At 56.1% G+C, this 274,839-nt stretch overlaps 10 protein-coding genes across 29 annotated transcripts; 7 read left to right on the plus strand and 3 right to left on the minus strand.

Moving 5' to 3' along the window:
• Nucleotides 1-6,476: 6,476 nt before the first annotated feature.
• On the plus strand, nt 6,477-46,533 carry ATOSB (atos homolog B). Of its 15 annotated transcripts, none has more exons than XM_054185547.1 (13): nt 6,477-6,552; nt 11,444-11,533; nt 29,509-29,647; nt 36,103-36,193; nt 36,791-36,992; nt 38,734-40,054; nt 40,833-40,928; nt 41,649-41,707; nt 41,983-42,079; nt 42,564-42,758; nt 43,141-43,209; nt 44,833-45,038; nt 45,344-46,533. In XM_054185547.1, the coding sequence occupies exons 6-13, from the start codon at nt 38,912-38,914 to the stop codon at nt 45,495-45,497; spliced, it is 2,019 nt and encodes a 672-aa protein (XP_054041522.1). In that variant the 5' UTR covers nt 6,477-6,552; nt 11,444-11,533; nt 29,509-29,647; nt 36,103-36,193; nt 36,791-36,992; nt 38,734-38,911; the 3' UTR covers nt 45,498-46,533. The 15 variants fall into 15 exon arrangements, with proteins under 15 accessions (XP_054041522.1, XP_054041521.1, XP_054041515.1 ...); XM_054185546.1 differs by lacking the exon at nt 29,509-29,647 and adding an exon at nt 34,572-34,720; XM_054185548.1 differs by lacking the exon at nt 29,509-29,647 and adding an exon at nt 34,572-34,720 and having other exon boundaries at nt 6,517-6,631.
• An 81-nt stretch (nt 46,534-46,614) lies between these two features.
• STOML2 (stomatin like 2) lies at nt 46,615-51,359 on the plus strand. The gene is made up of 10 exons (XM_054185555.1): nt 46,615-46,761; nt 47,677-47,829; nt 48,136-48,235; nt 48,870-48,928; nt 49,033-49,134; nt 49,423-49,557; nt 50,085-50,229; nt 50,563-50,642; nt 50,862-50,990; nt 51,096-51,359. Exons 1-10 carry the CDS (start codon nt 46,711-46,713, stop codon nt 51,225-51,227), a joined length of 1,086 nt encoding a protein of 361 aa, XP_054041530.1. The 5' UTR covers nt 46,615-46,710; the 3' UTR covers nt 51,228-51,359.
• Nucleotides 51,360-51,786: 427 nt separating this feature from the next.
• On the plus strand, nt 51,787-73,546 carry PIGO (phosphatidylinositol glycan anchor biosynthesis class O). Of its 4 annotated transcripts, none has more exons than XM_054184621.1 (12): nt 51,787-51,866; nt 52,210-52,703; nt 54,061-54,204; nt 55,353-55,476; nt 57,236-57,395; nt 57,876-58,049; nt 59,920-61,492; nt 61,991-62,194; nt 62,504-62,706; nt 63,765-63,835; nt 64,432-64,548; nt 73,472-73,546. In XM_054184621.1, the coding sequence occupies exons 2-12, from the start codon at nt 52,211-52,213 to the stop codon at nt 73,500-73,502; spliced, it is 3,294 nt and encodes a 1,097-aa protein (XP_054040596.1). In that variant the 5' UTR covers nt 51,787-51,866; nt 52,210; the 3' UTR covers nt 73,503-73,546. The 4 variants fall into 4 exon arrangements, 3 of the variants coding, with proteins under 3 accessions (XP_054040596.1, XP_054040595.1, XP_054040598.1); XM_054184620.1 differs by lacking the exon at nt 73,472-73,546 and adding an exon at nt 70,796-70,868; XM_054184623.1 differs by lacking the exon at nt 73,472-73,546 and having other exon boundaries at nt 51,788-51,866; nt 64,432-68,667.
• FANCG (FA complementation group G) lies at nt 68,657-77,812 on the plus strand. The gene is made up of 13 exons (XM_054184626.1): nt 68,657-69,070; nt 69,232-69,322; nt 70,011-70,142; nt 70,796-70,989; nt 71,679-71,832; nt 72,958-73,088; nt 73,472-73,618; nt 74,432-74,592; nt 74,836-74,902; nt 75,379-75,757; nt 76,316-76,453; nt 77,248-77,368; nt 77,585-77,812. The coding sequence occupies exons 1-13, from the start codon at nt 68,657-68,659 to the stop codon at nt 77,700-77,702; spliced, it is 2,247 nt and encodes a 748-aa protein (XP_054040601.1). The 3' UTR covers nt 77,703-77,812.
• Nucleotides 77,813-78,412: 600 nt separating this feature from the next.
• VCP (valosin containing protein) lies at nt 78,413-106,469 on the plus strand. 2 transcript variants are annotated; one of them, XM_054184624.1, is made up of 17 exons: nt 78,414-78,569; nt 84,616-84,727; nt 85,102-85,274; nt 87,436-87,578; nt 89,266-89,396; nt 91,525-91,656; nt 92,092-92,194; nt 94,036-94,169; nt 94,419-94,554; nt 95,604-95,716; nt 96,358-96,522; nt 96,633-96,755; nt 97,848-98,060; nt 103,976-104,284; nt 105,169-105,324; nt 105,449-105,603; nt 106,009-106,469. In XM_054184624.1, exons 1-17 carry the CDS (start codon nt 78,553-78,555, stop codon nt 106,112-106,114), a joined length of 2,421 nt encoding a protein of 806 aa, XP_054040599.1. In that variant the 5' UTR covers nt 78,414-78,552; the 3' UTR covers nt 106,115-106,469. The 2 variants fall into 2 exon arrangements, with proteins under 2 accessions (XP_054040600.1, XP_054040599.1); XM_054184625.1 differs by lacking the exons at nt 103,976-104,284; nt 105,169-105,324; nt 105,449-105,603; nt 106,009-106,469 and adding an exon at nt 98,361-98,821 and having other exon boundaries at nt 78,413-78,569; nt 97,848-98,129.
• Nucleotides 106,470-110,529: 4,060 nt separating this feature from the next.
• Nucleotides 110,530-126,852, minus strand: DNAJB5 (DnaJ heat shock protein family (Hsp40) member B5). Of its 2 annotated transcripts, none has more exons than XM_054186584.1 (4): nt 126,776-126,852; nt 119,668-119,912; nt 117,008-117,606; nt 110,530-112,593 (listed from the first exon to the last, which is right to left on the minus strand). In XM_054186584.1, the coding sequence occupies exons 2-4, from the start codon at nt 119,876-119,878 to the stop codon at nt 112,360-112,362; spliced, it is 1,044 nt and encodes a 347-aa protein (XP_054042559.1). In that variant the 5' UTR covers nt 119,879-119,912; nt 126,776-126,852; the 3' UTR covers nt 110,530-112,359. The 2 variants fall into 2 exon arrangements, with proteins under 2 accessions (XP_054042559.1, XP_054042557.1); XM_054186582.1 differs by lacking the exon at nt 126,776-126,852 and adding an exon at nt 119,986-120,222.
• An 18,530-nt stretch (nt 126,853-145,382) lies between these two features.
• On the minus strand, nt 145,383-149,074 carry PHF24 (PHD finger protein 24). Its single transcript, XM_054186479.1, has 7 exons — nt 148,706-149,074; nt 147,588-147,773; nt 147,107-147,185; nt 146,803-147,005; nt 145,916-146,082; nt 145,588-145,689; nt 145,383-145,479 (listed from the first exon to the last, which is right to left on the minus strand). The coding sequence occupies exons 1-7, from the start codon at nt 149,072-149,074 to the stop codon at nt 145,383-145,385; spliced, it is 1,203 nt and encodes a 400-aa protein (XP_054042454.1).
• Nucleotides 149,075-189,440: 40,366 nt separating this feature from the next.
• On the plus strand, nt 189,441-192,456 carry CCL21 (C-C motif chemokine ligand 21). Its single transcript, XM_054185858.1, has 4 exons — nt 189,441-189,569; nt 190,145-190,265; nt 190,384-190,570; nt 190,780-192,456. The coding sequence occupies exons 1-3, from the start codon at nt 189,500-189,502 to the stop codon at nt 190,553-190,555; spliced, it is 363 nt and encodes a 120-aa protein (XP_054041833.1). The 5' UTR covers nt 189,441-189,499; the 3' UTR covers nt 190,556-190,570; nt 190,780-192,456.
• Nucleotides 192,457-198,508: 6,052 nt separating this feature from the next.
• On the plus strand, nt 198,509-201,757 carry CCL19 (C-C motif chemokine ligand 19). The gene is made up of 4 exons (XM_054186247.1): nt 198,509-198,642; nt 199,789-199,912; nt 200,270-200,366; nt 200,904-201,757. The coding sequence occupies exons 1-4, from the start codon at nt 198,585-198,587 to the stop codon at nt 200,922-200,924; spliced, it is 300 nt and encodes a 99-aa protein (XP_054042222.1). The 5' UTR covers nt 198,509-198,584; the 3' UTR covers nt 200,925-201,757.
• A 22,189-nt stretch (nt 201,758-223,946) lies between these two features.
• IL11RA (interleukin 11 receptor subunit alpha) lies at nt 223,947-248,225 on the minus strand. Its single transcript, XM_054186699.1, has 13 exons — nt 248,077-248,225; nt 229,559-229,658; nt 228,776-228,836; nt 228,490-228,656; nt 228,194-228,308; nt 227,326-227,358; nt 226,759-226,922; nt 226,469-226,632; nt 226,217-226,358; nt 225,611-225,706; nt 225,324-225,423; nt 224,578-224,660; nt 223,947-224,471 (listed from the first exon to the last, which is right to left on the minus strand). Exons 2-13 carry the CDS (start codon nt 229,656-229,658, stop codon nt 224,455-224,457), a joined length of 1,242 nt encoding a protein of 413 aa, XP_054042674.1. The 5' UTR covers nt 248,077-248,225; the 3' UTR covers nt 223,947-224,454.
• Between the last annotated feature and the right edge of the window lie 26,614 nt (nt 248,226-274,839).

Consider the following 274,839-nt stretch of genomic DNA (forward strand, 5'->3'; position numbering starts at 1 on the left):
GGCAGGACAAGGGCAGCATCCTGCTGAGGACACACACCCCAGGTCTGGGGGGGACAGGGGCCACCCTGGCAGGGCAGGGCAGAGCCCAGCTCCCCCCAAAAGGTGCCGGACACGGCCCTGCCGAAAATAAGCTGGGCTGGGCTGCCACCTTGTGCCAACAGGCAGCATCCACTGACCAAGCCAGGCGTGCGAAGGGATGTTCCTTCACCACAAATTTTCAGTGACCAACATGGGGATGTACCATGGACCTCAGTTTCCAGATGAATCCCACAGAGCACAGCACCTGCCCAGAAGGGGGGAAGGGTCTTTGCTGTCCCTCCCTGCAGCACAGCCCTGGAGCTGTCATCACCCACAGCACGGGGTTCAAAGAGCCCAAATCCCTGCAAAGCTCAGCCCTGCTGCCCAGCAGCCGCGTCCTCTGGGAAATGCCCGGGCGCTGGAAGAGGGGGTGCAGCACCCCAGGGTGCCGGGGCTGCGTGGGGTACAGCATCCCTGCGAGCGCTGTGAGTCACAGAGCTCAGGGGAAGGGCTCTGCCCCGAGCGTGGCCAGGGAGAAATGCCAAAATTTAGGTGTAGGCAAGTACCCACAGTGAGCAGGCAGCCTTGGACACTGGGGCAGCCAGCAGCAGTGGGGGGCACTTCTGGGTGGCCCCAGCCTCTGCCACCCTGACAAGGTGATGCCAAGGGGACCTTCACTTCCTGCTATCAGCCCTGGCTCACACATTTGGCATCGGTGAAGGCTGCCAGCGTGGCCGGGAGGGAGGGCAGCAGCAAGGCTGAGACGTCACTGCCCAGCGCCGGGCAGCCCTGGCACGCACCAGCGCCGGCACAGCCCACACCGGACAGCTGTTTGCAGCCAGTGCTATCTGGGTGGGTAAACAGGGTTTATCAGTTCCACCCTTTTATTTTATTTTATTTTTTCCAAGGCAGGCACAAAGGAAAGGAAACATTTCTGCAGGGAAGTTGCAGCGGGAGAAGCTGAGGCATGGAAAAATGAGGGAGGGACCCGTTCCCACATCCAACACTAGGACACGGTGTATCTCCCCCCGGGGCTCACCCAGACCAGGGTCGCCCTCCTTGGAGCCCGTCCCTACTGCCATCCTAAACCCGCAGCCTGTCCCCCAACTCCCCAGCTGCAGGTCTGGGCAGAGGGCCATTAAAGTGAGGTCAAGTTTGCTGGGGCGATGGGTGACCCCAAGGGTTGAAGCAGCAGCAGGGGGAAGTTTGTGTGTCCAGCGGCGAGGGGTGAGCAGGGATTATTTCCCTGGTGCTGAGCAGGCACATACTGTCCCCGGGTGTTGTTCCAGCACAGGGTATGGGGTGGCAGCTGGGCACACCCTGAGTACTGCTGTCAGGGAGGGACATCCCCAGGCTGACCTCCTGCTCAGAACAAGACATAACCAACACGACATCAGATCTGCTGTGGTTGTGCTGCAAACCCACAGGCCTGGAGAACACTCCCCTTGGTACCTACTTGGGGTGCCCATCTCCCTTGTAGAGATGGGTGGACCTCTCGAGTAGAGTGGACCTCTCGAGTGTTGGCCACAGCCAAGACCCCTGCTTGACTCTGGGAAGCCCCATGTGCATTTCAGACACAAAGCAGCAGAGAAGTGCAATGGCAAAAGCACTGAATTAATGACCTGCATCCAGCTGCATAGCCTGGAAGGTCCCTTTGCTCCTTGGTGCCTAAGTCCGTTGTGACCCCCATGGTGGTCACAATGCTGCCCTCCTTTGCAAAATGCTGGGGGACAGCTGATGGGAGGGCGGCAACGCTGGAGCTGTGAGGTCGTGTGGGGTTTAGGAGGGAGACAAGCAGCCCAGCCTGATCCTACCACTGTTGCCTGTTAAAGTGGTATCAGATCCATCTCTCCTCAGCAGTGTTGTCACCCCCGACTTTTCCCACCAGGGCTCTGAGTCCCAGCAGACACCCCCAGTTTGAGATGAGGCATTGGTGGGCAAAGAGGCTCAGTTGGGGCACCGCGGTGACTGTGGCTGAGTTGTGACTGCGAGCCCTGCTCTGAGTGGTACAGGGAGGGATTCCCACAGTGCCAGGGGAGATTGACATCCCTGAGAGGCGGAGGGCTCCTCTGGCAGGAAACTCTCCAAACCTGATTCTTATCTCCAGTTTTACAGATGTTTTGGTCAAACAGGTAAACCAAGCATGTTGCTGGGAACAGGTTCCAGCGGGGGAAAGGTCCTGCAGCGCCGGCCCATGCTCCCCTGGGGACATTCCCTGGTCCTGGCATGGCAGCGTGGGGCTCCGTGGTGCATCCCCTCCTTGCGACAGCCATGGGGAAAGAGAGGCAGGGTTTGGCTTCGCTGTGCTCCATTGCCAACATGGGGAGAATGACAAGTGTCAAAATCCTGGGAGGCAACGCTGCAGGAGCGAAGGTCTCTCCACAGCATGCGGAGGGCTGAGGCTGCAAGAGAGAGAAAAGCCAAAGCCTGTTTGTGGCAGCCTGATGAAGAGATGCTTGTGCAGCACGCCATTAAGAGGGGAAGCAACACCCAACGCTCCTCTCGCACACCTGCCCCTTGGGCTTTCTCTATCTCCTCTGCCAGGTGGGACGAGGCCATGAGTCACTGCGGGGTGCCCAGTCCAGCCCTGCCACCGCTCTGCACCCCATAGGCCCCCAAGCAACCTGACAGTTGATTCCCACCAACTTCCTCCAAAGGCCTTTGAAAGTTCCCTGCAATCTCTCCCTGGCAGCGCTCCAGGTCTTTCTGGGCTCGTTCCTGCACTCGGGTCCTTTATTGCTTCACCTACGCGGACTGGGATCGGGCGTGCGTAGCCTGGGCCAGCCTGCTGGTATGGGCAGCGTGTGCGGGCAATGCCAGGGTGTGCGCATCACCCCTATGGAGGCACATCTTGCCCCATCAGCTTTGTGCGTACTTTTCGCAGGCGCTTCTGCGATTGCGACACCCGCCCACACCATCAAAACGAGCGTGTGCGTGGGGACATCACCCTTCTGTGATGAAAACTATTAAATGAAATTAAAACTGCGGCAGGAGAGCCTTGCTGGTGTCAGCTCCCCAGCCTGCCGGAGCTTGGCACCCAGCCAGCCTCTCCGTCAGGAGCAGCCAGCCCGGCAAACAGGCTGAGCAGCCCCAGCCCAGGGCTGGCCGGTCAGGGCAACACCGACAGCTCCGGCAGGGAGGGCTAACCCAGCGATGAACTCACCGGCACCCAGTCACCTCGCCAGTGCACCCTTCAAAGGGAAGCCCTGCAGGCAGCAGAGCTCATCGGAGAAGGACGTCGTTCCACCCCGTGCTGCTTGGGACACCTCATCTTCCTGGGGAAACACCCTCCTCCTGGCCCTCCCGGCAGGCGAGCCTCTGGAAGGTGGCCAGCCATGGTGCAGAGCCCTGCCTCGTGCGTGTAAACCTTCCTGCTTGCCTTCACAGACCCTTGTGAAGCCCTTTGCAGGTCCCCAGGGGTTTGCAGGGCGTGGGTGAAGCCCACTCCTGGCAAGCCCTGGGTGGGATGTCCCTCTGCAAGGCAGGGGTATGGCTCCTGCAGTAACTTTCCTCCCATCCCATCCCTTCCCAGCCTCTGGAAGTTTTCCAGATGTTCTCTGGACCACCGCTGTCTTCTGCCTGCATTACTGTTCCCCACCAAATGGCCACAGTTGAGGCCCTGCCCCGTGCCCGGGAGGAGCAGGAGCACCCTCACCCCACCCAGCCTGTAAAAAGGAGCTTTTACGTCCTACTCCTTAATCCTGTTTCTGGAACGAGACCGTGTTTTAAAAATCAGGGGAGGTTGCTAAGGGACAGTGTGTTCAGCAGGGACATCGCTCACAAACCCTCAGCACTCAAAAGCAGGAGGTAAATAACTTAGGATATTATTAATCCTTCATTGCCCACACAATAAACAGAAATGTATTATTCTTGTCAAGGACAAAGGAGCCCATATTTCCCTGCAGCCGAGGAGCTGAACCAGCAAATCTTTTGGATTGAGCTCCACGGTGGGTTCAGCTGTGACTGAAGTTGTTCCAGTTCAGTTCCCGTTCAGGCCAATAATGCTTCTTTAACCATTTGTTAAGCCTGAACGCATTTCGGACAGTTTAAGCCGGAAAACGCAGCCTGTACAAGCAGCCATGTAATGGGGACCAAGCTGTTTTCAGACCACCTCTGGTTTCCACAGTCTCTGCTCCCATCCCAGTTGGACACACAGGGCCAAAGGGCAGAAAGGCTAAATATTGCCCTGGGAGCGTGTAGGAAACCCACGCTGGGAGCAATGAGCAGGGGCACAGGGGAACGGAGCCTCCTGAGCTCTTCCTCCCTGAAACTGGCACCTGCAGCCGCATGGCTCGAGGCAGCAGCTCCTAAACCACCAGGAGCACCGGAGCATCACATGTTCCCCTCATCAGCCTCAGAAATTAATATGGTCCATGTATTAAATACGCTTCAACAGCCCACAACCTGATTCCAGGACCATCCATATTAACAAGAAATATCCTACAACAACAGGCTGAGGCCCCGGGAGGACATGAGGTCCCATGTTGGCAGCGACTCCATGCCCACGTAGTAGTGCCTCCAAGCCACCGCTTCTCCCAGCAGAAAACTGTGTGGAGGGCAGGGATGTGAGATGACCATCTGTCCTTCTCCCCCCTGCACATGGCTATTCCTGGAGAGCACCCAGCATGGCTTTGTCCATGATGGAGCCTCCAAAAACAGCATCCCCAGGCCAGCAGCAAGGCCAGGAGGGCACTGGGGCTGGCAGCTGGAGCACTGTACGCTCTGAAGATGAGATCTCGGTTATATTTATCACTTGACAGTACTGGTCCCCACTATTTTTAGAGCAGTGTTGCAGCTGCGTCGAGGTGAGTTGGATGGGGGTCTGTTTTTCATAGAGTCGTAGAATGGTTTGGGTTGGGAGGGACCTTAAAGATCATCTAGTTGCAACCCCCTGCCATGGGCAGGGACACCTTCCACCAGACCAGGTTGCTCAAAGCCCCATCCAGCCTGGCCTTGAACACCTCCAGGGATGGGGCATCCACAGCTTCCCTGGGCAACCTGTTCCAGCGCCTCACCATCCTTATTGTGAAAAATTTCTTCCTAATATCTAATCTAAATTTCCCCTCTTTCAGGTTAAAACCGTTACCCCTTATCCGATTGCTACGCTCACTGACAAAGAGTCCCTCCCCATCTTTCCTGCAGGTAGGTACTGGAAGGGGCTGTAAGGTCTCCCTGGAGCCTTCTCTTCTCCAGGCTGAACAACACCAACTCTCTCAGCCTGTCCTCATAGCAGAGGTGCTCCAGCCCCCTGATCACCTTCATGGCCCTCCGCTGGATCCATTCCAACAGGTCTGTGTCCTTCTGATCCTGGGGACTCCAGAGCTGGACACAGCACTGCAGGTGGGGTCTCACCAGAGCAGAGCAGAGGGGCAGAATCACCTCCCTCGTCCTGCTGGCCACGCTGCTTTTGATCCAGCCCAGGATGCAGTTGGGTTTCTGGGCTGTGAGCGCACATTGCCTGCTCATGCTGAGCTTCCCATCCACCAACACCCCCAAGTCCTTCTCCTCAGGGCTGCTCTCAAGCCATTCTCCGCCCAGCCTGTATTTGTGCTTGGGACTGGCCCGACCCAGGTGCAGGACCTTGCACTTGGCCTTGTTTTTACCGAGTTTCGCCCAAAATTTGCTGAAGTCGAGGCGTCCCTGAAGAGCTGGCGGGTTGGGCTGCTGCCCCTTGGGGCGGTGAGTCTGCCCCGTGTCACAGCCCCCCCGGTGCCCCACGGCTGAAGTGTTTCTCAGCAGCCATTTCGCGGGGGGCAACTGCCCCACACCCCACCGTGTCCTGCGCCTGCCGACGGCTACAGCACCGCCATTTCCCAGCTTTGCTGTGTGGGAGTGTGGGGGCCCCGTGGGACACCCTGGGAGGGGGACAGCCCGGGGGAGGCCGTGTCCGGGGGGCCATGTCCATGGGGCTGGGATGGGCCGTGTCTGTGGGGACAGGGGGACTGTGTCCCGGGGTCTGGCGTGTGCCGTCTCTGTGGGCTTCTGGGGCACCGGGTCCAGGGGACTGGGGGGGGCCGTGGAGCCGGGGGGTGCCATGGGCTTGGGTCGCGGGGAGCCGTGTCCATGGGCCCCGGGGGTGCCGTGCCCGTGGGGCCGGGGGGCTCTGTATCCAGGGCTCCGGGGGTGCCGTGTCCGTGGGGCCGGGGGGGGGGGCCGTGTCCGTGGGGCTGAGGCACGGGGTCGCGGCGACGGCAGCCCCCGCCCCGGCCCAGTTCCCATTCAGGCCCCGCCCCTCCCGCTGCGCCGGCCAATGAGGAGCCGCTTCTCCTGGGACCGCCCCCTCCCCGCTGTCATCACACACCCGCACGTGGAGGGGGCGGGGAGAGGGCGGGATCTCGGCGCGGTGCGTCACCGTCTGGCCGCCCGCCTATTGGCCCCTGCGCCACACCGCTGGCCTAGCCCCGCGCCCTGCCCCGCCCAGCCTACCAATCAGCGCGGGGGAGGTGGGCCGCGGGGGGCGTGGCCTCGCCGGCACCCGGAAGGAGCCGCGCAGCACTCGGGGCCGCGGCGGTCGTGGTGGCGGAGGGGGCGCTGGTGGGTCCGGCCGGGCCGCGGCGGGCAGGGCCGGGCACCGGGGGGGAGCGGAGCGGGCCGCCTCTCCGGCGCGGGAGAGGTTAGTGCGGACCCGGTTCCAGAAGGTTCGGGGCGAGGGGGGCGGTGGGGTTAGGGCGTCCCGGGGCTGGGGGGGGCCGCGGCCGGGTGGTACCGGGGAGGCCGTGGCCGGGATGGGGGTTGTGAGCCGGGGGGGGACCATGAGCCGGGGGGGCTGTGGCTGGGACCTGCGGGGGGTGCTGGGACCGGGGGAGGCTGTTGGGGGGGTGGCCCCGGGGGGGGCTGTTCTTCCCCCCCACCCCATACCCTCCCGGACACCCGTGCCCGGGGGAGCCGGGCGGTGGTGGAGGCCTGGAGATGTCGTGTCGTGTCCCGGCCACAGCAGAAGGACCCGTCAGGGAGACATTTTCCCAGGCCAAATCAGCAGCTGGAGGCCTGGTGGGGGTTTCAAGCGTTTTGCTGTAGCTGAGGCACCCGATTTGTACAGAAACCTCATGGGCGGTGCGCCGCGTCCTCTTGGCCGTCCCCGATGTCACGGTTAGAGAGCTGCTGTGCGCTAGGGAAGGCGGAGGGGATGGCTGCGTGATGGCAGCCGGGGCTGTGGGCTCATTCACCACCCACCTGTGAACGTGACCCCTCCGGTGGCATGTACGAGGGGCATCAGCTTATCTCTGGGGCTGCCAGCCTTCTTTTAGTTTTTTAAGGAAGGAGGTGGAGTTTGCTGCTGCTGTGGAAAGTGAATGGTAGAGGAATGCTGTGCTGTGTCTTAGGGTATTCTAAAATTCACTTCCGCTCGGTGCCTTTTTAAAAAGCATCACACGAGCAAAGAGCTGCTCACGGCCCTGGCCTCCTCTGCCTGAATTGTCTCCATTATTCTTAGAAACGATGGCAAGCTGTGACCTTGTGGAGGGTGTAGCAGGGTTGAACCCTGACACAAAGGCGAGTCTCGGCAAACTTGGTAACGCATGCAGAGGGTGAACAAGGCCTGGCAGGTGAAACAGGAGAAAACTCCCAGTGTGTTATCACACACTAGATACTAGAGTTACTTTTGTATGGGCTCTGCTTTAGAAAGGGGTTGAGGATCGGGAGAGTTAAGTCATCCTGTAAAGCCTCGTCACCGCCTTATTTTACAGCAGCAATTCACATGGTGCGGGTCTTGGCATGAGTGAGCAGCAGAACCCTGGAAGGGACTACATGTCCCAGCATGCAGCTCCCGTTTGGGCATGGTGGCGGGCTGGGCTCTGCAGCCTCCTGGCAGCTCTGCCTGGGCTGAGGGCAGAGCCGCGCTGGGAGAGGGATGGGCAGGGGGGTTGTACAGGGTTTGGGTTAGTGGGACACGGCTGCTGCGGCGTCTCTTGCAGAGGAGGCAGCACCAGCCGTCGCTTCATCTGTAGCAGCTGCTTCCCATAGTGTTTTGCCAGGTTCCTGCTGGCTCTTATGGGGCCTTGACACATCTGTCCCCGTGGACCTTGGTGTGGCCAGCATGCGTGGGGACAGCAGAGCCCTCCTGTCACCCCAGCTATAGATTTGTGGTCCTTGGGGAGCCGGGTTTGCAGTCAGAGCTCCAGCCTGTGAGTGGGGCAGGGATGAGGCCGTTTCGGCTCTGCCGCTCACCTTGTTTCTGTTCCCCGTGCGAGCGGTTTCTTACCCACCACCTGAAGGAAAGCTGGTGAGGTCACCCTGCGCTGATGCTGGGGACCCTGCTGTTGGGGGCACAACTTGCTGAGGGGCTCCCCGACTCTGCCACCTTTGCAGCAAGCTGGGCAGAGCAGCTCTCCATGCTCTGTTCTTCACATCTGCCCTCTCTGCAGAAATGGAATTTAGGGAGTAACATATCACTTTAGTTTTACTGGTAGGGTTGCTCTTTCACTCCTGGTCGCTTCCTCCAAGGCAGGTGAAGCACCCAGACTGTACATCCTCCCTCTGCTGTGATGCTGAGCTTTCCCAGACCCTGTTCCCTTGGCAGTTTCAGGTCTTCTGCAGAGCAGGAGGAGGAAAGGAAGTTCCCTCCCTGGGTTCAAGTGACCTCTGAGGGCAGAGAAGCACATCTGTGCCGCTGGCCTTCCTCCTTGCTGCCTGCTACCAGCTGCTTGCCCTGGCACGTGTCTGCACGGCCACGTTGAGTAGAAGAGGGCAGAGGCACCCTGACCTTCCCCACTGCTTCTGGGTCTGAGGGTGGTTCAAGTGGAATAGTTACTGATCTGACTCTTTAAAATCAATGACTCGTGACTCTTCCTGAGGCCTTTACCTGCCCTTGCTGCGCTGGGCCTGCCCACGCTTGTCCCCTTCTAGATTTGGTAGGCACCATCCTGTGCTGTGTGGAAATGCACAGCGCCCGGGGCCCAGGATGCTTCCTGGATGCAGAACAAGAAAACATGTCGTTTGTGGGTACGCGGCCACAGATGTGAAAGGAAAAAGTGAGGCGGTGTTGTTTAGACAAGTGGTGTCTTCAGCGTGCTGCCAGTGTAGCTGTAATCAAATTATCGGAGGCCTCCATGGCTGGAGGAATTAACGAGTCAGGTTTGAAGCAGGACAGGTGTGAGGCGCAACACGGGAGAAATCACGAAGGGGGCCATTTGAATGTTAACAGATGGTTTGTGGAGGGTGTCGTCGTGGGTTACTTGGCAGTGAGAGTCCCCCTTGGGAGGGTTTTGCCTGATGGCTCTCCACCATGCATCATGCCTGGGGACCCCCTTCCTCCAGTGGGTTGTGTGGGTCCCTGCGACCTGCTCATGCCATCGCATGTTTCTGATCCTTCTTTCTGTCTGCAGCGCCTGGCAGCACTGCTTCCTGGAGCCTGTTTTCTGACCATCTTTCTTCCTTTGTTTTTCCATTTTGCTTCTGCTCGTGAGCCAGTGAGCCGTGTGAATATAACCTCTAAAGAACTTGGTCTCACAAAGTTTGAGGTTTGCTTTAAAAGCAATTTTTTTTTTTTTTACAGGGGAGTGTCCTTGCAAATATCTCGCCCTCCCTCTGCCTTTGCTCCTCTCTTTTGTGAATGCCCAGCTGCCAATTAACATGTTTTCCCCCTGTTTCTGTTGGTGTCCTCAGCTGGTTGTGAATCCTGAATGAAGAGCAGCTGAGCTCACATGCTCTGCATTTCAGAGAGCTTTTTCAGGACTGGCCAGTGGTTTGCAGTCATACTCGCCTGTATTGTGGCCTGGACAACCCCTCAGCTAAGCAGCGTGATGGCAGAACAATACTTGGATGGGAAACCTTCAAAGGAGTCCTGTGTACTGCAAAAAGTGCAGTTAGCAATTCAGCTGGAAGTGCTTTTTAGTAACGAAGCCATGTCGCGGGCCAGGGCTGATGTCAACCCCATGATTCTTCCTGTTCAAAGTGAACAAAGATGCAAAACCCTTTATGCAAGAGCTGAGGTGATAATCCAGATCTCCTGGCTGCAGACTGTTTGGGGTAATTGCATGCTTCCTGGGGAGTGTTTCCAACCCGTCCCTGTCAGATACATCGCCGTCGCTTCCTGTGCTGCAGCAGTATGTGGGTGGCAGCACTTCAGCCATGTCCAAAGCAATTCTTGTCACTGCTTAGGCTTAGAGCCTTTCGAGCCTTCTCTGAAAGATACTGTGGTAGAGCAGGGAATTGGTGGAGGGTTTTAAGTATATGGATGTTTACGTATGCACACACTACACTTACTGGGGCTTGTTCTGCTTATAAGCTCTCCAGATACATAGCCTGGTGACTAGCTGGTACAGCTTCCAGACAGGACCTCTCCTGGCACGCCGGTGGAGGTTTACCTGCTAGCTGTGTAGGTGCAGGTGACATTAAGCACAAACTCTCTGTGCCCTCCTGCCTGCTTTAAGGCCCGGTGCACCGGTAAGCTGGTGTGTGGGTGCCTCCCCACATGACCGTTTAAAGGCTGTGCTCCTGGGGCACTGTCAGCGTGGCTGCCTGCGGTGCTCTGCTCGCTGCTGCAGCTTTGGTTGTACTGCAGGGTGGTAGCCCCCATGCGGGAGGACAAGCTGTGGTGCAGGGACAGACCCTACACAGCACTTGCTCATCATGCCTGCGGCCAGGGGAACATCAGACCTGGTTTTGGGGAGGCTGACGTTGTCCCGGCTTTCAGGACCTGCTGGGCATGAGGACCTAGCCCCCACACAGTGCGATCTCCTGTAGTCTGTAATTACAGCACTGGGAGCCCGGGGAGGAGTCTTAAACAACGTCTTTGTGATGGTGTTGGCAGGCCTCTCGGAGATTTCTATTAAGCAGTTGTCGTTTTCCCCCCTTCGCTGTAGCCTGGGAAACGCTGCAGTGTTGGATTTAGCTTGGTCTGTTTGGGTTGCTGGGAGCAGTGTCTCCCCGCAGCGGAGTTTGGCCCTCCCTCCCCTGTCTCCACGTCCCCACCGGGTGGTTTAGTGGGTGGCCTGGGGGGACCACAGCCAGAGCCTGTTCTTGCGGATGAACCATGTGCCAGAGCACCCACTCGAGTACCGGCAAAGCCTGTGTGGTGGAGCAACATACAGCTGCACGGGTGGAGGAGAACAAAGCCACAGGCACAGAAAGGAATTGACTTCCCACTGAAATCTGTGGAGGGAGGTGGTGGGAGCGACCTTATCAGCCCTCTCTGGGGAACCAACTGTGCACCCACCCGGAGCCATGCAGGGAAATGGGGTGATAACTGGAGCCCCAGGAGGGAGCCAGGGCTGTAGCTGCAGGGCTGGCCTGGGGACTGGTAAAAGGCATGGCAGGAGCTTGAAGGTGCTAGGGTGCTCAGGGTCTCTCGTTTCTGTGCATAGGGCACAAACTTGCTTGGCTTGGACAAGCAGTTACTGCCTGCCCAGTGTTTGGAAGGTGTTCTTGCATGGGCAGGGTATTTGCCAGCTGAGATGAATGTGTGTCTGTGCACTTGTCTTTCCAGGTGACCCAAGACAGCCAGAACAAGCAACCCAAAGTCCAACCTGTGGATGCTGACAGCTTCCTTTCCCGTCTGCTCCAGCCCTACACCAGGGTTAGCACTCGTTAAACCATCACTGGTTTCTCTTCCTTCACCAGGGCTGTACGAAGAAGCTAGGGAACCCCGTGCTCTCCTGCCCTTGGCCTGTAGGGACAGCTCTGTAGAGTAGGTGTCACCCAGGTGAGGTGCTCCTGCAGCCCGGGCTTGCTAGGTGCTCCTGCCTCCCACCTTGCTGTCAGTGTGGCGAAGGAGCCTGGATGCGTGCAGCCGGTGCTGTTAAGACCGTTGGACCCTGCACACAGTTGTCGGGAGCTCAAGGGCAGTGTGTTTGGGAACTTGCAGTCCGTGGTGCTTGCTGCACTTGTCCTTCTGCCTACCAGCAGTATTGAACGGCAGTATTTCCCAGCTGCTGGTCTCTGCTGCTATCTGTCCTTCACCTGAGCAAACAGAGCTGCGACTTCACCCAGAGCTCATGGCAGACGTGATCCTGCCTTCTCTCAGAAACAGTTGAGCCTTGCCTGCATTCTCCCAGGATTTTGTAGCTCGAGGATGCCCTTGTCCATGGTGTATGAGGCTTAGAGTGATAGCTAAGCGTTTTGGGAGGACTGGTAGTCTTTGTATTGCCACTGTCAAGAAATGTGAAGGTCAGGCCCTTGCTGCTCTGAGGTAAGCAGTGGGCTGAGATGGCTGTGGGCTTCCCGCCCCGTCCCTGTGCCTGGATGCTTGCACGCCTGCCTGGGATCCAGCAGTGCCTGCCCCTCCTGCACGGTGTGCTCTCACCGGGAAGGGAGCACTCGTCAGCACTGTGCCTCTGGGGGTGGAGGCCAAGCCATTCTCTCACTCCAGAGCTCAGGCATGATTTGGCCAAGAGAGGTTACATGGGGAAGCCATTACGTGTCTGCCCAGGCTGTGTGGCTCTTCCTCTGAAGTGTCTGCCGGGGAAGTTTGGGGCCAGTCCAGAGGCAGTTGGAGACTGGGCCATCTCATCCTTCAGCCTGATGCTGAAGTGGTACCCACAGTGAGTGAGGCAGGGGTAGATTCACCTAGGAAGTTGAAAGGAAAGAAGGAAGAAGTCCTTAGCTCACGTCAGTGCTGTGTGCTGTGGACTGCCAGTAATACAATGCAGCGGCAGCGAGCAGACCCTTTATCCAGCTGAGCTGTAACAATCACTAATATCTGCTTGTTATGGTTTGAAAAAACCATAACAATTTATTGTCATTTAGACAATTATTCTATCACCCAATGACCCTTCCCCACCCAGGAAGGGGAAGTGGGGAAAACAAGGAAACACAAGGGTTGAAATATAAATAGATATAATAGGATAAGACTAATTGACAATAATAATAAGGAACCAGTAGTGATTCCAATACTAATATAAGATATACAAGAATTATACTCAGCCAATTCTATCATCAGGAAACTGTGCACTCCCTGCAGTGGACAGCAAATGTCAGACGCTGCGACAGCTACGGCTTTGGGGGGAAGAGAAGAGCTCAGGGGTCTTGCACTGGGGCCAGAAGTTCTCTGGACCACTGCCATCAAGGGAGAGCGAAAAAATGCAGAAAACTTTCTAATTTATATTGAATGTGATGTTCATGGTATGAAAATAATCCTGCTGGCCAGTTTGTGTCAAGTGCCCAGGTCTCACTCCTGCTCATCCTTGCACCGGGCAAGGCTTGAAAACACTGAGACCTTGAATCCCACATAGATAGCTGGCTATGAAGTAAATATTTTCACAAATTCACACACTAGAGTCTTCCAAAAGCGCAGTTTTCCCAAGCATTAGAAGAGAAATGAGTCTGCTGTTGCTGAAACTAGGACACTGCTCCATGCTGGGGTCTTATATCTCTCGGTGATGGAAAAGAGACACTTCATGCGGCTAAGACCAGAAAACAGGTTTGCCCTTGCTTCTGCTGGAGCTGCTTGCAGTTCCCAGTCCACCAAGCTCACAGCATCCTCTCAGGGCTCCCCTGCCTTTTGAAAAGAGGCATTTTAACACAAGGCTCACAGTGTCAAATCCACTTTTTCCCCCCTCACTCCCTCTTGCTGACCAAATGGCTTGATAGCTCCAGGGACAGCAAATCTGCCATATACGTGTAATGCAGCAGCTTCTCCCATTACTTGGTCATAGCATGAACCTCTTCTCTCTGGTTTGGATACCACCCAACCCATGTGACGTTAGTTAACTTGTATTTGGGCTGAATTAAACATGTTAGTTCAGTTTAGTGCAGCTGGCAGTAATCTGGAAGCCAGTACAGCTTGCAGACCCTCGGACAGACTTGCAGTGCCTCTGTTGGGAGTGCTTTCCTGGCAAACTCAAAAGACGGGGCAAAGTGGAGGTTATATCTTCAACAGAAAGTGGTCAGCGTAATGTCCTCCAGCTTGCTGTTAGCATGTGTGGGCTGCCTTTGCCCCTTGGTATTACCAGATGATCTAGGAGAAGGTCTTTCCATTGGAATACCCAAGAAAATGCTGACCTTCCCCTTCAGAGATGGGGCCCTGAGTTCCTCGTGAGTATTGGCACTGGAGTTATGCGAGGAATCCCCTCTTTGCTCTACCATCTCTGTTGCAATTAGGTCGGGCATTCAAAGATCCTGTTCATGGGAGTGTTGGGACAGCTGGATCCTTGTTTGGTTCTCGCTGCTCCCGAGAATGGAGCAGAGGATCATCTGCTGGGGCTAATTTTAGGTCTCTGAATATTGCCGGTGTCCCTCTGAGCCCCTATTTGTGTGTGATCCTGTGGCTCCCTGCTAAGAGCCATGCAACAGTCCCATATCCTTGTGTGCAAAGGTTTTGCTGGGGCACAGTGTCCCAGGGATTAGGAAGAACTTTGAATTCCTCACTTACCTAAAGCATCTAAGCCATATCAGTTGTGTGTGTGACCCCGTTTTTTTTAGCACCGAGCACCCTTTGGACCTTGCTTTGTGGGTGCCCACGTGTTGTGTGGTGGCGAGCAGGCTGACGCTTCCCAGCCTTTCCCTGCCAGAAACGCAGCCTCCCTCCGGTTTGCAGGAGTCGGTCCCTGTTGTCTCGGGCGGGCGCATGTGGTGCAGAAAACAGTCTCCGCGAAGCCTCTGGATGTGGAAATGCTCCAAAGCCCACAGCTGAGCGGGAGGAGAGCCCAGCTCTGGCCCTCTCTGTATGGGTGGATGGCTGCTTGGCATCTGCCGCTGCCATCCCCTAGCCCAGCGCAGCACAGGGTGAGGCCGCCCGGCCTCTCCCTTGTTTGTACACCCAAGACTTTTGGCCTCTCTGCACTTTTTGGTTTCCACTTGCTCAGGTGATCCTTTTATTTTTTTTTTTTTTTTCATCAGCGCCGAGCTTAGTGCTGAGGTTTGCTCAGTTTCGTGTTGAGGCAAGATGTGTCTCTGCAGTTTTGGCCCATCTTTATTTTTAGCCAGTGTTAGACATGGTTGATGGTATCAGAAGGAAGTTGCACGGTCTCCTGAGCTCCGTGACTCATCCTGGATCAGGACCGAGGCTTCGCTAGTTCTGCTATAACCCTCAAGTGATGTAACCAGTTGTGGTGGGTCTTACTGGATCTGGGGAAGGGCAGAGTGCAGAGGGAAGCAGAGCTTTCAGAAGTTGGTTTTTATCCATTCTGTTAAGATGTTAAATTAATTCATTGAAAGACATTGGCAGGTATCACACCTGAGCATGGTTCAGCAGTGTCCTTTATCTTCTCCTTCCATGTTGTGCCCCCGTGGGAGAGGTGATCGGGAGAGGAGCTCTGCTTACATGCCGGTTGGGTAACTGTTTAGTGGCACATAGCAACGATAGACAACAGTTTTTAGGACAGGAAATAAAGCAGGATCCTGTCTCTGGTTCAAGCCACAGCAAGGTTCAGTGCAGCAAGGCAGAATTGCCTGAAGTGGAAATGGGCTGGGACTGGAGAGCAGACACTTGGGAGATGCCTGCCAGGCTGCAGCAAGAGCCTGGGACCTCCATTTCCATCAAACCTGGTGCTTCCACAAGGTAGAAAGAGCTCATTGGGCTTTCTGACATGCAGGCAGCCAGTTGTGCCGGTCGGGGCAGGGCCTGCATGTCACCATCTTGGGACAGGCAGAGATGTTGAAGCATCTGTGCCTGCCACAGCACGACCTGGGGTGCAGCTGGAGAGGACTCTGCACCCCAGGTCTGGCTGCCTGGCTCTCCCGTGTCACGCCTTAGGACTGGGCACAGTGGGGTATGATGCACCCGGGTCTGGACCATGCGCCTTGCCTGTGAAGCAGCTGGGGATGACGGCTGGTGGGGGTGGGCTTCCACCTCTGCCCCCCTTTCCTTCCTCAGGGTGATGAACAGCCCTTTAAGAGCATGTTGAGGTTTTTGGGTGTTGTGCAGCGCGTTTCACGTGTGGGGCGGCGGAGAGGGGACAGCAAGCCTTGGGGGAGCAGAGACAAAGGAGGGAGGCAGGGGGACATGCTTGGGGGGATTGCTATGGCAACTCGCTGCTGACAGCATGTCCCGCACTGTGCTTTCTGCAGCACAAGGTGGAGGAGCAGCTGGGGCAGCCGTGCAGCTTGCTGCAGCCCTCCATGCAGCCCTGTCCCAGCCGTGCCACGGGCTCGGCACCTCTGGGCTCCTGCATGACAATCTAGCATCCGGAGCCATTCTCCTCGGGCAGCAGCCTCGGGGTGGGTGGCCAGGGATGTTTTGTCCAGCTTCTCCCCTCTTTCGCCCCTCTGCGTGGAATGGGCAGGCAGCTCCTCTTTGCAGGCCTTTTCTGTTTGAAGCCTTGAGCTGCAGAGCAGGCCCAGCCAGAAAGAAACCAGTCTACTGGGCGCTCTCACTGTCCCACGGAGGAAAGCAAGTCATTCTGCTGCCCTTGCTTATCCTCGGTTAATCAATGTAAGTGGCTCCAGCCATGCCTGCATCTTCCCAGGATGCCTGGCCCTGCACCATGCCGTCCACCTCGCACATCCAGTTTGCCTTGCTCCAGGGTATCTGTACTCTGATGGAGAGCAGACGCTTTGGTGAGCCCTCCGATACGGTCTGAGACCATCCTCTGGGGCAGGTAAAGGAGAGGTTAAACGTTTCTGAAGCTGCCTTTGGGCAGACCCCTTGCCAGATGCTGGTAGAAAGCTGGCTCCTCTTGCTGAAGGAAGCAGGGAACATCATGCCGCTTTCTGCGCAGAGAGAACAGGTCAGGAAGCCGTCACCAGCCTGGCCATAATGTGAGCGTGACTGAGACCTGACCCGTCCTCCATGATGTGCCTAAAGTCCTGGATGTGAGCCAGGGGGAAGGGACCGGCTGGCAGCAAGCACAGCTCGCCCATCTCAACATGGGTGGCTGCGTGAGCTGTGAACCTCTCTCATTACACCTCGCAAAGGTCAGCGCTCGCAGGGAGCTACAACGCCCTGCCCACAGCTCTGTGCCCAGCCCAGAAGGAGAGGGGAAGGAGCCTGCCCCACCACCTTTGGAGGATGCTCTGAGGTCAGGTGTGTGGCGTCGCTGTGGGGTGGCACACGCTGCTGTAATGCCTGTGGCCAGGGTTTGTCTGGGACTAGGCAGAACCGGAGTGGAGAGGATGCTTGTCCATGAGCTGCCCAAACAGCCCTGTGCTCACAACTGTCATGATCCTTGCCTGAGCTGTGACCACTCCATCCAGCTCTGAACCAGGATACAAGCTTCAGAAACTCCCCTGAAAACCATTTCACCATTTCCAATCTGCTCTACCATCCGTCTCCGATTTAGGGTGAGTATAAGATCTATGCAGACTGCCCAATGCCGTCCGCTGTACAGTTCCACGCATCTTAAAACTCGCAAATGGGCTAGACTTGTTTGTAAAATGTCCACTGGACTCCAGAGCCTAGTGTTCCCCAGGGAGAGCAAACAAGGGGGTGGGAGCTGGAGCCTGGAGCCTCTGAGCAAGCCGCCTGCGGCAGACAGCAGTGCGCTTCCCCCCTCCTGCTTCTGACAGGTTCCTTCGCTTTTCAGAGGGGAACAGCTTGCTCTGCGCTGGCTGCTGGAGCTTCCTTCCCATGGAGGAAGGTGGGATGAAGGTACCTGACACTGAAGGCAGTTTCAGGTCAGCAGCTCTAACGCTGCTATTTGTGTATGTGACCCTTCAGCACTTGGTGCAAGAATTGGGGTTACAGTATATTATGGGTGCAGATGATGGTGGAGCATGGTCAGAATCCATGGAGCCAAACCGTAGTTCCCTTTCACAGCCTGTTGTTTCTGATCTTTCCTCCAGACTGAGGCCCCAGGCCCCTGTGCTTTGAAATACCGTGGTGCAGAGCCCAGCAGATAAGGGTCTGGGTTATGTGTATGTGTTGGGCTGTGAATTGCCTGTTTCTAGGACAGAGGATGTTTTCCCTGTTGCCATTTGTGCAGCACCTCGCTTGCTGACATCCTTGCCTAAGACTCCTGGGTGCTGTGACCTGATGACTTATAATCATGTCATCTTTGAAGTGCTGCTCCCTCTTTTTCTGTCTTGCCTGTTCATACTACGCATTTTTAAGCACAGCTCAAAGGATCAGAAAAGCCCAAAGGCGGTGGGGTCACATACTCTGCTCCTGATTTGTGGAGGAGTTAAGACAGGCAGTGCTGGAATAAGCATTTAGGGGGAGGCAGCCAAGAGAGATTTCCTCCTGGCTGAGCCGCAGTGCTGAAGTTCGGAAAGTACTTGTGTGGGTTACGTGCTGCTGCGCTTTGCTGCTGCCCTCGCCTTAGGCAAGTCCGGGACATGCGTACCTGCTACTAGTCAGACGGGGACACCATCCTAAGCAGTGTCACTCTGAAAAAATGGCCAGTGTCCTTTTGGACATCAGGAGCAACCTTAATGCTGCTGCTGCGGAAAGAGCGCTGGGGATGGGTCGTTGGGACGGGACGGAGAGGAAGCTTTGGCTCGGTGGGTGTGTCTACCTGCATTCCCTAAATTGTGAGAAGATAGTTGAGGCCAGCAGGGCTGTACAGATTGCCCTGTCTGGAAGATGCATAAAGAATAGCTTGCAAGAGCCAGCTCTTTGCTCCACTCAGGCCTGGGGAAAGAAAATGCCTGGGCTCTGTGCACTGGGGTTTCTTGCTGGCAGCCAGCCGTGCTGTAGCTGTGCGGAGGGAGCATAGTGCAGACAGGTTAGCACAGTCACTCCAGGCCTTTCTATACCAGTGTTTGCATTACTGATGAGATTAGCATAGCTGGGCCAGTGGTGGACAAAGAGGGTAATTCTCAAGGTCCTCTCTGCTGTGGCTGCCAGAAAAATAAAGCAGTTAATGGCATCAAGTAGCGGGGCTGAGGTTTGCTTTCAATTCGTCTTCTATGAGCAGCAACAGCTAAAAATATGAGCAGTTTTTGAGGAACTAAAATATTCTCAGACTTTTTGTCTGGGCTGGTCTGCCAGCATCTCTGCTGGGCTGACAGTCTGGGATCTTAAGGTATTTCCAATGATCTCCTCGCCATGTGATAAATCTGGGCAGAGAGAACACAAAAATCGGTGGCACCCTCAAAGTGTTCCTCTTGCTGCTGTGCCTGTTCCCTCTAACCAAAGGGCTGTTTCCTGGCTTGGATTTGTTGAGGAAACACATTTACAGCTCCTCTCTTTCTCCTGTGCAGCTATCTCCCTGGCAGCTCAGTAGGAATGATTTATTATAGATTACGTCTCTGTTTAATTCTATTTCCCTACAATATCATACTGTTAGAGTAACTGAGCAGAACGCAGTGGTGTTTCCGGAGGAAGGCTGCTATCAGAGGCCACCCCTGTAGCAGGGGCTGGAAGCAAGGAGGAACAGTTTACCAGGAAATGCCTGTGTTCATGTGCTGGTTGCTTTTGGGAACGAAAAGGCATCTCACCCTTGAAAGCTTCCTCACTGCTCGACTACAAACGCCGCTGACGGAGCTGCAGCCGTGCGAGCAGCAGTGAGAATGCTGCCCTCCAGAGCCTGGGAAAGGTCTGACCAAAGTGGTGATCTGGAAAGAAAACTCATATTCTGTCCTTAAGCGAACCTTCAAGTGGGGTTTTTGGAGTGTTTCTTGGTTTGGGGTTTTTTTGGTGGTTGTGGGTTTTTTTTTTTTTGGTGATGGTTTTTTTTGGTCTTTTTTTGCCACCAAAAAGGAAAGGTATTGCTTGTGCAAATCCTTGTAAGGAAAGAGCAGGGAATTTCCTTTGGAGTGAGCCTGCCTGAAACCCGATATGTCTCAGATGTGTGTTAACAGAGAAATGAAAAGATTGTGCCATAAAGTGATAGGGGATAATGAGTTTAATCTACTATTATGTTGTCCTGGGAGATAGAGCTGGGGCAAGGGTATCGGCAATAACGTTATGCTTTGCATGACAGCAGCAGCAAATACCACCTGAACACGCTTCCCCCGGGAGCGGTGAAAGGGTCTGTTTTCAGAGAGTCCCCAGGAAGGTGGAGTGAAGCAACCAAGAGACACAGGCCTGCGGAAAGATGCCAGGAGGCTCGCAGATGAGAAGTGCATAATAGCTGTGTGTTTTCGGCAGCTTGAGCTCTGCTTTCCCATTCAATGGCCTGGATGAACTGGACAACGCTGGGCTATTAACCTCGTTGCGATCTTGAGAAATGCAGTCAAGAAACCATAACTTTAATAACATTAGTGAAACGTCTGACCTGGAGCCTGAATGGACAAATCTTTATCTTTAGCTTCTCTGCCTACAAGGTAGATAGATGGGTGGTGATTTGCTACTGCACCTGACAGAGGGATTTTAAAGGATGCTGGTGTGGGTGAACGCTGCTGCTGTGGACCTGGTCCTGGAGAGCTTAATTGGTGAGCAGGCCCTCAAAAGGGTTTTTGAAGGTGTGTGGTGAACACAGAGAAGCTGAAGTGAGTACCTGGAAATGTATCAGCTTCTGGAGCTGGACCAGAGAATCCAAGTCTTTAAGAGTCATGTGTTTGAGTAGGTAAAGAATGCAACAGCTCGCTCTCAAGGAAGCATCCAGTCTCCTACCAGCCTTTTGGGAGCCAGGGCATTCTTCTGGTTTATAATGCTCTATCTGGGTCTTTATTTTTTTTTTTTATTATTTTCTTTTTTTCCCTTTGTGGCGTTACCTTTCTTTTCTGGGCCATGCTAAGTAATGTGCATGTGCTGCAGAGCCCTGCAGTTGGGCCAACTTCTGATTCAAGAGAGATGGGAACGGAGGAGGGTTGCTTAGTGCAGGACATGTGGGTACCTTTATCTCTCCCCGTCGCCTGGTTTTTCAGAGTGGGTACCACCCTTGCCCTATTCCCCAGGCTGTGCCCGGTGCTGGGGCTGCCCACCCTCTCCCCTTCTCCGGGGCAGGAACAGCATGCTGTGACTTGTTTTGCCCGTGGCCTGGGGAGCAGGGAGGGGTGGAACAGGACCAGAAAGGGGCAGAGGGGAAGTGACAGCAGCTGGAAGGAAATGGCATTTTTGGGTGCTGCAAGGTGGCCCTACCCCATCCTGTCTGCAGAGGTGGTGTTTTGGGGGTGCGGTGGTGCAAGCCTGCTCTGTCTACCATGGAGATGGTGTTCGGGGTGTTCCATCACAGCCGCAGAGCTGGCATTTTTGGGTGCCACAAAGCAGCCCTTGCTTCGTACTGCCTTCTCCTGTGCCAGGGATCATGCTAGGGCAGGGAGGGCTGGCTGCACCTTCCATCCCCTCTGCGTTCCCATGTGCAGGGCATCCGTATGATTACTGATAGTCCCATGGCACGGCTTCTTCCAACATGTGATTTATGGGCTGCTGCTCAGGATGCGGGTCTGAGCTTATCTCAGACAAGGCAGGGATCAGGGGTGCTGTCACTGCGCTCTCGCCTGCCTGCAGGCTGTGGGGGTAACGGCATGGCATCCTTCGCTGTCTCTGCTTTGCACCTGGGCACGGAGCAGTGGCTGCACCTGTGGGCAGGAGCAGAGGAGTCCTTGCAGGAGTGACAAGGGAAGCGCTGGGTCCCACCTGCTTCCTTCCTCACCCCTATCCCTTTCTTGCGGCCCCAAATCTGCCTGCATGGAGTGTGTTTTGTTAAAAAAACAAACAAACAACAAACAAACAACCTGCTGAACTGAGGGCAGGCAGAGCAAAACCAGCAGATTATAAGGAGTTTTGAGCCCATGTCACTGCAGCAGTGTGGGGCACAGGGTCCCCACGTGCGCATCTTGGTAGCAGTTTGATGAAGATGGTCAGAGACATCTCCCCACGCCCACCTCGTTGTGTGTATCTAATGCATCCTGCACGCCACCAGCACATTGTCAGGACAGCTCCTTTGTAGGTGGAGGTCCAGCTTCCCATGGATGCTGCAACCCCCCGCCTTGCTTCTGTGAAGCACTCTTTATTTGAGGCAATGCCCTAAGGGTTAAGCCAGGGTTGTGGGATAGGGTCTGTAGCAGGAACAAAGAGGGCTTTTAAGGTCTGTGTTGGGCTAGGAATAGAGGGAAGGGATTGAGCCTTTCCCAGTGTGTTGAATTACAAAGGTCATAAGAGACCCTTCTGCTGGGAGGCGGCAGTGGCTGAGGTCCCTGCTGGAAGTGGGGTGGAGAGAAAAGAAATTGTGGAAGTCAGTGAGGGCAACTTCATGGGGAGCTTTAGGACGAGAGTGAAAACTCAAACTGTATCCTGAGTTTTCAGGATGTATTCAATTAGCGTTGAACACAAGACTGGGAGCCAGGAGGCCAGGACTGTAGGCTTTGTGCAAGGCTTCTGCCCTGGGATTTTTGTGTGGTTTAGTTCTGTTTTTCCCCCCTGATATTACATTTGCAGCTGCCCCCACACATGGCACCTGAATTTGCAGTGTAACTGGTGTAGCCAGCACTTGAGCCTCTCCAACCTGCTCTGAGCTGGTGGAGGCTGCAGAGGGTAAAAGGCAGTGCCTGCAAGGGAGGATCTCTCCAAAATGCAGAAGAGGAGACAGTCCCCAGTGCCTGTAGGCATATTTTTGCCTTGACAGAACAGGGAAGTTGGCCTGCGCAAGCTAAAACTGGATTTTCCATGTGTAGTTAAGCAGCAAAGCCCAAGACTAGCTGCTTTCCTGGCCCTGATGCTTAATGTCATCTGCTCATGGTGCCCCGTGGGGCACAGCACCAGAGGGTCCAGCAAAAGAAGCTAAGGAAGGGATGGATGGCAGAAACCTCCGTTTCCCTTCCCACAGCAAAGGTGGAAAAAGGACATGGCCAGTTTCAATCCTGAGCTTCAGATGGCGTCAGCCAGCTGACCAGCCCACCCAGGACGTGTTCGGAGGGCTGCAGGATGTGCTGAGTCAACAAGAGCATCCCCTTGCTGAGGGCGGGGGGGCTGATCAGGGCTGCTGAGACAATAGGGGTTTCCAGCTTGCAGGAAGGGTGAGCGCCAGCTGCGAACCACACGGTCGGCTTTCCAATTTTAGCAAAGTTAGGTTCGAGTTACCGACCAGAAAAGGCAGCCTAGTCGTTAAAACTTTCAGGCTGGATTAGCAGGCACCGGGCCATTCAGCTCCATCCCCTGGCACAGGCGTACTCCCCCCTCTAAACTATCATTTAAAGAAATTCCACGTCAGGTCTTTGTGGTGGATCAGAGGACCTTGGATGTGACTTTTGGAACAAAGGGCTGATGCTTCACTGGGCTCTGTCTAGGAGATGAAAGCGGGTCCCAGGGAGTATTCCATGAGGATCACTGAAGCCACCACCTAAGTTAGCAGCCTGGAGGCTGGCTTTACTTTTTGAAGCACTGCAAAGGGAGAACTGTAGGGAGCACAGAGCTGCTCTGAGAAGGAGAACCCAGAAATGGAGGGCTTGGTTCAGGGCTCTTGGAAACTGTAACATCTTCTGTTCACCTTGGTAGATGGCCTGTTCTCAGAGTCATGCTCTATGCTCTTGTAACCAGGAACTGTTTCAGAAGAAGCATCAACTTCATGTACTTTTTGCTGCTTAGCATCGACATTGAGAAAGCCTGAACTTCTCCACCTGTTGTTGCCCAAAATCCTCTCTTCTCATCCTGTTCTCTGGCATCACTTGTGCTGCAAAAGCATGCCACGAACATAAAGGTGGGTGAATAAACTGCTTCCTCTCTGGTGACAGTTTCCAGCTTGCTGACCTGAAACGTGCTATGTGAAGGCAGCAAGGTCTTGTCACTGTACTTTGGAGGGACGCTCTGTCACTCTTCTTAGCCACCTGGGCTACCGAAGGGGAACACAAGGCAGTTTCAGGGGATCCCCTTGGTGTGGGAGAGACGTGAGAAGCAAGGGCAGCTTGGCTGTCTCGTCTCTGCTCTTCCCTCCAGCCAGGGGGTATTACAGATAGGATGTTACCCCTCTGTTAGTCACAAATGGAGGGCTGGCAGGAAATCATCACAGTCTGGCAGAAATTGGAGCAGTCCCCAGCTGCTCTAACTGGGTGTTGGGCACATCCCTCGGCTTCCCCTTTGCGCAGGGACTATGGCAGGGCGCCGGTCTTGTGTAAGAGATGATGTAGGTTATTGCTGCACTCTCAGGGCCTCCCCGGGCTTGGAGGGAAGCCTGTCTTTTTGGTGGTGACACGCTGATTTAGGCATGTGCATTTAAACTGCTGGGTCTGTCCCGCTGGTGGCTGCTGAGTTTTGTTCAGGTGCTTGCCCACAGCTCTGACTTTGGTGACACTGACCACACTGTTGGCCTTTGGCATCTCTGATGACACATGGTGAGCGCTGAGGATCTCCCACCCTATCTGCCTAGAAGGGACCTGGGGAACTAGGGCATCCTGATGAGAGGAGGTGTGTTGTGCAGGGGAAGCTGCTGGAGCCCACGGGAACCTGTGTGACAAAAACTTGTTTTTCTTTGTCCTGAGAAGGGAGAAAGGCTCTGTGTGTACTTGATGAGGATCAGGAATGTGAAATTCCAGGGAGAACCAGCAGTTCTGATATATAGTGCTGAGCTTTGGCAGAAAGTCGTTCTTCATCCCTATTAATATGTGACATCCCAGCCCAAAACATTGTCCCTTCTTCCCTGGCCAAAGGATGGTTTTAATTCCTCGGTGTCAGGGCCTCCTGACCCATCTGGGGCTGTGTGAACCTGCTGGAGACGTAATGCTTGACCGACTTGTCCTGTTGCAGCACTGGCAAGGCTTGTCCTGAGTAACCTGCATGTGGCTGCAGGCAAAATTCTGCAGCTGGCCAAGCGCTCCTGGGTGGAAGGGACCACAGCCCCTTGTCAGCGTGACTCTGAGTGGTGGGATGTGGAGCAGAAAGGGTGAGAGAAGAGCCCCTGTGTGATCCCAGTAGTTTTCTCCTGTAGTCAATGGCAAATGGATTTTCCAGCTATGACAGGCAGAGGCGGAGGTCCGTGACTGGGTGTGCTGCGCAGACCGGTGTCTTCTGTGCGCGCCGGCGCTCTGGTGTGCTCCTTGACGCAGATGGATGTGCTCTGGTACGCAGAGCCGCTTGCCGTCTGGGAGGTTTGTGCCGCAGCTCTCGCTGGGCTCCGGCGCAGCTGCGGTGTGCAGGCTTCCTCGTGTTGCCTCTGTCTGCTCTGGTCTCCTCCAAGAAGGAGGCTGAGGTCAGCTGGAGAGCCCTCGGAAGGGCTGGTGCTGGGGGAGAGGTGAAAAGAAAGGATGATGAGCAAAGCCTGTTTGCGCTTCAGGCCCTAGCATTACTAGTCAGTGCAGCAGCCTGCAGAGGACCTGTGTATGTATCATCGTGTGCGTGGCTCGTACTGTCCAGATTCAGGAACTGGCCAAGCCTGTGGGCCCTGCACTAGCTGATGCTGAGTGATCATAGCCATGCTCTGATGAAATCCTTTCTTGGCGCTTTGGAAGCTCTCCACCCTGGAGAGTCAAACTGGGAAGAGGCACAGCCTGCGGGGAGCCGGGGGGGCATGTTTGGCTGTACCCAAAGGCAGATTATTTGGCAGACAGCTGGCCTGTGGATCTGAGCTGCGGCAGTGCCTGGTAACCCTCCCACAGCTGGTGGTGGGGGTCAGGCTGCTGGAGAGCTGATAAAGGGAACGGGTTTGCTTGCAAGGCGGCGTTGGAGCCTGGAGGAAGCCCTCCCCGAGCATTGCTGCTTATCTGCGCAGCGCTGGCACACGGCAGTGCTCCTGTCCTGCCTTTTCTGCCCTGTCTCCCCACCGTGGACTTGAGCCAGCGGAGTCATCTCTGCCCCCGCTGCCGCCGGGTGCTGCGGGAAGCCAGGGCTCTGGCACAGCCCCCCCAGGCTCCCCGCTCCCGTTTGCTGCCTTCCAGAGTTTGTGCCGTTTGTCCGGTGACTGCAGCCGGGTTGCACGCACACACACAAACTCACGCTTACACACGCGCGTGTGCACAGGGCAGTGGCAGAAATGGGTGAGTCAGGCAGGAGGAGGGGGTGAATCACGGGGGAATGAGTCAGAGGGAAGCACAGGGCAGGTGCTTGCCCAGGGCTGGGCTTTAAGGGAGCCCAAGGGCCTGGCAGCCCATGCTGGGTCCCCCAGGTGATGGGGTGGGGGTGCCGTAGGAGAGCGGGGAAATCCACAGGGCTTAGCAGGTGGAGGCAGTGCCTGTGGCTTGAGAATCCAGCTCCCAAGCTGGATCTGGTTCAGCCACGTGCCGAACCCATTCTCTGCCCTCATCTCCTCCAGCCACAGGTACGTTGCTGTACCAGCGGGGCCTGGGGCATCCTCGGTGTTGAGGGTTTCCCAGGAGGGACCAAAGATGAGCACCGCAAGGGAGAACTGTGGTGAGGAGGCATCCCAGCCTCCCATCCATGGGGTGGATCCTTGTCCCCATGCAGGCAGTGGAGTGTCCAGCCAGCCCTGGGCATGCTGAGCAGGTCTCCGTCCTGGTTGGGTCCTGCCCAGTAACCTTCCTGTCTGCTCCGAAAGAGCAGGGAGCGGATGGAAAAATAAATGATCCCTACTGGGGCAGAGATGGATAAATACATAGCTCTGGATTAAGGGAACACAGCATCGGGGGAGAGCTGGGAGAGGGATGATGTGCTGCAGATCTGGAAACATGGTTGGTCATTGGCTCCAAACTCCTCTGTGTGATCAGGACTCTGCTACAGACCCAGGGGCTTGTTGGGAGGTGTCGTGGATTGCTGCTTCCCTCACCCAGGGACCTGCTGTCGGCTTTTGAATTTCCATCTAGCCCAGCTGGTCTCTGCTGACTTTGACTCCTAATGGTCCTGCTCATTGCTTCTGAGGGCAGATTCCCTGTAGGCCTGGTACTGGTGCCACGCAGTGAAGCCAAAGCTTTCTGTATTTAGGGACAAACTTCATGGAGCAGGTACTTGGGACTCCCAGCTCAGGATAGCCGATGTGTGTTGCAGCAGACACTCATGCATGTACTTGATATTGCTTCCAACCAGAGCAAGGAGCAAGTACTTGAATGCAAACAACCCCCACTGGTCTCAGTGTTGAGGTGAGTCTCGTATTTTTCAACATCCCCAAGGTGTGCAGGTGTCTGCTGCTCAAGGCTGGCCACCGGTACATCTTGTCCTGCCTGGTGGCACCCTTGGCTGGGCAGGATGGAGACTAACAGGCTCCAGAACTCTCCAGAGATGCCCTGGAGCTCTGGCCCTGCCATGGGGCTTCTGGTGTGCTACAGTGCTTTGGGAACAGAGGCTGAAAGTGTCGGGTTTGTGCAGCCTGGGAAAGGGAATGGAGCAAAGGGGGCTCTCACTGCTGCTGGCAGCTGTGGGTTTGGAGCGAAGGTGAAGCCGGGCTCTCCTGGGAAGTGCCCAGGGACAGGATGAGAAGCAATGGCACACAAGGGAAATTCCAATTAGATACTAGGAAAAATATTTCCCCACAAGGGTGTTTGGACTCTGGAGCAGGGCCCAGAGAAGGGGGGTCGGTCTCCACATTGGGAGACCTTCAGCCCTTGGCAGGGGCAAGCCCTGAGCAACCTGCTCGACTTTGGCCCTACTGTGAGCAAGATTGGACCAAAACCTCCTGAGGTTGCCTACCACTGTTGATGTTCCCCAATTCTGCAGTTCTCAGGGTGTTTGGCAATGGAGTAGCTCATGGCCTGTTGGACTGACCAACTTATAGACGAATGGAGGGATCAGCGGGTTCTTCTGTCCATCCCCTTTTCTCTTGGCTTGGTTTTTCTCAGCCATGCAGTATTAGCAGTGCCGGGGGATGGAGGCATTACTTTAGTGATATTGCCCAGCTTATTGCTTTGCCCCTACCCTTAGCCACCATCTTTCCAGAGGTCCACGATGTTCCCTTCTGTGCACGAGCACAAAAACCCCATTGGCAGTAAAGCACAGGACAATAAACCATCCGCCCTGCTCTGCTGGCAGTGCAGAGCTGTGATCCGTAGCAGGGTGCTGGTCTTGTCGGGGCGCTGGGGAGGACGCTGCCCCCCAGCCCTCTGGCTGGAAGGCTCCAGGTTTGACTTCTTTGTTGTGCCTGTCCCAGAGACAGCGGCGATTGCAGGAGAAGCCACTGGTAGCCTTTTTAAAGGCTCCAGCTGCCTGACCATCCCGAGCAGATAGGGAGCAGATGGAGGCTGAGATGAGCCCAAAGGACTGTCTGGAAAGAATTACTTGCTCCCAGTACTTTCTGTTTCTTTGCCAGCCTTTTATTCTCATGGCTGCTCTTTTCCTGATCCTATCCTTCTGCAAGGCTGGCTGCTGGCAGCCTTATCAGCCTTGTCTTCATTAACAACTTCGCTCTGCGATTTATTGTGCCTCCGAGCTTTGACCCTAGTGCCTGATACTGCAGAAGCATGTGTCCGATGTGTAAGTGCTCAAAGAGTTTTTTCATATTTGCCCTTGTCCCGTCTGCAAGAATAATGAACCGGAGGAAAGGGATCTGTGTGTAGCCACGGTGCCTGGGCAGAGCTGGCCTGCAGCGGTAGCTACGTCCGCCTCCCCGTCTGGCAGAGGCTGGGAGGATGTCCAGGCTCCCCAGGTGCTTTTATGTGGGTTTTCAAGGTCTAGGACATTCCCATGAGTTTGCGTTTGTCCCCAGATCCCTTTTCAAGTTGCTCCTCTCAGCCTTTCCCTTGGGCTCGTTGATGCTGAGCTGCAGTGTCGCTCAGAGCGCTGTGTGCTCTCCCTTCCCCGGTAGTCCACTCGTTACTCAATACCGCTCTGGGCACTCTTGCGTTACTTGGATGTCCCTGTTACAACACCCGCACGCATGGAGAGCAGCAGGGTGCAGTGATCTGAGCCAAGAGGCCCCTGGGGGCCGTTCCCAGCTGCACGGGTAAATCACTGCCTGTCTGGGGACAAGCTGGTTCCTGGTAGTCCACGGGGAGGTCTCGGGTCTCTTGTGGGTCCCATCTCCCTAGCAGGGGGAGGGTCAGGTCTGGGAGGACATCTATGTCCCCAGAGGCACAACTGCCAGCAGGGTTGAAGGTGTTTTGGACCCAGTTGCCACAGTTAAGCTGGTTTTTGAGGTCTCTGAGCTTTGCGTGTTCTGACAGTGCAGCAAAACAGTGGCAGCAAGCAGAGTTTGCACGGGGGCCTTCAGGGACTGATGTGGAGACTCATGTCCTGTGCAGGTGGGCTGTCTGGAGATGCAGCTGTGTCTCCAGCCTGTCCTTGTTCACTATCATTTCTCCGAAGATGGAGGATGCTGATATGTCGGTGCCCCAATGCCGTGTAGTCCCTGCAGGCTGCACCTGCCAGATAGCCCGGAGGGCAGGTCCCCTCTGGCTTCTGCCTGCCATGGAGCACCAGTTGAGCCTTGGCTTCCTTCATCTCCATGCAACATGCAAGTGCCAGGTGGATTCCTTTTTCCATCCCAAAGGCATCCCCGGCCATGTGCATTGCCTGGAGCCCTGGCAGGGGTGGTGGATACACTGGGCAGAGGGCTCTGCTGTCAGTGGGACCCTGTGGGTGGTTTGGAATGCACGGACCAGGACGTTTGCCATTTTCATGGGATGAAATAGGAGCTAGACGGTGTCTCCCCCTGCCTTGCATATGAATATGCCTGCAGTCAGACGTGCCAGTCCCTCCTACCCCCTTGTTCCCCTTCAAAGGGGCTTGTGCACTCATATGTTTGCCTTGATTGCAGGCAACAGTGTCAGTGTTTAGGTGACAGCTTTGACACCCTTTTCCTAATGCCAGCAGGGTGTTTCTCTTTCACCTTCGGCCCCACTGGAAGGAGAGATTTTCCTTTTCTGTGACAAGGCACGGGACATTGAATTCATGATGGAAATCCTCCTTCCTTGCAGTAGCCCTTGCTGTGTCCGGCTCTGTACAATCAAAGATGGACAAAGCCTCATCTGAATACGGCCCGAATCCCTGCCCAGCCCGTGTCACCACTCTGGCCTGTGCTAGACTTGAGACTTTCTAAATCGCTGCTGAAAAAGGGTGAGTTGGGTGGGTGTGCATGGCTGTGTGTGAGTGGTATCTCCTCCCCCCGTGCCTCGTAGATGTCTGTCACAGGGAGTGGAAAAGATGCTGAATGTCCCCACAGCTGCTGCAGCCTTATCTGCAGGCTGCAGCTTGGTAATGTCAAGCCGGAGGCCTGAGTGCCTGTGCCCAAGCGCCTCCCTTGGAGGGCCCTTACGGTAAAAGGAAGTGTATCGCAAGAGGGCTTGCGGTGGGAGTGGGCAGTTCCCACCGGGTAAATGCTGCATGCACAATCCTTGCTGCCCTCCCCACCGCAGGCTGCCTCTTCCCACGCATAGCTTTGACGCCTGTGTCCAGAACTAGTCGGCATAATGCAGCGTCCCTGGGACCTTCTCCACTGCCCTGCGGTGCCCTCGTGAGTGTTTGGGGAAGTAGGGAGAGGTGACATTGCTGTGGATCTCCAGGTTGGTGTTGGGGACTCATCAGTGGAGTGTGTGCAAGGCTGGCAGGGCTATAGGGGGATGGCAACTGGGGATGGGGGGATACTAGGGTAAGTTATGGTATGAGCTGCAGTGATCAGGAGGCAACAGAGCACAGGCAAAAAGAGCTGCGCACATTGGGGATATGCACGGGGGTGCATGGAAGCAGGGCAGGGTCTGATGGTGGAGGTGGGAGCAAAGAGGAGCACGCTTGTGGGCATGCAGAACCCAGCTGCCATGTGAAGGATGTGGGGAAAGTGAAGTATTGTACATCTGGGATCAGGCAGTGTGAATGGCTACAGGGCATCTGAGCACTGAAGGAGCTGGCTTTCTAAGGAAGGAAGATGGGGCTGTGGTTGTATGTGGCGGTGACCAGAGGGAGAAGAGAAGAGACAGTAGAGGTGGGAGCAAAAGAGGTCCTGCCACCTGCTGATTGCTGTGCTGTCTTCTACTGGCTTGCAAAGCATCACCTTGTTGCCAGAGCTCCCTATCGGAGGCTCATGTTTCTGTACCTGGCTCATAGTGATGGAGAGCGGGCTGGGCTGTTCATGCTGCACAGTTAGATCACACTTCCCATGGTGGACAGCCTGGGACAGCGGGCTGATGGGGTGGGAGTTACTAGTAAGATGTTGCCTTTCCATTGGGGTTGAGTTAAATGCGTGGGGATAGAGTTCGCAGTGTTTCTGGTGCAGACACCAACCCCAGGGCATCATTCCTCCTCCAGGGACATGAGGTAAAAAGGGCTGTCAGCGCTAGCATTTGTGCATCACTTAGTATGGTGAGGGTCTGCTCCTGCTTGGACCTGGGGCATGCCTCCCTTGGACAAATGTCCTTATTGAACCTGAAACATGGCAGCATGTTGGTGCCCTGGTTGTGGCCAGAGACCCCAGACGTCATGCCAGCGCAGAGGAGGAGTGGTACCTGCCCCTCTGCCAGGATCCCTTTGCCTCCTCACGGCCATCTTGTGACTGTCTGCACATGCACATGACTTTGTAATCACCAGCGGTGGAAAATTTTCTATTGGTTGCAGTTGGCACCAAGGTCTGGAGCGGACCAGCTGGCCTGCATGGTCATACAGCAGCCGAGGTCCCCATCCCTCAGGCCAGCACCCCCAGAGAGGGATGGGAGGACCGGAATGGAGCTGGCCGTGGGTCCCTGTGCCTGGGTGGCCAGCGGCTTGTTTTTGCTGTGGGTGCTTTCTTTGTTGCCCACGGCTGCCGTGCCACTGCAAGGTCAATGCTGTTGGGCACCGTGGATGGCTCTGGTGTCAAAGCTGGCAGGTGCGGTGCCGGCTGTGCCTTCCCCCCAGGAGCGGTGGTGCGCAGCAGCTACCCCGAGGTGAAAAGATGCAGCTTTTTACGAAGCGGAGCCAGCCCGGAGGAATTTTCCCCTTGTGGCCAGCTGTTGTCCTGGGCCTGGCTTGCGTCCTCCAGCACTTCCCACCCCACGCTGCCTCGGGGAGGGGACCGGGGGCTGGCCCACCCTCCAGACTCCCTGCGCCGGGCGAGTGGGTGCCACCTCAGGCTCATGGGGGTGAGTAGCTGCGGTGGAGCCCAACAGCATCCTGCTGCCTCTGCAGGGATCCTCTTGGGCAGCGGAGAGTTTTCCCCACCCCCAGCTCTGCCGCTGCCTCTTTGTTTTCTGGCAGAAGCCTCTGTGCCTTTTCATTGCTGTTGAGGCGCCGAGCAGGAGCCTACATGTGCCGTGTGTGCGTCTCGCTGGGAACGTGATGCGGGTTGGCAAGTCTGCCAGGCTGGGCATCTCCCTCGCAGGGCTGCGGAGGCCAGCCAGCAGCTTCGGGGGTCTCCTCTCCCTGGGCTGTCCCTACGGTCAAGCAGGGGCTTCGAGGCCACCGGTTTCCTCCGCAAAACCCTCCTTCGCCTTGGCAGCGTTTCTGCACCTTGCCACAAGTAGAGTAAGTTGGATGGGAAGGGGCTGGTCCTCGGCTCGGCTCCGCTGGGGGCTCGGGCTCTCTGTTGCGGTCCTCCCTCGCTCCTGCTGAGAAGGCACCTGAGATGAGAGCAGCGGCAGGGGCTGCGGAGCCAGATACGGCGGTGGCTGAGGATTGATGCTGCGCCTGCCTCTCCGTCTATTTGATCTCTCAACTTCCAGCGGGGACTGAATTCCTGTGCTGGATTCTGGGCTCGGCTCCTGTGAAAGGATCCAATTATTTCAGACCTTTGAGCATCTCCATTTGCTGCCCATATTTGCGGCGCCCGGGTCTGCGCTGGCTGGAATTCCAAGTGATTAACGTGGCTGTGACATCCCTCCTAGGGGTGTTATCTTTGCTTGCTGTCCCCCACCGCCCCCCTCTTCCTCCTCCGGCAGCGAGCGAGCGAGACAGGCAGGCAGAGACAAAGGTCTGTCCTCAACCTGGGCTGTCCTCCCCGTTGAGCGGCTGCTGCATGGGATTTCCCTGCCCTGCCTGCTGCAGCTTTCCTGGGCTCCCGGTCGAACGCTGGAGCTGGGCGGCCGTGGGGCTGGTATTGCTGAGGTTTGAGCCTGCTGGTGCTGGGTGGGCAGGGGGTGCTGCCGGCTTTGGAGAGCTGCCCGATTGTCCTGGTGGATTTTAAGCTGCTTTTCATTCTTTGACTGTGCTTTCCTGGGGAGAGGGGCAGCCGTGCATGGAGGGGAGGCTGACGGGGTAGGGGGGCAGGGGGGGGTTTTGGACGTGGGGGAAAGCTGTACACAGGTGGCTGTTGCATAGCAGGATCTGCCTGCAGACCCTGCCAGCCCCCCTTCCCAGCTGCAGGCTATTGTCAGCATCGCTGCCTGCACGCGAGGCACCCGGGCAAGGTGTACGGAGGCAATCCATGCCAAGACATGGGGCATCGGAAGGAGCACGGGTAAGCCCACGGATGGGAGCTCTGCTCCGGCTCCCGGAGCTCCCGGGAGAGGTTTCATTGTGTTATCCTGGGTCAGCAGAGCAGAAGGGCTCCGTCCCTGCGGCACCTGCATGTGGGGCTGGGGCTGGGGAGGCACCGCATGTCGCTGGGCAGACCTCGGCCCCTCAGGAGCCTGCTGCAGCCTGGAGCCCCAGCAAAGTGCCCTGCGGGGAGGGCTGCTCTGTCCCCAGGGGCTTCTGCACCCGGTCGGTGTCCCCTCCTGCAGGGTGGGAGGAAAAGCAGCAGCAGCACCTCACGAACACGGGTGCTGCGGGGCAGAGGGAGGTGTCGGGTCTGTCTCTGTAGAAGCTGTCTCAGGCGGTTTCTAGGAGCTGGGACTCCTAACATGGGCACTGCCTCTTGCCCTGTCCTTCCCCTCTGGGCTTGGGCTTCCCCCCCTACCCATTATCAGCACAGGGGCCAGCACTGAGTGAGGCTCTGTGGCTGCAGAAAGCTGGCACGGCAGGAGAATTCCTGAGGACCCCAAGAGCAGCACTTGCCCTTGCAGTGGGGTGAGGATGCTCCCTCCCTCTCCCTTGTTTCCACCAAGTCTGAATTCTTTCCTTCCCAACCTGAATCACAGCGAAGTGCCAGAGCCAGGTCCATGCTGGTTGTCTTTCCCTTCAGGCATAGCTTTGCACCTCTAGCATCACTCTAACCATCTTCTCTCCAGGATTGCCACCTCTCCTATGGACGGTGCTGGAGGTAGTCCCCAGCCTCACATGTCTGTCTCTATCCTGACAGTGGTACGCTTGATCTGTCAGGCCGTGGAGAAACCCTTCTCCGGTGGCAGCATTGCTGCTTGTGCCACGATCCTTCAGGGTTGTGATGGAAACTTTCTACCTGCTGGTGCTCCTCAAGCTTCTGCTCTTAGCCTTTGCCAGGGAGATTCCGGGTTTGCGTTTCCACTGGTTAGATTTCCTTCCTTCTTGGGTTCAGATAGGACCAATGGAGCTGTGACTTATCCTCCAGGCAGTCTGTTACCAGCAGTTTCTTTTGCCTCTTCTCTTGCCTTGTACTCTGCTTGTACCAAGGGTGATTATTTGCCCTCTTGTAGTGACAGCCCTTCTCTTTCCCAGCTGCGTGCTTCCTGCTTCACTCCCAGTGAGGCTGCGAAGGTCTCCTTAGCACTTCCCTGGAGAAGAAGCAGGAGCGAGGAAGACAGCAAAAGCTGGATAGTTTGGGGTTGGTTTGGGTTGATTGTTTTTTTTTGCAGTCTAAATGGTGCAAGGACTTCTCTCAGCCCTGCCAGCCCTGGGGCATGGCACTCTGCCCCAGGCAGCAATGCCCAGACCAAAGCCTCTTATCCACCGGCCATGTGTCCCCTTGACTGCAGTGCTGCTTTGGGAAGCCATCTGGATCCCCACTGCGTGAGCATAGCCCCTTTGGGCACAGTTCTTGCTCTTCTCCTTGCACCAGTGCCGTGCTGCCACCCCTGCCAGGATCCCCTTTCCAAGGGCTCTGCTGGTCCTGCCCCACGACAGATGTCTCTCTGTCTGGCAGAGCTGCCCCCGCACCCATCCCGCTTCCTTTCTGGCTGGTATAATACAGTTAAAACAGCAACAGATCCTTTTGCAGGCTGCAGCCCAGCATGTGGTACAGCTGCTGCATCGCCCAGCCAGGGACCCTTCCTCACCCGCCATCGTGCTCTGTTGCCACCAGACTGAGACCACGGTCTGTTAATTCTGGGTTCCCCCTGGATGTGCTAGTAGGAATGAAACCATCAGGTAAGCTAAGCCCCCGACCCCCTCCAGGCCTGGCTTTGTCATCCTGCGTCAGGGTCTGGCGACGTTTCTCGGGTGGGCTGGGGAACCCTGGTGTTTCCCAGCATGGTGCTTCAAGCAACAGTATCTGGGCTGGCAAAACATGTTGCAGCCCGTTGTGCTAGGAATGTGCACTACTGGCTAGTGCTGGCATCACCTGGTGACTGGTGTCGAGGTCTCAGCTGGGATGGATTTGTGGTGTCGGCATGTCAGCTTCTCCTGATGGACCTATTCTCCCAAAAGGCAGCTGCCGCTGGGGAGCAAAGGGCTCAGCCTGCCTGCACCAGGATTTGGGAAGGGCTGTGACTGCAGAGGAACATGGGAAGGAGAACGAAAGGATGCAGGGGAAGCTGCACATTTGTCCCAGCATGGACACGCACAGGAAGGATGCAGCTTTCTCCCACTGCAGCATACTGACTCTTGCTGCTGGTTGCTGATTTCACTTCCCAGTGGTCGACTGCGCCACGCAAGTTATGGTACAAATCTCCTCCAGGGATGGAAGAGGGAAGCAGCAACCTTCCAGGCAGGCAGAGCACAGCGTGTTACCACCTTGACATCCGCCCACAGCTGCGGGCATTCACTTGCTTTTCTACCTGCCTTGGTGCAGGCCCCTTGTGGGCTGCCAGGAGGAGCTGATCTTTACAAAGAGCTTTTGTTGAGGTTTTGGGCTAGAGGTTTGTTATGCTACGGCGTCAATTTGCCCTGCTGCAAGCACTCCTTGGCAGCTGGTGTATTGTATCTCTGTTCTGGCTGGTTGCTGGCGGTGCCCTTCCCCAGCACTGCTGGTGGTGGCTTTTGGGCTGGCCGGCTCTCAGGGACTGGCCATGACTGCCTTTTAATTACAAATCTTATTGGAAATGTAACGAAAGAACAGCCTGTTTCCTGGGGCAGGCGAGGTCAGGCAGCGAGTGACCTGCTGAAGCTGGCTTCCCACCTGCAAGATGATGGGATGGAGGACTTGCTGGACCAGGGTGCCAGAAAGGGGGTGCAATTGGGTGTTCAGTGCCTCTGAGCATCTCTCTGGGGATTTTGTTCATCTGCCTGTTCCAGCCTTCAGGGCAGCACTCGCTGCTGGGTTACGATGCCCAGTGGTGGCTTCCCTCCAGATGGCCGCTGCAATGAGCCCCCGGTGGAGGGCTGCATGGCAAGGGAGGTGGGGATGGCATGGTCCCCAGGGATGGTCAGCACTTCCTCCTTCACCTGGAGGTTCCTGGGCCAGCAAAGCTCATGGGCTGCCCCTGCCAGAGAGGGGCTGAGGGTCGGGGTGCCGAGGGCTCCTGCCCACTCTGAAGGTGTTGCACCAGGAGCTGCTGCCTGGGCTAACGCTCCTCCTTGCCCTCTTCCAGGCACCAAAGCTGCAGTGCTGGTGGATTATGACCGCAGGGGAGCTGTGTTGCATCTGCAAATCTGTCATACATCAAGGGCACATCTGAGCAGGTGAGTGCTGTGCACATGAAAGGACTGCTGTCTTTGTGCTGGGGGAAGCTGGTGGGGGGCCATCATGGCTCAGGGCTGTCAGGCTCCTGGCTTCTGCCTTCCCTGCCAGGCATCTTTTATTGGAAGAAAACAATTGCAAACTCTTCCCCTTGTCTGTAGGGCCAGACAGTGTCCTGTGCTGTGGGTGAAAGGGGCAGGAGGTGAGCATGAGACCAGCAGCTAGCTGGACGTCCAGAGGTTGCTGGTGATCTGCAGTGTCTTGAAAAGCAAGACGTGAAATGGTCACCAGAATGAAGCAGGGATCTGCTTATATGCACAGGTTTTCATACAGGAACACATGCAAAAGGGCTGTGAAATACAAGCCAGGGATGAGAGTTCACAGCTTAGCTTAAAATATTTGTGGTTCTAATGGAACTCGAGGTGATGGCACTGCCTGAAAGGGACGAGATGTGTGTGGCCTTTGGGTTTGGGAGACTGTGAGAGGCTGAGCCTCATTTCTGCCTGTGTGTCCCTGCAGGCAGGCAGTACCCTCCAGCCCTTCTCCTGGAAAACATCTGAATCACTGCAGCCCTTTATCTCCACTTTCCTTCCCCTCAGAGCCCCTGTGAAAACTGAAGAGCTGGAGAGAACGCTGCAGAGGTTCGGAGGCACACCGTGATGGTGGGAGCCATTCCACGGCAGCCACGCCGCTTCTGGGGGGTGCCTGGCTGGCAAGTGTCTTCAGCTAGTTGTGCCAACGACCGCCCGCTGCGGGACAAGGAAGTTAATCCAGAGCAAAAAGGGGTTCTGCTGCAGAGGGGTGAGTATGGGGGTCAGCCAGGACACGCTGCAGTGTGTTGGGTTACACAGAGTGGTTGAGGTTGGGAGGGACCTCTGGAGGTCATTTAGTCTGACCCATCTGCTCAGGCAGGGACGCTTAGAGCTATTGTCCAGGACCGTGTCCAGGCAGATTTTGAATGTTTCCAAGGATGGAGACTCCACAACCCCCCTAGGTGTCTTGTTCCAGTGCTCGGTCACCCTGACAGTTAAAAGAAAGTGTTTCCTGATGTTCAGACAGAACTTCCTGTGGTCCAGTTTGTGCCCACTGCCTCTTGTTCTGTCACTGGACACCGCTGGAAAAAGCCTGGCTCCATTTTCTTTGCATCCTCCCTTCAGGTATTCATATACATTGGTAAGATCCCCCTGAGCCTGCTCTTCTCCAGGCTGAAGAGTCCCAGGCTTTCCTCACAGAAGAGATGCTCCAGTCCCTTAACAGTCTTAGTGGCCCTTTGCTGCACTCTTTCAGGTGTGGCTTCACCAGTGCTGAGCAGAGAGGAAGGATCACCTCCCTTGACCTCCTGGCATTACTGCTCCTAATGCAGCCCAGGATACTGTTGTCCTACTTTGTGGCTGGCTTATTGTTGATTTGGTGTACACCAGGACCCCAGGGTCTTTGCTGCAAAGCTGCTTTCCAGCTGGTCAGCCCCCAGCACGTCCTGGTGCATGGTTCTACCTTTCATCACTCCTTTTAAACAAAATCCCTGGACTCAACCACCCTGGCCTGCCACTTTTCCATCCCCATCACGGCAGGGGTCAAAATGCGGTGTGCAGCCTTGCTCTCTAGATGGCCTTGACCCACTTGGAGAACCAGTTCCCCTGTTGCTCACCTTCCCCTAAGCCTTTGCTCCACAAGAGCAGGTAGAACTCTGGGGACAGGCAAAGGGCAGAGCTGCCAGGCATGGACAGTTTGTCAGGCTCTGGAGCTTCTCAGTCTGATGGTGACTTCCCGCATCTCCTCAGCTCTTGCAGCCATTTCAGTATTTATCACGCCAGAAAAACTTGTGGCCAAGATTCTCACAGCTCTCAAACTGGGCTGAAAATTAAAAGTGAGGTGCCATGCAGCATGGAGGAGGTCAGGCCCTCGAGGCAGGCAGGAGTGGGTGGATGGTACAGGAGCCTACGGTGGGCTCTGCAGCCCCTGGTACCACCCAGCTGCTAATTGAGGTGGTGAAGGTCTCTGGTCCAGGCCAGCAGAGCTGTGACATTAGGTCAGGTTTTCCCAGGCTGCCTAGCCAGGTATGTCCCTGCCATGGGGCCGGCGGTGTAGGGTACCAGCCCTGCCTCGTTCAGCACATGTGGCCGGGGCAGGTTGCCTTGGTGAGTTCTGGGAGATCTTGTTGCTGTTGCCCAAAAGTGTGATTACAGGTCTGAGCCCCTGGGACTGGTCTGACCTGCCTGACTCCTGCGCTCCAGAGCAGTGCAAGCACATCAAGTCCCTGGCAGAGGGCAGGCCCCCTTTTCCCCACTTGTCCGGACTTGTCCCCGTAGCCTCTAGCCTGGCTGGAGACTCCTCTCCATGCCCAGGCTGGGAAGGAAGTGCTGATCCTGCAGGTGGGTGATGCCACAGGGTTCCCTGGAGAGCCACACCAGCCTGATTCCTCTTCCCATCCCTCCCCTCTGAGGGGGAGCTGCCTTCTTCCCAGCAGGTTCCTAGCAGCGAAAAGCCCGGATGAAGACAGGGATCCCAGGCTCGTCTCCATTCTTCTGCTCTCTCTTTCCAGATGCTGTGCCGCAGTGCACCCCATAGCGGAGTGCTCACCCGTACGTCCTAAGCGAGCTGGGGTCCAGCTCCCCCCCTACCCTCACACCCTGTCCTGTGGCACTTTACGGTCCTGCTCCTGCTGCTGCATGGGCTGTTCTGACTCTGGCTCCACTCGGAGTCCAGGCAAGTAAGGCTCCATGCGGCACATCCACACAGAGACGTCCCTGCCCCCGGAGCGCGGCACGGACCCCAGCCTGACCCGGCCCAGTGGAGAGGCACCCTTGGAACCTTCCTCACAGCACTGCACCCACCGTGGCATCCTCATGGGCTACAACGAGACAGAGATCACGCGCCAGAAGGTTTACCAGGTGTCCATCTTCTCCCATCTGTCCAGCTCCTCTGAGAGCACGGAGCAGCGGGCAGGCAGCCGTCCGGCTGTCAAGAGGGGTTACCCCGAGCAGCGAACTCCAGAGGTGGGGAGAGATCCCAAACGAACTCATTGGGGTGGCGGGGGGGTGGACAGCAAGCGTGATGGAGGCCCTGGGCAGGCTTCCCTGGATGATGACGATACTTTTGAGGATGGTCTGCTGGTGGAGGAGCTATCCCTGTGCGGATCCGCCCAGCACTTCTCCCACAGCGGGCTGCGGGTGGTGGAGCACCGGTGTGACGGCAGCCCTAGCCACAGCCCCAAGGCCAGCAGAGAGAACAAGTCGCAGGATGTCGTCTCCTCCTCCTCCTCCTCCTCCTCCTCCTCCTCCTCCTCCTCCTCCTCCTCCTCCTCGTTCTTCTCCTCCTCCTGGCCCCAGCACATTGCTTGCAGTACTTTGCACAAAAGAGATAGTTGCCGTGTCTCATCGGGGGATCAGCCCACAGATTGTGGGGAGAATGAGGAGCAGGCAAGTGGCCACAACTTACTTCATATTGATTTGCACAATATTGCACAAGCAGCCTGCTCGGACTCTGATGGGAAGAGAGAGAAGCCAGGGAGCAGCCCAGCTCACAGCAGCAGGGCTAGCAGAGAAGAGGAATGGCCAGTGGTGGCCAACAGGTGCAAGGAACCCTCAGCTCCTCAGACAACGCTCAGCCCTGAGTCTAGCAATCTGAGCTCCCTGGAGAAGACTCCCTGTGGCAGCAGCCAGCGCAGCAGCAGCAGCTGCCCAGCCAAAAGGAAACTGCTGCCTGCTGGTGAGGCTGTGGCCGAATCCTGCTCTGAGGATGAGAGCCTGTCCCCTCCGGCAAGGAGGAAGAGGACCCTGCTATGCCATCTGGTGCCCACGGCCTGCCGCAGCACCGATGCCAAGGGAGCCCCGTTCTGGAATCACCTGCTTCCCACCGCCAAGGTGAGCATCGCTCATGGCGGGAGGCAGGGCATGGCCTGGGGACACCCAGAGCTCAGTGCTGTCCTTGTGGGCAATGCGGTCCATTGTGGCACAGCACCCTGTCCTGTCCCAGTGCCACGGCACTGGTGTGAGCAGGACACTGGCCAACAGCCAGCCCTGGGATGTATGGTCTATAGGCTGTCACCGACTCTCGACACCTTTTAGTTGTGGAATCCTCTGCTTACAACCAGCTTTTTAGCCTAGAGAGCCTTGCTCAGACAGGACATGACATTCCTGTGACAGCGGGAGTTGGACGTGTGGCATGGGGTGACACTCAGTATCTGACAACTTCACATTAAGCCAGACTTACCATCAGGCTTGGGAAGAGTGGCTGTCTTCTGCCTGCCTAATGAGGAGGAAGGCAGAGGAGTGGGGTGGCTTGAGTCCCTGTCTGTGATACCTGTCCATCAGGGTAAGGGTTTGGTGGCAGGGGATGGCACTGGACGTGCCTTGGTCAGGGAGTGGGAGCCCCAGTGCTGTGTGCAGAGATGCCACTGGCTTTTCGGCAATTCTGGGGTGTCCATGGCGTGTCCCCAGGGTGCCACGAACTCAAAAATGGGGCAGACTCCAGAGGTTTGCAACCACCCTGGCAGCTCAGGAGCAACCTGCAATTCTCCCCTGCTTACCCGCCCCTCCTGGCCAGCTCTCTGCCTTCAGCACATCGTGCCAGCTGAGGCTGCAGCAAGCTCATGCCAGAGCTGGCACGCTCCTCTCTTTCCCATGGTGTGGGGAACTTCAGGGACCAAGAGCAGAGCTGCCGTGGCTTCCTGCTGTTTCGAGCCAGGACACATTGTCCATGGAGAACAGCTCCATCCCTGCTCGCGTGCCCTTTTTGGTGACTGTCCCCCAGCCCGGCTGCCCCCAGCACTGCCACTGCAGAGTGAAGCCCTCCAGCAGCTTCCCTGGGTTTTCCCGCCTGGTCATGCCAGGCAGCTCCATCAGCCCTTTGTGTTGTGCTGCCCTTTCTGTGGCTTCCAGAAGAGAAAAACCCTGAAAAGGGGACATCTTTAAAAGGAGGCTGCAGTGTGGCCCTGGCTTTAACCCTACTGCTGTAGGAGCCTGGCAGTGGGCAGGGGCGGGCAGCAGACCACTCTGCCTGGTGGCACTACAGAGGACCTTGTATGAATCACCAGGGGACTGGACTTTTTCTGGGCTGGTCAGGGAGCTCCATCATACATGTTACCCTTCCCTGGGAGGTACAAGGTGGGGTTGATGCGTGGCTCAGTCTGGGGATATCTTGTCACTGGGGCTGGTCCTGAGACCTGCTTTGCAAGGTGCGAGCTGTGTGCTGCACCCTTGGCTTTGGGTACCAACACCTCATCCCCAACAGAGACACTGTGGGGTTGGGGCAGCCCTGTATCTCCACCAGACACCTCAGACATCATGCTGCCTGTTGGCCACCCCTGCAGAGGCTGCTGGCACCTCCCCATGCATGGGAACATCTCCGATCCACTGGGACCTTGTGGGGCAGGGCACGGGGCAATGGCACCTGCTGGGGGATGCGCAGTTCCCAGTTGCTGCCCTAACACCATTCTCTATTTCATGTTCCCTCCAGAGCTCTGCGGGTTGTGCTACATTTGGGAGGAGGCTGAAGAGCGGGCTGCGCCTCAAATTGTGAGTGTTCCAGTAGCCCCACAGGATGGATGTGGGGGCTCGGGGGGCCCAGCCACCCTAACACCCCACAGGCCTGTGGGAGGGTCAGATTGGGTCCCTTCCCTGCCACAGGTGTCTCCCCTCCACAAGACCCCAGGCTGTGTGGCAGAGGGAGGTCTATTCTGCCCCGCTGGGTGTGAAAGTGCATTCAACCTCCAACAAAGAAAGGGACATGGGGACCTAGAGAGGGCAGCAGGCTCTCCAGTCCAATACCAATCTTCTCTCCTCTCTCAAAGGCAACATCTCCGAAACAGCCTCCGGAGGGGTACCAGGTCCTCCACAACATCCTGGGCCACTACCACTGTCAGCCATGCTCTGCTGGGCAACTTTGAGGTAATGGCACCCACCTACCAGGGCGGGAGGCGGGTCCCAAGGTCTCCAGGTTGGGCTGGCGACAGACGTGAGAGGCTGAACCTGACAGGATCCCCAGTGTGGGGCTGGGGTGGTTGTCCCCAAGGGCCTGGTATGCAGTGGCTGTGTCACACAGCCACCATCCACCAGCAGGTTGTCTCAGCCAGATCCTTGGGTGAGGTGCCAGGACCCTGAACCCTGCTGAGATGGCTCCTGTGGGGCTGAGCGCAGGCGCTCTTACTGCTTCTCTGTGTTAGATGGCTGGTTTTAGCACACCAATTCAGGATGGGTCTGTTTCAGAGCAAGCGGCCAGGGCCCCTCATGGGTGGTCTCTGGAAAACTGGGAGACATGTGAGGGCAAGCAGACATGAGCTTGTGGTGGAGATGGGGGTGATCGCACCTGCAGCTTCAAGGTGAGGGGCAGTACTGGTGTTTGAAGGTCCCTAACGCTTCTGTCCACTCTCAGGAGTCCATCCTGAAAGGGCGCTTTGCACCGTCGGGGAGGATTGAGGGGTTCACAGCAGAGATTGGTGCCAGTGGCTCCTACTGTCCCCAGCACGTCACCCTGCCCGTTGACGTCACCTACTTTGACATCTCTGAACACAGCGTGCCCTCACCTTTCCTGGTACGCGGACGAGGGAGGGCTGGGACCGTGGGGGAGGTGAGTGGGGGCTGTACCCAGGCACCGAGTGTCCTGGCGGCTGCCCCTCTACAGAGAGGGTGGCTCAAGCAACCACCTACCTGAGGAGACCTCTGGCTGTGCCAGGAGCAGTTTTTAACCCCAAAAGCAAAGGGAGAAAGAAGAGAGAACCCTTGCAGGCGTATAACCAGGCAGGCTGCTGCCCAGCCGTCTGATGGCTGCTGGGTTTGCTGTCACCTCTGTGTTGCTGCTTGTTCATCCCCTGGAGAGGCACTGAGCTGGGCTGCTTCTTGCTGCCTTGTGCCAGGCGTTCCTGGCAAGAGGGGCTCTCGGCCCCATGCCGGGTCCCAGCTGGGCTCTCTACAAGCTTTCTCCTTCTCATGTGCTCTTTCTTTTGCCCCAGGGAGTGATTGACTTGGAGGCCTTGGGAAAGAAGGGTTACAGTGTCCCCAAAGCTGGAACCATCCAAGTGGTGAGTTGTCCATCCCCTGGTCTCTGTCAGTGCTATGGGGAGGGGACACGGTGAGCTCTGGTTCCCACCCGGGGTGGATATGCTCTGTTACGTTGTTTGGCAGGACAGCAGCCAGAAAGCATGTGCAGCATGGGTGGCTGCCAAGACAGCACAGCGGAGGGGGGGAGCATGGTGTCCCCGGGGTGCTGGCAGGGAGTCAAGGTGTTGGGAGGTGCAGGGAAGGAAGACATTGGTGGGGAGGGATGGGGTCTTGGTAGGAGAGCGCGTACATGCAGTGGGGGTGGGATGGGAGCACAGGAGTGGGGGTGGGTGGAAAGAACTGACCTCTGGACCTCAGGCTAAGCCCTTTGAGTCTGGTGTGGGGCCTTCTGGACTCCTAGGCCTGCTGCCACCACTCCAAGATGCCCCAGCCCTCCCTATGGATCCATTCCTGCGCCCTTCCCAGCCTCACCCCCTACCCTTCTGTTGCGTGAAAGGGGCCAAGCGGTTTTGGCAGAAAATAAACCCCCTTGCGTTCTAACACTCCTCACCGAGGTGGGAGGCCAGGTGCGGCTGGGTTTAAATTCTGAGTGATGCCCAATTCAGCACTATCAGTCCAATCAGGTTTAATATGTATTAAACTATTACGATTTGGATACACTAATAGTGGACTGCACCTTCAGTCTAGTCGTGCTCATGAACTAGCACGGCCACTCTCGAGTCTTTGGTCGCGTTCAGTGAGAAACCGAAATGACTAGCTACTTAAAAAGTGCAGCTTATTTAAACAACAGATATATAGGTTCTTAGGATTGCCGGTGATAAATACACTGTCTGCAAAGCACGTGCAAATGAAAGTATACAGAATGCCCGACAAAGTTATAAACGATACAGCCTAGCTATAAATGTAGGAAAGAGATTCTCTAGAGAAATTTGTAAGTTTCCCGAGGAAGCACTTGGTATAGTCTAAGTCTTACCCAAAGGCGTCCCTATGGGGGGAAAGAGAGGCTCAGCCCGTCGGCTGGTCCCGGAAATCAGTGATGGAATTCTTCGTGATGGTGTCTTCCCTGGGTATCCCCCCTCTCCTGGGCTATTTTTATACTATTTGTTATCTTCAAGGTGGAGTCTGAGTGACTTTAGTCACACATGCTTTTATTATGATTGGTGTAAAATTCTCTCACTTCACAATTAAAGGTATAGTTTATGAGAAATTCGGGGCGTAGACTCAAGAACGAGTGGTCGCACCTTAGAGGCGGGTAGCCTTTGGCGTGGAGTTGTGTTTTGGTATTATAATGATGTTATAATGAGCAAAGTTCGCACAAAGGACAGCATTTCATCAAAATTTGTCAAAACGTTGGCTCTGAGTATCGAGCAGGCAGTTTATCTGTTTCATGGTATCATCCCATTCCCATATCTGCTATACATCATAAGGTAAAGCCGCGGAATAATTGCATCCCACCCCATACCTCATGTAGCTTCACAAGCATCCTTATCAGGGAACCACAGGTGGTATATCCTTCATGCCAGCTGTGGCTATTTTCTATCTCAGAAGCCTCTTGATTTTATACTTTTCCTTAATGTGTGAACAATGCTGTACTTTTGTATTTTTAGCCAATCTAGTAATTATTCCACACCTTCTGCCCCCAGACCTTATTTAACCCCAACAAGACTGTGGTGAAGATGTTCTTGGTGACGTACGACTTCCAGGACATGCCAGCCAACCATATGACTTTCCTACGCCACCGCATCTTCCTGGTGCCTGTTGGGGAGGGGAAAGGGGCCACCATGGCCCCCAGCAGCCCAGTGGGCACCGGCCCGCCCCGCAGGGTCCTCTGCTACCTGATGCACCTAAGGTAGGGCACACCGGGAGGGATGAACACCTGCCCCAGGGTGGCCTTTGGGCTCCTGTCCCATGTGTCCCTGCCTTCTCTAAAGTGGGAAGATGGCAGCCTGATCCCCTCACCCTGGGGAGGAGCAGGGACCACCTGCTCCTTTGGGTATGTCAGAGCTGCCACCCTGTCCCAGGACAGTGTCCGCTGTCCCTCTGAAGGTAACCAAGGGCCAAAGTAGGCAAGGGGGTTGTGCCCCCGCCGAGGCTGTCCTGCCCTTGCCTGGGAGCCTGAGGTCCCTTTGCCCTGCTCTTCTTGTCTCTGCTCAGGTTTCACAGCTCCAAGTCGGGGAAGATCTACCTTCACGATGACATCCGGCTGCTTTTCTCCCGCAAGTCGATCGAGGTCGACTCGGGGATCCCCTACGAACTGAAATCCTTCACGGAGATGCCGAGGAACCCCTCCTACTCACCTCGGGCCTGACCTTCTCCATCCTCCAACGCCACCCACGAGCCTCCAGCCCAGCACTTTGGGGAAGAAATGAGTAAAGGGCCAGCAAGCAAGCACCGCCTCAAAGTATCGCACTCCCCACGTGCCCTGGTCCTCCTGAACAGCACGGATGCCGTGCCCGTGCCCTGCGGGATCACGGATGGGGATTCACCAGGAGGGGCAGGGACTGGGGAGCAGCTTAGAGACTTGGCTGGAGCTGGGGTGGGGGGAATGAAGAGTTGGGTGGGGGGGAGGGCTCCAGGTGATGCTGCCCACGCTGGTCCAGGGGTTGGGAGCAAAAAGTGTGGGAAGAGTTTGTATTTATTTGTATTTATTGTTGCTGGGAGCACAGAGGAGGCTTGTGCAGAGGACAGGAGGTGCTGTGCTGTTCTTCCCCCCCCTCCACCCTCACCGTCCTGCATGAGGCCCCTGGCAGCACAGGGCTTGCCCGCACCAGGGCAGGGCAGTGGGGACTGTGAGGGTGACTGGGGAGGGACAGGAACACCTCGGGCTGTGGACTCTGACAGGCTGGGGATGCGTTACAAGCCCTGGGAGAGGCTGAGACTTGCTGGGCAGCAGCTCCCTGGGGCCAGCCCCCACTTCAGGCAGCTTGAGGGCTAGCCAGGCCGCAAGAAGCCTGGTGGGGAAGTAGCCATTACCATGGCTGTCATATGTCTGGGGTCCTGGGCCTCTCTGCAGGAGCATGGGGACAGCCCTCCCCGCAGGAGTCGCCCCCAGCCCGCGGGTGCCGTGGCTCCCAGAGAAAGGGGCGATTGCCTGGCGCCCCCCCAGGAGCTGGAGGGGAGGTGGGCGCTGGCAGAGCCCCGGGGAGGGGTGGCAGCAGTACAGGCCCTCGCACGGGTGTCCGGCTGGGCCTTCACAAGGGGATTTGGGGGTGATGTGGAGAGGCACCACTCGCCCCACCACCCACCGGGGCCAACTCACCGCGTCCCAACGGGGCCGGGGGAGGCCGTACCGGTACTTTTCGTGTTTTGTTTCTAATTTAAATAAATACCTGTTTGGAAACCTCGCCGGGTGCCCGCCGTTGATGGGAGGCGAAGGGGGGAACCACGGAGCGGCGGAACGAAGGGGCATGGCCCCCGCGATCGGACGGGTCGCGTCGGCGCGGGGCACCCGGAAGGGGCGGTGCCTCTGTTGGGAGGGAGTTCTTCCGGGTCGGCGGGAGAGCGGGGCGGGCGGCGGAGCGATGCTGGCGCGGGCGGGGAGCCGGGCCCTGCCCGGCCTGGGTCTGCTGCAGGTGGGGCGGCGGGAGGCCTCGGGGACCGGGCGGGGAATGAGGGGGACCTCGGGGGGCCGGGCTGGGGGGGTGCCCGGGGTTGGGGGTGCTGAGGAGACTGGGGGGGATCCGGGCTGGGGGAGCTCCGGGCTGGTGGTGGTGGGGCGCTGAGGCGAGCGCGGCTGGGGTTGTGGGGGCTCGAGTGGGTAGGGGACTGCAGAGGGGGTGTAGAAGAGGTCTGGGAGGTATTAGTGGGGGCGTGGTGTTGGGGGACCGAGGGGAAATCGGGTGCGGGGAGCGGAGAGCTGAACTAGGAGGGGCTGGGGCGGGGGGAAAGAATTGCGGGAGGAATGGATGTGGGGGGCTGTGGAGGACTAAGAGGTGTGGAGAGGCTGGGGGGAGCAGGGCATGGGAGGTAGTGAGGGGCTGTGGGGAGGAGGGTGAGGGAATGCCCGGGGGGAACAGATCCTTGGAGGTGGGGGCTAGAAGGCAGCCACGGATGGGGAGGGTCAGGCTGTCGAAGGCGGGTGGCCTGGGACTGAGGTGAGGGAGAGGGGAAGGGGTATGACTGGGTTACAGGCGGCTGAGTGGGGCAGAAAAGACACACACTTACCCTTTTCTTTCCCTTACGGTGTCAGGGAGGTTTTATTTCTCCCCCTCAGTGGGGATGTGAGGGAAGGGGAAGCGCAAAGAAAGCTCCAGCATAAGGATGAGCCCCCCTACATCTGTGGGGAATGCCCCAACACTCGGGCTGGCCCTGGGGTCCAGGTCTCACCCCTGTGGGGGCAGCCCATGTCCCTCACGGCGTGGGCTTGTTCGTGGAGTCAGTGCTGTTTCCTGCCCTGGTGTATCCAGGCCACGAGCAGCAATCCCAGACGGGAGAGCAGGGATGGTGCTGGCAGCTGGTTTCCATTCTGTTCCTTTTCCTTTCTGCAGCGCTCCCAGCAGCTGAAGCGTTCAGCGTGGCTGGCACCAGCACCGTGCCGCTTGAGCTCTGGACTGCCTGTGAATATTGGGGTGCTCTTTGTGCCGCAGCAGGAGGCTTGGGTGGTGGAGAGGATGGGCAAGTTCCACCGAATCCTCGAGCCTGTAAGGAGCCGCTTTTCTCCCCTTCTGGATTCAGCAAGTTCCTAAAGCTGTAGCGAGGCGCGTCCTATCCGCGAGGATTTAGCGGATGGTGTGCTTATTCTTCCAGATTTTTGACTGCTTGTAGACTTAATTTCCCTTAGTGGAGTGTTAAAAGCACTGAAAAACTTTAATTTCGTCCCATGTGTAAAGCATGTTTCCTCTGCCTTCAGCATCTGTTGGCACAGCCCTGTCTAGTCTGGCTGATCTTTCTGGGGGAGAAAACCCCAGATCAGAGGGCTCAGCCACCTAATCCTGCCCTTTTCCCAGGGTTTGAACTTCCTCATCCCTCTGCTGGATCGGATTCGTTATGTGCAGAGTCTCAAAGAAATTGTCATTAACGTCCCAGAGCAATCAGCTGTCACCCTAGGTAAGGAACAGCTTCTGTGTCCTGCCCTTTTCCTTCTGCTGCATCTGAGGTGAGGAGGGAACAGCGCAGGAGGAGTGGAAGTGCCCCATGTTCCTGCACTCAGCCCTGTCCCTGGGGAGCCGTACTCCTGGCTCTGTGAGGGGGAGAACCCCAGGAGGTCTCGTCTGCCCTTTCTTGCTGGGTTGCACCTGAGCGGGAATCCATTTTTCTGATGTTCTCCTGTGTTGAACCACAAAAAAAATATCTCTGTGTTTCTGTGAAAAATATTTCAGATCAGGCTAATGGACAGCTCTGTTACAATTCTAGTGTTAAGCTTTTTGTTTTGTCTTATGTTTTTTCCCCTTTAAATCTTTATTTATGAAGATAACTACAGTATGAAATGTTTTGATCTGGAGACCTGAGACTTGTGTATTAAAATATCAAAATTTAGTGTTTTTTAGGGAACATCAAGGTTCATTTTACAAAGTCTTTTAGATAAGGGGATCCGTTTCAGCAAATCCCACTCTGGTGCCATGCTGTTGACACCATGGGAAAGGGAAAGGGATGACCCTGCCCAGCTCTGATAGTTCTGTCATGGGAGAAGGGGTTGCCATATTTTGTCTTTGCTGCTTCAGGACGTGTTCTCTCCTGGCAGATAACGTCACCCTGCAGATTGATGGCGTGCTCTATCTGCGGGTTATGGACCCCTACAAGGTACCGTCCCTGCTGCGCCAACACTCGGCCCAAGTCAAACCCTGCCTTGTACTGCATTCCTCTTGGCACTGACATTGACTCTGTTTTTCGCTTCTGCTCTCCAGGCCAGCTATGGGGTGGAAGATCCTGAGTATGCAGTGACCCAGCTGGCCCAGACCACCATGAGATCTGAACTTGGCAAGCTCTCCCTTGACAGAGTGTTCCGGGTGAGCTGGGGAGGCGGATCACACAGCTGCCGGCGTCTCTCGAAGCCCCGGGGCAGTCTGGGTGGTCAGGCTCATACGCTTAACTGCAAAATGTCCTCTGCTTAGAGAGCTTCTGGCTTCTATTTCAGTTGTGCTTTTAGTGAATCCTGGGAGATCAGTCTTGTTTTGGTTATTTTTTATTTTGTCTGACCTTTCCCTGTGAAGGGGGTATGTGTCTGCTTCCCTCCTGACCCCTGTCTCGTGCTAAAGCACCTCTTTGCTCTTTGCCATTTCTTTGGTGCCTTCCAGGAGCGGGAGTCCCTCAACGCCAACATTGTGGATGCCATCAACCAGGCCTCGGACTACTGGGGCATCCGGTGCCTGCGCTACGAGATCAAAGACATCCATGTTCCCCCACGCGTAAAGGAATCCATGCAGATGCAGGTTCGGTTCTCTGGGAAGGGCGGTCTGGAACAAGAGGGAAGTCTCCCCTTCCGTGCAGCATGGTGGTTCTCCATCCAGCGCTGGCAGTGCTGGTCCCTCCTGTGGGGAGGGAAACCTGTTGGCACTTTGGCTGCCAATGTACAGCTATTGAATAAATGATTCCCGTCCTTATTTCAGCAGTGGTGGCCCCTGCCTGGTACACACCAGCCCTGCCAGCTCTCTTTAAGGCTCTGTAGGAAGCAAATCCTAGAGCTGAATGTCTCCGCTTGTGAAAAGCTGGGATCTCCAGGCTGGAAAGGGAGGAGAGGGAAGCAGCTGTCCGGTTAGGTGTGGACAGGCTGCGGAGGTCTGCGCAGTGTGAGGAGCAGAACCAGCCCTCACCAGGGATCGCTCCATGTTTGGTAGCTGTGTTCTCATCCCCTGCTTGCCCAAGCGGGATGTAGGAGCATGTCCTCGCTGCGCTCGCCCCACGGCTGGGATTTCCCCAGTGCGGCCGGGGCAGGCTGGAATCTGACCTGTGTTTGCAGGTGGAGGCAGAGCGGCGGAAGCGGGCCATGGTACTGGAGTCAGAGGGGACGCGGGAATCGGCTATCAACGTGGCTGAGGGGCAGAAGCAGGCCCAGATCCTGGCGTCAGAAGCTGAGAAGGCTGAACAAATCAACAAAGCTGCTGGTAGCACCTTGGGCTGGAACTTGTGGGACCTGGGGGATCAGTAGCCCTCTGCATCGAGGGGTGACTCTCCCGGGGAGAGACGACATCGCTTTCTGTGGGCCAGGCTTCCTCAGCCATACTGGTCCTTCCCTGCTGGGTCCCTCGGGATGAGCTCCAGCTCGTGTTGCTGCCCTGCAGCCTGGGGCAGCAGGTGTGTGGCAGGAGCATCGCTGGGGAAGAGGAGGCTTTGTGTGCATGAAATTTTCTTGGTTTGCTCCTTGAAATGGTCCCAATTCGCTCCTTTCAAGCACTTTGTCGCGGTTCTGATGCACGTCCTGCTGTGGTTCGTTGCAGGAGAAGCCAATGCCGTGCTGGTCAAGGCCAGGGCCAAGGCTGAGGCGATTCAACTCCTGGCAGCCGCTCTGGCACAGCAGGTGAGCCGTGGGGCAGCCACCACTTCGGCGCTGGCACTTAGGGAGGTGACACCACAGCCCGGGTGGCACCTGGCTTACTCTTGGACACTCCCTGGTGTCTTCAAGGGCAATAAGTGAGGAGTTTTGCCATCCCCGGGGCCAGGGTGGTCTGGGGAAGGGGCAGGGACGGACTCTTGGTGGTACTTGTCTCGCTGCTGAGCCTCCTCCCTCTCTCCCCAGCACGGCAGCGCCGCCGCCTCTCTCTCCGTGGCAGAGCAGTACGTGAGCGCCTTCTCCAAGCTTGCCAAAGATTCCAACACCCTCCTGCTGCCCTCCAACACTGGCGATGTCAGCAGCATGGTGGCACAGGTCAGTGTGGTGGGAGGGACCCCATCTCTTGCCCAGGGGAGGTGATGGTGGCCACCTGGCGGGGCCCAGCCCTCTCCTCCCCCATGGCTCTCTTGTTTCCTCCAGGCCCTGGGGATATACGCCTCTCTGACCAAGCCCCAAGCTGTGAAGACTCAGGAGGAGGTGCCCTCAGCCCGTGAGGACCTCCAGCCTGCCCCCGCAGAGGTGCTGAAGGCAGAAGAGGCCAGCTCGAGCTAGCGGGGCTGGAGGGAGTCCCATACTCTGGCAGTCCTGTCCTGCTGCTCTCCCCGGTCAGACGCTCTTCTTCCCTTCGTCCTTATTTTGTATTTGAATTTAAATCATGTAATAAATGGTAGCGGTGCTGCTGCAGCGTGTCCCCTGGCCCTCAGGAGCCCGACCTGCTGTCTGCCACCGAGGAGGGGGCCATCCTTCCTAAGTTCCTGCAGACACGCAATGATCCGCAAGAGAAGCTGGGGAATTCTTCTCCCGAGGGGGAACCCTTTTCCTGGGGGATGGTCTCTCTCCTGGGGCGGGGGGAAATCTCTTTCATGGGGGGATCCCTCACCGGGCACAGCAACTCTCCATCATGGTCCCCTCGCTCTCCCGGTAGCTGCCGCTGCGGTGCGCAGCGGAGGGTGCTCTGTAGTGGGAAGGGAGGGGGGGACGCCTCTGGCGATTAATGAATTAATTAAAGCAGCGTCCCCGTCGAGCTGGGGGTGCTCGGGTTGCCGCTCCCGGAGTTCCCAGAGTGCCCGGCGGCTCCGGGCCGCCAGAGGGCGCTGTCGCTCCCCCGCCGCTCCCCGCGGGGCCGCTCTTGGGCGGCCGGCGCCGGGCGCGGCGCTTCCGGCGGGGGCGGCGGGGCCGCGGCGGCCGCAGGTGGGACCGGGGGCATCCGAGAGGGCCCGGGGAGCGGCGAGAGGGCCCGGGGGTGTCCGAGAGGGCCCGGGGAGCGTCGGGAGGGGCCGGGAAGGTCCGAGAGGGGCTGGGGGTGGTGCGACGGGATGGGGTTGCTGAGGGGGCAGAAGGGTCGGGGGAGGGGGGGGCGTGAGGAGGCCGCGGGGCGGCTGGGGGGGGGGCCGGGGGCGAGGGGCTGTGAGGGGAGCCGGGCAGGTGTGAGGGGTGTCGGGGCGCAGGGCAGGGGGGGGTGCTGGCCGGGGGGACACACATCTGTGCCAGGTGGAGCCGCCGGGGGTCTGAGCCTGCCTGTGCTTCCCCCTAGGATGCAGCGGTGGCCAGTGCTGCTCTTCCTGGCCTGGGTCTGCTTCCTCTTTTTTGCTGGTATCGGGCTCTTCATGAGCGGTTTCCTGCTCACCCGGATTGAGCTTGCCAGCAGCAGTTCCTGCTCAGACCCGCTCGTGCCACCAGCCTGGGAGAGGCAGAGCCTCCCGCCGGGCTCCTGTTGGGCACCCCAGCGCTTTTCCAAGGCCGTGCTTGTCATCATCGATGCCCTCCGGTTTGAGTTTGCCCGCTTTAACCCAGCCAAGGCCAGACCGCTGCCCTACGAGAACAAGCTGAGTTTCCTGCACCACCTCACAACCTCCCAGCCCCGCCATGCCCGCCTCTACCGCTTCCGAGCTGATCCCCCCACAGCCACCATGCAGCGCATCAAGGGCCTCACCACTGGCTCACTGCCCACTTTCATCGATGTGGGCAGCAACTTTGCCACCTATGCGATCCAGGAGGACAACCTGCTGGCGCAGCTGGTGCAGAACGGTAGGTGGGCGAGGGCAGTGTCCCACTGGGACGGGGCATGTGGAAACGACTGGTTAGCTCTCACATGGGCCTTTTTTCTTCTCTTCCTGGGAAGGGAACTGCTTACAATACCTCTACTCTGTCAGCTAATGCTTTTGCCGTACTCAGATGATAGTTGTCTCAGGCAGAACTTTCATGAAAGCAGGGTGTCTCTACCTTGTACTGTGAATAAGAAGTAGCTGGGACCATGGCTTCATCTTCCTCGCCTTCAAAGATGAGAAGAAAGCAGGTGAAAGTGGCTGTGATGGTGACAGTCACAAGGTCACCACCAGGAATGGCCGTACAAAACCAAGGGCAGTCAGTCATGTCGTGTTTGTGTTCAGGTGAGACGCGTGAGGAGGGAGGAGCCGGTGCCAGGCATGCTGTGGAGTTGCCACTCAGGCAGCAGCTGCCTGCGACTGTTGGGCAGCAACCTCGTCACATTTTCTGTGTAGTTCGGTGCTGCTGGGGTGTGCTTAGTGCAGTTGTAACTGGCTTTTTAGGGTGGGATGATGGAGTAGGGAGAAGGCGACAGGATGCAGTCTTGTGTTAGCCAGAAAGATTTTCTTCAGGGCTCAGAGTGGCACAAATACCAGTGCATAGGATGCAGCAACATGATGGGGTTGTCTGCTCCCCCTGTGTGTAAGCAAGGTGGGCAAATGCAGTAAATCATCCAAGGTGAAAAATGATGGTAGAACCTGGGACAGAGCAGAAGCCTCGGAACTGTTCCCAGGCTGGAGAGGTTCTGTGGAAGCAGAGAGGGCTGACTGATGGCAGGCAGAGCAGGCAGAGCAAGGGCAGTGGGAAGCATGGCTGTCTTCCCTTTTCTGCATGTGAAACGCCACCACTGTTGTGTTTAAAGCTGAAACTGACGTTGCATGGCTTGTACTCAACCCCTGTCAGCAGCCATCTACCACCTTGTGTTTTACACAAGTGGGGTTGTGGTCCTTGGGTGAAGGTTTGTCAGCTTGGTGTTGCGCCTTGCAAAGTGCTGCGGTAGTGTGGGTGGGTACCTGCCTGCTCCCTGGCCTGCTCAGCCCACAGGTCTTTCTGCTGGGGTGACGTGTCAGAGGTCAATGATAAGTCGTGAGGTTGTGCAGGTAGATTTGACGTGGGGGCCACTTTTAGGCTTAGAAACAGGGATGGTCACTGCCCATATTCAAACTCATTTGCAGCCACAAGGTCATTTTAATTTTAAGTCACTTTTGAGTATGGGTTGGAGACGAGCTGGTGCACCACATCCTGACCTGGATTTACCCATGCTCTTTGCACTAGTGTGGGTAACAGCATGGCTGAGGTGGGCTCCCTGCTCTCATTAATTCCTTTTTTGCTGACTCAGGAAGGAGAGTGGTCTTCATGGGTGATGACACGTGGGAAGGACTCTTCCCGAAGAAGTTCTTCCGCTCGTATTTCTTCCCTTCTTTTAATGTGAAGGATCTTCACACCGTGGACAATGGGATCCTGCAGCATCTCTACCCAACTGGTAAGCAGCTCTTTCCCCAAGGCCTGGATAACCTTTTACATTCTGTGGGGCTGCTACTGCAAGTTTAGGTAGGACTGAAGATTTTTTTCTCTTATGGAGTGGTGCTGGGCAATCACACACTACTACCTGAGGATTACAGTGCTCTAGCTGGTTTTCTACAGATAAGCCAGCCTTTGGGGCCCATAAACTGTTTCTGTAAATACCTTTCCTCCGTTTGGGAGAGAGTGCAGCTTGGTGGGACAATGTTAGCCTTCTACGCCTGTCTTAGAAATACATTGCCAGGAGGGAACAGGAGGAGCAGCTTAACTTTGACGCTTGGCTGCCCGGGCAGGCGCACAGTGGTATGGGATATACACAACAGTGCAGCTACCCGCTGGGAGGCTGCGGCATAGCACTGCTCGCAGCAGAGCATTGGTGGCTCCTAGTGTTGGGAAGCAGGTGAAGTGTGAGATTGGTTTGTGAATTTTAGGTGATTTCAGACTCCTCCCTGAGATCCTGGGACCGAGGGGAATGCTATTTGCTTTATCTGATGGGAATCTAAGTGAATCAAGGGTGCACTGTCCTTTCATGGGGAAGTCCTTGTGGGAGAGTTGCAGTTCATCGTTTAACTCCAAATATGTTGTTCCTCATGTCTTGAGGCCCTGAAGCAGAAGGGAGAGGCTGGGGCAACTTTCAGCTAGGGACAGCATTGGTGTGCTGGGCCCATGTCATGGGTGGTATGCAGAGGGGCACGTTGATGAGTCTGACCTGAAGTATCTCCGTGGAAGGGCTGGAGTTCTGGGTTCTCATTTTCCTGACCATCCTCATTTTCTTTATCTCAGTTTGTGGCAGTTTGAGTTAAGGGTATTTCAAGGTGACATTGGGCTATTCCGCTCCTGAGGGATGGTGGACAAAACCCATGGATACTGGGGCGCTTGCTGGGCGTTGAACTCCTCGCAACATTGCACCCAGGCACCCACAGACCAGGAGCGTGCATTTGTTAAAACCTGCATTGATCTGCTTGAGAGCTGGGAGTGATGATGGCAAGAGGGAAAGAAACAGCAGCTTCCAGAGGCAACCTTCCTCCTTCCTCTGGCAGGAGGATCCAGGCACAGAGCCCGTGCCTGGATCCCAGGCTAGTGTGTGATAAGACTGCTCTTGCTCTGCAGTGGACAGTGGTGATTGGGACATGCTGATTGCTCACTTCCTCGGCGTGGACCACTGTGGGCACAAACATGGACCTGACCATCCTGAAATGGCTAAGAAGCTCACCCAGATGAATGATATGCTCAGGTGATTAGTGTGGCGGTGGGGGGTTGTCCACTGACTTCTTCCTTTGGCCAGGATGGGGGGGTCTTTCCAGGGAATTTACAGAGGCAGAGGGCAACAGGGGACGGTTACGGTACCTGCTAACGTGAGAACTGCTTTGGCCAGCAGCAGCTGAAACCCCAGCCATGAGGCAGTCTCGGTTGCGTAGACACATGTTCACAAGAGATTTGGTTTCACAGAATCATAGAATGGTTTAAGTTGGAAGGGCCTTAATGATCATCTAGTTCCAACGCCCTTGCCATGGACAAGGGCAACTTCCACTAGACCAGGTTGCTCAACGCTCCATCCAGCCTGGCCTTGAACACCTCCAGGGATGGGGCATCCACAACTTCTCCGGGCAACCTGGGCCAGTGTCTCACTACCCTCTGAGTAAAGAATTTCTTCCTAATATCTAATCTAAATCTACCCTCTTTCAGTTTAAAATCATTACCCCTCATCCTGCCACTGCCCTCCCTGATATAGAGTCCCTCCCCATCTCTCCTGTAGGCCCCCTTTAGGTACTGGAAGGGGCTGTAAGGTCTCCCTGGAGCCTTCTCCAGACTGAACAACACCAACTCTCTCAGCCTGTCCTCATAGCAGAGGTGCTCCAGCCCTTGGATCAACTTCGTGGCCCTCCTCTGGGCTTGCTCCAACAGGTCCATGTCCTTCTTATGTTGGGAGCCGCAAGAGCTGGACACAGCACTGCAGGTGGGGTCTCACCAGAGCAGAGCAGAGGGGCAGAATCACCTCCCTCGTCCTGCTGGCCACGCTGCTTTTGATGCAGCCCAGGATGCAGTTGGGTTTCTGGGCTGTGAGTGCACATTGCCTGCTCATGTTGAGCTTCTCATGCACCAACACCCCCAAGTCTTTCTCCTCAGGGCTGCTCTCAAGCCATTCTCTGCCCAGCCTGTATTTGTGCTTGGGATTGGCCCAAGGTAAGGTTGTCTTCAGGTCTTGGAGCAGTGGTTCTCAACCAAACTGTCAGGTGATGATGCAGCTGGAGTACAGCTGAGCTTCACTTTCTCTATCTTTAAAATGGAGATTGTCACCCTGAGGTTTAGCTAATGTTTAAGAAGCACTTGGAGGACTCTGGCTAGGGAATGTTGCATTTACTGCATAGGCCCATGAGTTGCACCTTTGTGTCAGGGGGTAGAATGGGATCCAGAAATCCTGATCGCGCAGACCTGCCTCAGCCCAAAATGCTGTGGCTTTTGACTCGTAGGACTGCTTTAATTTTTGCTGCTGGAAGGAGCAACTTGCCCTGCTGCATCTGAGAGTGCAGTGTATATCGTGTTGTATTTACTGTATCCTTCAGGGACGAATCCCCTCTTTTTTTCCTTAAAAGTCGGAGATTGCTCACACAACGTGATGCAATAGACGAGTACCAACTAGGAGCAGCCTGAAATGTGTTCCTGTTGAGAACATTCCTTCTGAATTGTGTTTTATCAAGACCCCTGAAGGCACTTGTCGTGATCTGGAATCAGCCATCGTTCACCAGGGACCTGAGCAAGATCAGTCCACACTGTCTCGGGGCTCTGAATTTTCGGTTTGGTTTTAAAGCATCCGTTGCCTTGGTCCCTGGCTCAGTTGTTACAGCTCTGTATTAGCACTTAAGTTTTGCTCAGATGCTTTTGTGGGCTTCAACCTGTGGTGCAGACAGGCTTGGTGGGGATATGTCCTCTCCCACCTGAGCTGTTTGGCCCCCTGCCCAGGTAGGGTTTGACCTTTCTTATCCCGGTGACAGGTCCTTGGTGGATCACCTGGGGAATGACACTCTTCTTCTGGTGGCTGGGGACCATGGCATGACAGAGACCGGGGACCATGGTGGTGACAGTGAGAAGGAAGTGAATGCAGCGCTGTTTGTGTACAGCAAAACACCCCTCTTTGGCACTGGCCCTCCAGAGGTGAGAAGAAGCTGATCCTTAGTTGTCGCTGTCTTAGGTGGTGTCCATGCTGAAAACTGCATCCTGGGGTTACAGAAAGTAATGGTTCGATTGGGATTTTTTAGATTGAGAGGGGTGAGGAGTCTGTCACCTTTCCCGAGAGAAGAGTGGAAAGGCTGACACAGGATGCAGGTGACTGAAGTGTGTGGGACCCATGTTGAAGCCCCTCCAGCTGTGAAGGGGTTTTGAGTGGGGCTGGGTGAGCTGTTAGACAGCCAGGGCCAGACCCAAGGACCTGCAGCTCCTGGCAGGCATCCTTCCCTCCGCAGGGTGCTCAGGGAGAGCTGAGCTGTGCTTCTGCCTTCCCCTGTGTTTTCCCACTCCTGGCTTCCCCAGATTCCCCTCTGAATAGGGATGTCTTCCCCACCATCCTCTAGCCCGAGTGAAAAGACGTGTTGCTGTGTTCTATCTGAATTTCTGATTCCTCCCCTGTCTCTCCAGGAGCCTGAGGCCGTTCCCCAGGTGAACCTGGTGCCCACCGTGGCCCTGCTGCTGGGTGTGCCCATCCCCTACAGTAACATCGGCGAGGTGATGGCTGAGCTGTTCTCTGGGGATGGCGACGCTGTGTCTGCAGCCTTGCAACAGCTCTCGGTCTATCACATCAACGCCAAGCAGGTATGGCCTGTGGTAGGCCTCCCCATTGAACTAGAGAGAAGGAGGAAGAGATTTTTAAGCAGAAAATTCTTCTGTTTGGTGGGGGTGGGGCGGTGACATGGTGGTGTCTTCATGGGGAACTTATTTTGAAGACTCCTTGCAGTGTTTGCTCCAGTAAAAGGCAGCACTGTTTTCTCAAAAGAGAAGTGGGAGATTCCTCTTTGGTGCTTGGTGGTGAGTGCTGTGGTGTGGAAAATAATAGCTGGGAAGGTGGCATTCACTTCAGGATAAGGGTTGGTCCCAGGCGTTCAGAGGTGGATTTGGTAATTGGGGAGGCTGGTTCCTCAAGACGACTAGGGGTAAGTCTCCTTAACAGAGGTTCAAGTGTACAAATGGATGTTTTGATGGTGCTTCAGTTTTGAAGGAGAAAATGTTAGCTAAAAAGCTAGAAGGAAATGGTAGAAGGAGAACCGTAGTGAAGGGGTAAATAAAAGAAACACCGTGTAACATGTGACAGTAAAGTGGGATAGAGAAGGAACAGTTTACACCAAGCACAACAAAATACAGAACCCCAAGAGCTGAATGTCAAAATTTCAATGAGAGCGATTATACCAGGTATAAAAGAAGCGCAGGCAATGGAGCAGCCCGTATACCAGGGTAAGCCAAAGCCTCTTTGGAGGACATGAGGGCCCTCTGTTGCGGCTCTGGGCATGCTACAGAAGCAGATTTGCTGCATGCATCGCAAGTTCTGTGTCTCAGCTTAGTGCCAGCCTGCCTCTGAGGGACCCCTGGATTGCTAGGAACACAAGAATAACTCCTCCAGCCCCCACGCAGCTCCTCGGTATGCCAGTTGTACAGCAGTGGTGCAAGTCAGTGAGGAGCTGGAGAGGATATGATCAGTGATGGGAAGACAGAAATATTCAGCCTCTCTGCTCTGTATTTATAGAGCACCAGAGTGCTTTGTCATTTGAAGATGATAGTGTATGTTACTGTCCATTAGGCCCTGAGGATATCGATCATCATCTGTTAGGGATTAGCGTTACTCAGTCCTGCCTGTTTAAATATTTGCACTCATTTGTCTGAGGAGGTGTCTGGCTGAGATCATGTTGGTTTTGAAGAAGGTTTTGCATACCAGGGAGGTCGTGCTGGCCTGCGAGAGAGCTGGTGCCTATATTTGCCATTCATGGGCAGAAACAGGCTGATTCTGCCAGTGCTCTGAGGCAGCTGGAAGGCATGCTAAGGTATTGGTGTCTTTTGGGGCTTGAGCAGATCTATGCTGCTGAGCAGCTGGATGTTTGTACGGCTGTTCGGCACTGGTAATGCCCTTATGAAACTCTTTTTATGACTTTGGCATCATAGCTGCCTCTGTTCCTGTCTTCCTAAGCTCTCCTTAGCCTATGGTACAGTGGGTTAACGTGCCTGGATTGAAGAAGAGGGAGCGGTTTGATGTGATCCACTATAAGCTCTTTAATTTGATGTCTGTCCTCAGACAAGCAATGTCAATTTAACGTCAGGTGCAGATTAATAGCTAGTAATGACTTGAAGTTCTGGGGGAAGTTTACCTTATTGTTACCAAAGTCCCTGCATAAAAGCCCTTAGTGATGCCCAACACTACCAGAGGTGCACCTGCAGGTGAAGAACTCAGAGGAGTCACTGTGGCTGTCGGGATAGGTATGTCACTTGAGAGGGATGTCGCTTTGGCAGAGGGATTGTGTTTCCTGCCAGTCACATCCTGCATTTGGGTGACCAGCCCTGGCTGATGTAGCTGGTCTGTCTGGCAGGGGTTGGCAGACTGGGGCTGTTTCCATTTTGAAGGGACTGTGTGAGGCAGTGAACCCCATTCCCAGTGGTCCCAGTGCTGCTGTCTGACCCTGTGTCCCCTCTCCCATAGGTGGACCGCTTCCTGCACTCATACTCGCTGGTGGCTCAGGACCTGCCAGCAGAGCAGCTCCAGCGCCTGCAGGAGCTCTTCTCCAGCGCCGTGGAGGAGCACACTCAGCTCTTGTCCCAGGTGCAGGGAGCGACGCTGTTGCCTCCAGAGCTGGAGTCCAGACTGGGAAGCCTCATCGGTCGCTTCCAGCTCTACCTGCGGGAGGCACGGGCTGTGTGCACCCAGTCCTGGGCCCGGTTCCATCCCCTGCGTATGGTGGGGGGCTGCATCCTCATTGCTGCTTCCTGCTTGCTCTGCTATGTGGCCTCAGAGCTGGCCGCAGCGTCGGACTCTTTCTATCGCAGCTGCCTCCTGTATCCTCTGCTTTGGGGCCTTATGGTGGCTGTTCTGCTCGGGCTGGCCCATGTGTTCACCCAGGAGGGGCTGGATCTCCTTCTGGTGTCATCATGGGCAGCCGCAGCTTCTCAGCTGGGTTTTTTCTGGCACTGGTGGGGCCGGCATCCCAAGCGAACCCGTTTGGTGGGCAGTCAGCCACCCTTGGCCAGTGTTAGTCTGAGGCAGAGGCTGCGAGCGTGGCTGGGGCTGGCCTTCCCCATGAGCATTCTGCTCTTCCGCTGTGGAGCTATGTTCTCTGATAGCTTTGTGGTGGCTGAGGCCCGGGTGGCCCCGTTCCTGCTGGCCTCACTGGTGTTGTTGCTAGTAGGGAAGCTCCACTGGGACGGTCGCCTGACTGTGCCAGAAGGCCCCAAGCAGCAGCTCCTTGGCTTTTCTTCTTACAGAAGAGAGATCTGGTACCTGCTGTGCCTTGTGGCCATGCTCCTCATCTGCGTGCGCCTCTCCGGTTTCTTCCACCAGTGCCGTGAAGAAATCCCTCAGTGCCGGCCCTCTCTTTTCCTCTCCCCCCTTGCCAGCCTGAGAAACACACGGGCCAAGAACCTCTTCTACCTCCTTTGTGTGGCTTTGCTGGCTGGGCTGGTCTACGCAGTACGGAGCTGGCTGCGACACTACGGCAACCTGAACAGCTCAGACCCCCTTGTGCTCTTTGTGCGCTGGGGTTTCCCACTGGTGGTCCTCTGCATTGCCTGCTACTGGGCCGTTGCCTCCAGTGCTGACGACTCTCTCGGCAAGCTGCAGGAGCTGGTGCAGGTGGCAGTTGTTGCCTTTCCATGGGCTGTATACGGACTAGCATCCATGGGGCTGCTGCTCCTTCTATGCAACCCCATGACAGTGTTCGCAAAGGACACACGGGAGTCGGCAGGATCCATCGTCACTCCCTACCTGGGGGTTCCCAGCTCTGAAGTTGACTTCCTCCACGTCATCCCTCAGATCTACAAGAGGATGCAGGAGTCTCAGAAGAGCCGCCTGGAGCGGGGCAGCTGCAAGGCCACCGTTGCAGCGTACGGGCTGGGCAGTGTGTACTCAGCAGCCCTGGTCATAGCACTCACCCTGCTGGGCTTCCTCTTGATGCTTCTGCACAGTGAGCGGCTGAGTCTCGCCTTTGTTCTCCTCTTCCTGGAGGCCTTCGTGCTGCTGCACATCCACATGCGTGCCAGAGGCCTTGCTGGAGATGCTGGTGAGTCTGGGCTCAGTAGAGCATCCTCTGGATATGCAGCCTGGGCCATATCTGCAGCAACCTTGTCTTATTTCCAGTGGGAGAAGCAGGGCCCAGTCCCTGGTCTTGGGGAATGGTGGTGCACTGATCCTCAGGGAATCCTCCTAGCTTTTTTAGAGCTGCTTAAATCCTCTAGTAGGAGAGAGATGTGTGCAGCAGTGTTCTAACATTGGGTGAGGAGGAGCTCCTTGTGTTAGGGAAGGGGGCTCTACACTCATTCTTTCTTCCCATGGTGTGAGGAGCCACCAAACCCCACTGCTGCTGACAAAGTCCAGTAGCAGGACAGGCAGCAGAGGGAATCTGTAGTGGGAGCCTGACTGGTTTCTGTGTCTCAAAAGAAAGAGAGTGGAGAGGGAACCTGGAAGAAAAGTCAATAGGCTTTTTTTTTGACCATGGATCTGTCTTATTCCTCAATGATGATCTCTCTCTCTCTCTTTCTTTAATTTTTTTGTCTCTCAGAGCCTTTTTCGGTGCCCTGGTACGCAGTCATCTCCTGGCTCCTTGCTGCTTCCCAGTTCTTCTATTCCACAGGCCACCAGCCCATCTTCCCGGCCATCCACTGGAATGCAGCCTTTGTGGGCTTCCACCTTGACCACAGCACGAACCTCCTGCCTGCTGTCCTAGTGGGCGCCAACACCTTTGCCTCCCATATCCTCTTTGCAGGTAAATCAGTTTCTTCCTGGGCTGTTGAGCCTGAGCAGACATGACTCACTGCTTTGCCTTGTCCGGAGGCCTGCAGGCTGAGCACGAGGCGATGAAGGCTCCAGCACCAGCTGAACAGCAGCGTCCTCACTGTCCCCTTCTGGGGCCCCAGAGCTGCCCGTGGCCTGCAGCCTCCATGCAGTTGTGCCTGACCAGCAAACTGGAGCTGGGGTATATGCTTCCTGCACGTCCAGGGCATGATGGCAGAGCCTAGACTGCTCCTCACCTCCTGGGCTCCAGTAACTTCATGTGCCTTTATCCTTGAGGTAGTCGGCTGCCCTCTGCTCCTGCTTTGGCCCTTTGTGTGTGAGATGCCCAGCTCGCAGAAGAGGAAGCCCAAGAAGGAGCCCCGGGAGGACCTGCAGGAGGTGGAGGAGCACATGATGGAGATGAGGCTGCGGGAGTCCCCGGAGAAGTTCTCTGCTGCTCTGCTGCAGCTGGGGCTGAAGTACCTCTTTGTCCTTGGGACACAGGTACGGGCAGAGGCTGGGGGAAGGCTGTCTAAGAGGAAACTGGTGTCCTCTGAGAACCTTGGTGCACTCTGATGAGAGAAAGGGGTCAGCCAGGGCACAGACAGGCCCAGCAGTGATATATCTGGTTGCTGGTGAAAGAGGAGCTGCACAGGTCCTCTTCTTGGTCCATTTGCTCTGTGCTTGGGAAGGGCTCCAGCACGGAAGGCACAGTACGGATTAGGCTGCTTTTCATAACCATCTGCCCAGAATGGGAATGTCTGTTCAGAAGCTGCAGGGGTCTAATCCTGCTCCCGCTCTTCCTGACCATGCCTTTCTATTTTGCACCATCTCTGGTTTTCATCTGGTCCTGTGCTGTGTGGTGTAGGAGCTAAACACCAGAAATCTAATCCCATAAAAGAAGTGAATAGTTTTCTGGGGTTTAGCCCTTGAAATCATTCTCCTGTGTGGTCAGACCAGAGACAGTGCAACGGAGGGGACAGGCCCTGCATCAGGAGAGTGGAGTTGCCCCTCTCAGTGAAGTATTAGGTCAGGGTAGCCACAGTGCGAGCCCTCCCTTGTGCTCTCCCAGCCTGGCCCCAGGAGGGCCCACCTGTACCCCAAGCTGCTTGTGTTTCCTGACTTGAGGGCATGATGGAAGGGAATCCTCTTTGGCATGCTTATTTCTGGTGAGTGCTGTACCAGCTCTCAGGTGTATGCAGTTTAGTGGAACTGTAGAATCATAGAATGGTTTAGGCTGGAAGGCACCTTAAAGATCATCTAGTTCCAGCCCCCTGCCATGGGCAGGGACACCTCCCAGTAGGCCAGGTTGCTCAAAGCCCCATCTAACCTCATCTTGAACACCTCCAGAGATGGGGCATCCACAGCTTCTCTGGGCAACCTGTTCCAGTGTCTCACCACCCTCACAGTAAAGAATTTCTTCCTGTTGTCTAATCTAAATCTATCCTTTTCCAGTTTGAAACCTTTACCCCTCCTCTAGTACCACCTTCAGATGTGAACCTAGTCCCCAGGAGGTCTCTCCAGAATCATTTGTAACTTGTTTTTCCTGATCTCCCCCACAGCTTCTGGCCTGTGTTTGTGCAGCTATGATCCTCAGGAGGCACCTCATGGTCTGGAAGGTCTTTGCCCCAAAGTAAGTCCCAGGAGTTGCTCTGATGCTGGGTTAGGGCTCATATCCCTGACATCTTGACTGGAGTTCATGGACAGTAATATTAGAAGAGACTCTGTGATTGGTCTTCTGACATCTTACCTAGCAGAGGCTGTAGGACTGTCCTTAACTAATTTGTGCTCCAAATTCAGAAGCTAGATTTGAGCTAGAGCCTAGAAATTTCTCCTTATCTTGATTTTCGAAGGACACACAGAGCCCACCTGGAAGCTAAGAATATCCAGGGCAGAGCCAAAGGTGGGGATACCAGACCAGAAATGGTAAACCCAGAAGTTCTAAACTAAGCAAACCTTTGGGCTAGTAGGAGTGTGGGGTGGCCTTGGCCTCTGAGGCATTCAAAATCCCACCTGGGTGTTGTCCTGAACAGCCTCTGAACAGTGGCATGCTTGGCTTCCAGGTTGCAGGCAGCAGCTGCTGGGGTGTGAATATAATTCAGGTTTTAGGATCTGGGGTGCTGCCAGCCTCTCACTGTCAGGAAAGTCAGTGTGCTGGGAGTGGGGCAGCAGCCTGTCTTTGCAGGCACGCTGACTGGGATATCCTGACTGCGTCTGTTGTGCCTGCAGGTTTCTCTTTGAGTCGCTGGGCTTCGTGGTGAGCAGCATCTGCCTCCTGCTGGGGATCTCCCTGGTGATGCGTGTGGACTGTGCTGTCAGCACCTGGTTCAGCCACCTTCAGCTCAGGTAGCGTTGGAGACGTGGGGAACCTGACCTGCTCGCTGGCTGAGGCTGTGGTTGTCTCCTTGCCTCCCTGGGGCCAGGAGGGATACACGAGCCACCAGCAACGAGTGCCTGCCGACAGCAGTCAGGGATTATCCCCAGCTCCCTGCCTCAGCACTGCACGAAAGGACCGGAGCCAACTGTTCCCCACTCACTGCAGTGGTGTTTCTCAGCAGTGGAGGTCAGAGCTCTTGCTGGGCTTCTGTCGGTGGCAGGAGAACTCTGCTGCAGGAGCCCAAGACGCAAGAGTCCTGAAGTACTCCTCTGGAGAAACACCAACTGGGGATCTTGCTGCTACTTTCCTGACAACTGTCCCCACTATGCAGCTGGTCAGCTTCAGTGGCCAGCGAGGTGTCCCCTTGCCCGTGCAGAGACAGTGACTAACGGGAAAGGGCCTGCTGAGGAGGGGAGGGAAGGGAGGAGAGAGGAGAGGGAAGGTCTTGCAGACACCACTTCTCTTTGTGCTCAGTTTTCAACGCTGGAATCAAAGTGCACGTGGTTACACATGCAGATGGTTCCTGGGGTCTCAGTGGCAGCTGCTCCTCTGTAAAGTCAGTTGGCTGCTGAGTAGTGAGGCCCCTCCTGCCCTACACTCACTCCCGTTTTCCTGGTCCTCCTCACCCCTACAAAGGGCCCCCCTGCAAAAGGGAGCAGGCTGGGCTGCCTCGTCCAGCCTGAAACAGGCTTAGTTTGTTGGGGGGATGGTAGTAGGGAGAACTGTGTCCATGACCAAGAAACTATCCACTCGTGGCCTAATCCTGTCAGTGTCCCCGTAGGCTGGGCTGTAGCAGCTGAAGCTCTCAGTCTCTTCCTGAGAAGGTCCTGCTGCATGCCAGCTGTTAATTGTGAACGGTTAAGATGCAGCAGGATGTAGTGACAGAGCACTGGTGCATCCCCATACTGTGTTTGGTCAGGAGGAATGGGGAGTCTGGACTAGCTATCCCAACTGCAGGAGTGGCCTTGGTGTGAGCTCTGGTGCCTAGTAACAGCTGCTTGAATGCCCTGAGCAGGCGACAACTCTTCTGGGAGGTGGCTTAACCCACTGGTATCTGTGTATGCGCTTGAGGGTTATGCCACTTTGAAGGGATCCCAGAAACTGCGGCCGATGGCATCTGCGATCCCACATTTGGTGCCTATCTCCCTCTTGACCTTGGTGTTCTCTGTGGGAGTTTGTGCCACAAATGAGCTACCCCAAACCCCCTTTGATTGCTCACAGTCAGGAGACATTGTATTTCTTAATGGGCAGAGGTAGAGGACAGCACCCATGGTGCCTGGCCACATCCCAGCTAAATTCCCCCTGCTGTTTCAGTGGGAGCTGGGGATTCCTTACTGCCCTGAACCACTGTGTGGCATTACTTGGTGCTATGAAACCTTTTCTCTCTTTGCCCTCTGGAAAGAGATGAGGGCTGCTTGCCTGGGATTCTTGCTTTGATTTTTGTTCTGGTCCCATTTGTTTGTTTAACTCATGCACCATAATTGCCTCTGTTTGAGTTCCTCACTGCAGACAGCTAGCATAACTCCAGGCTCGTTCTCTCCCCTGTCCTGGGGAAAGTGTCTCATCACTTCTCTCATCATTTCAGTTTTTGCTGTTATGCCCAAGTGCCCATCCAAGGTGGAAAATGGCTCTTGAGAGCAGGTTTAGTTTTCTGTTTTACCCCTGCAAAATGCTTGCTCAGGTGTTAGGGTGCAATTCTAGGGAGGCTTAAACTGCTCTAATTTTGCGTTTCCGTTGCCTGGCCACCTCCTGACGTGCTGGCTGTGCTCTCCCACCTCAGCCTCACATCTCCTCTGCCCTGTGGGCCTGTCCTGCTTAATTTCACCTGACACAACCAGATTTGTAGCTGGTGTGACTCCCTGGGCTGCTTGCCACCCGGTTGCAGGCACACCAGTGCTAGTGCAAGGCTGAGGGGTAGCGGCATCCAGAAGCGGAAGCTGGAGGGGGCAGGAATGCATCAGCCCGCAATTAGATGGCCTTAAGCAGTCCCACCCTTAAAAACGGATTATTTGCTGTATACTGTGACTTCTTGGTGGCCAGATGGTTCTCGGTGCTGAGGGAGCCATACTGATGGGTGAGCATCGCTGTGGAGAGGAGGACAGGAGTGGAAATAGCAGCTACCCACTGAACTTCCATTTAACGTGAGGTTAATCTAGGTAACACATGTTGCTAAACCAACTAGGTTTTGTTGTACCCTCATCAGGATCTTACTACCTGACTCTGTGCTGGCAGACAGAAATCCTTATGGTTGCTAATGCTGTAGAACTGGCCTCTGACGTCCCTGCAGCTGCCACCCAGGCCCTAGTTCCATGGCTACCGTCGTGCTGCTGAGCCTTCTCGTGCCCATTGTTCGTGGTTAGAGCACTCAGATGGTGCATGGGCATCCTCTCCTCATCCCTCCGTATCACCCCTCTGCCTTCTTGCTGGGGCTGTAGGCTCACGGCCCCTGGAGGCTGGGGCATGAAACCACGCACACTTGTCTCACCGGGGACTAGACAAAACTTGCAGTAACAAAGCTGCAGGTACGTTCTTGTCAAGCCAAGGAGTGCTGGCTGCTCAGTCAAGGCAGACTGGCTACTACTACACCAAAGAATTCAGATTCAAGAAGACGAGTTTTTTCAAGGGCTGGAGATGCTCTTGCTTTCTTTCATTGACTTTTTTTAGTCTTTGACAGCCTTCCCCAGCTGCCCTCAAGCTAATGTTTGGCTGCCATTCTCCTGAGTGTGCCGGGGATAACAGAGTTAATGTTGTCCGAGGCCTGGTGGTCTTGGAAGCGTGCTGCTGATGCTAGAGCAGACGTGGCTGTGTCTGCTGATTTAAAACCCCAAGGAGTGCCCAGAGGAAGGTTCCTGCTGGTCCAAACTAAGGCTTTTTGGGAAACTTGGTGTCCTGGGGAGCCAGCTCTGCCCTGTGTCCCCCCGCTGAGGTTGTCACTGGAGCCTGCTGGATTCTCTCCTGGAGCAGTTATTCCAAGTGGTTTGTTTCTGGTCCCCATGTCTCTTGGCTGAGCGTGAGAGTGGACGTGTCATCCTTGGTGTGCTCCATCCTGCGCTCCACAAAGCTGCTGCTCATTGGGCTTTTGGAAGCGTTGTGCGTGCGCTCCTTGGCAGGGCTCCTGCCCAGCACCCTGTCCCTCTGGGCGCAGGGCAGCTCCTCTGGGAAACTTCCCTGGCCCAGGATGGCAGTGGGATGGCATGTCCCGTGGTTCTGGTGCAGGGCAGGGGTGGAATTGTGTCTCGTGACCAAAAGCCGCCACCACCACTGCGAAGGGTTGTGGCTGTTGGGAGCATCTCCGGGCCCGATCCCTGGGGCTGCATGGCTGTCCCAAGGGGTGACACTTCTGCGGGGAGGCCAGGGCTCCATCTGCCTCCCTTCCCACCCCCATTCCTCCATCCCATCTCCTTCTGTTCTTCCCCCAACACTTCACGCTGAGGGAGGCAGGGTCACGTTCTCGGTGCGCCTGTTTCCCCTTCCCCTGGGGAAGCAGCAGGGCTGGGGAGCGCTGCCCTCGCCCCTGAGCTCGGACCTGACTCGCCGCGTGGCTTGGAGCAAGACTGTTGTTTTGTTGTTTGGGGTTTTTTTTGTTATTAACCTTTCTGTGCCTCAGTACCCCATTCGGGATAAAAAAAAAGGGGATGGACCCAGTTCTGGAAAGCAATACGGGAGCTCTGCGTGCAGCGCGGTGCTACGCTTTCCTGGGTATCGCTACATATCTAGCTGTTAACGCTTTCATTCCCATTCAGCAGCCACACCAGGAAGGTGGAAGTGATGCTTGAGTAGGAAGTAGAGCCTTTTTTTCTTTCAAAAAAAACCCAAAACAGGCAAGTTGGCAACACTCATTCACCCGACAGCTTCGCCTCTGGACTGCCGCGGTCCTTGGGGCCGGTGCCCTGCCTCCAGCCCGCTTTTGCAGCGCTGGGTGACCCCCTACCCGCTGTACCTGGCGTGTGGGTAGGGGTTGCTTCGTTAATTAAATGACTTAATTAATTAATCGGTGGTGGGGGAGATTTGCCGTCCGAGGGTGTGGCGTGGGGCTCCGGGCGGATGTGGAACTGATGTCTGCAAATAAATAAAGCCATGCGGTGGAAGGCGGGCAGTGGTCGTCTCTTCCTTCGCGACCCCCGTGCGGGCCGCGGGCAGACGGGACCTCCCGGGCCCGGGCCCCCACCCAATCCCGCGTTCCCCAGGCGGCTTCGCGAGGCGCTGAGGTTTGGGTCCTTTCGGCCACTGCCGTTTTGGCGGGAAGGAGTTCGCCCCGCCCCTTCTCACCACGGTTGGCTGTTGCCGTGGAGACCGCTGGTACTTAGCAGCCCGGCCCGCCAATTGTGGCGGCGGCGCGACGGGCGCTGGCCAATCAGCGGGAAGGCGGGAGAAGAGGAGAGCGGCGCTGGCGGGCGGGCGGCCATGAAGCGGCGGCGCGGGTCGCCCCCGGAGCCGGGCTCCCTGCGGGCCTGGGCTGCCGAGAGCCGGGCCCTGGTCGACCGCTGGCGGGTGCGACGCGTCTCCTCTCCCCTTCCTTCCCGTTCCCTGAGCTCTGGGGCTGCCTTGCCCGGGGCCGCGCTGCCTCCAGTGCCGGTTGCCATGGGAACACCGCCGGCTGGGGCTAGGGCCGGTCCCGTCGCCGGGCCGGCGGGTGAGTGTCTCCCTTGCAGGCAGCGCGGTTCTCGGGGCCCGGCGGAGCGGCGGCGCGGGAGGTGCGGCGACAGAGAGGGGCCTTCGGGGAGCTGCTCCTGAAGATGCGGGGTGAGTGGTGGCCGGGTCGGCTGGGGCCGGCCTGCCCTGTGCCTAGATTTTACCCTCCTTCCTGAAGCTTGTGGGCGCGGAAGCACCGGTTCCCGCGGACTCCTGTTAACCGGACTGCATCTCCGGTACCCCCGTGCTGGAAACAAACTTCTGAAGGGAGAGCAAGTGAAACGAGCTGAACTGGGCCTGCAAAGGGATTAACGCCCAGCCGCAACCTCTATTTAATCTTCTTGCTGGGAGATGTGGGCAGAGCTTTGGTGTTTCTGGAAAAAATGGGGCAAACTTTGTCCTGGGAAGCTGGGGAAGGGGGTCCCTGCCACGACTGTGGTATACAGGAAGCCTGATGCGAGAGAGAGACACATCGTGGGAAACCAGTGCAAAAGGGTGGATGTGTATTGGAAGAGGGTAGGCTACTGATACTCTTTCGGGAGAGCTGAAAGGTCTCAGTCCTGGAGGACTGCAGCATCTCGATAGCTGGGGAATGCATGTCTAAAGCAGTGTCGGTACTTGATGTCTCTCTAGGTGCTGCAGTTCCCAAGCTGTTAAATATCACCACAACAACAACAAAAAAAAATACTTTCCAGGACGCTTCTACTGTCACAAAACCAGGTGGTGACATCTTAGCATGGATGGTTGTTGTGTTTTTCCTAACCAGCTCAATTTCTTGTTGGGTTGTCTGTGATCACAGGGCTGCCAGCTGCCCTCCCTGCCCTGCCTTTGGAGCTTACTGTCCTCTACAACTCCTTGCTTTTTACTATGGGAGCATCTGATTCTGCCATCAAAGAAGCAGCAGAAGGAATATGCCAGGGCCTCCTCAGGGGTAAGGAGATCGTTTTCTGTACCGGGGCTCCTTGGGGCGAGGAGATTGTTCTCTGCTTTGGAGATGTGTGGTGAGTGGCTGGAGATGGGGGCTGTGAGTAGGGAAGCCTGGCTCTGCTGGGAAGGGCAGGAGGTGGGCCATGGCTTGCGGCTAGAGACAGTGTGCAGCTGCCTGCCTGCTGCTGCCTGCAGGGATGGGCCAGAGATTTTAAGGGAAATGAGAGTTTTCAAGGTGTAAGGTGCCAAGTCTCTAGTGAAGTTTTAGTGACGGTAGAAAATGAGTGTTTTCTTTAATTATGGTGTGCTGGCTTCAAAGAAAACTCACTAAAATAGGCTGCAGGTCAGAAGGGGCTCTGCACTGTTGGCACGTGCTTGTCCTGGGGCATGTGACCTCAGGAGACCTCAGCAGACCTGGAGTCATAGTTCTGAACTGTGTGTTGTCTTCTGAGCGTGCCGCTGTTAACTCCACTGTCCAAGAGCTTTGTTTGCATGCCCAGCCATCCCTGTAACTCTGTTCCTACCCTCACTACGAGAAGCACAAGCTTGCTTGAGGCTCTCCTTCTTGGGAGGGTGTCTGTTACAGGGCACCAACCTGTTGTCTCATGGCTGGAGTGGTTTTTTTTGTTTATTTGTTTTTGGTTTGGTTTTTTTCAGTTCTGGAGGCTTGTGGGGCATGTGGGCAGGATCTTAGCACTGAGGAGCTGTGGCAGAAGGTGCTGCAGGAGGTAACTGTGGAGGATCTGCAGGCACCTTTGCACCGACTGGGGGCCCTGCAAGCAGCGTGGTGGCTGGCAGCCAGCCGTCTGGGAAGTACTGCTGGCCTCTTCAGGCTCCTGAGCAAAGCTGAGGTAACTGGGCATGGGCGGATGCAGGCGGTTACCTGCACCAGAGTATCTGTGGAAATACAAATACCTGTGGGTTTGCTAAAGGAGGCAGAGCTGGCATAAATACTGTGTTTGTCATAAAGCCCACTCTGAAAAATGTTGCTGTGGCATTTGGAGACCTGAACCCATCAGTGCTGCCCAGTCAGCATGAGTAATCCTCTCCCTGGCGTCCCAGCATAGCATAATGGCCCTGAGTGCATTAATAATGACTTCCAGAATATCCCCTCCCTGTCAAGGCCCTGGACCTCAAGGTGCGAGACAGGAGACTTGGGCAGGCTGGAGGGGGGCTGTAGGTGGACTTGCAGCCTCTGTAAGGAGCAAGCTGCGAGCAGTGGGATGCAGAGGAGTCTTTCCTGCTGATTGTGAGGCTGCTGAGGGGTCACACCTTGTTGAATGCCCTCTGACAGCATTTAGGTCTGCTTTGTCAGGAGCCCCTTGACCTCAGTCTGAGATGGGGAGGTGCTGCCCTGAGCCAGGCAGGAATCACTGCAGTGAGAGAGTTGTAGCTGAAGTGATGGGGTGGTAGGACATTGCTCCCCAGCATGGAGAACACTGTCAAAGGGTTTGGTGGGACCTCTGTTTCCTCGTGCTCTGGGATCGGTGTTTCCTGCTTCGATTTATCATTCCCTGCTCTCTCCTCTGTGTATTCACAGGACTCAGGAAGAGCTCGCTGCAGCGAGGGGGAGAATGAACTCCTCTCCCTGCTGAAGGCATGGCAAGTACCTGCTGAGGAGGCCTCCCTGCCCCTTGTACAAAGTGCCAAGGACTTGAAAGAGATCCTGTGCACTGCAGCAGCCTTCCTGCAAGGTTTGTGTGGAGGAGGTAGTCATGCCAGCACAGCCTCCCACTGCTGTCCTGTCCCAGGACCCTCTCTCCCAGCCCTTATCCTGGTTGCTCTTCCCAAGCAAACCTGCCCTTGGGGTTTTCTGGGCTGCTTGTTTGGAAGAGGGCCTGGGCTGAGCCTCTGGGTCTCAACTTTGCCATTCGGTGTTCAAAGAGCCTCTCTACTTTTTCCCCAGCTAAGCCTTTCTCTCCACTGTAACAGGGTTCCTCTGCCTGTCTGTGGCTTTAGGTAGGTGTCTGAGCCCCGCAGTGATCTTGTATAAAGCAGAAGGCTGACAGGGTACTTATGAGGATTTTCCTTTCTTCTCTCTGTCTTCTGGCACCTGCCTTGTTGCAAGCACATCGTTCCTGTCAGATTATGGTGCTGCAGGAGCCACACAAAGCTGTTGTGCAGCTTTTTAGCCTGGTGTCATAGCAGGTGATTGATCTCATGTGACTGCTGCATTCTGTCCTGCTTGTGGTTTTTCCTCGCTCACCGTCTTGACAATCCCCAGCAGCTCCAGGGGCAGGAGCTGTGCTCAGGCTGATGTGGGGACTTCCTACAAGGAGGGAGGGCAGGAGCTCCACAGACCTCTCAAAAGCCTCTAGGGTGGCAATAGCACTTCCATCGGGGAGGTGGCAGATGTGAATGTGATGTAGGCACATGAAATGGGCCTCAGGGCTTGAAATAAGGATTGAAAGAAAGGCAAATACTATATTTGCAATAAATAATAATGAATTAATATCCCAAAGCGTCATGCTGGAAAGTTTTTCTGAGATTCTGTGTGTGCTTCCCCATCTGCGCCACGGTTGCTGTGGATGAATGCGTAGGTGGGCCTGCCCAGCACCTACCTCCTCCCTTGTTCTGGGCCAAGGCAGGCACCTTGGTATCTGGGCTTGGAAGCTGCTATTATTTCTGCTAGATGTTTCCATCAATTGGCTTGTTCTCTTGCAACACCATCAAACAAAAGATGGCAGCTTGGCACCATCCTGCTGTGCATTGCTGGGTGCGGAGTGTAGTAGTCAGGTCCCAGTGGCGCTGGGAAGAAAAGGCTTGTTTTGGAACCAGGGGAGGAGAGCTGCAGAGCTGAGATGCTGGATCTGTCCTAGGGATGCAGGAGCTGGAGGCTGGGAACTTCCCCACCGCTCTCTCACTCCTTCAGGAGGCTGCGGGAGGATTCTGCTCCAAGATGGTCCTGTCCCAGATCTACACCTGCCTCGGTTGCTGTGCTCAGCGAATGGTAATGTCCGTGCCTCTTCCCTGTCAGTGGGGAGAGGCAAAACGCAGCTGAGAGCGGGGCAGGGAGGTTCAGGGTGATGTCCACGCTGCCTCTGTGTGGCCTAGGCTGCTGTGGCAAGGCGAGGTCTTGAGCCCTTGAGGTTGATGTTTCGTCCCAGCCTCCTTGGGCAGCTGCAAAATCCAGGCAGGGATTTTTGTCTGAGTGCAAAGGGTTGCTGCAGAGAGAAGCTCAAAAACCAGCCTGAGGAAGCCTGCCTTTGGCTAAAGTGCTGCCCTTGCTTAGTGGGGATTGCTGGGGAAGTGGAGCAGGGGTCTGGATCCCACCGAACAGTAAAGATGTCAGCAAGATGTCCTTGCAACATGCACCTTTTCCCATCTAACTAGGGCAAGCCTCAGACAGCCCTTCAGCACCTGAAACGGGCCCTCCAGGTGGACTTCCAGTGCCTTCCTGCCCTGTCCCACGTGGCAGCAGTGTACCACGAGCTGGGGGAGACTGATGCGGAGCTGCAGGCCCTGGCTCTGCTGTATGAGGTGTGTCTGCTTCCTGTAGTTCTGGGTTGATTTTTGCCCAGCAGAGCCTGTGCAGAGCTTCAAGCAGACTTCTGCCCTCTGGGGGGCTCTTTGACCCTGGCGGAGTCCCCAGAGTGGACCAGGGATCCAGTCGAGGTGCTGCCTTCAGCAGTGGGCAGGAAGGACCCCAGTGAGGTCCAAAATTCTTGCTCAGCACCTAGCTGTTGGATGTAGCAGGACCTTTGGGTCCCGATTCATGTTCTTGGTGGCTTGGGAGGTTACACTCCGGTGTCAGAAACTATCAGTCTCTTAATAAAGTATGTAATAAAGATTGTGGCTGTGGTGAGGTGTGCATTAGTCATAGCAACCTTGGTCTGCCTGGGAGGAGCATATCACAGCAGTAGACACAGAGTTAGCTCTTCAGTTGTTTGAAATCCCTAAGATACCTCACCCTAAGATACCTCACCTCCCTGTGGAGAGGGATCTCTCTCATTACAAACGGCCTAAGATCTGGTCTAACTAGGTCTGCAGCTGCAATGGGAGATGGTGTTCCAGGCAGCTCACAGCACCTGGAACTGAAAACCTGAGGTGATATGGGTGATCTTGCACACTTTTTGATGCCACGTGGAGATCAGAAGTCTGCCTGTCCCCGTGTGATCCTGGTTGCTCTTCCTGGAAGCAGCTGTGCTCTACTGAGACAGCGTAGCTGTGCGTATGAAGTGCAGTGCTTCTGCTCGTTGGGGTGCATCTCCAGATGCCAGAAGTGGCAAGTGAGCAGCTGCTCAGGACTTGACTAGCGATGTGTTGACCATACGTTCTATTCCTATTTCACAGGCTCTACAAAAAAAACCTCCAGCAGCTGCTTCCTCTAGTCCACATTTCCTAATCCGAACAGAGCTCCTTGTCCACACACCAATACTAGCTTCTCTCCTTCGCCACCACCACCCCTCTGAAGTGAAGTACCTGCTGGCACAGCGGTGTCTCCAGGACGGGAGGTAACAGCACCTCTGGTCTGCTTGCAACATGCTGCTTGTTTGGGCTCTGCATTTTTCTCTGTGCTCCTGGAAATTGTTCAGTTCAGTATGGCTGTTGCAGGTCTGCTCAAGTCATGGGTATCATGACCAGAGCAAATGCAGTGCAGGGAGAGCCTGTGGGCTAGTGATCCAGGTTCCACCTGGCTGTTGGCACTTCTTGGAGTCCCCCTGCTCCTTCCACCACATGTTCTGTCCGCATTGCAGGGTGGCTGATGCAGTAGAACATTACCTGGATTTTCTGGCTCTGCTTCAGGAGGGGCTGCAGCAGCAGGTAGGTGTTGTGGTGAAGACGTCCCTTGGTGGCTTGGTAGATGAGGTTTGGATCCCCATTGCAAGGCCTGGGCCTAGGTGTCACCCCTGGACTCCAGGTTTCAGTGTCTACTTAGATGTGAAGGAAACAAGGAGGGGGGTTGGCACCCCTGACCTGTGTCATGTCTGCCTTCGGATTCACACCAGAGACACTTGGCATTGCTGTTCAGAGAAACAGCTTCCCCTTCCCTGTGGGGAGTAGCTGTCAGCCTGGTTTTGGATGTCCTTTACCTCAAAAGTAGGGATTTGCAACCTAGACTCTGCTGAGCTGTTAGTGCTCCACAGCTTCTGCACCCTCCAACAGGCGCCGATGTCTGTGGGAGCGGGTCGAGCTTTGCTGGGCAGCAGCTCCGGGTTCCCAGCAAGCATGGGGTCATTCTGCTTGGCTGGGTGCTCTGCAGTTCTGCATCATGCGCTGCCACCGCTCTTGCTCCCCAGGTGCCCCTAGATGGTGACTCACCTCTGCCCAGGATCCCTGAAGTGTTCCTGGAAGCAGCATCTGCCTTGGAGCAGGCTGGGAGGCACCACGATGCTATAACACTGTGCGAGGAGGTCATCAGCCGGACAACTGACCTGATCCCACGGATGTTACGAGTGGAGGAGAGGCTGCAGCAGCCGGAATGCCCACTGCCAGGGACAGGGCTGTCCCAGCAGAAGGAGAGTCTGTGCTGCCTTGCCTGGAGAGCAGCTGGATACCTGCACCAAGGCTGGGCATGGGCCACGCTGGGTGAGAGCAAGGAGGCCATAATGCAGTTCAGCAGGTGCCTTGGCGATCTCTTGCGAGTCCAGATCTATGGTACTGGCGTTGAACCAACAGGTAGGACGCTGCACAGCGCTGGGCCGGGTCGGGATCTGTGTGCTTGGCAGTGCCGGGACAGGAACAAGATGCTGGGCCCAGCATCACCTCTGGTACCGCTTGTCCCAGCGTGCTGAGCTCTGCGCCACGCCAGAGCCTCTGAAGGGACAGGCTGGTTTGGTTGGAGCTGGGTTTGGCCTCAGCTCTGTCTCCTTGCCCGCTGTCTAGGTGACAGTGAAATGGGTTGTGAGCCAGGAAGCTTCTCAAATCCAGATTACAGGGAAGAGATCTGTACCGGTTGTGCAGATGGGCCAGGCTGCTGCTGAGGTCACTGCTCACCACAGCTATGTAACGTACCAAGCTCTTGGTGTTCTTCATTGTCATCCTCTGCCGCCTCCCAGCCTCTCCCAGCCTGGCGGAGAGGTTGAGCTCTGCCACTGGGGGTTTGGGGAGCTGGAAGATGAGCAGCCCAAGTAAATGTTTGGCCTGTCCTGACTGCTAACCTAACTGAGCCTGCTGGCAGGAGGGAGGGATGTCTGGAGGATGCTGTCTTCAGGTCCATGTGTCTTTCCGTGCCAGAGAATCTCCTGCCAGAAGTGGAGGTGCTCCAGAAGATCAGGTTGCTTTCCCTCATTGGGAGAGGTACGCAGTTCCTGGAGCTGGGGAAGCACACGGAGGCCTTGTTGGATTTCCAGCACAGCTTGCAGATCTCGCCAGGTAAAAGGCTCATTTTGGTGAGGAACAGAGGATTTCCACAAGTTTGTCCTGTGCTGCTTTGCTGCAAGGTCTTTGCTGCTTAGACCACGCTTATTTGGATGTCAAGGACTACAGCAGGGCTACTAGCAATATTATGTACTTGAGATGCTTCTCTGTGGCGTGGTCAGCTCGCTGCCCGGGAGAAGCAGACCAAAACTGTTGTCAGAGGAGTCTGTCAGAACCCTGCCCTGAGACACCTTGGAAGTTTCTCTTCTTCCTGCCCAGATAGCAGCCTGCTACAGACAGCTCTCTCACAGAGAGGGCCTGCTTTCCCGGAACAGAGCATCTGGGGTCTTGCTTTGTCCTAGGAAGTGGCGTGTCCCTGTCTGGCAGTCCAGACACGGGGGAGAGGAGCAGGGAGCCGTACATGTCCTGAGCCAGCCAAGGCATGGCCAGTGCTGCTCCTGGGGATGACCTTCCCTGTCCAGCGTAAGGTTGTGAGCTTGGCCAGCATCTGCCAGACCTGCTGGTCCCAGCCCTGATGGCGGCTCCCTCCCTCCCTTCGGCAGGGGGTGCAGACCTGCCTGCAGGGAAAACCCCAACCCAAACAGAGGCGTGTCTGGCTGTGCCGCAGGGATGATGCCATCCGCCTTGGCTGCCAGCCCCAGGCTTAATTAGAGCCTGTGGCACAGCCGGGATGGTCTCCTCCCCATTACACCACCTCTCCCCACCTGGTTCCTGAGCTTCTTTTGCAACATCCCGCAGCCAGTGCTGGGGACCTGGAGCTGAACCCCTCAACCTCCCTTGTCCTGCAGGTGACCCAGCTGCCGCTCCCTACCTGGTGCAGGCTCTGTGGAAGCTGGACCGAAAGCAGGAGGCAGCAGCCCAATGGCAGAAGTTCTCCCGGACCCCCCCCGGCGAGGAGGGGCAGGGAAGGTGTGCAGGGGGAGAGGGGTGGGATCTCGGTGGGGGCAGGTCAGTCTGGTTCCACCCTGCCTGTGCTCCGCGTGGGTCTGAGGAGCTTCGTCCCCCGCCACGGGATGTGGCTCTGTGGGGCTCCCCAGGAGACACGGAGCCAAAACGGGGGCGAGCCAAAACAGCCCACGGGGAGGAAAATTCCTGGTTGAACCATGGAATTCCCCTCTCCCCCAGGCCTGTCCCTCTCTACCTGGCGTCCTGTGTGCAGCGGGCAGCCTTCCCAGGCCACGAAGCCCTTGCCGGGAGCATTCGGGATTACCTCGGGACCCCAAACGGGGACTCCGCCAGCTGACCCGCCCCCATCCCCGCAGTTCCTCCTGGGTGAAGCCGTATTCCCGAAGGATTGGTGCAGACCACATCCCCTTTTCCGAATAAAAACCTCCTTTTAACGTTTTTCTGTGCCCTTTTTCCGGAGCGAGACTTTGAAGTCCCGGCCGCGGAGCTGCTCTCAGCCCCGAGGATGTGCTCTGTGTCCGTGGGGGGCCCCTTGACACCCCCTGATCCTTCCCCCCCTGCCCCGCGGCCGTGACTACGCGTGGGACCCTGCCGGCTGGGCCCCGCCCCGCCCCGCCCCGCCCCGCCCCGCCCCCCGAGCTCCCGCCTCCCGCAGCTTGTGATTGGCTGGAGCTCTGGCTCCTCTTTCCTGCAGCGCTAGCCAATCGCCAGGCGAGGTTAACCCGGATGGCCGGCGGGGCGGGGCTTCACGCCCGGATTTTCCCATTGGTAGGTTTTTGCCCCTGTTGCCCGGTAGAAGAGCCGCGGCAGGAGCGGCGCCGCGATTGGCTGGCGGGTGTCGCGCTTGGCTCATGACGATTGGGCAGGGCGAAGCAGAGGGGCGGGGCGGAGAAGGCACAGCGCTCGTTCTTTTTTTTTCCCCCTTCGTCCCCTCTCACCGTTTCCTCCTCTCCCATTGGCTGAGACGCTGGCTCGGCAGAATTTCCGATTGGTCAGCGCACGCTGTTGCTAGGCAGGCGAGGCGGCGCGGGGCGGAGCTTCCCCCTGGGATGAGTCGGCTGTGAGGTTCAGTCAGCGCGAAGCGCCCCGACCCGCCGCCGCCCGCCCGAGACCCGCCGCCCGCCGCCGCCGCCCGCTCTGAGGAGCCGCCGCCGCCCGCCTCCCCTCGCCCCTTCCCCCCCAGCGCCATGGCCTCGGGATCCGAGTAAGTGCAGGCCGCCCGCCGGCAGGCCGCGGCCTAGGCCCTGCTGCGGCGGCGCTGGGCCCGGCCCGGCCTAGCCCGCCTCACCTCGCCTCAGCGCGGCCCGGCGGCGGGCCCGACCCGTCTCACCGGGTCACGCAGGGCCTGAGGAGGTGAAAGCGGTGCCGGGAAGGGGGATCGGCCGTTCCCCGCCGCCCCTGGGACGGGCCTCCCCGGGAAGTGTCGAGTCATGCGGGGGGGGAAGGCGAGGCCTGGCTGGGCCGGGCCTCCCGCTGGGCCCCGGCCGTGCCCCCGCCCGCGGCCTGGGGCCGCCTGCCTGCCGTGCCCCGGCGCGGCCCGGGCCCTCCCGCCTGGGCTAGGCCTCAGCCAGGGAGGGCTTTGTCTTCCAGGCCCCGGAGCGGCTGGCGGGGCAGCGAGGAGTGGAGAGGGATGTCCCGGCCCCCTCCCCGCAGTGGCCCTCGGGCCGGGGCTAGCAAGTGACTTGGCATTAGCAGAGGCAGACATGTTGTGCCGGGCTGGCCTCCGTGGCAGCTGAGGCAATCAGCTATATTTTTGTCTCCGGTGTCTTGCCTCACTCCGTTTTCAGTTCCAGGCTGAGGATCATCTTTCATCCTCCTCAAAAATGAGTTGAGTAATAGTGGTCTCTCTTGGCTTCTAGCCCGTATGCACAAGCCACTTCATTGCCCCTTGAGAAGAGTAAAAATAGAACTTAAAGATAAATTTCCCAAATCCAGGAACAGCTTGAAGTAACTTTCTTGGCCTTGCCAGAGGCACTTTCGGTCTCTTTAAAGTGTCCGTTGTTTATGTTCACCATTTCTTTTGCAACTTCTGAAATTCAGACTTGCTCAGTCCTACTGAGTCAGTTCCAGCAAGGTGTGCCAAGAGTTCAGTGTCCATGGTGGAGTTTGGGATGGAAGCGATGGTCTCGGAGGCATATTTTGCAGATGGGCAGGGTGAACAGTGTCTTTAAAAAAAATTTCAACTTCAGCAGAGTTGCTTTCACCACACAAGAATCAACAAAAGTTACCCTGCGACTGGAAAAGAGTTACTTTTTAGTTGCCATTTTTGGGTCAGTGCCGTTGGCAGCCATCTTGCTGAATTGAGCTTTAGCGTAGGGAGTAGCGTTGCAAGAGCTAATAGAGTGCTATTTTTGAAGGGATTCTCGTTTTCATGTGCCTACCTGTCTGAAACAGTTTGAGAACTTGGCATCTCAAGCATGGGTATGAACTCACCGCTTCATTGTCATGTGCTGTTCCAGTAAGTGGCTGCAATCATTGAATACTTTACTTGTTTGCTTCCATGAATAAAATGTTTCGTGGATATTTTTTTTAATACCTACTAGTTCAGTCTATAACGTGAATGTTCAGGGTGGTAAGAAACTACTGACAGGTTCTATCGCAGAAGTGAGTTCCTGAGGATATTGTTAAAAAGGCACACTAGCACAGAGGAGGCATGACTGTTTTCACTTTCATTATTGCAGCTGGAATCAGTTTGAGTCATTGCCTTTTCACTGTTATTTTAGCATAGGCTTGTAGGAAGAACTTCTTTCCCTAGTTTCATTGTAGCTTTAGAGGTTGGTACTTGTTTTCAGAAGAATCACTAACTGGTAATTACTTTCTGCCCTTGCTCTTCGCACCATCCACCATAATGCATAGCCTCTGGGCGTTATCACATGCTGAATGAGGGGAGCTCTGACACAGAGAAAAAGGATGGAGTGATGTAAGTGGTAAAAAGTCTCCCCCCCCCTCCTTCCCTCTGTCAAATGGGGCTCTTGGACTGCTTTACTGAGAGAGAAAAGGGGGCTGAGAATGGGAAACAGGAACCTATTTATTGTTGGTAATTAGGACTAGTAGATATTTGCTGCAATTTTATTGATGTCTTGCGCTTTATATGCAAGCTTGGCCATTAGCTGTGCTGGGGATTATGTCCTCACTTCTGGCCTCTGTCTAGGGGCAGGCTTGGTGCAGGCTTTGAATTTGCTTTTAATTCCAAAACGGCTCTAAAGCTACATAAGCAAGGCGTTCGACATGGTCTCCCACAGCATCCCCATAGAGATGCTTAGGAAGAGTGGGCTTGATGAATGGACAGTAAGGTGGATAGATAACTGGTTGAAAGAGCTCAGAGGGTAGTGATTAGGGGCACAGAGTCTAGTTGGAGGTCAGTGATGAGTGGTGTTCCCCAGGGGTCAGTACTGGGTCCAGTCCTCTTTAATATATTCATCAATGACCTGGACGAGGGGATAGAGTGCACCCTCAGCAAGTTTGCTGATGACACAAAGCTGGGGGGGGGTGGCTGACACACCGGAAGGCTGTGCCGCCATACAGAGAGACCTGGACAGGCTGGAGAGTTGGGCAAAGAGGAACCTTATGAAATTCAATAAGGGCAAGTGTAGGGTACTGCAGCTGGGGAGGAATAACCCCATGCACCAGTAGAGGTTGGGGGCTGACCTGCTGGAGAGCAGCTCTGTGGAAAGAGACCTGGGAGTCCTGGTGGACAACAGGATGGCCATGAGCCAGCAATGTGCCCTTGTGGCCAAGAAGGCCCATGGCATCCTGGGGTGCATCAAGAAGAGTGTGGCCAGCAGGTCGAGGGAGGTCATCCTCCCCCTCTCCTCTGCCCTGGTGAGGCCACAGCTGGAGTACTGTGTCCAGTTCTGGGCTCCCTGGTTCAAGAAGGACAGGGAACTGCTGGAGGGGGTGCAGCAAAGGGCTACTCAGATGATTAGGGGACTGGAACACCTCTCTTATGAAGAAAGGCTGAGGGACTTGGGTCTCTTCAGTCTGGAAAAAAGACGACTGAGAGGGTATCTTATCAACACTTATAAATACTTAAAGGGTGGGTGTCAGGAGGATGGGGCCAGGCTCTTTTCAGTGGTGGCTGGGGACAGGACAAGAGGTAATGGACACAAACTTAAGCATAGGAAGTTCCACCTAAACGCGAGGAGGAACTTCTTTCCTTTGAGGGTGGCAGAGCCCTGGCACAGGCTGCCCAGAGAGGTGGTGGAGTCTCCATCTCCGGAGACATTCCAAACCCGCCTGGACGCGTTCCTGTGCAACCTGCTCTGGGTGACCCTGCTCTGGCAGGGGGTTGGACTAGATGATCTCCAGAGGTCCCTTCCAACCCTATGATTCTATGATTTTGTGTTCAGTTTATCTCTTTGTTGAGTCAATGAAAGAAAGGAGCGAGGGGGGAAGTGTGTGAGGGAACTGACAAAAGGGGTGAGTAGGGGATATGATCTAGAGGATTTGCACCAGGCGGTCTCTGAAAAGAAACTCATTGAGGAGCTTTAAAAATTACCTAGGTTAGCTGTCTGTCCTGCTGTTGCCAAAGTTTACCAGCACACATAGGGAAGTTGGTGGGAGAGCGCCCCAACCCATGCGTTAGGCTTTCCTGCTTGGTAGTTTCAGTTTGGGCTCTCCTTCCCTGATGCACAGATGCTGGAGATAGTCTGAGCGTGGTTGAGGTGCACAGACATATTTTGCTCCGTCATCTCGGTTACAGCATGAGGAACCCCCAGGAGAGACGCAATGAGGGCAAATGGCGATGATAATAATTGCTACTGGAAGATGGGTAGCGCTTGTCTCTCGAAGTCCTTACCCTTGTCTGTAGGGGAAATAATATCACTTTCCTGTGTAGCTGACACGTAATTTCATAACACCTTTGTTTCTTTATCTGCAGAACTGTCAGGTCAGATAACTGAAGCTGACCCTGTGCATTTAGATGCCTGCGTGCTGTTTCTTGGAGATGGTTATTCCATTTTTAATGCCTCCAAGCTTTTTGATTGCTTTAAGTGCAGTAATGTAGTGACAACATTGATCCAGCCCTCCCTTCTTACTTAGGAAACTGTAGATTGAGTTCTTCAGTACTAAAACTTTTTTCTCACATTCAGCAAAACCAAGTGGACCTCTTCGTGTGCTCTTCAGCACTGCTGTGTGCCAGGACGTATCTGAACGTTATTTCCAGATTTATACAGCTTTTGGTTTATTGACAGTTTTGGTCCAAAAGCTTCCACTTGCTGCCCAATTTTTTTATTTTTATCTTGTGTCCCAGACTGTGTTTTAGGCTGCAGGGCAGTCTCTGCATCCCGAGGGACAGCCACGCAGTTTCAGTGACAGTTTATGTAGCCAAAGTCTGGCAGTGGTTTCTTATCAAAAGGCCTTTGGATCCACATCTTATGTGCAGAGGGGTATGAGTTACATTCACACTTTGAACAGGCTAAATAGGAGTATTGTTTCTTTCTGGTGTCCCTTAGTTCAAGTTTTAAAATCTACCTGCTAAATTAATCTCCAGTGTCCAGGAGCTAATGCTGAGGCCAGGTGCTTATAAGTAGATTGTTGGTTTTAACCACTGTTTTAACCACAAGATCCTGTCTGTTCTGACAGTGTATTGGTTCAGTTTTGTTATTGCTCATCTAGTTTTCCTGGAAACCCCAGACCTTTTAGGACTCTACAGAGGCCGCATTTTAGGTTGAAGATGGAGTTCATGAGCTCTTTCTTGGATGTATCTAGCAGCCTTTCTTGTGTCTTTTTGGCTTCAGAGAATGGATCTGTTACATCTGACATTGAAAAGGATGGATGTTAATTTCTTACCTCTTGCACTCTTTAATGAAGAGAGGGAAAACATGACTTTCTCAGTGCTGGCAGTCCAGGAAAGACGTGTTTTACAGCTCCTCCTTTTGTTCACTTAAAATAATGTTACGTCTCATTTCCGACATGTTTCCTATGCTACCAGGGCTTATGCAAAGCTTGGAAACCTCTTGGAAACAAGCTGGCTGCCCTCGTAGGCTTGCTTGGTATTGTTCCCTCTTTTAAGTGTCAGATAAAGGACCCAATACACGTAGTCTATCTTGGAAAAACCTCTGTCTTGAGGGGTGGGAGGACCTGGGGTAACGTCACACTGCAGGCAAGTCCCCCCTCTCTGATGGACTTCTAAAAACGCAATGAGCGTGCCAAGTGACACTCTGCTGCCACAGTCTGTGTTCGTGCTGTGTAGCTGGTTGCTCTGCCACTTCCACTCAAGTGATTTCTTCTGGTTATTTTGTCCCTAAAAGAGCGAAATGGAGCCAAAGTGTATGGCCAACACCATTGTGCACAAAGCTCCCTACTCTTTGCCGGTGCTTGCTGCTTGCTTAGGAGAAAGGAAGACTTTATTTTCTTTTCTTTGTCAGAATCAAACCAAATTGTGCAAGGTTTTCTGTTATGTTGTTGGTCACTGGCACATCTGGAATACTTGGAGAAAGTAGTCAGGCACCCAAGGGAAGTTAGAACAGTCTGCCACTGTTGTGGCAGCTTCCAAGAGCTCCTCGGGAATCAGTTGGTTCACATTCATATTTACTTCATACAGTGAATTATTTGCTGCATTAGATTTTAAAGGAAATTATTTAATCTTCCTCTCTTCCATTTCTTTGGTGTTTGATTTGCTCCATTTTGTCAAGTCAAACAAATTATCTGTCATATTTGTTGTGGTGTAGTGAGGTAGAGCTGCAGGGACTTTGATATGAAGGTATTATGGAAAGGTGCTTATATCCTAAAAAGAAAACACTGTTTTTCATGAGTACTTGAATATTTCTACTGGCTTGCTAGGTTTAACTAATAGGCCTTGACAGGCTAAACTCTTACAACTCTTCCTGTCAGGGGAGCTGCAGCATTGTCCTTTAATTCCCCTATTTATCTGGGATTTGACACCAAATAGACTTGAACTTTGTTTCTGTGGCAGTGGTTACATGTGATTTCCATGAGTCTGACTAATTCTTTTAGGAAAAACATCTTGCAGTCAGCAACCTCTCACAGGCCACTTCTTTTCATAGATAGCTTCACAGCTATTTCCATTTGAGGCTAGTAAAGTAGTTATATTTACTGGCAGAAAACATTGTGCTTTGAACTCCTGCAGCTGATGCCTGGCAAAAATGTTCTCTTTGTCTTACAAACAAGTATAGTTTCTAAAAGACAAGACAACAAAGAAAACTGTATAAAATGGAGATGAAAACGGGGGTGGCTGGAAAGGGGGGAGCAGTATCACTCAGCCTCCTAACTTCTGTTCTCTTCACCAGTTCTAAAGCGGATGACTTATCGACTGCTATTCTGAAGCAGAAGAACAGGCCCAATCGGTTAATTGTTGATGAAGCCATCAATGAAGACAACAGCGTTGTGTCACTGTCCCAGGTGCGTCATCTATAATAGTAAAGCATTTAATCTGGTAATTTGCAAGCTGTTGCTGTGTATTAACTTGAAATGTAACTTTGCAACACGAGTCTAAGTATTTGTGTCACAAGCTGCAGCTGTTTCTTGTTTTCTTGTTTCCTAATACTCTTCCATGATAAAATGTATTTTGATTCTCAGTTTGTAGGATTCACTTGAGCTTGCGCCCTTAGTCTGGGTTCAAAATTAGCTCTTGACCATTGTAGTGGGAACCTCTGTCGTTGTGGATTTAGTACATCACTTCCAAGATGTAATTCTTCAAAGTCAAGTAGCTCTCCTTCAAATGCTTGAATTCTTGTTTTGTCAAGAGTTTGTTCTAATGCTGTTGCTGTTTACAGGCAAAAATGGACGAATTGCAACTGTTCAGAGGAGACACCGTCCTGCTAAAAGGGAAGAAGAGGAGAGAAGCGGTCTGCATTGTTCTCTCAGATGATACATGCTCAGATGAGAAGATTCGCATGAATAGGGTTGTTCGCAACAACCTGAGAGTGCGCCTGGGTGATGTCATCAGGTGAGAACTTGTTTGTTGACTGTTGCATATCTCTGGCTTGCCTAAATAATTTGTGCGCTGGCTCTGAATTGTGTGAGTCAGTAACAGAGGCAGGATCTGCAGGAGGTATTTTTATGTCTTCAGGAGCAGGTCGCAGAAATGTATTGAAGTGTGTGTCTTGCATCAGGGATTGCTGTTTACTTTTGCATGTGTTTCCGTCTGTGTGCATATTCAGGTTAATACTAAAAAATGATGCTAAAGATCCTTGAAGTCTCTTCAAGACTTTTATGAGCCTACGTCCTGTCATTACATTGAGTGGTTCAGTTATCTTACTGTTGTCACAGTCATCTTCCCAAATTTGCATTGTCGGGGAACTTGCAAATTTTTCTTGTCTACATTTTTAATGTCCACAGTGTTAACTGTGGAAAGCATCAAGCAACTTTGTAATTGATCTTGTAGTATCTGAACTGCCCTGTGGCAAACAGAAGTTAAAACTTGCTAGAAATGAGTGACAAAACGGTGAAGCAGTCAGATAGCAAGATTAAAAATCCCTGAAGAAGGTTTATATTCTGATTTTTTTATAAAAATAACCTTAAAATTAGGAATGCTTTAAAAGCGTAGCAGGGATTTTGTTGTGCAATGCTTGCAGAAAGTATTGGGAAATCATTGAAGTATACATCTTGGCTTATGGGAAACAGATTCCATTCTGTAGTGGGAGTGAGGGGAAATACATACGAGCATTTCTTAAACATAAAAATGCAAATATTCAGGCTTAAATACGGGAGGGCTGACAGCTCCTCCTCCAGAGCATCTTCCTAATCTGGAATATCCTGCATGTTAGGGGAAAATTGGAGGCTGGTTTCTGACACTAGGCTTCCTGAGGTGATATCAGGAGAAAGCTTTAAATGAAAAATGTGCTTTGTACAAACATTGTAGAGGAGAGCAATGAGCCTGTTCACCCATCTCTCTACCACTAGAAAATACAAGTGGTGTTTAAACACCACTAATTGGAACAGAACAGTGCTTTGAGCCGGTCTGTATATTTAAAATAAAGGTGAATCCTGACTTTAACGCGATGTGGGGTTACTGTCTAGTAATTTCTAGTGTGACAGTTCAGCCTGTGCTCTCCCCTTCTCTGCTGGGACTGTGTCCGTTGTGGTTCTCAGCCATCCAGATGTGTTACCAATTGTCATAGCTTTGCTGCATGGGTCAGAGAATTTTCTCACCTCTTGTCCTCAAAGTTTTTTTTGCTGATTTTAACTGCTTATTATGTTACTTTCTCTGGCCTGTTTTCTGCCAAAATGCAGATTCATGTGCTTATCACTTCCTGCTTGTGGTTTGTCAACTGTTTTCCTTCTGGGGTAGTCTGTCTCTTTACCGTTCTGCTGCGTCGTCTCTGTAAAGCATGTGGTGGAAGAATCTATTAAGAGTCTCGAGCAGTCACGTATGAAAAGTTGCATACTCAGCTGCAGTTCCATGTTGGCTTTTCTTACCTGGCAAAGCCAAGTTGAGCTTTCTGCCACAGCTTGATACTCCGAGCTATTGCTACAGTAGGCCGTTGGCCTACACTGCAAAATAATAGCTGAAGTGTTTATTTAAAAAGGGGGAAAGAGCCCTCAGACATAAATGTCAGCCTCCACAAAGTGGGACTGACAGACACATGGCCGTAAGCTGGTTACCCCTGGTTAGTACTGTGAGTGCCTCTGTTCAGAATCAGGATTATCAGCAACAGGGGCTCTGGTCTCTGTAGTAGGTTATGAGAGAGTGAGGAAGGAACAAGAGCTTTCCCCAGCTCCCTTTCCTTTGTAGTTGGTTCAGCAGTAGCTCCTTCTTGAAACAAAAGTTAGCTTGTGACACTTGCAGGTCTTTAGTAACTCACGAGTGTGCTTTAGGAGTGGTGAGAGGGGCTACAGAAGAGCAGGAGGTAGGAAGAAAGTATGAAACTCCCCAGCAGTCTCGAACAGGGCTGAGAAAAGTGAAGGAAAGTGTGTGTTGCAAAGACTGTCTCTTGATGGGCGTGATTTTTGCCTTGTCATTATTGAAATGTTCTTATGCAAGCGGGAAGTCTCACCAGGGCTTTGGAGGGTCCTCTCTGGCATTTGTACTGGCCTGGGAAGGGGCATCACTGCCTTTTCCATAAGTCCAGCATGTTATGGCTAACTGGAGTTTTCTTCTGTTGCAGCATCCAGCCTTGCCCAGATGTGAAATACGGCAAACGTATCCATGTGCTGCCAATTGATGACACAGTAGAAGGGATCACAGGGAATCTGTTTGAGGTCTATCTCAAGCCATACTTCCTGGAAGCATACAGACCCATCAGGAAAGGTAATAGCACCTGTTATTGAAGTCCTGATGAAAGCCAGTGTGAGCTAGTCCTGAGACTGAATAAAGAGAATTCATAGGAGCTTACACAGATCTCTATGAAGCATTAGACTGACATCTGTAGAGTGAGATTTTGCTGGTGCTGATTTATTTTTTTCCTGATCTTCAGAAGAAAGGGTGATTTCTGTTGCTGCTGGCTTGCAGAGCAGCTTGGTAGTCCTCCTGCGTATTTTTGCTAGATAAGATGGGAAAGCATCAGAAAAGGCTCAGGTAGGACGCAGGAGAAAATCTCATTAAACTAAGTTGCTGCCACTTAATGGGATTGGGGAGTTGCCCACATATTAATCAATTGGTTGGATATACCAGCTGGCACCCTGACTAAATTCGCTTCTTCAAAATAATTTGATTAATAACTGGGAGAGTGCTTAGAAAACCAAATGCGCTTTTAGAGTTGTGCCAGTAGCACTTCTGCTGGAACAGATAGGACCTATGTCCTGGTTTGAGGTAAAACGGAACGAACTTTCTGTTCAGTAATTTTACTTCTTAGCTAAGCCTCTTCTAACTCTCTGAAATTAACAGCATGTTGTGCCGAAAACGGTTCATTCTCAGAGTGATGAGACCAATGATTACAGTTTGCGCCAAGGAATGGTATGCAGAGAGGCTCTTGCTTATACTTATTGCTATAACAACCAAGGTTAGCTAATTTCATTATTTGCCTCATTGGAGGGTCATAAATGGAAAAATCGTAGAGGGGTCCCACCCACGGGGAGGAGCAGACAGGACAGGTGACCCAAAACTGACCAACAGGGGGATTCCATCCCATCTGCCCCTTGCTCAGTATAAAATGTCTGATGAGGACCCTGTCTGTTCATCTGCCTTTGATCCCGATCTGTGGGTTCCTGACTCCAGCTCTGGAATCCAGTTCCCACCCATCACTGAGTCCGGTCTGGGACTTCCCCAGTGCCTGCCAGTGACGTCATCCTGGGAGCTTAATACGGTTTTGTATAAACTGTATATATTTCATTATTTTCCTTTTTATTTTATTATTAATATTTCATTAAAGTAGTTTAATTTCTTCTAAACTTGTAAATATCTTTGTCTGTCCTCTTCCTCTCCATGTACGAGAGGTTGTGGGGGAGCATCTGTTGCCGGCCATTGGCCAATTTGACCAAAACCATGACAACCTAATACAATAAAAACACAGGTTGAAGTTATTCAGTTTTGGTAGCCCGTTTTAGCCAGGAGTCCTAGTGCAGTATTAAATAGTATTCTGCTTCTGGAGACAACCAGTTATAAGTAGCAACAACTAGTTATAATAACTTTAAAATGAAATTTTATGTTAGGTCTTTTTGCCTGTTTTAGAAGTGTTAAATTGAAACTTAATGGAAAAGAAATGTGATTCCGTGCCTTTGTGTTTTGTATTTAGGCAGAGTATTATTTTCTGTTGTTTCCTGGTTTTGTTTGCTGTTTGTTACTGGATGAAATTTGAGAACTTCAGCTGCTGCGTATCTAAACGGTGCTTGGGTAGTACATTCAGCTCTGGAGTTTCAAATGCAGAGCAGTGTTAAAAATGCCAGCGGCATATGCCTGTGTAACCCACTTCCTTGTCCTCTGGGGCTGCTGGTGGTACAAGGGTTGACATTTTGCAGATGTCAATTGCAGCAGGCAACTAAAGTGTGGGGTTTTACAGGTGACATCTTCTTGGTGCGTGGAGGGATGCGTGCAGTGGAGTTCAAAGTGGTGGAGACAGATCCAAGTCCATACTGCATAGTGGCTCCAGACACAGTGATCCATTGTGAAGGAGAGCCCATCAAACGAGAGGTGAGCAGAATCCTGCCATGTGGTTTTCCAACTGAATCCCTTATGTCCGAAATCTGTTTCTGTGATAGTCCTTGAGAGCAGCAGTGTTTGCAGTTCATGTTTTGGCATTTTGTGTATTGAATGTAATAGTTAGAAACTCCAGTTTTGTGAGATGAGCTGCTGCGGAAGGTAGTCAGAGAAATGCACTTCCACTGTCCTTCCTCATATGCTGAGTGTAGCACCTCATAGCACCAGTGCATAGGTTTGCTGATGAGTTGCCATATTTTGGCAGCAGCTGGTTTTGCATCTGCTTCCAGATAACTCATGCTGGATTTAGATAAATCTTTTAATTCCAAAGTTCCCTTGACCCATAGCAGGGAGGGTTTAAAAAATTGCTAAATTTCTTGCCACCTGAAAAGAAAGCAATTAATGCTTTTTCAGTGAGAAATTTGAAATCTCAAAATCATTCATTTAAAAAAAAAAAAAAATCCTCAGTCTTTTAAGGTATCTAGCCTTGAGCCTCCCAACTTGAAGCAGTTGGGGTGGCTTCTCTGTCAGGTCTTGGCCACCTTTCTATTACAGAGTAGGAAATCTCAGAGAAATGAGCTAAGGTGGTTGTGTATTCCATAAAGTAAGTGCCTGCAAATCCGTGTGAGTGCTGGTTTGTAGTTAGCTGCCTTCTGAAAAATTCGTCTCGTATGTGACACTTGTGAGACATATGCCATGCCCCATCTGGGCACTGGATGAGTCCAGTTTGGGGTCTTTGTGACACAGCAGAGACAAACAGGAGCAAGTTCAGCCAAGGCTACCAAAATGATGAGGAGCTGGAGGTCAGAATGACTGAGGAGGGGCTGGGTGAGTGGGATGATGGAGCCTGTAGAAGGGAAGGCTTACTGGCAGCTGCTTGATGGGAAGGGGTAGATGACGAGGCTTTTTTGAGAGCTGTACCCAGGTACAGGACTAGAGGCAGTGACATAAGCTGTATCAAGGGAAATACCAAGTAGGTGCTAGGAAAAAGGTTTTCCCCAACCTGCTGAGGTGGTAGTTCCTGTTTGTGGGGCTTGGACTGATCTCCTCTGAGATTCCAGGCTGTGTTATTTTATTATTTTAGTGTGGCCTAATGTTACAGATAACTAAGGCCAGTAGAGATTTGGACAGCCAGATGAATGGATGCTGTAGAGCTTTACTGGAAGAGCTGATTACAGTTAATCTTACCTGCATGTCTGGATCTTAACATTCTCTCTTAATTTGAATCAACGTCTGACAACACTGTGTCTGAGAACTGTATGATAACCAGAGTATGTCAGGTAGTTAGAGGTATCATAGAATCATAGGGTTGGAAGGGACCTCTGGAGATCATCTAGTCCAACCCCCTGCCAGAGCAGGGTCACCTTAGAGCAGGTTGCACAGGAACGCGTCCAGGCGGGTTTTGAATGTCTCCAGAGATGGAGACTCCACCACCTCTCTGGGCAGCCTGTGCCAGGGCTCTGCCACCCTCAAGGAAAGAAGTTCCTCCTCATGTTTAGATGGAACTTCCTATGTTCAAGTTTGTGTCCATTACCTCTTGTCCTGTCTCCAGGCACCACTGAAAAGAGCCTGGCCCCATCCTCCTGACACCCATCCTTTAAGTATTTATAAGTATTGATGAGGTCCCCCCTCAGCTGCCTTTTTTTCCAGACTGAAGAGACCCAAATCCCTCAGTCTTTCTTCATAAAAGAGGTGTTCCAGTCACCTAATCATCTTGGTAATCATCTTGGATCATCATCCAAAGGGTCAAATCACTTACAGTTTAAGGAATAAATGTATTTTATACTGAGCTTCGTTGTCTATTGCAGTCTTCGTTAGCCATCAGAGGGTCACAGAGCTTGTTTAGCATTAAAGTCTGTAGGGAACCTGGCAGCAGAGGCTGTCATTGAAAAGGATGGGCTTCAGTGAGGTCTAGGTACGTACATGCAGTTCCCTTCATATGTCTGGGAAGACAGAGCTAAGAAACAATCGTAGAAGACACGAGGAAGACTTGAAAGTGAGAATCTCAAGACAGCAAAGAAATGGCTATGAGCAAAAACCGGATTCCTGGCTTCTGTATACTGGGAGGGGTTGTTAAACTATTGTTTTCACTCACATGTTTAATACATTTCCTTCCGGATAGGATGAAGAGGAGTCACTGAATGAAGTTGGCTATGATGACATTGGTGGCTGCCGGAAGCAGCTGGCTCAAATCAAAGAGATGGTGGAACTTCCACTCCGACACCCTGCGCTCTTCAAGGCCATAGGGGTGAAGGTAAGTCCCCGTGTGCTCCAGGCAGATGAGTGGGCTAGCCCTTGCACATGTCTCTTAGTCTCAGAGGTTTATGAGGCATTGGCAGGGGCAATAAGTAATTTGTGGGCTTTTTGTGGTTGTGGGTGTAGAAAAGTAAATTTCTTTAATGCTGCTGTTAGGAAAGTGTTTCCTTACATGTTCTGGACAGACTAATGTATCGCAACTTGTAAAGCAGAGTGATGCTTTGAATCAGCGCTGTCAGTTACTGTCACGGTTTTTGTTTGTGTGTCATGCAGAACAGTAAGGGTGTTGATAGCAATGCTGGGATGGCAGCTGTTGCATGAGTTTGCATCACAATTTCGGACTGTCTTTATCAAATGCTTACAATTTCACTGTGAAGCTGCTTAGGCATAGAGATACTAGCTCACCACCTAAGTCCCTTGCCTTTGTCCTCAGCCTCCACGTGGGATCCTGCTATATGGTCCTCCTGGCACTGGTAAAACACTGATTGCCCGAGCAGTGGCCAATGAAACGGGGGCTTTCTTCTTCCTGATCAATGGTAAGTTTTGTGGCTGCTTTGGCTGCAGATCTGCTGCGTGGTCGTTCATCCATCCATGCATCCATTTTATGGTAATGAATGGTGTTAATAGGGCTTGTAGAGCTAAGTTGTCTCCCTGACATCCTTCCTTGCCTCTTTCAAGTGTGCCTCTGGGGACATTTGGAGGCTATTTGTGTGTAAGCTTCTGTAGTGGCACTTCCCTTAAGCTTGATTGTGTAGTAGCAGGGTGGTTGGAAGACAGCTCTGTGACGCAGGGACTTGGACTCTGTCTGGGTGTTCATTTATGTTGGTGAGGGCAGAGCTGGGAGTGAAATGCTGAGATTATTCTAAGTATATGGGTGCAGGACATTTGTTTCTGTTGCTGCCACCACGTTCCATTCAGAAAAGCAGCTGGTCTGCTGTGGATTTCTCTTTCCCCTCAAGTGAAGCACAAGACCTGTTTTGTTTCACATAACATTAATTGGGAGGAACTTTCCTGAAAACTATAATTGAGTACCTTGGGACATAGATACAAGTGGCAGAACCTCCTGCTGATAACTCTCACTGGTAGCGGCTGAGATGGTTACTGGTTTATGTCCAGTAAGGACCAAATTCTGATTTTTCCTTGTTGCTTCTCTGTCCCATTTCACAGTCATTGCTGGAATAACTGAACGTTTGTACTGAAGGAGTGCTGCTTTGCTTTCTGATTTCAGAAAGCATAGACCCATGAAGGCAGTAATAGCAAAGGATTGTACAGCACAGGATAGCGGTGACCAGCAGTAGGGAAGGAACTTGCTTTGTATCTCAAGATACCCGATGTAAATGGGCTGGTTTTAACCATATGTCGCCCTTGTCATGTACATCTTAAGTGTGTGGAAGCTGTCACTGAATGCTAATGAGCCAGACGTTTCTTTAGACACTTGTATTGCATAATAAAAATAACAACGTCAGAGTTAGTGATGTGTTCTCTGTCTGCTGGTCCTAAGAACGGAGCTGCTGGCATTGTTGTAGACAGAACTGGTACGAACTGGTGAGATACCTGTAATAAAACACTCTCAGTACCTGCCCACGCCAGTGGCTCTGCAGCTGGTGCGCTTCAGTCCGCTATCAGCTTTGTACTCCTGAGGGTCAGGTTTCTTTTTCTAGGATCTTTTAGAAGCATACTCTTCATAACCACTCCCATCAGCATCATGGAAAAATCTGTTAAAACAGAGTACATCTGTAAGCCTGCGCTAATGTTCAGCAGTTGCAGGAGATCTCAGGGGAATGCTGTCCTTCCTTCTGGGATTGATGTGCTTACTTATTTTGGGGTTTTTTTTTGTTTATTCTTTGAGAGGAAATGGGATTTGGGTTTTTGCTTTGGTTTTTTGGTTTTGGTTTGTTGGTTTTTTTAAAAATCATTTATAGGATCTTACAGAGGTAAATGTATACCTGTGTAGTGTAAGCTAAAGACAGCTTCAGTATCTTACAGCTTTTTCCTTCCCTACCCTGATAATTCATCACCATATAATTTGATTGCTTCTCTTGCAAGCTAGGACTGGCATTAACAGTGTGTGGTGGCACATTACAGAGAAGCTCACCAAGTGTGAAATAGGGTAAGGAAAGAGGCAGCTAAAGGTAGCTCATTGACTAGTGCTGCATTCTGTTAGAGTGAACTAAAAACACACCAGAATAATGATAGAAAGTAATTCCTCATGCTATTCTTGCCTGTTCAGATGCAAATTTAGTAAACTCAGTTGATAGTATTTGCTTTGGCTTGAAGTATAGATTCTCCCATGTGAATATTATACTAAAAAAATTCATCTGCATGCCTTGAGGCTAGCTGCCTCTCCTCTGGGTGCCACAGTGCTGCTGTTTTTCAGGTCCTGAGATCATGAGCAAACTGGCTGGTGAGTCTGAAAGCAATCTGAGAAAAGCCTTTGAAGAAGCAGAGAAGAATGCTCCTGCCATCATCTTCATTGATGAACTGGATGCCATTGCTCCTAAGAGAGAGAAGGTAAAGAAAGCCTGTAGAAGATAAAGTAGTACATCCTTTTTGGTAGCAGCTGGTGTGGATCTCTGCCTTTGACTACTGGGTAGAGCAGTATTTAATGCCTGATTTCAGTTGGACATGAGAAGAATCAGATATAGTTCACAATGTTTCTTAACAGCTCACAGCTGTCTTATCTGTCTGCTGTGGTGCAGTAGTAGCTCCTGTGCTGTGCTGTAGGGCTTTTGGTCTAACCACTGCTTTCTCTCTCTATAGACACATGGAGAGGTGGAACGTCGTATAGTGTCTCAGCTGCTGACTCTTATGGATGGACTGAAACAGAGAGCACACGTGATCGTTATGGCAGCTACTAATAGACCTAACAGCATTGACCCAGCACTCAGGCGATTCGGTAACCACGATTGCAGCCTCTCTTGTGTATCGCATACATTGTTACAGGATTGGAAGGATTGAGCAGAAATTAATACTAAACATCCTCTGTGTGTTACATAAACTATTGGCTTGAATCCATCTGCTTGTTTGAAATTCATTTCTATGCTTCCAACCTTTGGTATCATTTTTTGTGCCGTGTTAGGTTAGAACTTGTAGAAGTAAAAAAATACTTTGAAGTGGAAAAGTGTGCTAGCCTCCATTAGTTGAAGCTATTTCAGGACACACTGAAAGAATAAATGTTTAAAGGGATGTTCATGCCTTTTGGCATGAAGGGTTGCAGAAGGCTTTGAATTGTCTGATTTCTCTTACTTTTATTGGTGAAGTCTGGTAATTTCTGAGATTCAGGTTTTCAAAACTTTGCAGTGTGACTGAATGTCTGGTGTATGACCAGTTGGTAAGGTCTGTAATAGCAAACCAGTCAAATACGTAGGGGAAAACAGCCTCTTAAATGTGTAGTGAGGCATTTTAATGCACAGCTATGGCTAGAGATAAATGATAAGTGTACGTACCTCAGTTAATATTGTGGTAATACTTGGGTTTCCTGCCTCTCCAGATACTGGGGCAATTCATGTTTTTCACCACTTGGGTACTGCTATGAAAGTTGTGAAAAATTAAATCTTTCAGTATTTGCAGACTCTTGTGATCAGTACATAAAGGTAGAACCAAATAAAAACGTTTCATGGTATGTTGGTTCAGGGAGGCGTATTTTTCTGAAACTGAGGCTCGGAAAAAGTTACTAGAACAGCAATCCTCTGTGTCGTATAATCTTGAACTCTAGTTAATACAGTAGTCTCACTTTCTTTAAATGGCTTAGGCCTTTCCTCCTTCTCTCATCTGACTCTGCTTCTGTGCTGATAGGTGCTGCAGAGAAACCCAAAGCTCTGGCATTTTCTGAAATTGTATGTGTGTGTGGCTTGTCATCATGTTGTTCAGTCAGAGGAAGGCAGGAACTGCAGCCCCCCCTAATTCGCAGGGTCAGCAGCTCAACAGATGTTTTGTACTCCCCAGGTCGTTTTGACAGAGAGGTGGATATTGGTATTCCAGATGCCACTGGGCGCCTGGAGATCCTGCAGATCCACACGAAAAATATGAAACTGGCTGATGATGTGGATCTGGAACAGGTGAGTGGCATGCTATGAGGAAAGCTTGTCTCTGCAGACAGACGTTCCCAATGCTTTGTTTTGTAGTGGAAGAGTTGTTAAGGCTTGATCGCATAAATGTAGTTGATCATTTAGGACAGCGAGAAACTGGGGGAACATGTGTTCTCTGAGTTTCCTTCTGAGTAGTTTACCAGTGACCAAAAATCCTCACTCACTAGTCAAGAGTGGCATGGCTAAGTGAAACAAATGTGTATCAGACCAGTCTGGAAATGCCTTGCTGCTGTCCTCCTGGGTTTGTTTTCTATGGCATTCTCTTTAAATATAAAGCGAGCCTGAAACAGCTCACACAGAGCTGTGTGAGCGTTGTGGTGACACTGGACACCACATGTAACCTGGATGTTTCCTGTAATCTCTGTCCTGAATGAAGAACTGCAGTCCTCAGGGTTATTGTTCTGCACACCGTCTGAATTCCTATTGCGGAACAGTGGTGTCTTTGCCTGTTAAATATGTGGTAGCACTCATCTTGAATCCCTACCAAGGCACTCCTGTTCCTGTCCTCCAGAGCTTTGTTGCGCTTCCCAGTGAGTGACCAAAGCATTGCATTGCCCTTGCAGAGCGCTTGCTTGTATCCCTGTGAGTCATAGTCAGTGCTCTGCTTTCAGGTGGCAAACGAGACCCATGGCCATGTTGGTGCTGACTTGGCTGCTCTTTGCTCAGAAGCTGCTCTTCAGGCTATCAGAAAGAAGATGGATCTCATAGACCTAGAAGATGAAACCATCGATGCTGAAGTGATGAACTCGCTGGCTGTGACCATGGATGACTTCAGGGTAATGCAGGAGTGCCCCTCTTTCTTTTGGGTGCAATGTCTAATTGCTTATCGGAAGCAAGGGAACATAATGTGTTGGAATTCATATAATGCCATTTCTTCTAACGATAGTGGGCTCTGAGCCAGAGCAACCCTTCTGCTCTTCGGGAGACTGTGGTGGAGGTGCCACAAGTTACCTGGGAAGATATCGGTGGTCTAGAAGATGTAAAGAGAGAACTCCAGGAGCTCGTACAGGTAAGGGTTTCCAACAGATTTTTGCCTAGTCGGCTTGAAAAATAATTATAATAGTAAAATCCAGAACAGTTTCAGATTCCTGTTGGGCTGTGAACAGGGTAAATGCAGAGGTTTTTATGGTATTTGCTTGTAATGGACTAAAGGTACCATGCTGTCCACCTTAGTGAACTTGGAGAGGAAGGTGCTGGGAAGCAGCATCAGGCTTTCCTTAGCTGAGTCTACGGTGTCATCTTGGGTGGGTGTTGTGCTACTTGCAGAAACAGCAGCAGTTCTGCTTCTTTTACATGGAGATCAGCAGTGGCACCCCTGCTGAGAATCATCTTATGTGGTGGCTTTATATGCCAGAAAGCACGTGGAGATCCTCATGCAGAGAGCCTCTGAAGGGCTTCCCATCAGCATTAGCACAGGGACAGGTGAGAAGTAATTGTGAAGCCTTCTACAGAGGGAAAGACTAGAATGAAAAGTCATGAATGGTCTGTGGAAACTCTACGTTTCCTGGTTTGGGATGGTTTGGATTTGATACATTCCTGCTTTCAGTTGGCACTGTAGAGGCATCCTGTCTGTGAATAAAATAATCTAATTTTCAATCTTATTTTCTGATGTTAAAATCATCACCTATCTCTGACCTCATTGCTGAGGATAAATGCTCACATCAGACACCTTGCCCGTCTCTGGAGAGCAGAGCGAATTGGTTAGATAATGAGCTGTTCCTTTTTGCTTCTGCAGGGCAGAGGGAAGTTGGGGTTAAGTGTGCTAGAAAACTACCTGAACTGGTACTTAGTTCTTAGAGGTAATTAGGTTGTTTAAGGCAGCTTTCCAATTTAGCTGTGGTGCTTTTCAGACCAGTGTCCTTGTAAAAACTCCAGTGGCACTGAATAGGCAGGATCTTGTGTTTAACCCACCAGAAATCTCAGGTAATGTTTCTGGTATGAGGAGAAACAAAACTGACCCAAGATGTCCCTGCCCATGGCAGAGGGTTTTGACTACATGATATTTGAAGGTCCCTTCAGATACAAACCATTCTGTGATTCTAAGGTACATGCCTGTTCTGGCTTATCATGAGAGGGGTTTGTTTGTTTTGTTCTCCTTCAGTATCCTGTGGAGCACCCAGACAAATTCCTCAAATTTGGTATGACCCCATCAAAAGGGGTTCTGTTCTACGGGCCACCTGGTTGTGGTAAGACACTGCTGGCCAAAGCCATTGCCAACGAATGCCAGGCAAACTTCATTTCCATCAAGGGGCCAGAATTACTCACCATGTGGTTTGGCGAGTCTGAAGCCAATGTGCGCGAGATCTTTGACAAGGTACGTGTTTCTTCTACTCCCTGTGTTTTTGCTGAGGTACCCCCAGAACTTTGTATCCACTGTGTCTGGCTTACTGGCCTGGTTCTTGTTTATGTCTTTTGTGTTTTTCCCACTTGCATTGACAGCAGGGCCTGATATTAGGAAATTAATACTCTTTGGCAACATAACTATTTAAACTTTTTCTCTGGCTGCAGTTTGTATCTATTGTTACCAGATGATAAATGCCCCGGTGCCTTAGCAGTGAGGCTAGCGTTAGGATGTCATGGATACCCTCCACATCCCTGAAAAACTTACCGACACATCGTTAGCCATCACCATCTACAGATTTTCAGAACATCCTGTGGGTTCTTGTCCTGCAGTATACATGGATTAGAAAGGAGCCCACTGCTACTGCCCTGTAGATACTGGCACCTCCTGTCCCAGAGGTGTCTGCATGGATTATCTTGGGAATCCTTGCTCTGGTGGTCGGGGAACATGCTGACAGAACGAAGTTGGAAGGACAGCAAGAGAGAAAAATTTAGGTTGGAAAGGAACCCCAGAGGCCACCTAGTCCAACTGTTTGTCCAAAGCAGGGAGATAACTTGGAAATTCGATCAGGTTGCCCAGTGCCTCATGTTCTGAACATGTGCTAAAGGTGGAGAATCCCTCACTTCTCTGGGCCTGTGTGCTAGTGTTTGAGCACTCTCACTGTGAAGAATTCTTTTCCTTTATTCTAACTGGAAGTTTCTTTGCAGCTGTCTGTGCCTGTGGTCTTTCATCCTTTCATTGCACACATCAAAGAAAGATCTGACTCCCTTCTTCTATACTAGTGCCGTGGTTTAGCCTCAGACGGCAACAAAGAACCACGTGTCGCTCGCTCGTGCCTTCCAAACACAGGAAGAATCGTAAGAAAAGGCAAGACTCTTGGGTTGAGACAAAGGCAGTTTAATAGAACAGCAAAGGGAACAGGCAAACAACAACAACAACAACAACAACAACAACACGGATAGGGGAATATACAAACGCGATTACGGAACCGCCACTCCCCTCGCCGCTCGCCGGCCGGACCCGGGCCGCCCCAGCCCGCTTTTAAGCAGCAACTTCCTGCCCCCTCCCCCGGCAGCTCAGGGTGGGCGTGGCTCACATGGCATGGAATACCAGGAAAAGTTAACCCTATCCCCACCGGAACCAGGACATTATCCACCCCTTATTCCATACCATCTATGCCATGCCCAGCAGGTTCCAATGAATTGCCACCACTTTCCCCTGTTATATATATATATATATACACACACATATAATACCCTTAGTTTATGGGTCATCCCTCCAAAGTGTCCGTTGAGTTCTTTTAATCCACGGCTTTGGGCTCCATCTGTTAGAACAGTCTCTCAGGGCAGGTGAGATGCTGGGTGGTGCTGGTCTGTTGCATGCTGTATTTTTCGGAGCTTGTGACTGGTGCACCTGGTGTGGCTCATGCACGCAGTCTGTAGGCTGAAGATGTAGATCTTGAGGAAACTGCTGGGCGCTGGCTGCTGAGATCAGTTCTTATCCCATCACCCCTGTGCCTTACTTGTAGTACAACTGATAGCAATGAGGACATACAGTGACAGTGTTACTTAGCAATTAACAGCACACAATCTGATTCATTGGCTATTCTCGCCCAAAATCAGATCTCCATGAGGTACACATCGGACTTCCCCATCCTTCCGCATCACCCACCAAGTGCACCCAGGTCCTTGGGCAAAAGCAATCCCACGGATGGGTTTGCCTTTGCCTGAGGCAGGACTAACCCAGACTGTCTTCCCTAGCATATTCTTCATGTGCACTACGGGGACTTTATCCCCTTCTACAGTACGTGGAAGTTTTGATTGGGCAGGGCCAGCCCGATTGTTAGATCCCCTGGTGTTAACTAGCCAGGTAGCTTTTGCTAAATGCGTATCCCAGTGTTTGAAAGTCCCACCACCCATTGCTCTCAGTGTAGTTTTTAACAGTCCATTGTATCGTTCTATCTTCCCAGAGGCTGGGGCGTGATAGGGGATGTGATACACCCACTCGATACCATGCTCTTTGGCCCAGGTGTCTATGAGGCTGTTTCGGAAATGAGTCCCATTGTCCGACTCAATTCTCTCTGGGGTACCATGTCGCCACAGGACTTGCTTTTCAAGGCCCAGGATAGTGTTCCGGGCAGTGGCATGGGGCACAGGGTATGTTTCCAGCCATCCAGTGGTTGCTTCCACCATTGTGAGCACATAGCGCTTGCCTTGACGGGTTTGTGGCAGCGTGATATAATCAATCTGCCAGGCCTCCCCATATTTGTATTTCAGCCATCGCCCTCCATACCAAAGAGGCTTCAAACGCTTGGCTTGTTTGATCGCAGCGCATGTCTCACATTCATGGATGACCTGTGCAATAGTGTCCATGGTCAAGTCCACCCCTCGGTCACGAGCCCATCTATATGTCGCATCTCTCCCTTGATGGCCTGAGGAGTCATGGGCCCACCGAGCTATGAATAGTTCACCCTTATGTTGCCAGTCCAGATCCACCTGAGCCACTTCAATCCTAGCGGCCCGATCCACCTGCTGGTTGTTCTGATGTTCCTCCGTGGCCCGATTCTTTGGTACGTGGGCATCTACATGGCGTACTTTCACAACCAGATTCTCTATCCGGGCAGCAATATCTTGCCATAGGTCAGCAGCCCAGATGGGTTTGCCTCTGCGCTGCCAGTTGCCCTGCTTCCACTGCTGTAACCATCCCCACAGAGCATTTGCCACCATCCATGAGTCAGTGTAGAGATAAAGTACTGGCCATTTTTCTCGCTCAGCAATGTCCAAAGCCAGCTGAATAGCCTTCACCTCTGCAAACTGGCTCGATTCACCCTGTCCCTCACTGGCTTCTGCAACCCGTCGTGTAGGACTCCACACAGCAGCCTTCCACTTTCGATGCTTTCCCACAATACGGCAGGACCCATCAGTGAACAGGGCATATTTCTTCTCATTTTCTGGCAGTTTATTATATGGTGGGGCCTCTTCTGCACGCGTCACCTCCTCCTCTGGTGACATTCCGAAATCCTTGCCTTCTGGCCAGTCCATGATCACTTCCAGAATTCCCGGGCGACTGGGGTTTCCCATTCGAGTTCGCTGCGTGATCAGTGCAATCCACTTACTCCATGTAGCATCGGTTGCATGATGTGTGGTGGGGACCCTTTCTTTGAACATCCAACCCAGCACCGGCAGTCGAGGTGCTAAGAGGAGCTGTGCTTCTGTACCAACCACTTCCGAAGCAGCTCGAACCCCTTCATATGCTGCCAATATCTCTTTTTCTGTTGGAGTGTAGCGGGCTTCGGATCCTCTGTATCCACGACTCCAAAACCCTAGGGGTCGACCTCGAGTCTCCCCTGGTGCTTTCTGCCAGAGGCTCCAGGTAGGGCCGTTCTCCCCGGCTGCGGTGTAGAGCACATTTTTAACATCTTGTCCTGCCCGGACTGGCCCCAGGGCCACTGCATGGACTATTTCCTGTTTGATTTGTTCAAAAGCTTGTCGTTGCTCAGGACCCCATTTAAAATCATTCTTCTTCCGGGTTACTTGATACAGAGGGCTTACAATTTGACTGTAATCTGGGATATGCATTCTCCAAAAACCCACAATACCTAAGAAAGCCTGTGTTTCCTTTTTACTAGTTGGTGGAGACATAGCTGCTATTTTGTTGATCACATCCATTGGAATCTGACGGCGTCCATCTTGCCATTTTATTCCTAAAAACTGGATCTCCTGCGCAGGTCCCTTGACCTTACTTCGCTTTATAGCAAAACCAGCGTTCAGAAGGATTTGGACTATTTTACTCCCTTTCTCAAAAACTTCTTCTGCTGTGTTTCCCCATACAATGATGTCATCAATGTACTGCAGATGTTCTGGAGCTTCACCCTGTTCCAGTGCAGTCTGGATCAGTCCATGGCAAATGGTGGGGCTGTGTTTCCACCCCTGGGGCAGTCGATTCCAGGTGTATTGGATGCCCCTCCAAGTGAAAGCAAACTGTGGCCTGCACTCTGCTGCCAAAGGGATTGAGAAAAATGCATTCGCTATATCAATCGTGGCATACCACTTGGCTGCCTTGGACTCCAGTTCGTACTGCAGTTCTAGCATGTCCGGCACAGCAGCACTCAGCGGTGGCGTGACTTCATTCAGACCACGATAGTCTACAGTTAGCCTCCACTCTCCATTAGATTTTCGCACCGGCCATATGGGACTGTTAAAGGGTGAGCGAGTCTTGCTGATCACTCCTTGAACCTCTAGTTGACGAATCAGCTCATGGATGGGAATCAGAGAGTCTCGGTTAGTGCGATACTGCCGCCGATGCACCGTTGTGGTAGCAATCGGCACCTGTTGTTCTTTGACCCTCAACAACCCCACAACAGAAGAATCCTCTGAGAGACCAGGCAAGGCAGACAACTGTTTAACTTCCTCTGTCTCCAAAGCAGCTATGCCAAAGGCCCAGCGGTACCCTTTTGGGTCCTTAAAATACCCTCTCCTGAGGTAATCTATACCAAGGATGCATGGAGCCTCTGGGCCAGTCACAATGGGATGCTTTTGCCACTCATTCCCAGTTAGGCTCACTTCTGCCTCCAGTACAGTCAACTCTTGGGATCCCCCTGTCACCCCAGAAATACAAATGGGTTCTGCCCCTCTATAGCTTGATGGTATTAAAGTACACTGCGCACCCATGTCCACTAGAGCCTTATACTCCTGTGGGTCTGATGTGCCAGGCCATCGAATCCACACCGTCCAATGTACGGACAGGACAGCAAAACCGCATAAACACCCCAAAATAGCCGTCTGAACAGTGATGTTATCATATCATAAACAGATATCGCACAGGACAGCAGAATGATAATCCTCATCCCTGTTCCAGACATGGTAAACAGCATCGCAGGGAGTACATAAGCCATATAGGAATTTATGTAACACAGCCATGAGAACAAACCAAGCAACATGATGACCAGTGACTACTTACCTAATAAAATAAATGCATACAAAAAAAAAACCAAAACCGTTTTTTCCACGTTCTAGTTGGATTCTGTCGTTATCTCAACCCTTCGAGCCCCACGTTGGGCGCCAAAAAGACTGCCGTGGTTTAGCCTCAGACGGCAACAAAGAACCACGTGTCGCTCGCTCATGCCTTCCAAACACAGGAAGAATCGTAAGAAAAGGCAAGACTCTTGGGTTGAGACAAAGGCAGTTTAATAGAACAGCAAAGGGAACAGGCAAACAACAACAACAACAACAACAACAACAACAACAACAACACGGATAGGGGAATATACAAACGCGATTACGGAACCGCCACTCCCCCCGCCGCTCGCCGGCCGGACCCGGGCCGCCCCAGCCCGCTTTTAAGCAGCAACTTCCTGCCCCCTCCCCCGGCAGCTCAGGGTGGGCGTGGCTCACATGGCATGGAATACCAGGAAAAGTTAACCCTATCCCCACCGGAACCAGGACAACTAGTTTTCCTATAACTACCCGTTAGGTATCTGAAGACAACGGTTGGATTTCCCCCTTCCATTGGATGTATCTCTCTCCTACTGACACTTGAGTGCCTAAGTAACCAATTGACATCCACAGGTACTGCAGGGAGAGTTCTAGTCCAGGCAAATTGGCTCCAGCTTTCCCTGCCAGGCACTGGAGTTACCACCCTTCTCTTCTGCCTGATTCACAATGCCCCCAGCTTTGAGGGAATTCACCTTGTTGTTCAGGAGAATTTAATTGAGGGTTTGTGTGGCACAAGACTGTTCTGGAGCGGCTCTTCCAAGCTCTCCTTGCAGCAGCAGTGCTGCAGTACTCCTCTGAGCTGCTTTAATGGCAGGGGAGACTTAGTGTGAAATCAGTGTGCTCCTCACTGGGTGATATTAACATGGAGTAATTATTCCCATTTGCTTCTTGCAGGCCCGTCAAGCAGCCCCTTGTGTGCTCTTTTTTGATGAGCTGGACTCCATCGCAAAGGCTCGAGGTGGGAATATTGGCGATGGTGGTGGTGCTGCAGACCGGGTCATCAACCAGATCCTGACAGAGATGGACGGCATGTCCACCAAGAAGAATGTCTTCATCATTGGTGCCACCAACAGGCCAGACATTATTGACCCAGCCATCTTGCGCCCCGGCCGCCTGGATCAGCTCATCTACATCCCCCTGCCTGACGAGAAGTCCCGGGTTGCTATTCTTAAGGCCAACCTGAGGAAATCGCCAGTTGCCAAGGTAGGATCTGCGACCTGACTGTGTGCTGCATGTGCTCCTCACAAGCTGGGAACAGAGCAGAGGGCTTGTGGCTGCTCCACGTGGTACGGAGCTGGGAAACCTTCAGTCCCTGAAGGACGGAAATGAAGAGGTAGGGGCAGGCTTGAGCTCTGAGGCTAGGTGTCAATGACACTAGGTGTCGGTGTGTGAGCACAGCGGGTCTCTGTCACATAGTGGAGCTCTGCCCACGGTGTGGGAACAGGAAAGCCTGTTATGGCACAGTGGAAACAATTCCTGCTCTCTGAAATAAAAGTAAATGTAGAACATGGGGGTGGGAAAGGAAATTGAAGAGGAAGCTGTGCAGTTAATTGTTGCTGAACTCTGTTGTAGGCAAGAGCTGCGTCCCTTGCCTAGGGAGCAGGCAATAATGCAACTGATAGTTAATCAGAGAAAAGCAGATGTCAAGTGAGAGCTCAAGTTTTTTTGTGCCAAGCTTAGGTTTTTAGGTACTGTTGGGAAGGAAGGCTTCAAAGGAGGCTGCAGTACTAACCCCTTAGTTGAGGGGAAGGAGGAGGACGTTGGTGTTCTTGGCCTGCCTGTGCCCCGTCTCCATTTCCAAGTTTCATTTGACTCCTAATACTGAGACGTGAGCAAATCATATGTGAAATCCACAACTGCAGAGGCATTTACAGCTGCTTCTTGGCTTCTTCCTGGGTTTGTGGGGAGCGTGGCCTGCCTTTGTGTGTGGTTAACTTTTCACAGAAACAAGAATCTTAACAGTTGATCTTCTCAAAATTGGGCAAAGTTAAGTCAGAACCTTGGTACCATGGGATCTGAAGCCCTCTCACTGTGACCTGAGGTCATAAGGTGTTAAGGAGAGACGTCTCTTGTGTTTTTTTCACTAGGATGTCGATCTGGATTTCCTAGCTAAGATGACCAATGGCTTTTCAGGGGCTGACCTGACAGAAATTTGCCAGCGTGCCTGCAAACTGGCAATCCGTGAGTCCATCGAGAGTGAGATCAGGCGAGAACGCGAGAGGCAGACCAACCCTTCCGCCATGGTGAGTGGTCTGCCCCAGTGTCCCTCTCCAGCCCCTGCCTTGGCGGGCATTGGAGCATCCTCGCCTGGAAGGGAAGGCTGTGGACAGAGCATGCAGCTCACCTGGGCCCTCTGTCCTGCTGCAGGAAGTGGAAGAGGATGACCCGGTTCCTGAGATACGCAGGGACCACTTTGAGGAGGCCATGCGCTTCGCTCGCCGCTCTGTCAGTGACAACGACATCAGGAAATACGAGATGTTTGCACAGACTCTACAGCAGAGCCGCGGCTTCGGCAGCTTCAGGTAACTGTGGGGGAGTGCGGGGAGGACAGTGTGGCTCAGCCGGCCCCAGAGCAGAGCACCCAGGCAGCTTTCTGCCAGATTCTGGGTGACAAACCCCTCTTCCACTGCAGTTTCCCATTCTCCCCAGCATGTACAGCAGCCAGTAGACAAGGTGGTGGGTGTAGGCTGTGCTGCGGGTTGGTTGTAACTGCTCTATTAGTGGTCAGCCCTTTTTTCCTGTAACACAAGCGACATCCAGCAGCTGCGTGAGCCTTTTGCATGACCCCCTGTAAGGCTTCATCCTGTTTCTCTTCCCTGTCCTACATGGCACTGGGGTGTTGGCGTGGAGGGGAGGGGATGGCACTGAGCTGCGAGGAGGCTTCTGAACAGCGTCTCTTCTCTCCCCTTCTGCACCGCTGCACGCAGGTTCCCATCAGGTAACCAGGGCGGTGCTGGGCCCAGCCAAGGCACAGGAGGTGGCAGCGGGGGCAACGTGTACAGCGAAGACAACGACGATGATCTCTACGGTTAACTCGCTGTCCTCGGTGGACCAAACTCCAAATCAGGCCACGTTGTATGGGGAAAAATCCAATGTTCAATGGACTCTCGGCTTCTTCATTCCTCAGTCAGAACAGTGTAGCTGTACGTCAGACTTTGTACAGGGAATGTTTTCTGCACACACCAATCCAGACTGGTGTTCGGTTGGGAGGCAGACAGTGTATTAACAAGGAGGGGAACCAACTTAATTTCTGAGAAATTTCTGTTCTAGTTTATGTGGCAGAATCAGCAGCTTTAGCAAAGGGTACAACGCTAGCCTGTATAAAAAAAAAATCAAAACAAAAACACAAAAATAATAAAAAAAATAATAAAAATCCCACAAAACTCTAGCCAGGCCCTGGCAGTTCCTTTGTGTGGTGGTGGCGTGGTCTGTAAACCCCTATCCCAGCACTCCTTGCTCTGGTCGAGTCCATCTGTGCGCTTCCCTGCTGCACGCCACGTTGCTTTTTTTCTTAACCCCTCTTAGCTCCGTTAACAGAAGAAATCGGTTTGGCAGGGTCTCTCCCCGGCCCAGCCTTGGCAGGAGGCACTGAGTAAGACAGCCTGGCAGCAGGTACCTGATGTTGCTTTTCCAATGCTGGGCGTGAGCCGTCGGATCTCCTCCTGCTTTGGCTCCTCGGCAGCAAAGGACTTCTCCGGCAATCCCTGTCTCAGCCCTGCCTGAAGGCAGCTGCGAGGGGGATTCATGGGTGCGGGAACTGAAGGTTTCTGCTAAGAGGGTTAAATGCAAGCTTGTGGGAGAAAGGTGCCCCAGCCTTCTGGGGCTGAGCCACGCTGGAGATCGCAACCTCCATCCCCCAGCAGGAGGTGTGTGGGGCGCGGGTGGTGGCAGTTTCTGCCCCAAAGCCTGGTAGATCTTGGAGGGCTCCAGATCAGTTGGATTTAATGGGAGAGGGGAGCCTCAAAATGTCAGGACAGGACTGTCTGTGAGAGGGGGCTTGTGCGTAGCAGCGGGGAGAAAGGCACTGAAATTGGGAACGCTGTGTTTAAATAGCACAGCCTCCTGCTGGGGTAGGAGGCCACGAAGGGCCCTGGGGAGGGGGTGCAGCTCTGGTGCTCTGTCCTACTTCAGAGCTCTCTGCCAGCACCGCTCCTGCCCTGTCCTCATCCCACCTCTTGGAGAAAACGCTGCTGCTGGCTCCTGCGGGGGATGATCGTCACCTCTTCCCCTGGCAGTGGGGTTGAGGAGGGGCGCGCTGGTGCCTCCCCTGCCCTTTTTTTTGGGTTACCTGGCACCTGGAAGCTCTGCCGGCACACGGATGCTGGCTTTGCTTGCCCAGTGTGAGCCTGAGGGATGCAGCTCTGGCCAGGGCGGGGAGGAACCAAGAACCGTCTGCTTTCAGGCCCTTGGGAAGCGGGAAAGGGCTGCTCTGCGCCCACTCCAGGAGCTCCGGGACCCTCCCCAAAACCTTCCCCAGCTCTGTCACGGTGTGGGTTTCTACCTTCTTGCCAGTTTGGGACCATGACCGCCCAGCTAGGGCTGGGGGAAGATCCGTCCCGGCACCTCTGTGTGGAGGCCGGGGCAAACAGGACATGGGACGGCGGAGTGCGTGTCCCAGCTCCCGGCAGCCCAAGTCTTCCCTGCCGCCTCTCCTAATTGGAAATGCTAATTAAATCCAGCAGGAGGGCTGCAAAACCTCAGTCTTTTTTTTTTCTTGCTGCCTGTGGGAGATGGCTCCTGGTGGGGACAGCACCCATGGGAGCTCCAAGAACACCCGCGCCTGCTCTGGGGGGCTGAGGGTGTCCCCCAAACCAGCACCTGCAGCAGCCCCAGGGGAGCAGTTGGCACCGGGGACTGGGTTTGGCCCCAACCCATGTCCCTGTCCAGGGGCCACCCCCCCAGCAGACACCCCTGGGAGCTGCAGGGGCAAAAGCCTTCCTGTGGCACCCCCTGCCCAGCAGCTTGCTGGGGGGACTGGGAACCCCAAAGGTGTGCTGGGGGGAGGAAGGTGCTGGTGATGGGGCTTGCCCTGGATGGTATGGGGTCAGCGAGGGGGCAACTGAGGACAACCCTTTCATCGCCACCTTGGGCAGCATCTCCTTGTTGAAGTTCAGCAAGGACAAGCGTAGGGTGCTGCAGCTGGGGAGGAATAGTAGAGGTTGGGGACTGACCTGCTGGAGAGCAGCTCTGTGGAAAGAGACCTGGGAGTGGACAACAGGATGGCCATGAGCCAGCAATGTGCCCTTGTGGCCAAGAAGGCCCATGGCATCCTGGGGTGCATCAAGAAGAGTGTGGCCAGCAGGTCGAGGGAGGTCATCCTCCCCCTCTACTGTGCCTTGGTGAGGCCGCACCTGGAGTACTGTGTCCAGTTCTGGGCTCCCCGGTTCAAGAGCGGCAGGGAACTGCTGGAGAGTCCAGCAAAGGGGTACAAAGATGATCAAGGGAACGAAGGGATTGTAGTGATACTGTGAGGGGTAACGGTTTTAAACTGAAAGAGGGGAGATTTAGATTAGATATTAGGAAGAAATTCTTTATTGTGAGGGTGGTGAGACACTGGAACAGGTTGTCCAGAGAAGTTGTGGATGCCCCATCCCTGGTCAAGTGAGAGGTGTCCCTGCCCATGGCAGGGGGTTGGAACAAGATGAGCTTTAAGGTCCCTTCCAACCCCAACCATTCTATGAGTCTATGATTCTGTCTCTCTTATGAGGAAAGGCTGAGACCTGGGTCTGTTTAGCCTGGAGAAGACTGAGAGGGGATCTCATCGATGCTGATCAATATCTAAAGGGGGGGTGTCAGGAGGATGGGGCCAGGCTCTTTTCAGTGGTGCCCAGTGACAGGACAAGGGGCAGCAGGCACAAACTGGAACACAGGAAATTCCATCCCAACATAGGGAAAAACTTCTTTACCCTGAGGGGTGGTAGAGCCCTGGAACAGGCTGCCCAGAGAGGTGGTGGAGTCTCTGTCTCTGGAGACATTCCAAACCCGCCTGGACGCGTTCCTGTGCAGCCTGCTCTGGGTGACCCTGCTCTGGCAGGGGGTTGGACTGGATGATCTCCAGAGGTCCCTTCCAACCCCCCGCCATTCTGTGATTCTGCCCCCACCGGGTTTCTCCATGTGGCCCCAGACCCATGGCCCTGCCAGCCCTGCAGCCGGGTCCCACGGGCACTGTGCGACCTCACCGAAGCCGCAGCCCAGCCTTGGTGGGTGCAGGATGGGGGACCTCCAGCCAAGGCGTTTGGGTTAGAGGCAGCTCCCCGACCCATGGGACTGCACCCCAAAACCCTCCGGGCTCAGCAGGTTCTGCTGCCAGCAGAGGGCAGGCAGTGGCCACACTCAGCGGGTCCCCTGCCCCGCCCCACCCCGGGCCAGGCACAGGCATCCCGTGGGCATCTTTGCCCCATGGGTGCTCCTGCTCCATGGCCATCCCGTCCCCACGGCCATCCCTTGCCCCATGGGTCTTCCTGTTCCAAGGGCTTCCCCTCCCCATGGCCATCCCCTGCCCCATGGCCACCCCCGGCAGCATTGTCAGCCCCCATGGCCGGGGGGGGCTGTGCTGGCTCTGCCCCCCCCAAATCCGTTTAGCCCATTAGCTGCTCGCAGCCCCATCTGCTGGGTGGGCTTCAGGGTCAGCTTCTTGCAGGGCGATTTCACCACCCTGAGCTCTCGCCCAGGAGGAGGCAATGACCCACGGCCCCCTTTTGGGGTTTGCCCCATCCCCTCTCCACCATGACCGTAACTTCGGCTCTCATCGCTGCTCCTCCTGAGAGCTTTTTGGGCAAACTTTCTGGGTGTCAGCAGGACCTTCCCTGGGTGCAACTGGTGCTGCAGCCTCTTGCCCTGCCCCAGGGCCCCTCTGAGAAGAGATGGGCACTGGTGTCTCTCCATTCTCCCCTCCCTGGACAGCCAGCAAGGAGCCCCCTTTCATAGAATCATAGAACCATAGAATCCTAGAATCATTTAGGTTGGAAAAGACCCTTGGGATCATCGAGTCCAACCATCAACCCCACTCTACAAAGTTCTCCCCTACACCATATCCCCCAACACCACATCTAAACAAGTCTTAAACACATCTATGGACGGTGACTCCACCACCTCCCTGGGCAGCCTATTCCAGTGTCTCACCACTCTTTCTGTGAAGAAAAGGTCATCCTATCCTCAGTTTCGCCCTCCCCCCACTGCCGTGTTAGCCACATCCTGGGAGGCTCGAGGGGACACCAAGCCCCTGACCAGTTCTGCTCCCGACCCCTGGCAATGTCATGAGCACAACTGATGCCTTTTTATGAGGTCAGCAGCCATTCTCTGTGACACACCGGGTCACCCATTCGCCCCCTGGCCCTGCGGGGGGGCAGCCTGGAGATGGGGATGACCCCGGCACAGAGCCCCCGTCCCCGCTGGATGCGTGAGCACAGCCCAGCATCTCCCATCACAGCACAACATACATCGAGGAATTGTATTTTTTAAAATACTTTATTTCTTTTTTCCTCTCAATACTGACATTACAAAAAAAAAAAAAAATTACAAAAATCCCCACTATAAAACATTCAGGTCTGAGTGAAATCAAGAAAAAACAAAGCAGCTTGCATTTGCACGCTGGCCTGTCTTCTCAATCACGGTGTCCACCAGGTTTTCTCTACATCGAACTCCACAGGGACCAGGGGAGGGAACTGTCAGCATCCCCTCACCGCCCAAACTGGGCAATTAATTAAGCAGCGCCCAACAGCTCTCCTCGCCCTGTATGACACGCTGTACAGCTGTACACCCAGCCCCGACGGATGCCCCGCGCTGGCCCCCCCTGCCCCAAGAGATCCCCTGTTTAAAGTCAGTGATGACTTTTTTTTAAAAAAAAAAAAAAAAAGTATTCCCGGGGCGGGGGGAATATTTTGGCAGGGTTTTTCTTGGCGGTGCTGAGGTGGAAGAGGAGCTGTACAAAGGCAGGTTGAATGCGCCTCCCACTCTGTAGGAGCTCTTTCCCGGGGAAAAAAGGACTGGCACGAGGCAGAGTGGGCTGAGAAAGGTAAGAAATATAAAAAGTCTCCTGATGGAAATCCGAAGGTTTTAAAAAAATAACAGCATTTGAAAACGAAGCCACCAAGCAGACTGCCTCATGCGCCTCCCAGCTCCACCCTGACGCCCAGAAACACCTCCTGAATGAATCGTTCCTGTAGAAAAATATATACACGTGCCTTTCTCTTCTTATGAAAAACCCTAAGGTTGAACTCAAACGCTAGTGAAACTCACAGCTCTGCTCACGCTTGGCTCTGCTTTTGCACCCAGACTTGTGCTACACACACACACCCCACTGCAATGGGCTTGATGTTCGTGTGGCTGAACCAGCCTCCCCCCCTCAGAAAAAATAAGTCAGGGTGCACCATGCCAGGAACCCCAAAATGGGCAGAGGAAAACCCTTGCAGAGTTTATCTAACGAGCTCTATATATATATGTATTTATAAAAGCAGCAACGCAAACTCAACACATCTGAACAAGAAAGCTCCACGCTGGGCTTTCCCCCCTCCTCCGGCTGGCAGGGGCTTGGCGGGCAGCGGGGACAGCCCCGGGCAGGGGCAGGGGCATGGACGGGACCGTCCCCACACGCTCCGGCGTTTGGCACAGCCGAGGCTCGGTTGTAGGCTTGGCACAGGAGTGCAGACCACGGTCGGACTTGGTACCGTGGTCCCAGGTGAGAAACAGTCCGGCTACGGGGCAGGAGGGGGGGGGGCCACCGCGGGCAGCAGTGATCGGCACCGCGGGACAGCCGGGACCCCAAACAGCAGCAAGTATCAAAGAGGGGAAAAGAAAAACTAACAGCGGGGACGCCAGAACCCGCGGAGTCCTATTTACACTGCGCCGGACCCCGACAAGTCCAGCTTTTCATGGGAAACGGTGGCCTGAAAAGCAGGTGACAAAAAAACCCACAACGTGATGCGCCTCCCCAGGCAAAGGGCCCATGCTGCTCGCTTGTGTGAGGAGGAAAAGCTGGACCTCTGGGGAAAAAAAAAATAGCAAGTTCTGCAGCTGGGAGAGCCATGATGGGCAGGAGCCTCCCGGCTGCTGGAGTAGAAAACAGGCCAAGAGGGATGGATGGGGAGAGGGATGGGTGGGGGAGAGGGATGGATGGGGCAGTGGAGTGGGTGGGATTTTTGGGGAAGGAAAGTGGTGTGACAGGGTGGTTGGTTTTTTTTTTTGCATTTGAAAGTGCTGTGGCACCTCTGCTCCACGCGGGCTGGGTGCTGTGGCACGTGCGTTTGGAGTATTGCTGCTTGGAGGAGAGTCCCCGGGCTCTAGGAGCACGGGAGGTGCTGCTTGAGGATCTGTCTTGTCTGGGGAGCTATTCTGTCTGGGAAGCGGATTTTGAACTCCACGATCAAGTCTCCTCGCTGGCTGGGGGCCTTGGGGAAGGGCAGCCCCTCCCCGCGCAGTCTCTTCACTGTCCCCGGCTTGATGATGTCGTTGCAGGGCAGCGGGATCACTCGCCCGTCGATGGTGGGAATGTTCACGGTGCAGCCGCACAAGGCCTGGGGGGGGGAAGAAGAGGGGACACGCCATCAGTTGGGGCTGACACCCCAAAGCATCCCACCGGACGCGCCCCGTCCCCCGCACCGGCTGCTCCTGCTCCCCCCACCTGTATCCCCTTGGATGATGCCTGAGAGCATCAGCTGATGCTCACCAGAGCGAGCCCAGGTCTCTGCTGGTGCCAGCCCAGTCCAACCACCATCTACTGGGCTGCAGGAGAGGTTGTCCCGGGTGAGGGGTACCCCAGGAGAGGGGTGCCCCAGACTCATGGGGGGAAGGACCCCCCTCCCCTCCTCCTGGGCTCCCCAGGAGGCACCACCAGCAAGCACCCGGCTGCTCGCAGCAACAGGACAGGCTAAATTTAGCCCCTTCCCTTCCCCGGCCTCACCGCCCCACCTCCGGCAGCCAGCCGAAAACCCAAGCTGAGATCATCGGATGCCGCCGCGCTTCATCAGCTGTCACCCTGCGGAGCCCGGCAGCTCTGCCCGGCGCTGGGGGTTATCTATAGCACAGCCCGCATCCTACCCACCCCATCCAACAGCCCCCAAAAGGCTACACCGGCGTGGGACACACAGCACCGAGCTTTCCTAGAAGCCAGGGTCCCGGGGCGGGGGGCTGGTCCCTGTCACTGGTCCCCGTTGCAAAGCCAAGGGCTGGTTGTGTGGGTGCCACCCCGCCGTACCCCAGCCCCCGGCAGCCGCTGGGGTGGTGGGTGCTGTGGCAGCCGCAGGCCGGCCTGCAGGAGCCAGCCACGTGACACGGGAATGCAGCAAGAAAATCCTCGTGTCCTTAAATAACTCAGACAGCGCCGGCGCACACGTGGGCAGCATCGTCTCCAGGCTTTCAGCAAGGGATGAGGAAGAGATATGTGGAGCGATGCTTCTGGAAGAGGGGGTGGGGGGTTACTGGGGGTACAGCCTTGAGCTTCCAGGCAGGGAGCTGGTGCAGGTCCACCCCTCCAAGCCGGGCCCTGGGGGTCCCAGCTCCCCCAAAATACCCTGGCAAAGGGAGGGGCAGAGGATGCAATTGCTCTTTCTGGGGTAGATGGGGGGATGTTCTGCATTCCCCTCCCCAGGAAAAGCCTCTGGTGGCAGAGCAGCAACAGGCACCAGGAGAAACATCTCTTCTCCTCTTGCTGGCTGCTGGCTCGGGGCCAACAGCTGTGGCTTCTGTGGCTGAGCCAGGGCTTTGCACCAGGGTGATGGCGGAGGGACCGATGCCAGAGCCAGCTGGTGGGCTCCGGTGAGCAGAGAACAGGAGAGATGGGGACATCTCCTTGCACAGCTCATCTGCACAGGGTCTCCTCCTGGGAGGGTCTTCTCCTGGGATAAGCTCTTCTGGCTGCAGGAGGACGCTTGTCTCCAGCTCTGTGCGAGCAGTGGGTGCTTGGCTGGATCTCCAGCAGACTCAGGGGGAAGCAAAGGACAATCTCCCCCCAACAATGCGTTTCTGCTCCACGCTCAACCAAGGATGCTGGAGCCCTCCTGATTCCTGGAGTCCACCATCAGGTGCCGTGGAGGGCTGCAGGGGTCGTGTGTGCCAGGGAAAGGACATCTTCAGCCGCAAAATGGGAAGGAGAACAGGAACTCCCTATGGGAGCATGTGGATGGGGCAAACAGAGGGACGCGAGCAGGAGCGGGCGGTAGCAGTGACGGCAGACGGGATTTTCATGTTTCCTTCCCAGAGCCAAGATGCAAGAATCTGAGGAGATTGCTCCTCCACCGTATGTCCCTGTTTTTCATTCTTCCTGCGCAACTTTGCTGGCATTTGGGAAACCGGCTGCTGAAGTAACACCAGTAACCGCGGGAGCTGCCCCGCATCCTAGAAAGAGGCTCGGTTCATCCCTAAGGATGAAATCACCCTGGGTTTGATAGCTGAGTGCTGTGCTGTGAGAGCAGAGCTTTATCTGGGTCAGCGCTGGGCCCTCCTCCGCTCGCAGCGGAGCCACCGGGGGGGAGGACGTTGCCACCGGCCGCGTCTCAGCCGGGTGCTGACGTGCGGATGCTTCGAGGAAGGTGATGCCAGGTAAAGGATGCAAAGCGGGCGGCTGCCGAGGGCGGGTGCAAGCCCCTGCCAGCAGCGCTGCCTGAAGCTCTGCCTCCCAGGAGAGGCAGCTGCCGGCACAGCAGTGCCATCCCTCCTTCCCTTGGCCTCCCACTGCGGCGCACGCCTGTAATTTTAGGTCGGGACACTTCCCCGCAGCCCAGGAGTCCCTGGGGAAGCCCTCAAACACCTCCGGCTTCTGCAGCAGCCGGGTGGCAAACACCCTGTGCCACCCCAGATGGAGGAACATGGCACCCAGCAGGGCCGGGACATGAAGGCATGGGAGGGCATTGCCTCCCCGGGTTGTCCTGCGCAGGGGTCTGTGGGATGGAGGAGGAGGGGAGGAAGATGCTCTCCTGAGTGCCCCCATCCCAAGGACCAGGTGCCTCGCTCCCCATGGCAGCGCGGTGGTGGCGAGGGGTCTCCGCCACGGCCACCAGCGGATCACAGCACCCAGCTCTGCCTGCTGGCACTGTGCTACGGGAAAGACTAAAGCTCAAGCTAAAAAAGGCGAGATTCACAGGGAGGAAGGGTGCAAGGAGAGCGCCCAAGGCTATGGCTGTAGGCTCGGGTGATGGAGAGGTTGCACCATGATACGCTCCGTCACACACTGCAGTAGCGGCATATGGAATCAGGGATCTCCTGGCACCTGCTCGTGCTCCAGAGCACTTAAGGTACTTCTTCTCATGGAAGATAAAAGTAGCAAAGTATCACCCTGCCCTGTCAAGCAGCAGGCTGGCGATGGCAGGCGGGCCAGCAGCTCCCTGAGGACACTCAGCATGTTGGATTTACAGTGGGGGGGGGACAGAGACCAGAAAATCCAGCTCAAAGAGATGAGGAATTTGCCCAGACCAGCAATTTTCCACTTTGTGACTGCACCGTACAAAAGAAATGCCAGCACGCGTGCCTTGCTCATGGAGATCATGGATACCCAGCACCAGCACTTCTGGTGCAATAGGCACATGGGGCCGGAGCAGGTTTCTCCACTTGCTGCTCAAAGGACAACTCCAGGCGAGAGCCCCTCAGGCGCATGAACTTGGGCTAACATTGTCTGGACATCAGCACAGCCGGCTTGGGGTTAATTTTACAGATAGGGGAATGCACAGAAGGAAAGATCTGAGATATGGCATGCACGGCTCCATAAATAAGGCATAAGAAATACTCTCCTGAGTATTTCTGGAGCCGCCAGGGAAGCCAGCCACCGCAGGAATAAACCTCCTCACTTTGCACCACGAAGGAAATACAACTCCTGAGTCTGCAGGTTAACTTGATCCGAGTCCGCTCCAGGAGCACCCAGCTCTGCCCGACCCACGTGGCTGCCCCTTGCCCCCAGTACACCCGGTCACAGCCCCAGCTGGGATGCAGAGCCATCGCAGTGCCCTCCTGGCTGGCGGGCAGACTAATGAGCTCACGTTTCCCCACCTCAGGTCTGGCCCATTGAGCTTATTTCTATTAAATGCATTTGAGAACATAAATCTGCCTTCATGAGAAAAAAAAACATAATAAAAAATCAGCTCATTAAGAAGACAGACAGCGTCTACAGTCTGAAAGGAACAGCAAATGGCAGCTGCCAAAACCGTCAATGTTAAATGCAGCTGCCAGCAGGGATTTATTAAAAGGTAGTTCTACAGCAGCAGTGGCAGTGAACGGCACATCTTGTACTGCGGAAATCTCCCCTTCCTCTCCCACCTTCGCGCAGCTTGCTGGCTCTGATGCATCCAGCCCTGATGTGACCTCCAGGGCCGGCAGCCTGTGTGTGTTGGATTTTGCTCACTGCCCGTGTCTTTCATCTATTTGGTTCTTTATCTAGGGAAGCCAGAACCAAGGAAAGCAGATGGTTTTGGCTAAATTGTTGCTCTGGGAGGGCAAGGTACCACCTTGCTCTGTGCGATGCTGCTCTCTGTCCGTGCGGAGAGGCTCCCTGCGCTATCCTGGACAGTCACTAAGACACAGCAGGCTATGGGAGCAAGCATGGACCAGACTCATGCCAGCCAACTTGGGCTTTCCCTTGTTCCTAATGGAGGATCTGGGCTCTCTTCCACATGTGAATACCCTACGCTAAAATAGAAGGACAAGACATATGGGGAAGGCAGAAAATGGGTAAATACCACCTGTATTGGCGCAAGAAGCAAGGCGCATTCAGCAGGGACTGCAGCACCTGTGTCCTACTCCTGGCATGGAGCTTGAGCACCTCCAAAACCAAGCACAAGTTGGCCTCTGCAGCTCCCCTCTGCAGAGGTCTTTGCTCGTGTCTCTCGCGACCTACCTGGTCCTTCCTCATCGGTGCAGGACAAGGACTGACTCACGACTTGGCCCCACATGCCACCATCCAGCACCACCTCTCAACCTGTGTGATTTCCCACCCATACCCACCTCTTTAAGACTGATGTTTGCCGTGTAGACCACATTCGTCCCATCCCTCTTGAAGTGCGAGTGAGGCTTGTCTTTGAGGATGAAGACGATGTCGGCAGGGATGTTGTCTGGGGTGGCGTCCCCTTCTTTGGGGAATGTGATTTTGGTTCCTTCCTTCCAACCCCGTTTGATGACAATGTTTAGGATCTTGTCCTCAGTCCGCATGGTCCGGCCATCAGCGTTGAGCCTTCTGCGGGTGATCTTCATCCTCTTGGTGGAGCCGTGGTAGATCTCTTCCAGGGACACCTTGAGCTCATGGATGACGGGTGGGTCTTGGACCTTCCTCCGCGTGTGCAGGGATTCTTGGTGCCGCCGGTGAACGCCGTTAATGCCATTGAAGCCAAACCGACCGAAGGCACTGAAAGGGTCATCATCGTCATCGATATCCATGTCTTCCTGGTCAAAGCCGTTGAACATTCGGGAGCGGCTGCTAGCAAAGAAGATGTCAAAAGGGTTGGAGCCTCCGAAGAAGGACGCGAAGGTAGCGTGGGGGTCTCCATGGAAGGTGTAGTGGAAAGTATTTCCTGAGCCACCTGAAGAGCCACCTCCAGTTTTGAGACCTGGAAAAGAAGGGGGAAGATGAGACACCAACGCTCCCCACCAGTGGACACCGTGCCAGGACCACACATTCCAGGCGGGAGAGTGGTCTCTGCTGGCTCCAGGCAGCCTTTCCAGCATCTCCCAAAGGGTGCAGGTCACCCTCTCCAGCCCAGACACCTGCAGAGAGCATGGGCAGGGAAGGCACCACCCCAACCCATAACACAGTTGAAAATCCATTCAGGTTTTGTCCCTGCTATCCCTATTGAAATGCTTCTTTGGTTGTCCCCACCTAATTCACAGCCTTTTCATTTAAAACATTTCTTGACAACCCAATCTCCATTTTTCCCTACGGGCAGGCTCCCTTCTACCCAAATAGCCCTGTCTCTTGGGCTGCACCGAGGGCCACAGTCCAGAAGCATCATGTCCTGCAGGTGAGAAGAGCCTTTGAGCCCAGTGACTTTGGGTGGCAGAGCAGGTGGAGGTCAGCAGACCTCCAGGTCGACACATGGCTCCCTGCATACACACTGTACAAAATGCCAGGTAGAGCTCAAGGCTTGGACCTTTTGGCAACCTCCCCTGCCAGGTTCTAGGCTGAGCCTTATGTCACTGCAACCCCTCCTTTGGAGTCCCAAGCAGCCAAGGCACACGACAAGTGGCCCCCCAAGGAGGACAGACACGCTCTGCAAGGTTATTTTTGACCAGGAGGGGCCAGGAAGGGTTAAGCCAAGGACTATTTTCAGGGCACGTCAGTGACAGTGAAGGGCTATTTCTGACATTTCTGACGGGCTGTCCCTCCTGCCAGCCGCCTGCTGCCCCCTGGCCCCGCAGAGATAGAAGGGGGACAAGTGCAGAGCGGGCAAATTTGGGGGTCTTTTTTCTTGTCGATTAAGTTAATACTCTGTGTCGGTGGGGCGGCTTTCACAACATCTCGCTTACCCCTGTGTGTGGAACCCAGAAGCCCCTTGAAATGCCAATCCCCAAGACATGTTGCTCCAAATAAAAGACGTCTGATGGGAAATATTAGGTGTGGGGGACCACGGACCATGAGTGGTCCGACAGAGTTTGGCTTTGCTGGGACTCCCCATCCTGCTGCAAGGAGGGGTCGATTTCACCAGACCCCTGGCAAGGCCTCGTCCCTAACAGACTGTACAGCCAGGAGGTTTCACCTTTAATCCCATGACGCCAGCCCAAGCCGGCTCTGATTTCAGGTGCCTGTGGGGAAAGGCTGGTTTCCCACTTGAGACAGCCTCTTCTTATTTAACAGGGTGGCAAATCACTGTGCCTGGTTCATCCATCACAGCCCTGACATAACTAACGGGTCGAGAATTAACCCACCACTGGTTAATTCTGCCGGTGGCTCGTTAAGGGGGATGCACCTGCCCGCTGGCCCCGCGAGAGGGGCTGCCTCTTCCACCCAGCAGCCTGCTCCTGCCAGACCTCCTGCTCTTTTAAGCACCCAAGCCCTGGGCTGATTAATGCAGATGCTATTCGGCGCTCTCCTCGAATGGGGTTGCGCTCTTCCATCTTCGACTAATAAGGCCGCCTGCGGTGGAGCCGCTCTCCTCCTCCTCCTCCTCCGTGCCAACCACCAGACAACAGCAGGCGCTTGGTTTCAAAACAAGGACCTATTACTTAAATTGGGAAAAGCTTTGAATCCTGTAGGTCAGCCCGTACCAGGAAGGACAGCAGGACAAGCGCCCAAATAGGGGGGGGAATGTGGGCAAAAGCAGTATTTCTCTACGGGGATATTTAGGTCAATTAAAGGGTTGCTAACTAATTACCCCGGGTATGACCCACAAGGTGAGCTCCTTCCACCTCCACTGCCTCAGCTGGCTCCTGGGACTTTGGGAAGGAGGGCAGGGAGAGCCTGGCCATCCTGGGAAGCAGGGTGGTGGGTTAGAAAAGCGGTGCAGCCCAGGGAGAAGCAGGTCAAGAGGCGATTTCTGGCATCAGCAGAGCCTTCGCCCTCCCCAGCTTTGCAGCTATTAGCCCTATTTCAGCGGCAGGTATGACCCACAGGGACACCTCCATGCGAAAACGGATTTTGACCCCACAGCCCTGCCTCCAAGTGGTCCCCTTACCTTCCTCCCCATACTGGTCATAAACAGCTCGTTTCTTGGGGTCACTCAGGACATCATAAGCCTCCGCGATCTCCTTGAACTTCTCCTCGGCGTTGGGGTCTTTATTCTTATCTGGGTGATACTTCAGGGCCATTTTCCGATAGGCTTTCTTGATTTCATCTTCGTTGGCACCGGACTGGATGCCCAAAATCTTGTAATAGTCCTTCCCCATGACGGCGACGCTGCCGGGAGCCGAGTACTTATTCCTGAAAGCAGAAAGACAGCTCTCCGTGAGGTGAATATCACACCAAGGCTGCCAGGGACAGGACCGGCACGCACTTATCGCGGAGCCGATGCTCCCCGCGTCTCACTGGCCAACAGCACCACAGCCAGCTCAAGTCCACGTTTCCCAACAGAGGTCAGAGCCCCGGCACCAGGACCTGCCCCGGCTCCGGTTTTACCCCACCAAACCCCACGGCGGGGACGGGGAGGCTCATCTCTGAGGCTGACAGGGAGAGGGAGAGCCCGAGAGCCGGGGCACGGCGTTATTATAGGGGCCACGCCACTGCTAACGTCAGGCCAGGACCGCGTCCCCGTCCCGTCCCCCCTGGGCCGAGCCAGGAGGGCTGAGCTATGTCTAAATGTAGCTGCCAGACCGTGTGCGTCCCCCCTCCTGCTTCTCTCCCAGACAGGGACTTGGGACCTGGGTCCTGGTGATGACAGCAGGTTTCTGGAGGTTGAAAGCAGCAGCGGGGTCTGTGCTGCTGCCTTCACCTTAAAGGAACTTCAAACATTTTGTTCCTGAAAGCAATTGGCATTCAGCTGGAGATAAGCGCCTCCGGTGTGTCAGAGCCGTAATTTCTATTTAGCGAAGAGAGAACGAAGCCGTTAGACGGAAACATCTTGTGATGGTGGGAGGGCTTTTTTATTTTTTTGTTTTTTTAAAAAAACCCCATGCTTTATAGCCTGACTTGCACTCCCCAAGAGCTTCTAACTACATCTTGCAGCAAGCCAGAAACCCAGGGCTCACTCCCTCTGTCGCACAGGGGCCGAGGCTGGGGCCATGCCTTACTAAGGCATGGAAAACCTGGTGGCTGTAACCCAAGGAAGGAAAAGGACAGGCAATTAATTCTTTCCCTAGTCACGCTGCTGGAGTCGCAGAGACCCAGGGACCAGGCAGAGGAGATGGGAGGGTACCTCCTCCAGGCAGAGGCTAAGCAAGACCCATACTTCTCCAGCGACGCTTCCCGCTGCTTCTTGACCTTTGGTTATCTGGTTATCTGACAACGAATTCCCAACCCCCTCGAGCCTGGCTGTTTCCCCCTGCCTCACACAGCACAGCTCCATGCTCGCTGCTGGCCCCGCTCTTCTCCATGTGTTGCCCCAGCAGCCCCGCTGCGCTCTGCCAAGTCCTCGTGCTCACGTCCTGCTCCCCACTACAGTCCAGGTTTCACCCCATCCTTGCTCCAAACACCCCAGCCCATTGTACCCCTACAGCTGATGGATTTCTGCACGGGCTGTGAGCCTTGGCCTTTTCCTTCACCATCAGACAAGTTACCAGATGTTGCCTCCGGTCCTTACTCTATCCATAAGCTCCCAGTGGTGGTCACAGAGGGACCCCCCCAACCACAGCAGCTTAGATGAGGGTGGCCATGCACCCCTGCGGTGCACTGAGCCTCTGGCAGCCATCCCAAGCATCATAGAATGGTTTAGGTTCAAAGGGACCTTAAAGACCGTCTTGTTCCAACCCCCCTGCCATGGGCAGGGACACCTCCCACTAGACCAGGTTGCTCAAAGCCCAATCCATCCAAGGCTGGCCTTGGGTCATGCCTCAGGCAATAACCCCTCTGAGGCTGGGTCACTGCTATGGGGGCTTGGAAATTGGCCACCTCGCCTCAAACCACCACCTTCTGCTCTTTTTTGCCCCCGCCATGGAGCAGGTCCTTTGCTGTAGGTGGGGAGGAGGGCTAAGGCACCCAAGGTACCTCTGAAGGACACGGCGAGGGGAGATGGGGGCACCCGCAGCCATGTGAGGCAGATCGGGGCAGGGGGGGGTCTACAGAAAGATGGGAGAAGGTCCCTGGGGGCGTAAAGAGCATCCGACAGCGTCTCCCGTGGCCGCTCCTGGATGCCAGCACGTTTCTGTACCAGCTCCTGCGCGCAGAGCCACTGCCAGCACCCAGCCCACGCAGGCGCTGGGGGATGCTCTGTCCCCTGCCCACCTCCCCATCTGCCCTCCCCGCCGGGCTGGGGGGCTGCAGGAGACCCTGGGCAAGCTATGGGAGGAGGGGTGTGAGAGATAACCTGCCAATCCCCCCCCCCCCCCCGCAAAGGTCAGCCCTCCCTACCCAACGGCAGTCTCTGGTGTGGGGCAGGGGCTCCCCATGACCATCCCCATGACCTGCACCAGGGTTTGTTCCCTGTCTGGATGATGCCGACTCTCCCACGGCGAGGACAAGCCAGGTAGCACCGAAGACAACCCTGTCGCACTCCTGCTCGAGAGACACAGAGGTGGCAAACCTTCAATTGTCCCCCCCATTGGGGACCACAGCGCCCGACTCCGACCCCATGCAGCCCAATCTGATAGCACCACCAGGACCCCCTCACCTGACCAAAACCCCACGGCACATCCCACAAAAATACATCCTGTCCCGGCAAAATGCTGTCACTCCCCGCAAGATCTCTGGTCTTGACCACTGAAGGGTCTTCAGCCAGGGTGGGGATGCCCACCAGGGTACGCTCTCCCAGACAGGGACCCCTTCGTCCAGCTGGGGTAGGGGAAGGGGGGAATTTCTGCACCGAAACGCATCCCGGCGCCGCGGTTTACCGTGCCGGTGAGGACCAGCCGCCGGCGGGTGACCCGGTGGGTGAAGGCACACTCCGGAGGCGACACTCACATGCGCGATGATGGTAAAACACGACTCTGTCCCCACAGAGCCTCCTTCCCTCCCTCCCACCTCCCTGGGATCAGCTGCGCCTTGCCACCAGCTCCTCTCCCCCTTCTGCTCAGTCATCCTTCTCCTGCCTTCCCATTTAACCCCCTCGGGAGCAGGGAGGAAGGTGGGGGGGGGGAAGGAGCCGCAGGGCGGGTTTTGGGGGTGGGGGGCCGGGGGGTTGGGGGCAAGGCCATTCCTGCATCGCCCTCCCAAACTGGACACCTTCAGACAAGCCACGGCCACCCGGCCTTGGAGAAAACCACAGGCATCTCCCCCAGCCCCGCCGAGCCAGTCCAGCCTCTTGCAACCACAAAAAAAAAAGAAAAAAAATAATTAAATAAAGAATTAAATCTTTGTTCCGGCCCCGCACATGACATCAGCCCATGCAACCGCTGGATGAGCGCGCCAGCTGAATAGCGATCGTTTGACATAATCCCTCTGCTCGGCAGTCATCTAAGGGAACAAACCCGCCCTGGCAGCGGCACCGGGGAGGGTGGTGGTTTGGGGTTTTTTTTTCCATCCCGGGGTACAAGGTCACCGCGGGATGCCAGGGATGGGCACCGGTGGTGGTTTAAGGAGGACGTAAGGTCGAGAGGCGGAAACCCACTTACCGAAACTTTACGAACACATTCAGAGTCCAAGCCGTAATTTTTAAAGGCTCGAGTTTTATTTTAAACATCGCAGCTGTCCGCAGGCGCCGGCTGGTGCTGTGTGCCCGTACAGGGGGCACCGGAGGGTGGCAGGGGGACGGTGGAGAGGAAAGTGCCGGTTGGTGCCGGGGATGCTGCTGCTGCCGCCAAGGTATGCTGGGGTGGCGAGCCTCCCGCTCCAGCTCTTTGGGGACACCGAAAAGGCAGCTCCGCGCCAGCCCGGCAGCCACGGTTGCCTCTGACCTCCGCTCCCGGGATGGCTCTGAAAGGGCTTCGGTGGCGAGCTGCCGTCGGATGCAGTGCTGCCGGGGAGCTGCCGTCCTTTGTGCCCTTCCCAGCCGCGCACGGGGGGGACACCCTTCAATGGAGTCGCTTGCCGAGCCGTAATTTTCCTTTTAATTGGTTTCTCAACGCTAAACCGTCAGATTAAGACACTTCTGCCGTCAGCTCCAGCATCCTCCCTCCCTGCTGCCGCAAGGCACCCAGCCGCCCCGTCACAGTCACGTCCCCCGCGCAGCCCCCGCCGAGGAGCAGGGAGCGCAGCCAGGAGCCCCCAAAAACGTCCCCAAAACCGACTCTGCTGACGCCCAGGGCTCTGCACCCGCCAGGCGAATCGGGGAGGGAGAAAAGTAGGGCGGCGGCGATGTGGGAGAAAAAAAAAAAAAAAAGTCACTTAACCAATTTGCACATCCCCTTGGGATGCGCGGGGGTCCCTGTGTCCCCCTCCCCAGGCACCGGCATCGGTGCCCCAGCAGCAGGCTCCGACCGCCACGCTCCCACCCAGCAACTGGGGGGCACCGGGACGGCACCTCCTCCAAAAACCTACTTCTGAGAAGTCACCTTCAAGCATGCCAAGGAAATACAATGCCACTGCGTTCCCCTGTGTCCCTCACCATCACTCGCAGGCTGCCGAGAGCATCCTGTCTGGATGCCCCACACCGAAATTCAGAAGCTGTACCGGGACATCACCCGGCATCCCACCCTCGGCGAGCAAGACGCCAGGCAGGTGACAGCCCCCAAGCTCACTGCGTCCCCAGGCGTTGGGAATCCCTTTGGCTTGCCAGGCACCGGGCACTGAGTACCGGGGTGGGTGTCTGGGTGGGTGCCGGGTTGGGTACCGGGATGGATACCGGGATGGGTGCCGGAGCGGGTGCGTACCTCTCGGCGCGGCTCCAGAAGAGCAGGATGGCTGGCATGGCAGCGTGTCCCGGATTCGGTTAGGGAGCTGGCGGGAATCTCAGCGTGCCGGGGCAGGCAGAGCCACCCGTGCCCGTGGCAGAACCACCCGTGCCCGTGCCGGCTGGCAGCCGCAGGCAACCAGGCAGCAATGTCATGACTACCCGCAATGAATCATCCCCTCCCCGAGCCCCCACACGCACCGCCCGCCTCCCCCTCCCCACCGACAGCCCCACTGGGGTGCCAGCACCTGCGTGGGGACGGGGTTAACCCTCCCCTCGCTGCCTCTGCCAGCACTGCCCCCGCTGCCAGCCTGCCTGGGGAACGGGGTCAAGCCCCCACCCTTGCCACCCCCCCCCCCAAAAAGAGTCCCCCATTTCCAACCCTATTGGGTGCTGGATCCTGGGTGGGGACAGGGTCAAGACCCCCACCCCTGCTGCCCCCCATCCCATGTAAAGTCCCCCATTTCCAGCCCCACCAGGGTGCTCACAGTGGTGTGGGGATGGGGTCAAGCCCCTCTCAATGTCTCATCACAGAGGGACCCTCACCTACAGCCCCACCGAGGGTGGGTGGTTGAACCCCCCCTGCAGGAGACAGGGTCAAGCACCCCCCAAGCATCTTCCCATGTAGGGTCCCCCCTTTCCAGCCCCATTGGGGTGCTGTCCCCTGGCTGGGGTGACGCCTCACTGGGACCCACTGCCTGCCCCAAGGGGAAAGCGGGTTAACCCTTTCCTCCCCAGCTCTCCTGGGACACACTGTCACCTCGACTGGGGACAGGACTTAACCCCTTCCTTGCTGCCCCCTTCGACCCCAATTACTGTCACCTGATGGGGGTTACCCACTTTCTCACCAGCCAGTTCAGGCCCACTGGGATACACTCGTATGCCCAACTTTGGGGGGGGGGGGGTGGGTGGTGGTTTTAACCCCTTCCTGGCCCCACCACACAGCCCCAACAGGGCATATAATTCCTTCCAAAGTAGGAAGGGAAAGAGGGGTTAACCCTCACCTCATGCCCTCTCCCTCCCGAAGGGAGCACTACAGCCCCGGGGGGGGGGGGTGTGTGGGGGGGTTAACCCCTTCCTCCCAGCCCCACTTGGATGTACTGTTACTGTTATGGGGCAGGGGGATTAACCCCTTCTCCCACCCCCTTCAAACGCATGGGGACACACTGTAACTACGAAGGGCAGAGTAGTTAAGGCTGACCCACAGCCCCACCAGGAGATTAACCCCTTCCACCCCCTTCAAACGCATGGGGACACACTGTAACTAGGAAGGGCAGAGCAGTTAAGGCTGACCCACAGCCCCACCAGGAAACCCTGTCACCCCAGGGTGTGGGGGAGAGGTGCCAACCCCTTCCTCCCCAGCCTTTAGCCCCATAGGGACGCCCTGTCACCTCTGGGGGGCAAGCGGCTAGCCTCCCTTCCCCACCCATGAAGGAGCAGAGGGGCTAACCTCCCCTTCCCAGCCCCACAGCAACACCCTATCACAACATACGCCAAAGGGACTGACCCCCTCAGCCCCATAGTGACGCCCTGTCACCCCACGGGGCAGGGAGACTGATCGCCCCAGCCCCACAGTGACACTCTTGTCACTCCATGGGGCACAGGGACTGAATCCCCCAGCCCCATACCGACACCCTGTCACCCCATATGGCAAAAGGATTGATCCCCCAGCCCCACAGTGATGCCCTGTCACCCCATGGGGCAGGGGGACTCGCACACTCCCCCGACCCACAGGAACACCCTGCCACCTCATATGGCAAAGGGATTGATCTCCCAGACCCATAGCGATACTCTGTCACTCCATGGGGCAGAGAGACTGACACCGAGCCCCACAGTGACACCCTGTCACTCCATGAGGCATGGGGACTGACCCTCCCGACACACCGTGACGTCCTGTCACCCCACGGGGCAAGGGGACTGACACCCCCCCACTCCATAGCGATGTCCTGTCACCCCACGGAACAAGGGGACTGACATTCCCTGCCCCATAGTGAAGCCCTGTCACCCCATGGGACAGGGGGACTGACTCCCCCGGCCTCATAGCAACAACCTGTCACTCCACAGGGCAGGGGGACTGATCCCCCCACCCCCGCCCCATAGCGACGCCCTGTCACCCCACGGGACAGCGGGCCTGACACCCCCGCCCCATAGCGACACCCTGTCAGCCCACAGGGCAGAGGGCCTACCCCCCCTCCCCGGCCCCACAGCGACGCCCTGTCAGCGCAGGGGGCGGCGGTCCCGCGCCCCCGTCCCCACCGGGCCTCCGGCAGCGGCTCGGCGGGGTGTGCGGGGCGGGGTGTGTGGGGCGGCGGTGTGTGGGGCAGCGCGGTGGGGCCGGGCCGCCACGGCCGCCCCCGGCACTCACCGGTCGCGCTGTCCCGGGGCGCCGCGCGCTCTCTGAGCCGCCCCCGCCCCCGCCCCCCGGCCGCCACGTCAGGGGAGTCCCGCCCGCGCGCGCCCCGCCCCGTTGGGCCGGCGGGCTGTCCGTCGCCGACATACGCCGTTCTGATTGGCTCTTCCCGAGGCGGGGGCGGGAAGGCGGGGCGGGTGGAAGCCTCCGGCCTCCGTCTTTCCATTGGTCAATTCAAGCCGGCACCGCCCCCTCGCGGCGCTCTCATTGGTCAGGGGCAAGTTTGTGGCAGCGGGATCCCGGGGGAGGGAGGGTGGGAATCTTCTGGAAGGCTGTGACGTCATCGGGGCGCCTGCGCGGGTGGGGGCACGGGGGGTCACGTGTGGTCACGTGTGGGTTTACCGTGCGGGTTTACCGTGCGGCCTGTGGGCCTGGTGTGGGGTCTGTGGGCATACCGTAGGGCCCGGGGTGAAGCCTGTGGGGCCTGCCGTAGGGCCTGCGGGCCTGGCTTGGGGTCTGGTGTGGGGCCTGGTGTGGGGCTGTGGGCCCCTGCAGCCGGGTGTGCAGGCGTCGAGGGGAGGCAGGCCACAGGCCGGGCTGTGGTGGTGCCGAGGGAGGCTGTGCGGTCAGGAAGAACCATCCCAGAGTGGGAAGTTGGGGGAGAAAGTTGTCAGTAGGGGCTAGGCTGGAGGGTGAAGGGCTGCAGGGAGGGAAGGAGGCACTGGAGCTGTGCCCTGCTCTGGTGCAAGGTGGGCGCCTGCAGCTGGGCTGTGCTGGTGGGGTTACAGGTCAACGTGGGCCTCCTGGGAGCCTGTGCAAAGGTGGCACCCTGCTTCATATGGGGCTGTCTGGGATGGGAGGAAGAATGAGCCTGTGGGATCGCTGTGTGAGGTGGTCTGAGGGTATCTATCTGATGGGGATGATGGTGAGTGCTCCCTGTACCTGGATCAAGCACCCAATACAATGAGGCCCGCAGTCTTTCTGCAGCAGAGACTTCCCTCTCTGGAGTTAACTGAGGCACTGTAGCGCTGGGAGGGTGTGAGGGCTCATCTTGGGGTATGCTTTTTCATCAGGAAAAAGGCACTGTATTCTGAAGCCTGTGTCCTGCATGAGGCTTGGGGGCCATGTTTAAAACAGCTCCTGATCTGCTTGCTTTGGTGCATCCCAGCCGTGGCCAGCTAGCAGGGAAGCCTCAAAGCTGAGCTAAGCTAAATGTGGTCCCAGCGCTGTACCTCTGCAAAGCCCCATCATGACATAATCCCTTCCAAGGATGTAGTGTGTTTGGGCTTTTGCAGTGTGAGTCTCCTCCTTGACCATTCCAGCATCCTGGCTAGGGTTAGATTTGGAGTGAGGTGGCTGCTAGTCAGAGGATCTGTCTGGACCCAGTGTCTTGGATTTTGTGCTAGGAAACCTCCCCATCTTGAGAAACAAGCCTGCTTCTTGGCCTCTCTAGGTACTGCTTTGGTGCAGAGCAATGATCCTTCTTGGGACAGTGTCCTGCCTGCAGACCTGTCCCCACATGGAGGGGGAAGCAGGTCCTGCAGCTCGTAGATGAAGCTAAGCGGCGGTATGAATGGTTGTGGCTGTTAATATGGCATTTGTCATGATTAGAGGGTGCTTTTGTAACCACTGCGTGCTTCCCCTTACTGAGGAGGTGTCTGAATGGGGTGTTCTGGAGTCATTTCTGGGTTCATGGCTCGTGCAGCTTGTCCCACGCCGTGCTGCTGCCCTGGGCTTGCAAACGCTTTTTGTTCCCTTTCATCGGCCTTTCATCGCCGGGGGTGTTGGAGGCCCTGGGGGGGAGCTGGTGCTGTCTGTCCCCGTGCTCACAAATGATCTGCTTGGTCTGCAGCCTGCTTGTGCACAAACAAGGGCTTTCGTCCAGCGTCCCTTTTGCTGCTGCAAGCTGGGCAGGAGCGGGGTCAGGGCAGACCACGGCCGCCCTCCTGGAGTGCAGTGGGTGTCTTAACCAAAACTGTTCCTCCTTCAGAGCCCGTCTGCCTGCCGGCACATCCGCACCCTTTTAAAGACACGCCGGGAAAGTGCAGGGAGGGGTGGCAGGAATAATTAAAGGTACGAAGCTGTTTCCATAGAAGGAACAATTACATAAACTGGCTCTCTTCCGTCTGGGGGAAGAGATGACTGAGGGAGGCATGACGGGGAATAATAAAATCCTGTGTGTTGGGGGGAAGGTGAGTGGGGAAGGGTTGCTCGAGCTCCCTTCCCATAACGGGGCATCGGTGGGGGAAGAGGCAGTGGCACCTCGGGGTGCAAGCGTGTTTTGTGAAGCAGTTTGTGATTGATTTGTGGAATTGGTGGCCTTGGGTAGAGGGATGGAGGGGAGATGGGAGAAACATGTCTGGGATCAAGAGGCAATTAAGCAAATTCCTGGAAAGAGAAAGCCACTGAGGGTTGGTGACGGTGCTTCTGGTGTGGGAAATTTCCAGGCTGTGGGAGTGAGGAGCATGGTGTGCTCCCCTGGAGCCTTAGCTCCTCCCCTGCACCCCAGATATGGGTCTCTGTCCCAGAGAGGATGGAGAGCCACAGCCTGGGCTGTTCTTGGTTAAGACATCATTACTTGGTGTCTAAAGGTCAGAGCAGTAGATGAGGCCCCTGAGCTCTGCAACTTACTGCCTGAGTGCCGGCTGTGAAGCCTGTTCCTGGTGGGCATCATACCACTGTGAAGGAGGCATTTCCCCTGTCACTGCCACCACCTCCTCCGAGCTGGGTCTGGATCTCCCTGCGGCTGAGCAGATGGGGCAGGAGTGAGGAGCGCTTCTCGCTGCGGTGCTACCCCCGTCCTGCTCGAACTCCCCCACTCAGCGCGGCGCGGGGAAGTCTCTGGCGACTGTGGCTGGGTGAGCTGGGGAGATGCATCTGAGGACACTGGGCTTGGCAGCAGCAGGGTTTGTACTCTGTTCTCCACGGCAAGAGCAGCACCCACGCATTCAGTGCTGTCTCTTCTTCCTGCCTGTTCCCATCCTTGGAGATGCCGCCTGCCTTTTCCAGCACCCTGAGCTGCAGGATGAGGACAGGGCTGCAAGAGGAAAAATCTATGCCCATGGTTTTATCATTGGATTAACGCCCCATTTCCCCCCCTGCTTCTGACCTGGCTGTAGTCTGAGGTTAATGCATCTCCGAGGAGGTGCTAGTGGGTCACCTTCCAGGTCAGACCTGCGTCTTGGTAACTGCTGAAACTGCCATCTGTGCAGGTGAGTTCTGTCCTGAGGACATGGCGATCTTCCTTAGGGCTCATCCACCTCCTGGCCTGTCCCCCAGGGAAACCACTAAACCCAGGTGGCTCTCAGCTCTCACCAGCTCCCAGTCACCCTGACTTTGTTGGTAGCACCAGCATGCAGCGGGCTTGTGCCTGCTCAGTTCAGAGCATGGGATAATCCAAATGGGAATGGTCCCCAGGAGGTCTCATGCTCCAAGCCAGGTCAGTCCAGCTGAGCAGAGTGGGCTGCTTGCAGCTGTATGCAGGCTGACCTTGAAAACCTCTGAGGATGGTGATGGCACTGGAAGAGCTTGTTCCAGCAGCATCTACCACATCCGCGTGGCACTGCATCTCAGCAGAGCCTGACCGCCCTCCGAGGGCATGCTGGAGGAAGAGGGTGGACACCACTCTTAGCCATAATGATGGTGTTCATGGCGTTGGGTTTGTCCTCCCTGGTTGGGGCTGAGGATGCCGGCCGTTGCCTCCCCCCTGCCAGCGTGCTGCCGCTCGGCGCTCTGCACCTGCGGGGGTGGCATAATGAGTCGTGTCCTTGTCTCAACCTGCCGCTTCCTCTCCCGGCAGCGTCTGTGCTGCCAGCTGGGTTATTTTTTCTTTTTTTCTTTTTTTTTTTTCCTTCCTGCCTCTATTCTCGAGTGGTTCCCAGCCGGTGCTGGCATGCAGCCCTTGCTGGAGACCTCTTCCCGGGCTGACCTTTGCCAGCCCCCTTGGATGAGCACACCGGGGCTCTCCTGCCACCCACATTGAGTGTGTGGGGGAGATGTAAGCAGCTCTCTGCGGCAGTGGGCAGTGGTGCGTGGGAGTACTTGGTCCTCTCCAGTCCCCTGCTGTCCCCACCTGTGCTTGGGATTGGCTGGAGTGGCCGATACCTGGAGGCAAGAGCGAGTGGGATGGAAGGGCGGTGTGGGGGATGCTGCAGTGCTTTATGGGGCAGAGCCTTGGCAAAAGCAAGCCTCCACTGGGCAGATCCTGCCTCCAGACACCTTGCTTTGGCCTAACCTACCTTGCCGGCTTCTACTCTAAAATGGCAAGATGTGGGTCTAAACTGGGTGCAGAGTGCCTGGGCTGGGAAAGCCCCACGTGGGAGCCATCTCTGCAAGCCCCCTGCTGAGCAGGCAATAGAGGAGGGGCAGTGTCCCTGCCCCGGCTGGTGGATGATGGAGCACAGTGACATATCGTGGGTTGCTGTTGGAATCGGCAGATGTGAGACTGAAATCCTGAGAGGTTGGAATTTGGTTGAGATACTCCCTGGCAATATAGGGCGACGGTATCTGGGAGCTGGCAGCATCTTCTTGACCCAGGAATCCTCCTTGCTACCCACCTGCAACGTCCTGTGTCCCCATGGAAGGGAGGCCAGCCGTGCTGGGGAGCCTGAATAGCATCGGTTGCCCCTGGGGACCCATCTGCACGTGGAGGCATGCACTGAAGTTTGGCTTGGCTCAGCTCCATTTCAGCTTCCAGCCTTTGCTCTGCTTTCCTCAGCAGAGGCACCCTGTAGCACTTGGTGGTTTCTCATAGGGATGGCTCTCTCCAAGTGATGTTTTAACCAAGTTATTTCCAGTCTGCGTTTGAGTGCCAAGTGCATGGAGCTCGTCTAGTCACTCCAGATACACTGTAATTTGGGGAATTTTGGCCTTAAAATGCATCCCGAGTCCCTGCTTTCCAGGGCAGAGGCATCCATGGGTGTTCCCAGCAAGGGTACTGGCCCTGAAGGTCACGGCTGGACGTGGATAGTATCAGGGCTGGAGACAAAGCCTGCTGCCACTATGGGAATGTGTGCATCAGATGCTTTTTGCTTTCGCAGATCTGCTTGGTGTCTTACCCTTAAGTTGCTAAATGAGCTGACAGTAGCAAGATGGGTTGATCAGGACAGAAAGAGGTACCCAGTTGACTGCTGTAGGAGGCTTAATAGCTCTGTGATGCTACCAAATTTGTGACCTCTTAAAAAAAGTATGACCTGGGGTTTGTTGGGCAAGGAGGGTTTTCTGGAAGAACAGGTTGGCTTGCCTTTATTCTGGTCTTGCCTCATCTCCATTGCCTCCAAAACTTCCTTCCCTGTGGCCTGATGGCAGGTGTTGCTCAGGGGGATGCAGGTGATGTTATGCTGGGGACAGAAGACCCCACTGGTGCCACAGCAGTGGTGGGTTGCTTCCCTCCGTACCCATTGCCCATAACTACTAACCCTGCTGATTTCGCTGCTTCCTGAGCATCCTGGCTCCTTGGTCCAGCAGGATTATGGATGAGTTGCTAAAGCCGTAAAGATTCCCTGTATGGAAGGCAAGGGAGGAAGACTTCCAGGCAGCCCTGCCAGAGTGCTGGAGGATGCTGAGGTGCCCCAGTATTTTTCTTTGCAAGCAAATGGAGACATGGGGCTGCCTGTCCTTGGGTATCTCATCTCAGTCTTGTGGGCCTTTGTGCGTGCCAGCCTGTGGCCCTGCCGTATGTCACTGTGCCAGTCCTGTGGTGATCTGTGGATCAGTGGATCTCCAAGGCACTGCTGGCTGCTGCCAGCATGGGGCCCCAGCTGGCAGGGAACAGCCCTGGCCGGAGGCTTTCATTAGGAGCCTGAGATACCAGATAGTGTTGGGGTTGAACTGGGAGGGGATGCTGGCCGGGACTGGCTGAGCATCTGGTGCCCTGGCTGGAGGCTGGAGCAAAGATGCTTTTCCTCTGTGCCCGTTTCTCACTCAGGCTGCAGGGAGATGAGGCAGGGGGTGGTGGTGGTGTATGAAGTGGCCAGTGGTTAATGGTGTGTTATGAGGAACTATCTGCAAGTTGGGCAGCTTTCTTATGTGTATTTGGCCCAGAGGACAGTCCTTGGAGGTTTCTGTTTAATTTGGTCTTCCTAGGTGCCCGTCACCATGGTATCTGGGCATGTTCATCCTCTCCTGCCTGGCAGAGATGTCTCTGCTGGCTGTTCTGTACATGGGATTTTGCTGGTTGTGTTGCTCCTTGGGAAAAGGAGATTGGTCTTGCCCAGGTGGCCTTGAAGGTGTCTGCTGCCCTACTGTCCTGCTCCTCCCGTGCTTGCTCAGGGTGAGATGGAGCTCCTGCTCATCACCTGTATTGCTTGCCACATCCCCCTCTGTAACAGTGGCTTGAGAGGACACCCTGAGAGCAGAGATCCCTGAGCTCTCCTCTCAAACCAGACCAATGGATGTGGCAGGGCTGTATGCCCGTGTGGAATGGAGATTCCATTCCATTCCAAACAGCCACTCTGTGGCTGTTTCCCAGCACCCACCAACACTTTCCAGCAGCCCCATGAGCTGGGGCCCCAGAGGGACCTGATGCTCTTCAGATTTAGGATGTGCTGGGGATGCTAAGGTGTCTGGAGGCCCTGCACAGCTGGCCAGCTGTGGGGCCACGTCTTGAGCATGGAGACTCTTAATTCCCAAACCCACATGCCATTGCGCACAGTGAGGGTTGCAGAGAGAATTTATTGTGACACACGGTGCCCAGAGCTGTGTCAAGGCACCAGGACAGAGTTGGTTGCGGTTGTCTCTGACTGGACCATCACAAAGCAAATATATTTGAGCCTGGTTGGGGATGGCAGTGGGTTAACATGAAAGTGAGACTTGGCAAACGCCACCCTCCAATTTGCTGAAAGAGAGCGAGCAAAAAGGGAAAAGTGGCAGTGCTGCGTAATTAGGGAGCAAATGAGGAGAGCAGCAGCATCTCCACGTGAGAAGGGGCTGGAAGAATTAACGCTTAAGAAAATACCACCCTAAACTAATTCCCTGCTTCGCTTCAACCTTCAGTAAGGGCAGCAGCACTGGAAGTACAGCCCGAAGGAGGGTGGGGAGTGGGTGGGAGGCAGGGAGGAGAAATTGCTTCTGCTGGAGGGGAACAAAAATGCAGGGTTTGCTGGGTTTGGGGAGAGGGGCTGAGCTGCACCATAGGCTGCTGCCCCACGCTGTGATAGTGGCAGGGCTCCTCTTTGGCAAACCACCGTATTTATAAAGCATCGCTCAGGCTGTAGGGGTGAGTGGCCCCTGTTCATGAGGGAGTGTCTGGTCTCAAATTGTATGTATGTAGGGTTGAGGAAAAATAAGAATATTCAAAGTCAAATGGGAAGAGCAGCCAGCGAGGGGGCACATGGGGACAAGGTGCGGGCTCTGGCCTGCAGGCACTGATGCTCCTGCATCCTCAAGGCCTGTGGTCTGGTGCCCACTTCCCTGGGTCATGCTGATGTGAGCAGCTGCCCTGCTGCAAGAAATCCTCTCTGTCCAACGCAGATGTCGGCAGGATCAGAGTGGGGAACTGAGCTGGGCTTCTGTACAAGGGGAGGGAGAACAGGACCAGGGACGTGTGGTAACAGCTGACCACCCTGGCTGCCAGGACGGGGTCAGGACAGGGGCCCTGGCTGGGACACCATGCTGTGCTCATGGGTGCCGCACACACCGTCCCGGTTGCTGATGCTGCACCGCGGCTTGGTGCTGCTGGGAGGCTGCCAGCTGAGGGGGCTGGGGGTGGAGATGGGATGTTTTCTCCGGCACCTCGCGGGGCTTAAAAAAACCCGAAGTTATTCCAGGAAAAGAAATGAGCTGAATCTGCTCCATCTCCCTGCTCAGTGCGGTGGATTGTCCCACACTCGGTTGAAGTTGCATAAGGACGTGCCGGCAGAGTGGGGTCACGCCGGGGAGCGGACAGGCTGCAGGCAGGGCTGTGCCCCACTGCTGCCTGGCCCTGCCTGTGTATGCCCTGTGTGGTCTGAACCCCCCCACAGGGGTCTGCAGAGCCACGGAACCTGTCAGGTGTGTGCACACGCGTGTGGTCGATCCACCCACGGTTGCACACGTATGTGCTGCGAGGCTGTGTGTCCCAGGGGAGTGTTTGCCAGGGGACAACCCCACACCAGACCTTCCAGCTTAGAAATGGAGGCTTCTGTCCGTGCATATCCTTTGTGGATATGGCATTCGGCATGCACATATTGCATGCCATGCACACGCGTGTCTTTCATGCCATGCATGTGCTGTGCCCTGCGCAGCCCCTGCCAGCTCCTGCTCGAGCTTTTGGGGACAGAGGGGCCTGTCTGACCACAGTGAGGGTTTTTTGCTGCAGCAGCATCACCTGTAGAAGGTTCTTCTTCGTGACATGGGGGCAAATGTGGCTGGGAGTGCTTTATGTATGTGTTAAAGGGGCATCTGCAATGCGAGAATCTCTGGATTTGGGACCAAAAAGTGGCAGGGGGCCTTCCCCCCACCCCAGGGAATGTGGGTCACCCCATCACGCATGAAAGGGGTCGCATGCAAAATTTGCTGCAAACAGGGTTCCCCACCTGCAGAGCTGGGGTTCACATGGAGGGACGTGCACGGGTGCGGACTGTGCTTGCATTTCGGAGCGGGTCGTGAAGGAGGTGGCTGGAGGGGGATTCCTTGTGGGGGTGTAGGGGTGGGCGCGCCCGTCTGCCGCACATGCCTCCCTGTGCGTATGTTTGCATGTACGGGCAGAGCTTCCGGAGAGGGTGAATGAATGAGGCAATTCATTATTTCAGCGCTGGGTCTGGTGAGGCTTTTCCTTTAGAGGCAGGCGTGCGCCGGCGCGTGGGCTCCTGCCTGCGTATGCGCGTGGGCTCCTGCCTGCGTGTGCAGGTGGGTGTCGAGGGGGCTTTGGGAGATGTTTGCCACGTCAGGGAATTCACTCTGGGGGCCGGCCAGCGCCCCCGCTGTGCTCGCTGCCTTGTCTGCTTGGCTCAGCGTTGTGTAACTTCCGATGCCCCCACTGGATCTCCTTCCCCGGCAGAGAGGGATGCTCCGGCCACCCTCCCTGCCTGCTGCCAGGGATATTATTATCCTCACCCGGCAATGGAGTGAGGAGGGCAGCCCTAATGTCCCCCCTACCTGGGGATGACAGTGCCTTTCCTCCCTACCACTGGAAGGGCTGACCCCAAGGGGCAGGCAGGCAGAGGGGCTGGCAGTGGGGAAAAAGCTGTTGGCAGCCACAAACTGGAGAGACCATTTTCCTATGTCACCCAAATGTATGCCCCTCAAACAAGGTGTTTGCTCTGGGAGGGGTAAGGTGGGGGGGGGTCTCCTCGCGCAGGGGACCCATGAGGGACGTCTGAATGCAAGGCACAGCTCCCTGGGTGGCAGGACCTGTGAGAGCCGGGCTGAGACCCAGCAACTCATCTCATGCAATGCTGGGCAGCAGGGAGGGATGAGGCTGCGGCCCGTTGCATGTTCCTGGGGGAGATGGGGCAGCTTTGCTGCTTCAGGAAGCAGAGGGACATCCAGGGCAAGGCAGGGTCTGTCTGACATTTTTGTCTCTCTTCTTGCAGACATGTTGCCATGCCAGTACAGCCGTTGCCATGCCAGTACAGCCGTTTCCATGCCGGTACCGCTGTTGCCAGGCTACGCTGAGGGTGTCAGAAGAGGATGTCAGGTTGCTTTGAGGATGAGGAGATGGGAGACGAAGCCGGGGTGATGCTGTGGCCTCTGAATCCCACTTCAGTGCCAGCTCAGGGACCTGCTGGAGGGGAGCAGGCAGTGACAGAAGTGTGGCTGCCCATGGGAGCTGGTGTGATGGGTGGCAGTCTCCAGGGCTGGGTCCTGGTGGGTCACTGGCCTTGCAGTGCTCGCCCGGCATTGCCTGGTGTTCACCCAGCATTGCTCTGTGTTCCCTTGGCATTGCTCAACACTCAGGGCGCTGGAGGAATGACCTGACAGCAGTCTGGTATGTCTGCAGTGGTGTTTTAGCAACTGGATTTATAAAGTCATCAAATAAGGAAGACAGGATTATTTGACCAGCCCTGTTGAACGCACGGGCATGAAATCATGCTGGGTTATAGCCCCTTCCTGAATTTCCTGTGCCATCCTAGACTGTGGTCTCGTGGCCTGTGAATGTTCAACTGACGGGGCTTATAGCCAGCCTCATCCTCACTCTCTGACTGTAACACACACATTTCAGTTCTGCACTGTTGAAGTGAGCCCGGGACCCTTGAGGCACTATTGGCTGCAAGTTTTGGGGGCTTTCTGGGTTAGAAATGATGCTCCGCTTGCAAACATCCTCCTGGGCTGGGAGGTCCGAAGGGTGTGCAGGTTCCTTGGCTCTGATCCCTGTGTGTGGAGCGGGCTGCAGGCTCCCATGACTGTGTGCCAGCTGTGTTGGGATGTTTGTGCCCCAGTTATGCTGCAAAAATCTTTGCAGAGCAAGGAGAAAAATTGCAACCTGCAGATCAACAAGGCAGAGTGGCCCAGCTTGAAGTACCCACAGGAGTTGCGGCTCTGTGTGAGTGACTTGCTCTTTTCCATCCTGCCATCAGCCCCTAAAGCATGGCCGAGAGGCCGGGAGTTAGGTTTGGTACCTGTCAGCTGTGGGAGTGGCTTATGTGGTGGGATCTCTTCCTTCCTAGGAGAAGAGCCCCTGGATCTCAGCGTACCTTCCTCCTGCCTTTCATTTTTGTTGGGTGGTGGCTGCTTACTTGAGAGTTCTGCTGTGTCAGGCTGGGGCTCAGGGGAGATGCCACACAGTGTTTTTTTTTTCCCACCTTTCTTTCCCTGCTATTAAAAATTGACCTTGTGGGCACCGATGCAAATTTTTGCAAGGCCAGCACCCATCTGTCCCACAGCAGCTGGCCAAGCCCAGCATCATGCATCCCATCCACAGGCATGGGGCTAGCCCCAGCGTGGGAGCAGCGTGGCCCCAAGACCAGCAGAAATAGCTGCCGCACATAGCCCGCTGTCTTTTCTGCTGGCGTGTCGCGGGAGGGCAGGGATGGGGCTGTGCGTGCCTGGGGACCTGCCCAGTGCAGGCAGCTGCTGGGTGTTTTTCCATGTGTCGGGGATGCTGGCTGTCCTGCAGTGCTAATGGCAGTTCTGTGAGCCAGCACCTGGTTGTGGGGTTGGGGCCAGGACAGGATACCCCCTTGGCTGAAAGTATTTTCTCCCCAAAAAGTGAGACGGTGGCTCCCAGTCCCCCAGCTCTTGTGCTGTTTTCTCACCAGCCCGGTACCCGGTGTCCTCCAGCATAGAGGGGGAAGGCTGCCAGAGCATCCCACCCAGCCTCCACCTTCCCTCCACCCATCTCCCTCCAGCCCCCCCTCTCTCCGCCCCCGCGCTCCAGCCTAAATAATTCCTCCTCTGCCTGGCGGTGTGCAGACAGCTCTCCTGTCCTTCCCTTAGTCATCGCTCAGCCGAGCGAGACAGATATAGTTGCGTGCGGCTCCTCGCGGATCAGTCACTCCAGCCCCCGGATCATTGTGCTGCTGGGTCGTGGGGTGCCCTATGCTGAACATGAGGTGCCTCCCCCTTTACTACCCCCATTGTCGCTGCTGGAGCCCCTAACCCCCCGCGCCGGGAGCCAGCAGCCCCATCGATGCCGGATGGGTTGGCAGGTGACCTAGACTGGGCTCTGTGTCCCTGTCCGGCCTTGGGCTGGGTGCCTCTGGCTGTGCCAAGCGTGGTGCTGGCTTTCTGGGGTGGCTCTGCTCCAAATCTCTGCTTTCCAGGTATCCTGGCTGCCTTCCTTCGCTGGCCAACCAGGGTACGCCTTGGCCCTGTGGGTCTCCCAGAGTAGTCCTGGACTGATGCCTGGTTATCGGTGTCCCCATCAGATGCCTGGACACAGGACTGTGTGGGGGCAGAGGGGACTGTGTGTGCTGGCTTTCAGGTCCAGGGTCACATCCCAGAAGGAGGGGGGGCATGCTGGGGTGTGCAGCACGTGTGTGGTGGGAGAAGGGATGCTGGGGCACACAGGGACATGCATGGCACTGTATAGCTGCCCACCGTGGTACCTGGAGGGACCATTGGCATCTGCTCCAACGCCAGCCATGGGGCTTGGATCTGCACAGCCAAAATGGGAGGGCAGGTCCTGCCCTTCACCGTGCCCCAAACCATTTCTCTCCCTGCTTTATTCAGCTGCTGGTAGCCCCTGCCACGTGAGCCCTGGTGCTCGATCGTGGCTTCTTAGGGGGCAGGAAGGTGCAGGTGGTTGTGGAGAGGGGAACAGCAGGACATGGGAGCACCGGGGAGCCCAGGGCTGGGGCCACCATCCCCGGTGCCACCTCCTGGTCCCACTGCGAGGCCAGCTGCTGGGAGGTGCAGAGGGAGGCACCCAGGACTTGTAGTGTTAACGCGTTGCTCCTGTATGGCCTTGCACGGAGGCAGGAGAGAACCCGGACACCCTCCCTGGGTGCTGCGTGGGTTGCCAGGATGAGTCACAGCAAAGCTGCTGTGGGGAGCAAGATGCTCGCTGTGCCCGGTGCCATGCTGTGCCCCCCCCACCTCATCCCTGGGCCGCCCCTGCACCCCTGTCACACGCAGGCACCCTGTGTCCCCGCACACGGCCGTGCTGCGGGGAGGGAAGCAGGAGTGAGCGCGCCAGGAACAGAAGGCAGCGTCTGGCAGCCCCGTGCTGTGTCAGGGCCACCGAGCCAGCGATGTGGGGGTGGTGGGAGCTGACGGCACGGCGTGCCGGCGGGAAGACATACACGGCCCCCTGCATGGGCTGCTGTGGGTGCGCAGGGCACACGCATCCCCCTGGGAGAGGAGTGCACCACCTCCATGCTGGAGTGCCCGCCGGGTCGTGCCATGTCGAGGCAGCTTGTCCTGCTGCTCCTGGCAGTGTGCTAGGGGAGGGGACAACGTTTCACTTCTCTGGTCCCATATGGCTCCCTCTGGGCTTCTCTCTGGGCCCAAGCAGCATGTGACTGGTCCCAGCAAGTGCTGGTGGGCATCACTGTTCCTACACCCCTCTCACCATGCTGGTGGCTGGCTGCATTTCCATCTCTTGGGCATCCTTCCCAGCCCTGTCGCAGTGCTGGGTGTGGACAGACCCTGTGTCTCCTTGGGGGTGCAATGGGTCTGTGCAGAGGAGGGGGTGCCCAGGGCTCTTGCCAGGGGACACGGAGGGGAGGAGGCCCTGGCTCCCCATGTATCTCTTGGGTAAGGGGTGCTAGATCTGAGGGAACTCTGGGCTGGTCCCTCTTTTCCAAGGCCCAGGGTCTCCTGCCTTTTGGGTGCTTCAGAGGATGGAGCCCACCCCAGACTGCAGGAGCTTGGGGCTACCCAGGCTGGGTCCCAGCTCCTCACGCAGGGTGTGTGGCCCAGCACTCGCCTGCCATGGGCATGTAACCATGGAGGAGGAGGGTGTTACGGGGCAGAGACTGGGGTCAGAACCAGGTTTGGGGCAGGAGGAGAAGGGGGTGACAAACCACCCTGCAAAATGCCATCTGGGGATTGAAGTGGGGTCCTGTATCCCTCCTCCTTGCGTGCTCCCGTGGCTGTGGGACTGGCAGGCTGGGCATGAGGATGGAGGCATGGCTGGTGTGGTGATGCCAGCCCATCCGCTCCACTGGGATGGCCCAGTGGCATGCTATTGTCCATTGTCGGCCATGTGGTCCCATGTCCCCATCCCCGGTGTGGCATCCAGGGATGGCTGTGCAGTGTGCATGTCCAAATGTGGCACTGCCTGCTCATGTCATGGTGCAGGGGTGACACCCTGTGGCCACCTCTCTGCTGGAGTGGGGACACACGCTTCTTATGGCTCCTTGCACCCCTCCCCAGTCCCCTTGCCCCCCAGTCTGCCCAGAGGTGTCCCCACAGGGCCCTTGTCCCTCTAGGGACCCTGGCTGGGGGGTTGGGGGTCACTTCTGGGTGGTCGAATCTTCTCATCCCAGCTCTGTACTCCAAATCCCCTCGGTTTAACCCCCCTCCTCACCCTGCTTGCGTTCTTTGAGGAGGATGCTGCTAAACGGAGACACTTGTTCCCGCTCTACATGGTCACTCCTGGTCTGACCTGGGAGGGGAAGGACAGCTGAGGCCACCAGGATGGCAGTGTGTCCGGGAGCTGTGGCTGTTGCCGTCATTGTCACTGCCTAGAGAGCCCCGTTTTGCTGCTGGTGGTCCTTGGCTCATCCTGTGTTAGTCATGGGATGGGGCTCTGACGTCTTGCCCCAGCAGTGGGTGGGTGCTCATGGTCACACCGTCTCAGCCCAGTAGGTCACCCCTGTTCCCCCCCCCGCCGCCCGCCCTCCCTTCCATGTCAACACATGCCCCCAAGGATCAACTGGCTCTGGCGCGGCGCACATCGCTGTCACCTCCCTTCTGGAACGCACCAGACCTGATGGCACGTGGCCAAGCCCAGGGGAGCCCCCAGGGACACGCAGAGGTCCCCGGGGCTTGGAGGAGGGTGCTGTCCCGCACCCTGGGGTGCAAAGCCAAGCATCCATCTTTCCCTGCAAGCAGCGTTTTTTGGGGTGGGTGGCAGCCCTCTGCAGTGGCCCTGCATCCCAGCAGAGGGAGCACCCTCCCCGCAGAGCGGGGACACCGCTACCCGCCCGCAGTCCCCGTGGGGCCGCGGGGACACCCTGACGGGCAGCAGGAGGTGCTCCAGGCTCCCTGCAGACGGCAGGGCCACCTGGGTGAAGGGTGGCCGGTGCTCTGACGGCTGTGAAACCTAACGCGCCGGTCGGAGCTGCCCCCCCAGGGCCCTGCGACGCTGTCCCCGTCCCCAGGCTGGGTGACAGTAGGATGGAGCTCTGGGTTTGGAACCTCTCCGTGGGGAGCAGCCCCATGGGGACCACAGCACCCACTGCGTGGCACTGATCAGTGTGTGATGGATCTGGGGTGGTGGGCCGTGGGCTGTGTGGCCATCACTACAGCATGAATTTACCACCTCTGGGATGTCCGTCCTTGGAGGGTGTGAGTTGGACAGACGATTCCTGCCCCAGCCTTAAATCCCACAGGAGCATTCCCATCTTTTGGTGTGGGGCCTCTGGGACTTTCACTGGGACGTTTGCACCAGCATTCAATGGCATTCCGGGAGAGGTTTGCACCAGCATTCAGGGGAGATTTGCACCAGCATTCGGGTGGTGAGGAGGTTTGCGCCAACATGCACGGGTAGGTTTGCACCAGCATTTAGGAGAGCAGTTTGCAGGCTGTGGAGGCTTTGTGAAGACAGGGTGGCATTGCCCCTGTGGTCACCAGCCTCAGAGGAGCAGCTGACAGCTAAGAGATGCCACGGCACCACTTTGTCCATTCCCCCACTGCATCCTCCCACTTCTGCCCAGACCTCGAGGCTGCCTGTGCAGAGGCACAGCTGGCTGGGGCATGCTCTGCCCTGCTCAGTGACCGCTGGCTGGGGACCTGCAGCTGCAGCAGAGCATGCATGCCAGGCCACTGGCACAGCAGTGGTGACAGCACAGCCCTGCGGGACGCAGGCCAGCCCAGCCACCTGTGGCCGTCCTTAGCCAGCTCCCCAGGGACACCAGCCGACTGCGGGGCCTGGCAAGGGTGGCCAGGCTGCTGCAGGGGGTGGCAGGGGAGGATGGGGCTGCGAAAGCCGCCTGTGCCTTGCTCCCAGGGGAAGGGCTGGGTGTAGAGTGGGGCTGGATTGGGGTCCGTGGGGTTCTGCCTTCACAGCTTGGATCCTGTGGAGTGCTCAGAGTGAGGGATCTGAGCTGGTAGCAGGTGCTTCACCCCCAGGGTCCCTAGACCTGTGCTCTGCCCCAGCTCGCTCTCCAGCTCTGGCAGCCGGAGCAATAACTCAGTAATTAACAGCATCTCCCCAGGCGAGGGCTTCCCTGGGGCTTCCCTCCACGGGCAGAGCACAAGGCATCACCCACACGTGGCATCCCAGCTTCAGGCACAAACCACTGCCAGCCCCTCCTCCCTCTGGGTGCCCATCTTCTTCCTCGAGGCGGTGAGTTCCTTTCCTGAGAGCTTTTACAGCTAGTCTAGCTCCCAGGGCCTGAAATGCTCACTGCTCTCCAGGCTGGATTTTCTCCAGGGAGCCAGCTGGACACCACTGCTGTGGTCTGGATGCAATGGCAACCCCTCTGACTTGGGAACCACAGCCCTGGGAAGGGGCTGCAATATCCAAGTCCAGCTTTTAGCGACAAGCTCTGTGTCCTTGCAGACCCTACAGATGCTGCCAGGGCAGCGTCCCCCTCCTAATTCCCCCCCAGATCCACTTCTCGAGCCCCATTCCCCACCCTGCTGCAGCGCAGGCACTGTTTAAGGAAAGTCCCCCCAGGTAGGTGACCCCCCTTTGCTGGCACCGTGGCTCCCACAGACTACATGGCACCAGCAAGAGATGCAGCTTTCCCTGGGTGCTCTGTGGATGTGGATAGAACTGGAGGAGCCTCCAGCCATGGGGGCCACTCTCCAAACACCTCCTCCCGAGGACCCTTGATGTCTGCACAGGGTTATTTTGGAGTTTCCGGCACTGCTGCAAACGGCCTGTTCCCAGCATCCCACCTTCCCCTGTGCCCAGTGCTCTGTTCTCAGTTCGCAGCCTCCAGTGCCTTTGCAGGCAAGGGGCACCCTCATCCCAGTGGATGCGCATCCCTCCCGCTGCAGGGGCCAGGGCTGTTGTGGGGCCAGCTGGGCGCTCTCCCCACTGTCTATTCTCCTGGTAAGACGTGGGGCATCCCGAGTTTGCAGGGTCCTGGGCGCACCCCCTGGCTTACCCCTGTCACTGTTGCAGGGCACTTCGGGGACACAAAGCCAAGCCTGTCCGGTGGGATAAGTACCTGAGGCCTGGGGAGGATGTTGAGCACAACAGGCAGCTGTGGGTTCCCCAGAAATCCCTGGGGAGAAGCCTGAAGCCCCGTAAGCGTGCCGGCAGGAGGCTAGTTGGACACAGCTGTTTAATGGACACTTCTCAGTACAGAGCAGGTGTTGCGACCCATGCACCCACAGCCGCCTCCCCGCCATGGCCATGGCTTTGGCCCCATATCGGACCTGGCATCCGAAATATCCCCATTGGCCAAGCACTCCAGGGCGGTAGAGGAAGATGTCACGGCATGGGCATGCCTCCCAAACTTGCAGCGGGGAGAGTCCCTGGAGGAGGGACCTGTGCCCTATCTGGGGCAGGGAAGCTGAGCGGGATGGTGCCCCCATCGCATCAGGGGGTGGAGGTGAAGGAGCAACCGGGCTGCCGCAGGCAGGCCCCCAGTCTGTGCATGGCTGAGCCAGGGCATGCCAGGCGGGGAGAGGCTGATGGCAGCACGGGGAGGGGGTCAGAGGGGCAGGGGGCATCTGCTGGGGCTTTCTTGGACCTGGACATCCCCCCGACTGGCATGCATGGGTTGAGGTTTCCAGGGGTCCCTGCTCCTTCACCAGCGGGCTCAGCGCATCCATCCACCTTAGGGCTGCTGGACATAAAGCCTGCCCAGTGAGTGCCTCATCCGTCAGCTGGCACCCTGGGGGGCTCTGGGGTGTGCCTCCTCTTCCTCCTTGCCCTGAGCACTGGTGCACCCAGCGAGGTGGGGATGCCTGCTTGCTGTGCTGGGGAGCGAGCAGGAGTGAACAGGGCTGGTGTGGGACTGGAATGCTGTGTAGGGGGGAAGCATCCCATGGGACCAAGGGGACACAAGGGGACAAGGGATGCAGGGCAGCACTCCTGCGCATCCGAGCTTGCCCTCCCACACCCTTATGCTTTCTGTTCCCAGTGCTCCTTCCCACACTGTCACTGTTGGTGAGATTTGGTTAAGTGGTTTGTCCCAGCAGGGTAGGGTTGAGCTGTGCTGGGCAACGCTCTCCCAGACATGGCCACAAGCTGTGGGTGTGAGGATGGACCTACCAGGCTCTGGCCCTTGTTGGAGCTGGGCAGGGATGTGGAAGAGGCTAAGTTTGGGCCAGCCACATCCTCCCCACGAGGATTCACCATGCTGATGAACTGAGACGGCGCTTGCTGCAGACCCCCCAGGTGCTGCTGCCGGCAGTGCACAGGGGCTCAGCAGGATGCTGGGGGTGGTTGGGATGCTGGACTGGTTGGGATGCTGGGGGTTGTTGGGATGCTGGGGGTAGCTGGGATGCTGGGGTGGTTGGGATGCTGTGAGTGGCTGGGATGTACGTGGTGGTTGGGATGCTGGGGGTGGTTGGGATGCCAGGGGTGGTTGGGATGCTGGGGGTGGTTGGTATGCTGGATTGATTGGGATGCTGGGGGTGGTTGGGATGCTGGATTGATTGGGATGCCGGGGGTGGTTGGGATGCAGGTAGTGGTTGAGATGCTGGGATGCTCGGGATGCTGGGAGTGGTTGGGATGCTGGGGGTGGTTGGGACGCTGGGATGCTCGGGATGCAGGTAGTGGTTGGGATGCAGGTAGTGTTTGGGATGCTGGGGGTGGTTGGGATGCTGGGGATGGTTGGGATGCTGGGGGGCCCACGGCTGCCCCCATTGCCTGCCCCGGGCTCCTCTCTCACCCCATAACAACCACCCAGACCCGGCTCCAGGACCGGAGCAAGCCCCGCTTCTCCTTGGGGGCAAACTCCACTCTGACTGGGGGTCCCTGGGGACGGGTCCTGGCTGGCTCTGGATACTGTGGGGCTGGGGGACAGTCAGGGCAACTGGTTCCAGGCCCCCCACACCCCATGGCATCCCTGTTGGGGTCTGCGGGTCCCGGTGGTGGGGGAGGCCTCACCACCCAAGCTGGCGGTGCCGGGGGCTAGGCGGGGGGCTGCAGGTGGAGGGCCGCGCTGTTGGGGCGGGCGGCCAGGATGTAGGCGACGTTCTCCCGCAGGAAGCCGGGCCAGTCGATGGTCCTGGAGGGCAAACATGGGCTCACCAGCCGCCAAGACTCTGCTGCTCACCCCCGATGTCTCCTCCAACATCGGGGGGGTACTCCCCCCCGCAACCACCCCCTGCCTCACCTGGTTTCCTCCTGCTCCATGGCCAGCGGGGTCTTTTCCTGGCTCTTGCCACTGCTGCTGCTGGCGGGGCTGCTCTCCGACATGGGCCCTACGTGGCTGATGCTGTGGGGAGGAGGAGAAGGAGGAGTGCACCTTCTTCGTCCAACCCCTCCTTGCACCCCAAATAGCAGCAATGGGGACCAGGGCAGGGCTGCGGGGCTACAGAGGGGGAGGTGGCGGGAAGGGGGGGCAAACATTTGCACGCCGAGTGCCTTTGGTGGGTGCTGGGGTGGTGGTGGTAGCCGTGGCAGGGATGTCACCCCCCGCCCCAGAGCGGGTGTCCCCGTACCTGACATTGCAGGATGGCGTCTCCTTTTGGTGCTTGCGGAACCAGGTGTGCCGGGCCCGGCGGCACTCACCCTCCCCGATGAAGCCATCACTGTCCTGGTCCAGGGCCAGGAAGGCCGCCCGTGCCCGCTCACGCTCCTTGGCCGTCAGCAACCGCAGCAGGGCGTTCTGGAGGGGCAGAGAGAGGAAGGGCAGAGAGCGCTCACCCCACGGGAATACACCCCCGCTCCCGTGCCCACTGGGGGAATCCTGGCTTGGTTGCCACGGCCATGGGTGCTGGCCATAGAAGCCAGCTCTGTGTGCTGTGGCCATGGCTGCTGGCCGTAACGGCCATCCTTAGGTGCTACGGCCATGGCTGCTGGTCATGGGAGCTGGCCTTGTGTGCCATGGCTGTGGGTCTCTGGCTGTGGGTGCCGCCTGTGGGGTCTGGCCCTGGGCACCATGGATATAGGTAATGGCTGTGGTCGCTGACTATGGTCGCTGTGGCCATGGGTGCTGGTCGTGGAAGCCAGCCCCAGGTGCCATGGCTGTGAATGCTGGTCATGGGAGCTGGCCCTGGGTGCTGTGCATATGGGTGCCATGGCTGTGGTAGCTAGCTGTGGGCACTGCAGCCATGGGTGCCAGTCATGGGAGCCGGCCTCAGATGCTGTGGCTGAGGGAGCTGACAACAGATGCTGCATCCATGGGTGGTGGCCGTGGATGCCAGCCCCAGGTGCTGTGGCTGTGGTTGCTGGCCATGGAAGCTGTCCCTGGGTGCCACAGCCATGGATGCCAGCCATGGGAGCCAGCCCTGGGTGACATGTCGGGTGCCAGCTGTGGGAGCTGGCTTTAGGTGCTGTGGCCATGGGTGGTGGCCATGTGAACCAGCCCCGGGTGCTGCAGCTGTACCTGCGGCCGTAGTTTCTGCAGCAGCTGGATGGACTCGTGGGAGAGGAAGTCATGCCACTCGATGTGCCCCTTCTTGTCGGGGTCCAGGGCGGAGAACTGCAGGGCTGCCTGCTCCTCCTGCACCTCGGCCATGGGCCGCTCAAACTGCTGCTTGTGCACCAGGTGCTTGTAATGCAGGAAGTCGTCCAGGGTCAAGCAGGTCTCTGCGGGGACACATTGGCTGTGTGGAAACTGGGGAGAGGGGATCCACCTCCCCAACCGCCTCCCTCAACCATCTGTGACCCGCCGCGGGGAGTGTCCGCACCTGGAATGATCTTGCAGTGCTGCAGGGTCTCCATCAGGCTGTACATCTCTTCCTCCGTCAGCAGGAGATTGAGGTTGTCCTGGGGTGGGGGGCAGAGAGGAGCCATGGGGCAAAGGCAGGGGATGACGTGAGCACCCGTCCGTGCTGTGGCACAGGTGCGGGCACACGGAGAGGGACGGTGTGGTGTGTCATCCCTGAGCTTTGGATGCCATTTCAGCTCCACCATGGTGTCACATCCCCCGCCAAGGTGCTGGGGGTCTGGCTACTGGAGTGGGGTGGTGGCAAAGGGACGCTGTCCCCTCCCCTCCTGTGGCTCCCCATCAGGCCAAGGTGGGCGGCAGGAGCTGGGGAGCAGCAGGTCCCCCACTGCCACGGATCAGGGTGCAACATGGGACCCTGCTCAGGTCTGCATGCGACATGGCTCCCCAGGGAGCACCCACCGCCCAGCAGAAGCCTGGTGTCCCCCACCCCAGGTACTCACACAGTAGTAGCAGCTCCAGCCTGTCTCGGTGTGCGCCGTCTCCGTCACCTCCACGGCGCTGTCATTCTGCAGGTAGCCCATGCGGCGCAGGCAGCCGTCGTGGTACACCCGGCTGCAGACGCGGCAGGGAAAGAGGCTCTCAGCCGTCCACACCTCGCAGATCTCGCACATCTCATCGTTGAGGACCTGGGGAGAGACAGGCAGCTGCTCAGAAGGGCAGCACGGGCAGGGGTCTGGCTTCTCAAGTTGGGGGTTAGGGTGGTGCTTCACAGGTGGGGATGGATGTTGGGGGGTAGAGGGGATGGGAGGGTGGGATTGCATGGGCCTGGAACAAGGAATAGGTGGGTGGTGGGATCACAGGGGGCATGGCTGGTGGGGTTAGAGGAGGGTGGATGGCTTTGTGGGGAGGAATGGAGGGTGTATGAGTCCAGCTGTGGGGCTGTGGGGTTGCGGGTTCCCTGGGGTGCAGTGTGGTAGGTGTGGATGGCTGTGCTATGGGGTTGTAGGTTGGCTGGTCTTTGGGGTTGTAGTGTGGGTGGGTGGAAGTGCTGGTCTGTGGGTTGGCTGGTTGTAGGCGTGGACGGATAAGGCGTAAGGCTGTGGGTGGGGTGGTCTGTAGGCTTGTCGGGGTGGGTGGATGGACGGGTTGGGTCACGGGTGAGGATGGGTGGGCCGTAGGATTGCAGGCATGGGCAGATAAGCTGTTGGTTTGTGGGTGGGCTGGGCTGTAAGGGTCACAGGTGTGGATGGACAGGTCATGTTGTGGGCTGTCTGCCTGTAGGCTGACAAGCACTTATATCAGGTGATCCTTCTCTCTCCCCCAAAGCTGGAGCTCTCTGTGCCCAGCAGTGACCTGTCCTCTCCAAGACACCCTGGGGTCCTCCCAGGGCACATCTGACCAGTCGCACCCTCCTCCCCACTTGGCATCTCCAGCTGCTCAGCCCGACCCCTGGCCCCCGGCCCCATTGAGCCGCCTCCATGGGGCTTTGCCATGCCTGGGGAGGCTGTCACTGCCCGGTGGGCGCCAGCAATGCTTGCACATCCCCTGAGCTCTCCCCTACACATCTCCAGCCCCGTCCCCACCCCTCCATCCCCATCCCCGTGCTCCAGCCGCTCACCTGCTCCCGCTGCTCCAGGCTGATGTCTGGGGGCTCGTCATCGTGCAGCTCACGCTTGGGCCGGATGAAGGCGGGCGGTGTGAACCTGTTGGCTCGGTCAAACTCCTCCGGCTCCACTCCCCGGCCATCCCGCAGCCGCTCCCAGGCTGCCTTGCTGGCGCTGCCCTCCTCCGGCTGGGAAGGTCCTGCCGACGCCTCCTCCTCTCCCTCCTGCACCGCCTGCTCCAGCGTCCCCCGGCGCGTGCCCCCCGCCTCTGCCCGCCGCCGTGTCGATGGCTGCTCCCGCAGCCCGTCCTTAAAGGCTGACACGGCCAAGCTGACCTTCTGCACCTTCTCCACCGTCTGACGCCTGGACATCAGCACCCCCATGGCTCTGCAGGGGCGAGGAAGGTCTCAGTGCTAAGTCCTCGGGGGGGCAATGACGATTCCCACTGCTGCGCTGGTCCCTGGCCCCAAAAGATGTGCGGGTGGCTGTCCCCCATCTTCATGGGGAGCAGCCTGGGGCAGGGAAAAATGGGGGCTCCTAGGCAATTGGGCCCTGGGGTCATGTGTAGTGGCCACAGGGAGATGGACCTGAAGCCACGTGGAGGTCTGGCCATGGAGGGTCTGAGTGTTGGTGGGGGAGCAGGACTGCAAGCAGGGAGTGGGTTTGGGGGGCATCTTGCCTCCCCCATTCTTGCTCTGTAGGCTCTGGCTTAATAAACACATCCAAGCCCTTCCCACACCAGACCAGTAAATCCCAGAGGGACTGGGACCAGCTGTAACCCTGCCTCTTGTGTCCATCCCATTCTGCCGTGGAGAAAGCTGCTTTGGCCAGCCAAGGGCGAAAGGTGTCATCCCAGCAGCTCTGCCCAGGGCTGAGGCATAGCGGAGCTGGTGCTGGGTCTCTCACCTTCCCTAAATTTCAGCTCACCCCCCCAATCTCTCTCATGCTCACACGCTCATGTGTGTGTGTGTGCTGCTGCCCCGATCGCTGGGCATCCTGCATCCTGCCAGGAGCCACGCGGTGAGGCTGGGACAGCCGGGCGGGGGGGGGGCGGGCTGCGAGGGTGCAGGAGGGGAGGGGAGCAGTGAGTGGGTCTGGGGCGTGTGGGTCCCAAGACGGGGGTTTAGGTGCAGGACCGAGGGAAGGTCATCTTAGAGTAAAACGGGGAGGGCAACAGCAGCGGCAGCAGCAGGTTGGGCTCTGTCTCAATGAAGGTTGGCTGAAGCTGGGGAGAAGCAGGATTTGGTCTCCAGCGGCGTGGGGTACAGGCCCAGCAGGGTCCTGTGCCCAGCTTAGGTGGCTCTATGGAAGATGCTGTGGCCAAGAGGAGCTCCCAGCCGGTGCCCAGCAGGCAGCACTCGCTGTCTGTACGAGCTTGGGGGGGACATCGGAGCAGCCATCTCCCTCCCCGCCATCCTCGGCAGGGAAGTCCCCAGGTAGCGGGGATAATTAGCCGCACGCGTGCAAACGCCGGGATCTGGCGGCTGCGGGAGGACACGGCGCTGCGGGCGCTGCTGTGGCAGGGAGCCTGGGCAGGGTAATTACAGCTGCCCTACATCAGCGGCGCCCAGCAGAGCGTCCCTTCGCTCGGCCCCACACCCGCGCGTGCCCGGCTCCACCGTCTCGCCCTGTGACCCTCATCGGCATGGGGCAAACCCCAACGCCGCCGCGCCAGCACGCACATGCATGTGATCTCCCAGCCTCCCCCCCGCCACCGCCACCTTCCCAGCGTGGCGGGACCATCTGCGCGCACGTTCCCACGCGCGCAGCTGGGTGTGCGGTGCACGTGGGCCCCATCCCGTGCACGGGGGTTCGTGTGGATGGGGATTTGCAAAGGTGGGAGCCGGGAAGAGCTGGAGGTACGTGTCCAAGGCCACAGCAACAGCATCGCTGCGTCTGTGCTGACTGCCGTGGGGGGGTGGGGGGAAGACACCTGGGTGTCTCTGCCTCCTTGCCATGCTGTCACCCCCTGCCCTAGCGGCTCAGGATCCCATCGGCTATGGCAGGATCAGCTCTGCTGCAGGTCAGCACTGTGGCTGTGCCTGCACGCCATCGAGCCGGGGGACACCGCAGGGAGATTCCCCACCTTTGTAGGTCCCTGCATCACTAAGCATGGAGCGGATCCTGGCCTCATCCTGCCCAAGGCTTGGGTAGAAGCGGGGAGGAGAGGGTGCAGAGGCGCTGGGCTCATGGACAAGAGCCAAAAGAGGGGGGAGGGCCTCAGCAGTCGGCACACCAGCCCCCCCCCCCCCCCCCCAGTAGCTGCACTGGTGTTCCTGATCTCCGGAGTGCTGGCAGCATCTCCCTGCAGCACCGTGGGGCTCCAGAAGGCCCGTTTCCAGCCACCCTGTGGCACGCTAGGGCAGCCCGGGCAGCAGCGGGGTGGGTGGTGTAAGGGCCTGCTGTAACCTCCCCAAAATGAGGTTCCCTTGCATGTTCACGGTGTGGTTGCATCCCTGCCTTCCACTGCTGCTGGAGGATCCCAGCCCATCTCCCTGTTTTCTGTCCTCTCCCAAGGCCACCTCGAGTGTCTCCTGCCACAGTCGGTGCCACCAGCTGCTGCATGCCAGGAGTCTGGAGGGGATCACTCCTGTCACACCTTGTGTCTGTTCTCAGCCCCCCGGCCTCCCTGTGGCTGCTGGTGCTTCATAGCTGGACTCTGCCTGCACATCCAGGGGCTGAATGGCTTCACCCCAAGCTCTGTCTCCAGACCCCACTGCCTTTCCACAGGCCCCCGTGCTCCTCAGATACCCCAAACCTGCTCTGCACTCTCCAGAATCCTCTTCCCCCATGTCGTGCCGGTCAGGGCTGTGCGGGGTGGGACATCACCCCCACACAGAGCCTGACATGACTAAGGGTCCTGCCAGGCTTGGGGGTCCCTGCTCCCCTGGGGACCCCCGGATGTGGGGATTGAGGACCAGAGTCACCCTCACCCCATAGCAGCCCAGCTACCCAAGCAGTCCCCGGGGAAAAGTGTCTCTGCTGTTATTTGTGGCCCCCTCTGAGGTGCCCAGTGCCCAGGACCTGGTGCCACTGCCCAGCTCACCTTGGCCCGAGGTGCCAGTGCCTCGGTCTTGCTGCTGGGTGCCAACATGGGGGCTATTTTTAGGTCGCCCCCACGGAGGAGCTAAATCTGGGCATGGGCCGGAGCTGCCTGCAAATGCCCGGCTCTGCCAAGCCCTGCCGGCACCGGGAGCTGCCGCAGAGGGTGGTGGGCACCTTCCCACCTCCTTCCCTTCCCTTGCTGCAACCCCCTGCACCCCTGCCCCGTCCCCTGGGCAGCACCTATTTGCCACACTCTTCTGATGGGGAAATGCTCCCTGCTGCTTCATCCCCGCAGCAAAACGCTGAGACAGAAAGCACTTCACCCACCTATCACCCATGGATTCATCTTTCCACAGAGCTCTCTGTATGGGGAAACTGAGGCACGGAGGCAAGGCTGGTGCAGTTGGAGTGCGGATCAGCCCACCTTGGAGGGGAGATGGGGGCACTGGTGGGATGGAGCTTGGTGGCCACCATGGAGGCACCCGGGGGGAGGCAACGGGGCAGAGCATCCTGATGCAAACAGAGCTGCCGGTCCCTGTATGGCTCCAAAATCTCCTCTCTGCCATGGAGAAGGGTTACAGGGTGGCGGGTTTGGCTGTGAGGAGCGGTGGTGGGTGCAGGGCGGCAGGTGACGCGGGGGTGGGTGTGTGGCAGCGCGGCGGGGATGTCGCGGTGGCTGGGAGCGCAGGATGGATGTGTCAGGGCGCAGCGCGGGGTAGATGTGTTTGGGGTGGATGTTTTAGGAGTGGATGTGTTATGGGGTGGATGTGTTCAGGGTGGATGTTTTAGGGGTGGATGTTTTTGGGGTGGCTGTGTTATGGGGTGGATGTGCTACAGCATGGCTGGCGGCGTGGGGCGGGTGTTACAGCCTGAGGTGGGGTATGTGGGCTGGGGGTGTCGCGGAGGCTGTGGGCATGGCGCGGGTGGTGGCTTTGGGTGCAGGGCTGTTGGAGTGGGTGTGGGGTTGTGTCTGTGGTGGCTGGGGGTGCGTGATGGGTGTGTTTCAGGGGCCGTGGGTGCAGGGTGGGCTGTTGCAGTGCCCGGTTGTGGCATGGGGAGTTTGGGGTGCGGGGCTGTAGGGCTGGCCGTTGCCTCTCTGCTTGCCCCCGGCTCAGCCGTGCTCGCCTGCCCTATGGTGCATCCATGGTGCAAAAGCCCCACCAGCAAAGCAAGGGCCAGCTTGTGCTTGGGGTGGTGCACACCATGAGCAGGGTCCGTGGCACCCTCTGCACCCACCCTCAAGGGGATGCAGCAGGGGTGCGCCAGGGGCAGGACCCTCTCCCACACTCCCCGCTGGCAGGGAAGGATGCCCCTGGCCCCCACGGGCTCCCTGCAGGCCAGGCCTCCTCCCTGCCCTCACCAGGCTCCTGATGTTTTTACCCCCCGCCAGTGCTGTGCCTTCCTGGGAGCAGCATCAGGGACCAGGGGGCAGAGGAATGGGGTACCAACAGGGAGGACACCCCGGGGACCCCAGGGTCCATGGCAGCCAGGTCCCAGGGTTTGGTCTGAAGGGCACCGAGCAGGACTGGGAGGAGCTGCTGTGGCTCTGACACAGCCCTGCACACCCTGCCTGCCGCCGCATGCCTGGGGCGAGGCGGGCAGCAGGCTTTTCTTGCGGGACTCCACATCACACCTCCTTGAGCTGGTTGGGGGTGCCCAGAGGGGTCCAGCAGCATCCCTTTGTCCCCTCTGCCTGGCAGAGGGCACATGTTGGGACTGTGGCACTGGTGGGGCTGCTGCTGTGAGGTGACCCGGTTGCCACGGGGTGGGGGGTTCGTGGCTGATGGCACCCTCCCCACCCTCTGCAGGGCTGCAGGGGCTCAGCAGGGAGGTCTGGGGTGGTGGCTGGAGCCCCAGCTGTGCTGTGTCCCCATCTTGGGGACACCGAGCTGGTAGCTGCTCTCCCATCCGGATCAGGCTGCCCATCCTGCCGCGCCATGGCAGATTTTATAGGTGTGTCGCACGTTTCCATCTCCCAGAGGGGGATGAAAATGCCGTGACAGCAGAGTCCCTTTCCCCGCAGCAGACGCGGCTCCCACCCAGCTCCCCACTTCTCCTCCTCTTCTCCCTCCCCATCCCCTCTCCCCAGCACCTTCATCAGGACCCCAATGCCTGGGCAGGACCCTCTCACCCCATTCACATCCCCACTCCCAGGCATCCCATCCCAGGAGCACCGGTCACCCTCCCTGGCACCAGGACTCCGGAGGCAGCGGAGGGGAGCCGGGGGGACCCACCCATTGGTGTCGCGACAAGCAGCCAGCCCATGCCGTGCAGCGGGTGAAGCGCCAACGGTGGCAAAAAAAAGCCACTTACCAGGGTCAGGGTCCGTCTGGGGAGCGCGAGCCCTAGAGAGCAGTCCACACGGTGGCCATCCCCGCTGCCTCTGGCCACGACCCCCTCTCCGCCCGCGGGTGCTCACCACATCCCGCACCCCGCACGCAAACCCCTGCCGGGGGATGGAGCGGGGAGGCTGGTACCCGGGGAGCCAGAGCCCTGTGCTTGCTGCCGGAGGATGCAGGAGACAGCGAGATGCTGGGAGCGGATGCCTGTGTCTAGCGCACGCACACACACACACACACACACACACACACACACTCGCGCACACACGGGGGATGCAGGGAGCTTGTGACTGGGGCTGAGCAGATGCAGCCTGGTTTGCTGTCCCTGTACCAATTGCTGCCTGAGCTGTGTTAAACAGCTCTCTGAGACACCAAGCATTTTTTTTTTTTTTTCCCCCGAGCGGGCTGACGTTGGCTGGGAGATACCAATAAAAGCTTTCCCTGCGTCTCCTCTGGCCCCGGGGGCTGAACTGCCTTTCTTCAAGACAACCTCAAGGACTATGGAGATGGGGCTGCATCTGCAGAGGAACGAAGGTCTCCCCTGCCCACCCGCAGGGTATTCCCCAGACCCTATGCCCCAGCCACAGGCTACCTGCACATGCTTTAACCCGTTGCTTGCCGCTGGCAGGCAGGCTGTCCTCCTCACGCTGCGGTGCAGCGGGGGCACGGTGACTCCTGGCTACGTGCAGCCCCGTGTGCCCCGGTTCAATGCAGCACGGGGGGTTTCCGTTCTCCTGGTGCCCAGGACTGGATATCACCTGGGTGCACACCACAGGGCCACTGGAGAGGGGCTGGGGGCTCATCGAGGGCACGAGGGAGGTGATGGGGCAGGAGGGAGGATGCTGGGCTGGAGAGGAGGGCACGACCCTAATGCAGCACTTCTGAAGGTGGGATGTCTGCCCCATGTGTGTCCCCAGCTGCCCCACACTGGCGTGGTGGAGATGGTCCCTCAGCCCCCTGACACCCTCCTGGGATAGGGAACCACTGGCTGAGGGGTTGTGCTTTCCCTTCAAGAGCTGACAGCTGTACCTGGGGATGATTTAAGGCATAAAAGCTTCCGAGCCCTCCTAGGAACAGCTTCCCACCAGGCCTGGGATCAGTGCTGAAGGTTAGAGCAGAGAGCCCTGGGCAGTGGGGGGTGGCCGCAGGGCTGTCCTGCCCCTCGGGCAGGTGAGGTGCAGCAGGTCCTCTCCTGGCTAGGGGACAGGGATGCTCTGCCCAGCCCCTCTGTGATTTTCCTGCTCCTGGGATGCTCCTGACGGGGAACCTTGAATCCCGACATGACATCCTGGCCATGCCAGCCCCCATGCCCTCCGTGGGACAGAGCCTGTCTGGCTCCATGCAGACCCACCACCACACAGAGGGGAGGAGGTGTGTGCGTGCGTGCAGAGATGCGTGTGTCTGCAGAGGTGCTCAGGAGGCCCTTGGTAGAGCAGCGAGTGGCAGGATGGGGGATGCCACCTTTCCCTTGCAGAGACTGTGGAGAGCATGGGGTGGGAACCACGGGGTGAAGGGCCATTCGACGACTGAAGCTTTCTGGCTCCCGGGAGATGAGCAGCACCATCCCTGAGGTCTTTCTCTACCTCTGAAAAAGCCTCCGCTGAACCCTGTGCAGTGTCCCATGCAGTGCCCTGCTTCACCAGGAGCAAGTGGCTGGGGCAGGACAGCCTTGAGGATGCTCCCAGCACCATATTCGTGGAAGGTTTGCTCCAGCCTGTGCCACACACTGGTGCCAGGCTGGTCCCTGACCCCTCACTACTGCTTCTCACCCCGTGCCAGCCCTCCCTAGACCTGTGGGATCCCACACTGGTCTCACAATACTGATAGCTCCATTACAGACCGTTCCCACTCCCGCATGTCTCAGCTGAGACCATCTGCAGCTCATGTCACCCACAAGCAGAGCCAGGGGCTGGGAAAGGCAGCGTCTGGGCTCTGTGTGGACACCTGAGCCAGTCCACAGCTCCCTTCCTCGCCGGTGGAGACATGCAAAGCCAGGCTGCAGGCAGCTTTTATCTGCTTTCTGCTTGTGTCTGTCAGGTCCTGTCTTCCTTCGCTCCATCAGCTGTGGGAGCCTTGCAGGGAGCCTCCAGTTGCTCTGCCCTGGCCTGGGATGCCTCTCTGTGCTTCATCCTTCTCCAGGGATGCTTCCCTTTAGGGTGAATCACATTTTGCATTATTTGGCCTGGGGAGCATCCTGAAAAGGTGCCAGAATGCATGTGGGGTGGAGAAAGTAGAGGCCAGCTGTAAATGAGGCCAGAGAAACACATCTCCGCAGAAAAACCCTGGCCCCAGAGGACCTGGGAAAGGGGGAAGTCGGTGGAGGAGGAGTGTGCCAGCAGGCTGAGAAAGCTTTAAGTGCCTGCCCCAGCGGGCTCATGGCTGAGTGTGGCGGTTCCTGGAAAAGCAAAGGTGAGGAGAATCCCCAGCCTTGCTCCTGCTCAAGCTGCCGAGGGGTTTGGGGGTCCTGCTGCCTTCTGCCCTGGTCCTCTGCAGTCCCTTCTGTGGCATGGCTGTACCCCTACAGCAAGGCTCTGTGGATGGGGATAGCTGAGCCTGGGGGGATGGCAGCTCCTTGCCAGCCCTTGCGATGTCCCACCGAAGGAGAGCTGCTGCCCAGACCCGCTCCTGCAAGGGGCACCCAGCAGCCTGCACCCTGCGCAGAGCACGGGATGCTCTCGCACCCCCCGGGGAGAAGTAAGACACGGTTCCCTGCCCTGACACCCGTCTCTGAAAAGCCACAGTGGCTGCGATGGCAACAGGCTGGGAAAGCTCTTGGCGGAGCCGGTAGCGCCGGGCTGCTGGAGGAGGGCTGCAGGGGCGGAGGTGAGAGCTGAGCTGCAGCGGGAATGTGCATTTTCGTCAGCTCTCCCCCCCTTCCCTCCAAAATCTCGCATGACGCCCGCGTGTAGGTCACTGGCTGCTGCAGCGACGCGGCGTGTGGGCTCACCATCTGCGGCTGCTTCTGGAGCCCGCCGCCTGGGAACGCCACCCCGTGTGCCATCTCGGCTCATCCCAGCTCCCACCCGGCCCCTGGCCCTAAAGCCAACAGCACCCTGCGGGGGGCCAGGGGTGTGGGCTGCAGGACCAAGGGTTTGCTCTTTGAGGGGGGGAATCTGAACTTTTGGCTCCTGACAAGAAGCAGGAGCGGCAGCGGCCGGGCGCTTGCGCAAGCCAGAGTTGCTGCCAGTCAGCAGGGGGTGATGGAAAAGAGAACTTGTCAAAATAGCGAGATATCTTTTTTCAGGAGATTACAAGTTTGGCTGATGGAGATAATAGTGTTGACGCGCTGCAGGGAGGGTTTGGAGAGGCATCGGCACACCTCACGGCAGCTGGTTCAGGAGGGGAGGATGATGCCAAAATCAGCATGAAATGGGATAAAAACCGGCTGCCTGATGGGCTGCCATGTAAGAATGGAGGCAGGGAATGGCAGAGCAACACCCATCGCCGGGAACAAGGAGAAAGCCCATGAGCAAGGGCGACCATGCCCGGTCCCTCCAGCTGCCCCAGCCCATGCTCTCCTCTCCACCTCCATGCAGGGGAATGGTCTCAGGATCCCACCCATGGACCTCATCCCAGCTGCGGACATGATCCCGCTCTCCACCGGCAACCAGGTGGGACAACTCCTGCTGCTGGCTGCAGACAGCACCTCCCAAGGCAACATGCCAATGCCTGTCCTTCACGTCCACTGACAGCTGTCCATCTCGCCCACTCGTGGTTCTCCGTCACAGCCCCTGGACATTCACACCAGCTCATTGGTGGCTGTCCCCCCTGTGTGTGTGTGTGGGGGCTGCAGTGCCCATGCCATTGCAAACTGCTGATGGGGTGGTGGCTGCTCTGTGGCTCCTGCTCCCCGCATTCACCCTGCTACGGTCTTGGGGATGGGGACGGGGATGGGGATGGCAGGTCCTGGCTTTCCCCCTGCCCTCAGTGGCCAGGGTGCCCTGAGCAGGAGCTGCCAGATGGTGCCCAGCATGGACACAGCCCCTCCTTTGGCCCCCCTCAGCAGCCGCGCGGTAACAAACCCAAAGTAGGTTAAGACGCCGTGGATGCTGGCTGTGTGCCTTGCAGCCGTGGCACCGTGTTCGTTTCTCTGAGTTTTTCCCTCCCCATTCCTGAGCCGGAGTGCAGAGCTCTCCCTTGCAGGACGTAATTACCGAGCAGCCTTGGGAGCAGTGCGGGCTGGCTTTGTCCCCTCCCTAACAGCTTTTGTGGCACCCAAAAATCCCCCAGTAAAAAAGCCTGCAGCAGAATTTGCCTAATAAATCTATCTTTGTCCCCGGAGCTCCATAGAACCCAGGAGTTTGTAATCGAGGTCTGTCTGGATGCATGTGCTCGCCGAAATCCCAGCTGGGGCAGGGCCAGGCTCTGGTTTGCCTGGGCAGGAGCCACCTCTCCTTTGCCCAGCTGAAAATTGGGGCTGAGCTCCCACTCCAGCCTGACGCAGCGTCCCCTCCTGGGGGACATTGTGCTGCCCAGGTTTTAGCTCCATCCAGGGCCCTGGCCTTGTGCAGAGCTGAGCGCTGCATCCTCCTCATCCTCACCTGTGTCTGACGCAGCCCGGCCTCACCACTGCATCCTCTCCTCTGCTGGGCTGAGCTGTGGCAGCCCTGGGTGGGCAACGCACCCCACCAGCTTCTCCAGCTGCTGGAAGGAGAAGGTCCAGCCGGCACCCAGCCCATCCATCCTCTTGCTTCCCCACCTCCAGGTGAGCCCCTCTCTGTGTGCTCCTGTCTGCTCCCTTATACTGCCCCGCAGCCCCAGCTTGGCTGTTTGCTTTTCCCTGTACAAGACTGGGCTCTGGGGAGCCTTAGAGAGAGCGTGAGGTGCTCAGCACCATGCTACCTCATGCAGCCATTTACCCACCTTGCTCTTCCATGCGCTGCCTTCATCCCCATGATAAGGTGGAAAAGCTGGTGGGAAACAGTGTTAGGAGCTGGGGAGAGGGTACAGAGCAAGGACGTGGTCTGAGGGTGCGGATGGGGGTCTGAGCTGCCCCAAGGGGAGCTGGGGGAAAGGTGCAGGGGTGAGGGAAGCAGGGAGGTGAAGCAGGTGGGAGGAAGCCAACATCCCATCCTGCCCCAGGGGGTATTCCCAGGGGTCTGGGGTCTGCAGGAAGGTGTTCCACAAAGGCGGCTGCCCTGGGCTTACGCTGGGCTGCCCTTCCTGGGGGTGGAATGTCCCTGCAGAGGAGGCAGGGCACGGAACCGTGGGTCTTTCGACCCATCCCTGCAGCTGGCAGCTGGCCAAGCCTGGCCCTTATGAGACAAGGATGCTCCCTCTGGACAGATAATAGCCAAGCACTTTAGAGCTCTCTAATCTAGGAGCACTCTTGCGGGCATTAGCTAAATGACCCTCTTCACAGGGCCACTCGAACCAGCTACCAGCAAGCGGCTATACCCCCCAACCTGTCCTCTCCCCTCTACCTGCAAGTCCCCAGAAAGGGTTGAGGCCAAACCCCATGGCTCTCCAGGGACTGGTGCCCCCTTGCCCTTAAGTGGGCACTCAGGTGTACCCAAATATCAGAGCCTGGTGCAGGGACTTGTCCCCCAGGACACTGCAGGGCTCTGGAGAGCAGGATGAGACCTGGAGCTGGGAAGACAGGTAGAGGCTGGCTTGATAAGGGGAGTGCTGGGGCTGGACCATGGGCTGGTGCAGGGTATGGGTTGGGTTTGCATTTGCAGCATCCCAGCACCGCAGCACCTTGCAAGGGACACACTCATCCCCATAGAGACGTACGGGCAGGGATCCCATCCCTACCTGCTGCCCACCCTGCCAGCCTGGCTGCCCCCCTGCAGCTTCACCCTTCCCTGCGTCCTCCCTTGGCGGGGACATCTCTGCCGCAGGCCGGTCGAGCATCCTTACAGAGGAGCTTTTCAAGTGGAACGGAAACGCCTAATGAAGGCCGACTTCATTAACCGGGGCTGTCACGGGGATGATTGCTGCCTTCCTGAGCTGCTTTATGAGCAATAAAGCTGTGCAAGAGGAGAGGAGAGGAGAGGAGAGGAGAGGAGAGGAGAGGAGAGGAGAGGAGAGGAGAGGAGAGGGCAGAGCCTGACCACATGCCTCTGCCTTGCCCTCAAGGGCACTGCTGTGGCCCATTTTGGAGGCTGGGGGCAAGAAGGCAGTCCCTGGGGCTGGAGGCAGGTGCAAAGCCCCAAGGGCTCCAGGGGACCCTGTCCCAGTGGAGCTGAGAGCTGTGAGTGCTGGATCCGACCACTGCATCCCTCTGGGGCACTGCTGGGTCCCGTCCGGCTGTGGAGGTGGGACATGGTGTGACTTGCACCCAAGCTGGGGGCTACACAAGGCTCCTGGTTGCTGCTATCTGGACTGGGAAGTGGTTCTTGAAAGCAGGTCCAGCAGCCTCCACGCTGCTTTTGGTGTCTCCATCAGCCCCATTCCCCTGCCGCAGCATCCCACGGGCAGGCTTCATGCAAAGGCTTGTCCCCAGCCTCTCCAAACCTGGAAATCTGGTTCTTTACACCCAGATGCGGGTCTGAGCAGGCTCCTCGGGATGCACCTCATCCGCTTGTAGAACCTGATGCCTCTCACCCCTCTCAGGGACCCCTGAGCATCTCTGGTGGGGTGAACGGGGACAGCCCCATGGAGCTGCAGAACCCTGGCACTCCACCACCCTGCGCTTGCCTCTTAATCAGCTAATTGTGTGTTTGGGGTTTCAGGCGAGGGCCCCAGCCTGGCGTTGCCATACCAACCGCATCAGCATCACTTTCAAACATTTACCAAGCAGGCTTGAAATGCGGGGAGGGGGGGAATTAAAAAAGGAGAGGAGGCCAAACAGAGGGTTGATGGGAGGGGAGAGTAAAAGGGCTGTCTGCGCCTCTTTCATTACACCGCAAGGAGTCCCGCAGGGCAGAAAGCTCTGATTAAAATGGCTCTTGCTGGGATTCAGAGGCTTTTTGGGGAAAAAGAAAATGCCCCTGCCTGCTGGAGTCTGTCTGAGGCACTGTTGGTGGTAGGATCGTCTTGATGTCTTCAGCAGGGTGAGGGGAAGGCTGTGAGACAAGGGGTCCCCTAGTTGTGTCCCCAGGCAGAGAGCGTGGGGACGGGCGGTGGGCGCTCACCCCCGGGAACCCTGTTCCCCAGAGCTGGCCAGGCTGGTGGTGCATCTATCTGGCACGACAGCTCGGTGGAGGAGGGAGAAAATGTGGCTGGGGGGTGATGTAGGGCAGACCTTACAGCTCAGAGGGTCTGGTCCACATTTGTCCCTGACCTGGGGTTGTCACGGGTGTGGGGCAGGACCCCCGTCCCCAGCAGAGCTGGCCCCTGCTGGTACACGCCTGCCCTGCTTTCTGTGGCCGGTCCCTCCTCTCTCCACCTTCCAAATCTACCTCTTTGACACCCTTGGCCTTTCTGTGAGCTGGGTCAGGCCTCTCCAACACCTCCTGACTCTGGGCTGCTTTTCTTTGCCTCCCGGCCCCGCTCCATCCTCTCCAGCAGTGACCAGCCCCATGCAGGAGAGGCAGCTGCCCGGGCAGGGGCATGAAGGTGGGTGTGTGTTCCCCCTCCTGCTCACCCAGCTTCTCCTGCAAACTCATTTAACAGATCAAAATTTTATATGCTGAGCCATGCTGGAGCCCAGAGCACAGCATGTTTTTTGCAGATTTTAGTCAAAGGAGGGCTACGTCACGGGCAGGAGGCATCGACTGCTGCAGAGACGTGGAAGAGACGGGGAGAGGGGAAGGCGGGTCGGAGAAAGGGTGGCATACAAGGGAACACGATTTTTGAGGGTGACCTGTGGCCTTTTTGGCATCCCATCTCATGGGATGGCCCTTGCTGTGGCACCTGAGTGCCTCTGCCCAGCTCCTCTCCATCCCGGCGTCCCCTGTCTGGGCTCTGGCACACATCCGAGGGGTGTGTGAGCTTGGTGGCACAGGGCGGCTTTGGACGAGACACAGCCAGTCCCTTCTGCCCGCTCACCGCTGAGGCTTCAAGATGTAGGGCTGCTTCCCTTCTCCTCTCTCTCCCCCGCTCCTCCTCCTCTGCACTGAGCGAACCGCTCCATCCCTTGCATGCTGGTGATGCGGCTCAGCCATGAATCACTGCGGGCAAGGCTGCTCCTCGGGTTCTTCTGGGTCTCCAGAGAAGAGCCTGTGCACCATGCTCCCTCCTGGCCATGGACCTCCGCCCTGGCCATGCTCTGCTCTTCAAAGCCCCCTTCGCTCCGGAGACCAGCCCCTACCGAGGGAAGGGGCTGGAGCAAGGCAGAGGGCTGTTCCTCTTGCATGACCCTCTCTCCTTCCCCTCCCAGGTCTCTACATGAGCTCTGCACGCCCTCATTCCCATCGTGGTCAACAAGCACCAGCCAGCACCACCAGACAGGCTGTCTGCTAACCCTCATCAGGGAGGGTTGCAGGGACATCTGGCCATGCCTGATGCCCTGGGGGACCCTGCCCACCCCACAGCTCCTTCCAGCGGCATGTGGGCTCCGGGGAGCCCCCTGCCCCACCTGTGAGTTCTAGGTGCTGCGAGCTGCTGGAAGTGGCCGTGGGTTGTGGGGTGGCTGCTCCACCCCTCAGGCTGGGAGCAGATGCCGAGGTGGCTCAGGCTTTGCTGGGGAAGCACTGGGATTGCCTGTGCTGCCCGCAGCTTTACAAGCAGCCGTGAGACGGCTCGGCGGGCGCAGTTAGTGTGGTGCCAGGCCTCGGCTTATCAGCCTCGCTGAGCATCTCTGAGTGGTCCAGATGGCTTTCTGCTGGCAGAGTGCGGCCCTGGCAGCTCGCGTCTGCTGCAGACGGTGAGCAGGCAGACCCCCTGCCTCCTCCCGTGCACCCCTGGGGGCTCGTGTGCTCGGGGTCTGGTACTGGGGCTCACCCAGAGCTTGCCATAGTGCAAATCAACAGGGCAGGAAGGTAAATCCCCCTCCTCCAGGGTGTGTGCATGCTCCTTGCTGCTGCCAACCCTGCTTTGCTGGAGCAATTTGGCAGGTGTCAGTGGGGTACCCTGTGCCAAGGGGTGGGAGCACCCTGGGGTGTCCTTCCAGGATCCTGGACCCTCTCTGTGTCTTCCCAGCTGCAGACCAAGCACCATCCAGGAGCTGGGGCAAGCAAGGGCATCCCCTGCCACAGCCTCCAGGACAGGCTGTGTCCTCCTGGTTGCTGACTGCTTTGCCTTCCTCCACCGCGAACATCACGGTTCGATCTCCATCATCACTGGGTGTTCTTTTGGTGGGGAGAAACCTCCAAGCCGTTACCCCTGTGCTGTTTCTCCCCTGCAGCTTCAGAAGGAGATGGACAGTGTGACCTCTGTGCAGGTGGTGGACAGAGGGGATGTGGTGTCGTGGGACCCTGCACCCTACCCCAGGAGGGCTCGAGCTCCCATGCAGCATTTCTGGGCCTCTGAGGGCTCGGCATGAGACACCTTTCCAGGCAGCTCCGTCCGTGAGTTTTACAGCTGCCTGGAACATCTCCAAAGGATTGATTTACTGTAATTCCTCTGGAAAGCAACTTCTGTGATTGCTAGCCTGGAGATCTCAAGCTGGACTTAAACAACAGGATCCTAAAGAGGCCATGAATAATTGAGCCTAATAAATATTAATAACTCACCTGCATGGCGGCAGGGCATGTAATTGCAAGGAGTGTTCTGGAAGCACAGCTCTGCAGGCGAGTGTGCGCTCCCGGCAGGGCTGGGGCAGAGCCCAGTTAACACTGATGCTGCTGGCCATACAGAGCCATGTGTGGCCACTAACCCTGGCACCCTCCCCTGGGGTTAGTGGTGGCCCGGGCCAGGGGGTGCTGGCCACCATATGGATATTTAGCTGCCCTCAGAGGGCCTCTTTCCCATGAGCTGGTCTCCTGTTGAACCTGAGCAGACTTGCAGCATCCACTGCAACTTTTGTCAGGGATGTTCTTCGTCTCTGAGCCATCCTCATCCCTCAGGCACCCTGGGGTACCCGGGACACCCAATTCAGAAAGTCCTACCTGCCCTCATGCCCAAACCAGATGGAGGTATGTCCCAAATTGGAGTCAGTCTGTGGAATGCTCCCTGCTTTTCATCCTCAAGGCCTGGGTGGCCCTTCTGTGGTCAGACTTCATACAGGATTGTCCCACGCATCACAAAAACTGATGTACTGCGTAATCCAGGGCCAAGTGACACCAAGAAGGCATAGTCTAAGCTTTGTACAGCCCAACAAGCCCTACAAAGTTTGGGTGCAGGTGGGTTTGGGTAAGTGAAGACATGAATGAGGGATGGGATATGCATGGATTTTCTGTTTGTGACAAAACAGTGATGGGAAGCGCACGTGGCCACCTCTCTCCGCTGAGGGATGTCCTGCAGGGAAAGGCTGAACTTGTCACTCAAACCCTCGCTGAGCAGCACCGAGACATTGACCAGACCTTGTGCAGCTGTAGGATCCTGCCCGAAGTCGCCGAGGTTTCTTTTGTGAAATGTAACCACAAAGCCCAAGCCAACATCCAGTCTTTCTCCTGCTGGGGTGCTCTAGTCCCTCACTGAATCGCATGCCTGAAATAGCACTCACACCTGTGGCTTTGTTAACACCCGATCAAACACGGCATTTCCTAGGCTTCTGCTTTTCCAGGCAGATGAGGGAGAGGAGTCTAGAGGGGATCATAAGAGCTTGCATGGGCACAGTCTTCTCGGCTGCAAAGTCTCAGCAGTGCTGTGAGCAGGGTGAAAACGCGTTCATGGAGGTTTTGCCAGAGCTTCCTGGATGCCGTGGTTCAGGGTGGGGAGCTTGTAGACCTGCCCCTTTGGAAGTCACTGTTGGCTTTGCTACCTGGTGCTAACGATGTGACGAAGAATCCTACATGGCATACAGAGGAATGGGACAGAAAAACCCTGAGCTGACTGCAGGGGGTTGGGGAGAGTTCAGGTAGGATGTTGCCCATGGATTTCTGCTTGAAAACTGTGGTGCTTGGGCAGCTGAGAAGACGACCTGTGAATGGTTGGCAAGGGTGTTGTGAGGCTGTATCCTCTGCAGGAGCTTCTCCCACACTGAGCAAGTGTTTCTTTTCTCCAAACTGCCTGGCTGTTGAGAGCAGTCTTGCAAATGCGGTTTCAGACAATAACAGCTTGCAATTATGCAGTGCTTTCAAAACCAAGATATCCTGAATTTCGTTAACGTCTTTGTATAAAACTAGCTGAGGCTGCTGCTGGGATGCAAAGCTCCAGCCTGCGCGGAAATGTCGCAGCTGGGATCACCCAAAGCTTTCCACTGTGCTGGAGATGGTTCATCCTGCAGGAGATTTTAGGGTATTGCTGGATGGCTGGGACCCAGAGCCAGAGCAAAAGGGGCACAGAGACATCTCATGGTCTCTGACCCCTGCTTTCTGTGTTTTCTATTGTTATATGGTCACAGGAGGAGGACTGACTGGTGGTGGGGATTATCCATCCAGGAGTCAGAGCTCTGTGCTCCCAGGGGGAAGGGGAGACGTGACTTGGCGAGGATCAGTAAAGGGAACGGTAATTGCTATAAGACCCATTATGGAGCACAGCGTCTCGGAAGCCATTTCTGAGCACGTAAAGGGCAAGCACCTGGGGCGCTGACACAGGGCTTGCCATCAGAAACAGGGGCGCTGATGCAGGATGAACCTTCAGCAAAGCCTCAGGTAACACTAGACGACAGTGGCTGACGCCTGACACAGCCTCAGCCCGGGAGGGATTAGGTAAATGTCAACACTGACCCCCTGAAATTCATCAAGGGGGATGCAAAGGGCAGCAGGAAGGTGCCATAAGCCCAGGCTGGGAGCTGAGCACCGAGCAGCAGCGCTGATGGGAAGGACCCGGGGATTATCGTGGGCACCGGGCTGAATGTGAGCCAAGAGAGCACTCTCATCGCGAAAAAGGCAAACCACATCCTGGGCTACATTAGGAGGAGCGTGGCCAGCAGATTGAGGGAAGTTATTATCCCCTCTCCTTGGCACTGGTGAGGATGCACAGATCGCGGAAGCGATTCTCGAATAGCTCCTAACAGCAGCTCTCCCCCAGCTTCCCGTGTTGATGAAGAGATGTGAAAATACAGACGATGATACAGGGGTTGCTGCAGGAGCAATAAAAGGGAACGGTAGTGTTATCCCAAGGCACTTGGAGCACTTGCTTGGGAAACAGATGAGAGTCCCATATAGTTCAAATGAGACATTTGGGGAAGCAAGGAGCTTTACACTTAGATATTAGCTTCTCTTTTGGATGAAAAATTAATGAAAGGCTTGGCTGAAAAGATCCTGTTTTTTTCTGTGGTCACAGACACCCCAAAATACGAGAATATCGAAAAGCTTCCAGTTGTTCTGTGCCGCTGTGCAGCCGCTCCCCAGCTGAGAGGCCATAATACTTCATCTGCTGGACTCCTTGCAGGCTGGTGAACTGCTTTGGCAGTACTTGAAAGTGTGAAAAAGCCAGTAGTTTGGACGACCATTGCTATGTGCAGGTGACAGTGCGGGGGGTACCTCTGCGAGGTCTCGCCCTGTCTGCAAAGGGGTGGGCAACAGAAATGAGTATTTGCCCAGGGCTGACTGCCCAGCCTCTGTGTAGCACAGAGCCTGCTGTTTTCACTCCTTTTTTCTTTCCAACTATGTCCGATTCAGGGTTTCAGACGAGATCCGTCTGTCGCGGATGGATGGAAGCACTGCAGCACATTTTCCTCCCAGGCTTAACGTCATACCCTGAGGTTGAGAGGAACCCAAACCATTCTGAGGGCTCTCATAGCTATCTGTGCACTGGGTGAAAACTACTGAGCTGCATTTTGAGAGGTGTCCAAGGCTGGTGACACCCCAGGGCGGTCTCACCGCTGGGTGAAGCGATTACTCTGCCGTCGTCACTTCAGAGGGAGCCAGCGTCGCGTGGCGAGGCTGGCAAGGAGTCACACACCCGAGACCTGGTGGCACAGCCAGGCTGGTGGCAAGTGTCTGGGGCAGACATCCAAGTCAGTGGCATGGCCAGATTGGTGACAAGTGGCTGGGAAGAGCCTCGTTCAACAGGAGAATGGGGACAGGACTGCATGCCCTGGGGCACCTTCGCCCCCAGCTCCTGCCTTCACGGGTGATTGCAGAGCATCGATCCCCAAACCCTCTCCACTGCTCAAAGCTTTTAGGCTTGCCGGGCTCTACTATGCTCAAAAGCAGCTGCATGAAAGAATATTTTCCCTTTGTAAACAGACGCAGCGACCTGCTTAGCATCGATTCTGTGAAGCTGGGCTTCAAATTCAATTTGTTTCCATCTTACCCGTGAACAGTTTGGTAAATTGATTTTTAAGAACAAAAATGTATTGAAAGTGATTATGGCTGATAAATATAATTTTAAATAATAAGATGAGGCTTATGATCACTGAATTGTCCACCTGAGGGTGCAAAAATGTACAGTCAAGAAAACAGTATTTTTCTAAGGCATCACTTATATTGCTGACCTTTATTTTTCATGAGATGACTCCAATTTCCATCTCTTTTTCAGGGGAGAAAGCCCTGGGAAAGTCATGGAGTGCAGCTGATGATCCCTAAACCTGCAATTTATGCGACTGTTGTAATCTCCGCACAACCATAACTGATGAATATGCATCATATCATTTCTATGTACGGCAGAAAGTAACCTACTTCTGGCCCCCAGCAAACTGCGGTAGGTCTGTATGCATATTCTTGCATCTTCCTGTATCTTCCTGCAGTGCCCGCAGTGGGGATGTGGGATTTTGGGCAAGGTGGGGATGCCATGGGAAAACCCTGAGTCCAAACTGCCCCTGTGGCTTAAGACCAGTTCCGTCTGTCCGTCCGTCCGTCCGTCCGTCCGTCCATCCATCCATCCATCCATCCATCCATCCATCCCATGGGAGCCGCTCACCGTGTTCTGTGCCTGCCTCCTCTTAAGACCTATTTAACGCAGGGCTTGTGGGACAGTGAGGCGGCAGCCTGCTGTGGCGGGGGGCGGGGGGATGCCGCCCGCCCCAGAGGCAGCCCTTGAATTAACATCTTGAAGCAGAAGCAGCAGAGATGTGATAGACACAGAAGAATGGCCAAGTGACACTCTAATGAGTGTTAATGGGAGGCAGAAATTAAATCCTGCCGGCTCATTAGCATGGGAAGAGGTGCCATCTGCCATGGCTGGCAGGTTCCCTGACGCCGTTTCGGGGGGGGGGCTGCTTCTGCAAGGATGTGGGAAGACAAGACTAGTGCCCAGCAGGGTCCGTGCTGTTTTGCCTGTGACAGCCGGGAGCCAGTGCTGAGGAGCACTGTGCACGAAAGCCTCCTTCCCTAGGATGGGGGGTCGCCTTGGAGGGAGGAGGAGTCCCTGTGCACTCTTATTTGATCTGTGGAACCCCCCAGCCCTCTCCAGCCTGGCCAAATGGCAGCGGGACTGGTAGCAGAACTGGCAGGAGGATGAGCTTTGATCCTGCCAAAGGAAGAGGATGGCCACTACCTGGACTCTTCTCTCCCAACCTGGTGACAACAGCCCGGTTGGGCTTTCCCAGAACAGCCAGTGTCTGCAGGTCCTGATTGCCCCCAAATCCCCCAGGACTGAGAGATGCGGGTCTGCAAGACAGGCAGCAGAGCCAAAGAGCTGGCGTCTGCTCCTCCATCCAGCCACTAGCACTGGGGAACATTGTGTGCGAGATACTCCTTCTCCTGGACTGAGGAAGAGTTGCTGTGGTCTCCTGGTTTGTTCATGGTCCCCCCAGACCTTCCTAACACAGCCTGCAAAGCAACAGGACCTGCAGCAGGACCAGCTTTGGTCCTGCCAAAGGAAGATGACGTCTGTCAGGCCGGCTTTGCCACCCCATGCTCGTGCATGGTTGAGGACAGGAGCCAGCCTCGTGCTGCAGTGCCGCTTGTCATCTCAAATCTGGAGTTGAGGCAGGAGGTGCACAGCAAGCTCTGGTTTCACACAGCAAGAAAACAGCTGGAGATAAAGCTGTGAAGCTTCCCAGGGCACTGCAGTGGTCCATGGAAAGGCTGCATCAGCTTCTGCCCAGATTCCTGCAGGTGGTGGCTGGCCTCCTGTGGCCATGCTGCCTGTGTCCCCTTGCTCAAGCCAAAGTGCCTCTTTAAGCTGGAGCAGGTCACACGTCAGCAGCTCGAGGCATCCCTGCAGGGCCAACACATACCCTGCCCTGTGCTGTATCTCTTGCCCAGCCAGTGCCCATCGACTGTCATGGCAGCGGTTCCTCCAGCTGCAGCAGAGCTGCTGCCTCAGCCCAGGGGACCAGGGACTTCTGCCCCTACTGCTCCACACTTTCTCCCTCTCGTCCCCTGAGCCTGGTCACCTCTGTGGGGCAGAACTGAGCCTCAGTTCCCCTGGGAGGCTGAGAGAGAGAAAAGCTCTTGCAGAGCTGGGGTCTGCCTGCCCCCTTGGACCTCTGGATGGCTGCAAAGTCACTTGAACCATGGCAATGTACATGCACGGAGGGGCTGGAACTGTGGCTGGGCACCACGCCCGAGCTGCTGCAGCATCCTGGCAGCGAGTGATGCTGTGGCTAGGTTGCTCCATGCTGCCAAAGCTCATCTGGGCAGGGAAGACCCAGCCCTAGGCATGGTGCAGGCTGTGCTCCTTGTTGCGTCCACCATGGTCTCCCTGGCTCTCATCCATGGGATCCCTGCTATGAATCTGAGGCTGGAGCTGTGGTAAAGAGCACAAGTGACATGTGCAGCATGGATGCTTTGGAGGACCAACCTCAGGAGCATCCCCAGGAACACAGACTTGCAAGGGAGGGGGGCACGTGGTGGCCTCCCATGAGGAATGCCACATCAGATGGCTGTGCCACCTCCCAGATTAATGTCCTCCATCCCAGAAGAGACCCCCAGCCAGTACAGCTCACCTTTGCAGGAGCAATGCAAGAAAACTGTAGGAGCAAACTGCAGTGCCCCTGCCACCAGGCACATGTGCTGGTGCTACCTGTGCCAAGTCAACGTTGCCCAGGGTACTGTGGCAGTGCTGACCAGCCACAATCTCTGCTTAGTCTGGGAAAAGCGATGGATAAGGAGTTGGCTGAATGGCTGCATGCAAAGAGTCTCAATGTCCAAGTGGAAACCAGTAATGAGTGGTGTCCCTCAAGGGTCCATACTGGGATCAGTGCTATTTAACATCTTCGTCAATGACATAGACAGTGGGATTGAGTGTACCCTGAGCAAGTTTTGCAGTAAAATCAGCGGGGGCAGAAATAGAAAAAAAAAAGTGAAAAGGAATGCGCTTTAGAAAGTCATTATCAGAGGCTGAAGCCTGAACTGTGCAGTGAGGAAGGGGATTTCACTGGTGGGCTCAGCAGAGAAGGGGGATCAGCTGTCTGAAATGAGACGGGTTGGCATGACCAGATGCAAACGGGAAGTTGGGAAGTGTATAAAACTGTGAACGCTCTTGGGAGATATGCATGGCTGACCACAGCAATGAGGAGGATGAGGACAGCTTTTACTACCAAAACACACCCTCGACTTTTAAATCTGTTTCCAAAAATAATGAAAATGCTGTTACGCAAGATGCAGAAAGGAAGGCAATATCTGTATTCAATGTTTGGTAAGAACCAAGGAAGACTGTGAAATACTTTCCAACTTATTGAGCACTAGAGGGGATGCTAGAAGACATACACCAAGGGCAAATATTTCAAAAGTAGCTGCCCAGATAAATTGTACCCAAGAGCCCTGAAAGAATGGGCTGAGGGATCTCAACTGCAATGGTATTTATTTCTTATACAACTGGAATTTCCCCGCTGTTCCCAGGAGATGCTGGGGCAGGCAGGCATCTACTGTCTATCTTCCTGCTCAGGCATCCACATTCCCTGGAGCACAGAACATCTTTCATGTGAGTCTGGTGCACAAGGACAGCATGGCTGTTACTACGAGTGTCTTGAAAGAAGAATGACTGCTTGCTCTTTCTGGGAAAAGCCCCAGCAGAGTAAAGCAAAGCCGATGCAATTCCCACATGAGGTTTTAAAGGGGAATGGGAGCACACCCATGGGAAGGGGGCCCTTTTGCTCAGCTCTCCACCTGTGCCTCCTCCATCCCTGGCACGGTGAAGAAATGTGAGCAGCTTTTGGAGAGAGGTCACTTCTTCCTGGACATGGGGGAAGCCTGCAAGCTTGCTGCTGGAAGAGAGCTTTTCTTTGTGGGGCGCACATGGACTCGATGTTAACGGTTCTCCTCTTGCCTGTGTCCCTTCGGAGGTATGATCACCGGTTTGCAGAATTGCCTTCCAGAAAGAAAACACCCTAACATCCCTTAGTCACTGTTTCTTGCCTACCTAGCTCACAAAACAAAGTCTCCAGAAGAGCTCTCAACTTACTTATCCCATTCTGCAGCTTTTTTGCAGATTCTGTGATGTTTGCACAATTTAATCTTGGAGATCTCTCGTAGCCGTGTCTGCCATTTCTTGTCCTTCCCTGTGCTGGGAAGGATATTATGGGTACCTTAATAAGTGTCTTAATAAGTACCTAAGGAAGAGCAGCGGGGGTGGGAGTCCCTGTGGCAGTTTGGGGACTCCAGGTTGCCCTGAGCTGAGGAGGGCCAGGAGGTGATTTGGGACAGCCTGTATGACCCCAGGCACCAGTAGCCATCTGCAGGGAAGTGGCACCTGCCAGCCTGTTCCTCTGGGACCTGTTCTGGACTTGATAACATTCAGCATGACAGCAAATGAATATTAAATGGGTATAGATGGAATCTGCAGGCAGCAGGAGAGAAGCAAGGAGCCAAAACATTGCAAGGACTGGGCAGTTTACGCAGCTACCAGTGAGGCTCAGGGCTGTGAGAAGCTGATCTGATGGCTCCCTCTGGCCGTAGGCTTTGTGAGTCTGTGGAAAATGCATCCTGCAGCTGCTGCATTCCCATAGGCATCCAAAGAGCCGGGGAACCTGTTTCTTTTCCAGATCTGCTGTTTGCCAAAGGCCTTCTCCACTGCCTTGTCCTGTGAGGTTTTGGACAATGCAGAATCATGGGGCTGGTGCTGGGCTGGGCATCACCCGTGGATTCTTAGCGCACACAGGAGCTGATCATCATTTCAAGGCAGCTAGAGCAATGGTTTTGGCAATGCACTTGGGCTGCTGAAAGGCAGAAAGGCTCACCTCTTTCCTTCTGACCTCAGGAAATTATTATCCTCCTCCAGTTATCACTCATTACACCACATCTGGATACTGCGTCCAGGTTTGGGCTCCCCAGTACAAGAAAGACATTGATAAATGGGGTTCAGTGGGGGCCACTGAAATGGCAGGGGCTGATATCTCCTGCCTGGTGAGGAGAGGCTGGAGGAGCTGGGTTTGTCCAGCCTTGAGAAGAGATGTCTTTGGGGAGACATGTCCCAACATCTGTGGGGAGATTATTGAGAAGACAGAGCCAGGCTTTTAATGGAGGTGCATAGGACCATGAGAAAGAATGATCTATCTTGTAGCATGGGGAATTTTTTCTCTACGGGGACAGCCACATCTTTGAAGAGAGATCTGGAGAGGTGGTAGGATCTCCAGCCTTGGAGGCTGTCAAGATGCAGTTGGGCAAAGTCCTGTGCAACCTGCTTATATCCCACTGCTGTCTCTCCTTTGGATGGGAGGTTGAACTTGAGACCTAGTTTGGTTTGTAAGTCCACGAGATGGATTTGTGAGTCCATGAAGGCAACGGGAGGAGACTGGGGAGATCACCAGCTGAAAATGGTCTTGGCCAGAGGGAGCCTGAAGGAGGGATGGGAGAAGGCTGGAGAAAATGACTGCCTGATGCTTAGTAGTGTGAAAGCCTGCTCTGATCCAGGCAGCCCCTGGTGCCCTGTCTGAGCCTGGAAATAAGTTGGTCTTGTCAAGGACCTGCTTGGACCACAAGGCTCTTGGAGCTGATGGAGAAGAGTGGGACCAAAGAGCCTGAGGAGTTGGACAAACTCAGGTAAGAAATGAAGCCAGTTTCTAGCATTTGCTTCTGTATTCAGACTTATCCCAATGTGCTCTTCTGCCAGCTCTGAAGGAGACGAAACGGGGAAAATTAATGGAGCTGGTTGGAAAGCGTTTGTAAAAGCCCTGGTTTCACCCCGAGGGCTGAGGGGCAAGGGGCCGAGAGCGGTGTGGGGCTGGAGGTTCCCATGCAGGGCATGCCCTGGGGCTGGGGGCAGAGCTCCTCGGGTCACAGGGGGCCAGAGCTGCCTTCCAGGGGGAAAAGCAATGGGACACTGATGTCTGCATCGGGAATGGAGCGGGGCACGAGGTTATGTCTACATTTCAGAGGTGGGAGGGTGTAAATCAGGGAATGCGCGGGGTGCACAGGGGAAGGAAGCTGGCTAGGCTGTCTCAACCCCTGGTGGGACCCACATCCGCTGGTGATTAATGAGGGAACCGCTGGGTCTGGACGAGCTGATTAAGTGTGAGCGGGAAGGCCACCAGGCACCTCGGCCAGCTGGCAGGGAGCAGCCTGGGGCCAAGCTCTCTCGTCCCCAGACGGAGCGGCCGCATCCCCCGTCCCTCAAGGATGGTCCCTGACCCTGCTCACCCCCACACACTTAGCTCGGCGCTAGCTGGCCTGGCTCGAAAGCATGCGAGGGAGCGCGCACAGAGTCTGTCAGCACAGACAGTGAAGTTCCAGTGGTGCCACTGCGGCCCGAGCATTGCTTCAGGAGGACACTGTCGCTCCGGGGCAGCTGCAGTAATAAATCAGGAGGTATCAGTGCAAGAGCCTTTTCTGAAATTATATGTGATCTCTGGCTTCGTGGTTGAGGTGCTGAGAGATCGGGGGCTGCAGCTATGGTGAAACCAGCAGGGTAAGGGACAAACTGTATGGCTACCGCAGTTTGTCTCTGACCAAGAGCCGCTGCCGCTACGTCACGAAGTTGGGAAATCGGGTCTATGTGCTCTCTTTTTGCTCCTTTCATCCTCCCTTGCCCCTTGTCCATGGACAGTTAGTCACCCGAAAAGCTTCTCTAGCTGGTTGTGTCCCTGTAATTTTCTGGGACGCTTTTGTCCTCCTGACTAATGAGAAACAGTCGCCTCTATCACCACGGTTCACGGCGAGAACATTCAGCAGTGCTGTGGGTTCCCAGGGTCCCCTGGTCAGCACAGGGTCCCCAGTGCTCCTCTGGCAGCCCCCCTGGCTGGAAAACTCATCCCTTCCACCCACGTGCCTTTCAGGAACATGCTTATTTAAAAAGAAAAAAAAAAAAAAGGAAAATTGAAAGTACTTTTCCCGTTTCTTCCTCTTATCGTGCTCCTCAGTTAAATTAATTAAACTGTCTCAAAATCTCCCCTCCATAAATCTAAGCGATGTTTAGCTGACCAGGTTTGGGGTCCAAGTTGTCCTATTTGTATTATGGGCAAAAGCTTTGTGCTGTCATGCCTGAAAGACATCACCTTGGGAAGGGCCAGCTGTGCCGAGAGGGGGATGGGATCTCCTGTAGCCAAGATGCAGCAGGTGGGACACCCGGCGGGCCCCCTACTCCTGGGCTGTCCGGATCCCTGCTCACCTTGTGCCCTGCCTGGATTTTTCCAACCGTGCTTAGCCTCAGCTTTGTGCTCTGCAGCGGTGCAAGCACTGCCCGTTGCCTGCCTTCAAAACATCTCATCGGCAGGCAGAGGGGGTCCTGGTGTGGCTGTAAGTGAAGCCCAGTGTCTCCAGCCACTTGAGCCTGCTGAAAATCACCCCAGCCTTGTGTTGTGCTGGCGCCGGGGAGGATGAGGGGGCTGGTGGCAGGGAAGGGAAGGAGACAAGGACAGACCACCCCATTTGACTTGCCTACAGTTGAACAGACTTGCTTGGGTCCCTGCATTGCCAGGGAAATGGGCTGTGGGCTCTTGCTCATGCCCTGGTGTTGGCAACATCAGCCACCTTGTGTCCCCAAAGCACATGCGCGTCAGAGAAGTGCATTTTAGCCCACTGTCATGCTCTTGCTGGAAAACTGCTGAAGGAAATATCTTCTTCACCTCAAAAGCAGTGATACTGGGCGATCTTCTCCACCATGCTGGAGAAAAACAATGCGTTTCAATCACAAGCCCCTCTTACAGAACCATCTGGCTTCTCTCTCCTCCCCAGCTCACCCTCACATCTATCCCTTGGGACTCATCGCCGAACGGCTGGGAAGGGTCATGTTTGTCAACTGCCCATCATATGCTGCAGCCAATCAGGACCCCCAGGTGGCTGCACCCCCTTCTTTCCCCATGCAGCCACAGCAAGGCCAGCTGCAAGCCGCTTGCTTCAAATGATGGCAAACATGGGGCTACAGATGGGCTGGGGGTTCAAAGTGATCCCTCCAGCTTGTTAGTAGAGGGAGGACAACCTGTTTACTTTGACAGGCACAGCGGCTTGCTCGGTGGGTGGCTGCGGAAACCTCTTCCCGCAGCTGGACAGATGCAGGATGGCTTCTCCGTCATGTTGGCTTGGAGTCTCCTGGCCATAAGAGTTTGAAGTCTGCAAAATCTGGAGTCAATCTAGTAATGAGCGGCTCCAGCCAGCAGCTCCATCCCGCAGCCGCAGGCCAGCACGAGGATAGGGGACTGTGGCTGGGAGGACTGGGATGGAAGGTCCCCTCTGCCCTGGGCTGGCTGCTCAGCTCCCCCATGCCCTGCCGGGGTGGTGGGGTTCACCATGCCCTGCCAGGGATGGTGGGCTCCCCGATCTCTGAGGGTGTAAGTGTGTTAGTGTGCTTGGGAGGATGGAGGTGACACCTGGGCAGACTTCTTGGGGGGACAGGGGACACCGGGAGCCAGGATCTATGGTGAGATGTGTTATGGACTTGAGTCTTCTCTCTGACAGCTCCGGGCACCTTTTCTCCAGCCTTGCTACCTCCCTTAGCTTCCCCTTTGAAGGACCTGTGCCCGGTGGCCCTGTGGTTTGCAGCGTCCCAAGGCTGGTGGCTGGAAGTGGCATTGGCTAGCTCCTGGCTGGGCTGGCTTAGCACTGAGCCCTTCTTGGGAACTCCCTGCACAGATGCCACGGGTTTATTAGCCCGTCTGCTTTTGTGCAAGAGTGCGACTGCAAAAGCTGTTTGCAGAAACAGGATGGAGCTGTTTGCAAACCTTCCAGGCTGGGTCTTTGCCTTAATCTCTGTGATTAGCTCAAATGGAAAGGAACAGCTGGGCAGCTGGGAAGCCTGGGAAGAGGGACAAACACATGTGAGATCCAAAGCTTCCCAGAAATTGCACGTTGTTGAGTTTAGTGCTGAGGGACTCAAAGGACAGCTTTTTATGGGGGCATCCTCAGAGTGGGAGAAGGGAGCGAGCAGTGTGGGGCATGTCAGTGGCTTTGGCCCGCAGATGGTTGGGCGGCCAGGGACGGCCAGGAGAGCCCTGGCTGTGCCCTGAGTACAGAGGAAGGTGTGGGTGCCACGTCTCCCTTTGTTTCTTGTTCCTCTGGGCTTCTGATTACACGGTTTGTTGTTTAAGGCTGGAGGAGACAATGGCGTTGCTCAGTCCTAGCCCTGCGCAGTGCAGACCACAGATGACCATGCGATTCCTGCCTCCATGGAGACCCCAAACAGATGCCTGGTGGGTTGGATGGGGGGGCCTGGGCTGCAGGTCCCCCAGCCGTAGCTTTCTGCCCTCAGGATTTCTCGGGCAGCTTGGGGCCAGCACACTGAGGTCTTTCACGGTCAAGGGACTGCGGTGGAGATGGACAGACCCAGCGTGTTGTTTCAGGGAGGTCCTCGAAGGGAGATGTGGGAGATGTGAGATGGGCTGTGCCCACCAGAGAAGAGCTCTTCTAACGTCCTGCGTCACTGGCTTTAGTATATATATTCCATCAAAGTGTGCTGAGCACAGGCACCGGCCAAAGTCTCAGTACAGCGGGGATTTCCAGAAGATTTAGGAGAAAATGTTATGCCAATATTTGTCAGGGGTACGGGGGTGACCATAAAGACGGTGCACGTGTCTATAGAGACACTTAGCCCCTAGCACATCCCCAAGCTGCAGGATATCTCTGGCAATCGAAAGTTTTTAAATAGAAAGGGATTTTTTTTTCTTGTTGTCTGTGTGTGACCCAGGAGATCCCAAGGCAGATAACATCAAGTGGGAAGAGAGAGAGACTTGACCTCCAAGAGCTGCTTGGATGTTTGGAGAGTTATCCTTATCTTTGCAGTGCTCCAGCCAAGGCGGCTGTGTGCAATCCTGGCTGTGTGCTCGGCTTGGGCTCAGCAGCCTGGACATATGCTTAATCTTTTAATTTGCTGTGATACATGAGCAATTGTAAATTTCAACAAGTTCTGGGAAGATCTATCATCTAGTATCTAGTAGCACGAGGACAGGAGAGGAAAAGGCACCCAACAAGAGACAGGGAGGAGATGGGTTGGTGTGACAGGCCTGATGGTAGGAGGTGTGGGTCTCCCAAGCTGAGGTTACTTGTGTGAGACGCTGGAGCCATGCAGAGGTGCAAGGTCGGCCATGCACCCTGGCTGTTCCAGCCTCCCCTTTTGGAAAGTGGAGTGCTTTATGTGCTTTCGGTTGTAAACATGCTACCCGGCTTATGTGTTTGTGCTCCAAACCCTCTCCTCAAGCCTCCTTAGACCAATCTTTATGCGTACAAATGCTGTCCTGGCACAGGGTGAGCCAGCGGGATGGGGACACACAACCTCCCTGGAGCACCAGGGCCTCTGTAGATGGGAGCAGAAGAAGATGGGGGGTCCTGCACCCCAGGGGAGTTCAGGGCATCCTTCCAGACTGTGGTGGGGCTGTGCTGAGGCTTGTGCCCTCATCCCCTGCCCCTGAGTGCTGTCACCCCTCTGGCGAGGGGAGCTGTGGGGCTGGTTCGATCTTACTGTTTGGAAGAGCAAATAGAGATGGTGCTTCGGAGGAAATCCTGATTTGTCACAAAAGCACGTGGTGGCCCTTTCTATGATGCTGGAGGCATCTGGCAAATAGAGGGGGTGTCTGTGTGGGTCTGAAGCCCCTTATCTGCAGCTCTGAATACCACAGCACTGCCACCATCACAGGTAACCATGCCTTCTGCCCATGCCCACTTAAGAAACAACAGAAGATGCTCTGAACTCTGCTCTCTGCCTCTCCTGCTCTGGATTTTAGCACCAACATCGAGTTTCCATCTCCAACCACAAAGCTTTGGCTGTTGGATCGTGAAGGGATGCACCGTTGTGTGGCAAGGAGGGGAGATGTTTTAGCTTTTTGTTTTCCAGGCTTAGTGCAAAGGTCCTGTCACTGGGCAGCTGGCACCCAGCTCATGGGGGGAGCTGGGATGCGGGCTTGCAGACCCCCAGTGGTCCTGTTCCCAGAGGTGGAAGCACAAGGTGAATACAAAGAGGGTAGGAACATCCCCAGGGCTTTCAGCACTGAAGTGGCACACAATCCTCTGCTGCTGGTTTGTACATCTTCCCCCTCTCCCTCCAGTGAGGCTGTTATTTTGCAATGCTGGCAACTCTCACAGAGACCTTCGGTACTGGAGCAGAGCCCTGTGCAGATGGGAATTAGGGCCATGGCCCTTGTGGTCTTCCTGGGGGTGCAAAATCCCCTTCGTGATTGCAACCACAGTCAATTACTGTTGGGATACATGGGGCACGATCTGGTCTGAATCTTGTCTTGGCAGCCTTGAGCTCCTCCAGACCTCTGCAACACGCAGGGTCTGCTCTGTTGCCCAGGCTTCGGGACAGGACCCGTCGGGGGAGGCAGGGATGGGACCCCTGCACCCCAACATCCTATGATGGGGAGTTGGACTTTGGAGTGCCCATGGTGCAGGGCTCCATGGGTATGTGGAGAGCCACCCAACAGCTGGGCCACCAGAGGCAGATCTGCTTTGAGACACCCTCTATCCAGTGTCTATATGCCACAACAGCTCTGGCTGTGCTAGGACCATCTTGCTGTCTCCACCGCCCTCTGCAAAGGGCAAAAGGCCTTATGTGTCACATTGAACTGGTCTCTTAAGGAGTCAGAAGACAAGAGGCACACACCAGAGCACAGGGAAACCAGTGTTTGGAGGCGACACTCTGCTTGAGATGCCGCAGCCGGCCGGCAAGTGTCTGAGCTCTTTGGTTTGGCGGGTGGCTGCAGGCGGTGTGTGGCAGGCTGGGAGCAGCGCGAGGGGCTGGAAATTCCCTTTGGGGCTGGGGATCAGGCGAGACGGCTGTTTACAGCAAGGGAAGAGCTGCAGGGCCAAAAGCTGGGAGACCTCGCGGCAGCATCTGCCTGCTAAGGCTCTGAAGACACATCACAAGGATGGAGACAGGACACACCAGCCCATCCGGACAGAGCGACTCTGGGCTGTGGGAAGTACCAGATGGGTCAAGGCAGATTGCTTGTTCATCTCCTCCCCAGGGCAGAGAGGAAGGGTTCGGGCTCTTCTCCAGAAGAGGTGCCAGCTTCCTCTACTGTTTTTTGGCCAAGATCCTTTTTCCAGGGCAACCCAGTCTTGTAGAGTGAGAAGCAGCTCATGGTTTGGAAGCACAGAGGGACCATGGACATTTCGCTTAGGTTCATCCTGAGCTCTAACCTGATGGCATTCCTGGAGCACCCTGGGGCTGTCTGAGGCTTTAGAAATGCTCCACAGTCTCTGCAAATGCCACCAGTTCTCTATCCCTGGAAAGCCCAGGGGTCCTGCCCATTGTAGGATTTCCTCGTGATGTATTAGGTGGGGGGTGTACCTGATTTTTCTTGTTTTTTGGGGTGTTCCTCATGGAAACTGGTGTTTTAGACATGAGAGGGTTCATCATCACAGTTACTGTGGGGAACGAACTTGGCCATGGACAACCAGAGTGATGGAGAACTGCCTATTGCTCTCTGGTGTGGCCCTGCAGCTTTGAGGCAGTAAATGTGCCTGATGCATACTGTTGTGGGGCAAATCTGGTCAAACACTATGTGTTTGGGTGCCTGTGAAGGCTGCACACCATTTTCCTGCCTCATTGAGACACCTATTAAAACTTCCCAGTGCCATAAGGGAGGTTCTATCTTGGATATGAGCCATATCCTTCCTCAACACTTTTAAAAATCCTTATCCAATTTTTTTTTTTGTCTGAAATGTTGTCTCCAGAACTGGATGATGTCAGCAGTTGTCTGGTGACGTATGTGTGCACAAGGATACACCAATTCCCATGCCCTGTTTGTGATTCCCTGGTGTTTGTGCCAGCCACATATTTTGTAAGTAGAGGTTATTTTGGCTGCTGAAACTATTGAGACGGGACATACTGACGGACAGCAGGGCTATCTGGGTTGTGCTTACAAAAGAGAAATTGACCTGATTGATCATGACAGTGGTCTCAGTCGATGATAGCTCCTGGCTTGTGGTCAGATGTGATGAACACAACCATTGTTTTTGTCCTTCATGTCTATTGAAATAAAGATCCCTGATTATTGTATTTTGGCCTCAGCGGCAGAAGGAGGTTGGCTTTTGCAATTTGTGCTTGCAGTGATCCCACCTGGGGCTTCCACAGTGTCATGGGCAGAGTCGGAGAGGGCTGTTGAAGCTCTAACCAGGGAATAGAAAGTTGTTCATGTGGGATATGGCAGATGTACCGGTTTCGTCTGAGATAGAGTCTTTTTTGGCACCAAGTGTGGTGCTTGAAGGGTTCGAGATAATGAAAGATTTGATTGGAGCATGCTAGACCAAATTTATAGCTGTTATAGCTATTTAGCTACTAATTGGAAGGCTCCTGTGCTTTCCGTGAGGCTTGTTAGCCTTTACTGGAGTCTAGTGCTTGTTAGTGCCTCCTTTTTGCTTTTGTTGCGTGCCATATTGCTTATCATCTTACTCGGCTGTGCCTGGGGTCGTTTAGATAACAGCAATGGTGATGTGGCTAGGCTGGCAGATGGCCAGGGCATTGCTGCTGCTTACGTGCTGCTGTACTGGACAGGCTGGAACTCAGGTGCGAACTGGAGTCCAAGGAACCGTGACCTGTGGATGAGTCCATATGGAAGCAGGTACACCCCAAGGTGTCCATGGCTGTGGATATGTCCATTTTGCATCAGGTACACACTGAAGCATCTGTGGCCATGGATATGGCCATGCTGGGACACCTCAAAGCATCTGTGGCCATGGATAAGTCCATGCCACAGCAGGTATACCCCTGAAGAGACTGTGGCCCATGGATAAGGCCACACTGGAGCAAGAACATCCCTAAGAGATTGCAGCCCACAGATACGGCCATAGAATCATAGAATAGTTTAGGTTGGAAGGGACCTTTAAAGGTCACCTAGTCCAGCCTCCCCTGCCACACCAGAGCAGGTTCCTCCCTGAAGGGACTGTGGTCCATGGATAAGTTTACAGCAGAGCAAGGGCAAAGGGAGGAGTTCATTGCAGTGTTAAATCCCATAGCCTGGTCTATAGGGACCAGGGATGGGGACTGTAGAGGATGTACCTTTCCGTTGTTGTAACCCATGACTAGAGTTCCATGTTACAGGAATTACTACAGAAGGAACCACCTGAACCAATGGGGGACCAGACTCACAAGAAGCAGTGCAAGTGCAGCAGTGACCCCACCTGAGCTGTCTTTGGCGTCCTGTAAATCCATGCAACACACCACCTCTCCTGTTTTGAGTGACCACCGTATCAGATGGGGCACAAAGTTATCAACTAAATGAACTTAATGGACATTTTATGGACTTTTTACAGGGTTGGCCCAAGGACTAAGGGAATGAGATCTACATATAAATCAAAGGATGGGAAGGAGGGTGGTGGTTAATGAGACTGTATTGGATGGTGAGGGGCCTGAGCGTGGGGTGGAAATTGTACTGGTTTTGTCTGGGATAGAGTTAATTTTCTTCATGGTAGCTTATATGGTGCTGTGTTTTGGATTTGTGACCAAAACAGCGTTGACAACACAAGGATGTTTTAATTATTGCCGAATGATGTTTGCACAGTCTCAAGGCCTTTTCTCTAAGCTGGGGGTGCACGGGAAGTTAGTAGGGGACACAGGTGTGACACCTGACCCCAGGTGACCAAAGGGATACCCCATACTATGTGGTGTTGTGCTCAGCAGTAAAAGCTGGGGGAAAGCAGGAGGAAGGGGGGAAGTTTGGAGTTATAGCATTTGTCTTCCCAAATACCCACTACTTGCGAAGAAGGTATTTACTTCCTCAGCATGATGAAGACTTTGCCGGTGGTGGCTAAACATCTGCCTGCCAATGGGAAGTAGTGAATTGATTCATTATTTTGCTCTGCTTGTGCATGCAGCTTTTGCTTCACTTATTAAATTGTCTTTTATCTCAAGCCACATGTTTTCTCACTTTTACCCTTTTGATTCTCTCCCCCATCCCAGTTGGCTGGGGGAGCGACCAAGCTGTAGGTTTAGCTGCTTGCTGGGGTTAGCCCACAACAGCAGGGCAGCCTATTTTTAAGTTAAAGCTGTGCTACCCCTGGGATGTGATGGGAGGGTGAAACCACTGCTGTGAGTTGTTGGTGGGACACGTCCTGCCAAACTCAGCATCGAGCATCAGTCTAATAAGGCCCTGAAGAGAGTGGTAAGAGATGGGAACAGGCAGAGAATGATTTTTATCTGGAAAATGGTGGGAAGATTTGGATCTGGCCTCCTCTCCCTGATGAGTGGAGAGAGAAACCCAATGGGCATGGGACTGACCACATTTGCCACAGCTGTGTCCTGGGGGTTTTCAGGGGCTGTGGTATTTGTCTAAGTGATCCGATGTCCAACTGGGAGGTAGTTATAGGCAATGGAGACAGCAGCATGTCTCAAGGATGCTTTCCCTGCCTATCAAGTGATGCCAACCATATCAACTGGTCTCATAAACCTCTTTCTTGACTGCAACCTTGCCTTGGTGCAGTCATGTGGGGCTTTGCAATGCTGGCAACTGTCAGCTGTGGGCCTGGAGTGGAGTCCTGCACTGATGGGAACTGGGGCTGCAGCTCTCGTGGTATTCTTGGGGGGCAGAAATTCTGCTTTGTGACTGTGACCACAGTCAGTCACTTCTGGGGCACGTGGGACAGGACCTGGGCTCAGTCTCGTCTTGGCAGTTCTGAGCTCCTCCAGGCCTCTGCAACATGCATGGTCTGCTCTGCTGGCCCAGACGTTGGGATGGGACCCGTTGGTGGGTTATGGTGGTGTGTATCCCCTTCCTCCTGATGCCTGAGCCAGGCACCCTCCAGGAGGGTCTTGCAAACTGACTGGGTGACTTTCCCAGAGCTGCCATTGCAAGTTCCGCAGGGCTTTGGCAGGCAGATGCTGCCGTGAGGTCTCCCAGCTTCTGGCCCTGCAGCTCTACCCTTGCTGTAAACAGCCGTCTCGCCTGATCCCCAGCCCCAAAGGGAATTTCCAGCCCCTCGCGCTGCTCCCAGCCCACCACACATCGTCTGCAGCCACCCACCAAACCAAAGAGCTCAGACGCTCGCCGGCCGGCTGCGGCATCTCAAGCAGAGTGCCGCCTCCAAACACTGTTTTTCCCCATGTTCAGGTGTGTGCCCCTTGCCTCCTCTTGGAGTCACCAATTTGATGGCCAAGTCAAATGGCCAGTCTTGACTCCCCAGGTGCAGCTGGGTTAGTCCCTGCTCTGTGTGTGCCCCGGAGGAGGTTGCTCTGCATTGTGCAGGTCTCCTTGGTGATGCAGGGCATCCCCTCCTCATTATTCCTGTCTGCCTGGGTGCCAAAATGACCCTCAGGTCACTCTTCACATCTTCATGAGGTGGAGTCAGCTACTGCAGGGTTTTGACAGCTCCATCGATCTGCCCTGCTGCTCTGAATTACAGTTATGACCAGTTATATTTCAGTGTGGAGTATATAACTTCTTCCTATCTTTTAATTATATCCGGGCAGGATGAGACCTGTTGAGTGTGGAGTTGGGCTCCTGGAGATCCCCCAGCCCTTTCCTTCCCTTCCAGCAGCTGTTTCCTCTCCGCGTAGGCTGCTGGGAAGCGCTCGGCCGGACGATATTCGAGTGCGCTCCTGGCCACCAGTGCTACCTCTGATGCCAAGTCCAGGTGCTCGTGGCCCATGAAGCTGTCAGGCAACACGGCAGGTCTCTGCTTGGTGTGAATGCCAGGCAGCTTTTAGTCCTGTGGGGCTTCATCTCCTTTGTATTTGCTTTCTCTCAGCCTTTTGCATTTTCCACCGCTGCCTGGACCTTGGGTGGCTGCTTCCCTGGTTCTAGCAACTGAGCCATCACCAGGAGCAGAGCCCTTCGCTGGTGTTTTCCAGTCTTGGCTGAAGCGTGTCCAGTTCCTAGTTTACGCATTGCTCTAAAGTCTTCTGCAAACTCTCCGGAGCCTTCTCAATGTCTTGCTTCATTTCCCTTCGGCGTCTTTAATTTCTCTGTCTCCAGTTCCCCGTTCCTGACAAACTTGCTGTGTGTGCCAGCTGCTGTTGGCTCTGGAGGCTTGATCCGGGCTCTCCGTCCCATGGAGCTGTGCTCCTGACAGATATGTGGGGCAGAGGGGGCTGCAGGGCAGACTTCAGGTGTCTCCAGCACAGCTCTGCCCAGTGTCAAGCACAAAGCCCGACATCTCTCAGTACCGAGATGGAGAAGGAGCAGTTCCTTCTCCAACAAAACTCCACCAGCTTTTTTTTTTTTTCCCCCATCAGCTTCTTGAGTCTCTCTCAATTCACACGCCGGGATGATGCCTTTGCACTAAGCGTACGGGTGTGTGCATCCCAGCCCAGGCAGAGCCCAACCAACCCACCAGTTCCAAATGGCGTGGAGCTCCAGGCTCGGCTGGCATGCATGCCGTGCATCGCTTTGGGGGCTGCCGCTCACTTCGCCGTGAGAGGATTTATGACTTGTTACATCTCCGCTTTTGGCGAAGGTTGGGTTGTCGCCAGCAGCTTCCACTAAGTTTTACGCCACTAAACGATGAGCCGTGGGATTTCTGGAGGGAGGATGGATGCGCTTCTCAGTGGAAAAGGGAGGGCTGAGCCTGAGAGGCCCGGTTTTTGGAGGGTTATGCAAACACCCGTTGACCCCTCTTCCCTGCAGCAACGCTGCTCTCTGGCTTGGCATGTCTGCCGAGACCAGGGGCTTCTCGCTGTGTCCCCTTTCCACCGCGAGCCTCAGCCACCCCATGGATGTCTCTGCTGTGATGCAGAGGGACAGGCTCTGCGCCATCACCCCTTTCAGCCACATCACCATTTCCTGGTATGTAGTGACAGATCTGCACACTCACAAGAGCCCAAGGCCAGAGGGTCATGCGTGCTGGGTAATGCCTGGATGAGGAGGGGTGAGAGCTGAGCAAACCTGACCATGTGCTTTCCACAGGGAGAGCGAACACAGATTCTGCCCGGCTCCTTGCCTTTAGGTCCGAGGGAGCACTACAGGCAGCACTGCACACCATGCAGAGGATGCTGTAGGAAAAGGGCATCTTGCCGCTGCACGGGATCCGCTCGGGCCCCTCTCAGCCCAGTCACCACCCTCCTGAACATTTTCCATCAGCGAGCCTGTCCTGTCCTGAAGCGGCTGAGCTGCCCTGCAGCCGTGACAGCAACCAAAGGGTTAACTCCTTGCACCCACATCCAGCTGGAAAACCAAATTTCCACCTGGGGGTGTGTGTGTGGGGGAAAACTTCTCCTGGTCAAAGACCCTCTCCAAGCCCAGCCGGCTCCAGCAGCCGTGCACAGGGAGGGAACGCTGGGGGAGCTGCTTCCCTGCCCTTCCCAGCATGTTGTGTTCATCCCGCTCTTCCCATCAGCCTCGCCAAACACCCGGGGACAGCGCGGCAGCCAGCAAGGGACCCTGCCCGGCTCATGTGCCGCCGGCTTCCAGCAATTCTTTCCTGCTTCCCGAGGACTGTTTCGCTATATGGCGCTTCTATACGGTGTGCCTGGCAGGCAGCCCACTCCCCTTCCCAGCCTTGGGGGTTTTCCACACTGGGCTTTGCAAACTACCTCGGTGCTGGGTCCTGGGAATCGGGGCCTCTGCAGGAAGGAATTTGCTGGTCAGCGGGTTGAGCTGAGCTGCGCGACCCTGTTCCTGTTAGCAGTGACTTTAGCTTGGAGGCAGCGTCCAGAAAGATTTGGAAATTCCCAGTCCCCCTGTTTGGCTCCCCTCAATGCCTTTGGTCCGTGAGTGTACCCGAGGAGCCTATGCTCCCAGCCCCGAGCCACTCGGGGAGCAGACCCTGTTGTCTGGTTAAGCGGGACAGAGACAGGGCAGCCCAGGGTTGGGTGAGCAGAGGGCTGAGGGGTCAGCAGACAGAGGATCTCCTGGCATTATGGGGTGAGATGCCAGGAAACGGCGGTTCCTGTGATGCTGGAAGCCAGGGAAGTAACTCGTAGGCAAACTCCAGCCTCTGATGCTGGGGTGCAGGCTGCAAACGCGGGAAGCACTTGGGATGGAGGCTTGAGTGAGTCCCTACAAGCTCCCACAGTGGTTTCACTGCCTGGGAAAGGCTCACAAGCAAGGCGGTTGGATGACCTTTGCTATGGTCCCACTGGTTTTGTACACTCGGTGTGCAAAAAACATAGTGTCTGCCTAGGACATCCTCCCCTCTTCCTGCAGCCTGGAGGTCTCCTGCATCTGCCTCCATCCTGCACCTCTTCGCTCTGGGAAAAGGCTGGTGGCTGCAGGAGCCCACGCTGGTGAGATATGTGTTTATGCGGGTGCGTGCAAGAAATTGTGCCTGGTCAGAGTGGCTGTTGGAGGCTGTTGGTGTTGGAGAGTCCTAAAAAGCCTTGCCTGCACACTCCACCCCCAGCAGTTCCTCTGTATCCCTAAAGCTCATTCTGCCTTGTGACACCCCTGTAAACAGGGATGCTCACCCCTCTGTCATTGCCAGAAGTGCCCTGCTTTTTTCCTAGGTTGGGGGAACAGGTGACAGAGCAAGGAAGGCACTTGAGGGGAGGAAGGAATGAACTGGGGGCTCTGAGGGAAGGGAGGCAGGAGGGGACACGGAGTGCAGACCTCCATGCCAGTTTCCATGGGGCCCTGCTGATCAGGCACACAGGTGCATTGCTGGGCCAGAGCAACGGCCGAGTACCCCTGCCCTTCGTTTATTCCCTCCTGCGTCTTCTCCAATCCACCTTCCCTGGACGGATGGGAGCGAGGGTCTGTCTGCTCAGCTGGCTACTTTCTTCAGGGTGCAAATTGCAGCAAATAGAGACTTGCCAAAGAGTGATGCCTGTGGAGGGAACGTGTGCCCTGACCCTCCTCAGCAGCTCAGACCGTATTTGGGACTGGCATCTGGCCAGAGGATGCTGCTGCAGTGTCTTGAAAACACGCAGAGAGCCAGGGACTTTCCAGGCGCCTGCAGGGAAGGGAACTGGGCTCCGCACTGGAACCACAGAGCTCTCCTGGGCCCTTTCAGGAGTGGAGGGACCCCTGGGATGGACCAGTCCATGCTGGGGGTATCCTGTGACATGTGTCCCCTCCATCCACGTCCCTTGTCCACATACCACAAAGGCTCTAGGACGCACTTCACTAGGGTGGATGGCTATGGGATCAGTGCTTCCTCAGCTTATCCAGCACATGGATCTGCTGTGGGACAGTGTCCCAGATGTGCCAAGGGCAAGGGTTCATCCGGGTGCTCAGGTGGGCATTGCTGCCTGGAGGGGCTGCACAAATAAAGGCTGGAAAGGCAGTAAAAGCCAGCGTGGCTCTCATTTTCCTGCCCTGTCCTGATGCCACCGGTATTTTGATGTTGGAAGGATGGGCGACAGCACATAGGGCACATCCAGGGTCCAATTCCCAATCCCGCCAGGCAGCCTGGGGAGATGCAACCCGCTGCTGCGCGTGGCCCGTGCCTGACACATGCCCCGGGGGCTGCTGCCTGAGACCACATCCACCTCGGTGCTGCATGGGTGTGTGGGGAGCTGCCTCCCCACATCGGGGCGCTGGGCACATGGGTACCTGCCAGCATGGGATCTCCCTTTCTCTTCTGCACAGGTGATGGGGGAAGCCACAGGAGCGCAGCCCTGGATTCCACCCTGCCCCAGGCAGACCCAGCTTCCCCCAAGGAAGGCAGCAAGCCACTGCAGCTTGCTGGTCTCTGCCCAAAAGAGGGCTGCAGGGCAGCTGTTGGTGAGCCCCCCCACCATTGCGCCAGTATTGGTTGCCCCCTCCATGCTGAGGGGGGCAAGAGCCTGGGCATCTTATCGTGACTCTTCTTTCTACATCAGCCCGGACTTTGGTCTCCCCCTGAGTTACTCATTGCCCTTGATAACGGTTTATGAGGGTCCTTATCAGGAACCAGTGAAAAGTCCTGGGGCTGCATCCCAGAGTGCAGGCAGTGGGGCCAGGGAAGGGGTTCGGTCCCCACCAGATCAAGGAGACCCCATCACAGCTCTGTGATCCACTGGGGCTCCGGGGAGACGGGTGACCGAGCAGCGGGAACGGGGCTGGCCAAATAGCTGAAAGCCAGGGCAGGCAGAGAGGGTCTGTGAGTGGTGGGGTGGTGAAGCTGGGGATGAGACGGCATAGGGGGCTCCTTCCTGGTTGCTTGGGGGGACTGGAGAGACACCAGTGTCCAGCTCTTCTCAGAGGGACCCTGGATCAGGGTGAGAGGCAGTGGCACTGGATGCATCAAGGAAATTTCCAATTAAATAGCGGGGAAAATGTTTTCAACATGAGAACACTTCAAGCACTGGAACAGGTTGCCCGAAGTGGTTGTGAAACCTCCATCCTTGATCTCTTTCAGACCTTATCTTGGCAAGTGCATGGAAGTGTGGAGGTCTTTGGCCATCCCCTGCTCAGAGCAGGACCGGTGTTTCACTAAGTTGCTCAGGGCTTGGTCCAGCCATGCGACTGTCTCTTTGGGTGGCCTTTGCCACCACCAGGGTGCCCCAAGGGCTCCTTCTCAGTTCCTCCAGGTCCACTTCTGCATAGCCCCTGTCTTGCCATCCATGCCCAACCTATATGGCTGCATGGGGTCACACCGTCCCACCTGCTGGACTTCACATTTTGTCTGCGTTGAACCTCAGGAAGTTCCCATTAGCCCATTCCTCTAGCTAGTCGAGATCTGCGCTCGTCCTCAGCTCCCAACAATTTAGCATCAGCACCCATGCACGGTGGCCTGTGCCACTGCCCCCAGCCCCATTTGCAGTCCATCCCCTGCATCTCCCAGCCCTACAGACATGTTCAGCTCTTTGGGGAGGCCCCCGAGGCAGCTGGACAGGGATGGGTGCTCAGGGGGCTGGGATGTGGGGTCACCCTGAGACCCTTCTCACCTGTGTGGGGTTGGTGGCTCGGCTTGGGAGCGAAGCACGAGGTGAAGAAACAAAACAGATTGAATCCTTGGTTTCCCTAATGGCTTGGCCACCTGCCAGAATCCCTGTCTGGGAAGCAAACGGGCAAGCAGCAACACCCGATCCACCGAGAGCAGGTAGCGGCAGGTTGAGGGACCAGACAGGAAACAGGAGCCTACAAACTCATCTAGCCATGATGGGGGCCCTGTCTCCAGTGTGCCCCCCACCTGGCACCCCGTGCCGTGATGGGCAGCTGGGAACAAGACAGGACGCATCTGTAAAGGGGGGGCTCACAGCTTACAGGAATCCCCCACCCTCCTGCTTCTCCATCACCCAGCCCTCGGCCGGCTGGTGGGCTGCCTGCCAGGCTGGCCGAAAATGAAAGCAAAGCTTCCGGAGATAAATAGGAGCAGCCTCGGCACAAGGCAGCAGTGTGCGTCCTGCTCCCCAGCCTTGCCCGTCTCAGCACCCGCCATGGCTCTGCGCCTCCTCCTGCCCCTGCTGCTGCTGCTGGCTGCTACCCTCCTCATCGCCCAGGCTCAAGGTGAGGGGCACCAAGCCCTCCTGCCCGCCCGTGGTGGGATGGGGCAGGGGATGGGTGCTCGGCAGGGTCTGTGCAGGGTGCTGGGGGGTGTTTTGGGGGTGTGCATGGTTGGGGCTGTGGGGTTTGGAGTGCAGTCCTCTGTGTGTCTGTGTGTGTGTGTGTGTGTGTGTGTGCACGTCTGGATGGTGTGCGGCGTTGGCTTCCAGTGGTTGCTTGTCTTGGGAACCCATGTGTGTGTGTCCACGTGGGTGGTGGGGCAGCAGAACTCCAGCGGCGCAGGCGCAGGCAGGAAAACGAGGTTCAGTCCCTTCGCAAGGAGCCCATCTCTGCCTCAGTTTCCCCTCTGCTGGCAGCGAAATTAGTGTCACATATGTGCGGGGCAGGGTCTGAGCTGCAACTGGGTACTGGGGTTGAGAGCTCCCACCCTCACGTGCTGCCCCAGCACCTCTCCCATGAATGACACCAAGCAAGCCCTGTGCCGTCAGCCGGCTGTGCTGTGCTGTGCTCCCCTGAGGCTGGGAAGGTGCCCTGGCTCAGTGAGGGTTCGAATTCCCACGTACCCGCCTTGTCCCCAGGCATTGGCAGCTCGGCCTCGGACTGCTGCCTGAAGAACAGCCAGGCTGCCATCCCCAGGAGCCTGGTGAAGTCCTACATCCTCCAGGGATCCGAGTCGGGATGTTTGCTGCGTTCTGTCGTGTGAGTACCCAGCTGCGGTCAGGACCACCTGGAGCAGTTTGGCTCCAGCCAGGCCCTTCCAACCCATGTCCTCCCCCCTGCCCACCCCTCCACTAAACGTTTCTGCCTGCACACCCAGGTTTATCACCAAGAAGAACAAGAAAATCTGCGCCTCTCCCACCGACCCTGCTGTCCAGAAGCTGATGCAGCACCTGGACAAGAAGGTGAAGAATGACAAGAAGGACAAGAAGAAGGGACAGTCCCCGCGTCCCGGGGGCAGACCCAAGCGGCAGAAGCGGCAGCGGGTCTAAGTCAGGCCTGAAGAGGTAGGTGTGGGGCGAGCAGGGTGATAGGGTGACGGTGCTGCCACCCATCCCAGATCCTTCCTCACGGGAAGCTGGAGCTGCTGGGGCAAGGCGATGCTTGGGGATGGGCAAAGCATGTCGTGTGAGGGAACAGCCCACGGGCTGGGGTGGGTGCTCTTACTGAGTCCCTCCCCACCTCACTGCCCCCTCCTTGCCCTCCTCTGCCTTAGGACGGATTGCCTTTCCCACCGATGACCGACCCACCGCCCGGCAATGGACATCCACAGACCACCCACCCACCTGATGGCCCCGGGGCAAGGACAGGGCTGGCCGGGGGGGCTGCCCTCTTCTCCGCAGCCCCCTCGGCGCTGCTGTGCCTGCCACAGAGATCCCCCCAGACGGGACCCCTGCACCAGCTGGGTGCTCTTGGTGGCTGGGGGGTTCCCAGGTCTTTGCTTGCCCCATGGCCATGCCAGTGGGGACCTGGACCCACGTGGCAGCTGAGCCGTGGCCCCAAGGGGAAAGTGGGCAGCCTTCCTGCCAGAGGGGATTTCTGTAGCTTGGCAGGATGGCAGCTTTTCCTGTGAATTTTTTTTTCGGGGGCGGGGGGTGGGGGGGAGCGGTTTATACATTTGTATTTATATTTAAAGACTGCGCTTTCATCAGTTCTTCCTGGAGGGCTCTACTTCTGGCTCCTTGTGCTTCACAGAGTACCCTTTATGCTGCAGGCTGGCTTTTCTGGAAGATTGCTTTTATTTTTCTACCAAATAAATGATGGCTGCTTTTCATTTTCCTCTCACCCGTTTGCTCCTTTTTGGCTTGCAGGGCTGTGGGGTGCCAGGCAGGTCCCATGTCCCCATGGTCCTGCCCGGGCTGCTTGCTAGGAGCTTCCTCACAGGGCAATTGACAGCATCGGAGATGGAGAGTTTAGGGACAGCAGGGGTGACAATGTAGCTGTATGTCTGGCCTCTTCTAGGCTTTCCCTTTGGCTTCTATAGTGCGCTGTTGCAGTGTAGTTTGGAAGAAGATAGACAGGATTTGTCCCTGTGGGGTTTTTTTTTTTTAATTTTTTTTTTTAGGTACAAAATTTCAATGAAATCAGAACAAGTTGTTCATTTAATGGAATTATACCCATTTATCTCCCTTGGTTTTGCTGTTGTCAGAGATTCAGACTTTATTAAGTCAAATACCTATTTTTCTTGGGGGGAAAAAAAAAAGAAACACTCATATACTTTCTTCCCAAGTCTGAAAAGAGCCCACTTAGTGAAGGCTGCACCTGAGTCTGTGCAGGTGGGGAAACAGAAGTCTTTACAAAACCCATCGCAGACACGCTGCAGCCGTTTGAGAGCAGCTCTATCCTAAACCTTTAGCAAAATGAGAAGTCACCAACCCGGGGACGGCATAAGGTGAGACTGCGAGTAGAGGGGGGACAGATCCCAGGGAAGGCGGCTGGTGGGGAAACGGCATCTCCCTCTGCTTGCAAACCCCCTCCGGCATGCCGAAAGGAGCAAGTTGAAAGGCTGTACCGCAGCCGCAGTGCTATCTGCTTGCAGAGACTTCAGACGTGGACTTGGGTCAGTAAAGGTCTATTAAGTCATATAATTGCAATAATAGGATTTGCGGGGCTTAACAGTATCAGCAAAGGCTGTGTGTTGGCTGGAGTAAAGCTTGTAGCTGAGTGCCTCTATCAAGCAGGTTTATCTGTCTTGATTGCTTTATTAGGCGGGCATTTAGGTTTATTATTTTAAGGCTGTGTAAAGAAACTGTGAAGTCCAAGATACCGTCCCTGAGTATGGGATGGGCGCTGAGCTGGCTCCCTGCTGCCCTCCCCTCCACGTGGGAGCAGGCGGCCGCCTGCCAGCCCGGCTTTTGGACAGGATGCGAGGCAATAAAATATATCCTTTACAACCAAACTCACTCCTTCTGGCTGTTGTGATGGTCTGTGGTGGGGTGGGAAGGGGCAGCATGGTGGTGGTGGTGGGGGGGGCTGCTCTCCTGCCCCACATATCGTCACCCCTCAGGTCCTGGGGTTGCAGACACCCCCCCCGTCAGGTGCTGTGTCCCTGGGGTGCAGGGGCTGGGACCTCCACCTCCACCGAGAGGTCCCGAGATGCCAGCAGACACAGGGACACAAAGCAGTTTTGTACAGGGTGTTTTTTACTCACCCCCTCTCCGACCCTGACCCAAACCAAGCACTGCTTGCTCAAAGCAGGGGCTCTGTGCTCCCGGCTGCTTTGGGAAAGCAGCGTTAAACCAAGTTATTAATGAGGCTGTGCTCTGTCCTGGGCTTTGCTGGGAGCCTGGGAACTGACACCCGCGCTCTGGGAGCCGGCCGGGGCTGCCGTGGGAGGACTGGAGGCAGCCCTGCGTTTGCTGGAGCGGACTGCATCCCTGCTTTCTACGGGACTCCTTGTTGGGCTGGCCACCGCATCAGGGGATTGTGAAATGATTGCAAAAACCCCCTGGAAATGAGGCCCAGATGAATATGTCTGCAATCACAAAGAGCCAAGCATGAGCTAATGGCCAGAGCAGCCCAGCACGTGAAATGCATCCTGGCGTCTCTGTGACTGCAGAGGTAAATACTGCACCAGTGGGGTTTTTTTCCCTTCAGGTGCTAGGTGGGCCTTAGGCTAAGACAGGTTAAAAAACATGCACATGAGGGTGCTCTAATTTACCTTAAATTTTACCCTAAAAGCAGGGCTTGTGGAAGAGCGCTGGGGTTTCTCCAATGCTTGGGCATGTGTGAGCACGGACATGGACACACAAATGCAGCACCACAAATGCGTGCTTGTGCCTGCACATACACAGGTGTTTGCCCGCTGCTTCCATCTTTGCTGCAGAATGCTGCTTTTAAGGAAAATGAGGTGTCAGAGTTAGCGGGAGCCTCTTGCTGGCGAGGCAGGTGGCTGCAGGGAAAACACGTTCGAGGAGATTCCCTGCCAGAGGCTGAAAGGAGAAGCAGTGGGCTGGGGTCTGGAGAGAACAGCAGGGGCCAAAACCCATTCTCCATGGAGGAGTTGAATCCACGGGACCCATCTGACACAAGTGATGGAAAGCAGATGCTCTGAGATGATGCAGCAGAGGAGGATTCACACGGTTGTACCTGTAGCAGAGCAAACCCGCTGCTTCGCCCCACGAGCAGAGACAAGGCAGCATCGATGCAGTGTGTGCCGGGGTGTCCAAGAGAGGTAAACATCCCCCCTAGACATTCTGCAGGCAAGGCAAGAAAGTTGCAGTCCTGTCAAGAAGAGCAAAAAGTTAGGAGAGCTCGGCCACCCTGGAGCAGAAAGGCTTCAGTGACAGCAGAAAGTAGCCAGGCAAGACAGAAACCACAGAGTGCAGCCAAGAAAAGGGAAGTCTTGAACCCAGGCCAAATGATTAGCTTAAGTCATCAGCCAGCGCAGATGATGCTTTGGGCTTGTGCCAGCAGCGGAACGTGCTGGGCAGTGATGCCGGGCTGAGCTCCAGCGTGGATCACCTGAGACACATGTGCGCGGGTCCATCCCTTCACCCCGTGCCATTCCTGAGAAGCAGGACCTGGCTGCCCTGCAGCAGCTCCATGGGTGCTAAGAGCTGTTTCTGCGGCCGTGTGGCTGCTAAAGGGGCCTGTGTTTTCCAACTGAAGCTTCAAGGTGTTTTTTGGTGGTCTCTCCACCAACACTGCCCTCCTGGGGTCTGCCATGGTCTTGAGAACTGAGAAGAGGTGGAGAAGCAGCTGGTGGGCAACAGAGGCTCCCACCCTTCCTGCCCCAAGGTATTTCCCAGTCCTCCCTTGGCACGCATCCTGTCCTAGAGGTTCTGAACCCTTTCTTCACCTATACGTAGCTCCCTACATGTGCCCTCCTTCCCCTGTCCTCTCTTTTCTAGCTGGAGCCCCTCGGCTTAGGTGTGTCCTCTTCCACTTGCCCAGACCCCCACATCCCTCTGCTTGCCTCCCACCCTGCTGGGGACTGCAGACCTGCTCCTGAGCTGCAGCTCTCCAAGGGTGATGGAGGAGCATCTGCTCTCCTCTGAGGATGTCCTGTGGTGGGGCCAACCTCAGCTGTGTCCCAGAGCTGCATCAGACCAAGAACCCCACAGCTTCCTCTGCCCAATGTCAGCCTAAGAGCCAACAAAGCAGTGAAAGAGAGCAGCCTTCAGGGCATTTTTTTGGGGGTGCAGCCTCACTGGGCATCCTTCCTGCCAAGCCACATGGGAGATGACAAGGAGATTGCTGATGGGCTGCTTTTTGCAGAGGTCTCCACACTCTTCCCCAGCCATCCTATCCTGAAACTCCTGAAGAGAACAGGCGGCGTAACAGTGGGAAGCCAGGGCTGGGGGCATCCCACCTGGACACTGCCATCTCAGTGACATCACAGCATGTCCGAGGACATTTGCAGGAAGCACCTGGCTGGGAAACTGCACAGCCCAAAGATGATGATGAGGGACATGTGTGTTGCAGGGACCCCGGGAGATGGGTGCTCACCTGAGGAGGTTGAGTAGGACCCATCTGAGCAGTTGTTGTCTCTGCTACCCATCGCCTATGATGACCTCAACACCAATGGCACTGAAGGCAATGAGCGTTAGGAACAGATGGGCTCTAACAGAGCAGAAATTGGCACCTTCTGCATCCCCCTTAGCCAGATCCTCAGGACCATCTTTGCTGCCTCTGGGCAAAGTCATGGCTTGCTTTTTTCCCCCTTAACTCTATTTAAATCACTTTGACTGGGTTCCTTCAGTTAGAGGAGATCCAGTGGGGCCCTGAGCCCCACGGGCTGGTGGTGGCCCCAGTCCCCATGCAACACCAGGACTGGGACTGCAACAGGAGCTGTGTGGGAGGCTCCCCCATGTAGGGAGATGCAAGGGAAATTGAAATAGCTGCAATGCCTGCCCAGTATTTCCCAATGAGGTGAACGCAGCCAGACCAGATCCTGCCCCAGGGACTGGCTGTGCCTGGAATTTACTGAAATTCCCCTTTTGCCCTTTCCAGCTCCGTGTCTTGGAGGTGGGAAGTAGAGCACCGCAAGGCACCTCGGGGACCATGCCAGAGCCCACGAGCCTGGTGGGGAGCAGTCACCCTGGGAGCTTCTGCAGCCTCCGGGAGGGTGGCAGCATGGCTGGTGCTCTGCGAGGAGAGCCTGGGGATGGAGGTGATACTGACACAGTCCACTGACATTTTGATGGGTTGAGTTTCCCACAGGGACCCCCCCCTCCCCGTGCACAGTTTCAATTTTAATTAACGACTGCATTATTGAGGTTTCTGCAGGGGTGAGTGTTCAGGGATGCCTCACGTTGCTTGTGGTGTCCTCAGGGCTGGAGCTCCAGCACTCCTAAATTGCTCTGGATGAGGCTTAAATGGTTCAGCGCACGGGATGCTCTCTTCTCTTCCCAGATTGCACCAGATCCCCTGCTCATCCCCTGCCTGTGTGTGCCTCTGAAGAGCCTGGTCCCCGAAACATCCCTTCTTCCCCATCTGTGCTGTTTCTACTGGTCCCCAAGGCTCAGCCCTGTGAGGGGGATGGGGCGACCTCCCTGCATGCCACAGGGATGCACTCCGGAGATGACAACTCTCTTCTTAGAAATCCCACTGACCCCAGTGGAGATTGAGGGGGGGGAAACCCGTCGCATTCCCTTTTCACAACGTGAGCGGAAAGCCCCTTTCCTCACCCTCTGGAGCCCCTTCTGGGGAGCAGAGGTGACTGGAGCAGCCGTGCTTTCACCCACTTGGCATCCAGACAACTGCCGGGAGGAGGCAGAGTCTCTCTTGCCTGCCCATGTGTCCCCTGAGAAGGGACTGCAGGCAGCTGGAGGGCAAGGGGGGTCCCCTGCAGCCAGAGGTGGTTAAGGTACCCCCAAGAAAGGTGTACTCCCAACATCAGAGATGCTCCTTTTGGTGCGGAGCCAGCAGCAGGCGGGAGCTCCTTGTGCCAGGAAACTGGCTGGAGATCCCCCGACCTTTGCTGTGGGGACCAGGGCCTGGAGGGGAGTCCCACAGGATGGGACCACCAGCACCCCTTGCCAGCCCTCAGGCATGCCCCGGTAGGTGCCAAACCTGCTGAACATGCAAGGAGGCAAGGGTCTGCTGTCGGGCAGCATCCCCAGCACCCCTTGCCAGGGGTCGGGGCTCTGCTCTTGTGCCCCACTCTTTGCAGGGGGCTCTGTCCTGTCAGACCCGCCCCCAAGGAGGAGCTGACCCTGGGTTAGGAGCTCCTAGAAGTCTGGCCACCAGCAGCCAGAGCTGTGGCATCTCTTTGGCAGCGCCCCAGCAAGATTGAGTGGAGATAGGTCCCAGAGCCAGCCTGCATCACCAGACCTGCAGGGAGGCTGGGGCTGATGACTGATGCTAATCCTCCGCCACCTAAATCCCCCTTCTGCCATCCAAGATTTCTCTCCAATAGCTCATGAGTGCTAGAAGAAGGCAGGTGCTGACTGAAGCTAAGCTGACACATCCTATTTGTGCTGCTCATCCTGCCCACCAGCCCCTGCCTAACCCTTTCGGCACAGTACTGCTTTGAGAGGGCACAGCAGTGGTCGGAGGCGATGCTCTCCTGATGGAGGAGACCACCCCATGCATGAAGCTGGTTCCAGTGCCAGTGCAGGGATGGAGCAACTTGGCCAGAGGCATGGCTGGAGCCTTCTCTTGCTTCTTACCGTGGAGTGAGGAGAGGGCAGAGCTCGCTATATCCTACTGCTGAGAGGAGCAGAGGGACCCACCGAAATCCCGGGGGTCCCAGCCCTGTGTCTTGTGCCCAGGTAGATATTTGTCCCTATGGACGGGCTGTGCAGCGCTCTCCACCAGTAGAGGTGGAGAGGTGCTAGGATAGGTCAAAGCTGGAGCAAGGGAGAGGGTGGAGGGATGGAGGTCCAGCTCCAGGATTTGTTCACCTCTGTGGGGAAATATTTTTCCTACTGTCTATGGGAATTTCCCCGGGTGCAACTAGTGCTGTTGCCTCTTGTCTTGTCCCTGCCTGCCCCCCCCAAGAAGACCCTGGCTCTGGCATCTCTCCAAACTCCTACCAGGCGGCTGCTGTGCAACCCCACTGCTCTCAGCATCCCACATGGTACCTACCAGGGGTGAAGCCCCTGGTTAAGGAACGTCATCACAGGTGGCACTGGCATGGTGGTGAGTCACCATTCCAAGGAGAAACAGCTCCCATCCCTGTGCTCCTGTGGAGGTTTGCAGCGGGAGCGCTGGTCTTCATTCCTTGCAGTGCCCACGCAGCCGGTGAGCTGCTGGCTCCCTGTGCCATGCACTCAGCTTCCGTAGGGGATTTCTGCTCCTGTGCCAAGAAAACCTGTTTCCAGGAAGCTCTGTAGCTGCCTTTGGCCACGAGCCCATTTGCTGGGACACCTGGAAACCAGGTTGTCTTTTGGCATGTGAGATCGCAGCCCTGCAGTGGGGCATGTTGGCTGGGCTCTCCTCCATTCGCCAGCCTCGGCTGTGCTCCCCCTCTGCAGGCACTGGGGAGGGCAGGGGGAGGCAGCCGGGCTCCTGTGACCAGACCGGGGGGCTCAGGGGGAGCAAGACATCACCTCAGTACCAATATATACCCCAAAAATGGGCTTGAGGCAAGTTCTACCCCTAGCATCAGTGGGTTGAGCCTATGTGATATCTAATGGGAACATCCCAGAGATGTCTTGGAGAAGGGACTGGGAAATGTATGGGGTGGGACTCCCCATGTGCGTACCCAGGTGCTTTGGCAGGGTAAAGGGACCCTGGACCTGCTCTGCCCCTGAGCAACAGCCCCTGTGGCCTGGGTGCCGGCAGCGGAGACGGCAGGGGGGTGTTTGTCTCTGGGACCACAGAGCAGCTGGCTGCAGGGAAAGCAGCCGGGATATTCGGGAACTGTTCAAAGATTAAAATCCAGCCTGTGGCAAGACTTGTTGCAACTTCCCACCCCTCTTCTCCAAAAGAAAGTGAAAGCCACAGGCTGGAAGGATAAATAGGCAGCGTGGAGCAGCAGCAGCAGAGCGCAGGGAAGCTGTGCAGAGCTCACCACTCCTGCCCGGAGCACCATCACCTCCAGCCCCATCCTCTGCCAGACTCAGCAGCAAAATGCAGTGGCTGCATCTCCTCTGCCTCAGTCTCCTGGTCCTGGGATGTATCCTGGATGGTAAGAGGGAACCTCTCAGGCTGCCTTTCTTGTGGAAGCCAGAGGACCCTGTTTCTTGCTCTCTTTTCCATTTCCAGCAAACTTTTAGAAGGGTCCATGGCTGGGGGTCTGTCACAGCCTTCCTGCATCCTCTGCTTGTAACCCGCCCCAAAGGGACTCTGTCCTGCTCAAAGTCCAGGCAGGAGCCTGCAGGGCCCTGGGGCTGGAAAGCTGCGCTTGGGAAAGGCCGTGGAGCAATCCTGCCTCCCAGTGCCCTGGCCCAGCCTGCGCACACTGGGCTCGATCCCCTCGGTCCCATTCTTCCCAGCACACCGGGGGAGCATCCCTGGCACCCTTTGGGGTGAGGCAGCCCTGGGGGGCAAGTGGCAGGGCTGGGAGCGGGAAGGAAGGAGTGCGCTAGGGCAGAGCTCACGTTTGAGGGGCTGCTGGTGTTGGACACAGGCTTTGCACAGATCACAAGAGCCTGGATGCATGACTCCAGGCCCTCTGTGGGGAGCTGGGGAGTCCAGACACCTTGCAGTGTTGCACCACACCATGCTGCCTGGGGTTACAGGCATCCCTGGGCATTGCCAGCCCTGGCAGGCATTAACAGTGAATAGGGCATTCGCTTGGAGCGTGACCGAGGTCCCCTATCCTGCAGTGAAGTGCAGACAGCTGTGTCCCTCAGCTGTCACAGGATTGATTGGTGTGGGGTGGGCTGGTGACAGGGTAGCTGCAAAATCTCTGACTGCTTCAGCAAATAAAGCTGAAGCCATTCCTGGCCCCGTGGGAATTGGTGTCTTTATTGCAGCGTCCTGAACCTGGGTAAAGACCCCGTCCTGCCTTGCTTGCTGCTGGCGCTGGCCCTGGGGGTGCGGGAGAGACCCAGGCGTGCAGAAGGGTTGCCCTCCGCCAGTTTGCTGTTTCTCATCCCTTTGCTCTCTGTGAGAAGGAGGCAAAGGGCTCCTGGCACCAGGGAGTGGGAGCAATAAAGCCGGTGCCTGCGTGTGCAGATGGGACAGAGTGCGAGGGCATTGCTGGTGGCTCCATCCTGCCCTGCTCCTCCTGGGTGGCCATGCAGCCCTTTCTCCCTCTGGGGAGGCTGGGTGAAGGCACAAGCCAACCAAGGAAGAGCATCCTCAGCCTGCATGTGTGTTCCTCCTCCAGTGCATGGTGGGAACAATGTCCTTGACTGCTGCCTGCGGACCAGCGAGACGCCCATCCCACGGCGGATAGTGCAGGATTACCGGCTCCAGCTGGTGCAGGATGGCTGCAACATCCCGGCTGCTGTGTAAGAGCCCCAGGGTGGTGACGGCTGAGGGACAAGAGCCCCAGGGTGGTGATGGCCAAGGCATGGACCCTGCAGAGAGGCAGGGAGGGAGGCAGAGCAGAGTGGAGGAGGGATGTTGAGCTGGGTTTGGGGGTGAAGGAATAGTGAGGGTTGTGGAAGAGACTGGAGATCAGAGTCTCAATCAGAGCAGGACCTGCCAGGAGCGGAAAACTTGGCACAAAAGTCAGGAAAGAAAGTCATCCCAAGGTAGAGATTGAGGAGGGCAGTGAGGGAGGCAGAGGGTGAGAGCTTGAGGTCTGCTTGAACATCCCCAGGGTGTCCTGCTCATCTTGTTTTTTTTCCCCGTGGGCCTGGCAGGTTCATAACCACAAAGGGCAAACGTCTCTGTGCCCCGCTCCAAGCCCCATGGGTGATTCGCCTCCAAGAGAAGCTGGATGCCATTTCTCCCAGGAAGGTAAGAGCCAGCCCTGTTCTAAGCTGGGAATGGGGGCAGCCTGGGGGTGGGTTAATCCACCACGAAACAGGCTTTTCCCAGTCTGACTGGGCTGCTGGGAAGAGCTGGGACGTGCTCTGCTGAGGCATGGATACCTTGTCTCCATCTCCATCCCTCCTCCCTCCAACCGGGACCAGTCTGGCTTCTCTGCAATCCCTCTTCCACCCGAAATAAATGCAGCCCTGGGGCTGCTGCCCACCCAGTGCCACCCTGGGCTGAGCCCAATGGGTGCCACAGCAAATGGCACTGGGAGCAACGCCCCCACCCCTGACCCCCTGACTTCTGCCCTGCCAGCCTGGAGTTGTGCATCTTCATGGGGAGGGCTTGTGGTGAGTTTGGTGGGTACTTTGCAAGCCCAGCCAGGTCCCCACTTCACCACCATGGCTTGGCCAGGAGACGTCACCCCTTGGTGACCACCCCGAGCATGGGGAAGGTACTCTGGGGAGGCTCCTGCCCTGAGGATCACACTCATCACAGCCAGGTTTTTCACTTCCCCAGGCCAAACGCCAGGGCAAGTAAGCTTCGAAGAAGCCCATGGCTGGCCCCAGCGCCTGGAGCGGGGCCGGATCCCAGCTGTGAATCTGAACCTAACGGAGCCAACCTGCTTCCACCCCCAGCCGCAAGGCTGACCCTCCTCGGGACTCGTGCTGGTGCATGGGGCTGGCCAGAGCCCTGCCTGCTCTCTCTTCTTCCCTCTTTCTCTGGTGTGACCCACCAACCTGCAGCAGGCTGAGCCTGGGGCTGCTGGACCAAAGCCTCCACCTCCTTTGCAGCCTGGAGGCCAGTTGATAGACTGTTCTGTGAGACAAGTTTGGGGGGGTATTAGCCTTCCCTTGCAGCAGCTGTGACCTCCATCACCAGTCTGATCCCTTTGGTTTCCATCGTCAGCCCCAAACCTTCTGCAGTCCTTCTGCATCCTTGGGAAGGGCTGCCAGGACGGGACAGTGTGGGGATGGAAGGGAGGGATGGAGATGTTCCTTGCTGGCCATGCACTGTGCTGCTCCCTCACTGACCACAACCTAGATGCCCCTGGGCAGAGCGTGGCTGATGCGGTTCCTCTCTCATGCCCTGACTTCCCTGCACCGTTTCCCCTCCTGCCTTCCCTTGCCTGGGTAGAAACAGAGCCAGTAATGTGGTGGTGGCAAAGTGGGGCAGTGATGTTGCACTCCTCAGGGACATTGCCCCCTTTCTTGGTCCCACAGTCCTCCACCGCCTTCAAAGCCAGGGCTTTGGGATGCATGAGCAGTGATCGCACCACCCTCAGGTATTTGCTGCTAGATCTGTTTGATGAAACAATTACATGTGTAAGATGCTTCTTTTCTCTCTTTTTTACCATGCTGTGATTTTGTTAAATAAAAAGAAAAGCCAGCTGGTGGTTGACCTGCCTCGTGTTTGAGCCTGAAGGCAAGTGTGGGGTGTGCAGCCAGTGCTGCCTGCGATGCTGCAGTGGCGAGGGGGGGTGGAAAGTGGCTTTCTTAGGGGTGAAGGACACTGTCTACAGCAACTGGACTTCAGGTCTCTCCTGGGAGGTCTCAGCAGCATGGTGAGGTGGATGCCCTGCTCTGCACTGCTTGGCCAGGCTGCCAGAGCGGGTCCCCAGGGGCTTGTATTGTAGAGGTGGGGTGGGAGGAAGCATGGCAGTGTTGCACCACCCAGCCCAACCCACTTCAGCCCCACTGGTGTGGCTATCAGCCTGGAGCTCCCCAGCTCTTGGCTCCCGCAGGAGTGTAGGACACGGATGAAGAGCTGTGGTTAACAGGAGCTTTGTCCTTGCAGTGAAGGGAAACTGAGGCACAGCGTGGCTGGTCAGGACTGCTGATTGGCACTTTGGTGCTTGGGGTTAGCTGGGGTGCAGGGGAGGAGAAAGAGCTTTTGGAGAAATGGAGGCAGGTGAAGACACCTGCTCCTGGGCACGTCCATGGGCAAGGCATGGAGGGCAGCCCACCACCTCCTGCCCCTCATCACTGATGAGCTGTGAGACCCTGGCCATTTTCCTCCCAAGCCTTGGGTCTCCTGGAACTGTGCGCTGGGTCTGTGCAACAGTCATGCTGCCCTAAAGTGACTTGATGTCCCCTTGGGAACTGGCCTTTCGCCTGTGCCATGCGATGTTTGAACGAAACTGTTTCGTTTGGGTGAAGCAAGGGCCAAACATACCTGAGTGGGGTTTGTGTGGTCAACAGTCGGGCGCCATGGTCTCCTCCCAAAGACCACAGCGTTAAACGTGATTGTCCACAAGGTTAAATTATTTACGGTGTCCCTGGCCAGCTTTTGGTGCCCGCCAGCAAGCCTGGGCACAGGCTGGGAGTGAGACAGCCCAAGGACTGTTCCTGAAGGCAGGGACGACGTGGCCACCAGCCCCTCCAGGGGATGGCATCCATGGTGGTGTAGCAGCTGGGCTGTGCAAGCCAGGGGATGTCCAGGCACCTGATGGCTGAGACCTGTTGAATGCAAGCTTAGCCCTGGCCCTTTTCCTCCCCTGGTCTGCTGGCTCCCTTGGTTGGTGGCCGCGGTGTCTTTTTCAGGTGTTACCCCTCTGTGGGCCTCCTCCCTGGTACCTGTGCACACACAATGCCCTGGGCTCAGCTGCCTCTTGGGCTGACTTTCCCAGAGCGCCGGCTCTGTCCCAGCTCATTAACTGTAGTGACAGCCCCAGCAATATAATCCTGAGGAGGAGGCGGCAGAGGAGGAAGGGTGGTATGGGAAGAGAGGCCAAGACAAACAGTGTGAGTGGGAAAGGAGGATAAACGGTGCTTGCTTGGGCAGAAGCCTTCCTGCTGCTCGCTCGGTGACCCGCGAGGGGCCGCGCCTGGGGAGGAGGAGGATGCTCGGTGTGGATCCACACGGGGCTGAGCTTGGGCAGGACAGGGGCTGCAGGAGGGGCTGATCCTGGGGTGGATCAGGTTCATCCTTGGCTGGAGGCTACCCTGACAAAGGAGTACAGTGTTCTGGCCCAGTTCCTTGAAAAGCTGAGGGAGAAGGGGCTTGCACTGATATCTGGAAGCAGGGTTCTAGGGTTCTCTGTTTCCATCAGGGTTTGAGGGACTACTTGGCCAACCTGCCTGTAAGAGCATGGATGCCACTGTTCATCACAGATCCCTGGCAGGTCTTTGTCTTTCGTGGCTCTCAAGGGTGTGTTGAGCCAGACCCCAGCTTTGGCAGCAGGCTGCCCTGGTCCCCAGTGAAGGACAGGAGGAGATGCTGTCCTGGGCCAGGTACGAGGTCCTGGCTGGCTGTCCCTCCTCCAGCACTGCAGCAGCTGTCCCTACTCCAGAGCCTGTCTCTTGGAAATGTGTCAAAAACCAGCAGGGCTTAGTACTTCATAAACTACGGAGTTTTTCTGATACAAAATGTCAACGATCTCTTTAGAAGGAAGCAGCCACTTTCCTCGGAGAAAGCAGCTAGTCACTGCCATGTCAAAAACCTCGGGTCCCAGCGAAGAGCTAGGTTCAGTGACAAATGTTCCCAGTTCTCCTGTTTCTCTGTCCCCAGCTGTCCCTTTTCTGCTCTTTGTTTACCATCACTGCGCTCGCAGGGGGTGGTAGGGCAGGATTGGGATCTGTTGTGGGATGGGGCAGACATGCTCTCAGTACATATGAGGCTGTGTGCAGGGATTGCTTTGGTGTGAGGAGGTCTGGAGCATCACCTGCCATCCTTTATCCACACCTGGGACACATATTTCACACATTGTGGAATAACAAGACATTATAACTGAAGACATTTCCTAGAAGGCTGACAAAACAGCCCCTCTCTTCCTTGTACACAAGGCCAGGAAAGAAAGGTAAGGCTCCATCTATGCAAGGAAACTGATCATGCTTTGGGTTGCTCTCTAGCTGCCAGATCTCATACCTGGGACCATGAGAGTGTTCCTGTCCTCCCAGGCATGGGGAACCTGTCTCGGAGGCTTCACAGGCTGCAGTCAAGGGGCACAAGACACAACAGGCACAACCTGCTGCAGTCTTGGGATCTGACCTGGTGTGGGCATTCACAGCCAGCAGGTAGGACTGAAGGTCCATAGCAAAAACACTGGCCTGACTCCCTGTATCAAAAAAGGGCACCGAAGGGAAATGCCACGCTGGTCTCATTTGGTGCCATAATACCCCTTCCAGGGGCTTTACTGGAACTCGTTTTCTCCCTTGTCTCCAAAGAGATTGTGTATGGGGACTTTTTTTTGTCACCAGCATCCTTCATGTGCTGCACGTGTTGCTCCTGAGGGGACCAGGGATGAGCTGGCTGCACTCTCCCTGCATCCACCCCACAGGTGAGGTGAGCAGCTCTGTGGGGGCTAAAAACTGTTCCCCCTCCCGCAGCCCTCACACGGCCTCTTCACATCGCTCCCTGGTGCAGACGAGTCCACGGGAGCTGTGAACATGCTATGGGCATGTTTACCAGCACAAGGACCAATTGTCTTCCACGCTGATGGCCTCCTCTGCTCGGTGACCAGCCAAGGGGTAGCTCTCCATGGGCACAGCTCCCTTGGCACCAATGCCAGACCCATCTGGCAGGGGCTCAGGGACCCGCCTGGGGTTTTGTGAGGAGATGGGACATGTGGATGATTAGGAAGGGTGGGAATCCAGGTGAGGAAAAGCCCCTTTAGTCTCCTCCGGTTGCGCTGTTTGCTCTTGCCTAAACAATAACACATGTGGGTGAAGGAGAGAATCCAGGCCTGGCATCTCTCCTCCTCAGGCCTCTGCTTGCTTCCCTTTCATTCCCAGCATGTCATCACCAGTGCTGCTTGTCCAGACACTTTCTGCAGAGATTTGTCCTGTGGGAAGATGCCAGCACCCTTGGCCAGGCTTGTGGGGCTCCGAGCATCAACTGGTGTCATCCCTGCCACCCTTCTCCTGCAGCTGGGCTCTCCCTGGTTGTATTGCCCTGCCTATTCCTCCGTGATCTTGCTTCTTGGGTTTCTTCCCCAGGACCAGAGTGCTTTTCCTGGCATGGGTCCCTGGAGTCAAACTGAGCCCAGTAGCTGTCTGATATGGGGACCATTGTGCCCATGCAGGGCTCCCCTCTGTGCTTTTGTAGGTTGCAGGGACTACAGATCATTGCAGTGTCATCTCAGCCACCAGCCAGGCGCACCCTTGCCCAGATCCCGGTGGTCAGAGCACCCTTTGGAAAGGGAGGGCGGACCCATTCTCTCTGTCCTCAGATGCACTCATCTTCTCTCTACGCACAGTAGCAGTAAAAACTGGAGATTAAAGAGAAAACCAGGAGGACAAGAAAATAGGAGACTTGTCCTGCTGCCAGAAGTCTCTGGAAAGTACCTTCCCCATTATCCATCCCTCTTAATGAAACAGTAGACAGTGATGGGAGGCTTAGTGCCACTTCTGTGGCACTCCTCACCTTTCCCTCCGGTTTTCCTGCTTAGCTGTGTCCCTACGTAAGGTTTTCTCTGCTCCTTGTGGTGTGAGCCCTGGCCAGGAGGCTGGAGGGGAACCTACCCTCTCTCCTTTTCTCAGTTGCTCTGCAACCACAGCAAAATGGCATGGCTGCACGGTAAAACATAGCTGGGTCTGTTGGAGATTGAGGTGAGGTGGCACCACATGCCTCAGGCTGCAGGGATGGGGCTTGGAGGGGACTAATGAAGATCTGGGAGCTCTCTTAGCTCTGCTTGGGAGCAGATGGGAGGGACAACAATGGGGCAAGAACTGGGCAAGGACAGCAGCAAAGAACAGAAGATTTTGGAGCTTCTCGTGAATCTGGAAAATTGATGTGCAGCCTGAGGCTGGTTGGGATGCATTGAGCCCATAAGCATGAAAAACCTTTCATTGTCTGGGGTGGAAGGAGAGAGCCAGAAGACTACTATCCGTAAGGTAGACTCAGAAGCTCTTCTTATGATCCTTGTTTAGCTCTATCACATGCAAACCACTAACCCTGGGTTCTCCCCACCTCTCTGTCTGTTTGGGTCCACGCTGCCCAGCTTCTGCCCAGTTTCCTTGGAACTTTCTGCCCCAGGCTTTACCTGAGTGGTGGCTATTCTGTGCCTGTCCAGAGGGATTTGGCAGCTGTGTTGTGTCACTGCAGACGTGCCAGGTGTGGTATGGCTGCTTGGCTTGGGAGGATCACCCTCTCCAGCCTTTGGTTTGCCTCCTCCACAAACACAACTCACTTCTCCACTTTCCCACAGAAAGAAAGATCTTCTTTCTTGCAGATGTTTTGGCTGGGAAAACTCCTCCTCTGCTGGGCTGTGCACTGACTGTCCCCATGCTGCAAGCACACAACTGTGTTTACATGCACGTTCCTTAATCTTGTTTAAATTATCAAGACATGACTTTCTACTGTCTCTGGGAGGATGATGCTCCAGAAAAGCAGTATTTATTATCAGGAGTTTTGTGAGCTGCTGAGGTGGTCTTTGGTGAAGAAATCAAATACTTTCCTTGAAAGACCCTGTAACTTGTAGTTTCCCACCTTTTATTTAGTTGACGTGGCTTTTGGAAAGGCACCAGTCAGCATTTACAGTGATGGATGGCAGCCACTGTATTGCAAAGAACAAAAGCAGAAGCGTCCCAGATACGCTACAGCTACAGATTTGTCTTCTTCTCACAGTGCTTAGTTTCATTTCCCAGCTACTGCGCAATGCTCCAGCATCCTCCTCTGCCCCTGCCAAGGCCAGCTACCCCAGGGAATTTCCCGGGGTTGGAGCCTGCAGGGCTGTGGGTTTCATTGCCTGCCTGGAGCGAAAGTAGGGCTGCAGTCTGCTGGGTTGAGCCCTGCTGTTTCCGAAGGCTGTGTCTGGGCTGCACAACAGCTTTTTGCTGAGCCTTTGGGATTTGGTTGGCCTGGGAAGGGTGGCAGGTCCTGGAGATGCTGGCCCTCAGCTCTGCACTTCTCACTTGGGGTAGGGAGGCTCTGCCCTGTGTGGGTTGCATTGCCCTATATCTCAGCACAGAGGCCAGGAGCAGTAGATATTTTGCGGCATGACAGGGCATGGTAGGAGGGAAGTTCTCTCCACCTTGGTCTGGTTTCAAGCTAAACTGCTCGCTGGCCCTGCTGCTAGTAAACCCAATGCAGGTGGTTTGTTGCAAAAATTAGCATCTCCTGGCATGCTCGTGTGCTGCAGAACTGGTGTATAAAGCTGAGTTAGTGCAGACTAAAGCAAAAAATCACCACAAAGAGCCATTTGTAAGTCAGCCTCATAGCAAGAGGTGCTCAGATCCCCAGCCCAACTTGGCAGCTGGTGCAGTGGTAATGAATGGGAGAAACAGGGGCTGTGTTGTAGCTGTTGGGATGAGGACAAGGGGGCTTGCTGCCACTCATCCAGGCTCTGTCCCCTTCCCTCCTGACATGGACAACTGTTTTAATTTATAGAATCATAGAATGGTTTAGGTTGGAAGGGACCTTAAAGATCATCTATTTCTGACCCACCTGCCATGGGCAGGGACATCTCACACTAGGCCAAGTTGTTCAAAGCCCCATCCAGCCTGGCCTTGAACACCTCCACAATGGGACATTCACAAGTTCTCTGGGCAACCTGTTCCAGTGCTATACCACCCTCATAGTGAAAAATTTCTTCCTGGTATCTTATCTAAATCTCCCCTCTTCCAGTTTGAAGCCATTACCCCTTGTCCTATGACTACTTGCCCTTGTAAAAAGTCCCTTCCCATATTTCTTGTAGGTCCCCTTCAGATGCTGGAAGGCTGCTATAAAGTCTCCCTGGACCCTTCTCTTCTCCAGGTTGAACAACCCTGGCTCTCTCAGCCTGTCTTCATAGGAGAGGTGCTCCAGCCGTCTGATCATCCCGTAGCTCGAATTTGTCTCTGAGCTTTGTTCAGTGAGGATTTTGGACATCACTCATGAGTGGTCCTGTAATGCAGGATTTGTTTAAGGCAGTCTTGGTGGGAGAGGTGGTCCAAGATGAGACAACTGGGCTCTGGAAAGGTGTGTGCTCAATTGGGAGTGTTGTGGAGGACAGCAGTGAGTTTATTCAGAGGTCTGGATGACCTGGCATCCAAGCACAGGCTGAAGGAGCTTGGGTTTACCCTAATTCCAGGAAGGGATAAGTTGGTCTCCTGGTGCACAGAGGGATGCTCAAAGAGAAAGTGAAAAAAGTACTCTCTGAATTTACTTCTGATAGGTCAAGAAACCACAGGGGTCCTTGGGGTCAGACTTTAGGGGGAAATTCCATTTAGCAGGAAGAAGCATCTGAAGAAATGCTACATCTCCACTGCTGGAAACTTTTACGGTTAGACCAGTGTTTGTCAGGAAGCTGTAAGTAGTACTGACCCTGGCTTAACACAGGATGGATTAGATGACCTGGGGTAGTCCTTCCAAATCTGTTTTTTCCCCCTATAATGCTGTCTACCAGCTTTCTAGTGGGTGAGGTGGACTTCCTCTGCCTTATGCCCTTCTTCTGAAGGCTGGATGAAGTCACAGGGACCATGACCTTGGAATCTCTCTTGAAGGCAGAGGTGGAAGGATGGAGTCACACTTTCTTTTCCCCACTCATTTGTTGGGTACTTGATGTGAGGCTGCCCATGGCCACAAGAAACCATTGTCCTTGCATGCAAATCCAGGAACTGACCTCTTGCCCATGGAATGAAGGTGTCTTGGGAGCATGGGGAGAGGTTGGCAAGCCAAGCCGAAGGAAGCAGATCTTGTATTGCATTTATGAGCCCTTTTGGAAGCTGAGCAGGCTGTGCAGTCACTAATAGTAGAGTGTGAACCATCAGTGGTGAAAAACAACATCCTTGCTGTCACCATCTGGGCTACATGCTAGTGTGCTCCTGGCAACGGCCTTGGCAGCCCTGGCTCTGTTTCACCAGCATAATTTGAGTTTGGGTTTGAGAAAAAAAGAAAGCAACCCAAAGAAAGAAAAGAAAAGAGCTCTTCAGGGTGAACGTGAAGCCAAAGAGTTTAGCATCAAATGCCTTTTGAAAGCAGCTGTGGAGCCTTGCTCCGAGATAAATAAAGGCTGGTTTGAAGCTGGAGAGCTAGCTGGCAGGACACACTGTTCCCATGTTGCCAAATGCTTCCCGGACCACCTGTCCTTGCAGGGCTGGGTTCTCCGCAGAGCCGCCGGGAGCTGCCGTGGTGCCGCACGCTCCGGCGGAGTGTCTGGGTCTATTGCCAGGATCCTGATGCTCAGCCCAGGCTTGGAGCAGAGGCAGGGCTCGGGGTGATCTTGAGGGTTCCTTTGTCTCTCGGGAGAGCTAGAGACCTTTCCACCTGGTGGTTTATCCTTGTCCTCGTGAAGTTTTGAGGATTTTTGAGTGGGAGGGAGCCCTGAGAGTTTGGCTGGCAGGAGATGTGCACTGCCTGGCCCCCTGGGTAGTACCCAGTGGAGGCTGTGGTTTTGGGTTGGTGAAAGGTCTGAAGCACCTGAGCAAGGGAATTTTAACCAAAGCGGGCCCTAAATTGCCTGTGCTCAGTGCTTTAACAGAATGAGGAAGGGCTCAAGCAGAAAACATCTGGAACAAGATCAGAAGCCAGACACGCTCCTAAACAAAGGAGATACATGGCCTTGGAGGAGAAAACAGACATGTAAATGGAGACGGAGGGGGCCAACAGCAGGTTGGGTTTCTCTGAATCTCATTTGTTTTCCTTGTGCAGCAACTGTCTAAAGTAAATGCTGGGGGGCCGTGGTGTGCCAGAACACGCCGGAGCCATTCATCACAGGCTGTGCTGGCAGTTGGGACAAGTCCGTGACGAGCACAAGCTTCCAGCTATCCAGAGGGGCTCTGCCTCATTTGCATCATCGGTTTTGAGGCTGCAGCCTTTCCCATACTGCATGCAGGCAAATGCAGGGAGAGAATAACTTCTTTCAGCAGGGCATTAACCCCTGCAAATGTGACCCTGTGATGCTTTCCTACAAGGGCTCTGGCTGGGCTTCAGGAGGGTCATTGCTCTCTCTGCTCCCAGAACCCCTTCAGCTCAGTCCGGGAAGGAATTTCTCCTGGTCCAGATCTTGCTCCTTGCAGGGTATTTCTGGTTGCACTCACACAAGGCTTCTTCTGCGTCAGTTCTTTCCAGTCTGAACAGTCCCAATCCACCCAGCATTGCTTCTTCTCTTCCAGAAGCTGCTCTCCTGTTACGGACAGTGTGTGTGAAGATGGAGGCCAGGTGGTTCTGCAATGATTTGGTGTGGATCTGCTACAAAAGGCTTTCTCTGAAAGCCAGGAGATCGAGTCTGGGTGCAGCTCTGGTGTGAAGAGAGTCTGCAGGTCCACGCCACACTTGCATAGTCTATCAGGGACAGCACAGGCAGAGAGTCAAATGTAGAAATTCCCAAGTGAGCCTTTTTCTCAGGTGCTTGCAAAGGGAGCTGGAGGAGGCCATGATGGCTGGGTCTTTGGGGGTTTCCCCATGGAGCAGGTCTGTGCTGCCCCAGAGGAAATATCTTCCTTCCCAGCCTTCCTGTGGGATGATTCTGTCCAAGGATTTCCAGGCAGAGGATGACCACAGCCAGGAAAAAGCCATCAAAAAGAGTAAATGCGGGGGCAGACACACCAAGAGCACAAAGGCAGCACAGGGCAGGGGAGCTGAGGAAATCTCTCAAGCAAATAAGATATACCAGGTTGGTATTCCTACCAGGGCACACCAGCAAAGAGTGGAAAGTCCCTGGCTGTCTCTCTGTGTCTGATAAGGCCAACTGGCTCCATGCCCTGCCAAGGAAGGACTTACTTGTGGATCCTTTTTTACAGGAAACGGAGGGGAGAGTCATCAGGATAGCAGTCAGAGAGATGGGAAAAGGAAAGCCAGACAGATCCTTCCTTCAGCCTGCTCCATGCACAGCCACCCTGTTAGCTGGGCCCCTAAACTGCACAGGGAAGCTATTGGGAGGTCCTGGGCAGCAGGTCCAGGACTTTTCATCTGCAGGCTGGGAGTATAACACTGAAGCCTGCTAAGCACCTGAGCTCCCCTCCCCTCTCCTAATGCTACCACGGTCCCCTTAGAAGTGCACTTCTCCCCACGACCAGAAACCCTGAAGGTCTTTCAAAGCCTCCTCCTGCTCAGGCAGGCTGACACAGGACCCCCCTTCAGTTTTGGTTATAAATACGCTCCTTGCAGCCCACTGCAGCATTGCCAGGGCCAAGCCAGCTGCTCCTGGCCTGACAAGAGGTGTGTCCATCTCCAAAATGATTAGGTTGCCAATTTAAAGTAAATGGGAGTGCCATTTTCACACCCTCTATAGATAAGTCATGGGAACATGCAGCACAGGGTGACAGAGGGGCTCAGCCAGGGGCTGGAGAAACCCATCACGGGTGGGTACCATGCAAGCTCCACCTGGGGAAACTCCTGTGCTAGTGACCGCTGATGCTGGGAGGGGTTGGCAGGGAAGTATGTCTCTGGTTTGCTGTGTTTCTTGTACTTTTTCTTACATATCTGGTTGTGATCTCAGTTGCAGAGAGAGCCAGAGTGATACAGCCTCTGTCCTGAACAAGCACTGCCGTTCTTGGATTGTCTCCTCTGCCCTTTGCACTGCTAAATTTCACCCGGTATCTATTACATCCACTTATTCTTGTAAAATATATTGCCGCTACTCTGAATCATTAGAGGGTGTCTGATTAACCTGCTCCCACCTTTCGTGTTGATGTCCTGTGACCACAGGGTCCTGGGGCAGCTCACTGATGGACCAAGCCCCGTAGTTGCTTCCCTTTCCTTTACCCTGATTACTGTAGCCACCCCTGATCCCCCAGCAAGGTTGGGATCAGGGGTACCAGCAGAGCCTTTTCCCTGTCCTTCATCCCCGGGAGGTCTTCACCTACTCACATCCTGAGGAAGCGGCTGCAGATGGAGGAGCCGTGAACACAGTCCAGGAGGGACCATGCCGGTCCTTTGACCTCCCGTCCTGTGGGAACAAGAGTTCTCCTGGCTCCCTGCCCTGTCCTAGCAATGCTTAACTGAATGTCCCTGCCTCCTGAAAAATCCCAGCCAGCAGAAAAAGGCAGCCACCCGCCGGGAAGGAGAAGGAAGGCTCCGCTGAGCCTCTTCTTTGTCTTTGTTCAGGCAGGCAAAGTCCAAGGCTAGCTGTCACACGGAGCCATTCCCGGCTGTGGGTGTGTGCCAGCACATCCCAGAGACCCACAGGAACTGTCGGCAGAGAAAAAGAAGCTGGAGAAGACTTTGCCTGAGGGTATCCAGGGGAGCCCAGGGCTCAGGACACAATGCATGAGGTTGGGCAGTCTTTGTGTGCTCCCTGTGCCTCCCTGCTCACCGCAATGGGCCCCTCCACCTCCTTGCCATAGAGAAGCTGTTAGGTCCTGGCTGCCCAGGGAGGTTGGTGGGGGCAGATCTGGTATGGCATATGTGAGCAGCCTCCCAGACCACATCTGGTGCTGACTGTGGAATGAAAAACTGATGATGGGCCACTACAACCCATTTTAAGTATTTTGTGGTTTGGTTGTTGTGTTTTGGCTGTTTTTGTCTTTTTCTTTTTTTTTTTTTTTTCATTTAAAAAGAGAGAGATTTCTGGGGACAGGGATGCTTGGGGTGAACATGGCCAGCCTCAGAGACGGGCACAAAGTAATGGGCTGCTCTGAGAGATGCCTGCCCTCCACCTAAATCTCTTGTGGCCGCTCAATCCCGCACACCATTTCTGGAGGGACAAGAGGATTTGTGGTCATCTTGTGGAAAGACATCCCTTGTCACTAGCCTGCTCCACGGTGCAGAAGCATCCACAGTAGAACAGATTGCCACCTGCCCATGTCGGAGAGTTTATCAGGCATGTATGGCTGCAGCTCTGAACCCTGGAAGCACCTGGGTTGTGGGGGAATGACCCTGCAGAGCTCTGCTCCACAGTGACAATGGGCTCATCCTTCTGCTGTGGCCCTACCAAGGCCTGTGCGTGTCACTCGCTGTCCCTCCCCTCCTTCCCTGTGTAATGGAGTGAGATCAGCTCCTCCACTCATTCCCTGCCTGGTCTGTTTAGATGAGATTTTAAGGTCTTCAGCGTCTAGTGTAGGTCTGAGTCTCTGGAAACCTCCCATAAAAGTCATGGTTCCTGCGTGGCTTGCACAGGCACACATGGCCCTGTGGTCTGAGTGCAGATGCTCCTTGCAGTGTGCAGGAAACCCAAGCCACGGTGCTGAGTGCTGGCACTGGCCACAGCAAATGCTTCAGCACTCTCTTTCCCTCTCTACTGTCCTAAAACCCCAGGAGAAGACAGCCACACTTCTCCAGGCCAGGGGAGCCCTGCTTTGGTCACGTATCACTTGTCTTTGTTGTAGACATTATCTCAAGGACTCTGTGATGTTCTGGGATGGGTCCACAAGCCTTGCTTCCTGCAGCTCCCTTCTCACAGAAACACAGAGCAAGGAGAAATCATCTCCCAAACGTCCATCAGCACCAGCAGTGGCTGCAGAGAGGCAGAGGGAGTCGAGCATGGGAGACCTCCACATGTGCCCTGCTGCTCATGGTAAAACAGCTTGCACAGCACACAGCAAGCATGGAAGGAAGACAGAATCTTCATCCTGGTGGGTCTCTGCTACTCTTTTTTAATCTCCAATGCTAGTATATGTAAGCCTTCATCAGTCCAGAGGTAACACCACATCAGTGCTCCAGACACATTCCCTAGTGCCATTCCCTGGGTTCATCCCTGCTGACACTCTGAACATAGACTTCACCTTCCCAGTGTGACCGTCTGGCTGTCACTAGGCTGTGCATGGTCCATTGTCCCCGTGCAAGGACACTGAAAGCCACCTGGTTTACAGCTGGGTATGCCAGTGAACACAGCAAGGGCATGCCAGTGAACACTTCCCAGCTAGTCAAGGATGTTTTCCAGAGAGCTCTGAGACATGCACAGCTAATGTGTCACACCAACGCCATTTAACTCTGCAGCAAAGTAAGCTGCTGATTATGCAGCAGTAGATTAAAGGGCTTTTAATATCTTTATTGGGTACAAGATACAGAAACTCAGCCTGGTAACTGTCTTCAAGGAAAAAAAAAGTGAAGGTAAATCTAAATGACTAAAGGAGAATTCAGTGCTTTATCCCCTTTTTTATAACCTGCTCAGGTTTGCAGCTTACACAAGCCCTGGGTGCATTTGCGTAAATATTCGCAGTGGCACGATGTGGTTCATATCCTTGAAGGGACACTTGCAACCTCCATGTCTCAGTCTTCTCCCTTGTCTTCTTCCATTGCCGATGACAATGTGTCCTCTGCTACCGGTGAGTTGTGTGGATGGTGAGGTACTTTGTCACTCTGTGCCCTGCCTCCCGGCATAAGCAGCCAGCAGAGGGGCAATGAGGTCTCTGGAGAGATGTGTGACATCGAAAGTCCAGATCCTAGAGACACCAAGAGGCTAGGCTTCCCTTGGTGTGACAGGAGTGAAACCCAACGAAACCCCTCCTTGCACCTCGTGGGGTTTCTGCTGCTGCCCGTCATCCCCCTCCCCAGCATCCTTGTGTGCAACTGTCTTAATTGGTTTTTCTTACTTTCTGGATGCCAGCTGTGCTTTGAGGAAGGGTATGGGGGTTATTATACCGGGGGGGAATCACAGTAGTGGTCGCTATGGGCTGTGCTGGTTCCTGTGCAAAGGGAACTCACACTTCCCTTTGCAGCCGGTGCCCCAGTGAAGGCCGCAGATCCCTTCTGGGTTTTTTTTCTTCGAAGTGGCTGCTTTCAGGAGGAAATGAAAGCATGACCCTTCAGGAACCAGTACCCTTCCCCTGGGCTCCAGAGGTCAGCTCTTAAGTCTCTGATGGGTTTCCAGCCCTGCAGAGCAGGGAGCACTATAGAGGTGAAGCAGGTCTGCGGATCATCTGCCAGGTCTTCACCATGGATCCTCAGGCCACAGCTTAGGAACCTCTGCATTTGAGGGACCATGACGCAAAAAGGGTAGAGAAAGAGGTTATCAACTGCAGAACTTGGCCCTGGAGTGGAGCCAACATACTTATGCAAGAGGAATAAGCAGACAGCTAAAATCCCGCAGGAAGCGGAGCCCGCTAACCCACTGCAGGATCTGAGCCACCAACAGTGCCGACTTCTTCATCTTTCCTCTACTCTGAGGCTTCAGTTTCTGCTGGGTTCCCCTCCTGTCAGGCCACAGCAGGCTGCCATCCCGGCAATGGTGGCACACAAATTGTGCTGCATTTTCTTCCATTTGTCGTCCAAATGGGCCCCTGAACTCAGGAGTTACCTTTAGCCATGCTACAGGCAGGAGTCTGAACTTCTTGACTGTCCCAGTGCCCCCTGAAGATGTAGCGGTGCCCACTGCAGAGCATCAGGGCTGTGTGGGTGACAGTAACTGAAGCAAATGTCTTCTTGTGCTGGAACACCCTCAGCATCGCTTCTGGCAGGTTTTGGCTCAGGTCATCTAGCCTGGACGGTTGACCCCAAGGGCAGCCATCATTCCCAACAGGCAATTTGGGTGCAGCCAAAGAGGGTGAAGAGAGTTTAACAGGGTAGAGGCTGGCTGTCACATGCCTGTTGGCCCAGGGCTGGAAAGCAGTCCCCAGCAGGGCTGATTTCCTAGCACAGATGTAGCTGGAGGGTCCCTGCTCTTCTCTGTGCAGTGTTGGTTTCTGCATGGTGCTTCTGCTGGGGCTCTCAGTGTATCATGATGGGCTACTGCCTTTACCGCCCTGGAAAGCAAGGTCAGCTGAGCCTGGAGAGGCTCATCCCTCAGCTCTGCACACAGAAGAAGCTTTTCCCCAGCCCCTCAGCTACCTTGCTGGCTAATGCCTCTCGTCCATCACCTGCTGGGGGATCTGAACTGGCACAAAGGGGATGCATAGCCCTGCAGACCCTCAGCAGTCCCAGCGCAGCCCCTTTGCCTCTGCCACCACTGCCTCACACCATGGACATGGCCAAGACCCTGTGAAAGGCCACAGGGAGAGAGGTGCAGGTCCTTACCCAGAGTAGCTCAGTGCAGCTCCACCAGCATTTCTGAAGCATTGGCTGCTTTGTGCTTAAAGGACGTTCTTGCCTGGCACCACCAGGTGAGGGATGTGGATGGTGTCACCATACTGCAGGCAGGAGGGGACATGGCTCCCAGTTTGCTCCAGAGCCTCTGGCTTGCTGGTTAGCTTGGGACCACATGTCACTGACATGAAAGTAGGTTCCAGCCTCCAGGATCTGAGATGAGGGAAAAGCAAGGTCAGGGAACTTGGGGGTTCCCTGCCATGGCAGCCCATCACCATTGAGAGATGCCATGCAGAGGCAGGAAACATTTGCTTGGTGAAAACCACCCAGGATGAAAACACAGAACCCTGAACCTACAGGGCAGGGCCAGAACTGCTCCCAGGACCTGGACTGAAAAGCTGGAATCAGGCACACATCAAGGCAAAGATGTGACATCCTCAGGCAAGCAGACTCACCCATCCCTTGGGGTCCTCAGGTCAGGAGTGAGGGTCAAACCCTCCTGGATCTGTAAAGCCCACGTTCAAGGGCAATGCAGCTACATTTGTGCTGAACCGCTGCTCTGCTGCCTTCAGAGACTGTGAGTTTGGCAAAGGGATGGGAAAGCCTCAAGCCACAGGGATGCACCAGAGCCCACGCCATCTATGCCGTCACTGCTTCTGCCCCGATCCCATGTCCCCAGGCATCAGCACATGCCAATGCAAGGGCTGGCGGGGAGCCCTGCTGAGCTGGAGAGGACCAGAAGGGCTTTCTACCTGCTTTCCTCGTGGTTCAGTGGTTGTCACGATGTGTCAGTGGTTTGCTGCCCTGAGCCACACGCTGCAGCCGCAAGCTGCTCCCAACAACTGCCTCGGTTTCTATTCCCCGGTCACCCTTTTCCTTTCGTTTTTCACTGTTTTCTCTTTGACTACAAATAGCCCCTAGAGGGACTTCCCAGCCCTCATGGGAGGAAGAGATAATAATCCCTTCCTGAAGGAAGTGGCCAGGATGCCTGAAGCTCGTTAATGTTGCGAGGGGGCTGCCATTGGGAACCCATCCCTTGGGGTTGCAGGGCACTCCCATCCAAGCAGTGCTGAGCTCTGGAGCCCCAGGTGTGCCACAAAAGCAGGTGGCATACTGTCAAAGGGCCAAGAGCTGTCAAAGACTCCAAGGAGCGCTTTGAGAGGGATGACTTACTGCTTATCGTTCTGCACCTCTATGCTGGAGATGGCTGACACTCCTTCTAGCCACTCAGAGGTCTTTGTTTCAGAAAAAAATACCTGCCTCTTAAGAGACTGCCTTCTTCCCACAGGTGAAGCTACCTACATGGTGGTCTGGGGGGTCTGCAGGAAGATCTGCATTCAGGGTCTTTACCCTTGGCTGGCGCTGGGAGCTGCTGATCCCGTAGAAGCTGGGGTTGTGCCCTTCCACAGACCCTCTCCTCCACACAGAACGGACACAGCTGAGATGACACACTTTTCCCTCGACATCGTCTAATTGGCTTGATTTGTCCGTATTAAACATTTACCATCCACAGCTATCTCCTTCATTAGCTATGACACATCATGTTTAACCACACAGCAATATTGCAGCAGTGCCAGAGCCAGCAGCAAATGCTCAGAAAACTTCTGCAACGAGGTTAATAGAGAGACCATGAGAAGATCTGGGACTGAATTCAAACCAATGTACAGAAGCCTGGAAATGCATCTGAGCTGGCAAAAGATCTTAGACAAGTGTGCACATACACCTGCACAAGCCTTCATCCCTGCCTTCTTTATTTATACCCTTGCCTGTGGACCTGGGGGCTTGCAAGGAGGAACGAGCACACATTTGGCTTGCAAGCCACAGCGTTAATTAATTCCCAGCAAAGCTTCTGGGTTTCACTTTGTGGCTGTGGAAGTTCAAGGTGACACCCAGGGTAAGTAGATGCCTCTCCTGCATGCCTGGGGCACCCAGCACCACCAGCACAAGGTAAGGGATGGGCCTTCCAGGACCAGGGATAAACTAGGCAATTTAAGAAATGACAGAAAAAGCAAGATGAGGAGCACATCAGGGGTCCTGGCCACCCCCAGCCCCACTCCTGAGCAGTGTCAGGCCCTTTGCCTAAAGGGTTTTCTTAGCCTCCTCTCCCAGGGAAGGCAAGTAATTCCCCAAAAGACTGTTTTGAAGGCAATGTTTGCCATCTAGTGGGAAAATAGGGTCTGGGCATCCCTCTTGCCTGCAGAAGGATGGGGATTGGGGTTGTTTTGGCAGGAGCTGGGGGCCACGCTCCCCCTGGCCCATAGCTGGGCAGCACCTCCCAGCCCCAGTGGGTAGCTCCGGAAAGGAGGGAAACTGGGAGAGGTGGTGCTGGCTCATCTTCCTGCAGGTGGCTCACTGGGGTCTTTGCAGCCAGCCATGGATGCCTGCCTGAGTGTGGATCCCCAGCCAAAGCCCTTGGAGTAGTCACTGTCTGAACTGATGCCCAGCATAAGTGGGGAGCTGAAAGAAGTGCTCCGGAGTAGGGGAGAAAGCACTATGCCCTGGATAAATCGTGTCTTCCAGGCCAGAATCGCCCCGGGAATTGGTGCCTTCCAGGCTGGCATCCTCCTGCACATCACTGTCTTCCAGATCAACATCCTCTTGGAGATCAATGCCTTCCATATTGGCATGCGCAGCGTTCCCCTGCCAACCAGCACCCTTCCAGGTCAGTATCCTCCCTGGCATCAGTACCTTCTAGGTCAGCATCTTCCCAAGTATTGATGCCTTCCAGGTCAGCATCCCCCTGGTGATTGGTGCTTTCTAGGTCAGCATCCCTCTGGGGATCAGTGCCTTCCAGGTCAGAAGATCCTCTTGGGGATCAGTCAGTATCCTCCAAGAGATCCCAGGTGTAGACAACAGACCTGGCACTTTCAGCACTTTACCATCTCCAGATCCATCAGCACAGAGGTGACTATGCCGGTACCCAGCATGTAGGAGGAGCTGCCACATCTGGTGGATCTCCCAGCATGGAGAAAAAGCTGGGGGTTGCTTGTATGCTGGGAGGGCCCGCATGTATTGTAACCCTGCAAAGCCACACGAGACTCCTGCAGTCACTTTTAACTCTGGCCTGTCACTTTCAGGATGCAGAGAAAGGCCCTGCTCTACGGGGCTGTCTTTCTGACCAGTGCCTGCTCCGTGCAATCCTGGAAACCCAAGGAGCACTGGAGTCCCCCGGCTGGTTGAGAAGCTCCAGCGAAGGGCTGGGCCATCCTGTCCGTAACTTCTCTTTGCTTGGTCTGTGTCTGCAGACAAAGCAGCTGATGTGGCAGTGGAGGCAGGGGACGTCAAGGTGCAGCTGGTGGGAGGAAAGCAGGCAGGGAGGCTCCCAGTCCCTCCCCAGGGCAGCTCCTGATGTGTGTCCTGCTCTATTTTGGTCCCTGCAGCTCTGGAGGCAGCTGGAGGAGAAGGTGGAGTTTCTGCCACAGGGAAGGGAGGAGATCATCTCCTCTGAGCAAGTGAGATGGCAGCTTCGAGGAGATATGGTCCTCACGCTGCACAGCAGAGGAGATGTGCGCAGGGGGAACACGCAATGGGCACTGCAGTGAAAAGCGATATGGCTGCGTGTGTCCCCCAGTGCCACCACACTTCACGGCAGGCACACGAAACACTGGGAGCTCTCGCTTGGACAACAGGACTGTTCTGAGTGCAAAAGAAGATGGCAGGAAAGTTCTGGGCTCAGTGAGCTCATACAAAGAGCTGCTGCTGCTTCGAGGAGGGAGCAGCCATTTCCTGAGAGCATCATGAGCAGCGGTGCTTGGGTAGAGCTAAACTGCTGGCTTGAGCCTCCCAGCACCTCTGCAGCCACGTGCTTGGCGTTTCCTGGCCATGAAAGACCAAAAGCATCCTGGAGGCAGGGAAGGGGCCAGCCCCAGCAAGCAAAGTACAAAACAACCTATTCCTGCAGGGAGAAGCCTACAGTGGGGCAGCAAGAAGAGACGTCTCAGGCCTCTACCCTTTCCACATCTGTTTGGGTGCCAGCACAACTGTCCTAGCAGGTGATGTCTCCCCTCCTGTCTTTCAGGAAAGAATGGATGATGGACAAGGATCTTGCAGGCCTGTGGCAGCTAGAAAGGGAGGCAGAGGAAGAAGAGGGAGTACAAGTGATCTCAGGGGTTTCCAGCAGGCTGGGTGCTTGGACCTGCTAGCAAAACCCCAGGCAGAGGTATCCCATGTGCAGGTGAGATGAAAGCTATGGCCAGGGTGAATGCTTAGCACCGGGTTTTTAAAGCATTTGCATTTGGATTCACTGTGTCCCCAGGGCAGGGTCCCTGCTGCTCCTCCACTCCCAGTGCCCTGATGGCGTGAGATGGAAGCGGCTCCTGAGGGGGAGGCAATCCCTCTGGAGATGCCCCACATTCTCCCCTGACATTCTCGGGACTTGCACTGGTAACAATTCAGGCTCTGTCTCTTCATGTCATCTGTGATGCCACTTCCATGGGGCTGGCTGCATGGGCCACACCTGCGACTTGTTCCCAAACACCGTCCTTGCTCTGCCCACGGGTCTCCCTTTGCTAGCCTTATGCACTTGGCCTCCCAGACATCTTCACAATTCAGCCCCTGCATAATGAGCATCTTTGATGCTTAGGATGGTATTTAGGTGTCCAAACTGCCTATCCATACATACATCCATGCATCCATCCATATATCCATCCCTTCCTCCTTCTGCCAACCGATCAATGCATCCATCTATATGTCTGCATGGTTCATTCCCTCAATCCATGCATCCTTCTCTCCCTGATGAGCCACAGAGGGGTATATGTACCCCTTCCTTTCTCCCTCACCTTGTGGCATATATATGTTTCGTGCCCTGGTGGCTTCCACCATCTGCCAGAGCTGCTTTTACTTCTTTCCTTGGCTCAGGACAGGGCGGAGAAGGAAGCAGGAGCAGCCATGAGAGGTAAGTTGAGATTGTTTTGCTTTCAGAGTCCTGTGCAACCAGCCTCCCCCCCTGCAAAACGCGGGCTGATCCTGGCAGCGAGGCAGGGAGAGGAGGAGGCTGGGCCTGAGGGCCAGCCCAGATATTTTGCAGGGTTGGTGAAAGTCAAACAGCCCAGGCACCGCTGTGCAACTGTCCACAGCCAGTGCCCTGCTGAAAAGGCTTTTTCCCAGGCTATTGCCTTCCCAAAGGAGCCCTGCCCCAGCCCCTGCCCAAGAAATGCTCCGGATGGGGCTACTCCACACTGGGTGGAGACATGGACATGAACCTTTCTGCACCTCGGTGCTGGGGACCTCCCTTGGTGGGTAGCATTGCCTGCTGGAAATTTTGGGACCCCAACAGGCGCCAGGCCATGTTCTCTTGTACTTTTCTCCTGCTGGGCTTGGGCTGGTCCCTGTCCCACGCCAGGGAGCTGGACCTATCCCTGATCCTCGTGGATGCATCCCACAGGCTGCTTCGAGCTGGCACAGCCTCAGCATCCCCAGGCCTGACTTGTCCCACCTCCCCAGCGATCTTGGCACAGCATCCGCCCTGGGGAGGGTGGGATACAGCAGCAAGGCAAGTTTGGAAGTGCCTCTGCCTATCCGGGCAGGGTGCGTCCAGGCAGGGCTCCAGGCGACAGCAGGCATCCTCCTGCTCACTCAGTGGCTGCGCCAACCACCGAAGAGCCTGGGAAGAGCCCGAGCCCTGGAGGAAGTGCCCTGGCCCCGCGGTGGGACAGGGAGGTGCCGGCACTGGGACTGCTCTCATGGTCCCTTCCTGTTTTTCTTCTCCACGGCTTGAAGGCAAAGTTGACTTTGGCATCTGGAGGCCTGTCCTTTATCCCAGATTGCTGCTCACCCTAGCCCTCCCCTTGCTTCTCCACTGGTCCAGTGGAAAGCCCTGTTTGCCCATTTCCAGCACCAAGGCATCCTCCCCTGGGGAAGCTGGGAGCGCAGCACTCCCCGCCAAGCATTTTTACCCCACCAACCACTGAACTTGCTGCTTCCTTGGGGTCCCCGATACCCTTGTCTGGGACAGGGAGCTGAGCCATGGGGCCACAGTGCAGGCAGGCAGGACTTTTTGGTGGTGTGCAGACCTCTCACCTGCTCTTGGTATCTCCAGCTGCCAAATGGGTGGCAGGACCCGTCTACAGAGCTTTCATCAGAGAGGAAAGGAGTCACCATCCTGGGCCAAGGGCAGCAGGATGCAGTGATGAGGACCAGATGTACATCTCCTATCCTCAAGCTGCCACGGCCACCATAACTGGCTGTCCCCACTGCCTGGTCAGGCAGCTAAGGAAGGGGACGCAGGGCTTGGCACATGTGGGCAGCACAGCTATGGCTGTGATTTCTCTTCTACCCACCTGAGCTTGCCCACACATTCCCTTGTGGATGTATGATGCTCCAGTGGTCTCTGCTCCCCACAGCCAGCAGCAACCCCATTCTATTTGGAGCATGCATTGACTATGGAGTTAATAAGCAGGCAGGATACAGGGGCCAGAGCTGCCGGCTCACACTCTCCCATTTTTTGGCCATTTTGCTCCTGTGTCTTGAGCAGGCGTCAGCCTCTAAACCAGCACCAGGTGCTGGGAAACCACCGAGCTCAGTTTGCAAATGCTGGAGCCACAGCTATGGGGTGGCCATCACCCATGTTCAACAGCATCCTATGGAAAACCACAGCCCTGATCCTCTCCACAGTGGCAGGGGGGTGGAATCTGGTGGTGATAAGAGCAGGTTTACAAAAGGACAGGGTTGCCCATGCCATGCCGGGGAGCAAGGGGAGGGAAGGGTGACTGTGACACATCAGAAAAGGTGCTGGCTGGGTTGGATGCTGGGGACCAGAGTCCAGCAGGTGATGGCAGCGTGGCACAGCTGGAGCTGGCAAGTTCTGGGATGCACTTAGGAGAGGGGATGTGGCTGTTGGGCCCAGAAGCCCAGGCAGGATCTGGTCCCTTACATCTCCTCAGCTTGGTGACCTGCCTTACTTGCTCTGTGGAGAGCCCTGCTCCTGTCCAACGATGGTGCCACTGCAGTAACACTCTGTAGATGGAGGGCTGAGCCCCATGTCCCCCATCCAGGGTGAGCGTGTTCACCAGGGGCAGTGAGGGGCTGGGACCCCACAAAACCAAGACCCCATGTTCCTGCACCAGGAGTGGGCGAGCAGGGGCACCCAGTGAGGGCAGAGGGGTCTGTGGGCTCACAAGCCATTGGAAAAGCCACAGCCCTGCCCTGGTCCCCTCCAACCCAGTCCCCACGAGGACCCTTTTGGGATGTCCCCATCTTCCAGGCTCCCTCTGCACTCCAGGTTCAAGGCCAGCCCCGCTGCCCAGCCCAGAGCGCCACATCTCCCTGGTGGGGGTGGGTGCAGGCCCTCCTCCCCCGCCCTGGTGCTGGCTCTGCTCCCCGCGCCACCGCTGCCTGACTTTCCACCCAGCCCCATCTGGATCTCATCGGGCTCTGGCACTGAGCACCGGGGTCGGGAGGTGCCAACAGATGGAAGCCATTAGAGGGGCTGTGTCGAGGTGTGAGGAGGGGGGCCACAAGTCGAGCAAGGGGGGCTGTGCAGAGGGTCCTGTCCCTGCTGCCGGGCTGGTGAGGGCAGGGGAGATGTCCCAGGCAGCTGCCTGCAACCTCTTCTGGCACTCAGCAAGGGCTGGCCCGGGCGAGGGTCTCTCTCAGCCCCTCTGGGCGCCTGGGGAGGGGGCTGACCTGTTTGGGGAGTGGCCCTGCTACCTGTCCACCTCCTGCAAGGACCATCCCCATGCTGGCACTTCACCCGGTGCCATTCACCTCTCCCCTGGCCCAGCACCATCTGCAAGGGGGGGATCTTGCCTGGGCAGTGCCAATGCTACCCCCTTTATTGGCATCACTGCTCCATCCAGCCACAGCATGGTGGAGAGGGGCAGAGGGATGGGGGGGTCCCTTCTGCCTGCTGGTGGGGGGTGACGGGCAGGGCTCAGCATCCCCCACTTGCTGATGCCCGGCACCCCTGGGAGCCTACACCCATGGTCCCCCTCAACACTAGGCAGTGAAGTGGGACTGGCTCAGTGTCTTATCCCCAAATGTGTTCAGCAGCTCTTGGCGGTGGGGCTGGCCCATCGCCGAGTCCAAGGTGCCTCCAGGTGGCTCCTGGCAGGCACGGGCAGCCCAAAGCTCCTGGGAGCAGAGTCTCTCTTCTTAGGATCCATCCTGCACCCCCAAGGTGCTGGGGGCTCTGGCAATGTCCACGGCTGTGGGCGACCCGGGAGGTGTGGGGTCCTTGGCGGCCAAGCAGCAGCATCAAGTCCCACGCGTGGGCAAGCAGGTGCAGGGAGCTGGGATCGGCCAGAGCTCACTACAGGATCTGGGCCTCTGCCGAAACAGAGGAAAGGGGTTCAGGAGGGGCACTGACCTGCCCCCTGCCTTGGCACTCCCTCCCCTCCATTCCCCCCATTACCCCCCCTGCACCCCGACTCACTTGGCAGTGCCTTCAAGTGGGTGGCAGCAACCAAAAAGTTGTGAGGTTTGGTCTTCTCCTTGACATGTTTCCTCACCCGGAGCCTGGGGACAGAGCAGCAGTGGCTGAGGACCTTGAGCAGCCCCCTTGGGCACCATGATCCCACTGTGCATCCTCCTCCAGCTGTGCCCAGCTGTGCCCAGCGGAGCCCGGCCACTCCAGCGGGTCAGCTCCAGGGCCACAGGTGGAGCCGGTCATGAGATACAGCAGGGCTGGGATGGGGACAGGGACAGACAGCAGAGCCACAGCATGGCAAGGAGAGCCCAGCCGTGGCAGGATGAGAGGGGACCCGGGGACAGGACCAGTAGGCAGTGCCCGGGGGCAGGGCTCCCAGGGGGCAACGGCATAGGGAGGGGTGTCTGCACTGACTCTAGAGCATGAGAGTCCCCGGCAAGGCAGGAGACTCTGGGGGGATGTTAGTAGCAGCAGCATCTTTGGGGGTACAGAGAAAGGTCCCATGGATGTGGGCCCACCAGGAAGACCCCAGGCAGGCTGGGCAGTACCGCAGGCAGTGGGATGAGCTGGGAAAAGGCACTGATATTGCAGGGGGGCGAGGGGAGAATAAACCACCCTATGGGGCTGGCAACAAGTCTGTTTGGACAGGGACCCCAGAGAAGGGCTGGGGGGGACGTGGAGCACCCCACGCTGAGGGTTCGGGTGCCAGAGTGGGATGGGGACAGACCCTTCTCTCTCAAAACCCAACCTACCAGATGAGGATGGTGATGACGAGAACAGCAGCCAGGACAAAGAAGGCAAAGATCCCGAGTGACACCAGGACGGCCATCTTCTCCAGGGGGTCACTGCGGTCTGAGACACAGAGATTGTCATGGCCAAGGGACACCACAGGCCCCAACACCTGGGGGACCCTATTGCAAGCTCCTGAACACCACAGCCACACAGGGGCATGGGGCAAGAGACCCTTCCCATTACTGTCAGCTGCATATGTGCCTGTGGGACGTCCCCACTCCTGCCCACCACCCCCAGCTCTACTCACTGATGGGCTCAGGGTTGGGAGCCTGGGAGGGCTCCTCGGCCAGGCTCTCCAGGCTGGCATCGGTAGTGGTTTCTTCACTCGCTGTGGTGGCCAGGTCTGGAAGGACAGAAGGGATAGGAAACACTCACCCAAAAGCATGGGCAGCACCCCAGGCACCCACAGAGAGGAGCAAAGAAGGGTGCCCTTGAGTCCAAGGGGTCCCACGAGCTCCAGGGTGCTCCTAGGATGCCAGTGGTGCTCTGGGACTCCTGCTCTGCCCCGAGGCTGTGGGGGGCAATCCCCAAATGTCAACAGTACGGCTGCAGCCTGCCGTGGTGCTGGGAGACGCTTTGCCCCCTTGCAGCTCAGCCTCCCACCATAGGAACAGTTTTTGGATGGTGCATGGGACCAGATTTTTGGGTCAACTTTAAGGGATGCCAGGAGCAGGGTTTTGGGTCAACTTCAAGGGATGCCAGGAGCAGGGACTTGCTCTGGGTGATATTTAGGGGCATGGGTGCCACGGGTAAGGGGCTGGAGAGGGGCACCTCACTGTGCTGGAGGGACTTCGGGGAGGGATGGTGCAACCCAGTTAGGGCTGCTGGGGGCTGCAGCCTGTCCCCCTCGCACCTCTGACCGGCGTCGCCCGGGCCTCAGTGCTCCACTCGCTCCAGTTCCCCGCATCCAGGAAATCCTTGGCACTGACTTGGACCACGTGCTCCAGCCCGGCGAAGGCATCCGTGATTACCTCGGACAGGTTCACCGTCTCCAGCTGCACCGGGCAGAGGGGAGCTGTGGGGCAGGCAGGGGCACCCCTCACTGCCCTCCCTGGCCCCATGCCCACCCTGCTTTGGGCTTTGCCTTTCCTCGCCCACCACTTACCACGGACCAGGAGCGGTGGATGACGGGCCGGTACTGGAGCCGAAACCTGAGCTGGAAGTGGGGTTCCTTGGGCCAGGAGGAGGGGTACTTCCAGCTGACGTGGAGGCGCCGTGGGGCCAAGGGGATGGGCTCTACCACCAAGCCCTCCGGAGGGTCTGGCTTAACTGTGTGGGAGAGGACAGGGAGCCCTCGTCACACCAGACTGCCACACAGAAGGGTGTTGGGATCCCCGCTGCCACCCAGGGCTGGATGCCCGGGGGATGGACGGACAGATGGATGGATGGACTCACTGATGGCCTGCATGGTGACGTCGAGGAGGCGGAAGCTGGAGCCCAGGGGGTTCACCTCGGTGATGTTCAGGCGATAGGAGCTCCAGAACTCTGACCCGTGGACGGTGCAGGTGCCAGGGCGCGATGGATCCTGCAGGCACAGCCCCACGTGCCCATTCTTGTTCCTGCAGATGAGGAGGCAGGGTGGTGACATGTCCCCCCCACCTTGCCATGCATAGTTTCATGCTGCTACCAAGGTGGTGGCATGTAGGGACACCCTCATGCCATGAGCCCGATGGAGGGGGCAGCACCCGTTATAGCTCAGACAGGGTCTGGGAGCTGCCCTCACCCCTCCAGAGACCAGCACGTCCTTCTGAGAATGACTGAAGCGATCCACATCCCAGCCTGACAGTCCCTCTGGGGAAGGTCCCTCCCCTGGGGCAATCCCTTCTCTCAGGGCTTAGGGAGCTGGCTCCCCCATGGGAACACCCAGCCCTCGCCTCGGGGACCGCGCTGAGGACAGTGGCAGAGCCTTCAGGAGGGGGTCTGGTCCCCAAGGAGCAGCACTGGGCTGGGAGTCAGTCCTACCTCCGCTTCTCTTCACCCGTCAGTGATTTCTTCCTGCCATGGAGAAAGATGGAAAAGCAGACAGTGAGAATGAAGGGACAGCATGAAGCCAAACCCACCGTGACCCAGAGGAGGGACAGGGGTCTCCGCACTGCAGAGCACCCCCACGGGTGACATGGCACAGGGGATGGAGCTAATGCCATGCCCAGCCCAGCTTGTGAGCTGCCTGGCAGCAGAAGCTGGGGGTCTCGGGGCAATGAAGAGAGTGGGGTGCCCAGGAGGGTGCCCCCTGGACGACCTCCCTTGCCCACCTGGGGTTCACCATGCAGCAGCAGCAAAGGTGCACGGAGGTTGATAAAAGCTCACCAGCAGCTGGCTTTGTGCTCACCCTATGGCCCCCAAAGCCCCCTCCTCACCCCCGCCCCCTCCCCGCCAAGCCCCCAGCCCCCTGCTCCTGCAGCTTTCAGCAGGGCTGTGCTTTACGAGCTCCGCCTGACTTCAAAGCAGCCCGCTAATTTGGCCTGCCAGGATAATTAGAAGCAGCGACGCTGCCGGGGCTCCTTTCATCCTGAAGCATGCCAAAGCGCTCAGCATCTCGCAGATGACCTGCTTCTCTTTTACAGCCCCTCTGGTGCTGGCAGAGCCGTGGGCGGGGAGGCAGCCTGCCTGTGCCGGTCCCCCAACGCTGCTGGGGGCCACTCTCCGAGTGAGGAAACGCTCGGTGCACTGCTCACCCCAAAACATGACCTGTTTTGGGGTGCAGCCTGGTCCTTGGGGTAGGAGGTGAACCCAGGACGTTGGTCAGATGGCCAGCAGGATTTGGTGTTTTTCCTTGGCTGGGACCCAGGGCTCACCCCATCAACCCCCCAGCCTGTGCCCCGTACATCACCTGTAGGTGGTGATGTATCTGGTGGGGAGGAAGGTCTCCACGCTGGAGGTCCAGGAGCAGGAGAAGTTCTCATAGTCGGATGCTCTGCAGGACACAAAGGGGACCCCTGGCAGGTCTGGGATCCGAGGGGAAGCGACAGTCAGTGAGGGATCCCCTGTCCCACAGCCCAGCCAGCACGCAGGGACCCCTGTGACACCGCAAAGTCCCATTTCGGCAAGCCACTGCCAGGGCTGCGGGTACCCCATTCCGGTGGGGCTGCACACCCCCATTCCTCAGCCCGCGGACATGCTACTCACGCCCCAGCCGCAGGGACATGGCGTGCAGGAGGCCGCCGTCCTCGCTGTGGCAGCTGTAGGTCCCCGCGGTGGCCAAGCCGGCGTGTGGCAGCACCAGGGCTCCCTGATGGATGGCCGAGCCCTCCGGCAGCTCCACAGCACCCGCCCGCCTCCATTGCACCGGCGAGCTGGGGAGGAGACACCGGGCAGGCTGCGTTAGAGGATGGCGACTGGGGCATCATCCCAGGTCTGCCCGGTAAACCATCCCATCAGATAAATCCCCCCGGTGTGCACAGAAAAGACCTACCCGGTGTGGGCACCGGCGCACGTCAGGGTTACGTCTGTCCCCACCTGTCCGTACTGCACACCTGGAGGGACACACATCCCCCCCAAGATGGGTGTTAGCACCCCGCGCCACCCCATATGCCAAAGCTGTGGGTGAAGGTGGGCAGCCTGGGGCTGTACCCCCCTCCCGGGCAGCTGTGGGGTGGCTGTGGGGTCTTGCTTCACACAGGTACCGCCACGGGGGACTGGGAAGGACTGGTCCCAGCTAGGGCTGGGCAGTGGGCAGCTGCAGGGGTGGGCTGCTTCCAAAAGACCCAGTATTTATTTTTTTTCCCCACTGGTATGTTTCATGTTAAATTAAAAAGGCAAGAAAATATTGGACTATTTCAACACGTAGACTCATGGAAAGGAGTCTGAGTTGCCTGTTACAGTTACAGAATATGTATTATATTAATGGTTTTCAGCCCTCCATAACACGTCCGAGATTTTAACGGACTATGGAAAGCCAGTCCCTACGTGATTCATGGACGATCATGTGAATCCCTTCCCCTCGCATCTCTATCAGACAGCAACATACGCTGTCAGGGACAACAACAACAACATTTATGGAAAAAATAATGGCAGTTATATCATTAATGTGTTAAGCTGCTGAAAACCAGAATGCCAGCGCCCATCCCCGTGGGGCTGCGTTTCACATATGCCCTGATTCTGGTGTGTCTGTGCCTGCCCGGGGGGAAGGGGGTGCCCCCATGGTCCCCATGCCTGGGATGCAGGGGCTGCACGAGGGACTCGGCGGGGGGCTCACCTTCCTCTCCCCAGCCCTCGGGGATGGCCAGGGAGGCTGACGCCAGGGCTGCTGCGAGGAACACCATCACCCTGCCCAGACCTGGGATGGGACTGCGCATCTGGAGGAGGCAGAGCGGGGAGGGAGAGGGTGTTATTCCCTGCAACGGGGCAGCTGGCAGGACCCACTGCCCAGAGCATCCCTGCGAGACCACGTGCCCCGCATCTCCCCCTCGTCTCGCCCCATCTTGCCAGGGACAGCATGGGGACTGTACCGCAGGGTCTGTGCCACTGTCACAGCCAGTTCCTGGCTGCTGAGGAGTCCCCACGCCTGGAGGGGGAACGCAAAGGGCAAACAGTGACCAGGGGCCTGGGGCTGCGTGGGTTGGCGGGATGAAGGTCTCTTTTCCATTGTAGTCCTGTGCCGGGAGCCCTGGCTGGCTCCCAGACCCGGGGTGGTCCAGAGACCTGCGTCAGTGCAGCTGGAGCGGGAAGGGACCAAGGAGAAATTCTGGCCTGTTTTTCTGTGGCAGGAGACAGCAATTAGATCTGTACAGGCTCACACAGCCAGGGCAGCAGGTCTGTGAGAACTCAGACCATACAGAGAGAGGGGCTGGCTGGGGGACCCACATCACTGCCCATTCCCGCACCCGCTGCAGGCTGGTCCATGCACGTCTGTGCCCTTCTGGGCCATTTGGGCTCTGGGGCCAAGGAGAATGACCCTGAAATCCTTTCCTCCCACTCAGAGACCACCGGTGAGGGGGATGCTGAGGAAGGGATGTGCACCCCGCTCTCCATGGGTCAACCGCAGCCATAGACACAGGTCTTCCCACCCCGTCTGTGCCAGCCAGCATCACCCTGTCTGTGCCAGCCAGCATCGCCCTGTCCATCCCGGACAGCATTGTTCTGGCTGTGCCACCCAACATTGTCGCGAGATGCCCATCCCAGCCAGCATCACCTTGTCTGTGCCAGCCAGCATCACCCTACCCATCCCAGCCAGCACCGCACCGAGGCATCCATCCCAGCCTACATTGTACCAGACACTGTCACCCTGTCTATCCAGCCAGCATCACCCTGTCTGTGCCAGCCAACATCGCCCTAAGGCATCTATTCCCGCCTGCATCATCCTGAACTTATCAGCCAGCGTCACCCTGTTCATCGCAGCCAGCATCACCCTCTCTGCGCCAGCCAGCATCACCCCAGGGCATCTGTCCTGGCCAGCATTACGCCATGCATATCAGCAGCATCACCGTGTCCCTATCAGCCAGCCCCGCCTGCCCCCAGCAGGCACGGATATCTGAATCATTTCTCCCTGGAAGATCTCCCATGCCGGCCTCTCACAAATGGGCAGGGCTGTTTATTTTATTTACACCCGTATTATTGGGCTCTGCTCCTGGCTGCGGGCAGGGGGTGAGGGCACGGGATGCAGTGAGCTCCCTATAAGCCCCAAGCACAGGCTGCAGCTTGTGGGCATAAATCTGCATCCCCCTGAGCCTCCTGGGTTCGACAGTCGAGAGAGGATGCTCAGGGGAGGGATGCTTCAGCCCTGGAAATGTACACTGGAGCAGCTGCCAGTTCTTCTCCTGCAGGCAGGTGCCCATGGCCACCGACCAAACCGCGTGGCAAAGGAAATGAGAGCTACAAGGTGATGTGCTGCAACCCAGCAAGTGCAGGAGGGAAGGTGTGTGGCACCCCACGTCAGCCATGAACACGCCAAGCAGCCTCAATCACAAGCCCCAAACGTAAATAATTTCATGAGACTGTCATAAGCTTTTCCTAACAAACCACCCGTAGAAACATTCCCAAGAAACATCAGTTAAAAGGTCTCTGCCAAAACTATGCTGGTAACTAACTGGGAACATTTGGCCTGAAAGTAAAATATTTTGGTGATGGGAAAAAAAAAAAAAAAAAAAAAGACGACTTAAAATACACTTAAAAGCAGCAACCAAAAATAGCTCCAAACACCACGTGGGCCAGAGTTAAGGGGTGGTGCTGTGGGGGGGGGAGATGGTCAGGGAGAAGGGAGAGTGTGTTAGTGTGGATAGAGATAAATACTTTTAAAATAAAATAATTTCTTCTCCTGACTGCCCTGGGTTTTGTGCGAACGCTGTAGAGGGTGAAGGCAGAGCTGCTGCACCCATCGCCCACCCTGCCCCTCTGTGGCAGGGGGGTACAGTCTGGGTGCTGGCTCACTGCTGACATGAGCTTGCTAGGTCTCAAAGGTGGGTCTTCAAGACCCACCTGGAAAAATTACGCTACAGCCCCGATGCTGAAAGGCATCTTTCCCTGCATGGACAAGGGAAGAGGTGGGGGCACAGCACGATTTGCAGCCAGCCACTGCTAACGCCCCCAGGGAATGGCGCAAGCCCTGCCTGGCCAGCCTGGCTGTGGGTGGTATTGCCAACAGACCCAGAGGCACCCCACACCCCTACATGGTGGCAGAGGGCATCTCTGCAGACCCCGTCCCCAGCTGCATCCCAACCCCTGATCTCCATGGTGACCCCCCTGAGGGCCACCCTGCATCCTCCCACCTGCCAGCATCCTCCGTCCCAGGACCCTCCCAGCGCTCCCCATCCTCACCCCAGCACCCCGTGGGCACCCCTCCCTCAGACGGTGTCTTTTGGGCAGCCGTCCACCCTTGCCAGCGCGCCATGGGGGAAGGCAGCACTGAGCCCCCACAAATGCACACAATGCCTTAGTAAATGACCTGCCTGAGTACTGCCAAAACCTAGCCACAACCAAGCATCACCGCAGAGAGAAGAAACAGGGCGAGCCCTCCCTTGCCTGCCCAAAGGCCACAAAGAAAAGGGGAAGGAGCCGCAGAGTGGGGGAAGACCCGGAGCCCTCGCCTACCCTGGGTGGCAGGGGGCCAGGAGCTCTGGGCCAGCCAGAGCTGCAAAAAAGCCTGCCCAGAAAGGATCCCCTCACTTTTGGCAACCAAATTCCCTTGACGAAGGGAACACGGGCGTGCAAATGAACACACACGCGCGCGTGCTGCCAGGCCACCTTCCTCGGCAGCTCGGCACCTCCATGGATGGGCACACAGGCGGAGAAAGCATCCCTCTATGCTGGCACCGGCAGTGACACATCCCGGGGACAGAGAGTCCCGGGACAGTGGTCCTGGACCCAAGCCGGGACAGAAGGAACAATCAGAGCTTTTCTTCCTCCCGGCATGCTAATCCCGGTCCAAGAGGCGTCTGCCACCCGCCCAGGGCTGGGTGACCTCCTGTGGCCATGGCCGGGGCAGAGGGACGCAGCCCAGCCTGGGGCTGCGGCTTGGCCCTGGCAGGGAGGGCAGCAGTGACAGGCTCTGCTCCCTCGGCATGGGATGCTCTCATCACCGGCATGGCCAGGGTGACCAGGCTATGTGTGGCACCCGTGGATGTGAGCCAGAAACAAAAGGTACCACCCTCCATCCTGCACCGACCCTGCTGTCCCACTGGGCATCATTTGAGCTCATCCCCAAGTTTTTGGGGAGCTGTGGGGAGAAATCCTGCCATGAGCCCCTTCCTGTATCCAAATCGAAATGCTGCGAGCCAGAACATCCCCCAAAATCACTGTCACGTGCACTGTCACCGATGCCCACGCAGGGTGTAACAGTCCCCCCAGCACAGACGCTCTGTGCCGTGCCCCGTCGTGGCCTGGCAAAGCCTGATGCAGATTCCTGGGGGAGGACAACTTTCCATTGTGCTCGGCACTTTGAAAGACAGCGTGGGGTTTTTTTGGTTTTGTTTTTTTTTTTTTTTTTTTTTGCTTTGCTTCATTTGAAGTTGCTCTTCAAAGAGAATGAGCTGCACGCAGATCTGGATGGGGGGGGGACGGACGGATGGCATAAGCAGACGATGCCATGCCGCAGGGCTCAAGATGGCAGCAGGGAGACATGGGATGCTCCCCACTGAGCAGAGAAAGCTGGGGTGCCCTCCTAACCTCGCCCTGGGGTGGTCTGGGGCAGCATCGCTGCAATGGAGATGTGGCAAATTACCCGAGGGCACTTGGCAGCTCTGCCCGCCCCATGCTCAGCCCTGCCAGAGACACCCACCTGCAAAAAGCTGCTCTGCAACGGGTGATGCCCGACGCCGGCCGGCTCCAACACCCTGGAGATGGCATCACGCTGCACTCCTGCCCCTCAGCTGGGGGAGCATCCCTGGCCCCGCACCCCAGACCCTCCTCTCTGCCAGTGCCTGCCATGGGAAACCCAGCCTGTGGCCGAGAGCGTTTCAAAGCAGCAGGAATTTCTGTGTGTAGCCCCCTGCTAACCCCTCCTCCTCTGAGGAGCCATGGCATGTCCTGAGCCCATCCACCTGGCCACTGATCTGCCCAGAAACCTGGCAGCATCCCACCCCTGCAGCATCAGCGACGTCCATCATCACTGCATCAGCACGCACCTTTGGGGAGGGGGCGTGCCTTGACCCCCCTGCTGGGATGGTCCCCTGCAACCAGCCACCCCTGTCCCCTAAATGCCGCTGGCACCCTCCCAGCTGCTGGGTGCCTGGAGAAAGCCCAGCAATGGGTGCTGGCAGGGAGGGAAGCATGTCCTCCACCACCTCCAGGGCCACCGGGGCCATGCACAGTTCCCAAGACCACTGGCAGCACCCAGAGGCAACTCCTCGCCCACCCTGGGCACTGCCAGGGTGATGGTCCCCAAGGCCAAGGGGAGAGCCCTGCTTGCTGTCCCCAGACCCTCCGGGGATCTCCAAAAGGGCTGCTGTTCTCTGCATTGCTTTGGTGGGGTGCTGAGCACCCACGGGCCCCCACGCCTGCTGGGGGGCATCACGCCAGGCTGAGCTGAGCCGGCACACACACATGTACAAGTGCACCCAGTGCAACCCCAGCACACTTGAATTACTCCAGTTAAACCAGTAAAACCAGTTGCAGTGTTCCCCTGTGAGGCCAGTGCAGTCCAACAAGCCTCGTGTGCAGCCTGAACATAGGGCTAAACCCAGCACAGTCCCAGTGTGGGGCTTAACTCAGCTCAGCCCAAACCTGGGATTTTACCCCAGACAGCCCAAGAGAGAGATTAAATCCTGCTCAGACCAGGAGTGGGATCAAACTCAATTTAGCCCAGGAGTGGGATTAAGTCCAGCACAGACCAAACTTGGGGTTAAATCCAGTGCAGTCCAAATGCGTGGTTAAACCCTGCTCAGCCCAGGAGTGGGGTTAAACCCAGCTCAGCCGAAATACGGTGTTAGACCCGGCACAGCCCAAACATGGGGTTGCACAGCCCAAATGTGGGGCTAAACCCGGGCATGGGGTTAACTCCTCAGCTCAAACACAGCGTTAACCCCAGCACTGCCCTGGGAACCAGTTCACCTTCGCAGCCAGGTACCATGTCCATCTCTATCCAACCCAGACCAACCCCCCCTCCCCGCCCCCCGATATCCCCTGGTGATGCCCAGCTCACCACAGCCCCACTGGTGACCAAAGCCCAGCCCAAACCCTCCCCATAACCTGAGGGTCACCTCACTTCTCCGTGGGGCTGGCAGCTGCTAGCGGGACCCAGCGCTGGGGGGCCAGGGGGCCACCACACACCCCCAGCATGCCGGCGGCTTCCTGGAGGTCAGGCTCTGCTCTTACCCCAGCCGGGAAACTCCCACCCCAACACCCTGATTTCCGCCCTCCCCTGCTCCATCCCACGGGAAGAAGTCGTCTCTGGCTCCCAGCTGTAACCGGAGGCATCGTCAAGGGCCAAAACAGCGAGGGCTCTGTTAGCAGCCAGCAGCCCCAGTGTCACGCCAGCTGGCAGGTTTGCGTTTGGAGGGGGGAGAGAAGGGGTCCCCCACTCTCCATCCCCATCCCCAGGCTCTCCCCCCGAAGTCACGTGCTGGAGAAATTCCTAAAAATAACCTCCCGGCTGTAAAGAAACCCACCGGTGCTAGCACCGGTGGGTTTCTTCACAGCCGGGAGGTTATTTTTAGGATGGAGGGAGGGAGTCGTGGCACAGGGTCGGGGGACAGGGACAGGCACGGTGCCGGATCTGAGGACACGGGTGGGACCCGCTGGCAGGGAGCTGGGCCACCCTGTGATTAGAGCAGGGTGGGAAAGGCTTTTCCTGTCCCGGGAACGTTTTCGGATTTGGGATATTTTTCTGCTCCCGGGCTCAACCCAGCCCAACAGAGGTTTTGGTGAACTCATAGCTCCCACCACGATGGGGCAGCTGCGTACCAGCCTGCACCCCAGCGTGTCACCCCCCCCAGGAAGCATCTGCACCCCCCAGAACAAACTCCCCCCATAAACTGGCCCTGGAGCTGACAGAAAAGCATATGCATCCACACATGTAGGGCACATATATGACAACAAAAGTCCAGCTCCTTCTGATGGTCCCGATGAACTCCAGCCTGGAGCCGGGAACCCCAGGCAGGAGAGGGGCCTCACAGCATCCCCCTGCCCGGTGCTCCCCCCATCCCTCCCCGTGCTCCAGTGCCTGGGAGCCATCGGGCTCGGCTCCATCCCCGAGGCACGAAGGCGCTCAGGTCAGCCAAAACGCTGTGGGGCGGCGGGGCCAAAATAAACAGCTCACCGTACTGCAGCACAAACGCTCCTCCAGCTACCAATTTGCTGTCGCTCCTTTCGCAAAACAAAATCCCTTTTAGGCTGGAGAGGGGTTTTAGGTATCATTAAGGGCCACCTGGGCGGCCAAAAAAAGCCACCACCAAAGGGTGGCCCGTTAACCCTTTGCACCCCACCGGCAGCGTCCCTGCGTGGGGGGAGGATGGCAGTTGTAGACCCCCGGCGATGTGTGATGTGGAGATGCTGGTGCCAGGCTCTGGCACTTGGTGGGACAACCATGGCTTGTCTTCTCCAAGCTTGGAGGCAACCCTGCCTGCTTTGCTACAGGGAGACAGCCCAGGGGATGCAGCGGGGTGCAAGGCACGTGGCAGGGATGGAGGCTGGGGAAACACCTCCCTGCGGCAGCATCGTGCCAGAAGGAGAGGTGGAGAAATGGCAATAAGTGGGGAAAAGCTGGGGCAGAAGCCCACCACCAAGGCTGGGGGCTGTAGCGCAGGGCCAGGGGATGGAGGCTGTGCCCTGCCTCAGTTGAGAAGGTTGGAAAAACACCCACTGTCTCGTTTTCTGCTGGGGGAAAAAAACACCCAACCAAGTTCTCCGGAAAGATTAAGTGCGATCATATCCGAGCTGGGGTGGGGGGAAAGCAGGGCAACGTGGTGAGCGTGCTGACACATCTCCTTCCATGATGCTGGAGAGATGCCCTGGTCCCACTTGGGGCCAACTTTGTTTACGGGCTCCTATTGTCTTTTTTTTTCCTTTTGGTTCTCCCCCCCCCGCAGCCCCTACCAGTGTTATAGTTCAGAGTAAACAAAAGCAAGCAGCCTCTCACTCCAAACATTTCAGCCATCCCAAACTTTCTCCAGAGGGGGGCTGCCCGTGGAATTTTCCTCATCCAAAAGAATTTCGAAATGTTCCCGTTGCAGCCTGCTCTGACTGGAGGCCAAGGCAGCTCTGAAACCCTTCACGAAACGCTGGAACTGCCCTCTGCACAGCCCCGGCTCCGGCCAGAGGCACCGAGGACCAAGAGCCGCCGTGCCCCAAAATCCTCCCATGCACAGGGAAACCCAAGCACACGTGCCCGAAGGAGACAGAGGCACGTCCCAGCCTGTACAACCCCCTCAGCCCAGCCCATCCCATCACCTGAAGGGAGCCAGTAGGTGCTGCTGAGGCCAGATCCTGCTTTTTAATATTTTAGCCTGCACTACAGTTACAATTGCTTTGAGATGGTGATGCTGGTGCAAAAAGGCTTGGGTGCATCGGTGCGGGGAGTGCACCCCAAAGCAACTGGTATTTCCATTTGCAGGCATCTCTGCTCCACCGGCTGCGGGGGCTGAGGGTGACGTACTGCCGGATATCCTACCTGGAGCACCAGTGGCACCCTGGGCTCTGGGAGGGCAGTTTGCAGCAGTGATGCCCACTCCTGCTTGGGCAGACTGAGTGGGAGGCGATGCTGTGCTGCACCCATCCCTGGGGATGGAGCAGGGGGCACAGTGCTGTCCCCCCCTGGGGAGAGGGGAGGAGGAAATGTCCTCCAAGGATAAACCATGGCGATGGGTGCTACACAAAGGTGATGCTCCTCCCTGGGCCACACCACACAGCCACACAGAATGACAGAATCACAGAATGGTTCGGGTTGGAAGGGGCCTTAAAGCTCATCTAGTTCCAACCCCCCTACCATGGGCAGGGACATCTCACACTAGACCAGGCTGCTCAAAGTCAAGGTGTGCACCCCAGTCCCAGAAGAGACGGGACTCCAGCGTGGGCAAGCAGAGACCCCCCAGAGCTCCCTCAGCTCCAGCTTAGGCACAGATGTGATGTGGGACCCACCAGACCCCAGCGTGGGGGTGCCGGTGCTGCTTAGCCCGCTGGCAATGGGAGCTGCAGCATGGCCCCTGAAACAACCAGAGGGATAAAAGCCCAGTCGAAAAGCCCCACAAGAAAGCCAGCAGTGGTGGGAAGAAGCACCCAAAGCTCAGCCCAGCATGGATTTGGCTGTCAACGCAAGCCATTGTACTGGCCTGGCACGTTGATGTCCCCTGATTACTTTCCGGAACAGTCCCCGGATGGGTGTCGCCGGGTAGGTGGTCCCGTAGCCTGACACATACCCGGACACACCAGGGAGCCCCCCACGTCCTCCCTCTCTGGGCACACATGGATTTTGGGGGCTGTGACCCCTCGATGCACCCATGCTCCCACGCCAGGAGGGCAAAACCTTACTGGTACCCACTGCATCCCCCCCATTTCGCAGCATTCTACCCCAGTGGGCGCAGAGCCCCATGCCGCCAGAGCCACGACGGGGGGAGATACCTCAGCTCCACGGGGGTCTTGCCGTGGGACGGGGCTCTGCCGGGTGCCCCTGCTGCCTCTGCACCATCTCCCTGCGCTGCCTCGCTGGGCTCTCCTCCTCCACGGAGGCTGCTCAGTGGCTTGGTGTGGGAGCAGTCCTACCCCCCCTGCCCCACCAGCAACCCCCTCCCCTATAAAGGGGCCAGGCAGCGGCTGTGTGGGGAGCAGAGCCCCCCCGACACAGCAGATGGGGTCTGTAAGGCGAGGCTCCCCCAGGTGTGTTTGCCTTGGCCGGGGCTCAAGCCCGTCTAATTACAGCTATAGAAAACATATATTAAAAAAAAAAAAAACCAAAAAAACAGAGGGGGGAAAAATAATCCTCTCCCCGGCACTGGGGCCCAGGGTTTGGCCGGAGTTTCTCGGCAGGCCAAGCGCAGGCGATACAGGCTCTGCTGGCAGCAACCCGGGGAGGGAGGGGTGTTTGTGGATATTAAAATGCAGTTGTAAAGGAGAATAAAAGGGCAGCCTTGTTTCGGAACGAGTCTCGGAGGCTTTCCCCTCTCCCGGCATGCTCGGCACCTGGCCGGCAGCACGAGCAGCTCACCCTTCCCGCAGCACCCCCCCACCCCCCCCACCCCCGGCATGCCCGAGGACTGGGGTGCTGCCAGCCCAGCACATTCGGGTGGGAGCAGATTTGGGAAGCCCCCCCGCAACCCCTCCCTCCCCAGCTCTGCAGTCCCCCGCACCGGGTTAAAATTACAGCTGGCAGCTTCTGGAAAACTTACCCCTGCACATCCCTTCCTCCACGCCCCCGCAGCTCCCTGCCTTCCCCAGGCAAGGCTGCCCGGACCCAGCTGCTTGGTGGCAGCCACATGGCAGCACCGCCAGTATTTCACCGCCTGGCCTCTCTCTGCCTCCCTGATGGAGGCAGAACAAGCCGGACAATGTTTCGGACGGGGGTTTAAAATTAGCCCCTGGCACCCAACCCCCCCCCCACCCCGGTGCCCATGCACAGCAAGGGGATGTGGCGAGGTTCCAGACACCTCAGGGTCTCCCCCCATCTCCAGGGACCCGCAAACCCCCGCAGAATCCCTCTCCTTAGGACACCTCCCCAGATCCATCCCCGACGCTGGATGCTGCCTCCCCGCAGCATCTCCTCTGCCTCCATGCTGCCATATCCGGCTCCAAAAAGACACACCAGGAGGTTGGGGAACCTCCCCAGCAGGCGTCAGGCCAGCAAAGGTGGCCCCGTCCCGGCCCCACCTGCTCGGCTGGAGATGCCTGTTGCACATCTGGCTTCACCGCTGCCCTCTGCCCCCTCCCCAGGGCAGCGAGGAGGGGGACAGTGGGCTGTGAGCCCCGAAACGCCCCTCCCATCCATCCCTCCCTCCATCCCTCTGCTTTTTTCCCTGGCAGCACCCCAAAAGTGCAGGCTGACCGGGCCCCCTCGTCCCCTTGGCTTGCAGGGACCCCTGGCACACGCCACCACCAGCCACAGCCCAAATGACTAACGCGCCGGCAAGCGAGCCCGGTGCCGCCAGGGTGAGCAGGGCCCGTCCCTTGGCTGTGCTCCCTCCCCACGGTGGTGAAATCACGTCTGGAGAAAGCACGGGTCGCTCTTCCCACCCCCCCCGGCCCCGCTGCTTCCCAACAAGGATGCTCGCTCCCTGCCCGCTGGCCGGCCGCCCCTGCTCTGCAAACCCCGCATCCCGACGGAGGGATGCTCCAGGCACGCAGTCTGCGACAGAGCCCCACATTCCTCCTCCTCCTCACTCCAGACCCCATAGCAGCAGCATCCCAGCTGCGGAAACGGCTGCGGGATGCGAAAACGTGGCAGCAAACCCCAGGCACTCGTAAAAGCGCTCCCGGGGAGCGGGGAGGAACGTCTAACCTCCCTCTAACCCCTCCCAGAGCACTGCAACCCTGCCAGAGCCTGGGGGGTGACTGGGGGTGTGGAGGGGGGAGATTGCTGACACCCGCCATGGCAGAGCAAACTGGTGGAAGGAGCTGGTGGCTCTGTCAGGCTGGAAAAAACCCTGGGCAGCAGCAGAGGGGACGGTGAAGGACAGGCCACCACCGCTTGGCTCTGACCTGCCAGGCGGCACGCGCCGGCTGCGACGGCGGGTGACTAATGCGGCTCTTTAAACGCCTCCACCAGCACGGGAGCGTGGCTCCGGGTTAGGGTTTAATTATCTGCCTTCCTCCGCAGCCCGCCCTCTCCTCTTGCTTGAACCGCCGCGGGGACCCCGGGGACGGTGTCCGTCCCCCGCCCCGGCCGGGGCTGCTGGCATCGAGTGAGCGGGGCCACAGCAGGGAGCTGGCCGGGAGCACGCCGAGGCTGCAGCTGGGGGCTATAAAAAGCACGGCTGCGGCACGCAGCGAGGCACGGAGAGGGGAATAAAAACGAAATCAGGTGGCGGATGAGTTCGGGTGCTCGTTTCTGCGCCGGGGCTGGCCCCAGCACTGCTCCCCATCCTGCCTTCCCAGCTCCTCGGCCAGAGAGGCTGGGGCAGAGTGGGGAGCTGAGATTTGGCAAAGGATGGAGGACGCAGGGCTGGGACAGCAGGCGACGGAGGGCGTCTAAGGCTGGGGAAACGGCCACTGGGTCCGCACATGGGCTCCTGCCTGGGTTGGAGGCACGGCAGCCACCCTTCGCCCAGCCTAGAGATGCCAGATCCGGGCACCCAGCCTCATGGCAGCTTGCGCCGGAGGATTAGCTGTGCCCTGATTTATGGCCAGAGGTGCCTTTGCTGGGAGGGGGCTGGCACACCAACAGCGAGAGCAGGCACCCCATCTCTGGCACCCCCGTCCTGGTTGGGGACCTCACCCAGCGGGGACAGTGATGGCACAAGCCGGGGACAGACAGGGGTTGGCGGCAGCTCCCCGCTCAGGGACACGCCATGTTTGCACAAGCCTGAGCGGGGGAAGGTCAGATTAATTTTAAACCTGAATAAACAAGGGGAGAAGGCAATGCCAGAGCTCGCCCTGCCCGGTGGGGATGCCCAGCAGCAGGGCACAGCACCCGCGGCACGGCCGCGCCCAGCCCGGGTACCAGCAGGACTCAGCCCCGGGGCTCACATCGCTCTGGGAGAGCCGGGACAGACCCAAATCCCAAATCCCAAATCCCATGCCTGGGGGCCTCCCTTTTCCACAAGGAGCTCCCAGCTGAGTCAGTGCTGGCAGCAGGGAGAAAGCGGCTCCCAGTTGCCTTTGCAAAATCCCTCCAGCCTCCACAGGGAAGCACCCACCCCCGGGACCCCTGTCCCACTGGGAACAGCGCTTGGGGGCTCGCCTGTCGCCTGGCTGCGACGCACAACACAGCCTTGGAAAATAACCAGGAGAAACGAAAAAAAAATTAAAAAAAATTTGTTTGTGGGTCAAGAGGAAAATGGAAAAAAAAAAAAAAGTAGTTTGTGTTTTTTGTGCCAAAAGGAAAATGAAAACCAAAACATTTTGTTCTAAATGATAGGCCTTGTTTAGTTTTCAGTGGTTTTACTTTTTTAAAATGGTTTGAGTTAAATCGAGCTAAATTTGGCTTCCAAACATTACCTTGGGGTGGGGAATAAAATAAAATTAAAAAAAAAAATATAAAATCAAAACATCTCATTTGGAAAATGTCAGAGCAAAACGCCATGGCTTTTCCAGCCCTGGGAGAGCCGCAGCCGGGCGCTGAACCCAGCCTCAGCTCACAACTTGTGACGGCCTCTCCAAAGCACCTATTTTTCTAGAAAATAAAGCGGTTGCTGTGCCGATTGATGGCTAAGAGGGCTTGTGCCCTGGTGCCTGGCTCCCATCCTGTCCCCCACGCTTGTGCTGGTCCCCGGGACCCGCTGGGACACGAAGAGACCCCGCTGCAGCCGTCAGCCGTGCATGTGAGCCCAATCCGAGCCGAGCCGCTCTCCAAAACTCCTCTTTAAATGTCTTTTCTATTAGGTCAGCATTCCTGCGTCGCCCAGGGAAGGTGGTTACGGCCGGCAGCCCAGCACACAGGCTCCTCGGTGCCGGCTGCTGGCTCTCCATCAGCAAGCAGCCTGCCCACGCTATTAAATTACTGAGAAAAATGGATCGTTTCACCAAAAATTAGGTGCAGGAACCTCTCACGCAGTGGCAAGGCGAGCTGGTAATTGGAAATTCATAGAGCTGGCCACAAACACTGCCTCCTGCTCCGCTCCACCCTCCTCTGGTTGCGGCGAGGGATGGTGGAGAGGCGTTTGCTGCCATCCCTGAAATGCTGCTGCTGATGGAGATGCAGCGGCCACGTCGCTGGCAGCACTGCTGAGGCCCCCTCTGTGCCCTAGGAGGGTCAAATGCTGCTGCAGGGTCCCTCCACCCTTGGTAGATGGGGAAAATAAGTGAATAAATGCTCCTGGGGACCTTTCCAAGCACTGGAGGAAGAAAATCTTCCATGCACGGCCAGACCTGCTCACCATTAACCACCCTGCTGGGGACAGGTCTCAAGGGAACATTGTCTGGGGAAGCAGCAGGACATGCTGCCCCAGCACCCGTCTCGCTCTTCCAGCTGCACCTCAGGGGTGGAAACCAAGATGACCTTCCCCACAGACCTTGCCTTGCTCACGTCCTTCACCCATCCCAGGCACAGCACGAGCACCGCTGCTGATACATCTGAGCCCAGGCATCTCAGCATCCTCCTCCCGGACCACTACAAGTCCAAACCTCAGCACCTCATCACCCGAGAGGAGCCCTCCAAGGCGTATCCAGAGCAAACCACCCAGCTCCTGGAGCTGCCCTGGCGTGTATCTGCAGCCTCTGGTCGGGAAGGAGGGATGGGGATGTGCAGTAGACCAAGAGCTGTGTCAACAGGATGCTCCGAGAGACCGGCCCCTCTGGAGTCACAGGTACTGGGGGGCTGCATCCTGCTCCCTGCATGCACCCCTTGCCCCCGGTGCTATGGGGAGGGGGAACACAGCAGCCGAGGAGCCTGAGTCACCGAGCTGGTTTTTTGGGTGCTGGGGTGCAAGGACTGTGAGCACGGTCCCAGCTGGAGAGGGCAAACAGAGCCAAGCACAGGATTGGGGAGGCCAGGGAAAAGGGGCGCTTTTCTGGGCACAGCCATGCTCCAGCTGTAAAGCTAAGGAACTCAAAGCCACGATGGGGTGGAGCAGCCTCAGGGGGGCTGCGAAACATCCCCCCGGGAGCCTCGCAGGAGCTAAAAAAATGAAAAGCAGCCGAAGCACCGAGGAACCCCCCGGGGTTGCGTGTTGGCCCTTGCAAGACAGTGATGGAGCAATAGCTGGTTGGGTCCACCAGCTCCTCCTAAGCCCTGAGGCCTCGGGCAAAACTCATGGAAAGCAAAGGAAAGGCTCCTGCAGACCTCTCCAGGGGCTGGCCCTGGCCCTGCAAGAAAGCCTGGGGAGATGCCAGCTGGCTGGCCCAGGCACCCTGCGTGACAGCGGCTTTCGCAAAGCCAAGCCGGGCCACTGCAGCTGAGCCATCCCCGGGGACCTTTGCGGGGCTGTTGCAGCACAGCTGTCGGGAGCTCTGTCGCAAGACTGGCATGGCGCTGGGCCGGCCCATGATGGAGACCCCGAATGACGGCACTTTTTGTTTTTTCCTAACTACTTTTGCAGGAAGGCGAGGGCCGAATCATGCCTTTCATGGTGTTATTGAATTCAAGAGGCACTGATGCCCGTGACGACCTTCATCAAAGAGGGGCTGGCGAATTCCCTGGCTCCCGCTGCAGCCATCGGTCTGGCCAGGATGAAGCACGCAGGGTTTTTCAGTCCCAAAGGAAGGGGCTGGTGAAAGCACAGGAAGGCGAAGGAAACAGCTGGACGGGCATGAGCCCATGGGGACGTGCTACAGGGATGCCGTGCCCGACCCATTGCCTCCCACATGCTCTTCTGCAGGGACATCCACACCCCTTAGGGCTGGCAGCAGGATGGGAGGCGGCAGCCCTGAGCTCTGTTTGGGGCTCCCCAAAGTGTGACAGGACTCGGGGGCAGTCCCTTTCTGCCCAAGTCAGAAGACCTTCCCCACGCTGCCACAGAGAAGATGCTCCCCTGAAGCTGGTAGCTTCTCCCATTCCCTCTTCCCCTCAGTGCGCCTCCAGCGTTGGCTTTTCAACAAGGCTTGGTGTCCCTTGTTTTCACTTTAGGACGTGGGATAAACCAGAAGACACCCAAACAACCTTCTTTCCACCATCAGGATTTCATTAGATGAAGGAGCCCTAAACTTTTCCACCTCTCCCTATAAGGCGATCTCTGTGGGTCCAGAATAATTTTTATTAGGCTGTTTCTATTTCGGCTGTCTCTGTATTTGGAGGAGGGGACCAAAGCCGAACAGTCTCTAGGGAGGCCGGGGTTGATTTCCAAAATGTTTTCAGCATCGTCCCCTCTCCTGGTGGATGTAGGGTCTTACCTGTGGTCCCCTGGCCGTCACCACCTGCATGGGCCAGCCCCACATCCACCAGGTCTCACCCGAGGTCCCTCCAGACCATCCATTGTCTCCAAAAACATCTTCAGGAAATGTGTACAAGCAGGGTGGCGGTGAATGTCACCTTCCACCAGCCAGACACTTCCAAAATCCCTTGTGAACTTTTTCAGCAAGGGCCGATCCCCACGGGAATGATCCCAGGCTCCGCTGGTCAGATGTGACCACAGTGCATGGTCCCGCTAGGACGGAGGTGCATCAGGTCTCGACAATCACTTGGGGACCTTGTCCCTCTTCTCCTGGACCTCCTCCACCCCAAACACCAGAGGAGGAGGAGATGTTTACCATTTTTTTTTCCCATGTCCCAGACTCATGTCACTGGAGGGAAGGATGAGTTGCACCTTCCAGCCCAGCCCTCTGCCTGTTCCAGAGATCCTGGCACACGCTCCAGGGGCTGCGGGTGCCGCGATCATCCAAAAGAGCCCCAGGCTCCCCCCATCCCACCCCTGTGCCAGGGTGACTCAGAGACCTGAGAAGCAGCCAGACTCGAGAGATAATTCCTATTAACACACTGATCCCTGACACCGCAAACCTGCTTCTAATTTCCAGAGGAATTTTCCTTTTTCCATGGAAATGGTCCATGGGAATCCGGCTGTTGGAGAAGACAACTCAACCACAACTGCAAGGCATCTGCACCCTTCCCCACCTTCACAGCATGGATGGGAGGAGAAAACCATCACCGGGAAGTGCAGAGAGATCTGCTGGTAGGAACTCGGGTCGCAGGGTCACTACAGCCCCAGGCAGAGAGATCTGGTGATTTTTCACACACGCGATTCTGTTGTAACCACAGGAACACTTAGAAAAACCAAAAGCTCTCTAAACATCCCAGCGAGTCACCCCAGACATCCCAGGGCTAATTCCTGATGTTGGCTTTGTATCAGCATCCCAAATGCCGGAGAGGCCCCGGCACATCACCCGTAGAGAAGAGGTCCCGTCCCATCCAAGCTCTGTCCTAGGCTACATCTTCAGCAGGGGCAGAGCCATCATCTCCCACGCCTGAACAAGAAGAGGGGCAACGAGCTGGGAGAGGTGCTGAAATTTGCCGAAGGGAGAAAAGCAGAGCCTCAAGCCGGCACCTGCCCCCTCCTGCAGGAGGCATCTCGCAAGGGGTTTTCCTCCAGAGCCAAACCCGCGGGAGAAGAGGAGGCAAGAATCCTTTCAGCTTGTTTAACCTAATGAGGAAGCTATAAATGCAGCAGGGTAAACACCGGAGAGGGAGAAGAGGTCTTGAACTGAAAGCACAATGTTGGCACGAACCCACGGGGGAATAAGCTCTCCAGGAACGCACTCGGCAGGAAACTGGAGGGAGGTTGAGCCCTGCGTGAGCAGGAAGGCTCTGGAGTCGCCTTTGAACAAGAGCGGAGCAGAAAGAGAGGCTTTGAACCCAGTGCTCTGCTCATTCACGGCAGGTGAGGGTGCTGAGCGCCGTCATCATCCGTGGGGGTTTCCCCACTTGGGATGGTCCAGGCAAGCTGGGGGAGAAAGGTTACCTGCAGGCCAGGGGATGCAGGAGTGGGCTGCCCGGGCGCCCACCCAGCGTGACAGCTTCTGATAAACCCAGCAGCTGCAAAAGGGAACCGCTGCTGCTGCCACGACGAAGGCGGCAGGGAGACTCGGCGCGCCGTGAGTCATTCATTCATCCTTCACAAACAGGGCCCGCACTCAGCCAAGCATCCTCCCCCCCACCCCCACCCCCCCGCTGCTGGGACAGCTCTCTGGGATGGGGAAAAAGTGGCTTATCAGATATAATTAAGTCAAGTTTTCCCCTCCCTGCGAGGTTCCCCAAAAAATGAAGTTCACGGAGCAGGAGGCAGGGCAAAACTGCTCTTCTCCCAGCCTGCTGCAGGCTGCCTCTGCCTTCAGCTCCCACCCCTCATGAACCCCTCCCCACCACCCTACTGCACCCCACATCCCCTGTTCACCCACTGCTGGTGACATCCAGCCCTGCGCACAACCCCACTGTCACCGCTCAGCACCTGGCCCCTGGCCCCAGTCCCACTTTGACTGCCAAAGTCACTTCTCAGCCCTCCAAGAAAGGAGATATGTCCTCTTTCACTCCCAAAAAAAAGAGCCAGGTTGGTGGAGCAGTGGGTGCGTGGGTGCTGGGGGGCAACATTGTGGCCATGTGCTGTCCCCATCCCTGCCCCAGGAGGGATCTCCGCCAGCTCGCCGCTCCCTGTGAAGGTCCTCTGCCCTGTGCCAGGTCAGGATGCCGTGGGCTCCGTGCAGCCCCGTCTGTAACCACGCTGCGACCTGCCCTCCTATAAACATAGGCAAAGAGCAAACACCCCACCTCCTTCTGCAAACGCGGCCAGACGTGGCTGTAGCCTGCAAGAAGCGGTCACCTCCTGGCACCCGAGGCACTCGTCCAGCCCCTGGCGACTTGGTACCGGCTACGCCACCACCCTGAGTTGGTCCAACAGCAGTTTGGGCAAGGCAACACGTCTGCGAGTTGCTGCAGCTCTGGGTTTCTCCCCATGGAGACCAGGCACAATGAAAATGAGATTTCCAAGGCCCTGTCACAGTGGGGTCTCAGTTTGCTGACAGTGATGTCCGAGCCAAGCTCAGCCCCGTGGCCCCCTTTGATACCCTTCACCAGAGGTGGGGGGGACTTGGGGGGTGACAGCCAGCCTGCGAGGGGGACAGTGGGCACAGCCCGGGGCTTGGCCCCCGCAGGGGCTTGGCAGAGGATGGAGAAGTCGTGATTGAGACAGCATCCCGGGGCAGGGAGGGACAAGGCAGGCAGAGAGCCCTGCCACCAGTGCCTGCGCATGGGAAAGCGCCTCTGGTAATTGGGAGCAGCTTTTCCCTTCCCCGGACCCCCCAGGAGAAAGAGGGGGCCCTGCCAGGGAAGAGCTTCGCCTGGTGGCGTTCCAAGCCTTTCTCCAGAAGACGGAGGGGGGGCTCAAAGTTCGGGGCGGGGGGGGGCAGATTAACCCCCGGGAGCAAGGCGGAGAAGGGGGAGCAGCACCGGGAGTATCCCCGGTGCTGCTCCCCCTTCTCCGCCTTGCCCGGGGATGCACGGAGTTCCCAGGGAGGGGGCAAGCCCCTGAGGGGACACACGCACACATACACACACAAAACTTGACAACTTTCCCCGTACGAGCAGCAAACAGCCCGCCCGCATCCCCGCGCCCCTCACCGCGGCGTCGGCGCCGCCGCTGTTCCCCCCGGGCTGTGGGGAGGATGGCGGAGGAGAAGGGAGTTGGGGGCGGGGGGGTGTGTGTGGGACGGGGCATAAACACACACACATACACACACACACACACACACACACACACACAGACGGCTTCCTACCTTCCTGCCGTGGCCACACGGCTATGTGTCCATGGCGCTCGGCGGAGCGGGGCCGGAGCCGGGATGGGGAGCGGGGGCCGGCGGCGGGGCGCCCGGCTCCGGGCTGGAGGTTGGGGCCGGTAAAAGGCGGGCGGTGCGGAGCCGTCGGGGCGGCCGCCGCCGCCGCTCCATTGGAGCAGGGCGCTGCCAATCTTACCGCCGCCGACCCGGGACGCTTCCTGTCCGCCAGCCGTTCCCCCCCTCCTACCCCCCCCAATCCCGTCCCCGTCCCCCCCACCCAGGGGACCCGCCGGGGATCGCCGGGCTGTCCCCTCCCCTCCTTGGGGCACGGTGTGTCCCCGTCCGGGTGTCCCACCCCGCCCCGGTCCCGGACGCCGTCCCGTCCCCCTCGGTGCACGGTGACCCCCGTCCCCCCCGGAGGCGTAGGGACACCCCCTCCCCACGAAGGTGGCAGCCCTTCCCGGTGTTCTCACGGGGCATCACCTCCCGCATGGGGGTCTACAGGAGCGATGGGGAGGGTCTCTTTGTCAGGGAGTGTAGCGATGGGAGGAGGGGTGATGGGTTTAAACTGAAAGAGGGCAGATTTAGATTGGATAGCAGGAAGAAATTCTTTACTGTGGGGCTGGTGAGGCGCTGGAACAGGTTCCCCAGGGAAGCTGTGGATGCCCCATCCCTGGAGGTGTTCAAGGCCAGGCTGGATGGGGCTTTGAGCAGCCTGGCCTAGTGTGAGATGTCCCTGCCCGTGGCAGGGGGTTAGAACTAGATGAGCTTTAAGGTCCCTTCCAACCCGAACCATTCTATGAGTCTATGATTCTCCAGCCCCTCTCCCAGCTTTCCAGAGAAGTGGAAGGCAGGCAGGTCCTGCCCATGCCTCAGTTTCCCTTGCCCCTGGGAGGGGTGTTTCTTTGGGGTTTGTTTTTTATAGCGGTTTCTTTGATGGGGAAGGTGTGGGGTGAAATCTGGCCCTGGGGCTTGTGTCCCTGAGCTGAAGAAACACCTCGTTCCTCCTGAGGGCTTTTTTTGGTGTACGCTTGCCTGCCCCTTTTGCAGCACCCCTCCATCGCCCTACTGGCTTTCCCTTGGGATCACAGAATGGCAGAGGTTGGAAGGGACCTCTGGAGATCATCTACTCCAGCCTCTTGCCAGAGCAGGATCACCCAGAGCAGGCTGCACAGGAACGCGTCCAGGCGGGTTTTGAATGTCTCCAGAGGAGGAGACTCCACCACCTCTCTGGGCAGCCTGTTCCAATGTGTTTGTTTTGCAATTTTATAGCAGTGAAAGTTTTCAGGTGGAAAAAAAAACCCAGAATTTTGAAAGTCTGCAATGAGACACTGGCTAGAGAAGACCCACTGGGAACTTCCCCCTCCCCTGGCCCTCACTGGGGCCAGGTGTTCTCTGGGGTCCCCCTGGGATGCACTGAAGACCCTGGGCGATGCCATCGGGGCCGATGCTGCTGGAGCCCAGGGATAGACCCAGCGTTTCCCTCTCTGTGGAGATAAGGGCCACGTGCCCCAGGTGCGTGCAGCTCCCGCGCAGCCCCAGTCCCGCAACAACAGACCATTCTGCAGCCTGGCAGGAATAAATGTGGTCGCAGCCCCCCTCTGAAACCCTACAATAACAAACCCATCCTTGCTGGGGTCCTGGCACACCTCTGCGACCCCACAATAACACACCCATCAGTCATCTCACCTCCCATGTAACCCTGCAGTAATAAACCGGCATTTCCCTTTGTCCCAGCCCTCCCATGCAACCCTACAATAACAGATTTTGGGAGAGGTGGAGGCCACGTGTGAGGGTGCCCGTCCCAGCGCCTGTGCTGGCTCCCGGCCACGCTGGGGGTGTTGCTCTCGGCTGCGGTTGAGGCTCGGTGCCCGCATCGCCTGAGGAATAGCCCAGCGTGGCTCATCTGCTTGTGGCCTGGGCTGCTGCCTCGCTAGCCACATGTGGCCGGGTCCATCCCCCCTGCGCTACAAGAGCTGGGGCTGCGCCAGGGCTGGGGATGTCCCTCCCTGTGTCAGCACATGTGGCCTCTCAGGTGCTTTGCAGGAGGGGTCCGGTCCCACCAGCCTGCTGACATCTGCCCTTCGCTAGCGGCTCATGTGGATTTGGGGAGCCTGGGGATGTAGGATGGGCTGGTCCTGAGCAGAGGGAAGTTTTCTCCATCCAGCTTCTCATTTTCCCCATCCCCACTCCGCTCTGCTCTCTGCATGGGCTGAGGGACACCAAGCATCTTGCAGGAGGGATCAGCCCCTCTGGAAGGAGCGGAGCCGTGCGAGCTGCAGCAAGCATTTGGCCAGGGGTTCTCCCGTGGGAGCAGACCCTGAGCTTCCCCCCAGCGCTTCGTGGTGCTCGCCGGGTGCTTGGAGCCGGGCTGCTTGGCGCCATGGCTGGCGGGGAGCCATGGGCTGCTTTCTCCGCCGCTGCAGCGCTGGAGAGCTCAGCCGAGCTGCAGATCCGGGGAATCCCCCAGCTCTGCAGGGCTGGGGCCACCCATGAGGTTGGGAGGCTGGGAGCAGAGCTTGATTTGGAGGGGTCTCGGTGCAAAATGTTGGAGATGACAGACACCCTACCGGGACGGTGGGACAAGGGGTGCGGTGGGGCTCTGGCGCTTGCGGGGCCACCAGCCCTGAGCAAAGCTGAAATGTTGGATGAAGGTAGAGCAGGTTCGGCAGGGTCAGTGTGGGGTCTGCTGGGTGAGCAGGGTGCTTGGTGGGGCTGCAGGCTCCCTGGAGTCCTCAGGGCAGGACTCCTCTACACCTCCCAGGCACAGGGTGGGTGAGATTCACATATTCTGCAGCTCAGATGTGGCTCTTCCCCTGCTCCATCCTCGGGCTCAGGTGTGGATCGCAACCTCCAAGTGCTTCCCAGCTCCTCCATTCTGCTGTGGCACAAGGGTTTACAAAAGGACACCTCCCAGGCTGCCTGCAGCATCCTGTCCAGTAGCTGGTTCCCCTCTCAGCACCCCAGAAGGACTGAATTTTGGGACAGTAGGGTCTTCCCTCTCCCTCTCCTCTGAGCAGAGATCAGCCAGAGAGGGAACCGCCAGCTCTTGTCCAGGCAGGTCAAGACTTGGACACACGAGCAGATGGCTGGGGATTATATTACTCTATCTGTAACCCACGTGGGACCTGCTGAACAACGGGCTGTGCATTGCTCTCCCCGCCAGCCCATGGCTTTGCCTGACACGCTGCCGGTATCTGCTCAAAGGTGCCCCAGGCAGTTTGCTGGGGAGGATCAGCCACATCCATGAATTGGGCTCCCACTGGTGGGATCTTGCCGAACTGGATGGAGAGATTGGGAGGTGTGGAATCAGAAGCTCGAGAGCTGGGATGGGATAAAGTGAGATGCGTCATGCAGATGTGCAGGTGCGGTGTCATGATAACGTGCCAAGGGATGGGGATGCTGGTCCTCATCTGTGCTGGATGCATTCACACTTGTTGGATTGCTGCCTGGATGGTGCAAAGATGGATGGAAGAGGCTTGTGGGGACTGGAGAAGAGTGCAGCTGGAGGCTGCGGTGTCCTCCCATGGTTTCTGTGCAGAAGGCACTGCCACAGGGTGCGTCCCCTCCAGTTCAGGGCTGGCTGGTGGCATGGAGCCTCTCCTGCCCTGGTGCCCATCCCAGCACTATCTGTCTGAAGATGGTTCATGACTACACAGCCTGTGCATGGATGGGGCTGGGGTAATTCCAGGGTGCACACATGCCTCAGAGCCAGCCCCGGTGACTGTCCCTGACATCCCAGAGGCCTGGGTGACTGTTCCAGAGGCGCATGTGCCTGCTGGGTGCGGGACATTGCAGGGCAATGGAGCTGTGCTGGTTGTCACTGTCCTATTTTCCCTGCGTGGGACCTGTCCTGTGAAGCCTCCTGCTCAGTGTCTTCTCTCACGCTGGCTTGGCATGTGGCCGGGATCTGGCTGACGTGCCGTGGGCATGGCCCTGTTTGAAGTGCAGGCTTGTTGTGTGTTTACCCTGGCCAGCCTGAGGTGTACAGGAAACCAGAGAGCTCTGCTCCCTGGCTGTCACTTTATTTATTATGGTCACAGCTTGGGCTGCCCACGCTGTAAAAGAAGGTAGCAAAACCCCTAAGTGCTGCCGTGTGGCTCCAGCCCTGCCAGCCCTGCTCTGCTCTGATTCCTACTCATGTCCTGCGTCTGAGAGCAGTCCTGTCCTGCAGCAGGATGGCAGGATGGTTGGTGCCATGCAATGCTTGTCCTGTCCAAGAGCAGAGTGGGTTGCCCCCAACATGTCTAGCCACACCGTGCCAGGAGAAATTGCTGATGGATGCCCAGACCAATGCTACACCGCAGGCATTACCTGCACTGGCACCTGGATGTCCTAGCCTGGTTGCATCTTCCCTGGCTCTTCACCTCTGTTCTGCAAAACAGCAGTGAACATTGCCCTATGGCTCTGTAGGTGCATCCCTGCTCCAGGGCTTTCTCTTCACCCATCTCCATCACCCCGGGAAAGGAGACACAAGGCACAGGCCCGCTGCCACCCTGATGTGCAGAGCCTGGGGCTCACATGCTATTTGGGCTCATGGGACCCCAGTGGTTCATTGCCCATGGCCAGCAGCTCCACGCAGCCTGCTCCAGCCCCACTGCCATGGCAGGTCCTCGTCCTGGAGAGGACACCATGGTGGTGACCATGGTTGCTTTAAGGACTGGAGGCTGCTGAGAACAGGGAATCCCTCCCTGTGGGGCTGGGGACAAGCACCCAGGTGGAGACTTGAGCCATCCCAGCTGCTTCCCACAGCCATGCACTGCAAGCACCAAAGCTTCCAAAGCTTCCAAGCTTCAACAGCTTGCAAAGCACTGCACGCTGCAAGACAAGGGCAAACTCACAGCTGAAGAAGTGAAGCAGAGAGAGGAGACATTATACACACGGCTATTTATAGGGGCTGCCCTTCTGCCAGGTCTTGACGGGCAGCAGCAAGGGCTGGGCTGGCGTTTAGGGAGCTCAGTCCAAAACCACCAGCCAGCAACCTGGGGACATGAGACAAAACCTCTCAGCAGCCCGAGGGCTCCTGGTCCCCGTGGAGTCACGCGTCTCACTGGGCTGCCTTGCTATTAAAAGGAGAAAAGGCTAGTGAGCCGATAAATAGGGGGAGGTGAGCCAGCTGCTGAAACCCAGGGTGACTTGGCCGCAGTCCTCCTCGGGCAGGCAGCTGGGTGCCAGAGCCCATGGCATGGGACTAAGCACTTCATCTGAAATCATCGACAGGGCGGTTTGAGCCACAGAGAGTTAAATCTGTGGAGGGCACAGAGAGCTGCCTCTAAGGAGGGTTTTTAGACCTCAGTAATAATTTTCTTGTCTTAGGGCATTTCAAGATTCTTGTGTTTTCTACAAAAAAGAAAGTCCAGGCAGGGATTCACTGAAGGACCACGGTAATAATTGAGTCTGACTTTCTGAAGACATGAAGTTTATAGCGTGAGATAGCGAGCAAAAAAAAACCTCCAGAGAAGTGGAACATGAGAAGTTATTTCCAAAGGAAAAACTAGAATGTTTCCTTCCAGAAAGGCTGGCTGTTACATCTGAACACTGCTGGATTCCACCTCTCCCGCCTCCCTGCTGTTGTGGAGGGTGGATTTGTCTCCTGGCTCTGGGCAGCATCTCCCCAGTGCTGGCCCTCAGCAGCTGGATGCTGCCCACAGGTCCACCTCCTAGGCTCTCTCCAAGGAGACCCTGCCCAAGGATGAGGCTTGGCTGCTTCCCAAAGCCACCAGTGATTACAGGTTGGCTTTTCGTTGTTCAAACGCAGGGATAAATCGCCCACGTACCTGCTCCTCGGTCCCTTGGCAAAATAACTCTCCATGTCCCCAGCAAATCTCAGCAGAGCCAGTGATACTGCTATTCCTGGGACAGCTGCCTGTTCCTGTTGGAGGTGCTTCTGCTGTGCTTTCTGAACCAGCTCCCCTAATGCACTGGCTCTGCTCTGGCTGTTGGCAGGTTGTCTCCAGAGAGGTCTCCTTGACCCCTCCAGGCTGGTGTAAAATCAGAGGGGAGCATCCTTGGGACCTGCTACCAGCTGTGGATCAGGGCAGGGAGGTGTCTTTTCTTATGATCGTGCTGCCAGAGGCTGCTGCTGGCTGTAGGTTGCAGGGGATATGGATATTTTATGGTGATATAAGAAGCCCCGTGAGCCCAGATCCATGCCTTTGGGCTCTGGGTGATGCTGCGGCATGGAACAGAACTGGGAAATAGGGGCAAGATGGGGGTACTCAGAGCCTGGTCCTCAAAACCTTCCATCCTGATGGATCCCCTGCTTCAGCAGGCAGTGGCATTGCTGGAGGAGGGGGGTTTACCCCGGGGGTGGACATGGGGTCAGTTTGGGAAAGCAGCAGCCCCCAGGCTGGACCTGGACGAGGGGGTGCTTGGCAAGGGCTGGGAAGCTACGGGAAGCGGGGAGCAGAAGCAATCCCCGCCGAGGCCCAGGCGGCAGGCAGCCATCCATCCCAGCTCCGTTGTTCGGGCTGCGGCTGCCCTCTCCCGGCTGCGGACCGCGGCTGAACTTCGCTTCCCGGTCGGCATCCTCCACCTCCGCGGACCCCGGCTGGCTGCAGCCCTGCGCCTCGCACCCCTCCCTCCCCTGTCCCTGCTCCACAGGGCCAGCAGCTACCCGTAACTCCGACCCATCAAACTGGAGCTTCCCCGGGCAATGTATGACCCCTCTTTCACTGCTGAGAAAGTCGCAGCAGGGATGAAGACAGCATCAGGCTTCAAATCCCCAAAAGCTGCTCTTTCCCTCTTGGTGACAAAGAGCACTTTGGTACCTAGGGCCAGGGATGACACGGTGGCTGGTTCTACAGCATGTGACAGGGACATGTCTCCTCCATGCTCCAGGTCTCCTGGGCAATATGTGACCCCTCTTTCACAGCTGAGAATGTCACGGCAGGCGTGAGGACAGCATCAGGCTTCAAATCCCCAAAAGCAGCTCCTTCCCCCTTGGCGACAAAGAGCACTAGTGCTAAGGATGTCACGGTGGCTGGTTCTACAGCAGGTGACAGGGTCACCTCTCCTCCATGCTCCAGGTCTCCTGCATCCCTTGTGCTCAGGGCCTTTGACTGTTGCAGTGGGACCCTGAACCAGTCAGAGCTTTGGGGATATCTGTTTGGAGCTTTTTCCTCCAAGCAAAAAAAAAAAATACTCTGAAAAGCCAAGTTTCGGAAGGGAAAAAGTCAGAAAAACTATGAAGGGAAGGGCAGTGGTGCTGTGTGGGCTGTGGGAGGTGACAGCCCTCATCCTGGGCAGGACAGGGACCTGCATGGGTTCAGGGACAGACATCCTGTCAGAGACATGGATGTCTCTGTGAGACAGGGATTTCTTGAAAGGGGCTAAGCCATACCTCATCCGCATTCAAAACTCTGCCAGGTTTTTGGATTTTCAAAGCATATCCTCCAAGGATGATGCTTTGGGCAACAGCTTTCCAATCTGGGAAAAGGCAAAAGCATCCATTTTGGCCAGTGGTTCTGAGCTGGGGCAGGTCCACACTGCTCCAAGCAGAGTGGGGCACCTGGGAAAGAAGGAGCAGTGCGATCCAGGGCATCTGCCTTTATGCCACGGGGTCATGAGAAGTTGGAGCCTGAGTTAAGAGGCACTGGAGAAAATGAGGACCTGGCAATTAATAGCAAGCATCCCTTGAGCCGGGGCAGGTCTAGGTGGAAAACAGCCCACCCATACAGAAAGGGAAGGAGCAACAGCCACCCCTGTGCCAGGAGGAGACGCTGTGGGTTGGAGATTTAGGTGAGACATCAGGAAAAGCTGTTGTTTCCCGGAGCACAGTTGTGTTCAGGTGAGAAAAGACACCTGTGGAGCAGGTGTGTGCACGGGGAGGAGGGAAGCAGTAGGGAAGATGGAGAGCAGAATTTGTGGACTGTGCCACAGAAGTGGTATCTCCAGTAAGTCCGTGTGATTCGCTTTCTGGATGGTTTACAACTCATTGCTGGAAGCTGGTTTGGACTTCTTTCTTGGGGTCAGGATGAGAGAGTGGTTTGGGAGAGGGGGAAATACCCCTCCTTAGGGGATGTCTCTCTCCCTCATTGAGGGGCTGTGTGAGCCATCCCAGTGCAGAGCACCTACTACAGCTCCCAGGCAGTGTCACCGAGGCGGGGGTCCCCACGAAACCTGTCACCGGGAGGGTGGCACATGTTAGTAAATCCATGGCTGCTTAAGGATGTCCTGCAGGCTTTGCAATAGTTCTGCAGCACAGCCTGGGTCTCTGTGTGCGTTTGGTGGAGGAGGAGCTGGCTTCTGCCGGGGAGGGTGGAGATGTATTTCAAACCAGCACCTTTGTCGGTGCTGCCGGGCGCGCTGGGAGCCGCAGCGCTGGCTGCAGCAGGGACCCTGTGCACACACCCCGTGCACACACCCCAGCCCCAGTGCGGGGAACTGGTGATGCCCTGAGCTGAGGATCAGCAGGACGAGCCGGGACGGAGGTCTGTGCAGCTTGGCAGGACCTACGCAGCGTGCCCAGCCTGCAGCGCAGCCGTGTGAGGGCAGCACAGACCGCTGCCTACACAGCAGCCACAGCAGCAGCAGGAGCAGGAGCAGGCCAGAACCTGCACACCTGCTTGCTGAGGACTCACTGCGCAGGTCCCTTTGGGGACACCTGCCTGGCTCTCCCCCTCCAGAAGGACACTGCTTGCTTGGGTCGAGTGGAGCTGCTGCAATGCCTGCGGCTGGCTCAGGAAACTTTTTATCCCCTTTCCCTGTGGTGGATGAGATGCAGTGACAAGGCTGGTTGGGCGCACGTGGCTCCAGCTGTATGTCATCCACCTCAGGCTTTGGTAATCCTCGTCAGTCACTGGGAAAACCGGGCTGAAAGTGGGAAGACATGAGAGAAGTTGAAAGAAATTAAACTTTTTGGAGCCCTGCTCATGCAGAATTTGCCCTGTGCACCAACGGTCCACCTCCCCACACCACGCTGTGGACAGGGACTGGAAATGTGTCTGTGCCAGCAGCGTGCCCACGATGGCAGCACCTTGTGGGGGCTGGGAGGGGGAGTCTGCCCAACCTGCTGTGCCCACAGAGCCCCACAGGGGCCAGGGCAGAGGACACCCAGGGTGACAGGAGCCTCTCCAGTGTGACAGCAGAGCAGCATTGCTCCTACAAGTCATTTGGATAGAGTTTGGGGCAGGGGAAGGTGGCAGGGCAGAAGATGTAGGGGCTATGAGCTGCCACAGGGAGCAGCAGGCTTTTGAGACCAGCTGGCACTCAGGAGGGTGAGCAGGTAGGGGATGGTTTCTGCAGGATCCTTCTGTTAATCTGGCAGGCACCACTCATTGCGGACACCGTTCATTAGAGACAGGAAGGCACAGGGGAGTTTCCAACGTTTCCCAGCTTCAGACAGTGTCTGGAGGACATTCCTCCTGGGAAAAGATCCCTGGTGGACACCGGGACTGGGCTAACTCTGCATTTCTGCGAGGACAGCCAGGACTGTCTGAGAAGGATACCTCTCAGGGTTATCCACCTGCCCAGCCCAGCCCAACCAGCTCCCAGCTGGGTTGTGATGGGATGCACTTTGCTGTCTGCATTTGCCAAAGGACACCAAAAAGATGCAAAGGCACTAAATTTGTGCATTGGTTGACTTTATCCTTAACTAATTTACCTGGAAATATTTGAGAAAGACCCGTCCTTCCCACTGTAACAGCATGCAATGGCACCAGCAGGTTGTCCTACCCAAGAACAGAGAAGGTTGCTCTGTCTTTGGAGGAGCTAGCACACAGGGAGAGCATCTACCCATCAGCTGCAGCTAACCTTGATACCTGCTTGGGTTTTAAAGTTATGTAGAACTGCAATGTCTCCTCTCTGGATTTGACCTTCCTTCCTTTATGGTTCCTGAAAACATTTCCTCTCTTCAGAAAAAGTGCTCTTGGGAATTTGAAGTACTCGGGGATATGGGTCTCTGTGAATATAAACACGGCAGCAAAGGGAATATCATCCCATTGCAGCGCAGCGTGCAGATGGCGAATCACAGGCATCCCTGCTGGGATGTGCTGCAGTAATTACTCAGCAGCTCCCACCCCAGCTGTTGGACCAAATGCAAGCTCCTCCAGCTCATCGGAGCCACGAGACTCGAGGACGGGGCACAGGACATCTCTGAGAGCTGCCAGCTTCAGAAAGCATCGGGAATCCAAGAAAGCCAGGTTTGATGCTGCAGATCACCCTTGGACAGATGACCTGGGAGCACAACTATGGGCCCGTGTTTCCACTGGCATCTGGAAGGGGCTGCTGCTGGGTCCTATGTTTCCTTCCGTTCCTCTGGTCCTTCACTTTTCTCAACCCCCTGCTCCACTGAAGCATAAAGTAGTGCTCCATCCTGCAAACCTCTTCCCTGAGGGAGCCCAAGCCAATGGAGGAAAAGACATTTGCTACTGTCCCTGTTCTCAAGTCACAGCCTTATCCATGCTAAAAGCTCCAAGGTGATCACAGAATCACAGAATGGCAGGGGTTAGAAGGGACCTCTGGAGATCACCTAGTCCAACCTCCTGCCAGAGCAGGGTCACCCAGAGCAGGTTGCACAGGAACACATCCAGGTGGGTTTTGAATATCTCCAGAGACGGAGACTCCACCACCTCTCTGGGCAGCCTGTGCCAGTGCTCTGCCACCCTCAAAGTAAAGAAGTTTTTCCTCACATTGAGATGGAATTTCCTGTGTTCCAGTTTGGGCCTGCTGCCCCTCGCCCTGTCTCCAGACACCACTGAGAAGAGTCTGACCCCATCCTCCTGACACCCACCCTTTAGATATTGATAAGCATTGATGAGATCCCCTCTCAGTCTTCTCTTCTCCAGGCTAAACAGACCCAGGTGTCTCAGCCTTTCCTCATGAGAGAGACGCTCCATTCCCTTGATCATCTTTGTAGTCTTCTCCACCAGTTCCCTGCCACCACTTGTTGGACTCTCTCCACCAGTTCCCTGTCTTTAACTGTGGGCCCCAGAACAAGACACAGTACACCAGATGTGGCCTCACCAAGGCAGAGTAGAGGGGGAGGATGACCTCCCTTGACCTGCCGGCCACGCTATTTTTAATGCAGCCCAGGAGACCATTGGCCTTCTTGGCCATGAGGGCACAGTGCTTCCTCATGGTCAGCTTGCCCACCAGGACTCCCAGGTCCCTCTCTGCAGAGCTGGTTTCCAGCAGGTCAACCCCTAACCTATACTGGTGCCTGGGGTTATTCCTCCGCAAGTGCAGGACTCTACACTTGCCCTTGTTGAACTTCATTAGTTCCTCTTCACCCAATACTGTAGCTTGTCCAGGTCTCGCTGAATGGTGGCACATCCTTCTGACGTGTCAGCCACTCCTCCAGTTTTGTGTCATCAGCAAACTTGCTGAGGGTACACTCTGCTGTCCCCTCATCCAGGTCATTGATGAGTACCTTGAACGAGACTGGACCCAGTGCTGACCCCTGGGGAACACCGCTAGCTACAGGCCACCAACTGGACTCTGCGCCACTGATCACAACCCTCTGAGCTCTGCCATTCAGACAGTTCTCAATCCATCTCATTGTCCACTCATCTAACCCACACTTCCTAATCTTACCTATGAGGATGTTATCGGAGACAGTGTCAAAAGCCTTGCTGAAGTTGAGGTAGACAACATTCACTGTTCTCCCCTCCTCCACCGACCCAGTCATTCCATCATAGAAGACTATCAGATTGGTCAAGCATGATTTCCCACATGATATGTGAGCAGGTTTCCCTGCACAAGCATCAGTTGGATGTTCCAATAATCCCATCAAGGACCATGCTCCAACTCAGGCATCTCACCACCCAGCATAGCCTGATAACATGGCTCATCTCTAGGGCTTGCCAGATACCATGCAAGGACCCCGACCTGGGGCAAACAGCTCCTGCCGAGTGGGGACTCTCATAACTCTGGCACATCTGAGGCCGGGGAATTCATAGCCTCCCCTCATTTCTCCTTCCAGGCAATTTGCAGATTGTGATGACACCCAGGACGGTTTATTCTCAGCCATCTGATGTTTTCTCACCCGAATGTGCTCCCACGCCGAGGGAGTGCTCAGCAAAACGCACTTCTGCAGGAGAGTCCCCCGAGACTGCAAGAGTCCATGGGATTTATCTCTGCAACTTATAAAAGTTTTACTACAAATCTTCTGGCCCAAGCAAGCCAAAAGCTTGCTCCATAAATTACTACCAAGCCAGGGATTAGGAGCACTAAAACAGACGTACTTCACAGCTAAAAATAAGGCACGGCATAAGCTTGAAGATTTGTTCTGCCTGGAAGTTTTATTGCACCCAAACTGTATGAGATAATGTGCAACAAAGAAACGCTTAGCGGATCCATCTGCTTTTGGACACATTCGCCTGCGCAATCGCTCTGGAATGAGGCAATGAAACCGCGAAAGAAAGTGGAGTTAGATGGTGTTACCCAGTGCAGTAAAACTTTCTCCAGACAAAGAGAACGGTGACCCCATCCCCTCCTGGTGCTGCTCTTACTGCATCCCTGGCGATGCTGCGTCCCCGGCGATGCTGCATCCCCAGTGCTCCGAGGACTTTGAGCTTGGGCAGCATTTGGGGATGCTTACAAAGGTGTGAGCCCCACTAGTGCTGGAGCTGGGTGTTGCTTTTGCTGGGTTCCTGCCATCCCAGGGGGACTTTGTGCACAGTCCTAGCCCAGGTTTGGTGTCCGAGCCCAGCTGAGGGCACAGAGACAGGAGGTCCCTTCCTTGGCTGGAGACGGGTTCAGGAGCTGTTGAGGTCCAGTCAGGCAACATTAGGTCTTGTCTGGGATTGCTCCCCTCTGTCCACAGACATGTCTCCACCATGTTTATGTAGGGCCCCCTTAGCCTGTGAATGTGAATAGGCTTTGAGAAAGTGTTTCGCTTCCGGTTAGACCTGGCTGTGTCTCCAGGGATGCCCATCTTCCTGCTTGCTGTGTGACCGACTGTAGCCCTGCCAGCCTCCAATGTGGAGCCATGGAAAAAAATGTAATGGAAAAATTGTAAAGCATGCAAAATTGTTCACAGAATCACAGAGTATCTCTGGTTTGCAGGGACCTCTGGAGGTCCTCTTTGCTCAAGCAGGGTCACCTAGAACCAGTTGACCAGGACCATATCCAAATGGCTTTTGAATATCTCTAAAGATGGTGACTCCTCAATCTCCTTGGGCAACCTGCTCCCATCATTGGTCACCCTAACATTAAGCTTTTCCTCATGTTCAGGGGGAACCTCCTGTGTTGCAGTTTGTGCCCATTGCCTCTTGTCCAGCCACTGGACACCACTGAAAAGAGCCTGTCTCTGTCCTCTTTACCCCTGTCATTCAGGTAATTATATACACTGGTGAGTTCCCCCCTGAGCCTTCTCTTCTCCAGGCTGACCAGTCCCAGCTCTCTCAGCCTTTCGTCATAGGACAGATGCTCCAGTCCCGTCATTGTCCTTGTAGCCCTTTGTTGGACTCTCTCCAGTATATCCATGTCTCTCCTGTACTGGGGAGCCCAGACCTGGACACAGCACTGCAGGTATGGCCTCGCCAGTGCTTGAGTAGAGGGGAAGGATCTTGTGCCTTGAACTGCTGGCAATACATTCTGTAATTCAACACAGGATACCATCTTTGCCGCAAAGGCACATTGCTGGCTCATGTTCCACTTGGTGTCCACCAGGATCTCCAGGTCATTGTCTGCCAAGCTGCTTTCCAGCTGGGTGGTCCCCAGCATATATTAGTGCATGGTGTTGTTCATCCCCAAGGGCAGGACTTCGCACTTCTCCTTGCCGAACTTCATAAAGTTCCTGTTGGCCCATTTCTCCAGCCTATCTAGGTCCCTCAGGATGGCAGCATGACTCTCTGGCACATCAGCCACCCCTGCAGCAGGAGAGAGGAGGGTGAATTCCTCCTGCACACTCCGACCTGGGCCAGGGACACGCAGTGAGGAATGGGGCAGAGCAGCGCGGTGCAGCCACCATGTGGCATGTCTGAGGCTGGTTGGACCCCATGGGCATCAGCAGTGCATGTCGGGTGTGGGTCAACACAAGCCGTGCATGCCTCAGAGATGGAACTATGCTGGCTGGCTCTATATTAATGAACTGTATTTCTGTCAGAGAACCTCTGGTGACAGTGAGACCTCTGGGAGCGAAGCGTCTGTCATTCATCAGCCTCACTGGAGTTCCCTTGGCAGGGGTAGGATCCACGGTGTGTTCCTTAGGCCCAGAGGACCACATTACTCATGAAGAGATGGAGGGAATGGAGTGATTTGGGCCCCTCACCAAAAAAACAGACATTGAGGTGCAGGAGCATGTCCAGAGAAGGGCAACAAAGCTGGTGAGGGGTCTAGGGCACAAGTCTTATGAGAAGCAGCTGAGGGAGCTGGGGGTGTTCAGCCTGGAGAAAAGGAGGCTGAGGGGAGACCTTATCGCTCTCTACAACTACCTGAAAGGAGGGTGTAGTGAGGTGGGGGTCAATCTCTTCTCCTGAGGAAGAGGCGATAGGACAAGTGGAAATGGCCTCAAGTTGTGCCAGGGGAGGTTTACACTGGATATTAGGAAAAATTTTTACACTGAAAGGGTTATTAAGCATTGGAACAGGCTGCCCAGGAAAGCGGTTGAGGCACCATCCCTGGAGGTATTTAAAAGATGGGTAGACATAGTGCTTAGAGATATGGTTTAGTGATAGTTTTTGTCAGAGTTATATTGATGGTTGGACTTGATGATCTGAAAGGTCCCTTCCGGCCTAGGCAATTCTATGATTCTATGACTTAGGGGCTGCCTGTTTGCATGCCCCTGGCTCCTCTGCCACCTGTGGCTCGCCCCGCGTCACTCCAATGTCACTGGGGCTGAGCTGCTCCAGCAACAACCTCGGAGGTGGCAGCAGGACTCAGGCACCTGGCTGAGATCCCAGTCCTGCAGGGGGGGTCATCCCCAGGCTGGTTAATATTTGAGGCCGTGATCGCAGCAGTGTTTGAGGAGCCCTGGACATGCCCTGGCAGGAGTTACCTGTCTCAGGATGAGTTTCTCTGGGACGTGAACCAGTGTGTGGGGTAAAGCAGGTGCTGAAGCAGCAGGCAGTGGCACAGAAAGTGCAGCCAGGGGATGCGCGGCTTAACAGAGCTGGGAATCGCAACTGCTCTGTTACCCTGTCCCCTGTCTGGGACAGAGAAGGCCTTGTCCTGTCACTCTGCTGAATGTGACAAGTGTGGTGCCGGCTTTGCTGGAACCAGAGCTGGAGAAAAGTGTCACTGTCGGACTTCAACTGGGGCTGTGCTGCCCCGAGGTATGAAGGGGTCCAAGTGCTGAGCTGTGGTGACCCCCTTGGTCACACCACCAGGGCACATGTGCACCTTCTGCACAGCCCCACGTGCGTCCTCACCCCACATCTGAGTGCCTCGTGCCATGGGGGAGAGGAGGAGATTGAGGGACCTTGCTCTGGGAACTGCCTCTGCATGTGTGCGGGGATGGAGAAAGGCAGGAAAAGGTTTGTTGGGAGAGGTTTGTCAGCAAATGAATCTGCAGCTGCAGCCCGTCTCAAGAAAGCGGCCAAGTGTACTGTCAGCTCCTGGGGGCTGCGAGTGTCCTGCTGCATGAAAACCAGTGGGCAGCAGAAAGAAGACAGGTCCCCCCATGCCGACCCACGGACTGCCACCGTGGCGCCCAGCCCCACAGCAGCACCCAGCCACCTGCAGAGCCCCACGCTGGCCACAACGTTTGCTGCTGCTCCAGGGATCTACAGCCTCAGGTGTGCCCAGTTGGCCTTCGGGGGCCACCGTGAAAGGACCAGCCCTGGGAACATACCCCGCGCTGAGACCAAGCTGTGGCGCGCGGTGAAGCCATCTGTTTCCATCCCACAGCTGCTGTCCTTCCCATTGCTGTTCACTCTGCCTCCTATAATTTATTCATCCCAGGATGCAGCTCGTACATCTGCAGTATCATTACTGGAGACACCATTAGCTTGAAAATTTTATAAACCTCTGTGCAGGTGATATGTTGAAAAGTTAAAGAGGGTTATTGTGGCAGGGAAAGAAGGGGTATTTGCTCAGTGTTCATCTCACACCAGAGAGCCAGGCTCTGGGGGGCTGTGGAAAGAGATCAGCGGACTGGTGTAAGCGAGTGAACCGCTGCCAGCTCGCCCAGCTGCGAATCCCTTCCTGCTGAATCCAGGGGACCTACAGGCATTTCCATGTCTCTCTCCCCTCTTGCCTCCTCGGCTGCACCATTTCCTCAGGCCGATGACAAGAGGGGCTGCACATCCAGATGTTTGCATCTGGACAAGTTGCCTGTGTTTCTACCACCATCCGTGATGGACTTGCCAGTGACCGGTGAGGGTTGGGGCAATCCTGAATCATCTGCCTGCAGTCTGTTGATCTGGATGCCGCAGGAATCTCCAAGGAGCCGGTAAAATCCCCACCTCGTAGATGCCCACCACCCGGAGCACACATGGGACTCCCAACCTGCAACCCCTTCCTGCCTCTCTGCTTCCTGACCAGAGCACCCACCCAGTCGCATGAGCCCTCATTAAGGACCACAGCAATTAACCCATGCTGGGGAATTTCCTTTAGGCAATTTCCGTGGCCTGGATGCAGGCATGCACCGAAGACTGTTCTTGCAAGGTTTGGCAGGGAAGCAGACACAGGGAGCCTTCGCTGGAGGCCCCGCACCCCTCGTCATGAATTAAGAGCACGCTGATCACTCCTGGCAGCTGGAGGTCTCTCTGACAGCTGAACCAGGGGGATAAATTCCCTCTCCCCAAGGCCAAGGGAGATGTGTGTATAAGGATGATTTATGGGCCGCTTGCAGGGAGTGATGAGCTGGAAGGCTGCAGGGAGCACGGTCAGTGCCAAGCAGCTTGGGGCATGGAGGAGTGAGGGATGGTGAGAGGAGTGAGGGGTGGCTGGGACCAGGGAGGCAAACAGAGGACACGGGGCCCCAAAGGAGTCCTGCAGCCTGCAGACAGCTTTCTCCATGTTACAGGTGAGAGCATGGATCTGCACTGAGCATCCCAAATTCCCCCTCCATCCCTGGCATACCTGCAGCCCTGCTCAGCCTCCTGCAGCCTGACAGCTTGGACACTGTTGTCTGTCCCCAAGGTACGGTCATGGGAGGTGTGAGCACTGGGGACAGGCTGCTCACGGGTCTTGCTGGCATGAATCTATCCATCTTTTACATCTTATTCATGCTGGATAATGGTGTCTCTCTCTGCCCAGCGGGCTGCAGCTGGATAATCTGACTTCCACCTGCCCTTTCTGCGCACCTAGTCAGTTCCTTATACACAGAGTCATGCTGCCGCCTGTGAGTCACCATCCTGCAAGGTGGGTTTGTCATGCACCGGTTAATGCATTATCCAAGCCCTGAGCCCTCACACAAGCTTTGCCAGCAGTCGGTGGCAGTCCAAGTTCAAGCTTCAGCAGGCATTTCCCAGTCTACACATCTCTCTCCACCCTACAGGCATCTTGTGTCTCCTTCCAGAACCACATTTGCCCAGGATGCTCCAGGACCAGCCTAGAAGGATTAGGATCTAAATGCTCAGCCGGAGGGAATTCACAAACCCTTGAACAACAGGAAGGGAATGAAGCATGGGGAGGTCTGCAAGACACACCAGCCCAGCTGGGACTAATTGGCTCCCAGACTGTCCTCCTCTCCTGACATTGCCAGATTGTCTTTTCCTTCCCCAAAGGACATCTACGCATTAACTTTCCTGCTCCACAGCACTCTTCACTGTGATTTTCTGTCTCCTTTTTTTTTTGTGTGAGGTTAGTTCGAGATGGCACTGAGGAAGTGGTCCCAGGTCGGGGGACAGGCTCTTTCTGCTGCCTGCTTCAGGTAGCCAATGTCTGATGGGGTGACTTTCCCCCGGGGTGGAGTTCCCTTTTGCTTTTTGGGGCAACACGCTATGGGCTGTGAGCACCATCTTTCCCATATTCGCATGGGAAAGGTATTGTCCTGTCTCACTCTGCTGCGTAGTTCACAGTGGAGATCTTCTCCTCGTCATCTCCACAAAGCTCTGGCTCATCAGAGCAGAGCAGAGAGGGGACTCCTAGCAAGGCACGGTCATCTTCTGCAGATCACAGTGTCCTTGAGGACTTCATGACTCTCAGACAGCCTTGATGATCCTGGCCTTGACTCCATGCATCTGGGTGACCTGAGACAGAAAAGATTTCCCTGCACTGCTGCTGCTACCTGTCGCCAGATTTTGGGGACACGCACTGCAGTGTGATGTGCCTGGGGGCTGCTAGCTGCCTGCCCAGATGTCACGCAAAAAGGGACACTTTGGAGACAGGACATCATTTGCAAAGATGGGGTGGGGCCATCCAGATGAGCAGAGGCAGATGGAGGAGCTACCTGATCATGCTACGCTGATGATCCCTTCTGGAGCGTGAAGACCAAGCAAGACTGGACCTGATGGCCAATTCTGGCAGCCAAAACTATCTCCTTCTTGCTCTTCTGTGTATTGGCTTTCTTCCCCCATGCTGCACAACTTCCAGCCACTGATACACCAGGAGAAAGTCTTCTCTAATTGTTCCTGACTTCAGACTTCTGCCAGGTAAACGGCGTGGAAATTAGTGGAGACAAGTAAATAATTTGTAAATAATCATTTATTTATTACTTTCCCCTCCTTTCCCTGTGCAAGCAGATTGCAAGATGCCTCAGAAGCACTTGCAATTTGGAGCGAGTTCTCTTGTGAGGCATTTCCCACTCCCTATGAATAACTTATGAACAGATCAGAGTGAATATTAAAGGCCTGAAAATCCAGAGACTTGGGCTGCTGAGCTGAGTAGGTACTGCTCCAGCTCCTCGAACAGCCGAGCTAGCTAACAAAACAGCACTAAGTGGATTCACTGTGCTGTAATTAAAGGGTCTGCACATTTGTTAGTCGATGTTTTGCCCATCAGGTGGGGCAGGTAGCATGCGGCAAGGGACAGCAGCAGGTCCATGGACGTGATTTGGACACCAAGTGTTAGCATTTGCTTTTTGGGGTGAATTCGTGCTGTATACAGTGCTCCTGCCAAGCTGTTCATGGGAAGCAGACACAACCCGGCCAGCTGCTGGAGGTTCATGGAGGAGCTTTCTGGATAGCCTCACATGTCTGTAAATTACCCAACATTGGTAGAAGGCATGCACGGAGTGTTTGAACCCCAAACCCACTGAGAGCACAAAGATGCGCTGAATTCAAAGAGTCCAAAGCCAGGCTTGCACTTGGCTTCAGCCAGGTGTTCTGTGCTGGGCATTTATCTGCCTTCAAGCTCAGCCGCCTGCTTTGTGTTATTATTTTTTTTAAAAGATTATTGTAATTCACATGGAGAAAGGCTCCCACTCCCCTGCTTGGCTCCTGAGGGAAGGATTTATATCAGTGCTACATGAAACAGGGGAGGTGGACTATGGGCTAAAATCCCTGTTGGTCTTGCGAAGTTCCCTGCCAGCCTTGCACTTGATGCTCCCCACATCCCAGCCCCAGCAGGACCCACTGCCTGCGGTGGTGTTTGCAGGATCGTGGGCTGTGGAAGTCCTTGGTGTCTTCTCCAGTGCAGGTCTCAACCGTCTCCCAGTGCGGGAGGAAGGGCAGGAGCCTCCATGGCTGGGGACATGACCCTGTCCTGAGGCACTTGGCACAGTTTCTTTCATGCCACCTGGCTGAGATGGCAGGAGGAAGAGGGACTAGACGATCTCTCCAGATCCTGCCCCTTTCCTTCATTATAGTGGCTAGGAGGTCCACGGTAGGACTTAAACCAGGGGTGAATTCAAAGTGAGTCGCACAGTTATGGATCTGGGTACCCAAACACTTGTGGTATCCAGGGGGTGCCAGCAGTCACCCGCTGCCACACAGAATACCATGAGCCTCCTCTGGGCATCCTGCGACACATCTACTGGCATGGTGTAGGTCGTTCTGCGCCCCTGGGCCTCACCACAGTAGGCTGTGTGCAGGCAGCCCTGCCAATACCATCTGCAAGGCAATGCAGAGGGCTCTAGCGCAGACGGAGGGGACTGTTCCCATCGCAGGGATGGACCTGGAGCAGCACACAGCTTGAGGCCGGCCCCAGCTCCCCCTCACTGGATCCCCCATGCATCTGTAGTCCCTTCCCCTCTCTGTCAGCCCTGTGCACCTGTGTTCCAAGGCGGAGTGGGATTTATCCTGCCCCAGGCGCTCGGTGCAAGGGGTCAGCCTTCATAAACTTCTCCGGCACCACAGCCCGGGCCAGCTGCCTCGCTCGCGCCTGCGGGGACAGCATCCGCATCTCGGGCGCCTTTCATTATCAGTGCCTGGGGTCGTTCCCTGCACCAACATCCATCCTGGTGGGTCCAGGGCACGGCACGGTGGCAGTGCAGTGGGGATGGAGCTGAGTGGGCCCAGCCCCCCGGCTCCCCTCCCTGCACCAAGCACTCCGGGTAACCCCGGTCCGTGGGAGGCGGCGTGAAGTCATTCTGGTCCTCCAGCAAGCACCTCCAGCTGTCTGGAGCCAGTGCAGATTGTGGGACGTGTCTGGTGACTGACGGGGCCTCAAATCCACGTTTATGTGAGATGATATGGAGAGTTTTAATTTTTTTATGAGCGAGGGGTTTGGGGGGAGGAGAAGATTCCCAGGGCTGCTCGGGAGGGGAGGCGGTGATGCATGCATGTGCGTGTGTGAGACACGTTTCGTCCTGTTGACCCCCAGCTGCAGGAGTCCTCTGCAGATAAAACCAACATCCCGTCACCTCGAAGCATTGGGGAGCAGCTGGGGAGGAGGTTGGACAATGACTGCTAGCAGCCTGTGTGGAACAGGGATGTGATGGCAGGGTTTGTAGCTGGCCCTCTGGACCAAACCCTCTACTCAGCCCCTTCTGCACATCACTAGAAGTCCCCTCTGGTCCCTGCCTGTGGGGTTGCTCCAGGCTCAGCCCATTCCTCAGCAGATGAATGCCTAGAAAGCTGTGTTGATCTGGTCCCCTCCTTCCCCAAAGGAGACGCCACTTGATGGAGTGCCTTATGATGGAGTGCCATGATGGAGTGCCATGACTTATCCAGAACCCAGAGCCTGGTGAGATGCTGTGGCCACTTTCAAACCCCACCAGTCCTGCTGGAGAAGCTGCTTTCCTGCCCTACAGCCTGACGGGCAGTGTTTGGTGGGGCCATCCATGCTGGTGGTTTCCTCATGAGTACCCTGTCTGCAAATTGCTCTGCCCTGGTTAATCCCTGCAAACCTTAGCAAACCTTAACTCCTAGCCCTGCATAAAACCTCATCGTGCCATTGAGGAGCAGGTCAGAGTCAGCAATGCTTTTTAGCTGGACAGAAAGTTGCCATGTCCAGTGTCAGTCAAGAGCAAGGCAGAAAGTGAGACAAGGTGGAGCCTGGACATCTGCTTCCTAGTGCCCTGTGCTGGTAAGATCTTGCTGGGAAAGGACTTGGAGCAACTGCTTGGCCAGGAAATCTTGGAAGAAGGAGGCATCTGCCTGCTACATATCCAGGGGTGGTGGCTGAGCCTGTCCCCAGGGCCATGTCAGCACTGGGTGACTTCTGAAGGTGTAGGAGATGCCCACAGGGAGCTGGGTGCTATGTGCCATCAATATCCCACGACCAAGGCTGCAAGGTGGCCACCAAGGTCACACATCACCATCCTTGATGGTGGGATGGGGACTTCCAGGTGGTGCCTGCCTCCTTTGGTGGGAAGACCATGTCTCCGCTTCCCGCAGACAGTGGGGATGGAACAACCTTTCCCCGAACCAGCCGGAATGCGTGCATGCAATGACTCTCACCCGGAAAGGAGGAGGGGGGCCGAGGCCTCTTTGTAACCCAATCTCGTCTGCATGGGCCCCTTTGTTGTTATTACATTTATTTATTGATCCCCCTTGGGAAAACCTTAGCAGTGCTGGACTTGCCGGGGCTTTATTAATGGGGGTGGGGGGTGAGGGAAGGGGAGGGGGGCCAAACAGAGTGCTTGGACCATCTGTTCCCACCAAAGGGACGGAGCAACAATAGCCATGTTTATAAAACTTCTCTGAAACTCATTGTATTTGCAAAAGGAGAGCTTCCACATCAAAGGCTGTTTCTGCTCCCGCTGCTTGGGGGCCCCTCCATCTTCTAACATCCTGCAAAGATCACCCCATCTTGGGCCCCTCCTCCCCCCACAGCCCCAGCCACATGGTGAGGTGGCAGCAGCATCACCCATGGAGGGGACCACAGTGGCTGGGGACACCCTGGTCGAAGAGAGCCTACATCAGCCTGCTCATATCCAATGGTCCCAGGGGACTTTCCGAGGGGGATTTCTCCTGGAAGCAATAAATCTCTACCATAAGACACTGGGTAGAGTTTACCAGGCACTGGCTGGTAGACAGAAGACCTGTCCCCAAGCTGGTTTCATTTGGTCTGCTTGAACAGCAATGTTCATGAAGCCGCTTTGGTTTGCTCAAATTTCAGATGTGGAAAAAAAAAAGGAAGAAAAATATAAACCAAGGAAGGGAGTGGGGTTTGGCCACATCAAAACTGGCTGATGGGGTTCTTCATAATGAGACAACCGTGTTTGGCTTTGCTTTAGGCTTGTATTAGATTATCTGTTATAATCAGACATGAAATAAAGACCATTAAACAGCAATGAAATATTTTGACTGAACCAATATGTTATTTTTTCTTCCCTAACCGATCTTTATGGACAAGATGAGGGTTTAGTTCTGGCTCAGATCAAAGTTGAATGCCTTCTTGGGGACTTGGAGTTGTCAGCCATCTCCTGACCATGACCTGGCCCTGCATCTGGGGGCCGGGCTTCTCTGGGGTGAGTCTGCGGGCTGGAGGTTTGGGACACATCCAGGCTGTCACACATTCCCAGTGTGACCCTGAATGTCACCTCCTGGGACTGTGTCTCCTTCCCTGTCTGATGGTGCTTTATGGCGGTGACTGTCTCCATGGGGTGATTCAGATGTGAGTCGGTGACTCTGCTGGGGTTTGTGTCCACCGGGTGTGAGGAACAGGGAAACCTCCCCTAAGGATATGGGAATGTCCCAGTCCAGCCTTGGACAAAACTGAGACCTCTGGAAGATGCTGCCAGCTGGCAGGAGGGCAAGACCTCAACCTTGTGGCACTTTGTCACCCATGGGAAAAGCTCCTCTCTGCACCACCTGGTTGCACGAGGGGCTGATTTCCAGCCTGCAGAACAGGCGCCTTGACAGCAGGCTGGTGGCTGGGCAGGGACAGGCTGTCTCACACCTTCAAACCACCCCTTCCATCCCGGGAGGGGGAAACCTTCCCTGAGACTATATGACACTGCCTTCTTGAGAAGCAGTCCAAGTCCCTGTTGGCCATGACCCCTTGGTCTGTCCTCCCCCAAGCTGCTGTAGGAGACCTGAGAACAGCCCCTGATCACTCCTGGCAGGGCGTAGGAAGCATGCTGCTCTCTCCCAGCACTTAGCAGCTTCCCTGGGAACCATGCAGGAAAGAAGAAGAGGGAGCCCAGACTTCTGGGAGACACTTTCATTTCATGCCTAAGCCACTACTCTGCTGCTCAGCCACACAGCTCCATTAAGTCCCCTCCTGGCTGTCTTCTTTCCATCAATCATCCCATCTCCGTGAGCAGCCCAGACACCGGATCCGGGTTATAAATAAGACAATCAATCAGCGATGCTATTAGATAAACAGAGTGGCAGAAGCCAAATTAATGCTTGGCTTTTTCTTGAAAGGGAGGAAAAAAAGAGTCAATTGCTTATTAGGGGACCCTGGTGTGGTCTGTTCTGCGTGCTGCAGCTGAGCCGGGTTGGCTGCACTCAGCTGCCGTGTGTGTGTGTTCAGGGAGGCTTGGGATGCTGTGAGCAGATGGTCCATGTGGGCCACCCTGGCCAGAGCAGGCAGGGGACTGGGGCAGATCGGAGGTGGGCAGAGAGGTCACAGGACTGGGGAGGCGATGGGGAGCTGGGAAGGCAGTGGTGGGTGCTGCCCATCCAGCCATAGCGCAACTGGGGGGACGAGGAGGTGTCGGAGCTGGTCTGGTGAGGAGGGAGGGCATGAGGCTGCAGGCAGAGGTGTCTGGGATCCAGGGACACAGTGCCAGGGCAGAGGCTGAGCCTTTCAGAATGGACATGAGGAGAGTCACTGCTTTGAAGCTCTTCAAAAAACAGACGGCCTCTTCTGGAGAGGCATCAAGTCCAGATCTGGAGCCACCAAGGAATAAGATGGTCCAAGGTTGTCCTTTTCAGTCTGCTGTGACCATCTGTCACCTCTTACTGCTACAAGCCTCTGCCCTACAGAATTGTGGGGACACCCTGGGCTGTTGTTACCCCAAGGGACCTCACCTGCAGCTCTGTCTGATTCTCTGTGTGGTGGTGGCTGAATCAGTCAAAGCTCCTGAGCTCGTTCCTGCACCACTGTTAGTAGGCAGGATCCTTTCCTCGTAGTGGGACCCTGGTGTCTGAGCCATCCCTCTTGCCACTGGGGAAGAAAGTCCTGGAGGAAGGCTATAACCTGCCAATGGCATCCAGTGCTACATCTCTGTAGAAGTGATGTAGGTGCTTTCTGAACCAATACCCCTTGGTCTGGGATGGGATCTTGTATTTTGCTGGACTTGACACCATTACAGGTTGAGGACCAGGGGAATCTGGGCTCCTCCAACTCTAGCTGACTCCATTTGTAATTTCACCCGTCTCAGATGCTGGTCTTTATGCTCTCACCCTGGGAGCCACCTTTCCACCAGCTCCTGCTGCTCTTGCATCCACCCCTCCCTGTTGTTGTGATGGAGGAGGACGTTTGCCCCTTGGGGACCAGAGCTAGCCCTGTGCAAATAAACAGCAGCTCTCCCCTGCCAGCTGGCTTGATGGATCCCACCTGCCATTTCCATCTAGCTCGGTGGGATGCTCTCATGCCTGGGCCTGGCTGCGCAGCAATCAGTGTGATTTCTTGGCAGCCCAGCCTGCCTCCACACCGCTCTGCCTCCCCGCTCTCACCTGGGACTGTCGAATGCTCTGCCAGAGCCCAGGCGCAGAGCACCTGGCTCCTGCTGCTCCACCAAAGCTTGGTGCCCCATTGAAGCCTGGTGACACTGTGCTGCCAATCTAATTTGTGGTAAATAAGATGCTTGTTACCACCTGGGGGCTCCAGGCTCCTGGCATGCTGGTGTGGGAGCAGGGAGCTTCTCCAGCCATTGGGTCATGCAGGATGAGATCTCTGCTGGCACCTGCCGCAGGGAAGGATGCAGGAGGTGCAGTGATTTGGACCCGCTTCGCTGCTCAGCCCATCACTCAAGCAAGGGGGCTTTCTGCTTCCTACGAGGCCTCGTGGCCAGGAAATAGCTCCTGCTTTCCAACCGCACTTTTGATCCCTCTTGCAGAGCCTGGGGAGCTCAGCGCAAGGCTGCTCTCGCATCAGCAATGGCTGAAAACAACACCTAAGGTGGGATTTACTGCCACATATGTGCTGGGAAGATGCAGGGACCCGTTGCGCACAGCTGATGTATTGGATTTCAGGTTATGTGATGCACAGGTCTCTCTGAGTGCTGTAATTCCCTCTTTCTTCCTGTATGGATTTATACTGCTAAGTGGATGGATTTTCTGCTTGGCAGGGATGCTCCTCTGGGACCTTCCCCAGTTAGAAACATCTCTGCACATCTGTACGTAATATTGCTGGGGCACTTCATGAGTGGGCTTTTACGACACCCCTTGCTTTATGGACTGCTGCTTAAGCTGGCCAGGCACCGTGGAGGGGCTGATGAACGGCATCCCGGAGCCGGCATCAGGCTTCGTGCCAGCTCCAGGTGTCGCAGGGTGCCTGGGGCTGTGTGCGAAAGCCACTGCTCTCGGGTGACTTCTCATACAGCTGCCCTGGGCAGTGGGAGCAGGTCCCTGAAACAGCTTGAGAGGGACAGGTTTCCTCTGCTTAATAACCTGAGACAGCATGGCTCCGGATCAGGCATGGAGATCCTGGGTGGAGATGAAGGCAATCTGTCTGTCTGGGATGCTTCCCCCAGGCAAGGGCTGGGCCTGACATTTCCATCTCTGCTAAGAGCTGTTCCTTCCCCCTGCCCCAAAGAGCCATCTGCTATGGTAGATTACCCTGGCTTTTAGCGCTGTGAATCCATAATTAGTGCATAATTAATTACCAGATGTTTTTAACACTAATGAAACATTAATAAATGACGGAGGCATGTTGTCTGGTAATGGAACATTAACCAGCGAACCAAGCCAGCACACGGGGCAGTGCTGCTGCCAGCACGGCCGAGCTGGAGGCTGCATGGGACTAAGCTCTCCTTTAATAAAGCCCCGGCATGGTGAAAGTCATAGCAAGTGCCCGGTGGGAGCTAGCGACCCTCTTGGTGTTGCCTTCAGGCTTTGCAGAGCAGGGCTGTGGCTACTTCACCTCCATCCACCCATCCACCCATCCACCCATCTATCCATCCACCCACCCATCCACCCATCCACTCACCCATCCACCCACCCATCCATTTCCCAGCTGGCAAGACGCTGCTAGGACACTGAGCAGGCAATTTTCTTTAAAAAAAACAAGCTTTTTTTCCCCCTGGGATGAACTGTGGCTTGATGACATCTCTGCTCCAGTTGGTGCTCACAAGCAAGGTACGTGGGGAGAGGCCAGACCCCGGCACAGCCTGCTTTGCTGTGCTCGTCGCCCCCCGCGCCATGTCCCTGCGAGCCCTGCCCTGTTGGAAGTTTAATTTGGAGCATCTGAGACAGTGGCATTTTCCTAACGTGAAATTATTAATCAGACAAGGAAAGTGCATTAATTGGGATGACATGTCATCTCCATCCTTCACGCTGAAGCGGGGTGCAGGCAGGTCTCCATCCTCCTGCCTGCCTGAGAAGTGTCAGGGGGCGGACAGAGCTTGGGGACACATGGGATCTCCTAAAGGCCTAT

The sequence above is a fragment of the Rissa tridactyla genome, chromosome Z (genome assembly GCF_028500815.1).
Source record: "Rissa tridactyla isolate bRisTri1 chromosome Z, bRisTri1.patW.cur.20221130, whole genome shotgun sequence".
Classification (NCBI taxonomy): Eukaryota; Metazoa; Chordata; class Aves; order Charadriiformes; family Laridae; genus Rissa; species Rissa tridactyla.

What these genes read in the sequence shown, in the direction of transcription:
- ATOSB (XM_054185547.1), top strand. Translation starts at nt 38,912, where the DNA reads ATGCGGCACATCCACACAGAGACGTCCCTGCCCCCGGAGCGCGGCACG. An exon ending in CTGCTCGCGTGCCCTTTTTG is followed by an intron (nt 40,929 to 41,648) that starts GTGACTGTCCCC and finishes TGTTCCCTCCAG; the next exon opens with AGCTCTGCGGGTTGTGCTAC. An exon ending in CTCTGCTGGGCAACTTTGAG is followed by an intron (nt 42,080 to 42,563) that starts GTAATGGCACCC and finishes GTCCACTCTCAG; the next exon opens with GAGTCCATCCTGAAAGGGCG.
- STOML2 (XM_054185555.1), top strand. Translation starts at nt 46,711, where the DNA reads ATGCTGGCGCGGGCGGGGAGCCGGGCCCTGCCCGGCCTGGGTCTGCTG. An exon ending in ACAAATCAACAAAGCTGCTG is followed by an intron (nt 50,230 to 50,562) that starts GTAGCACCTTGG and finishes GGTTCGTTGCAG; the next exon opens with GAGAAGCCAATGCCGTGCTG. An exon ending in TCAGCAGCATGGTGGCACAG is followed by an intron (nt 50,991 to 51,095) that starts GTCAGTGTGGTG and finishes TGTTTCCTCCAG; the next exon opens with GCCCTGGGGATATACGCCTC.
- PIGO (XM_054184620.1), top strand. Translation starts at nt 52,211, where the DNA reads ATGCAGCGGTGGCCAGTGCTGCTCTTCCTGGCCTGGGTCTGCTTCCTC. An exon ending in GGCGCAGCTGGTGCAGAACG is followed by an intron (nt 52,704 to 54,060) that starts GTAGGTGGGCGA and finishes TTGCTGACTCAG; the next exon opens with GAAGGAGAGTGGTCTTCATG. An exon ending in TTGGCACTGGCCCTCCAGAG is followed by an intron (nt 57,396 to 57,875) that starts GTGAGAAGAAGC and finishes CTGTCTCTCCAG; the next exon opens with GAGCCTGAGGCCGTTCCCCA.
- FANCG (XM_054184626.1), top strand. Translation starts at nt 68,657, where the DNA reads ATGCGGTGGAAGGCGGGCAGTGGTCGTCTCTTCCTTCGCGACCCCCGT. An exon ending in ATGCCAGGGCCTCCTCAGGG is followed by an intron (nt 70,143 to 70,795) that starts GTAAGGAGATCG and finishes GGTTTTTTTCAG; the next exon opens with TTCTGGAGGCTTGTGGGGCA. An exon ending in CGGTGTCTCCAGGACGGGAG is followed by an intron (nt 74,593 to 74,835) that starts GTAACAGCACCT and finishes TCCGCATTGCAG; the next exon opens with GGTGGCTGATGCAGTAGAAC.
- VCP (XM_054184624.1), top strand. An exon ending in GGAAATCGCCAGTTGCCAAG is followed by an intron (nt 104,285 to 105,168) that starts GTAGGATCTGCG and finishes TTTTTTCACTAG; the next exon opens with GATGTCGATCTGGATTTCCT. An exon ending in AGACCAACCCTTCCGCCATG is followed by an intron (nt 105,325 to 105,448) that starts GTGAGTGGTCTG and finishes GTCCTGCTGCAG; the next exon opens with GAAGTGGAAGAGGATGACCC.
- DNAJB5 (XM_054186584.1), bottom strand. Translation starts at nt 119,878, where the DNA reads ATGGGGAAGGACTATTACAAGATTTTGGGCATCCAGTCCGGTGCCAAC. An exon ending in TGACCAGTATGGGGAGGAAG is followed by an intron (nt 117,607 to 119,667) that starts GTAAGGGGACCA and finishes CTTCTTTTCCAG; the next exon opens with GTCTCAAAACTGGAGGTGGC. An exon ending in CAAACATCAGTCTTAAAGAG is followed by an intron (nt 112,594 to 117,007) that starts GTGGGTATGGGT and finishes TCCCCCCCCCAG; the next exon opens with GCCTTGTGCGGCTGCACCGT.
- PHF24 (XM_054186479.1), bottom strand. Translation starts at nt 149,074, where the DNA reads ATGGGGGTGCTGATGTCCAGGCGTCAGACGGTGGAGAAGGTGCAGAAG. An exon ending in GCTGGAGCTGCTACTACTGT is followed by an intron (nt 147,186 to 147,587) that starts GTGAGTACCTGG and finishes CCCCCACCCCAG; the next exon opens with GACAACCTCAATCTCCTGCT. An exon ending in ACGCCATCCTGCAATGTCAG is followed by an intron (nt 145,690 to 145,915) that starts GTACGGGGACAC and finishes TCCTCCCCACAG; the next exon opens with CATCAGCCACGTAGGGCCCA.
- CCL21 (XM_054185858.1), top strand. Translation starts at nt 189,500, where the DNA reads ATGGCTCTGCGCCTCCTCCTGCCCCTGCTGCTGCTGCTGGCTGCTACC. An exon ending in CCTCATCGCCCAGGCTCAAG is followed by an intron (nt 189,570 to 190,144) that starts GTGAGGGGCACC and finishes CCTTGTCCCCAG; the next exon opens with GCATTGGCAGCTCGGCCTCG. An exon ending in TGTTTGCTGCGTTCTGTCGT is followed by an intron (nt 190,266 to 190,383) that starts GTGAGTACCCAG and finishes CTGCACACCCAG; the next exon opens with GTTTATCACCAAGAAGAACA.
- CCL19 (XM_054186247.1), top strand. Translation starts at nt 198,585, where the DNA reads ATGCAGTGGCTGCATCTCCTCTGCCTCAGTCTCCTGGTCCTGGGATGT. An exon ending in CCTGGGATGTATCCTGGATG is followed by an intron (nt 198,643 to 199,788) that starts GTAAGAGGGAAC and finishes TTCCTCCTCCAG; the next exon opens with TGCATGGTGGGAACAATGTC. An exon ending in TGCAACATCCCGGCTGCTGT is followed by an intron (nt 199,913 to 200,269) that starts GTAAGAGCCCCA and finishes TGGGCCTGGCAG; the next exon opens with GTTCATAACCACAAAGGGCA.
- IL11RA (XM_054186699.1), bottom strand. Translation starts at nt 229,658, where the DNA reads ATGCGCAGTCCCATCCCAGGTCTGGGCAGGGTGATGGTGTTCCTCGCA. An exon ending in CGTCACCATGCAGGCCATCA is followed by an intron (nt 226,633 to 226,758) that starts GTGAGTCCATCC and finishes TCTCCCACACAG; the next exon opens with TTAAGCCAGACCCTCCGGAG. An exon ending in TCCACCGCTCCTGGTCCGTG is followed by an intron (nt 226,359 to 226,468) that starts GTAAGTGGTGGG and finishes TGCCCGGTGCAG; the next exon opens with CTGGAGACGGTGAACCTGTC.